The sequence below is a fragment of the Chlorocebus sabaeus genome, chromosome 2 (assembly GCF_047675955.1).
Source record: "Chlorocebus sabaeus isolate Y175 chromosome 2, mChlSab1.0.hap1, whole genome shotgun sequence".
NCBI classification, from domain to species: domain Eukaryota; kingdom Metazoa; phylum Chordata; class Mammalia; order Primates; family Cercopithecidae; genus Chlorocebus; species Chlorocebus sabaeus.
In genome coordinates, this window is record NC_132905.1 from 38,080,447 (window position 1) to 38,282,415 (window position 201,969).

General features: G+C 47.1%; 5 protein-coding genes across 12 annotated transcripts; 3 read left to right on the forward strand and 2 right to left on the reverse strand.

Moving 5' to 3' along the window:
- The first annotated feature begins 9,602 nt into the window (after positions 1 to 9,602).
- On the forward strand, positions 9,603 to 58,525 carry HCK (HCK proto-oncogene, Src family tyrosine kinase). The gene is made up of 13 exons (XM_008020387.3): positions 9,603 to 9,867; positions 29,269 to 29,389; positions 30,936 to 30,978; positions 31,334 to 31,433; positions 32,241 to 32,339; positions 36,949 to 37,052; positions 41,059 to 41,208; positions 41,560 to 41,712; positions 43,494 to 43,673; positions 45,434 to 45,510; positions 50,726 to 50,879; positions 55,684 to 55,815; positions 57,994 to 58,525. Exons 2-13 carry the CDS (start codon positions 29,270 to 29,272, stop codon positions 58,194 to 58,196), a joined length of 1,515 nt encoding a protein of 504 aa, XP_008018578.1. The 5' UTR covers positions 9,603 to 9,867; position 29,269; the 3' UTR covers positions 58,197 to 58,525.
- Positions 58,526 to 68,007: 9,482 nt separating this feature from the next.
- On the forward strand, positions 68,008 to 124,934 carry TM9SF4 (transmembrane 9 superfamily member 4). Of its 5 annotated transcripts, none has more exons than XM_008020402.3 (18): positions 68,008 to 68,167; positions 90,527 to 90,640; positions 93,594 to 93,693; positions 98,583 to 98,751; positions 98,852 to 98,981; positions 100,055 to 100,178; positions 102,492 to 102,610; positions 102,713 to 102,824; positions 104,185 to 104,255; positions 107,330 to 107,462; positions 108,306 to 108,387; positions 108,484 to 108,559; positions 112,577 to 112,660; positions 115,291 to 115,466; positions 115,941 to 116,004; positions 117,480 to 117,599; positions 119,047 to 119,136; positions 122,986 to 124,934. In XM_008020402.3, the coding sequence occupies exons 1-18, from the start codon at positions 68,153 to 68,155 to the stop codon at positions 123,133 to 123,135; spliced, it is 1,929 nt and encodes a 642-aa protein (XP_008018593.1). In that variant the 5' UTR covers positions 68,008 to 68,152; the 3' UTR covers positions 123,136 to 124,934. The 5 variants fall into 5 exon arrangements, with proteins under 5 accessions (XP_008018593.1, XP_037838826.1, XP_072863914.1 ...); XM_037982898.2 differs by having other exon boundaries at positions 68,125 to 68,451; XM_073007813.1 differs by having other exon boundaries at positions 68,138 to 68,167; positions 90,476 to 90,640.
- Positions 124,935 to 139,629: 14,695 nt separating this feature from the next.
- LOC103248163 (putative testis-specific Y-encoded-like protein 3) lies at positions 139,630 to 144,866 on the reverse strand. Its single transcript, XM_008020421.3, has one exon. It carries the CDS (start codon positions 143,393 to 143,395, stop codon positions 142,334 to 142,336), a length of 1,062 nt encoding a protein of 353 aa, XP_008018612.1. The 5' UTR covers positions 143,396 to 144,866; the 3' UTR covers positions 139,630 to 142,333.
- A 771-nt stretch (positions 144,867 to 145,637) lies between these two features.
- PLAGL2 (PLAG1 like zinc finger 2) lies at positions 145,638 to 160,462 on the reverse strand. Its single transcript, XM_008020433.3, has 3 exons — positions 160,339 to 160,462; positions 154,662 to 155,035; positions 145,638 to 150,716 (listed from the first exon to the last, which is right to left on the reverse strand). Exons 2-3 carry the CDS (start codon positions 154,919 to 154,921, stop codon positions 149,486 to 149,488), a joined length of 1,491 nt encoding a protein of 496 aa, XP_008018624.1. The 5' UTR covers positions 154,922 to 155,035; positions 160,339 to 160,462; the 3' UTR covers positions 145,638 to 149,485.
- A 100-nt stretch (positions 160,463 to 160,562) lies between these two features.
- POFUT1 (protein O-fucosyltransferase 1) lies at positions 160,563 to 191,955 on the forward strand. 4 transcript variants are annotated; one of them, XM_008020454.3, is made up of 8 exons: positions 160,563 to 160,763; positions 162,719 to 162,840; positions 168,260 to 168,442; positions 169,569 to 169,681; positions 182,172 to 182,364; positions 184,701 to 184,943; positions 186,308 to 186,390; positions 188,376 to 188,475. In XM_008020454.3, the coding sequence occupies exons 1-8, from the start codon at positions 160,640 to 160,642 to the stop codon at positions 188,377 to 188,379; spliced, it is 1,065 nt and encodes a 354-aa protein (XP_008018645.1). In that variant the 5' UTR covers positions 160,563 to 160,639; the 3' UTR covers positions 188,380 to 188,475. The 4 variants fall into 4 exon arrangements, with proteins under 4 accessions (XP_008018645.1, XP_008018638.1, XP_008018649.1 ...); XM_008020447.3 differs by lacking the exon at positions 186,308 to 186,390 and having other exon boundaries at positions 160,564 to 160,763; positions 182,172 to 182,265; positions 188,376 to 191,955; XM_008020442.3 differs by lacking the exon at positions 186,308 to 186,390 and having other exon boundaries at positions 160,565 to 160,763; positions 188,376 to 191,955.
- Positions 191,956 to 201,969: the final 10,014 nt, after the last annotated feature.

Sequence of the window (201,969 nt, forward strand, 5' to 3'; positions counted from 1 at the left end):
CATCCATGAAGTCTCTGATTGTATTTTCCATTGACTTTATTTTATTTTGAATAGCTAATATATTTAAGTAGTTCAACATTCAGGAGTACAAAAGATACAATGCAGTTCCCCTTCCTGGAAGAAACTGCTAGGACTGTTTGCTATGTGTGCCCTTCTTGACTTGGCCTAGCCATATGCTAGTGTGTTTGTTCTGTTATTCTGCACAAATAGTGAAATACAATAGAAGCTGTTGGATGCCTCAATTTTTCCCCATATTTACAGCTATATTTTTGCATTGTTCTGTATTAGTACATAAGGGGCTTCCTCCTTCTTTTGTAAAAAGCATTTTTATTGAATTATAAATTTACATACTATACAATTCACCTGTTTAAGTTTTATAATGCAATGGTTTTTAGTATATTCAAAGTGTACAACCATCACCACAATCAATTTTAGAACATTTTCATTACCTACCCACCAAAAACACCCTGTACTTCAGCCACTTCTTATTTCTCCTCAGCTTCCAGCCCAATGCAACCAATAATCTCCTTTTTCTTTTTCTTTTAAGTAGAGATGGGGGTCTCAGCATGATGCCCAGGCTGGTCTTGAACTCCTGGGCTCAACTGATCCTCCTACCTCAGCCTCCAGAGTGGCTGGGACTACAGGCATGTGCCACTGTGCCCAACCTCTTTTCTGTTTCTATAGATTAGCCTGTTCTTGACCTTTCATATAAATTGGATTTTATAATATGTAGTATTTTGTGGTCAGCTGCTTTCATTTAGCATAACGTTTTCAAGGTCCATCCATATCATAGCCTGTATCAGTACTTCATACCTCTTTATTGCCAAATAATATTTCATTGTATGGATATGCCACCTTTATCCATTGAGGGACATCAAAGTTGTTTCCACTTTTTGGCTGTTACGAATAATGCTGGTATGAAGATTTTATGTGCAGAACTTTGTGTAGAAATATGTTTTCAAATTTCTTGGGGATATACCTGGGCATGGGATTGCTGGGTCATAGGGTAATTCTATGTTTAACTTTTTGAGGAACTGCCAGACTGTTTCCCAAAGCAGCTGCTCCTTTTACATTTCCACCATCATTGTATGAGGTGGAATCTCTCCATATGCTCTCCATATTCTCACCAACAGTTGTTATTATCTGTCTTTTTAAATTATAGCAATTCTAATGGATGTGAATTGGAATCTCATTATGGGGTTGATTTGCATTTCTCTAATAACTAATGATATGAAGCACCTTTCCATGTGCTTATTGGCCATTTGTATAGCCTCTTCGGAGAACTATCGATTCAGATCTCTTGCCCACTTTTAAATTGTGGAATTTTAAATTATTGAGCCATCCTATTTATATATTCAGGACCCCAGTCCCTTTTCAGATCTGTGATTTGCAAATATTTCATCCCATTCTGTGGGTTGTGTTTTCATTTTCATGATAGTATCACTTGCAGCACAAGTTTTTAATTTTGAAAAAGTGCAATTTATCTATTTTTTCCTTTTGTCACTTGTATCCCATCTAAGAAGAATTTGCCTAGCCCAAGGTCATGAAAATTTCCTTCTTTGTTTTCTTCTAAGAGTTTTACAGCCTGGGAAACATGGCAAAACTCCTTCTCTACCAAAAATACAAAAAAATTAGCCGGTGTGGTGGTGTGTGCCTGTGATCCCAACTGCTCAGGAGGCTGAGGTGGGAGGATCGCTTGAGCCTGGGAGATGGAGGTTGTAGTGGCCAAGATCGCACCACTGCACTCCAACCTGGGTGACAAAGTGAAACCCCATCTCAAAAAAAAAAAAAAAAAAAAAGAGCTTTATAGTTTTAGTTCATACACTTAGATCTACGATCCACTTTGGGATCCAACTTCATTCTTTTGCATGTGAATATTGAGTTGTTCTAGCACCATTTGTTGAAAATACTATTTTTTTCCCACTATTGAATTGTTTTGGCATTCTTGTTGAAAATCAATTGGTCATAAATGTGAGGGTACATTTCTCAACTCTCAATGCTGTCCCCTTGACCTATGTTTCTATTCTTACACCAATACCACATTGTCTTGATTACTGTAGCTTTGTAGTAAGTTTTGGAAATCAGGAAGTGTTAGTTCTGCAACTTTGTTGTTCTTTTCAAGATTATTTTGGCTGTTCTAGGTCCCTTGCATTTCCATATGAATTTTAGGACCAACTTGTTTATTCCTGCCAAAAAAAAAAAAAAAGAAAAAGGCAACTGGGGTTTTGATACGGATTGTATTGATCAATATGGGGAGTACTATCATCAACACTATTAAGTTTTCCAATCCATGAACATGAGATGTCTCTCCCAACCCACGGGATGATTTTATTTAGGTCTTAAGTTTCTTTCAAGGATGTTTTCTTGCTTTCAGAGTATATTGTTAAACTTTTTAAAAATTTATTCCTAAGTATTTTATTCCTCTAGTGATTTTATAAATAAAATTGTTTTCTTAATTTCATGTTCAGACTGTTTATTACTAGTGTATAGAGATACATTTTTTTTTTTTTTTTAAATACGGAGTTTCACTCTTATGGCCCAGGCTGGAGTGCAGTGGCGCAATCTCAGCTCACTGCAACCTCCACCTCCCAGGTTCAAGCAATTCTCCTGCCTCAGTCTGCTGAGTAGCTGGGATTACAGGCGCCCACCACCACACCTGGCTAATTTTTGTACTTTTAGTAGAGACAGGGTTTCACCACAGCGCCCAGCTACAATTGGTTTTTATATATCCTTATGATTTTTGACAACTGCTTAGTATTCAATTGTTTATTAAGATTTGTTTTCCCACACCCCAAATCATGGGCTTTTACGTTATTTTCTGTCTTTTCCTAGTAAAAGAAGTGCTGCAATGATTCTCCTGTACATACCACAAATTCTCTTGGGCATTCTGATGTTTTCTCTCTCTGAGCTCCTTTAGTCGTCAACTGCTACCACTCTGACCCAAGCTCCCATCATCTTGCCCTTGGATGATTCTCTCCCTACTCACTGGTTTCCCTCCTTTCCCTTGCCCCTCCAATTCATTCCCTACCCAGCAGCCAGACAGATCCTGTGAAAACATAAGCCAGTTTGGCTCACTCCTCTGTTTAAAACCCTCCAACAGGGCTGGGCATGGTGGTTCACACCTGTAATCCCAGCACTTTTGGGAGGCTGAGGCAGGCGGACCACCTGAGGTCAGCAGTTTGAGACCAGCCTGGCTAACATGGCAAAACCCCGTCTCTACTAAAAATACAAAAATTAGCCAGGCGTGGTGGCAGGCACCTGTAATCCCAGATACTTGGGAGGCTGAGGCAGGAGAATCGCTTGAACACAGGTGGCAGAGGTTACAGTGAGCCGAAGTCACGCCACTGTACTCCAGCCTGGGCGACAGAGTGAGAGTCCATCTCAAAACAAACAAACAAAACCCTCCAACAGCTCCCATCTTGCGTCAATTAAAATGTAATACTGATATCAAGATGTCTATGGCCTTCACAATATGACCCCACTCACTACCTCTCCAACACTGTCTCCATCACTCTTGTCTGCACCCTCTGTGTTCCAGCCACACTGGGCTCTTTGTATTCCCTAAACACACCATGTGCTGTTGCTTCTCAGGACCTTTGCTGTTACTGTTGCTTCTGCTTGGAACACAATTCCTCCAGATTATCACATGACTTATCTCTCCAATTTGAAAGGTCTTGCTCACATGCCACCTCCTCAGAGAAGCCTTCCCTGACCACCCTGTCTCAAGTCATACCGTCACTCCTCTCCATCCCACTACCTCTCCCTTTGCCCTCCCTAGTTTTCTTATAACCCATATCATTCCCAAACATGGGATGAGTTTTCAGTATCTGTTTATTATCCATCTTCCCCTCAAGAATGCAAATTCTAAGCATATAGGAAGGAATTAATTTTGTTTATTGCTGTATCCTCAGCATCAAACATAGCGCATGGCACATAGTAGGTGCTCCATAAATATTTGTTGAGTGAATGAATTATCATGCCACTCCCCTGTTTATAACCATCCAACAGCTTCCCATGGATGTTAGAATAAAACCTATGCTCCTCACAGAGGCCTACAAGGTCCTGAGTGGCCTGGCCAATTTCATGGACCTCACCTTGGGTCTCCCTCCTGTGCTAGACACAATGATGTTCTTCAGACACACAAAGCACCTAGTTTCCTTGAGGCCTTTGTGTATTGTATTAGTTATCAATATTGCATAAAAACTACCTCAAAGTTTAAAGGCTTGAAACAATAAGAATTTATTGGCAGGGCATGGTTGCTCATGCCTGTAATCCCAGCACTTTCTGAGGCTGAGGTGGGTGGATTACCTGAGGTCAGGAGTTCAAGACCAGCCTGGCCAACATGGTGAAACCCTGTCTCTACTAAAAATATAAAAACTAGCCAGCATGGTGTCAGGCGCCTGTAATCCCAGCTACTCAGGAGGCTGAGGCAGGATAATCACTTGAACCAGGGAGGTGGAGGTCGCAGTGAGCCGAGATTGTGCCACTGCACTCCAGCTCAGGCAACAGAATGAGACTCTGTCTCAAAAAAAAAAAAAAAAAAAAATGTTGCCCATTCAGGGGAACCTTCCCTACCTTCCCCTGTTAACCTCTCAAAGCCCCTGTATGGAGCCCCACCCCTTGATAGTGCTTGTTGCAATTCCAGCCTGCCTTTATTGGGGCAACCATTTGTCAAATGCCCTCCAGTAAGGGGAAAACGCAATGAGACCAGGGATTTTGGCTGCCTCATTCTCTGTTGTGTTTCTTCACACTCAAGACTCATCACGCAGTATGTGCCCATTATTATGTTTGTTGACCAAGTGAGAGAATCAGAGACATCAAATGGTTTGCTCAAGGCTACACGTCTAGAGATGGAAGGAGCACTAGAATCTAGGCCTTGTTACTCCTAATCTAGAATTGGCCCCCTGCCCCAGGACACAGTTGGTTCTCCAGACTTCAGTCACAGCAAAGTCCACCCTCATTTCAGAGTTCTTTTTATTCCATGTTCAAAAGGGTCCACTACCCACAGGGCAATATCTCCTTTTTAAAGTTATATGCTCCTTCTTTTATCTTTGGAACAAGGCAGAGTGAAACAAAAGCGATTTCCAAATTATACTTCAATCAGTGCCTGAGCAGCAGTTTGAAATCTTAATGATTAGGCTGTAGTAATGATATTGACTATCTATATATAGCATACCTAAGCACTTTACTTACATTTCATTCTCAAAATGACCCGCTGAGGTAAGTAATAGTATTATTCCGACTTGACAGCTGAGGAAACTGAGACTCAAAGAGGTGACAGTCAAGTCACCTCTTTGTACAACATTACCCAGTTGGTAACGGCAGTACCTGGTTTGAATTCTAGTCTGACTCCAACGATGGAACATTTAGTACTCTTTTTTTTTTTTTTTTGAGAAGTTTTGCTTTGTCACCCAGGCTGGAGTGCAGTAGTACGATCTCAGCTACCTGCAGCCTCTGTCTCACTGGTTCAAGCAATTCTCCCACCTCAGCCTCCCGAGTAACTCAGCCTCCCGAGTAGCTGGGATTACAGATGCCCGCTACCACACCTGGCTAATTTTTGTATTTTTAGTAAAGATGGGGTTTCACCATGTTGGCCAGGCTGGCTCAAACTCCTGACCTCAGATGATCTGCCCACCTCAGCCTCCCAAAATCCTGGGACTTCAGGTAAGTCACCGCACCTGGCCCTTAGCACCACTTTTGTGGTCAGCTATAGTCTCCATGACAATGAACCAATGAATAATTGAGTAGACAAAATGTTTGCCACCCCCAAAGACTTGTAAGGGGGTGTTTTAGAATACAATTTGTAATTGTATAAATGTTCTTTGATGCAAATATGGGTTAGATGGGAATTTTTTGAATTGAAAAGAATGACAATGCCAAATGTTGGCAAGGATGTGGAACAACTAGAAATCATAAATCACTGATGGGAATGCAACATGGCATAACCACTTCAAAAACCAATTTAGGCCAGGCATAATGGCTCACACCTGTAATCCCAGCACTTTGGGAGGCTGAGGCAGGCAGATGGCTTGAACCCAGGAGTTCAAGACCAGCCTGGGCAACCTGGTGAGACTGTATCTCTACAAAAAAAAAAAAAAAAAAAAAAAAAGAAAAAGAAAAAGCTGGGCATGGTGATATGGTGATGTTCCTGTAGTCCCAGCTACTCAGGAGGCTGAGGTGGGAGGATCCCTTGAACTCAGGAGACAGAGGTTAAAATGAGCCAAGATCATGCCATTGCACTCCAGCCTGGGTGACAGAGCAAGACCCTGTCTCAAAAAAAAAAGAAAAAGAAATTAGCAATGTATTGCAAGTTAGACATACACTTGCTATATGACCCAGCAATTCCAATCCTAAGTATTTACCCAAGAGAAATAAAAATATGCCTACACAAAAACTTGTACATGAATATTTATAGCAGCTTTGTTTATATAGCCCCAAACTGAAAATGACCCAAATGTCTCTCAACAAATAAATGGATAAACAAATAGTGTTACTTCTATACTATGGAATACTACTCGGCAGTAAAAATGAACAAACTACTGGAACATGCAACAGCATGGAAAAATCTCTGAGTACAAGAAGACAAACACATAAGAAACATACTGTATGACTATATTTATGAGAAATTCTAGAAAAGACAAAGCTAATGTCTAATGGCAAAAAGCCAATCAGTGGTTACCTAAGGCTACCTAAGTGTGGGAGGAGTTGACTGCAATAGGACATAAGGGAACTTTTTGGGGTGATAGAAATGTTCTATATCTTGATTGGGGTGGTGGTTATACAGGTATATATATTTGCTAAAACTCATCAAGCTGAATATTTATGATGGTAGATTTTATTCACGACAATAAAGTTGACAGAAGCTTTGGGAAAATGCACAAGGAATTCAATTGCAGCATTATCTTTAGGACAAAACATTTGGGAAACTGTCCATGAACAGGATCACGTGTAAGCTCTCTGGTTCTTTACTATCAGAATAGCAAACTTTTGGAAGGAAATGTAGCTGATGCTAGTGCGGACCCTCTACTGCCCCCTGGGCCTTTACTAAGAGCTGCACTTCTCTTCCTGGAGACCCTCTGGTGGCTGAAGCATGCATCAGGGAGGCCAAAATGCTGGAGGGTCAGTACCCCTGAAGTACCCTCATCCGGTGTCCAACAGGAGTTGGTGTGTAAGTGTCCCAGCTCCCTCATCTGACAGGTGGAGCAACTCTGAAATGGGTATATCTCCAGAGATCCCCTGCAGAATTGAATTCCAGTTGCCCATAATGGTAACTGGCTTCATGATACTCTTTTTAACTGGCTTCCCTCCCTTCCCTGTCTCATCCACCTACTCCCCTACTATTGTCTTCTGCATCTCTTAAATAAACTATTTTCACTTGGATCCATGTCCAGGGTCTGCTTCTGGGGAACTCAAATTAAGACCAATGGATAATACCAAGGGTTGGTAAAGATAAGGGGAAATGATGGGAGAAAGAGTGGGGCAGTGGTAATTCTGCAAACACCTGTCATTCTTGGCAAAGCAAGTCCTTACAAAATTCTAATGTAGGACGATAAGGGGACGTGTATGAGGATGTCCACTGTGGCACTATTTACAGTAGTGGGAAATTGTGTGCAATCTAGGTGTCCATGACTAGGAGAATGGATAAATAAAATGTGAAGGATGTAAACAGTGACTACACGTATGGCCACTACCTTTGGAAACATGACTGGATATTAACAACAGTGATGGGGTGGTGGGAGGGAATGTACAAAAATTGATGAGTAACATTAAACATACATTCAGAACATTATCTGTTTTTATAAAAAGCATATACGGGCTGGGTGCAATGGCTCACACTTGTAATCCCAGTACTTTGGGAGGCCAAGGCATGAGGTTCAGTTGAGTCCCAGAATTCAAGACTAGCCTGGGCAATATAGCAAGACCCCATCTCTATTTTTTTTTTTTAAAGTTATCTATGCCATACCACACTGAACGCATCTGATCCTGTCTGACCTTGGAAGCTAAGCAGGATCAAGCCTGGTTAGTACTTGGATGGGAGACCCCCTTAAAACAGCACTGTAGGCTAAAGAGAAGGAAAAAAGGCCCGTGCAGGCACATATACCAAAATCATAAGAGTAGGGTCATTGTCTTTCCCATTCATGGTTCTTCCCCCCCTTCCCCACCAGGGGACATTTTACAAATGTCTGGAGACATTTTGTTGTCACAACTGGGGAGGAGGACGCTATAGACAACTAGTGGGTAGAGCCCAGGAAACCTGTTAAACATCCTATCATTCACAGGACAGTCCCCCACAACAATTATGTGCCCCAAATGTCAATAGTGCCAAGTTAAGAACCCCTGCATCCCCCAGCCCCCAGGACAGCATTGCTGAATGAATTATGAATGAATGAATGAATGAATGAAGAAATGATGGTAGCCCCGATCAGCTGGTAGAACGGGAATAGAGAGACACAGTATGATTCTTGTACATTTTGGAGATTTTGGAGGTGTGTTACACAGAATTTAGGGTGATAGCCCCTGTCTTTTCAGGAGAGGGTGTGTTCTGCCCTTGCCTGGAGCTGGGCACAATCCCATCCACTTGGGACCTCAGTCACCCTCCAGCCTGACTCCTCACCTCTCCAGACCACTTCCCCCAGTTTGGGAGTCCTCTGAGCTGCCCGGAAGCCAGGGTGGTTCCTTCGGGCGGGGAACTTTGCATGGCCAGGGTAGTTCCTTTGGTTGGGGAACTTTGCATGGCCACGGTGGTTCCTTCGAGAGAGGAACTTTGCATGGCGTCTGAATGGAGCAGGCCTGCGGAAGGGAAACCGCTGACCACAGACGGGCCTGGAAGTCTCGGGCCGCGGCGCTGGGGGGGACGGGCCAGAAGGGAGGGATCAGAGTGGTGGGGGAAAGGGATCACGATGCTTCCGGGGTAGGGTAAGGCCTTTCCAGGGTGGGGTTGGAATCTTGAAGACTGTAGCAGGAATCCTTTGATAGGTGGGGTTAGGATCTCTGAAGGGCAGGGTTGGAGTCTTTGGACCGGCGGGATAGACTCCTGGGGATTAAAACTCTTAGGCGGCGGCAGGTTGGGATCGCGCAGGAGCAGGAGCGGTATTGGAACCCTGGGGTTAGTGTTCTAAATCTTTAAGGCAGAGTTAGAATCCACTGAAGTGAGAGTTCGGATCTTTCCATTGGGCAGATTAGAATCTTTGGGGGCAAGTTTAGTTTAAAAATCCTTTGGCGGGGCGGAGTTAGGATCTTGGGAGCATGGGAGCGGGTGCTGGAGTTCTTAGACGGCAGGGTTCGAATCCCCAGGGGTGGCATTTGGGATCCTTCGGAGACTGCGGTAGGACGCTGGGCGGTGGGATGGGGAGGTGTTAGGGAGAGTAGAGCGGAAGGAATGGGGGTTAGCATCCTTGGTGGACGCGTTAGAAGCCTCCGATGGATGGTGATAATTTTTTTTGTTTTTTCTCTTGGTGGCAGGTTTGGGATCCTGCTTGCAGGAGACGGAGGTTATGACCCTTGGGGAGCCGGTTAGGATCCTGGGGTGGCTTCTGAATCTTCGGGGCGGCGTTAGGACACTTGGGGCGGAGTTAGCATCGCTCAGGGCGCGGCTAAAGCGCCCAGATGGCCTGCGGGCACCACCGCGTCCCTGGTCCCAGTCCGGGAGCACGTCGGAGGCTTAGAGGCGAGTGGGAAGGGACCCAGACAGTGCAGGGCGAGACACGCCCGCGGCACCAAAGCCCCTCCGAGCGCCGCCCCCGCCTCTAGTTCTAGAAAGTCAGTTTCCCAGCACTGGCACCCCGGAACCTCGGGGGCTGCCGAGCTGGGGGGGCGCTCGAGCTGCGAGGATCCGGGCTGCCCGCGAGACCAGGAGCGGGCGCCCAGGTGAGTGCCGCGCACAGGGGACCGGGAATATCCGGCCCGCGAGGGGTCCCAGGCGGCGGAGGGAGTCTAGGGGAGTGGGGAGGGCTGGTTACGGGTGCTGCTGAGGGCAGCGAGGAGAGACGGGAACGTCAGGGGAGCCGCGGGTAGCCTGTGGGATGAGGGGTCCACAGCCAGGGGAGGGTGCCCAGGAGAGGGGCGGCACTGCTGCGGACTGCTGGATGCCAGGGGGAGGGGAGGGGAGGCCCGTGCAGTGACTCTATCCACCACCTCTCTGGGCTGTCCAGGTTCCCCTTCTGCGGCTGGGTTGGCGAGGGGGTGGGGGGGGGGATTTTTTTTTTTTTATTTAAAAAAAAAAAAAAAAAAAAAAAGAAGAAGGAAGGGATGGGGCTTCACAGAGCCTGGGAGGGGAAGGCCCTTACGGTTCCCGGTGGGGGCCGGGTCACGCCAGGTTGGCAGCCGGCTTGGGGAAGGGGGCAGCTGGGCGGAGGCCTGACGTGTGAGCCACACCCAGGCCGGCTGCAGCTGGTCGGCTCTCTGCCCCTCCTCCCACAGCAGGTCTAGGTCAAACCCCTAAACCTCCTGGCCCAAGACTGCTGCATGCCCTGACACTTTCCTCCTTGTTGGACGAATTCTCCCTCTCAGGATTCGTTCACTCATCTGTAAGCCAGAGCTATGAAATCTTTCTTGCAAGGATGCAGGAAATTGGAGTATGTGAGAGGTCGTGCCTGTGAGAGACAGTTAGGCTAGTGGGTAGGGGAGGGGGCTTCTAGAGGCAAACTGCCTGTTGGGCCTGGGGTAGAGGATTTGGCCTTTCTTTGCTTCTGTTTTCACAACTGTAGGATGGGGAGAGTAATAGTACCTCCTTCACAGGGTTGTTTAGAGGATTAATTGGGTACTGAAGGGGCCGGGTAGGGTGACTCACTCCTGTAATCTCAGCTTTTTGGGAGGCTGAGGCAGGTGGATCTCTTGAGGTCAAGAGTTTGAGACCAGCCTGGCTAACATAGTGAAACCTCGTCTCTACTAAAAGTACAAAACTTAGCCGGGCGTGGTGGCACATGCCTGTAATCCCAGCTACTCCGGAGGCTGAGGCACGAGAATCACTTGAACCTGGGAGGCGGAGGTTGCCATGAGCTGAGATCGCGCCACTGCACTCCAGCCTGGGTGACAGAGAAAGACTCTGTCTCAGAAAAAAGAAAGAGAGAGAGAGAGAGAGGGAGAGGGAGAGAGGGAGAGAAAAGAAAGAAAGAAAGGAAGAAAGAAAGAAAGAAAGAAAGAAAGAAAGAAAGAAAGAAAGAAAGAAAGAAAGAAAGAAAGAAAGAAAGAAAGAAAAGAAAGAAAGAAAGAAAGAAAAGGACAAGGTACTGAAGGAAAGCTCTGAGAGTACTGTCTGACAGTACACAGGTTTAATGTATCTTAACATTGCCCTAGCTAGACACATGGCCCTGCGTTCTCAGACTTCAGCCTACATCAGCATCACCTGGCTGCTTGTGAAAACACAGATTGCTGGGCCGAATCCTAGAGTTTCTGATTCAGTAGCTCTGTGCCCGACACTGAGAACTTCCATCCCTGGTGATGCTGCTGCTGCTGATCCGACGATGGCACTTTGAGAACCACTGGGGTAGCCTATGCCTGGCACAGAAAAAGGCCTCAATACATATCAGTTGCCTTATCCCATGGTTTTTTCTTCATGGTCCTTTTCTTTAAGAGGAGGGGGTGACAGGTTGAAATACAGAAAAGTGAAGAGAATAATATATTAAATATCCCAAGAATTCGCCATCCAGAATTAACAAATGGTAGCATTTTGTTGTGTTTGCTTCAGATTTTAAAAAATTAATTTACTTAAAGTAACAGAAAAATTTGAAGTCTCCCCACCTCGTGTCACTCTCAGTCCTGTTTCTATCCCTCCCCAGGGGCAACCGCTGTCGTGATTACAGTCCTTCCAGGCTGTACCTTTAAAAATGGATTGTGTATAAATGTATGCATGAACAGCACATATTATTGTTTTGTGTGCTTTAAAAATGCTATCTATGCGGTGGCTCATGCCTGTAATCTCAGCTACTCGGGAGGCTGAAGCAGGAGAATGGCTTGAACCCGGGGAAGCGGAGGTTGCAGTGAGCAGAGATCGCGCCATTGCACTCCAGCCTGGGCAGCAAATGCGAAACTCCATCTCAAAAAAAAAAAAGGCTATCTAACTGTGAGACTTTTCTGCAATTCTGAGAAAGGGGATAGCAGAGGAGCATATTTGCCCCCTCTTATCATTAAGTTGTCAAAATCTATCCAGGATGAGAAATAGAAAACAGAGGCCTCATTCATTCCTTCCAGCTGCTGCGCAGTATCCCAGCAGGTGACCACTCTACAGTATTTCCCATTCCCCTGTGGGTAAATACTCCAGTTGTTCCTAGGTGTACACTACAATGAACAATATTGCCAGGAGCATCCTGGATATGTAGCTTTCGGCCCATGTACAGGTGTTTCTTGAGGAAAACACCAAAAGGATGGATGGCTCCCCAGAGAGGGCACCTGTCACCCTCCCCTTTGTGCGACAGGAGTACTGAAGCCCGAAGGGTTACTCAGGGACTCTGGGGCAGAGAAGAGAAAAGAATATTGCTCTGCTGACCTCCCAGCTGTCCCTGGATCAATGGCCCTTCTTCCAGGCCTCATGTTCTCTGCTGTAAGGCGCTTCACTTGCCTTACTCACTGTGCCTGGCACTTAGTAAGTGTTCAAGAAAATGGAAGCATGAATCTTTTGAGGGAACAATAACAATATTTTCATATATCTTTATGTAGTCTTTTCTATGCACTTTTAAATTAACATAATTAGTATAGTGCTACACATAGATTATATTTATCTTATTTGCTTTGTATTACATTGTAGCATTTTCCAGGTCATTAAAATGTTCTTAAATTTTTAGTGGCTGCATAATATTCCACTGTTTGCCTGTATTAAAATTTGCTTAACGTTTCTAACAGAGCAATCTTTTTTTTTTTCTTTTTGAAACAGAGTCTCGCTCTGTTCCCCAGGCTGGAGTGCAGTGGCACGATCTTGGCTCACTACAAGCTCCACCTCCTGGGTTCACGCCATTCTCCTGCCTCAGCCTCCTGAGTAGCTGGGACTAAAGGCGTCCGCCACCGCGCCCGGCTAATTTTTTGTATTTTTAGTAGAGATGGGGTTTCACCATGGTAGCCAGGATAGTCTCGATCTCCTGACCTCATGATCCACCTGTCTCAGTCTCCCAAAGTGCTGGGATTACAGGTGTGAGCCACTAAGCCCGGCCAGCAATCTTTTATACAGCTCGAAATTTTTAGAAATATTTTAATTGAGGTGAAATTCACATGACTTTATAAAATTAACTATATGATTTTTAAGTGAACAATTCAGTGGCATTTGGTATATTCACAACATTGCACAAGCACCTCTCAGTAGCTCCTAAACATTTCCATCACCCCTGAAAAAGGAAACTTCGTACCCATTAAGCAATTACCCCCATTCCCCCATCCCCCTGGTGACCACCAATCTGCTTTTTATCTCTACGGATTAATTTATTCAGGACATTTAATATAAATCGAAGCATACTATGTGACTTTTTGTGCCCAGCTTCTTTCACTTAACATAATGTTTTCCAAGGTTCATCCACATCGTGGCAACTACTAGTACTTTATTCCTTTTGTGGCCAAATAATATTCCATTGTATGAATATTCCACAATTTATTTACCCATTTAACTGCAGATGGAAATTCGGGTTGTTTCCACATTTTGACTGTTGCGAATAACACTGCTATGAGCATGCATGTGCATGTGTGTATTTGTTTGAGCACCTGTTTTCAATTCCCTTGGGCATATACCTAGAAGTAGAGTTACTGGTTCATATAAAAGTTCTATCTTTAACTTTTTGAGGAACTGCTATGCTGTTTTCCACCATTTTACATCCCCACCAGTAACATACAAGGGTTTCAATTGGCTTCACATCCTTGCCAATGCCTACTATATTTATTATTATTATTATTATTATTATTATTACCATTCTAATGGGTACAGAAAGCATGAATCTTAAACTCATTCAAACCAGGCTGCCCTCTGGGGGTTCTTGCCCCTAGGAAGTAAGGAGAAAGTTGTCTACACTCTAAGGACTAGCCAGGGCTTAGACTTTAAACTCTCCTAGAAAGTAAATTCTACAAGAGCACAAACATGTTTGTCCTATAAACCACTGTATCTTCTAACGCCTAGCACCTGGCACATAGTAGGGCCTCAAAAAAACACTGAAGGGGCAAACGTAATGAATGTTGGACAACCTCCTCCCTGCCTTGCCTGAGATATTTCAGCTGCTCTCCTCCAACACCCCTCCACCCACAGTGATTATTTTTAATTAGTTGCTAACATTTAAATTCAGGAGAGCTCACATAATCTGGATTTCTGTCTCCTAAAAAATTAGAAGAGTTAGCAGCCCTGAGACTAGAACCCACAACTCCAGTTCTCCTCAGACAACCTCAGTGGAGCCGGGGACTGCCCTGGGCTGTCCAGCTTGCACGGCACTTGCCAGGCCCACTTACCTCATGCGCAGAACTCTCCAGGTCCCTACAGTCATTTGAGTTTTCAAACCCCACCCTTTGGGTCATGACAAGGCTTCCTTTTTTAAAGAAAAGGAACATGAAGGGCCGGGCGTGGTGGCTTACTTCTGTAATCCCAGCATTTTGGGAGGTTGAGGCAGGCAGATCATCTGACCTCAAGAGTTTGAGACCAGCCTGGGTAACATGGCGAAACCCTGTCTCTACAAAAAATACAAAAATTAGCTGGTTGTGGTGGCACATGACTGTAGTCCCAGCTACTCAGGAGGCTGAGGTGGGAGGATCACCTGAGCCCAGAAGTTGAAGGTTGCAGTGATCTAAGATTGCACCACTGCACTCCAGCCTGGGTGACAGAGCAAGACCCTGTTTCATAAAAAGAAAAGGAAAGGAGAGGAGAGGAGAGGGGAGGGGAGGGGAGGGGAGGGGAGGGGAGGGGAGGGGAGGAGAGGGGAGGGGAGGGGAGGAATGTGAAGCCTAGAGAGGGTAAATGACTTTCCCAAAGTCACATAGCAAGTTAGTGGCACAATCTCTCTCAGCCTCTGTCTGTCTTTCTTACATCTTTTTTTTTTTAAGTTTAGTTTTCTTTTTCTATACAAGTCATCAAGCAATCAGCTTCTGCCTTTCCAAATAAACCCTAACCACATATTGGTCCCCACCCCATTTCTCCAGTTTCCTCCCCCACAGGACTGGGAGTTTGAATGTGTTTTCAGAGGAGTGGGTAATGATGCAGAAGCAGCCTGTGCTTGAGTGTAAATGTGCCCTGGTCTTGGACCCTGGTTGTGGTCCCACATGCTGCATCCTCTGGATGGCACTGTGCTAGGACGTGCACTCCTGACTCTCCCCTTGGGTCACCTCCCTGAGTTCCAGTCATCACCCTGAAATCCTTTGGCCCAGGAGATATAAGTGCAGCCAAGAGAACAGGAGTCCCCGCCTCATCTCTACCAGAGAAATGAAGAACAGTCAATACAGCAGAGTAGACGATCCCGAGTCTGAGTGCCAGCTCTGCCAAAGACAGGTTGTGATGCACTGGGCAAATCTCTTCCCTTTCTGAGCCTCAGTTTCCACATCCAAAAAAAAAATGGAACTGAGGCCAGGCACGGTGTAATCCCAGGACGTTGGGAGGACGAGGCAGGTGGATCACCTGAGGTCAGGAGTTCGAGACCAGCCTGGCCAACATGGTGAAACCCCGTCTCTACTAAAAATGCAAAAATTAGCTGGGCATGGTGGTGAGTGCCTGTAATCTCAGCTACTCAGGAGGCTGAGGCAGGAGAATGGCATCAACCCAGGAGGCGGGGTTGCAGTGAGCCAAGATCATGCCATTGCACTCCAGCCTGGGCCAACAACAGCAAGACTCCGTCTCAAAAAAAAAAAGAGGAACTGAGAAGGATACTACTCATGATTCCTGCAGCATGATTCCTTTTATGTCAAAACACACAGACACACACACACACACACACACACACGCACTAGTCCATCATAGCATATATGTCTTAGTTTGAGTTTCTCCAAAAGCAGACCCTAGGCAAGGTTTCAAACGCAAATAGTTTGTTTGAGAGCTGATTCCACAGACCCTCCTAGGGGAGTAAGGAAGTGAGGCAGGGAACAGGAGGCAGTCAGTAAAGGTGTCTTCTCAGTCCAGTTACCACTGCAGGCACCTGGAGCTCACTCCCACTGAGGAGCTGTGGGAGCCAGGGTAGAACAGGCTCGAGAGGTGAGGGAACCGGGGTATTTGTCCACCCACTCCTGTCTTTAGTTGAAAACTACTCCTGGCAGTGTGATAATTCTCTAGCACTTTCGGCTTGCCAAGCTCACAGGCAGAGCAGGCACCCAGTAGCCACAGAGAAACCTCTGAAGGGGCCGGCAGCTGGAAGTCCAGCCAGAATGTGCGGAAATGGTAAAGGGCGGAGTGATAGAGGCAGGGCACTAACAGCCTCTGCTTCAACATACATGTTTGTAAATGCAGAGACAGAGGCCGAGGCCAAATGCTGGCAGAGGCTAGCTGGGTCGGTGAAGAGGTGGCCATGGAGGGCTTAGAGAATTAGTAATCCAAGAGTGTCCTAAATGTATCTGTAATGTTTTAATCTTCCTTCCCTTCTTGCTTTTTCCTTCCTTCCTTCCTTCCTTCCTTTCTTTCTTTTCTTTCTCCTTTCTTTCTTTTTCTTTCTCCTTTCTTTCTCTTTTTTTCTTTCCTTCTTTCTTTCTTCTCTTTCTTTCTTTACCTTCCTTCCTTCACCCTCCTCCTCCTTCTCCTCCTCCTCCTCTTCCTCCTCCTCCTTTTTCTTCTTCTTTCTCTCTTCTTTCCCTTCCTTCCTCCTCCTCCTCCTCCTTCTTTTCTTTGCTTCTATTTTCTTTCTTTCTTTCTCTTTCTTTCTTTCTTTCTTTCTTTCTTTCTTTCTTTCTTTCTTTTCTTCTCTCTCTCTTTCTTTTTCTTTTTGAGACAGGGTCTCACCCTGTCTCCCAGGCTGGAGTGCAGTGACGCTATCATGGCTCATGCAGACTCAACCTCCTGTGCTCAAGCGATCCTCCCACCTCAGCCTCCTGAGTAGCTGGGACCACAGGCACATGCCACCACACCCAGCTAATTAAAAAAAATCTTGTAGAGATGGGGTCTTGCCATGTTGCCCAGGCTGGTTTTAAATTCCTCGGCTCAAACGATCCTCCTGTCTTGACCTCTCAGAGTGCTGGTATTACAGATGTTAGCCACCATGCTTGGCCTGTAATGGTTTAATTTTTGTTTTTTTTTTTTTTTTGAGACGGAGTCTTGCACTGTCACCCAGACTGGAGTGCAGTGACACGATCTCCGCTCACTGCAAGCTCCGCCTCCTGGGTTCACGCCATTCTCCTGCCTCAGCCTCCTGTGTAGCTGGAACTACAGGCGCCCACTAACATGCCCGGCTAATTTTTTGTATTTTTAGTAGAGATGGAGTCTCACCGTGTTAGCCAGGATGGTCTCGATCTCCTGACCTCGTGATCCGCCCACCTCGGCCTCCCAAAGTGCTGGGATTACAGGCGTGAGCCCCTGCACCTGGCCAGTGGTTTAATTTTTAACAAGAAGGATGCACTAATGTTTTACTAGGTGGTAAAAGGTCCTTTTAAAAACAAAATACATACCCTTCAAAAATGACAGAAACTGAGACCTGGAGCTTTGTCAATTATTAAAAAAAAAAAAAAAGTAAAAGGGTCAGCACATGTGTTACTGTGGCTTTGAGGATTCCATTTGTGGAGGACAGGTTTGGGGGCAGCTGACCTCTCAGTACCACAGCAGGTTAAAGTGAAAAGTGGCCCTGGTTGTGAACTGGCCACTGTGTCCTGTCTGGAAGAGGAAACTTCCACTGAGTAGCAGCCAAGGAAAGATTGCTCTTCTCCCAGCAGAAGTGAGCAAACGTGCATCACCCTTCTCAGTTTAAACATATATTTATAGCTATTGGTTTTCTTTTTGTTTGTTTGTTTTTGTTTTGAGATAGGGTCTCACTCTGTTGCACAGTCTGGAGTGCAGTGGCACAATCTTGGCTCACTGCAACCTCTGCCTCTCGAGTTCAAGCAATTCTCCTGCCTCAGGTTCCCAAGTAGCTGGGATTACAGGTGCCCACTACCACACCCAGCTAATTTTTGTATTTTTGGTAGAGACAGGGTTTCACCATGTTGGCCAGCCGGTCTCGAACTCCTGACCTCAGGCGATCCACCCGCCTCAGTTTCCCAAAGTGCTGGGATTACAGGCATGAGCCATTGCACCTGGCCTATTTATAGCTATTGTTTAGACAGGAAATCTGGGGGCATCCAGCTGGCTAAAGGGGACTTCATTCAATAAGAATTTATTGAGCACATGCTGTGTTCCAGTTTTACATACTGGGGATATAGCAGTGAACCCCACAAAGTCCTTACTGTCATATCTCACATCCTAATGGTCAGATGGATAATAAACAAATCAACAGGTAATGCATTAGGTGTGTTAGTCCAGGTCTTTTTTTATTTTTTATTTTCTTTTTATTTTATTTATTTTTTTATACTTAACTTCAGCATACCCTGAGATGGTTCAAGTCCTTTGAGAAGCAGACTCCCATAGCATTAAATGTGCAAGACATTTATTGGAGGAAATGGCTATGAGAGAAAATGGGAAGAAACCAGGAGAAGACAGGAGAGCCATCAGATATTGAGGCACCTCTGGCCACGAATGAAAAAGAAAAGGAAGGAAAAAAGGAAGGAAGAAGAAAGGAATAAAAGGAGGACGTGTCTTGGACTGCTGTACCATTTTTTTTTCTGTTGTTGCTTTATTTTGTTTTTTTGAGACAGAGTCTCACTCTGTCGCCCAGGCTGGAGTGCACTGGCATGGTCTTGGCTCACTGCAACCTCCACCTCCCAAGTTCAAGCAATTCTCCTGCCTCAGCCTCCTGAGTAATTAGGATTACAGGCATGTACCACCATGCCTGGCTAATTTTTGTATTTTTAGTAAAGACGAGGTTTCACCATGTTGGCCAGGCTGGTCTTGAACTCCTGACCTTGTGATCCGCCCGCCTCAGCCTCCCAAAGTGCTGGGGTTACAGGCGTGAGCCACCGCGCCTGGCTGCCATGCCATTCTAAGGAAAGTTTGTCAAGGCTGTTAAGGAGCCTTTGGCCAAAGTCTCTTGACAGAGGTCCCCCAGACATGGGCAGGCTTCAGTCTCCCTGCCACACTCAGTCATTGGCTGGGAGCAGCCCATGACAGCAGTGATGGAGCCCATGAGAGCAGCTCTGAAGCACAGCAGCTGAGCCGCTGATCAATTTCTCCAATCGTACTCCTGCAGTTGGAGATCTGAGAGGTGCATCCTCATGACCACCACGTTTAAGAGGTGGTTAGGGGTATGAAGACTATAGCTGGGAACAGGCTAGACAGTGATGACACACACCACCATGCCCAGCTAAGTTTTGTATTTTCAGTAGAGTGGGGTTTCACCATGTTGGTCAGGCTGGTCTCCAACTCCCGACCTCAGGTGATCTGCCCGCCTCAGTCTCCCCAAGTGTTGGGATTACAGCTGTGAGCCACAGTGCCCAGGATGACTTACATTTTAAAAGGCTCACTTATTTGTAAGAGGCAGAATAAGGATTCAAACCCAGCTCCATCTGACTTCAAATCTCATGCTCTATTTTCAAACTGCCCTGCCTGCTGCCTACCTTGGAGATAAAATCATTCCAAGGAGGTTCACAGTTGCTCTGGAATTCTGAAATTGACCAAGGGATCCAAAAGTAACATTGAACATGCTATGAGTTTCATATGTGGTTGAACAAGTGGTTGAAACACATGCATCTCAGAGCCAACCCTACAGCTGAGCCAGGCAAATGACCAAAGGCCCTGAGTTCTCCTTCAGTATGTTGCTCTATCGCTTGCCATCATGTGAGCCAGGGCCCACACAGCTTCTTGGGGCTGTTACTCCACCTGTCCAATGAAAATGTTGATCTCCCAAGTTTCTTCCTGCTTGCAAAATCAAAGTTTTGAGCTCTGTGAGAAAGAAGCTGAGGCTCAGTAAAGGGAAGAGGTGAGAAGTCAGGAGTGACCCCTAACTGTTTATTAGGGACAATAGTCACTCAGGGATAAAGACAGTTCATTCAGAAGATAGTCAGGGAACCTGAGGAGAGGGAGCTGCTAGACTCTGCACCCCTAAGGCACTGCTCAGGAAGTTGACTCCTGTTGGGGAAATACTTTTTTCCCACCCCCATGGCTGAGCTGTTCTGAGAAGAGAAAGTTCCTGTAACTGAACAGCCTTAAGCCCTGGGCCCCCAGCGGTCTACCTTCTTGAGAGTTCTGTTTGGGTTCCTCATTCTCCCCTTCCCCTTCATCGCCCACAGCCTCTAGGGCTGACCTCAGTGGATGATGAGAGGCAAGAGAGCTGAGTGCCAGTTGGACCTGCCACTGACTAGCCGGTGGACCCACTCTCCCATGGGCTTCCATTTCCCTATCTGAAAAATAACTTCATAATTCTGCTCTGTTGACTTTAGCCAAGTATGATGAGGCCCAGAGAGAGTAGAACATAATACATCCATTCCGCAAATGTGTATGGAGGGCCTATTAGATACCAGGTGCTTCTTTTTTTGAGACAGTCTTGCTCTGTAGCCCAGGCTGAAGTGCAGTGGCATGACTACAGCTCATTGCAGCCTCAACCTCCCAGGCTCAAGTGATCCTCCCACCTCAGCCTCCCAAGTAGCTGGGACTACAGGCACATGCCGCCATGCCCAGCTAATTTTTTTTTTTTGGCAGAGACAGGGTCTCGCTATGTTGTCAGGACCAGCCTCGTGCTCCTGGGCTCAAAGCAATTCTCCCATCTCAGCTTCCCAAAGTGCTGGGATTACAGGCATGCGCGCCTGCACCCAGCCTCTATAACCAGACCCTTTTAAGGCATGGCTGCAGTGCCATCAGCTTAATGAGGTCCATATTCCTCCCATCCTCACCTACTCTAATAGGTTAGTACCATTTTACCTTCTCTTCTACCAAAACCTGGTATCAGGGAGGTCTTTGCCATCAGTCATTTACACTTAAGTGTGAATCACAATCCCTTATAAGAAATCCCTCTGCACTCTTTGGGCAAGACTCTTTGATGTTTAAGGGGGAATAAATCCAACTCAAAACTGGCTCAAGCAGAAGGAGGTTACTGGAACATCCCTGAGATATCAGCTTCAGGCAAGGCTTAATCCAAGGCTGGGAGCCTATATTTCTCTAATTCTTGACTTTGCCGTGCTGCTGCAGGCCTTTTTTTCCAGCTAGAAACCAAAGGCTGGCTCTTGTTGGCCAGAATTGAATCACATGCCCATCTCTGCTTCTTTCTTTCTTTCTTTCTTTCTTTCTTTCTTTCTTTCTTTCTTTCTTTCTTTCTTTCTTTCTTTCTTTCCTTCTTTTTTTTTTTTTTGAGATAGAGTCTCGCTCTGTCACCCAGGCTGGAGTGCGATGGCGCGATCTCGGCTCACTGAATCCTCCACCCCCCAGGTTCAAGCAATTCTCCTGTCTCAGCCTCCCAAGTAGCTGGGATTACAGGTGCCTGCCACCATGCCTGGCTAACTTTTTGTATTTTTAATAGAGATGTGGGTTTCACCATATTGACCAGGCTGGTCTTGAACTCCTGACCTCCGGTGACCCACCTGGCTCTGCCTCCCAAAATGCTGGGATTACAGGCAGGAGCCACTGCACCCAGACACCCATCTCTGCTTCTATTACTGCAACTCTCATTGGCTAGATTTGGTCACAGACCCACCTCTACAGCCAGGCGTTGGAGTCAACTCTATCCCAAGCCGTAAACTGAGACTAGGGGAGGAGTAATTCCCAAAGGAAAATTGGACAACTGTTGTTAGAAGAAGGGGGAATGGATTATATGCAGGAAAGAACTGCAGCTGCTTCTTTCAGAGAACTTCTCATCCAACATCTCATTTCATATTTGGAGAAACTGAGGCTCAGAGACAAGTTGAGACTTGCCTAGGGTCACACAATGAGCTTATGGCAGAGATGGGACCACAATCCAGGGCTTCACACCCCCAGCCCTTGCAGGCTTCTGCTTAAGCGTAGAAGCTCCCAGAAAACCATCTCCAGCCCACTGCATGCATGCTCAGACGGGCCCTGGCCTCTCCCCCTTGAGCTTGACTCTGAGAGCACAGGCCGAGTCTCTGAGGCCTCCACAGCCAGCATGGTGACCATGGGAAGCAGCCAGGTACAAGCAAGCTGACCTCTCTCATTTCCCTCAGCGGAGGCTGAGGTGATGAGGAGCATGTTTCAGGTCCCCAGGGTCAGCAGTGGCCTGAGGAAGTGTCTTTACCAGGGATCAGCAGTTCTGAGTGGGTGTGCAACGAGGCGGGCTACTTCTGCTCTCAGAGCCTGCTTTTGAAGCACATTAGATGAGAAATGCGTATGCGGAAGTTTTACACAGTCCTTCACATCCCTAGTCACATAGGACCTCAGGCCAAGCCCGAGAAGCAAGGCCTCCTATTTAGCAGGAAAGAAAAATAAGACTCAGAGAGGGCAAATGACTTGCTCAAGGTCACATCCCCAGTCAGTGGCAGAACTGCGATCCAAACTCAAGTATTCTGACTCCCAAGTTCAGCCTTCATTCTGCTACATTGGTGGATCTCAAATTTTAGTGTATATACTAATTTCCTGCAGAATTGTTAGAACTACAGATTCCAGGCCCTCACTCCCAGACACTGGTTCATTCAATCCAGAGTGTGACGCAAGAATATGCAAGAATCAGTGAAGACTTTTTGAGTTCAAATGGCAGAAACCCAACTCAAGTTGGCTTAAGCAAAACTGAGAATTTATTTGCCTGTGGACTGGAAAAATCCTGAGGTATATAGGCTTCAGGCACAGCTGGAGCCAGGTGCTCAATTTATCTTCAGGAATTACTTAATCTCCATACCTCAGCTCTGTTGTCCTCTCTGGTGGCTTCACTTTAAAGCAGCTTTTACCTTGATGATGTTGAGGTGGTTTCCAAGAACTCGAGGTTCCTACATCTCAACAATCCTTGTAGAAAGAGGGTGCTTTTTCCCTAATTTTTCCAGCAAAATCCCAGAGCAGACTGCCTCAGTGAGGAGGACATATATGCCTATAGCTGAACCAATATCTGTAGCCAGGGGGCCAGAGGATACGGGATTCTCTGATTGGCCAGGCCTGTGTCAAGTTGCCAATCCCTGAAGGCAAGGGTGGGATCCGCCCCACCAAACCTCATGCACTGAGTGGGAGAAGGCTGGTTCTCCAAAGGACAATCCAGGTACTGTTGTCTGAAGAGGGACAGATGCTGAGGAGGCAGGAGCAGAAGAGGTTCTCTAGGCTTCTCGGCTAGAATGTTCACATGAATCGCCTGGGAACCTTGTTAAAATCCACATTCTGATTTGGGAAGTGGGGCCTGAGATTCTGCATTTCTTACAGCTCCCCTATGAGGTTGAGGCTGCTGGTTCTCAGGCTAGCCACACTCTGAGCACCATATTACATTTCTAAACTCACTCAAGCCACTTTGTCACAGCGCACTCTGCAGAGAGGCCCTGGACTACATAAACCTCTTTCTTCCATCATTCTCTCCCCACCTTCACCCCATCGCCTGTTCCCAAACCCACCTGAATAATATCAGCGCCATCTGTTTGGGAACCACTCACCAACATACCATAAATTCTGCTGACAAATCACGGTTGAAGAAATTGTCCATGGTGCCCTCCAGTGACTTCTTTTTTTTTTTTTTTTTTTTTTGAGACAAGAGTCTTGCTCTGTTGTACAGGCTGGAGTGCAGTGGCACGATCTTGGCTCACTGCAAACTCTGCCTCCCAGGTTCAAGCGATTCTCCTGACTCAGCCTCCCAAGTAGCTGGGATTACAGGTGTGTGCCACCACACCTGGCTAATTTTTTACATTTTTGTGGAGTCAGGGTTTCACTATATTGGCCAGGCTTGTCTCAAACCCCTGACCTCAAGTGATCTGCCCCCATCGGCCTCCTAAAGTGCTGGGATTACAGGCATGAGCCACTGCACCCAGCCCCAGTGACCTTCTTATGAGGAGCCACAGAACAAATTATCTTGAATTTAGTACTCAAAAAATACTTGTTTCTGTCAACAGACAAATCGTTGTGCTTCCTGGGATCTTATGGTGATGTTGTACAAGTTTCCATTTTTATCTTGGCTACTAGGAAGCTCAGAGATAAATCTAGTATTCAATGGTATAGCAGTCCCATCCTGGGCTTCTAGTTCAATAATCTTTCCCTTCTATATGGTGTAGAGTAACCCTTTTTGAGACTTGCAGTGCTCTGTATATGGTTTAATATTACAAGCTCCCTCAAATCCTTTTTGGAAGTCAGTTCTTCTTTGGAATATTCTTGACTTTCCTCCAATCTTTATCTATTCAGATCCTCCCTGTTCTTCAAAACCCAACTCATTATCTTGCTGCTCAATTATTATTATAAACAGGTTGCTTTTTATACGAACTTACTAACATACACATAGGCACATACATTCATTTTACAAGTGTGGTTTGATGTTGTACATGTTTGCAGTTTGCGTTTTTCACCCAATAAGTATTTTAGCAATCTTTGCATGGCCCCTCCTATCTTTAGTACTCCCTAGTAGCTTCTTTGTCTTTCATTCTTAAAATTGTGGTAAAATACATATAACAAATTTTCTGTCCTGATCATTTGCAAATGTACACTTCAGTGGTATTCAGTCCATTCAGAATGTTGTGCAACCCTCACCATCATCCATCTCCATAACTCATTTCATCTGAAACGCTACACCCGTTGAACACTAACTCCTCATTCCCCCTTCCCCCAACCCTTGGCAACCACCATTCTACTTTCTGTATCTCCTAATAGCTTCTTAGTATGTGGCTTCGGAATGTAATTGTGTGTCCAGTCTCCCCTTCTCAACTCGGTCGTAGGAACTATGTCCTGATGCTTTTATTTTCTTTTTTTTGTTTTTTTGTTTTTGCCCTGTCGTATGGTGCTGACAGACACTTTTACTTCCTACTACATAAAGCATGGCACGCCAGGCATGCAGCCATTCACTCACTGTGCATGACACTCCTACTGTGTGCCAGGAGGCACTGGGCTAAGCACTGAGGAATGCAGGCGTGAGCACCAGCCTTTCCTGTACTACAGTGATGGGAGCGTTCTGTCTCTGCATGTTTGGATACGGTAGCTCTGAGCCACAGACGGCTGTTGAGCACAGATGGAGTCATAGCTGAGATGTGCTTTAAGAGTAAAATCCACACTGAGATGTGAAGGCTTAGTACAAAAAAAAGAATGTAAAGTATCTCATTAATAATTTTTTATTTATTATATGTTAATAATTTTGATATATTGGGTAAAATAAATACATCTTGAAATTAATTCACTTGTTTCTTTTTACTTATAAAAACCTGACTGTAAAAAAAAAATTTTTAAATGAAAAATAGGCCGGGCGCGGTGGCTCACGCCTGAAATCTCAGTACTTTGGGAGGCCGAAGCGGATGGATGACCTGAGGTCGGGAGTTCAAGACCAGCCTGACCAACATGGTGAAACCGTGTCTCTACTAAAAAATACAAAAATTAGCCAGGCGTAGTGGCACATGCCTGTAATCCCAGCTACTCAGGAGGCTGAGACAGGAGAATCACTTGAACCCGAGGCAGAGGTTGTGGTGAGTGGAGATCACACCACTGTACTCCAGCCTGGGTGACAAGAGCAAAACTCTGTCTCAAAAAAAAAATAAATAAATACAATTTAAAAAATAGAAACTAAAAATAAATTTAAAAGGGAAATAAAAATAAATGATTTTTTAAAAAGGAAAAAATAAAATAAAATAAAATTTTAATTTTTAAAAATCTGGCTGTAGAAAACTTCAACTTATATTTGTGGCTCACATGACATTTCTGGGCCTAGTGACCATGAACACGGACATTTCTGATGCCCTGTCCACACCAGGCAGTAGACATGGTTCTCTCATTTAGGGTGACAATCACATTTTACACAAATTTGACTCCTGCCAGTGTATCACTTTTAGAAAAATCACACTTTCAGCTGGTCATGGTGGCTCATATCCCAGCACTTTGGGAGGCCAAGGTAGCAGCATCACTTGAGGTCAGGAGTTCAAGACCAACCTGAGCAACATTGTGAGACCTGCCCCCTTCTCTGCCTCCTGTCTCTACAGAAAATACATTTTAAAAGATTGACCAGGCATTGTAGTTTGTAACTGTAGTCCCAGCTACTCAGGAGGCTGAGGTGGGAGGATCACTTGATCCTGGGAGGTCGAGGTTGCAGTAAGCACCACTGCACTCCACCCTGGGTGACAGAGCGAGACTGTCTCTGAGAAAACAAATCACACTTTATAGTGAGAAAATGGAACTCATGGGAATTCCCTATTTTAAAAAGAGTGAACTTCTCCAGTGTTGCGGTATCTAGGCTTGTGAGTCAGAGGAATTGCAAATTGTGCTTGCTTCATGCTCCGGGGCAGTGCCACGTCTGCCAGTAAACAGAAATGGTGGTGGTTAATGTTTCTGCAGCACTTACTACATGCTGGGCACTTTGACACTCATCAACTTGCTCAATGCTCACCACCACCCTGTGAGGTAGAACCCTCGCCACCCTTTCTCAGAGATGGCCTTGGATTGTGAATGAACACAGGTCTTCCAAGACCCCTCCCTCGGGACCCTGTGACCATCTTGAATATGTACATTGATCACGTAAGTGAAGCATAGGAGGTGCTCAACACGTGTGGATTGGGAATCGCAATGCTCGCAGCTGCAGATCGGTGGGTGCCCAGAGAGACAGAGTGAGCTATCCTACCTCACACAGTGCTGCTCTTCCCAGAAAATCTTTATGCTGACCAAAACATACGAAATGTGAGATCCTTTTATGTCATACACGCCACACAAGATGCATGTTTAATTTCCCAGAACTGTCATGGACATTTATTTCAAAGAGAGGTGCCGGTTTCAGTTTTAAATGCATGCAAGTACATTATAAATCTGTAATTAATTGTGATAATTTTTCTTTTCCTTTTTTTTTTTTTTTGAGACGGAGTCTCACTCTGTCGCCCAGGCTGGAGTGCAGTGGCCGGATCTCGGCTCACTGCAAGCTCCGCCTCCCGGGTTTACGCCATTCTCCTGCCTTAGCCTCCCAAGCAGCTGGGACTACAGGCGTCCGCCACCTCGCCCGGCTAGTTTTTTTGTACTTTTTAGTAGAGACGGGGTTTCACCGTGTTAGCCAGGATGGTCTCGATCTACTGACCTCGTGATCCGCCCTTCTTGGCCTCCCAAAGTGCTGGGATTACAGGCTTGAGCCACCGCGCCCGGCTGATAATTTTTCAAATTAATGATCCAGCACTCCAAGAGTCTGAATGTGTTCCTTACTTTATTTCCAAAAGACAAATGAAGCAAAACTGCTCAAGTCTTGAGGTGGCAAATCTTCCCCAGTTCCCACCAGAAGAGGCAAATCCTTGTAAATAAAAGGAATCTTTTTTCATTTTTGAAAGTAACTCGTCTAAGCCTAAGAATTTGGGCGTTGTTTTTTTTTTTTTTTCTTTCCTTAAACCACAACACATGTTTATTTTAACAAGATAAGTATAACTGAGTTCTAACTGCTTTAGAAGAAAATGGCAATTGTGCAGAGATGAGAAAAGCAAGCACTTCCTTATGTGGTTGTCACAGCCTGCCTTCTCAGCAAATGTGTGTGCACATTTTGAGAAAATAAATGAAACGTTTCTTCCACTTTTACAATTATGTTTTTACTCTACTCAGAGTAAATGTGTTTTGTTTAAGCATCCTTAAATTAATTGAATACAGCAGCAAAGTCTGCAAGCTCTACCTCCAATATGTTCCCCAAACCTGTCCAATGCTTAACTCCTCTCTGCCCTCACCCTGCCCTGGGCCACCATCATCTCATTCCTGAACATTTAGGCAGATTTCTCACAGAGTTCCCTGCCCTACTCCCTACTGTCCACACCTCACTCAGCCACTGGTGGGATTATTTAAAGTGCAAATTGAATTCCATCATTCTCCTGTCAGAAACTTTCCATCATCCTTAGAATAAAATCCAAAGTCCTCACTGGCCCTCCAGGGTGTGGTGGCCTCATCACAACCACCCTCTCCCATGCCCATGCGCTTCAGCCACACTCTCCTGCTTTCAGTGCCTCCAACTTCTCTCCAAGCACGTGCCAGCCTCAGGGCCTTTGCATTTGCTGTTCCCTCTGCTTGGAACACTTTTCCCTCAGAGTGTCCCCTGACTGGCTCCTTCGTGTCATTTAGACCGCAGGTTCTGTATCCCCTCCTCTGAGAGGTCTTCCCCAAATGCCAAATGCCCTGCCTAAAAGGGCCAGACTTGTTGTTTCCCGTAGCACCCTCTCTTATTGTCCTCACACTTTTCACTCACTCAATTTGTCCTGTTATTTGTCCTGTTGTTTATTTGTTGGCCTGTTTATTGTCTCTGTCTCCCATTCGGCTACAGTTGAATTCCTGAGGGCATGAATTTGCTTCCCTTTTTCACAGTTTAGAAAAGTGCCCAGTAAATGTTGGCTGTGTAAATGGATGAATGAATTACCAAATAACTCAGAGAGAGACAGACAGAAAGAGAGGAGGAAGAGGAAGAGGAAGAAGAAGAAGAAGGAGAAGAGAGAGAGGAGGAGGAGGGAGGAGGCGGGAAGGAGAGGAGGGGAAGGAGGAAGAAAGGAAGGAAGGAAGGAAGGGAGGGAGGGAGGGAAGGAGTTATAAGCCATTTACAAAATGATACCAGGAATGCAGGGCCTTGACAAGCTAGATTGTTTGAGCCATGTTATGTGACCTTATCTTGTTATTAATATAAAAATGGCAATTTATCATCAGATAACACTGTAGTTTTTCTGTAGTGTTTGCTCTGAGCCTGACACTGCACTGAGTGTTTCCCCACCATAGGTCTTATTATTGTCCCCATTTTGCCGATGAAGACCCGAGAGGTGGGTAGGGGGCAGGAAAGTGGTCAGTGAGGTGCTGGTGGGGTGGAGGGGCCAAGGATCAGCTGAGGCTTTCTGACCTGAGAGCCAGCAGTGCCCACCACCTGCTCTGCCCCCCAACAGCTCGACCTGTTACATTTCTGTTATCCTCATGCCATCCTCTGAATAAACACCCATCACGCTGGTCCTTGGTACCCATGACAATGACAGCTTGTCAGCCCTGGGCCAGTGCTATGTCACGTGGACATGGGGAAGCCCAGAGGTGGCAAGGATGGAGTGGGCTCTGTGTGGGGACGATGAGGGTGCATGGATCTGGAAGGGGAGTTACGACTGGGAAGACCAGTGGGAGCCAGTCTGGGGGCAGGAGACCTGGAACGCCAGCATCAGAAGACTTCCCCGCATGAGGCTCTTGGGAACCGGGGCTCACCTCCCTTCTGTCTGCTGCAGGATGGGGTGCATGAAGTCCAAGTTCCTCCAGGCCGGAGGCAATACATTCTCCAAAACTGAAACCAGCGCCAACCCACACTGCCCTGTGTACGTGCCGGATCCCACATCCACCATCAAGCCGGTGAGCAGGGAGGTCCCAGTTTCCCTGTGGGCTGCCGGATGCTGCCCCAACATTGCCCTAACAGCCTCCTGTCTTCCCAAGGCTGGGCAGGGTGAGCTTGGAGTGAAAGGGAGCTGACTGGCCACCAACAGTGACCCGACTCGACTCTCCGGGATGCAGTGCCAGCATGCATAGGGACAAGGAAGTCACCTCTCTTTTCCTGCAGCCCAGGTTTGACCCGTCAGCCTGGGCTCCACCAAACAGGTTGAGTGAGCATCTCAGGCCTTGGGCCTGGGCAGAAGCAAAAGCAGTGCTGAGAATAATGAGTGACCAGTCATGATAGCAGCTGAAGTGACCACGTAATGGTAGTATCAGCAGCACTGCAAAAATACAGTAACAATTGTCATAGTAATAGTACCAACCATAATTGCACGAGTATAAGACCAAGAGTAGCAGCGGGAACAACAGCAAGAGTTGTAAAAAGAGAAGCAGTCATGCTAGGAGAGGTATTTACCAACTTCTTTTATGTTTATGCAGAGCTGACTGTGAACCAAGCACCGTTCTAAGCCTTTACGGTTATTAGCACCCTAATCCTCACAATAATCCTACTGTGTGACACACAAATACATTCTTCTCAAAAATGAAACCACAGACCAGGCGCAGTGGCTCACACCTGTACTCCCAGCATTTTGGGAGGCTGAGGCGGGAGGACTGCTTGAGCTCAGGAGTTCGAGACTGCATGAGTTATGATCACACTACTGCACTCCAGCCTGTGCAATACAGGGAGACCCTGTCTCTTTAAAAAAAAAGAAGAAGAAGACGTTGCTTAGAACACCACAGTTTAGGTGTCATTTCCCCTTTGCATGGACACTTAGATTGTTTCACATACATAATGGAGCCTTTATTTATGGACTATAAATCATTGGTGGGCCTATGATTTCTTCAAATGTAGTCAGAAAACACTGATCCGGACCAACCCCCTCACTGTGTTTTGAGGGGAGGGGTCAAGCAGCATCCCCCAGTGTGTCCAAAATGGAAGGCCAAGGCCACAACTCAAGAAACCTGGATCTTGGCTGGGCACGGTGGCTCTCCCAGTACTTTGGGAGGCTGAGGCGGGCAGATCACCTGAGGTCAGGAGTTCGAGACCAGCCTGGCCAACATGGTGAAACCCCGTCTCTACTAAAAATACAAAAAATTAGCTGGGCATGGTGGCGTGCGCCTGTAATTCCCGCTACTCAGGAGGCTGAGGCAGGAGAATCACTTGAACCCAGGAGGTAGAGGTTTCAGTGAGCTGAGATCACTCCACTGCACTCCAGCCTGGGTGACAGAGTGAGACTCCATCTCAAACAACAACAAAAACAAAAAACAAAAAACCTGGATCATTTTGTTTGCTGGCTCTGCCTCTAATGTGCTGTGTGGTGCCAGGCATGTCCCCTGCCCTATGTGGGCCTCCTCCCATGACATACAGGGCTAGGGTAAGATGCTCTTGGGTATCCTCAACACAGACCTTCCGTGGGTCCCCACACATTGGTCAGATTCATACCCTTCTCCCATTTCTTCCCCACAGGGGCCTAATAGCAACAACAGGAACACACCAGGAATTGGGGAGGGTAAGTATCTCCGAGCAGATGCAGTGGAGTCACGTGTCCTGCAGAGGATTCCACTAGGCTCACTCAGCTTGAGGCAAAAATCCCAAACAGTCGAACCCCCATTGAGAATCCCCGAAATTTCCTCTGAAGTACTTTGCACAGGCTATTGTGTTTCTAGAACGCTGTTTAGTAACATGAACAAAACATATTTAGCTTTAAACTTGAGAATCACACCCAGCATGGTGAGATGCCTACTTATACTAGGAGCCATATATTGATGGGTGCGGAGCTGTGCCAGGTGCCAGGCGAGGGTCACCCAGGGCTGTGGATGCACTTAGACGAAACCTCACCCTCCGTGTGTCTCCCTTTCCAACAGGCTCTGAGGACATCATCGTGGTTGCCCTGTATGATTATGAGGCCATTCACCATGAAGACCTCAGCTTCCAGAAGGGGGACCAGATGGTCGTCCTAGAGGAGTGAGTCCCCATCCCACTCCCCCTAAGACAGACCTGCCTCCTCTACTCAACTATGTGCTCTTTTGTGCTTCCATAAAGAACCTGATAGATGGGCTATCTTATCCTGGGTACAAATGTCTAAAGAGAAGCTAATCACAACAGTGGAGGAAGGGTTTGCCCTCAACCTGGATGAAGGGGATTGTGCACTTACTAAGAGTGCACGTCCAGCCTGGGATGAACAGGTGAAGCTTTCTCAGGGAAGCCTTCCTAGGGCTCCTGTGATTAAGCCAACGGTTTTTACCTGTGGACCAGGCCCCATCAAGGTGACCTTACATTCGGAAATCCTTGGATCTCTGAGTTTTCCACCTCCGATCTCCTACAGCCTTCACCATCGTGGGTATAGTGTCCAGGATGTGCTGAATCCCGAGAATGGGAGAGGTCATGCCTGGTTGGACCCCCAAGCCCACTCTCCCCTATTATCAGCCCCAGCTGAACCATTCTGAGTCTCCATGGGCGCAGGACCTCGCCATGGGTATAGCTAATAAGACTAAAGTTACAAGTCCAGGGAAGAGGAGTGGAGCCAGAGACCCAGGGCTCTGGGCTGTGGACAGGGTGATTCCAGACCCTCTGATGCACAATAGGAACTGTCGTAAGGATCCCTACCCTAATCATGGGCACATGCTGGGGGGCTGACATAGTCACAGCCCTGTCCCTTACCCTACTGGCTTTCTGGAGGCAGGGGATTTTCTAGGTCAATGCTGGGGAGCTTGAGGAGACTGGAGAATGATCCTTCTGCCCCTAACACCTTTACTCCCTCCTGTCCCTCAGATCCGGGGAGTGGTGGAAGGCTCGATCCCTAGCCACCCGGAAGGAGGGCTACATCCCAAGCAATTATGTTGCCCGCGTTGACTCTCTGGAGACAGAGGAGTAAGTATCCTATTTCCTACCTTCCAGAAAGAGTCAAGCAAAGTCAGCCTTGTTTGCAACTCAGGACTTCTGCACACACTGTACCACTGCCTGGCACATACTCTTCCCAGGACTCTGGGTTTGACTGGCTCCTTCTCTTCCTTCAGGTTTCATCCTTCCAGTCAGGGAAGAGAGGCTAAAGTGGGTCCCCACTGTGACTCTGTCTTGTGGAAACCTGTGTTATTCCCTTCTCAACATGTTTTACTAGCAAAACGACCTTGTTTCTTTGGTTGGTTACACGTGCATTCTCTGCCTGCCCTGCAAGGAAGAGAGCTGGTGAGAGCGGGGACTTTGTCTGCTGCTGCATCCTCGGCACAGGCTGGCATGCAGTCAGTGCTCAATAAATATTGTTGAATGAAGCATATGGTCTTGCCAAGAAGGGTCTCTGGAGAGGTGAGACAGCTCACACCTGGCCAGTCATCCCTCATTTGTTGTTTTGTTTTGTTTTGAGACAGGGTCTCACTCTGTTGCCCAGGCTGGAATGCAGGAGCACCATCACAGCTCACGGCAACCTCAGCCTCCCCAGGCTCAGGTGATCCTCCCACCTCAGCCTCCCCAGTAGCTGGGACTACAAGTGTGCATCACCATGCCCAGCTAATTTTTTAGTCTCCCTATGTTGCCCAGGCTGGTCTCAAACTCCCTGGCTCAAGTGATCCTCTCGCCTCAGCCTCCCAAAGTGCTGGGATCATAGGCCTGAACCACTGCACCTGGACCATCCCTCATTTGATTCATTCAACAAACACATGCCCATGACTCTTCAAGCCCTGTGCCAGGCTAAGGGCTGTGGAAACAAATAAGATATCTCCCTACCCTCAAGGAGCTCCCCGTAACCCATCGTTCTTGGCTGTGGGTTCTTCTCATGTCTAGTTTGACTCTAAAAATATACTTCAATCATCCATCCATCCACCCATCCATCCATCCATTCATCCATCCATCCATCCATCATCCAACAGATACCTGTTGATTCCCTATTCCAGGGATACAAGATGACTCAGATGGGGCTCCCCGCTGGAGATGTTCTCTGTATGGTGGATGAGGTTGATGAGTAAAAAGATGACTACACTGAGGGGTGGCAGTACATCCCATTAAAAACCAGCCAATCAAAAGTTGACAAATGACAGTTCCCATTATTTTGTCTCTTCTGCCTCCTCTTTCTAGCTAGATGGTACTATGGGTTTGGGATGCTTGCTTGTTAAAAATGAAAACGTCTGGGCTTTTCCCACTCTAAAGCCACCCCCTTCTGGTTGGGCATGGTGGCTCACACCTGAAATCCCAGCACTTCGGGAGGCCAAGGCACACAGATCACCTGAGATCAGGAGTTTGAGACCAGCCTGACCAACATGGTGTAACCCCATCTCTACTAAAAATACAAAAAAAGTAGCTGGGTGTGGTGGTGCACACCTGTAGTCCCAGCTACTCAGGAGGCTGAGGCAGGAGAAGCACTTGAACCCGGGAGGCAGAGGTTGCAGTGAGCCGAAATATCACGCCACTGCACTCCAGCCTGGGGGACAAGAGCGATATTTTGTCAAAAGAAAAAAAAATAATAATAATGCCACCCCTTCTTAGTGATCATGGAACTGGGGGCTCTGAGCTGCTTCTCTCTCCTTCTTTCAGGCTTTGCCCTGAGTCATCCCATTCTGTTTCTCCACTCCAGGGTCTGAACACTTACAGAATGCCTGGGTCACCTCATGTGGTCCTTGCAGCAACCTTGGAGGAGGCATGGCTGGTATTATTTCTCAAAGGCAACATAATTGCTAAGTGGAAAATGCAGAGTGTAGACAACATGAATGGGGGGTTATCATTTGCAAACAAAGGCAAAATAACCTAGGTGGGGGGTTTTCAGACACGAGCAGCATCAGCATCGCCCGGATTGCTGGCTAACAAGTGCTTTCCGGGGTCCCACTGTCAGATTCCGAATGTGCATTTCTAACAGGTTCTTGGGTGAGGTAGCTGCTGCTGCTGCTGCTCCCGGGACCCAGCTTGGGAACCACTGATCTAAATACACATATCTGGCCAGGCGCAGAGGCTCACACCTGTAATCCCAGCACTTTGGGAGGCCGAGGCAGGCAGATCACTTGAGGTCAGGAGTTCGAGAAGAGCCTGGCCAACATGGTGAAACCCTGCCTCTGCTAAAAGTACAAAAATTAGCCAGGTGTGATGGCGGGTGCCTGTAATCCTAGCTACTCGGAGGCTGAGGCACGAGATTCGCTTGATCTGGGAGGCAGAGGTTGCAGTGAGCCAAGATCACGCCAAGGCACTCCAGCCTGGATGACACAGCGAGACTCTATCTCAAAAAATAATAATAAAAATTAAAAATGAATATGCATATCTGTCTTCAGGGCACTCAGGGGTCCTTGTGTCTGAATCAAGAAACTGCTAACAGAGGTTGCCTCTGGGGAGCACAACTGGGACCTTGGGAATCAGGGCGGGATGGAATCTTAGTTTCTCTCATTCCCCCTTGAAATAGGCAATACTTTCAAATGTTTCAAAATGCAAATGTGGGGAAGCATGCAGAAGAGAGAGTGAAAAGTCTTCTTCCCACCCTGTCCCCAACCCCTCCCCAGAAGCAACCAGTTTCTCGTGAGTCCTCCCAGATGCTTCTTCCTTATATAAGAACAGACATCTCTTCCCACTTGACTCACACAAGTGGTAGATACCACACACACTGTTCCATACCTCTCATTCAGACCTTCCGTGCAGCACCTCGTTCCTTTTTTTTTTAGAAGGAGTTTCACTGTGTCACCCAGGCTGGAGTGCAATGGTGCGATCTCGGCTCACTGCAACCTCCGTCTACCGGGTTCAAGTGATTCTCCTGCCTCAGCCTCCCAAGTAGCTGGGATTACAGGCATGCACCACCATGCCTGGCTAATTTTGTATTTTTAATAGAGACAGAGTTTCTCCATGTTGTTCAGGCTGGTCTCGAACTCCAGACCTCAGGGGACCCGCCTGCCTCGGCCTACCAAAGTGCTGGGATTATAGGCGTGAGTCACTGCTCCCGGACACCTCCTTCCTTTTTATACCACAGGGGGTCTGTCCCGTAGATGTCCTACCGTCCATTTAACCTCTGCCCCATACAGTGGTCTCTTCAGTTGTTTCCAGGCATGTACTGCAGCGAATCTCCTGGTGTATATGTCATTTCTCCCTTGTGCGAGATACATGAGATAACTTCCTAGGAGCAGCATTGTCAGGGAGACAGTTCTTACTTTTACATTGTTGAATATTTTACCATGGCACAAGTCACTTTATAACATGAAAGCAAAGAACGTAGATGGGCAACATAGCATGATGATTAAGATCTCGGGTTCTGGAGTTAGACTGCCTAGCTTCAAATCCTGCCTCTGCAACTTCCCAGCTGTGTGACTCTAGGCAAATTACTTGCCCTCTCTGTTCCTCAATTTCATCATCCATAAAATGGGGCCGGAAGCAGTGGCTCACACGTGTAATCCCATCACTTTGGGAGGCCAAGGTGGGTGGATCACCTGAGGTCAGGGGTTCGAGACCAGCCTGGCCAACATGGTGAAACCCCGTCTCTATTAAAATTACAAAAAGTAGCTGGGTGTAGTGGTGCATGCCTGTAATCCCAGCTACTTGGGAGGCTGAGGCAAAAGAATCGCTTGAACCCAAGAAGCAGAGGTTGCAGTGAGCCAAGATCATGCCACCGCACTCCAGCCTGGGTGACAGAGCAAGATTCGGTCTCAAAAAAAAAGGAATGATACAGGTGACAACTCCATAGAGCTGTTGGGTAGACAGCAAGATAGATGTTAACTTTCTCCCCAGTTGATAACAGAGGAACCAAAGGCCCAAAGAGGAAGGGAATTTGCTCAAAGTCAGACTGCAGGTTTGTGGCAGGGCCAAGGTGGGCTGAGGTCAGTCAGGTCTGCGGCTTTTTTCCAACTGCTCCTCACCCTAGTGAAGGTGAGAATGGATTCAGCTGCTGCTGCTTGAACTTTTCCACCCAAATATCTCCAATACTCAGGAAGAATGAAGAAAAGATCCCAGGATATGATCCTAAGTATAAAATTCTTTCCAATCTCACGTTGTAGCTTAGAAGTTCATGCCAACTTTACATTCAACTCTGTATATGCAGAGGAGCATTGCAAAGCTAACAAAACGCAGGCCCTTCACAGGTTTCCAAGGTCCCAAGAAGGATCTTGTATGCTTGTGAAATCTGCAAAAGTAAGACTTTGACCACAGTTGGTTAAGACTGCTGTCTGTTTCCACTCTGTCTTCCTGTCCCTCACAGCAAGTGGCACTGGAATGACCCGTCAGCTTTTTGCACTTGTAATGCTGTATTATTTTTCTTAAAGGAAGCTCCCCCGCTCCAAATTGCATAGGCTTCAGTGTCAGCACACAGAATTCACCTTGGTAAAATGTCTATTTGGATATCAAAAGAATGGCTTCTTTCCCCTCTCTCCCCAAAAAAATCCTTGAGTAAAACTGATGCTGCAGGAAGCCAGACCCTCTGTATCCTGACATCCCCCTGGGACTTGCATGGCCACAGGCACCCTGTGTAGGCAGGACAGGACTGCACGACCCCAGGTTCACATTTGTCCCCTCCCTTTTCCATCAGGTGGTTCTTCAAGGGCATCGGCCGGAAGGACGCAGAGCGCCAACTCCTGGCTCCCGGCAACATGCTGGGCTCCTTCATGATCCGGGATAGCGAGACCACTAAAGGTGACACCAGCCCACCCCACACTGTCCTCCCTGCAGAGGTGCCCCAGGTGGGACTGGCCACCACCCTTCCCTTGGAAAATGCCTTAGCAAAGGCTGAAAAACCCAACCAGGTGCTGTGGCTGCCAGGTTTCTCCTGCTCTTGACCACCCAAGCCAGGGAGGTTTGAGGATCTGTGCCTGGCTTGGCCCGTCTAATTCCCCACAGCTGCCAGTTTAGGTCAGTGGCACTAGTGCCATGTGGCTTAGGCCCTGAAAACAAAGAAACATCCAGCTGAAGCTTGATCTTCACTAACTTGGTTTTTCATTTGTTTTGGTTTTTGTTTTGTTTTGTTTTTTGAGACAGAGTCTCGCTCTGTTGCCAGGCCGGAGTGCAGTGACGCGATCTCGGCTCACTGCAACCTCCACCTCCCGAGTTTGAGCGATTCTCCTGCCTCAGCCTCCTAAGTAGCTGGGATTACAAGCACTTGCCACCACGCCCAGTTAATTTTTGTATTTTTAGTAGAGACAGGGTTTCCCCATGTTGGCCAGGATAGTCTCAATCTCCTGACCTTGTGATCCACCCCTCTCGCCCTCCCAAAGTGCTGGGATTACAGGTGTGAGCCACAGTGCCCAGCCTGTTTTGTTCTGTTTGAGACAGAGTCTCACTTAGTTGCCCAGGCTGGGATGCAGTGGCACAATCTCACCTCACTGCAACTTCTGCCTCCTGGGCTCAAATGATCTCCCATCTCAGTCTCCCGAGTAGCTGGGACTTCAGGTAGGTGCCACCATGCTGGCTAATCTTTTCTTTCTGTCTTTCTATCTGTCTGTCTGTCTTCCTTTTTAGTAGAGATGGGGTTTTGCCATGTTGCCTAGGCTGGTCTCGAACTTCTGGACTCAAGCAGTCTGCCTACCTCAGCCTTCCAAAGTGTCAGGATTACAAAGTATCAGGATTGTTTTTTGTTTTGTTTTTTTTTTTTAAATACCCATAAGAGACCAAGTAGGGGAGGCCAAGGCAGGAGGATTACTTAAGCCCAAAAGTTTGAGACCAGCCTGGGCAACATAATGAGACCCCATCTCTACGAAAAATTTGAAAAATTAGCCAAGCGTGGTGGCGCACATCTGTACTCCCCAGTACTTGCAAGGGTGAGGTCAGATGATCTCTCGAGTCCAGGAGTTCAAGGCTGCAGTGAGCCGTAATGGAGCCTCTGGACTCCAGCCTGGGCAACAGAGCAAGACCCCATCTCTAAAAAAATAAAATAAAATACCTATTACAATATATTTTATCCACAAGCCTCTTTCCTCCTTTCCTTCCTCTGTAAGGAAATGAGGTAGGATGAGGTCGCCAGAAGATAATCAAGCCAGACTTCTCTGGGACTCTGCTGAAAATGCTCCTTGGAAGCTTTTGGAAGTTTTAATATCAGGTGACCAGCTTCCTGGAATTTCTGTGCTGCAAGGGTGGATTCATGCTGGTTGGGTGCATGGATGGCAAGAACAGGCCTGGAAAACATCGCGTAGCTCAAACTGGCATCGATTGAGGCTCATTGCCTCAAAGGAATGAGCATCAGTAGGATTTTTGTGATTTCAGATTTCATGCGCTAAGTCCACCTTTACTATTTAGGTTCACAGCTGCTTGACTCAAATAAGCAAGTATATTGTATAAAATGTGACCTCAGGGTACCCTGAAGCAAACAGATTTGGGGACATTGATTAAAGGCATGTTCCTCGTGTGGCCTTCTACTTGACCCTCAGCTATCTGAACTGGCGACGCTTTCATGTGGCTAGGATAATGCTACTCACAGTCAGTGTGGCAGCTCAGTAAATGCTGGGGCTTTGCCTCCTTCCACCCAGCGAGCCCTGTTCAAGCTCCCAGGGGGTAAAAAAAAGGAGACAAAAAGACAAAGCTGTGCACAGCCCAGCGCTTCTCCTCTCTAGCTGTGCCCAGGACAGCTTTTGGCTTGGGCTGGTCCATTCTGCAGACAAGGGCAGAGAAATCAAAGAAACCATCACAGATCTGTGGGGCAGGAAAATGAGCCTGGTCCAGCTTTCACAGCCCTCTGAGATGGGGCATGGTGGGAAGTGTAGCCGATTTAATAACAGTTGCAGCATGAGGCCCCTGAATCCCACCCTGCTGCTTCTTAGATCCTGCCACGCCCCATCCAGCGGCAACCAAGCCAGTCTCACCCACAACTGGGACAGAGTGGCGAAGAGCAGCTCTGGAGCCAGCTGCCTGGATTTGAATCCCAGCTGTGCCACTTACTAGCTGTGTGACTGTGGGTGAGTTACTTCACCTCTCTGGGCTTCAGTTTCCTCATCTATAAATGAGGAGGATGATATTATAAAACCCCTACCCCAGGAAGTTATTCATTCATTAAATAAATAATATAATTTATATAGTTATAATTCATTATAATGAATATTATTCTTATTCATTCATTGTTCATTTACACAGAGTGCTTTGAACTTGCCTGGCATGTATGGTAAGCTATTATTCATTCAGCAGTATAAACTGGCCAGGTGAGGTGGCTCAAGCCTGTAATCCCAGCACTTTTGGAGGCTGTGGCAAGTGGATCACCTGAGCTCAGGAGCTGGCGACCAGCCTGGCCAACATGGCAAAACCCCATCTCTACTAAAAATACAAAAATTAGCTGGGCATGGTGGCACATGCTTGTAATCCCAGCTACTCAGGAGGCTGAGGTAGGAGAATCACTTGAACCTGGGAGGCAGAGGTTGCAGTGAGCCAAGATTGCACCACTGCACTCCAGCCCAGGTGACAGAGTGAGACTCCAACTCAAAAAAAAAAAAAAAAGTTTAAACTTCCCCAAATCCTATGACATTGTGCTATTATCATGGTAGAGAAAACTGAGACGTAAGGACTAATAACTTGCCCAAGGGCACTCAGCTGACAAATGGCAAAACAGTGGTCATGAGCTGAAAGACTTATGTGTTTCTGCTCTATGTGATAATATAGGGTGGTGCAAAAGTAATTTCAGTTTTTTCCACTACTTTTGATGGCAAAAACTGCAATTACTTTTGCACTAGCGTAATATGTATGTTAGGTTCCCATTGCTGCTGTAACAAATTAATACAAACTTACTGGCTTAAAACAACACCTGTCTATTCTCTAACAGTTCTGGGGATCAGTAGTCTGACCTCACTGGGCTCAAAATGTCAGCAGGGCTGGTTCCTTCTGGGGGCTTCAGGGGAGAACTCATTTTCTTGCCTTTTTTAGCTTCCAGAGACTACAGCATTCCTTGGCTCATGGCCCCTTCCTGACTTCTGTCCAAGCTCTTGTTTCCATCTTCACCTCTTCCACTTTGACCTCCTACCTCCCTCTAACAAGGACCCAAGTGATTACACTGGGGCTACCTGGATCATCTGGAATAATCCCTCCATCTCCAGATCCTTAACTTAATCACATATCTAAAGTCCCTTTTACCATGTAAGGTAACATATTCCCAGGTTCCAGGGTTTAGGGCATGAGCATCTTGAGGGATCATTATTGAGCCTACCACAGCATGTTCACATTTCAATAACTGAACTGGATTTCTGGATTTTTTTCCGGAAAAGTCGTAGCCTGAGTTCTTATGAAAAAGTAAAAAGTACAGTATGGTTTCTTGGCTTTTTGTAGGGTAGATGATAGAAAGATGGATCAATAGATCAGAAATAATGAAGATGATGATGATGATAGCCAACATTTGCAGAGTGTTCAGTTTCCAAGTAGTTTACAGGGGTTACTTCTTTTAGCCATCAGGCAATAGGATCAGGTAGGGAGGCATGAAAACTATTCTCATTTTACAGAGGAGGAAAATGAGGCATAGAGAGGTGACATAGTCACGTGGCCAAGGTCTCACGGGGGGGTGTGGTAGAGCCTGGATGAGAGCCCAGGATGCCTGACTCCCACAGCCCACTCAGACCCTTGTGCATTTCTGCCGAGGTGCCAGCGGTAGCCTTATGGGGTGTGAGAGTGCTATGCAAGGTGGCAGGCCTCCAAGATGCTATTCTGAGGGGTTTCCCTTTGGTCAATTCAGGAAGCTACTCTTTGTCCGTGCGAGACTACGACCCTCGGCAGGGAGATACTGTGAAACATTACAAAATCCGGACCCTGGACAACGGGGGCTTCTACATATCCCCCCGAAGCACCTTCAGCACCCTGCAGGAGCTGGTGGACCACTACAAGAGTGAGTCCCACCCCGGGGGCAGGGGGCGGCGGCATCCCCACCGCGATGGTCCTGGAGACTCCTAGTCATGGATGCACTGCAGCCCCTGAGACCTGCTGTGTTCTTCCTGGCCATCCCCAGACAGATGCTTTGGGTGCTTCTGAAGGTTTAGGACTGTTGAGCAGGAGGGTGGGGTGACCAGGATGTAGAGGTGGCACCCCGTCACACTCTGCTTGCTTGGGAATGTCTCTGATGGTGGCCACCAGGTGGAACACTGGTCCAGTGGACCAGGCAGGGCGGCCTCCGAGGAGCAACCTCTGGCTGGCTGGCTTGGTGCTTGTTGCTCTCAATTGACCAGGGACTCTGTTCCAGAGGGGAGTGATGGGCTCTGCCAGAAACTGTCGGTGCCCTGCATGTCTTCCAAGCCCCAGAAGCCTTGGGAGAAAGATGCCTGGGAGATCCCTCGGGAATCCCTCAAGCTGGAGAAGAAACTTGGAGCCGGGCAGTTTGGGGAAGTCTGGATGGGTAAGGACCCAGGGCCAGAGCCCACAGGGCCAGAGGGTGGAGGGAAGAGGGAGGTCACTTGCTTCTAGGAACACCTTATGGCAAAGTGGGAATGCTACCCAAGGCAGAAGGGGAGATTTAAATAATAGCCATAAAGAAGCAGTTCTCTGATAGCAAACCAAATTGTCTTGCTGTGCAAACACTGATTTGCCTTTGAGACCAGTCCTGTAGGGGTCAGACACTTCCTTCTGGGAAGCAGGTGTCACGGATGAGGAATCCCTCCCTCATACGGAGTGGGGACTGCCTAATAGTTTAGGAATGAGATAACCAAAGACCTTTTCAGATGATGAAAATTAAGAATGGGGAAATGCAGCTTGGAGATTTCCAGGCAACTGATGAACAGGTTATTCTGAGCACCTACTGTGTGCCCAGCACTGTTAGGGTCTTGTGGGAAAATCAGAAAAGCACATCTCACAACTGCTGATTTTCCCCAAGAACTTAAAAACAACATTGCCTGCTTTGCAGGGGTGTGGGGTAGATGCAGTGCCCAGCCCAGTGTGGGGACCCTGCTGTGTTAATACTCCACTATGTTCCAGATGGGAGCGAAGACAATTTACGGGGATGCAAACAACTCAGCCAGATAAAATAAGTTTAAAATCCATGTATTTTGACTATATTTATTGAGATTCTGCTGCATGCAAGGCCAGGCACGGTGGCTCACACCTGTAATCCCAGCACTTTGGGAGGCCGAGGTGAGTGGATCACTTGAGGTCAGCAGTTCGAGACAAACCTAGACAATATAGTGAAATCCCATCTCTACTAAAAATACAAAAATTAGCCAGGCGTGGTGATGGGAGCCTGTAATCCCAGCTACTCAGGAGGCTAAGGCAGGAGAATCGTTTGAACCCAGGAAGTAGAGGTTTCAGGGAACCAAGATCACATCACTGCACTCCAGCCTGGGACAGAGTGAGACTCTGTCTAAAAAATAATAATAAAATTAAAAAGAATTTGACAAAAAAGAAAATATGGAAAGGAAGGTAAGACAGATCTGAGTGGTGAGATTGGAAAGCCAAAAATATCATGTAAGGCCCTAGACTCCTACTACAGGAAGCCCACGGTTCTAGATTGGAGCTTCCTGGAAGCCAAGGCAAAATGGAAACCCAAGCAAGTATAAAACTGACAAGACCCACCAAATGAAGCAGGGTGGGGTGAGGTGAGGGAACAGCATGTGCCAAATCCCTGTGGTGGGAGGGGAGTTGGGTGCTTGAGGGACTGAGTGACCTGCAGGGTGACTGGCACGTAAAAGGGAAGGGGAGTTTAGTGGCTGATGAGGCTAGAGAGGAGGACGAGGCTGGGCCATGCAGGGCCTGGGGGTCATAGTAAGTCTAGCATTTATTTAAGAGCAATGTTAAGATTAAAGTGGGCAGTGTGTGTGTGTGTGTGTGTGTGTGTGTGTGTGTGTGACATAACCTGAGTGGTATTTTAAAGCTATTTTTAAATCCTTGCAACAGCACTTCAAAGGCAAGGCTTACCATTTCCACTTTACAGCTGAGGAAGCACATCTCACACCTGCTCAGAGAGGTTAAGCGACTTGCCCTAGTGTGCACAGCTGGGAAGTGGTGAACCCGCCTTTCAACCCTCATTTGTCTGAGGCCTAAGCCCATGACTTCGCTTCCCTCTCTGAGAGTTGAGATGAGCAGGAAAGGCTTTCTGGAGGAGGCAGGTCTGCAGCTGGGCCTTCTAGGGTGGTAAGGGAGACCAGTGGGCTCTGATCACCTTCCCTGCTCTCTATCCCCCTCCAGCCACCTACAACAAGCACACCAAGGTGGCAGTGAAGACAATGAAGCCAGGGAGCATGTCGGTGGAGGCCTTCCTGGCAGAGGCCAACCTGATGAAAACTCTACAGCATGACAAGCTAGTCAAACTTCATGCGGTGGTTACCAAGGAGCCCATCTACATCATCACGGAGTTCATGGCCAAAGGTGCTGCATGCTGGGGCTGGGAGTGCAGGCTGTGGCCTATACTGGTCAATTGCAGGCTCAAGGGTAGCTTGGACATGGTTCTTGCCCTTGAGATGGCCCCAATCTGGCCAGGAGCTCTTCCAACAAGCACTCATTGAGAATCTAACATGCAACAATTCAGCCCTTCTGGTCAGTGCGGTGAAATCATGTTAAGGGGTCACCAGGGAAGGGAGAAGGGGGGCTACCAGGAGAAGGGAATGGGGCCAGAATACTCCTGGGTGACGGGAGAAGGGGCTTATGGTTCACAGTGAGCCTTAGGGGCCAGGGTGTGGTGGGGGTGGTGGGGGTGCCACTCTCCGGCATCAGCCGCCTTCCCTGTACTTGCCAATGCCCTGGGAGAGGGAGCTGGCAAAGCAGCAGTTCTGCCCCTACCCCCACCCTGCCACAACTCAGGATTTCTCGGGGAATTTTTTTAGGCCACTGTTTCACAACCATTTTCAACCCCTGACATTTTTTGTTTGTTTGTTTTTTAGGGACAGAGTCTTACTCTGTTACTCAGGCTGGGGTGCAGTAGTGCAATCATAACTCCTGGGCCCAAGTGATCCTCCCACCCCAGCCCCCCAAGTGGCTGGGACTACAGGCCCATGCCACCACACTCAGCTAATTTTATTTATCTATTTACTTATTTATTTTTAGAGACAGGGTTGCCCTCTGCCTGCCCAGGCTGGAGTGCAGTGGCATGATCATAGTTCACAGTACCCTCAAACTCTGAGGCTCCAGGATCCTCCCGACTTAGTCTCCCCGGTAGCTAGGACTACAGGCATGCCCTACCACACCCAGCTCATCCCCCCAAAAAAAAATTTTTTTTTTTTTTGAGATGGAGTCTCACTCTGTTCCCCCAGGCTGGAGTGCAGTGGTGCGATCTCGGCTCAATGCAAGCTCCACCTCCCGGGTTCACACCATTATCCTGCCTCAGCCTCCAAGTAGCTGGGACTACAGGGGCCTGCCACCATGCTTGGCCAATTTTTTTGTATTTTTTGTAGAGACGGTGTTTCCCTGTGTTAGCCAGGATGGTCTCGATCTCCTGACCTCGTGATCCGCCTGCCTCAGCCTCCCACAGTGCTGGGATTACAGGCGTGAGCCACCATGTCCAGCTTCTAAAATTTTTTTCTAGAGACAGGGTCTCGCCATCTTGACCCAACTCGTCTCAAACTCCTGGGCTCAAGTGATCCTCCCAAAGCTCTGGGATTACAGGCATGAACCACTGAGCCTGGCCTAACATACATATTTGTAAATTTCTTCTAGAGATGGGGTCTTTCTATGTTGCCCAGGCTGGTCTCAAACTCTTGGCCTCAGGTGATCCTCTCGCCTCAGCCTCCTAAAGTGCTGGAATTACAGGTGTGAGCCTCATGCCTAGCCACTCTGCCCAGTTTTTGATAAACAGAATCATCTCACACAATCCCATTTAGGGCGATTTGAAACCTCAAGCCTTTTTCATTTTAACTGCAATTATGCCAGTCCTGTGAAGGCATGATCCCAGCCATCCAGGCTCAGGGGCTGTCTCAGTCACAGAATTCATCCAGCAATCAAAAAGTCACGTCACAAAAACTCAAATTCTCTTTCTCAAACACTAGGAATTGCAAACAAATATTTGTATTTAAATCTACTACTATGAAAAATCTTCACCACACACTAAAGTATTAGATTGGTGCAAAAGTAATTGTGGTTTTTGTCATTAAATAGTAAAAGTAGTAAATGTTCCTCCCTTCTCCCCCATATAGGAAGCCTGCTGGACTTTCTGAAAAGTGATGAGGGCAGCAAGCAGCCCTTGCCAAAACTCATTGATTTCTCAGCCCAGGTGAGAGCCTAACGAGGAAACGGGGAAGGAAAACAGGAATTCAGTTTTTTTATTTGCCAAATATTTACTGACCACATACTATGATGACAGCAGTAATAATAATGGGTAAAATGTATTGAGAGCTCAGTATAAAACTATGCTTTTTGCAGGTATTTTATTATACATGTATTCATTCATTTAATCATCCTATAACTTTTATAGGCTGGGATTTTTGTTATCCTTTTTGGTATAACAAACCACCCAAGTCCTAGTAGCTTGAAACAACAACAATTGTTATTTCTCATGATCCTGTGGGTTGCCTGGGGTTCAGCTGGGTGGTTCTTCCGCTTGTCGTGGTAAAGTGAGGTGCGGATGCATCCTGTTGGCACTTGCCCAGGCCAGAATGTCCAAGACATGGCTCAGCCTCCAGGGTGTCTCCACATGACACCCTGGAGCTTCTTCACGGCGCAGCCTGAGCTTCTTCACGGCGCAGCAGCTGGGTTCCAAAATGGAGCTGGACCAGGAGCCAAACCTTCATGAGCAGGCTCTCATTAAGCCTCTGCCTGCATCAGGCTTGCTAATGGTCCATTGGCCAAGTCACATAGCCATGCCCAGAATCAGTGTGGGAGGGGACTGACCAAGAACACAAATCCCAGGGACGCCCCCTCCACCAATATAACAGTCTGGCCACAGGTACGTAATTATCAACCCATTTTACAGAATAGGAAATAGAGGCATAGAGCAGAAGTAAAGTACAGATGCGGAAACTGAGCCCCAGTGTGGTCAAGTGGCTTGCATAAGTTACTGTGCTAATTATGGGGGATATAGCAGTGAACAAAATGAAAATGTTCCTGTCCTAATAGAGTTCACAGTCCAGAAGGGAAGATGGGTATTAAATAACCGAATTTCTTAGGGACCATGACCCAAGTGGTCCTGGCTGAGTCAAAACAGCACAGTAGCTAACAAAGTAAATGATGTTCGCAAATCGCAGAAACACTGCTGAACACCTCGTTTTCTTTCTCATGTTCCCCATGCCCCTTGCAGCTCCTCTCACCCCCAGCCTGAGCAGTTTTTTACTTCTGTCCTCTCTCATTCTCTCTCCGATGTATGGAAAAACAGAGTGTAAGGACTGGGTAGTATTAGAGTGCATAGCTAGAGCATTTAGCCTGGTCCAGGAGCAATCAGAGAATGCTTCCTGGAGGAAGTGGCCTCTAGGCTGAGCCTGAAGGAAGAGTAGAAGTTCAATAAATGAAGAGAAAAGGGAAGGGTCTTCTAGACAAAAGAAACAGCCTGTGCAAAAGTAGGTGAAGGAGCTCAGCCTACTCAGCAGGAGCCCAGAGGGTGGTTGGAGTTGAGTGAGACCCTGCCTGGGCCTCAGCTGGGCCTGCTGGAGATGCCAAGGGCAAGGCTCATTTGAGTATGCAAATTCCAGGGGCCCATAGGACACCACAAAGTGTAACAAAAGACCCTATTTTCAGAGCCCGGAATGCCAGAGGCATATGGAAATGTGTTTTCACTCCAATGGGCCAGGTCCTCTGGGAGACAATAGACTGGTTTGTTGCTAAATTGTCATCTTCGAACTAGCAGAAACCCTGCTGGGCAGCAGTTACGGACTGGGCAAGAGCCACTCTCCCCATTTCACAGAGGGGAAAACAAACCAAGGGAGGAAAAGAGGTTCTGGGCCTTCATCTGTCCAGAAGCAGAGGTAGATTTAGAGCCCAGGGACAGAAAGGAGCCCACCTGGGGCCTTGGTCTTCACCTCCAGACTCAGAGAGGCAGCTTGGAGCAGCAGGTGGAAATGAGAGAACTGGACCACGCATGTGGTGTTTTTGTGGTCACAGCTCTGTGGTCGAAATGTTATGCAGTAGCTGCATATATACAAACAGGTCAAAACAGAGCTGCTCTGACTGAAGCAGGGTGGGGGCTTATCTGTGGCCTTTCTTTTGTCTCCCCCACCCATACAACCTTGAGGCATCCATAGGATTCAGTTTGAAGAGCTCTGCAGGTCCTTCCAGCTCTGATGCTGTGACTCCCTTTGGAAGCAAAACCAAGTTCCAAGGCACCCTATTTGGGGGTCATGAAATCTCACCACTTTATCAACCTGCAGTGAGTGCTTACACCTGGGCCCAATAAACCTACTCGTTATTCATTCAGTCAGCAAATCCTTGAGCAGCAACACTATTAGCATCTGGGCTTAGGAGTCACATAGAGTTTTGTTTTGATCTCACCTCTGCCTGTGTAGCTTCAAGCAAGTTGCTTAACCTCTCTGAGTGCCACTTTCCCCCACTGGGAGCACTGGGAGCCACTCTTGAAATAAATACTTAACTATGTGCCAAACACTCTACTGAGCCTTTGACGTAGGCTTAGGGGATTCATCTTCACATGACCCCTTGGAACCAGGTGCTATTACAGAGAAGAAAAGTGAGGTACAGAGAGATGACACAACTTGCTAGACATCACAGAGCTGCAGCGCTCAAGCTGAGTTGGTCCAGCTCCAGAGCCATTAAGTGATTACCCTCTGCTGTCTCCTAAGTGGGGTGTCATCCCTGCCCCATTGAGCTCCTGTGAAAATCAGTAGCATATGGGCATCTGCCAGTGAGGATCAAACAGTGGTAACTACCGGCATTAGTTTAGTGCTTGCTCCAGAAGAAAAGCGAGGCAAAAAGGCAGGGCCGAGTAACAGATAAGTGTGGACCCCAAGCAGCGCTTTTGGAGCTCCATCCGTGGCTCCGCAACTTGCAAGCTGTGTAAGCTGGGGCCACTTACCTATTTCTCTGGGCTTCAGTTTTCTTGTCTGTGGAAATGGGGCTGATAGCAAAAGTGCCTCCTCCAAAGCATATGGTAAATGTCACGTAAGTGTTTAAGTATCATCTTATAAATAAGATATGATGCCTTCCATTAGCATAATAATTTTTGTTAACTGTTCATCTAAGAACCCATAAATTTCCCACACTCCGAGGGCCAAGATGTTGTCTCACTTCACCCTGGCAACCTCATCCCCATTTCATCCCCACATCTAACTATTTCAAACAAAATCAGAGTCTCTTCCAAGTTTTTACTGAAAAATCTGGGTCTCTGGGTCTCCCTTGGGCGTGACAGCTCAGGCCTGTAATCCCAGCACTTTGGGAAGCTGAAGCAGGAGGAGCCTTTGAGCCCAGCCTGGGCAACGTAGTGGGACCTTGTCTCTCTCTAAAAAAAAAAAAAGAAAAAAGAAAAAAAAGTTCTTTTTAAATTTAGTCTGGCATAGTGGCATGCACCTATAGTATCAGCTGCTTGGGAAGCTGAGGTGCGAAGACTGCTTGAGCCTAGGAGGCACAAGTTACAGTAAGCTGTGATCCCACCACTGTACTCCGTGACAGAGAAAGGCCCTGTCTCAAAAGAAATTAAAAAAAGAAGAAAGAAAAGAAAAAAGAAAAGCATGGGTCTCCATTCTAACTGCCTCGGGTGCCCCCTGCTGTCCACTCCTTGCAAGTGCGCCACCCACTTGCCTCAGACCTTGAGAAGCCCGCGGTGGTGCTTTGATTGTTCGGTCTGGTCAGACGCCCTGGCTTCCAGAATAATTTCATCAGACTGCACCCAGCTGCAGTCCGCCGGAGCACTGGAGTGCTGGGTTATTTAGAGGCAGCAGGAAGCACTGGATTGGGAGTCCTCAGACTGGTTTGAGTCTGACATTCAGAATTTTCCTGGTGGTGTGATCTGGAACAAGTGGTTCCGTGTCTGTAAAACAGAGATCATGGTCATTCCTGCCTCAAAGAGCTCATAGCCCAGTTTGCAAACCAAAAGTGCTGCTTTCTGGGCATCTGAGGTTTCATCTTCAACCTCTCTTTTCCAAACCCTTGTAAGTAAAAATGTCTGCAAGATATAATCCCTGTGTTTTCATCAGAGGCTTCTAGGGTCCCTGGCGTGAATAAGAATCCTCCCCGCAGTCTGTTATTCACTCAGCAGCCATGGTGATCTTTAAATGTACATCAGAACATGTCACGCTCCTGCTCGAAGGCCTCTAATATCTCCCCAGCACGCTCAGAATAAAACCCACCCTCCTCTCCTGGCCTACAAGGCAGTTCATGATTGGCGGCCTTCCTCTCCACTTCAACTCTCCACACTCTCTCTGTGGCATCTTCTGCTGCCACACTGGCCTCTGCTGTTCCATGAACACCCAAGCTCTTTCCTACCTCCACGCCTTTGCACCTGATGTTCTCTCTGCCTAGAATATTCTTATGTGACACACTTATTATTATCACCATTCAGATCTTTGCTAAAATCTCACCCCCTCAAAGCAGGTTTCCCTGAACGCCCAATCTGAAAAAGCTCTCTACAGGTCATATTTTGTTACTCTGTTTTATTTTTTTTTCGTTTTGAGACAGAGTCTCGCTCTGTCACCCAGGCTGGCGGACAGTGGCACGATCTCAGCTCACTGCAGTCTCTGCCTCCTGGGTCCAAGCCATTCTCGTGTCTCAGCCTCCTGAGCAGATGGGATTACAGGCGTGCACCACCACGCTTATCTTCTTTTTGTATTTTTAGTGGAGATGGGTTTTTGCCATGTTGTCCAGGCTGGTCTCGAACTCCTGGCCTCAAGTGATCCACCCACCTCGGCCTCCCAAAGTGCTGGGATTACAAGTGTAAGCCACCATGCCCAGCCTATTTTATCTTTTCTTTATGGTACTTACCACCTGTAGGGGCTTTGCCTAGCTCGTCACCTGTTCAAGCAACATGTCTGGCACCCACAAGACACTCAGTAGATTTCTTTTGAGTAAATAGGTGAATTTTCCTTACCCAGGCTGGGGCATGAGGAAGATAGGAGAGGTATAGCAGAATATGACATGAGCCTAGGTTGTCCCCAGAAAGAGAGTTGAAGGTGAAAGCTCTTCATAGTATCCTAGGGGGTGTGTGTGTGTGTGTGTGTGTGTGTGTGTGTGTGTGTATGTTCCTGGAAGAATAGGTCCCGGAGAAATAGTCCCATTGCTTTTTCCCTGAGAACATTTCAAAGTGCTCTCTGGAAGTCTTGGAACTCTTGAGAATCCCCCAGACTGGCCCAGGCCTTAGGGATCCCCCTAACCTGAATGGATTGATGGACGAATGCCACCCTGAGCCCTGGGGCCCTCCTGACAAAAAAGGGAGGGCTGGTGCAGACATTTCCCATTTTCTTCCACTTAAACACCTCTCTGCTGCTTTCTGGTGGGGCCATTCTTGGCGTAGGCCAGGTCTGAGGACAAAGGTGTCTCTGTTTGGGGTGCAGATTGCAGAAGGCATGGCCTTCATCGAGCAGAGGAACTACATCCACCGAGACCTCCGAGCCGCCAACATCTTGGTCTCTGCATCCTTGGTGTGTAAGATTGCTGACTTTGGCCTGGCCCGGATCATTGAGGACAATGAGTACACAGCTCGGGAAGGTAGGGAACGCTGCCAAGCAGCCCCACGTTGCCCATTTGGATGGTTGTGATTGTTGAGAGTTGATACCTGTGAGAGCGATTGGTAAAATGCAAGGGTCTGCCCTCGTATTAGCTGTGCATTCTTGAGCTTGGTGGATCTTTCTGGATAATGTCCTGAACTTCAGAGTCTCACCCAGAGATTTTGAGGAGATTTTAGATCACATTGAGAAGTACTGATAGATTTTAGAGGAAGTGGGCAAATATATGTTGAAATTAAGGGTAAGAGCAGCTTTGTGCATAACAGACAAAAATGGGAGGATATCCAGATGTCCATAGCAGGAGGATGGATGTATACACTGTGGTACATTCACAAAATACAATACCACGCAGTGATGAAAAAGCACAAACCGGCCAGGCTCAGTGGCTCACGCCTGTAATCCCAGCACTTTAGGAGGACTGCTTGAGCCCAGAAGCTCAAGACCAGCCTGGGCAACACAGGGAGACCTAGTCTCTACAGAAATTTTAAAATTAGCCAGGCATGGTGGCGCATGCCTGTAGTTGTGGCTACTCAGGAGGCTAGGGTGAGAGGATCACTTGAGTCTAGGAAGTCGAGGCTGCAGTAAGCCATGATCATGCCACTGCACCCAGCCTGGTGGACAGAGCAAGATCTTGTCAAATAAAAAAAAAAAGAGAGAGAGAGAGAAAGAAAAAAGCACAAGCCAATGCTAAATGCACCAAAATGGGTACCTCTCACAGGTATAATATCAAAACGAAAGAAATTAGACTAAAAAAAAAAAAAAAGAGTAGATGCCAATTGGTTCCATTTTTGTGAAATACAAAAAGAGACAAAACTCGTAAACGGACATTCATGGCAGCATTCTTCCTAATAGCCAAAAAACGGAAACAACGCTCTTTAATGTCCACCAATTTATGAACAGATAAAGAAAATGTGGTATATCCATACAATGGAATATTATTTGGCCATAAAATGGAATGAAGTACTATGCCAGGTTAGAACAAAGATGACCCTTAAAAACATTATGTTAAAGGAAAGTCAACATGAAGACCATATATTGTATAATTCCTCTTCTATGAAAAGTCCAGAACAGGCAATCTTTTTTTTTCCTTTTCTTTGAGATGGAGTCTTTCTCTGTTACCCAGGCTGGAGTGCAGTGGCTCAATCTTGGCTCACTGCAACCTCTGCCTACCAGGTTCAAGCGATTCTTGTGCCTCAGCCTCCTGAGTAGCTGGGATTACAGGCACGCACCACCATGCCCGGCTAATTTTTGTATTTTTAGTAGAGATGGGGTTTCACCATGTTGGCCAGGCTGAACTCAAACTCCTGACCTCTAGTGATCTGCCCGCCTCGGCCTCCCGAAGTGCTGGGATTACAGGCATGAGCTACCACGCCCAGCTCAGAACAGACAAATCTAAAGAGACAGAAAGTAGATTATTGGTGCCTACAGCTGGCAGTGGGGAGTTGGGAGAAATGAGGAGTGACTTCTGTGGGTTTTTTGCAAGGAAATGTGATGAAAATATTCTAAAATCCACAACTTTGTGAATATTCTGAAAGCCACAGAATTATACACTTTAAATGGGTGAAATGTATGGTCTGTGAATTCTATCTCCATAACGCTATTAAAGAAACAGGCAAAAAATTTTTGTAGCACTAGAGGTCAGAATTGCAGTCACCTTTATTTTCTGTTAGCTTAGTTTTTATTTATTTATTTATTTATTTATTTATTTATTTATTTATTTTGAGACGGAGTCTCACTCTGCTGCCCAGGCTGGAGTGCACTGGCGCGATCTCAGCTCACTGCAACCTACACCTCCTGGGTTTAAGCGATTGTCCTGCCTCAGCCTCCCAGCATCTGGGATAAGCATGCGCCATCATGCCTGGCTAGTTTTGTATTTTTAGTAGAGACAGGGTTTCACCGTGTTGGCCAGGCTGGTCTTGAACTGCTGACCTCAAGTGATTCACTCACCTGACCCTCCCGCAGTGCTAGGATTATGGACGTGAGCCACTGTGCCAGTCCTATTTATTTTTTAAAGAGACGGGTGCAGCCGGGCGCAGTGGCTCATGCCTGTAATCACAGCACTTTGGGAGGCCAAGGCAGGTGGATCACAAGGTCAGGAGTTTGAGAACAGCTGGCCAATATGGTGAAACCCTGTCTCTACTAAAAATACAAAAATTAGCCAGGCATGGTGGCGGGTGCCTGTAGCCTCAGCTATTCGGGAGGCTGAGCCAGGAGAATCGTTTGAACCCGGGAGGCGGAGGTTGCAGCAGTGAGCCAAGATTGTGCTATTGCACTCCAGCCTGGGTGACAGAGTGAGACTCCATCTCAAAAGGAAAAAGAAAAAAAAAAAAGACAAGTGCTTGCTCTGTTACCCAGGCTGTAGTGGAGGGCTGAGAGCATAGCTCACTGTAGCCTCCAATTCTTGGGCTCAAGCAATCCTCCAACCTCAGCCTCTCGAGTACCTGAAACTACAGATATGTGCTACCATGCCCAGCTAATTTTTTTTTTTTTTTTTTGTAGATAACAGTGTCTCACTGTGTTGCCCAGGCTGGTCTCAAACTCCTGGCCTTAAGTGATCCTCCTGCCTCAGGCTCTGAAGGTGCTAGGATTATAGGCATGAGCCACCATGCACAGCCTGCAGTCACCTTAAGTAAGGGAGTATTAACTGGAAGGAGGCAGAAAGGAGCCTTCTGAATTGCTGAAAATGTTCTACACCCCAACCTGATGGTGATTACAAGGGTATATACATATATAAAGCTGCAGCAAAATGGATATTAAAGATTTGTGCATATTATTTCATGTATGTTATAACACAATAAAAAAAAATTTTAGGCCGGGCACAGTGGCTCATGACTGTAATCCCGGCACTTTGGGAGGCCAAAATGGGCAGACTGCTTGAGCCCAGGAGTTCGAGACCAGCCTGGGCAATCTCTACAAAAAATTTAAAAATAAGTCAGGCGTGGTGGTGTGAGCCTGTGGTCCCAGCTACTCAGGAGGCTGAGGTGGGAGAATCGCTTGAGCCCAGGAGGTTGAGGCTGCAGTAAGCCAAGATCATGTCACTGCACTCCAGCCTGTGTAACAGAGCAAGACCTTGTCTCAAAAAAAATAAATAAACAGGGCCAGGCACGTTGCCTCATGACTGTAATTCCAGCATTTTGGAAGGCTGAGGCGGGTGGATCATGAGGTCAGGAGATCGAGACCATCCTGGCTAACACGGTGAAACCCCATCTCTACTAAAAACACAAAAAATTAGCCGGGCGTGGTGGCGGGCGCCTGTAGTCCCAGCTACTTGGGAGGCTGAGGCAGGAGAATGGTGTGAACCCGGGAGGCGAGCTTGCAGTGAGCCAAGATAGCACAACTGCACTCCAGCCTGGGTGACAGAGCGAGACTCCATCTCAAAAAATAAATAAATAAATAAGGGTAATGACTAAAGGAATAAAAGTAGAATGTATAATGTCTAAACCAGAAGAAGATAAGCAGGAAATCAAGAAAAGTCTCTAGCTCCAAAGGAGGAAGGGAGAAAACACATATACACACACATACTCTCTCTCACACACACACAAACACACACACAGAACATTTTCAAAACCTGACCGTGTACTCAGTCATAAAGCAGGTCTCAACAAACTCCAAAGAACAATATTCTATAGACCATGTTCACCAACCATGATATAATTAAGATAAACACTAAAAAAGGATAACTAGGCCCGGTGCGGTGGCTCACACCTGTAATCCCAGTGCTTTAGGAGGCCAAAGTGGGAGGACTGCTTGAGCCCAGGAGTTTTGAGACCAGGCTGGGTAACATAATAAGACACTGTCTCTACAAATTTTATTTTATTTTATTTCATTTTTGAGATGGAGTCTGACTCTATCATCCAGGCTGGAGTGCAGTGGTGCGATCTCAGCTCACTGCAACCTACGCCTCCTGGGTTCAAGCAATTCTCCTGCCTCAGCCTGTAGCTGGAACTACAGGCACCTGCCACAACACCCAGCTAATTTTGTATTTTTAGTAGAGATAGGGTTGGCCGGGCTGGTCTCGAATTCCTGACCTCAGGTGATCCTCTTCCTCAGCCTCTCAAAGTGCTGGGATTACAGGCATGAGCCACTGCACCTGGCCAAAAAAATTTTTAATTAGCTTGGCATAGTAGGGCACACCTGTGACCCCAGCTGCTCGAGAGGCTGAGGCAGGAGGATAGCTTGAGGTCAGGAGTTCAAGGCTTCAGTGAACTATGATTGTGCCACTGTGCTCCAGCCTGGGCAACAGAGTAAGACCCTGCTTCTAAAAGAAAAAAAAAAAAAATGAAGAGGCTAACTAAACCCATGTCAGACTAGGTGGGAGGAGGGGTGGGTAAAGGGGGAGACACACAGTGACTGGTGGAAACCTCATGGGCTGGGAGCCAGAATCCTCCCTTTTCCCATTGCCTGGGGTGAGAGGACTGAGACATTGGCTGCAACATGTACTCAAGGCCCTCTGAAGCCTCCTTCTGTCCCCAAAGAGCTGTGGCCTCTGGGATTCCACTCTTCGGAGTTGTAGTTAACTGGGGTATCAGCTGAATCAGCGAAGAGGCTTCTAGAGTGAACTTCCACGCCATACCCCAGGCCCCTCTGCCCACTCCTCCTTGTTTAGCCATCTGTCCTCAGGATGGATGTCCCTTGCTTCCACAGGGAGGCCACGTAACAGGAGAATTGCAGGTCTGCATGGGCAGATGTTGGCAACTGTTGCCCTTGCCTGTTCCCCTACCTTAGCAGAGTCCCAACCCTCATAGCTCCCCAACCTTCCCCTGACTCTGCTCTGTTCAACCCTGCAGGGGCCAAATTCCCCATCAAGTGGACAGCTCCTGAAGCCATCAACTTTGGCTCCTTCACCATCAAGTCAGACGTCTGGTCCTTTGGTATCCTGCTGATGGAGATCGTCACCTACGGCCGCATCCCTTACCCAGGTAGGGAAAGGACATCAGCTCGGGGCTGCTTCCAGGGCATCCTGGCAATGGGTTCATCTAGACAACATGTCCATTCAAACTGAGTTCTTGATCCTCACCCCCAACTTTCCCTCACCTTTCCCATCTTAGTTAAAGGCACCTCCATCCATCCAATGTCTTAAGCCTGAAATCTGGGGGCTTCCTTGGCCCGTCCTTCTCTCTCGCTCCTATGACTTTTTTTATTTTTTTTGAGACAGAGTCTCACTCTGTCACCAGGCTGGAGTGCAATGGCACAATCTTGGCTCACTGCAACCTCTGCCTCCCGGGTTCAAGTGATTCTCCTGCCTCAACCTCTTGAGTAACTGAGATTACAGGCGCCCGCCACCATGCCTGGCTAATTTTTGTATTTTTAGTAGAGATGGGGTTTTACCATGTTGACCAAGCTGGTCTCGAACTCCTGACCTTAGGTAACCCGCCTGCCTCGGCCTCCCAAAGTGCTGGGATTACAGACGTGAGCCACCGTGCCTGTCCGCACCCCTGTGACAACGGAGCAGTCACAAGATTTTGGCCACTCAACTCCAAAACATATCCCACATCTCACCACTTTGAACCCCACAGTCTCCACTGCATCCAGGCCAGTGTTGTCTCCCATGGATGGTGCAGCAGCCTCCTCATCAGTCTTACTGCTTTCTCCCTCCTCATCCTACAGCCTATTCTCCACTTACAGCCAGGATAATTCTAAACTGTGAATCAGATCTTGTCCTTTCTCCACCTGTCTTTTTTTTTTTTTTTTTTTTTTTTTTGACAAGGTGTCACTCTGTCACCGAGGCTGGAGTGCAGTGGTGCGATCATAGCTCACTGCAGCCTCGACTTCCTAGGCTCAAGTGATCCTCCCACTTCAGTCTCCCGAGTATCTGGGACCAGAGGCATGTGCCATCATGCTTGGCTATTTTTTACTTTTTTGTAGAGACTTGGTCTCACTACATTGCGCAGCCTGGTCTCTAATTTCCAGGCTCAAGCAATCCTCCAGCCTTGGCCTCCCAAAATGCTGACATTACAGACACACACTACCATGCCCAGCTAATGTTTTAAATTTTTTGAGACAAGGTGTTGCTATGTTGACAGGCTGGTGATTTCCATTTTTAAGCGATGTTTTGGTTCAGCGTGGAGAGTGAATGGGAGGGAAGGGGAACAGGGTGGCAGCCAGTGAGGAAGCCACAGCAGTGGCCCAGGCAGAGGTGATGATGGTCTGGACAGGGTGATGGCATTCGTGACTGGCATACGTTGATGAACTGGTGCTATGTTTCAAAAGAAGAGAAGATCTGACTTGCTGACTTAGGAGGTGAGAGAGAGAGAATCAGGGATGATTACCCTGGCTTTGCACCATAGGGTGGGTAATGGTCTAGGGACAGAAATTGGAGAGCTCTACTTTAGCTCTGTTAAGTTTGAGATGACTTAAGTATAGAGACATCCAAGTAAAGGAAGCACTTGAGTTCATGAGTTTGGAGTTTGAGACTAATAATATAAAATTGGGGATCACAGATGTTGAATGGCTATTCTTATGAATAACTAACAAAAACTTAAATTGAACAAGAAAATAGTCCCATCCATAGGTTGATATTGAATCTGACCACCTGACTGTTTTGTCTTGAGGGTGCACTAGTCAAAACCAGGCAACACACAGTAGAAGCTAAATCCATTAGGATGTGTTCCGCGGCAAGCGACAAAATAACAGACACAGAGTAACTGAAACAGAAGCAAGCTATTACTCCCCATCTGCCATGGGTGACTGGTTAGTTCAGCAGTTCAGCAGCTGTCAGGACTCTGGGTTCCTGTCTCTGTGATGGTCTTCTCCATGTTGTCAGATGGTTGTTGCAGCTCCAAGTATCATAAGTATCTCACAGTGTTCAAAGGAAGGGTGCATTCTCCAAAGACTCTCCTCTAAGTGGGAGGAAAACCTTTCCTGGCACTCTCCCAGCAGACCTCCCCATCAGCTCCCATTGGCCCAAACTGGGTCCCAGGCCCATGACCTAGCTGCAAGTGAAGCTGAGGGTGGAAGTCTCTGGCTTTCACAGTGGGAGGGGCTCAGCTTACAAGCAAGGTGGGGAGTGATGGCTGCTGGGGAGGCCACAGGGCCTGCCACCCCTGGGCTCTCATTTCCCAACCACTTCCTTTTTTAATTCCACGGCTCCTTTTCAGGGATGTCAAACCCCGAAGTGATCCGAGCTCTGGAGCGTGGATACCGGATGCCTCGCCCGGAGAACTGCCCAGAGGAGCTTTACAACATCATGATGCGCTGCTGGAAGAACCGTCCGGAGGAGCGGCCGACCTTCGAATACATCCAGAGTGTGCTGGATGACTTCTACACGGCCACAGAGAGCCAATACCAACAGCAGCCATGATGGGGAGGACCAGGGTAGGGCCAGGGGGTGCCCAGGTGGTGGCTGCAAGGTGGCTCCAGCACCATCCACTAGGGCCCACGCCCCCTCCCTACTCCCAGACACCCACCCTCGCTTCAGCCACGGTTTCCTCATCTATCCAGTGAGTGGGTTGGACTGGAAAATCTCTTTTTGACTCTCGCAATCCACAATCTGACATTCTCAGGAAGCCCCCAAGTTGATATTTCTATTTCCTGGAATGGTTGGATTTTAGTTACAGCTGTGATTTGGAAGAGAAACTTTCAAAATAGTGAAATGAATATTTAAATAAAAGATATAAATGCCAAAGTCTTTACCAAAAGGTTGGTTTTCTTGTCCTTCCAATTCCTGAGTATCTATTTGCCATCTTGCTGTATGACAAGTCAGAAAGTGTGAAGGACTCTCCTGGGGACCAGAAGTACAAAGACAAGTGGGGTTCAGACTGGGTGCAGTGGCTCCCACCTGTAATACCAGTGCTTTGGGAGACTGAGGGGTGGGGGATTTCTTGAGCCCAGGAGGTCGAGGCCGCAGTGAGCTATGATCATGCCACTGCACTCTAGCCTGAGCAACAGAGTGAGACCACGTTTCAAAAAAAAAAAAAAAGAAGAAGAAGAAGAAGAAGAAAGAAAGGAAAGAAAAGTGGGGTTCGATACTTGAGGTTTTCTAACTGTCCTAAAATAGTTGCTGGCTGTATTCGTTTCCTCTTGCTCCTGTAACAAATTACCACATATTTGGTGGCTTAAGGCAACACAACTGCATAATGTTACTGGGCCAGGCATAATGGCTCATGCCTGTAATCCCAGCATTTTGGGAGACTGAGGTGGGTGATCACTTGAGATCAGGAGTTCAAGACCAGCCTGCCAACATGCTGAAACCCTGTCTCTACTAAAAATACAAAAATTAGCCAGGCATGGTGGTGGGCACCTGCTACTGGGGAGGCTGAGGCAGGAGAATTGCTTGAACCCGGGATATGGATGTTGCAGTGAGCCGAGATTGTGCCACTGCACTCCAGCCTGGGCAAGAGATGGAGACCCTTTCTCAATAAATAAATAAGTACATACATACATACATACATGTATAACCTTACTGCTCCAGAAGAGTGAGACCCTGTCTCAATACATATATGCATGCATGCATGCATACATATATACATACACACATACATATATACATACATACATATATACCTACATACATATACATATATACATATATACATACATACACACATACATACACATGCATACATATATACATACATACACACATACATACATATATACATACATACACACATGCATATATACATACATACATACACACACACATACATATATACATACATACACACACATACATATATACATACATACATACATATATACATACATACATATATACATACATACACACACACACACATACACACAAGTATAACTTTACTGTTCCAGAAGTCAGAGGGACTGAAATGGGTTGCATTCATTTTAGAGGCTCTAGGGGAGAATTTGTTTCCATGCCTTTCCCAGTTTCTAGAGGCTGCTCCCATTCCTTCACTCATCAGCCCCTTTCGCTCATTACTCCTAACTTTGCTTTCATCATATCTCCTCTGACTCTGAGTCTTCTTCCCCTCTTTAATTTGTAAGAACTCCTTGGACCCACCTGGATAATTCAGAATAATCTTTTCATCTCAGGATTCCTAATCACCTTTGCAAAGTCCCTTTTGCCATGTGAGGTAACATTTTCATAGGCTCTGAGGGTTAGGGCATGAACATCTCTCGGCGGGGGGCACTGTCCTGCCTTCTCCACTGGTATCCAGATGCTGGATGGGTTTTGCCTCCAAGGAGCTGGGTCTTCCAGGATGACAGGAATGGTTTCTTATGATTTGGGACCCTGACTTTCCTGTTAGGCCACATTGCTACAAGAGCTGGCCAGTTTACAGCTCCCCAGGGCTGGGGGCTGCCTCCAGGGCTGGGAGCTGCCTGCAGACCTGACATTCCCCATGGTCAAGCAGCCATTATACTTGTTGAGGTGGTATTTGCCGTTGCAGGAATCCCGATCTGGAGATATGGCTGCTGAGAGTATCTAGTACCCTACAGAGGAAGCTCTCAGTGGAGAGGTGGGAGACCTGCGTAGGAAGCAGAGAAGACAAAGTGGTGGGGGCTTCCCGAATGTTGCCTCAGCTGAGAGTCCCTGGCAGCTAGTTATTATCACACAGAGAAAGACAGAAAGAGGTGGACAATGGGTGAAAAGGAAACACCACCTTTCCATATTATTGCATCCCCTGAAGGTTGTACATCACATCACCCCCTGGGTCCCAGAGAATCCTACACTAACTTGATTCTGTACCTCTGAGTATGGTGGGGTTCTGACCTTAGGAACTGACTATAAGAACAGTGGAAAATAAAGCTAGTAATGTTTCAACTTACCTAGTTGGTAATTTCTTTCTTGCTTTCTAGTTTGGGATGTGGCTTGGGTACAGGAAAGCAGAGTCCAGGGTCTTCTGATGGAAATTTGCCTTATGATTTGTAATAATAATCTGATGGGAGGAGTACACTTCCCTGTGCCACCAGTGTTGAACTTGAGCATGAGACTTGCTTTAGCCAATGGGATGTTAGCACATGTGATGCAAGCAGAGGCTTGAAACGTGCTTGTGGGGCTGGGCTTGCCTTCCAGTCTTTTGCCCTGAAAAGAACATGGTCCAAGGAAGATGAGTGACAGATGGAGCAGACCTAGACCAACCTGCAGGCCTGAGCCCAGCCTAGATCAACTGAACTCCATCTGACCTGCGGACATGTGAGAGAGAAATAGATGCTTACGATAATAAGCCTTTGTGTTCCGGGGTTGTTTTGTTACACAGAAGTATGACAGCCACAGCGACTGACGCACGATCTCAGGAGTTGAAGCCTATTGCTTATGGACAAGGTTAAGGGATCAATTTCTGCTTTCTGCTCTTTCAATTTATACTGCCCAAACCAACACTGATTTGTCCCTCTGGTCACCGAAAAGACAGGTAAAAACATGGGGATAGATACAACACCAAAAGCATGATCCACAAAAGAAGAAAAAAAAAGATAAATTGTACCTCTTTAAAATCAAAAACTCTGCTCTGCCCAAGACACTATTAAGAAAATAGAAACATGGCCGAGCCCGGTGGCTCACGCCTGTAATCCCAGAACTTTGGGAGGTCAAGGCAGGTGGATCACAGGAGGTCAGGAATTCAAGACCAGCCTGGCCAACATGGTAAAACCCTGTCTCAATTAAAAATACAAAAATTAGCCAAGCGTAGTGGCAGGTGCCTGTAATCCCAACTACTGGGGAGGCTGAGGCAGGAGAATCACTTGAACCCAGGAGGCGGAGGTTGCAGTGAGCACACCATTGCACTCCAGTCTGGGTGACAAGAGCAAACCTCTGTCTTAAAAAAAAGAAAAGACAAGAAAACCATGATCCCCAAGCTTGTAAAAAATATTTGCAAAAAATATCTCTGATGAAGGACTGGTATCCACAATATATAAACAACTCTTAAAACCCAACAATTGAAAAAAAGTATCTGCTAAAATAGCTAAGATTCAAAACACTGATGACACCAAATGCTGATGAGGATGTGGAGCAACAGGAATTCTCATTCATTGCTGGTGGGAATGCACAATGGTACAGCCACTTTGGAAGGTATTTGGTAGTTTATTACCAAACTAAGCATAACCTACCACACAATCCAGCAATTGTGCTCCCATATGAGTTGAAAACTTATATCTACACACACACACAAAAACGGCACATGGATATTTATAGCAGCTTTATTCATAAATCCCAAAACTTGGAAACAATCAAGATGTCCTCCAATAGGTGAATGGATAAACAAATTGTGGTATATTCATATAACGGGATATTATTCAGCACTAAGAAAAAAGAGCTGACCAGGTGCAGGTGCAGTAGCTCACACCTATAATCCCAGCACTTTGAGAGGCTAAGGTGGGAGGATTGTTTGAGCCCAGAAGTTTGAGACCAGCTTGGGCAACAAGTGGGACCCCTCCATATCTACAAAGAGTTAAAAATTTAGGTGGTTGTGGTGGCATGCAGCCGTCGTCCCAGCTACACAGGAGGCTGAGGAAGGAGGATCACCTGAGCCCAGCAGATTGAGGCTGCAGTGAGCCGTGACTGTGCCACTGCACTCCAGCCTCAGCAAGACAGCAGTACCCTGTCTCGATAAATAAATAAATAAATAAATAAACAAACAAACAAACAAACAAATAAATAATTTTGGCCGGGCATGGTGGTTCACGTCTGTAATCCCAACACTCTGGGAAGCCAAGGCAGGTGGATCACTTGAACCCAGGAGTTTGAGACCAGCCTTGGTAAGATGGTGAAACCCCGTATCTACAAAAAATACAAAAATTGGCCAGGCATGGTGGCGGGTGCCTGTAGTCCTAGCTACTCAGGAGGCTGAGGTAGGAGAACTACCCAGGAGGTCTAGGCTGCAGTGAGCTATGATTGTACCACTGCACTCCAGCCTGGGTGATAGAATGAGACCCTATCTCAAAATAAATAAATAGCCAGGCACAGTGGCTCACACTTATAATCCCAGCACTTTGGGAGGCTGAGATGGGTGGATCACTTGAGGCCAGGAATTTGATACCAGCCTGGCCATCATGGCAAAACCCTATCTCTACTAAAAATACAAAAAAATCAGCCAGACTTGGTGGCAAACACCTGTAGTCCCAGCTACTGGGGAGGCTGAGGCAAAAGAATCACTTGAACCTGGGAGGCAGAAGTTGCAGTGAGCCGAGATTACGCCACTGCACTCCAGCCTGGGTGACAGAGTGAAACTCTGTCTCAAAAAGAAAATTTAAAAATAAATAAATAGGCTGGGAGTGGTGGCTCACACCTGTAATCCCAGCACTTTGGGAGGCCGAGGCAGGTGGATCACTTGAGGTCAACAATTAGAGACTAGCCTGGCCAACATGGTGAAACTCTGTCTCTGCTAAAACACCAAAATTAGCCTGGCGCGGTGGCAGGTGCCTGTAACCCTAGCTACTCAGGAGACTGAGACAGGAGAATCACTTGAACCTGAGAAGTGGAGGTTGCAGTGAGCCGAGATCATGCCACAGCACTCCAGCCTGGGCAAGAAAGAGCAAAACAAACGAACAGAAGGAAGGAAGGAAGGAAGGAAGGAAGGAAGGAAGGAAGGAAGGAAGGAAGGAAGGAAGGAAGGAAGGAAGGAAGGAAGGAAGGAAGGAAGGGAAAGAAAGAAAGAAAGAAAGAAAGAAAGAAAGAAAGAAAGAAAGAAAGAAAGAAAGAAAGAAAGAAAGAAAGAAAGAGAAAGCAAGCAAGAGAGAAAAAAGGAAGGAAAGGAGGGAGGGAGGGAGGAAAGAGTGAGAGAGAGAGAGAGAGAGAAGGAAAAGAAATTTTTAAAAAAGTGCTATCCAGCCATGAAAAGACATTCAGGAAGCTTAAATATATATTGCTAAGAAAGAATCCAATCTGAAAAGATTTCATACTATATGATTCCAACTATATGACATTCTGGAAAAGCAAAACTATGGAGGCAGTAATAAAGTCAGTTGTTGCCAGGGGTCTGGCAGTGGGAGGGAGAGAGAGACGAATAGGTGGAACACAGGATTTTTAGGGCACAACCACCATATCAGCCTGGACAATCTTCCTCTAGACTCTCACCTCCAAGGGTGCAGCATGCACTGCCAGTGCCCCACTCGTATCTCTTAGAGTGGGGTGGACTTTTCAGGGGTCATTATCCCGCGTCACTGTTTCTGAGGACTTTTTCCCTAAAACTGCAAAAAGCTTCAGCTGCCAGTGTTCCCAGAAGGCTGAAAGTGCCAAGGAATTAACACCCTCTGGGAACAGTACTCAGCTAATGACTTCCAGGAGTTGGTGTATAAACAGCCTTGCTCCCTTGCCCTTTGGTGGGGTAACTCCAAGGTGTGTGGTTTGCATCATTTCCCAGAGCTGCTCCATAGGATTAAGCTTCAGTTGCCCACAATGGTAACTTGCTTGACAAATAGGCTTTCCCGGTATAGTACCAACATGAATGTGGGTTGATAGTTTTGGTTATATTCAGGAATAAGATGAAAGTGAAATAAAGAAGACATATATCAGAACTTGACTTAGTCAATGATATGAGCAAATTCTTTGCTGATCAGGGAAAGATTTTCAAATAAAGTCACATTTTTGTGCTAGTTACAAGGTAACAGCTATAGACACTGCCCACCATTAAATTTAATCTGCAATATTAACATTTTTTCTCCATCACTTTAAGTCTAGACCAGGGTTTGGCAAACTATGGCAAACTACGCTTTATTGGAACACAGTCATGTCTATTATTTATGTAACGTTTGTGGCTGCTTTTGTACTAAGATGGCAGAGTTGAGTAGTTGTAACACAACCGTATGATTGGCAAAGTCCAAAATATTTACTAATCTGACCCTTTACAGAAAAAAATGTTGCTAGCAAAACAAAAATTCAAGCCCTGATTGGTAGCACTTCTTGATTTTTGTGGTGTCAACATTCCCACCATGGTGAATTTCAAGCTACCAACTAGAGCTGCATGATGATTTTCATGGGCACTTTTGCCTTTGTGGAATATTTCCTCCATAACATATATATATAGATGTTACATATATATATAATATTATATATTTTTATATTTATAAATAGAAATTATAGTTATGTACTTATATTAAATATAGATAATAGTTTACAGCTGCAGTGTTTCCATATCTTGGCTGTTATGAATAATGCCGCAATAAATATGGGGGTGCAGACACTGATTTCATTTCCTTTTGGATATATACTCAGAAGTGGGATTGCTGCAACATATGGTAGTTCTATTGTTAATTTCAATTTTGATGAACATTCATACTGTTTTCCATAGTGACCATACCAATTTACACCCCTACCAACAGTGCACAAGAGTTCCCTTTTCTCCACATCCTTGCCAATACTTATTGTGTGTCATTTTGATAATAACAGTTCTAAGAGGTGTGAAATGACTGCTCATTGCGGTTTCAATTGACATTTCCCTGATGATTAAGGATGTTGAGCACCTTTCCATTTACCTGCTGGCCATTTGTCTGTCTCCTGAGAAATGTCTGCTTAGATCTCTTGCCCATTTTTAAACCAGGTTATTTGGGAGTTTTTGCTATTGAGTTGTTTAAGCTCCTTATATATTTTGGATATTAACCCCTTATCAGATCGTTTTTGATTGGTAAATATTTTCTTTAGCTCTGGCGGTCACCTTTTTACTCTGTTGTTTCTTTTGCTGTGCAGAGCTTTTAAGTTTGATGCAATCTCACCTGTCTATTTTTCCTTTTGTTTCCTGTGCTTTTAGTGACATATCCAAAAAATCATTGCCCAAGCCAATGTCAAGTTTCTCTATGTCTCCTTCTAGTAGCTTTACAGTTTCTGGCCCTATAAGTCTGTAATCCATTTTGAATTGATTTTTGTATATAGTATGAGATAAAGGTCCAATTTCATTCTTTTCCATATGGATATTCATTTTCAGGGATGATGAAAATGTTCTGGAGATGGAGGATGGTAATGACTGGCAACATTGTGAATGTAGTTGATGTCACTGAATTGTGCACTTAAAAATGATTAAAATAGTCAATATTTTGTTACGTATATTTTACAACAATGAAAAAAATGTAGGCCGGGTTCAGTGGCTCACACCTGTAATCCCAGCCCTCTGGGAGGCCAAGGCAGGCAGATCACTTGCGGTCAGGAGTTCTAGACCAACCCGGCCAACACAGCGAAACCCCATCTCTACTGAAAATACAAAAACTCAGCTGGGCTTGGTGGCATGCACCTGTAATCCCAGCTACTCAGGAGGCTGAAGCAAGATAATTGTTTGAATCCGGGAGTCAGAGGTTGCAGTGAGCCGAGATCACGCCACTGCACTCCAGCCTGGGCAACAGAGTGAGACTCCATCTCAAAAAAAATATTTTTTTGGAAAAAAAAAGAGAAACTTGCCCATGTTATGGAGCTAATGAGTGGTAGAGATGGACTCTGAACCCACGCAGTCTAGTTCTAGGATTCTGGCTTATGTCACCAAAAGAGATTGGGATGTGAAAGCCCTTTAGGGGAAAATACAAAGCATGAGAAGAAAAAAATGGAAATACTAAAAAATAATAAGCCATTTATGGAGCTTTGCTCCTTATCAGTTATCCTTCTTCAGGCAGCTAGAAATGGTGGGAAACACTCAGGATCGAAGCTCTAGAAAAACTGGTTCCAAGTTTGGAACATATGAGACCGCAGCAAATTCCTCCTAGTCTCTCAAGCTTCCTCCTCCTTGGGGTTAATAGCCAATCTTCCAATCTTTGGAATGGTTGTGCCAGTCACAAGAGTTAATGGGTGTGTGTTTCAAAGATCTATTCCTGAAATGATCTATAATAAACCACCCCACTCTAAAACAGCTGGGCTCAGCTGGGCAGTTCTTTTGGTCTACATGGGGTTCATGAGGTTATTCATGTAGCTGCATTCAGCTAGTAGCTCAGTGGAGGCTGGAATGTCCAAGATGACTTCAACTACTTATTACAGTGCTCAGCTGGAGTTTATGGGATGTCTTGAGGAGTTGGCTGGGCCTCCCTCTCTCCAGGTGCCTTTTCAGCAGAGTAGCTACACTTCTTTATAACTAAGAAGGTAGAATCAGGCGTTTTCAATCCTCTTAAGGCCTAGGCTCAGTACTGGCAGAATCACTTGTAGCACATCCTATTAGTCAAAGCAACCAACATGACCAGCCAGATTCAACATGATGTAAAACAGAGGCTATCTCTTGAGGAGGGAAACCGTATGCTCATCATGCAAGGATGGACAGAACCAGATGGCAGCTATCTGCAGAGAATCCACCACAGCAGTGCCCATAGGTGGGGATCAGAGTTCAACTGTCCCTTGCCCCTTAGAATTAGATAAAAAGAGTCTTATGAACTGTTTTAGCACAATGCCAAGTGCTGCAGCACACACCAAATGCTCAGCAAGTGCTGATGATTATTATTAACATTACTATTCTTTTAATAGCTTTTTAAAACAGTCTAAGATGGCACTGTATTCAGTTTAAAGTGATATCCATGGGCCAAATGAACTTTGAGTTCTTTCCTAACCTTAATACCATGATTCTTTGAGTCTTTTTTACAGATTTGGAAACTGAGTCTTAGGAAGATTGTTTGACTTATCTGGAGTTACATACTAAGCTGGTGCATGACGTCCACATTCAGAGATATCTCCCTCCACTGAATATGCTGGTTTTCACTCCTTCACTTAAAAAATACTGTATTGGGCACCTACCACAAGCCCAAAGGAGTATAATAAACATATACTGACAATTATTTACTGAATACATCCTATTTAATATTGTGTCACTGAATCCTCATCACAAGCCTATAATGAACCCCCTTCCCATTTTACAGATGGGAATAAGGCAGAGCAAGGTTAAAACAAAAAACAGGGTCTATCCTCATAGGGATTACAGTCTACTAAAGAGGATATAGGACAGTCAAACAAATAATTAAATATATAATTACAAATTGTTCTTGGAGTCGGACTGCCGTTGGAGCCCGAGTGCCTACCCTCTCCCTCAAATCAAGGTCTCAGGTAGCCCTGGCAATGGGTCTTCCTGCCAGTAGTAAAGATGGCGCTGAGAGCACGAGCGCATTTTCACACAACCCCATTACCCACAATGCAGCGGGGATAGGGGAGGCTCAGTTTCTGCCAGGAGCTAATATGGCTTCCATAGTTACACCGTTCTCTCTCTTCAACTAATCAGTGACCTTACTTTCCCAGACCAGACTGTGGAGCAGGAGCTAAGACTCCTTTTACCCTCTGCTGACCGCTACTACAGGAGCGGTTGAAGCTAGGCGACCACCTTGCGGAGTTAAACTCCGTAACCTGGGAGCACCACTTCCGCTGACGTCATTACGGCGACACGTGGATCCAAGATGGCGACGGCGATGGTGAGTGAAGGAGACTCCGGGAGCGGGAGCTGGAGCGGGGCCCTCCGGGGTATCCCAGGATCTTCCAGCACCCCATGCTTGACCCTGAGCCACCTCCGGGACCCCTGACTCAGGCCTGAGGGCTGCCTCTGACTGGGCTGGTCTGCCCCGAGATCCACCTCCCCGGCCCTGCCCCTGCACTCAGGCTTGTCAAGGCCTCAAGTTTTGGGGGAGGCGCCGTTTCGGAGAGAGACCTTGGCTGCTACCTTCGCCGGTTCCCATTCTACTTTTGGTCTCCGCCCACTGTGAGCCCCATTTTCCAGTTTTCACCTCCCAGTCCTGACCCCTCTGAAGACCCCCGCCCCCGTTATTCTCATCCTTGCTCCTCCCCGTCACGTCCAGACCCTGCTCTCCCCGCCTCCCCACCATCCTAACCAGTCCGCAGGTGTGACCTCCCCTCTGACCACCCTCCCAGCCCAAGCGCTGCCTCAGATCCTTTGCAGAGCCCTGTCCTCACTTACACTCATAGCTGTCCCCATCCCGCACTCCTCTTGACTGCCGCTACCCCAGAGCTTGCCCTCACTTACCCCACCCCCATCTTTCATCCCTAGACGCTTCCCTACGCCTCCTGTCTTCTCTCAGTCAACTCCCTGCCCCTCTTCTAGGTACCTTTTACCCTGTTGGTTCTCAAACTTTACTGTGCGAAAGAATCTCGAGGTGTGCAGGAGGAGGCGTGCTAAAAATGCAGTTTCCTGAGCAGCCCCACTCCCAAAGATTCTAATTCCATAGGGCCAGGTGATGCCCAGGAATCTGCCCTTTTATAAGCACTCCAGTGATTATGGTGGAGGTGGTCTGTGAACTACGTTTTGAAAAACACTAATAGCACCACCTCACTGCTGTCCTTCCCATTCCCCAACATGGCCACACAGCTCGTTAGGGATGAAGGCTCATTATAATGAAGCTGTATGTTGGGATGAAGTCTGTGTGGATGAGGGTGGAGGTAAAAGAGCCATGCTTGGAAGTTGGGTCAGAGCTTGCGGGCTCCTGATGCAGAACCCTGGAAGTAAATCTTTGAAGGACTGGCCCTTCTTCCAAAAGTTTAGTTCAAATTGTGATCGTCAAGAGACCAAAACTAAAATTGAAGTCACTTAGTTCAGAATGATTTACTGGATCTTCCTGCTTACTGCTTCGTCAGCAGATAATTTCATCCTGGGAGTGAATGACAAGGAAGGCTCAGAGAAAAGGAAATGACATTTGATTTTAGCAAAGGAAGATTCTGGCTTAAATAATTTGGTGTTGGTTTTCTCCAAACAGGGATATATTATTGACTGGTAGCAGTTTTCCCTCCTTCTCTTAGCTGACTGAGAACTTATCTTTTGTTTAATGAGGGATTCCTTATTTAGAACTTCAGAGGTCACGTAAAAAAGATTTCATGACCTTACCTGGTTTCTGTGGTTTCAGACTTCAGGCTGAACCACGAATGGAGCAAATCCTCAAAGTAGTATATGGAAACTTGTATATATATATATGTATGTATATATATTCTGGTGCACATTCAGAACAAAGATGGTGTGAGAACTTAACAGGAAATCACACCCTCTCTTGCTATAAGGAAAACATTGAATAAAGTGAATAAAGTGGTATTTACTTTATTACTGCACTGGGAAATCCCTGCCTTGGTCAGAGATTTTTAAGAGGTTATAAGTTAGCCATACATATATGTGGTACACATCTATTTAGTCAACCAATATTTGAGTACTGATTCTGTTCCATGAACTAGGGGTGTAGCTGTGAATTAGAGGGTCAAGGTCCCTACACTTGTGGAGCCTTTCTAGTTTGAGGAGACGGGCAGTGAACAAGTAAATACATGAACAAAATAATGTCACCAGTAAACACCGTGAGGACAGCAAAATGAAATGATAGTGATTGGGGTGACTAGATGACACAACTACTTTGGATTGAGTGGCCAGAAAGAAGTCTCAGAGGAGGTGACTTGAGTTGAAACATAATTAACAAGAAGGAACCAGCCATTCAAAGAATATTCCAAGCAAAGGAAATGGCAAGTGTAAGGGTCCGAGGTGGGAGGGAGCTTGGTGGTTTTGAGGAACACACAGAAGGCTGGAGGAGCCAAGCATGGTGAGGGTTGGGGTAGGAGAGAATGATACAAGATGAAACTGGAGGGAAGCAAGAGCAACTGTTTTGAGAAGCATGCCTGGAATTGGGATGGACTGCAGTCTACATTTTGTTGACGGTCGATTGCATTTTGAAATAGAGTGTTGTATTAGGCTGCTTCCCCTTCCCATCCCCTTGAGGACAGTACTTGAAGGGAGCCAGCTTGTTCTCAGTTGGCACAGAGGCTGTGGAAAGGAGTTTGGATTTTAGTCTAAACACAGTGGAAAGGACGGAGATTTTGCCCAGCACAGTGACTCAACCTGTAATCCCAGCATTCTGGGAGACCAAAACAGGGAGATCACTTGAGCTCAGGAGTTTGAGACCGGCTTGGACAACATGGCAAAACCCTATCTCTACAAAAAAAAAAAAAAAAATACAAAAGGAAAAAATTAGCTGGGCTTGGTGGTGTGCACCTGTAGTACTAGCTACTTCGGGGGCTGAGGTGGGAGGATCACTTGAACCTGGGAGGTCAGTACCAAGGATACAGTGAGCCCTGATCACAGCACTGCACTCCAGCTTTGGCAACAGAGCGAGACCCTGTCTTAAGAAATGACAACAGGCCGGGAGCAGTGGCTCACGCCTGTGATCTCAGCACTTTGGGAGGCTGAAGCAGGCGAATCACTTGAGGCCAGGAGTTCGACACCAGCCTGGCCGACGTGGTGAAACCCTGTCTACTAAAAATACAAAAATTAGCCGGGTGTGGTGGCACGCACCTGTAATCCCAGCTACTCGGGAGGCTGAGGCACGAGAATCGCTTGAACTCAGGAGGTGGAGGCTACAGTGAGCCAAGATCGTGTCACTGCACTCCAGCCTGGGCGACAAGAGTGAGACCCTGTCTCGCCAAAACAAAACAAAAAACACCACCAACAACAAAACCCTGAAAGTACGGTGATTTAGCATTTGTTGTGCCATCTGGGAGTATTGTACTGAAAACAGTAACTGATTTAAAGAAACTGAATATGTAATGTATGCAGTGACCCGCAGAGGCCAGTTTAAAGGGTGCATATGGAGAAACTTCATATCTGGTGCAATAGTGAAAAGGTGTGGAAGCAAATTTATTATGGGGGTATGTGAGTAAGGGGAAAAGTGGAGTCACAGGGTTGAGTTTGATCTGTGTCAGCACTTCATTACACGGAAGTCAGAATAGTCCCCACTCCCTCATACACACCCTCATTTCATAACCAGTGGTGGGGGTGAGGGCTGCGGTAGATCTACTTTGCAGTGTATGGGTCACTGAGGTGAGTCATACAGCCAAAGAGGAACTGAACTAGTGGATTCAGTGGCCGTGGGAACAGCCGGGTTTTTGGTTTGTCCTTTGTTTTGAAAGTTAGGGTTGTGGGTGCAAGTGCAGTGGCATGTGAGCCTTTCCATTTCTCTCCTTGGTGAATGGCTCTTCTTCCCCAAGCGTTGGGCTGCTGTCTTCCAGAACGATGTTAGTATAGAGGGTGTTTCCTGAACCTGCAGGGCAAGACTTCTCCCTCCATGAAAGATAGCTGGTATAAACTGAAGTTCTCTTTGATTTTCCTGTCTTCTTCCATCCTTAGATTTCGACTACTCTGTGAAGTTACAGGATACAGTGTTGATCTAGCTAGGTCTGAACTGAGAGGTGGGCTCATGTCTCACTCTTTATGGAAAACAGTTCTTGGGAATATTATTTCACTGAAACTTAGGAAATGTCCATTGAGTACATTTCTAGATGTCTCAGGAGTCTAGAAACTTCAGTTTGGATAATAAAACTCTGTACTTACATCATTGTTCTTACTGTTTTGGTTTTTATTATAATCTTTTTTATGGATATAATTCATATGCCATAAAATTCACCCCTTTAAAGTATATAATTTAGTGGGTTTTAGTGTTTTCATAGGTTGTGCATACACTAAATGTGATGGTTATCACCATTGTGTAATTCAGAACATTTCATCACCCCCAAAAGAGAGTCACTCCCTACTCTTCCCTCCCCACAGCCCTAGGCAACTACTAATTTACCTTCTGTCCCTATGGATTTGCCTATTATGGACATTTCATACAAAGATAATTATATAATATGTGATCTTTTGTGTCTGGCTTCTTAGCATAATGTTTTCAAAGTCTGTTCATGTTGTATCATGTATCAGTAGTGCCGCATCCCTTTTTATGGCTGAATCTTCCCTTGTATGGATGTACCACAGCTTGTTTATCATTCATCAGTTGATGGACATTGGGATTGTTTTCACTCTTTGGCTGTTAGGTATAATGCTGCTGTGAACACTCAGGTGTAAGTTCTTGTGTGAACATAACGTTCAGTTTCCTTGGGTGTATGGGGGTGTAATTGCTGCATCAGTTTGCACTGTTTTGCGGTTACTTGGGTTTGATCCAGTCCAGAAACAGAGGAATGGAATGAGTGACATCAAGATTCCTTTGTGCTAATGGTGCCAATGCCAGTAGTCCCTCCAGCCCCAGTCAAAGGCCCAGAAACTGGTTTTGTTTGTTTTTTATTATTATTTGAGACAGGATCTCACTCTGTCATCCAGGCTGGAGTGCAGTGGCACGATCATAGTTCACTGTAGTCTCCGCCTCCTGGGCTCAGGCGATCATCCTGCCTTAGCCTCCTGAGTAGCTGGGACTACAGGCACGCACCACATCCAGCTAATTTTTTAATTTTATTTTTCCTAGAGACGGGGTCTTGCTATGTTGCCCAGGCTAGCCTTGCACTCTCCTGGCCTCAAGCAGTCCTCCCGTCTTGACCTCCCAAAGTGCTGGGATTACAGGCGTGAGTCACTGTGCCAGGCTAAAGCTGTTTTTAATGGTGGAATGTGGTGCTAATCAGGTTGGATGATAGAGTCCTGGAACAGAAGGCCGGGAGCCTGAGCTGTGCCATCAGTCTTGTGTAAAGGAAGTGGCTGTCTCCTGTGGACCCCGTGTACAGGAGGACATGAGCTGACTGAAGAAGGAACACTGGAGCAGGAGCCAGCAGCCTGGGCTTGGTCCCAGCACTGCCATTGATGCATTGTGTGGCCTGGGGCAAATGACTTTGGCTTTGTTAGTCTGTTTTCCACATATGACATGTGTGGAATTAAGGTTTGGACTTGATGATTTCCAAATTCCAAGTTGAAAATTTTGTAGTTTGGAATACTTGCATTTAAGGTGAGTTTTGCTAATATGCTTATAAAATCAGACTTACCTTGTTTTTTCCATGGTGATGGTCCCTGTGATCTTTCCAAGCTGTTGTGTTGGTTGTGCTGTCTGTCTTATCACCCAGGTTTCCCCACCTGGCTCATGTTCTGCAGGAGCTACTGTGTCCTTGGAACCGAGGTGCTGACATCGGGCCTGGTTAAATGTGTTTCTCCGAGGGGTCCCTTTAAAGGAATGCCCTTAACCCCCCTCAGGAAGTACAGAGGAGGTTGGGATCACATTAAGTTGCCTCTTGGTTTCTGTTTTACAACTTGGACAAACGTCTCTCTTTGATCTTGGCATTAAAGAAGCAGGTCACAGAATGTTGGAGAAGGTTGAGTTTTGATCTCTGGGCACTGGCAAGAAGGTGGGAAGAACCCAGGATGAGGAGAGCCATCTGGCCACAGATGAATAATAGGAGCCATCTACCACCTCCAAGCCTGCTTTGATCCCTGAACCGTTTGCTGACACTAGAGTTTCCCAAATGGGGCATGGATGGGGACACCCAGGACTTCTCAGTTCCATCTCATTCCTTTTCATTACTTCCTTCTCTCCCTTCCTAACATGGTTTCTCACCTATGCCTGATGCATTAAACCGACAGACCTCCCAGGGTTTGAAATCCTGGTCTTATGCTTGGTCCGAGAATATGGGCCAGCCTCCCAGCTGTGACACTGTGATTACTTTTGTGACTTTGGACTGGTTGGTTATATGATTTTGAGAAAACTGTTTGCCCTTTTAAGCCTCAATTACCTTATATTAAAAATTTTTTATTGTGGTAATAACAAAATCTACCACTTTAAGCTTTTTTTATTTTTATTTATTTTTTTGAGACAGAGGCTCACTCTGTTGCCCAGGCTGGAGTGCAATGGTGCGATCTCAGCTCACTGCAACCTCTGTCTCCTGGGTTTGAGCAATTCTCTTGCCTCAGCCTCCCAAGTAGCTGGGATTACAGGCATGTGCCACCACGCCTGGCTAATTTTTGTATTTTTTGTAGAGAGAGGGTTTCACCATGTTGGCCAGGCTGGTCTCGAACTCCTGACCTTGGGTGATCCACCTGCCTCAGCCTTCCAAAGTGCTGGGATTACAGGCATGAGCCACCATGACTGGCCCACTTTAAGCGTTTTTAAGTGTGCAGTTCAGTGGCATTAAGTACATTCACACGTATACAGCTGTTAGCACCATCCGTCTCCAGAACTTTTTAATCTTCTCATTTTTGAAACAAGGATGATATTCTCAAGGGGTTGTTGTGATGATTAAATGAACTATGAGATGAAAGTGCTAGCGCAAAGAGGACGCTCTGTAATTTTACTCCAAGGTTTGAAGTCTTCCTGAGGTGAGCTATCTAAGCCTGCTGCTTGGGCTAGCTGAGAGTTCTTTTATAAATACCCAAGGTGGAGACAGGAGAGCAGTACATTTCTGCACTTTCTGGCTTCAAGGTTGAAGTCTGGTTGCCTGTTGCTTTGTGAGGGTGGTTGTTAGTTTCACCTGGACTTCCGCAGCCTGCTGTACATTTTTCCTACTCCCAAATTACAGCTTTGAGTCTTTCATGTGTCTCTGTTCAACAGCTACTCTCTTTCTGTGGGCTCTGAAATAAAGGCTACATTTTCAGTTTCCTGTGGCTGATTGGTTTTTTGTTTTTTGTTTGTTTTCTTGCTCTGTGAGTTCTTTAGTTCCCTAGGCCTGCTTAGTAAGTAGTCTCTAGCTGTCATTAGCCTTCATTCACATGTGGTTGGATTTTTGGTACGCTTTAACTGACTGGGTAATTGACTTCAGTTAACTGTTGGCAAACTGTGCCTTTTTCTTTTTTTCTCTCTTTTTCCTTTTTCTGCCTTTTTTTTTTTTTTTTTTTTTTTAATTGCTTAATCTGAGGGAGCAGTTACTGACATGGTCTCAAAATGGTGATTGTCGCCAGGCACAGTGGCTCACACCTGTAATCCCAGCACTTTGGGAAATGCCGAGGGCGGGGTGGGTCACTTGAGGTCAGGAGCTCAAGACCAGCCTGGCCAACATGGCGAAACCCCGTCTCTACAAAAATACAAAAAATTTGCTGGGTCTGGTGGCGGGCACCTGTCATCCCAGCTACTCAGGATGCTGAGGTAGGAGAATCACTTGAACCCAGGAGGTGGAAGTTGCAGTGAGCCAAGATCGTACCACTGCACTCCAGCCTGGGCAACAGAGTTAACTCTGTCTCAAAAAACAAAAAAAGTGACTGTCTTTTAGAAAGTAAAAGAATCTAGTCTATTTTTGAGGAAAATGCTGCTTTTGCGGTAGGAAAGGCGTGGAACAGGAACCAAAAAGGCTGTTCAGATTGACCAGATGTATTGCTGCTAGTTGATGCTATTTATGGGAAAGGAGACTGCAAGGCAGAGGGCTCCAGAAAAGGTTAACTTCTGGTTACAGAGAAATGCGAGTGAATGAAATAATTTTTAGTTCTCGGAAAAACTTCCGGTTTTCTTTGGAAAATGTTAGTTGTTCACACCTTTCAAAATGGGTGGGGTGAATTTGGAGTAGTTTGGGGTACTTTTGAGTCCTAGCAGCCCTTCATTAGACAGCTATTTGGGGGAGATATTTCTGAGTGCCCAACCCACCCCACCCCCAAGAATAAAACAGATGGGGAGGGAAAGACCTTGATTCTTGGTTCTCTTGAGCTTTATAACATTCTAGGTCACCTGTATCTTTGCCAGTGATGGCGTGTTAGATTACAGCACAAAAGGCTTCTAGATTGCCATCACCTTATTGCTTGATATGCTGCCTTTGCGGTCTCATGACTTGCAAACCAAGTAGCAAAAGCAAAATGACGTTGAATGGGCTGGTTCACATCTCTTAGGACTCCTCGCATGGCTCTGAACACGCAGAAGATGATTTACTAAATATTTAATTGACTTTTCAGACTGAACCTCACATGGGAGTTAATGAGGCAATCAATTAAAAATTAAGTCCGGGCGCCTTGGCTCAAGCCTGTAATCCCAGCACTTTGGGAGGCCAAGACCGGCGGATCACGAGGTCAGGAGATCGAGACCATCGTGGCTAACACGGTGAAACCCCGTCTCTACTAAAAAATACAAAAAACTAGCTCGGCGAGGTGGCAGGCACCTGTAGTCCCAGCTACTTGGGAGACTGAGGCAGGAGAATGGCGTAAACCCGGGAGGCAGAGCTTGCAGTGAGCTGAGATCTGGCCACTGCACTCCAGCCTGGGCGACAGAGTGACACTCCGTCTCAAAAAAAAAAAAAAAAAAATTAAAAGAAGATTTAAAGGAATTTCCTAAGAAGCAGGTACTTTGCTACTTCCTTGCAGAAAAGAACAGCAGACCAAACATCCTCTTATCAGGCTATCAGGAGTATAGAAGGTGATGAAGTCATTGAATCACAAAAAGTTGGAACAGTATCCAGGGGTTTTTACCAGAGACCCATGAACTTCTAGTCCTTGATTCTCTGTGTATTGGAATATTTTTTCTGAGAGCAGTATCTGTAGCTTTGGTAAGTTTCTCAGAGGGATTTGTGACACCCTCCCCAAGATTAAAAATTGCTAGTCTGTCTGCTTACCCACCAACCTGGTGCCAGAACCCCCTCTGCAGCCCACTTTCTGCACATCTGTGGAGCTCATCCAGGTATTTTCAGAGGCAACCCATTTCCTTCGCTTCTTAAAATATAAATGAATATTTGTCTTTATTTTTAATTTTTTAATTTTTTTAGAGACAGGGTCTCACCCTGTCACCCAAGTTGGAATGCAGTGGTGGAATCATAGCTCACTCTAACTGCAGCCGTCGGACTCCTGGGCTCAGGTAATCCTCCCACATAATTATAGACGTTAGCTACTATGCCCAGCCTAAACGTATTTATTTCATTTTATTTATTTATTTTTTTTGAGACAAGGTCACACTCTTGCTCAAGCTGGAAGGCAGTGGTATGATTTCTGCTCACTGCAACCTCCACCTCCCAGGCTCAAGTGATCTTCCCACCTCTGCCTCCGGAGTAGCTGTGACTACAGGCAAGCACCACCATTCCTCATTAATTTTTTGTATTCTTTGTAGAGACGAGGTTTTGCTCAGGCTGGTCTCAAACTCCTGGGCTGAAGCGATCCACCTGCCTCGGCCTCACAAAGTGCTGAGATTACAGTCGTGAGCTACTGTGCCCGTAAATGTATTTATTTTGAGTAAGAGTGATCCATGTACGTGGAAAAATGTATTAAAAAGGTATAAAAGTATCAAAACATTATGTTGTGTGCCTACCATAAATATACTCAATTTTTATTTGTCAATCTTTAAAAAGCTATAAAACAGAACAGGCGCAGTGGCTCACACCTGTAATCCCAGCACTTTGGGAGACTGTGTTGCTCATAAAGGAATACCTGAGGCTGAGTAATTTATAAAGAACAGAGGTTTATTTGGCCAGATGTGGTGGCTCATGCTTGTAATCGCAGCACTTTTGGAAGTTGAGGCAGGTGGATCGCTTGAGCCTAGGAGTTCAAGACCATCCTGGGCAAGATGGTGATACCCAGTCTCTATTAAAAATACAAAAATTAGGGCTGGGCGTGGTGGCTCATGCTTGTAATCCCAGCACTTTGGGAGGCTGAGGCAGGCAGAGTCTCGAGGGTGTGTGGTGGTACCTCCCTGTGATTTTGGTTTGCATTTCCCTATTGACAAATGATATTACATATCTTTTATGCTTATTAGTCATTCATATATCTTCTTTGGTGAATTTCTGTACAAATCTCTTGTCCATTTTTAAATTGGATTGTCATTTTCTTATTAAGTTTTAAGTCTTGTTTGTATATTCTGGATATAAGTTCCTTATCAGATACGTGATTTGCAGAGAATTTTCCTCTAGTCTCTGGCCCATCTTTTCATTTTCTTAGTGGTATCTTTGAAAGTGTAAAAGTTTTTACTTTTTTATGAAATTTAATTTAATTTTTTTTAATGGATTCTGGTTTTGGTGTTGTATCTAAGACATCTTTGCCTAACCCAAGATCACAATGATTTCTTATTTTTCCATCTAGAGGTTTTTTAGTTTTAGCTTTTCTGTTTAGTTCTGTGATCCATTTTAATTTAATTTTTGTGTGTATGTTCTAAGGTTCCATGTGCATATGGCTCTGGCTACCCAGTGGTCCAAGCACTATGTTTTGAAAAGACTTATTGTTTCTCTATTGAATTTGCCTTGTCAGCTTTGTTGAAAATCAATTTACTATAAATGTAAAGATTTATTTCTAGACTTTTATGTTCCACTGATCTTTATGCATATTCTTGCCACACTGTCTTGATATTGTAGCTTTATAATATGTTTAGAAATTATGTAGTATAAGTCCTCCAATTATGTTTTTAAAGTTGTTTTACATGTTCTGGATCCTTTGTATTTCCATATAAATGTTAGAATCAGCTTGTCAGTTTCTACAGAAAAACCTGCTGGAATTTTGATAAGGATTGCAGTGAATCTGTAGATAAATTTGGGGAGAACTGACACGCTGACAATATTGAGTCTTCTAGTCCGTGAACATGGAATATCTCCCCAATTATCTTCGTTCATTTCTCAGCAATTTCAGAATTTTCAATATACAAGTCCTTTTAAAAATATATATTCCTAAATATTTTATTCTTTTTATACTAAGTGGAGCTTTTTTTTTTTTTGTAGTCTGATCTTGCTCAACTTGTTTATTAGTTCTAGTAGTTGTTTTGTGTATTCCTTAGGATTTTCTAGATACACAATCATGTGATCCGTAACTAAAAGCACTTTTTGCTTATTTCTTTTAATTTTTTCCCGTATGTTTCTTCAGGGATGCCCTTAATTATTAATGTATTTGCTTTAGTGCAGTGGCTTATAGTATAGTGTTGAATGGAAATGACAAGAGTCAGCCTCCTTGCCTTGTTCCTGATCTTAGGGGAAATAATTCAGTTTTTCACTACTGGCTGTGGATTTTTCATAGCTACCCTTTATCTGATTGAAGAAGTTCCCTTCTAGTCCTAATTTGTTAAGAGTTTTAATGATGAATATGTTGGATTTTGTCAACGGCTTTTTCTGCATCCATTATGATGATCATATGGTTTTTGTCCTTTATTCTGTTTATCTGGTGTATTATATTAATTGATTTTCAAATATTAAGCCAACATAGGATAAACACCATTTGGTCGTGATGTGTTAACGTAGATTCAATTTTCTAATGTTTTGTTAAGAATTTTTTCAGGCCCGGTGCAGCGGCTCACACCTGTAATCCCAGCACTTTGGGAGGCCAAGGTGGGTGGATCACGAGGTCAGGAGATCAAAACCATCCTGGCTAACACGGTGAAACCCCGTCTCTACTAAAAATACAAAAAAAATTAGCCGGGCGTGGTGGCAGGCGCCTGTAGTCCGAACTACTCGGGAGGCTGAGGCAGGAGAATGGCGTGAACCCGGGAGGCGGAGCTTGCCGTGAGCCGAGATTGTGCCACTGCACTCCAGCCTGGGTGACAGAGACTCTGTCTCAAAAAAAAAAAAAAAAAAAAGGCCAGGCGCAGTGGCTCACGCCTGTAATCCCAGAACTTTGGGAGGCCGAGACGGGCGGATCACGAGGTCAGCAGATCGAGACCATCCTGGCTAACATGAGGAAACCCCGTCTCTACTAAAAAATACAAAAAACTAGCCGGGCTAGGTGGTGGGCGCCTGTAGTCTCAGCTACTAGGGAGGCTGAGGCAGGAGAATGGCGTAAACCCGGGAGGCGGAGCTTGCAGTGAGCTGAGATCCGGCCACTGCACTCCAGCCTGGGCGACAGAGCGACACGCCGTCTCAAAAAAAAAAAAAAGAAAAAGAATTTTTTCATCTGTTCATCATCATCATGAACACACAGGATAGTTGTCTGTAGTTTCCTTTTCCTTTTCTTGTGATGTCTTCGCCTGGCTTTGGTACATGGTTTTTTAAAAATTTATTTAGACAAGTGAAAAAAGGCTATACATAAACTACAGAAACCTGCTGTGCCTCTTTTTTTTTTCCTGCATAATAGCTTATGTTGGCAGTCCTTCAGTAACAGTTCTACCTTCTATTTAAGTATGTATCGCTAAATTACCCTCCCTAAAGACTGTACCAGTTTACCTACATCTAGGCTAATCATAACTTTTTAAAGCTTTATAACTCTGTTAAGCAAAAAAATGAGATGTCATTATTTTGACCTACAGCTTTTGAATTATGAATGATGCTGAGCATCTTTTTGTGTTTGGCCATTTGAGCTTTTTTTTTAACTGCCCATTCATATTTCTTTTGGATTATTTGTCCTTTATTGGTTTCTGAGTGTCCTTGTATATTGAAGAAAGCAATTCTTGGTCAAGTATGTTAAATGTTTTTACCTAAACTGTCTTTTTCTTTCTCTTTGGTGTATTTTTTTCATTTTCTTCCTTTATGCATTTATGTATCCTGTTTCTTTATACCTTCTGGATTTTGCTTTATTCTTTGGAAACTTTCCACAAAGATTATTTAAAAGCTTATCCATATTTTCTTCTAGTACTTCTATTTAATTATACTTGTAAGTCTTTATGTTCTTTCCACCAGTATCAAACACTTTGGATAGCTCTTTAGCTCACACATTCTCTCATATATACAATTTTTTTTTTTTTTTTTTTTTTTTTTTTGAGACAGAGTCTGGCTCTGTCGCCCAGGCTGGAGTGCAGTGGCCGGATCTCAGCTCACTGCAAGCTCCGCCTCCCGGGTTTATGCCATTCTTCTGCCTCAGCCTCCCAAGTAGCTGGGACTACAGGCGCCCGCCACCTCGCCCGGCTAGTTTTTTTGTATTTTTTAGTAGAGACGGGGTTTCACCGTGTTAGCCAGGATGGTCTCGATCTCCTGACCTCGTGATCCGCCCGTCTCGGCCTCCCAAAGTGCTGGGATTACAGGCTTGAGCCACCGAGCCCGGCCAATTTTTTTTTTTTTTAAAGAGATAGGGTTCCCTCTGTCATCTACGCTAGAGTGCAGTGACACCATCATAGCTCACTGCATCCTCAAACTCCTGAACTCAAGCGATCCTCCTGCCTCAGCCTCCCAAGTAGCTAGGTCTGCAAGCCCACTTCACCATACCCAACTAATTTTTAAATAATTTTGTAGAGACAGGGTCTCACTACTTTGTCCAGGCTGTTCTCAAACTCCCGTCTGTCCTCAAGTGATTCTCCTGTCAAATCAGGGATTGCTGGTGTGAGCCACCATGACTGGCCTGGGTAGCTCTACATTTTAATGTTTAGTAAAACTAGTCTGCCTTTTCGAAAAAACTATTCCTCTTTTCAAAATCACTCCAAAGTAAAGGACAAATACCAAATTTATTGCAATGGTTTGTTAAAAGAAAGGCACTGAATTGGGGGAGAGACAAGGGAGACAAACAATCAGAGGAAAAGAATTGGAGAGGGATGATCAAAGGAGAAGAATAAGCAGTTCATCTGTGGCAATACAGTTCTTCTTGAACACCTCTAATCGTGACCTCAAACTGTCCCTAAGCATGGCTCCCAGCCTGATGACAGACCTGTGTTCACTTGGCTGTGCTAGTTTGGGGGGAGCTGGAGTTATGTCACTTTGCAGATAACTTGCTGTGTGACCATGGGTGTGTTACTTTCCCTCTCTGACCTCCTGGATTATATGACCTCTGAAGTTTTTTTTAAAAACTCTTTTTTTTTTTTTTTTTGAGATGAAGTCTCACTCCGTTGCCCAGACTGGAGTGCAGTGGCACGATCTCAGCTCACTGCAACCTCCACCTCCCAGGTTCAAGCAATTCTCCTGCCTCAGCCTCCCAAGTAGTTAGGATTACAGGCGTGTGCCACCATGCCTGGCTAATTTTTATATATTTAGTAGAGACGGGATTTCACCATCTTGGTCAGGCTGATCTCAAACTCCTGACCTCAGGTGATCCACCCTCCTTGGCCTCTCAAAGTGCTGGGATTACAGGTGTGAGCCACAACACCCAGCCCTAAAAACTGTCTTTTTAACCCCATCAAACCCAACTTGGAATGGAACTTTGCCTTGTTTTGTTTTACTTTTAGGTTACTTTGGTTGATACAGTGTCGAATATTCTCAAGGGAATTGTTAACTTCTTGCGCTTCAAGGGAGGTCGTGAGACCTCTGATTCACCCTGTTCATCAGGGCAGAGACCTCCTCTGCCACCTCCTCCCATGGTCACTCAGCTCACGGTGACGGTTACATAGCTCTCCTGTTAGAAGAGCCCTTAGAGTGGGCCCGCTGCGTATCCCTTGCAGTGTCCTCCTCGGTTCTGCTTTCTTGTACAACCCAAAACAAGGCCACCCTGCCTTATGAAGCACCTACTATGTGCCAAGTGCTCTATGAACTTTATTTAATCTTTACCACCATCACCCTACCATGACGTTAGTAGTATTTTTCTCGTTTACAGATAAGAACCCAAGACTCAAAAGAGTGATAAAAATTTACCCAAAGTCACATAGCTAGAAAGTGGTAGGTTTGGGATTTGAATTCATGTCTGTATGGTCCTCAAAGCCTGTGCTCTTTCCAGTACACCAGTGGTTTTCAAAGTGTGATTTCAAGAGCAGCAGCATCTTCTGGGAACTTGCTAGAAGTGCACATTCTCAGGCCCTGCCCCAGTCCCAGGTGTTTTAGTAAGCCCTGCTGGTAATTTCCATACATGCCCGTTTTACCACTGCATGCCATGTCATTCCACTTCTGTACCTGGCTGCTGCTTCTCTTCACATTTGACCAATAATTTATAAGTGATTTCTCTTTTTTCTTTTCTTTTCCTTTTTTTTTTTTTTTTTTTTGAGACACAGTCTTGCTCTGTCACCCAGGCTGGAGTGCAGGGGTGTGATCATGGCTCACTGACTCAGGTGATCCTTTCCACCTCAGCCTCCCCGGTAGCTGGCGCTACAGGCACATGCCACCACGTCCAGCTAACTTTTTGTATTTTGCGTAGAGATGGGGTTTCGGCATGTTGCCAAAGCTGGTCTCAAACTCCTGGGCTCAAGCAATCCACCCACCTCTGCCTCCCAGAGTGCTGGGATTATAGGCATGAGCCACCGCACTGCGCTAGATTATTTCATTTATCCTTATTAAATGTCAAATCCAGGACTGGATATTACTACGTCTCCAGAGCAGAAATGTGTTGCACACAGCCCCCCTTTCACACACACACACACACACACACACACACACTAGCTGGAGTAACCTTTAAAACTGCAGATATGATTTATTCCTTTTCTGCTTAAAATTCCTGAGTCTTCTCACTGCGCTGAGAACAAAGCCCAACACTTGCTGCTCATAGGATAGTCCGTGAACCGAAAGCGTTGTCATCACCTAGTAGCTTGTGAGAAATGCAGAGTCTCAGGCCCTACCCAGCCCTTCTGAATCAGAATCTGCATTTTAACAAGGTCACAAAGTTATTTAAATGCACGTTAAACTTTAAGAAGCACCAGCCTATACATTACCTGCCAGAAAGTCAGAGTTGCCGCCAGGCCCTTGCGTCTGTGTTGTGCTCTTTCTGGAACCCTTCTCTCTTTCCTCTCCCTTCAGGTTTCAGGGTAGACTTGAGTTCTTAGGTTTGCACTCCTTCCCTGCCCCAAGTCTGGGTATATTGCTGCTCCCATGTATTCCCAACATATTGCTCTTAGCCTCTTAACCTACTGAGAGCATCTGGGACCTAGTGTTGTGATTGGCTGATGGCTCGTCTGTGTCCCCTGACCTGCCTGAAAGCTCCTTGTGGGCATGTATGCTGTGAGGCTGGCACAGTGCCTAACACACAGTAGGTACTCAATAAGTAGTTAAACTAATTTCTTTTTTCTCATTTTTTTTAAGACAAAGTCTCGCTCTTGTCCCCCAGGCTAGAGTGTAATGGTGCGATCTCGGCTCACTGCAACCTCCGCCTCCCGGGTTCAAGCGATTCTCCTGCCTCAGCCTCCTGAGTGGCTGGAATTACAGGCACCTGCTACCACACTCAGCTAATGTTTGTGTTTTTAGTAGAGACGAGGTTTCACCATGTTAGCCAGGCTGGTCTCGAACTCCTGACCTCAGGTGATCTGTCTGCCTTGGCCTCCCAAAGTGCTTGGATTGTAAGCGTAAGCCACCACACCTAGCCTGTGAACTAATTTCTGTAGTGGTTTGAACATGGGCTTTGGGCTCAACCAGACTAAATCCTGTTTAATCCTAATACTGTTCAATTCTAATCCTGAGAGCCCGTCTGACTCTCAGTTTTCTCATCTGTGAAATGGGAACAAGAGTCCCCACCTCATAGGATTGTTTTCATTGAATTATTCCATGGAAAGAACCTAGAACTGTGCTTAGCAGATAATTAGCATCCAATAAATGTTAGCTGCCGTTGTTATGAACATCATCTTCCAGTCTCCTCATTTGTAATGCAATTCACCTGCCTGAAAAGAGCATCCTTGTTCTTCCACATTCTGGCTGGGTGACCTTGGGCAAGTTACTTAACCTCTGGGTCTCTGGGTCTCAGATTAACACTGTCTGCAAAATGGTGACCAAAATCTCCAGGTACCTGTAGTTGTGAGGATACCACAAATCAATGTTTGTCAGTGCCTAGCAGGGCGCAGGGATTTGGTAAGCGGTAAGTGGAAAGAAGGAACCAGGTCTACCACCGTGCCTTATACTTAGAAGGTGCTCAGTGACTCTGCCTTCTGGTTGTTTTTTGGTGTTGTTTTCCTGTTAGGGCATTCTTGCTGTGTCTTTTTGTTTTTGTTTTTTATGTGTGTACTTGCTCCATTGGTTTGAGACTGGAACAAAAGTGTATTAAAGTCTTTCAGGATTTGCTTTTCATTGCTCTGCAACCTGAACTTCTCAGAGAGCCCTTGAGTTCCCTAGGGTGGTGTCACTCAACTAAATCTGGAGGATTCTGTTTCAAAAGAAGGTAGAACTGCAGTAACTCCTTAGACTTAATTGGCTTGATAACCAGAGGAGATTGTGATCCCCTGCACTGGTTTCAAATCACATATCAGATGAGACAAAAAGGTCTGGTGTCCAGCTTCTTAGGAGGAGACATTCAGAGCACAGGTTATTGATGAGCAAGAAATAATGATAATCATACTTACATATAAGGGTTGTGGCTTACTGGTTATTAAATGTTTTCAAATCCATGTTCTTTTTTGAGCTCCACTTCTACCACATGAATCCATCCTAGTAAATGAGGACACAGCCCAGCAAAGTTGAAGTTGATTGCCCAGTGCTGCACAACTGAGGGGAGGGTATAACTCCCTGGCCTTATTTTGAGACCCCAGGCTCAGTGCTTTCCCTAGCAAGTGACAGCCATCGCAGTATTGGTTATCAAGATGCAGTTTTAAATCTAGTCAAAGAGAAATACAGACCACTACATCCCTTCTGAGAGGTTTATATCATCTGGGATAGACCCTTCTACCTAAGCAGTGGTTTTTGACCCTGACTGCACTTTAGGCTTACCTAGAACAGTGCTGCTTAAACTTTAACTCAGGGAACTTGCTGAAATGCAGGTTCTGATTCACTAGTTCTAGGGTAGGGCCCGAGATTCTGCATTTCTTTTCTCTTTTAAGGCCCGAGATTCTGCATTTCTTTTCTCTTTTAAAATAAAATTTAGGGCATACCAAGTGCATGCAGCTTTGTTACATGGGTAGATTGGGTAGTGGGGAAGTCTGGGCTTTTAGTGTAACCATCCCCTGAATAATATACATTGTATCCAGCAAGTAATTTCTCATCCCTCACCACCTCTACCCTTCAGAGCCTCCAGTGTCTATTATTCCACACTGTATGTCCCTGTGTACACATTATTTAGCTCCCACTTGCAAGCAAGGACATGCAGTATTTGACATTGTTTCTGAGTTGTTTCACATAAGATAATGGTCTCCAGTTTCATCCATGTTGCTGCAAAAGACATGATTTTATTCTTTTTTATGACTGAAGAGTATTCCATTGTGTGTGTGTGTGTGTGTCTGTGTGTGTGTGTACACATTTATACAGTGTCCCAAGTCCTAGATCTCCCTGAAGGCTTAGAAAGAAAAGGTGGGAGGTGCTGCTGGAGAGACACTGGGGCTGGTGGGTGGATGTTCCTCTGTGCCAAGCTAGGATTACTCTCACCTCAGTGTTCAGAACAGTGATGTTTTCTTTTGCCTCATTTATTATTTTAGTGGCATAAATACTATATAATCCTCTAAGAAAATTAGAAAATATAGATGCACAAAAAAGGAAAAAAGGTCATCACTAAGACATTTTGCCTCCTAAATATTTTTCCAAAGATAACTTAAAAAAAAGGAATCCTGCCACACAATGTTCTAGCTCCTGCTTTTACTATGTAAATCTAAAGCTTGAACATTCCTACTCAAGAAATGTATCGGCCAGGTGCAGTGACTCACACTTATGTCTCAGCACTGTGGGAGGCTGAGGCGGGAGAATTGCTTGAGCCCAGAAGTTTGAGACCAGCCTGGGTAATATAGGGAGGTGCCGTATTTACAAAAAATAAAAAAAATTGCAGAGCATGGTGTCACGTGCCTGTGGTCCCAGCTACTTGGGAAGTTGAGGTGGAAGGAACACTTGAGCCCAAGAGGTCAAGGCTGCAATGAACCGTGATTGCACCACTGCACTCCACCCCGGACAACAGAGTGAGACCCTGTCTCAAAAAAAGAAAAAAGAAACATGTTATCTTTCAATGACTATTTAAATGGACATATAATAATTTAACCCATTCCACTAACATTTGACATTTTACTACTGTAAGTAGTGAATTTTTTTTTTTTTTTTTTTTTGAGATGGAGTCTCCCTTTGTCACCCAGGATGGAGTACAGCTCCCTGCAACTTCCGCCTCCCCAGTTCAAGCAATTCTCCTGCCTCAGCCTCCCAAGTAGCTGGGATTACAGGCATGTGCCACCACACCTGGCTAATTTTTATTCTTTTAGTGGAGATGGGGTTTCACCATGTAGTCCAGGCTGGTCTTGAACTCCTGACCTCAGGTGATTTGCCCCCCACTTGGCCTCCCAAAGTGCTAGGATTACGGGCATGAGCTACCGCGCCCGGCCAGTAGTGAACTATTTTAAATAATGCTGTTGGCAAACACCCTTTCATGTATACATTTTGGCATACCTGACATATTTTTCTTAATATACCTAGAAGCAAAATTACAGAGTCAAAGACAATGTACTTTTGGGGGACTTTTGGATACAGAGTGCCAGATAAACCCGCAGTAGTGTTCCAGTTTATAATCCCTATAGCCATGTGAAAATACCAAGACGGTGACATTTTAATATCTAAAATAGACAGTGTCATCGGATACAGCCATTAGTTCTAAGTTGAACTTCTGAATTGCTTTTGGTTGCCAACTTAAGTATTATATTCAAAGATTCTAGCATATTACGAAAATATCCTTTGCTGTTTTTCATCTCTTGATCCTTCTAAGATACATTGATGTGTGGTTTGTTGATAGTATCTTTGTGTGAGGATTGGTTTTTAAAAATTCAAGGTTGAGTTTTGTTTTGTTTTGTTTTTTAACAACTTTTGGGTGGCTGTTTTTGCCAGCAATACAGGATTTGCCTTCTTTATATTTTGGTTAACTGGAATTCAGGAACAGAGGGGAATTAGAGGAAAAAAGAGGGCAGGGTTTATTTCTCTCACATGACGCACTTGCATTCTAACCAATGACATACGAGGGTTGGCAAAAGGTTCCAATGAAGAAGGGCCAGAATCTTCAGATGCCTAGTCAGGTGAAGGAGGTCCCCTGACGCAGAGGAAATCAGATGCTGTACCCAGCCTGCAGTTGGTAGACTTTCCATCACTACTCAGACAGCAAGAAGAAAAATCGATTTGTTTTTGTATTCAAGCCAGCCCATACTATGAAACCCTCCCCTTTGTACCAGCATGGAATGTTTCTAGAGAGATTTTCAAGGAACTGGTGATAGCAGTTGTCCATGGGGACCTGAAGTGGGAGGAAGATTTATTTTTCATGGCATACCCAATTGTGCTGTTTGGATTATTTACTGCAATTTGCTATTTCAAAAAATGTTCATGCTAGTTGCTTTTAAAAAGCCTTACTCGCTTATGGTTATGCAAGATGTTAGCATTAGGGGAAACTGGGTGAAGAATGGATGGGAACCCTCTGTAGTCTCTCTGTAACTGTTCTGCAAATCTAAATTTACTTAAAAGTAAAAAGTTCTTTTTTTAAAAAAAAAAAGACAGAGGGAAAAAATACTGTCTTCCTATCCTTCCTATCCAAATTGCCCCGTGAGGCAATTTATCTACTAGTCTTGTCATTTCTTTTAAAGATTTTCCTGCTCTCCTAATTCATCTGGCCTCCTGATTGCCAAATGCAGTACACCTGTCTTAGCCATGGCACTGTGTTTATGGGGGGGGGGTCAGGCTTTTCTAATGAACATCAGCTGGCAGATACTTGTAAACATTCACAACAAATCGGAGGAAAAACTCCATGAAGATATTGCTTAAAAGACTTTGACCAAGCTATATGTCTGCAAAAAGTGTACTGAATTCCGAACCTGTTACAAATTCAGAAGCCTGTACAGGTCATTCTGCATTTTTGGCGAGCCCCCTCACTCAGTGATCCTGATTTCCTATAAAACTGAGTTTCACTGAGAGTCATCTGAGTGTGTGTGTGTGTGTGTGTTGGTTAGTTGGTTGCTTGGTTAGTTGGACGGGGTGTAACTTGATGGATGGGAGGGCTGTGGAGACAGGTGATCAGGAGACTGTGGCCAATGTCCAGGTGGGAGAAAATAAGCATCTGAAATGCAACAGCAGTGAAAGGTTAGGGAGAGCAGTCAGATACAGAAACTGACTTGAGTTGGTGATTTAGGCGTGTGGAAGACAAAAGTTCATTGTTCAGACTGTGCAGAAGGAAGAGAATCCGGCAGCTCTTCTAGTTCCTTGCAGGGGTGAAGCGCTATTATTAAGGGAAAGAGAGGCAATGGGCCTTTCTTGCCTTTGATTCCCAGGTGCCTATGCTGCATGCAGATGTTTCCTGAGTCCCCATGCTGTGCCAGGCACTGTTCATGGTGCTGCTCCCACAGAGATCACATTCAAGGGTAGAGGGACATGCAGTACCCAAATAAACACATACATATAGTACATGTCAATTAGATAAGTCCATGAGGAGAAATAGATAAGGGACTAGAGAAATGGGTAATGGGAGCCCTGAGGTTGTTTTTTAGATAGAATGGTCAGTGTAGGCTTCTCTGAGGAAGTGATATTTGAGAGACCTGAATGAAATAAGAAGGAGATGTGCCATTGGGCGTGGTAGCTCATACTTGTAATCCCAGCACTTTGGGAGGCCGAGGTGGGCAGATCACCTGAGGTCAGGAGTTGAAGACCAGCCTGGGCAATGTGGTGAAACACCGTCTCATCTAAAAATAGAAAAATTAGCGTGGTGTGGTCGTGGGCACCCGTAGTCCCAGCTACTCGGTAGGCTGAGGCAGGAGAATCACTTGAACCTGGGAGGCAGAGGTTGTAGTAACCTGAGATCGTGCCATTGCACTCCAACCTGGGTAACGAGCGAAACTCCATCTCAAAAAAAAGAAAAGAGATGTGCCATGCAGGTGCCTGTGGGGAGGGCATTCCAGCAGAAGGCACAGTAAAGACGAAGGCCCTGAGGGGTGCAGAAGGGTTTGTTTTCAGGACAACAAGGGGGCCTGTGTGGCTGAGCTGAGCGAGGAGAGTGGGAGGTGACGGAGGCCAGCATGGTTTTGGAGAAACTTGTAGGAACATCTCTTGGTAACACAGGAGCTTTTGATGGTGTGAACCAGTTGCTATACAGAGAAATGGAATTAATTAAATGTCCTGGAGCTTTATTCCCTGCTAGCTATCCTGGGAGTTACACACTATAAATGGTTAAAAGAACATTGATCCAGAAGCGGGGAGACATGGCTTCTGTGTGACAGCCTTCCCTTTTGCCCAGGTGTTAATTACTTTGTGGCTTACTCCTGAAAGTGCAGAATTGTTGTCTTGTGGCACTCTTGGGGGCATTTGGGAGACAATGTTTACGAGGTCTTCAGGCTTCATGGGTCAGAGGGTGGTGACACTGGGTCAATTAAAGCAACATTAAGGTGGTATGACTTGATCTTCCTCAGAGGATCTTCTTCACTTCTCCCCAATCCAACCCTGGCCTCTCTTCTGAGCAGGATTGGTTGCCATGGTCTTTACTGCTTTTCTCCCTGATGTGTGAAACAAGCGCCTTCTATGTGCCTGGGGTCGCGCCAATCAACTTCCACCAGAACGATCCTGTAGAAATCAAGGTAAGTGTGTTCCTGGATTTTTGGAGCCTCTGTGCTAGGCAGCGTGGCTGGAGCACCATGGTGAGCTGCTCGTGTCCATCCTGTGGTTGCAGAGGAGAAGGAATAGTGCCAGTTACCCTGGAACTCTGCCTCTCCCTCTCCCTGTGCCTCTGGTTCTTGGTCCCCTCTCCATTTCCGGTTCTTTCTGTGTCTCTGTCCCTGTGTATGCTTTTGTATATGTGCATCTTGGTCTCTTTCTCACTCTCACTTTTGCTCTCAAGTATTCTGTCTCTGTCGTGTATGTGTCCATCTGTTTTTGTGCCTTTGTCTTGCTCCACCTGCCTCTTTAGCATCTCTGCCTCCCTTTCGCACCTGTTCCATCTTCTTCTCTGTTACCAGCTTTGTCTGCATAACTCCTAGTGTCTGCTCATATTGTTCATATATTGTGAGCATCTCTTTTCCTTGGCAGTTAGACTGGTAACTTGTAGGAACAGTCATTAAAATAACTTTTATTTACATGCCAGGCATATGCATGGCTTAGCTCAGGATGTCCCCCGAGGGGCTAATTCTATATGTTACACAGATTTCCTATTCATTTTACAGATGGGGAAACTGAGGCCTGGGAAGGAAAATTAACATGTTCAAGGTCACTTAGTGAGGAAGATATAGGGTTAGTTCAAACCCCATCTCTATTTAGAGGAGATGTGGTCTTTCTTTGTTGCCTAGGCTGGAGTGCAGTGGCATGAGCATAGCTCACTGCAACCTTGACCTCCCAGGCTAAAGCAATCCTTCTGCCTCAGCCTCCCAAATAGCTGGGACTGCAGGTGTGCACCACCATGCCTGGCTAATTTTTTTTTTTTTCTTTTAAGTAGAGATGAGGTGTCACTATGTTGCACAGGCTGGTCTTGAACTCCTGGACTCAAACAGTTCTCATGTTTCAGCCTCCCAAAGTGCTGGGATTATCAGGCATGAGCCACCACACCCAGCCCAAGACCCCATCTCTTAACTACTGCAGCACCTTCTTCCCACTACCTCTGTCAAAAGCTCCCTCCAGAGCAGAGCAGTGGCCTGGAGATACCAGGGCTGTTCTGGCTTCCAGTCCCATATAGCTGAGTATGTGAGGGTGGACGCCTTGGGTGGAAAGAGAGGGAGTGGGAGGCAACATAAAGGTGGGACACATCTCTCTGTTACGTGCATTGTTTTCTCATTGTCCTGGGTGAGAATGCTAAGAAACACAAAATTGTTAAAACAGACTTTTTGGCCATTTTTCCTCAAGCAATTCATGGAATGTTTAATAGAGGTCCTTAATCCCTTCAGTTTCACATCCAGAAAGCTCTGGAACTCAGTTTTTCCAAGCACATTCGAGGCAAGAACTGACCAGAACTGAACATGAAGCTATTTATTGACTTTTTTAAATCCCACTTAATATGAATATTTTTGCATTTATCTGCACAAATAGTTATTGAATATGAGGTACTGTCCAGACTCAGCTTGGCTATGGTTTGTATACCACATTGCCTTCTAAAATCTGGAAATTTTCTTTTTTTGAGATGGAGTCTTGCTCTGTCGCGCAGGCTGGAGTGCAGTGGCATGATGTCGTCTCACTGCAACCTCTGCCTCCTGGGTTCAAGCAATTATCCTGCCTTAGCCTACTGAGTAGCTGGGAATGTAGGTGTGTACCACCACGCCCAACTGATTTTTGCGTTTTTAGTAGAGATGGGGTTTCACCATGTTGGCCAGGCTGGTCTCAAACTCCTGACCTCAGGTGATCTGCCCGCCTCACCCTCCCAAAATGCTGGGATTACAGGGAATCCGGAAAATTTCTAATCCCAAAAAAGATTTGAAAAAAGATTGTAGACCTGTATTCCAAAAATCTTTTTATACTTTCAGGTGGTGTATGAGGAATGGTCAGTACTTCCTAAATAGTAAAGGTAGCTTCACTCACGTTTGGATTAAAATTTTATTTTTTGTAACATTTCGATGGGTTCTGTTTTGTCTGTGGTTTCCAGAGCTATATTCTGTGTGCTTGTAGCATTTCCTAAACATTCTCCTTCATTGTCTTAAACTTTATTTTTTTATGGCTTTACCATATTTAATTGAAAGAATATATCATGGTTTATTGATCAATTTCCCATTGCAGGGGCTTTGAGTTGAAGTTGTTTTTCATTTTTCCTCTCTTCTCTCATTCAGCACTTTGTCCCTACTTTGTACCTACTTTGTACCTAGCTCTAAAGCTAGTGAGTGAGTACCTACTTTGTACCTAGCTCTAAAGCACTGGAGTTACAGAGGTGGCCAAGGCACACATGGTCCTTGTCCTTATAGAGCTTAAATCTTAAGTGCTAATGGGAGAAACTGATTTTCAAAAAAACAGGGAAACTAATTAACATTTTATCAGACATGCTGTAAAGTAAACAGTTGAAGACTGACAGTCCAGTGGATATTGGGGAGTTCCTTTAGATACCCTGGTGAAGGAAGGCCTCACAGGCAAGGGGAGAGCTGAGACCTGAGTATGAGGAGAAGCCAGGCGAGCACACAGTAGGTCAGAAAGGAGCAGTGGGTCAAAGCCTGAGGCAGGAGAGAGCTTGACTGACTCGAGGAGCTGAAGGAAGAAGATCACTGTGGTTATGAATAAGGAGTGAACTTCGTTGCTCCTAAAATGCTTTTTTTCCTTATTTGGAGTTATTTCCTTAGGAAAGATGCCCAAAAGTGAAATTACTGTGTCAAGGGATAGTAGCATGTTCAAGAATCTCACAATGTATTGAATTTGATTGTGATTTTCAACTAAATCTGTAATGTAGTCTAAATTGAATGAAATGTGAAATAATTCAGAATTGTGGGCAGTACATTATATAGTATACTGCTGTCATTTCTGCTAATTCATTTGCCTATTAGATAATATTACCAAGTGTACTAAAGATGTGTGGGTACCAGGAAGGATTATTGGTCATCTTGGTTTCTGCTGGATTCCCATCAGGCTGTGAAGCTTACCAGCTCTCGAACTCAGCTACCTTATGAATACTATTCACTGCCCTTCTGCCAGCCCAGCAAGATAACCTACAAGGCAGAGAATCTGGGTAAGTTCTTCTCCCACGCTGCTGTCAACTTGTCCCCAGGGGGAACCCAGCATGATTTTTATAATGATAACAACAGTTAACTTTGCTATATTCTAGACACTGGTCTATATTGTTTACATACCTGTTAGCTTATTTAAACCTCGTAACAGTCCCAGGGAGACAGTTGCTGTGTTTATTCCCATTTTGCAGGTTAAGTGACTTGTCTTTGTTTATACTGTGGACAAAGGCATCCTCTGTTTTCTTCACAAAACAGCCAAAGTGATCTTTGTTTTGGATCCACAGTCAGTCTTCAGACTTGGAGCATTTGGCTTCTACTTACGCCTCCTCTTCTTGATTTCTAGATATCTCCTCTCTGGTGGCTTCATCACCTCCTCTGCTTTAAATGGAAAGGGAGAGTGAGTGCCTCTGCCCTGAATGCAAGCAGAGATGCCACCACAGTTGTTGCTGAACTCTGCAACACTCATGTCAAATAATGTGAGGCACCCAGTGCAGTGTCTGACACAAATATTCCATAACTAGTAGCCATTTTATTCTCATTTAAATAATTCTCCATTTGGCAGGATTTCAGGTGTAGAGGCATCTATTCATGACACAGTTATTAGTGCTTCCTCTATGACTGTGTTAGGTCCTAGAGATAAAAGCATGGAAAGATGCTCTCCCTGACCTCAAGGAACTTGAGACTTTCTTTTCTTACACCTTAGGAAGGAGAAAGGAGAGAACTGGTTCTTGAGCAGGCCCCTGAAAGGGCTGCCTTCTCCATCAGGGCTACCCATGGCTCAGATATTTCTGGAACCCCTAGCTGACAAATTTATCTACTGCCAGGTATTGGGGTTCCTGGACCAGTTGGAGGCAGGCCTTGGAGGCAGTATAACCAAAATTGGGTAGCACCATCACCCCTAATACCAGCTGTGCCGAAGTCTTGCCTTGTAGCATTGAACAGAGATTGGCCTCAGAGCCTGGGCTGGCCTCCACCGACTGCAGTGGTGCAGCTCGTGGCCCTCTTTTCCTCTCCACGCCATGCCATCCTCCAGCCACCTTACCTCTCCCCGGGAAGCCTGACCCACTTGGTGCTCCAGGGTCCTGATGTCAGGCCCCTCACAACTGTACCTCCCTTCTCCTGGGAGCTGCTGTGGACCCTTTGGCAGCCCAAGGCTCTATAGTTATGCACTCTTAGTGTGATCCTGGGTGACTTTAACTTCTCTCAACCTCTGCCAAATCTTCCTAAAGCTGGAGAAAGTTCCTGCTTCATAGAAATGGAGATTTCTGTATACAAGTGTTATCCTGCCATATTGTATCTCATTCTGTCTTTGTAGTGCCTGCCTTCATGGCCTAAGGGCTCTTTGACTGGAGGGATTGTGTCTCACGTTCCCCTCTCTTCTCAGCTTCTAGCCCAGTGCCTGACACATAGTAGGCATTTGATAAGTGTTAGTGTCTTACCTGAGTGGAGCAAGACCATCCTTAATTGCATGACCATTGGATTGTAAGCCATTTACGTCATCATCCTCATCGTCATCATTAGTACCGAGAGGGCTCATCTTATGAGCTAGGCACTGTTGTAAGCATTCCTGTGCCTTAACTTATTCAATTCTCACAACAACTCTAACTTGTTAATTCTCACAATAAGGGGTAGATTCTCTTACTCTCTCCTTATTATAAATAAGGGAAGTGAGGCACAAGGAGGTAAAGTCACTCACCTAGTAAGTGACAGAACTCCAGGAACTCTGGCTCCAGAATCCATGCCCATAAGTACCACACTGTACAGTAGCTTCTGTGATTCTCATAGTAACTCTGTAAGCTTAGTATTTCATAGTAGAGGGAACAGCGTCCCCAAGGATTTGAAAGACTTATTCAGGGTCACGTGGCCAATAGGTGGAGAAATTGAGATTTTTTAAACTCAGGTTTTTTTTATCCTAAAGCCAGAGTTATTTCTGTTGTCCCAGGCTGCCTTCTCCAGAAAGGCCCATAGGGCTGTCTGAGGGCTGTGCTAATGGTGTCACATTGATGGAGATCCTTGGCAGGTGTTCTGGATAGAACCTCGGACTCTGGGAGGCTCCACATTCATGACTTACTGCTCATTGTTAAAAGGAGTACTTCCGTGTATAAAATGAGCCATTTCCCTCATGCCTATAATCCCAGCATTTTGGGAGGCCAAAGCAGGCGGATCACCTGAGGTCAAGAGTTCAAGACCAGCCTGGCCAACATACTAAAATACGAAATTGAAAAAAATTCATAAATCTCTACTGAAAATACAAAAATTAGCTGGGCATGGTGGTGCACGCCTGTAATCCCAGCTACTTGGGAGGCTAAGGCAGGAGAATCGCTTGAACCCAGGAGGCAGAGGTTGCAGTGAGCCGAGATCACGCCATTACACTCCAGCCTGAGCAACAGAGCAAGACTCTGTCTCAAAAACAAAACAAAAAAAGAAATAGAAATGAGCTATTTCCTGACCATTAGGTCCCCTTTCTTGGTTTAAACTTAATTTTTAAATGCCAAGAAGCTATTCCACCGTGCTTGGTCTGCCGTCCTGTTCCTTTCTGTAGCTCTTTCTCTCCTCAAGCAAGATCCTCGTTGACAGGAGATAAAATGGGCAGTAGGAAATGTTATAGAGGAAAGAGGCCAGGGGTTTAACATTACCACCACCACCTTGTATCACCACAAGCAGGTCTCTGATCCTCAGCTTGTTGTCTTTAAAATGCCATTTCAGCAGTGAACTCTGCGTATGTCTTACTGTGTCCTCGCTCTTCACTGGCCAGTCCATCCCTGGGTTTTGCAGGCTCACCTGCATTGCCAGCCTTCCAAAACAGGGTGGAGAGGTGAGGCCTTCATCCAGGCCCTTCCTCACCCTCTCCCTCTCCTGTGTGCCTCCTTTGCACAGCAAAGTGCTGGCCCCTACAGCAGTGTTGCTCACGGCCCTGCCATTTACCATCTGTGGGCCAATAACCCCCAACTTCCATCTGTGCCCTGACCTCTCCTCTGTGCCTCAGATCTTGATATCTAAGTGCCCACTTGATATATCCAAACTGAAAATGCCTTCAATGTAAATTTGCTGTTCTTCCTGTTTTCCCACCTAGAACCTGGTTGTAGAAACCTCTGAGTCTTCCTAATATGCACCACCCCTCACTCATGCCTTGTTTACAGTCAGCAATGCTTCCCCTGGATTTCACCTCCTCAGAGCTCCTGTGTACTCTTCTCCACCCTCACCAGCACCTGTTCCAGCCACCAGCGTCGCTCATGCATGACTGACTGCCATCACTGCTGCCACCCCCCCCCCACCCCACCACTCACTGCCAGTTCCTTGCATCCTCTGTTTTCTTCACAAAACAGCCAGAGTGATCTTTCTGGAACCAGACTCAGATAACATCTTTCTCTACCCGTTAGAAACCTTCATTGGATTTTGTTGCTTTCTAGGTCAAACTGGTCAAGATCAAACTGTGTGTGTCCCACAGGCCCCTGTGGTCTAGCACTGGCCCATCTCTGCAGCTCATCTGAGCTTTCTGCACTGTAGCCACACAGGCCTCTCAGGTTCAATGCCTCTCCCCGCCCCAAAGGGGCCTTTGCACATGCTGTGCTGTCTGGAATATTCTTCCCCCATTTCTTTGCCTAGTTAACTTCTCTCTTCCTTTCAAGTACCACTTCCTCAGGGAAGCTGTCCTAGACCCACTCCCTTGTGTCTACAGCAAGTTATATATTCTCATTTTGCTGATTATTCAGCAAAGTCTATCTTCCTGCTAGGCCATGCACTCTACGAGTACGTCTATTCAACTTTGTATCTTTAGGGCCTGGCAGGTAGCCAGTACCCAGTACATGTTCATGGATGAATGAATGACTAGATGACTAGAGAGAGTGCCCTATTGAGCAGATCCACCCTGGAGGAAAAGTGCGAGACCAAGTGCATATGGAGGTGTTAGTCTTCATCTTGTCCATCAATTGTTGAACAGCTCAGAATGAAAGCACCATGGGGTTTGCTTGATAGTCCCTAACTGCTCAGTGCCTGTTAGGGTGACATCTGGCAGCAGGTTACTCTGAGGCAAAAGGCACACAAGGGGTGCCACTTCATTGTGTCAAAAGATGTTTTGGCTAAAAATCTCAGGTGCTGGGTTTCACCCCACTCCCTTCCCTGCTGGAACCAGGAACTGAAGACACAGAGATAAATAGGAAACAGTCTAACAGTAATGAGCTCATAGTTAGGGGAGTCAGAAACACGACTGTATTAGCACATTGTGCAAAGTAGATCCTTAACATAGGAATGAGTGCTGATGATAAAATAGTGTTTGGTGCCTGCCTACTCTGTGCCTGCTACTTTATTGGATTGACTTCCTTTATTTCTCACTGTAACCCTGTGAGGTGGGTACTGTTATTATCCCATTTTACGGATGAGGACATTGAGGCTCAGTGAGGTGGAATGACTTACCAAGACTGCTAAGGCAGGCAGCCAGGACTCAGAGCCGTCTCTCCACTGCATAATGCCGCCCTCACACAGAGGGCAGTCAGGGGAAGGAGTGATGGGCTTGTCCTGAGGGGTTAGGAGGGGCTTCCCAGAGAGAGTGAAATGAAAACTGGGCTTCCTGGGGAGGCCAGGAACATGAGGCAGGGAACAGCACTCCCGGAGAAGGAAACGACTGAGGCCCAGAGGCATAGAAGGATGTGGTGCTAGATGAGTGCTAAGGGGTCTGGTAGCACTAGAGCCCAAAGGAGGAGGGTGGCAGGTGGGGGTTAGCTGGGCCAGTTGGGTGTGAACTGATGGGGAAGGGCATTGGCTGCCAGGCTGAGGCACTGCTGAAGTCCTTGGAAGCCCATTTTTGCCCTACAGTCCTGTGTCTCTGTGACTCTGCTGACCTCAGCAACCTCAGGGCTGAAGCTCTGAGCTCGATCTGTCTCTCTTACGGCAGGAGAGGTGCTGAGAGGGGACCGGATTGTCAACACCCCTTTCCAGGTTCTCATGAACAGTGAGAAGAAGTGTGAAGTTCTGTGCAGCCAGTCCAACAAGCCAGTGACCCTGACAGTGGAACAGAGCCGACTTGTGGCCGAGCGGATCACAGAAGACTACTACGTCCACCTGTAAGTCGCCCTCTACTCCCTGCTGCCTCAGGCTCACACAGGGGAGGGCACCGACGGGAGAGGCGGTTGAGAGGGACTGAGCGGGGCCTTCGCTTTCCAGCATTGCTGACAACCTGCCTGTGGCCACCCGGCTGGAGCTGTACTCCAACAGAGACAGCGATGACAAGAAGAAGGAAAAAGATGTGCAGTTTGAACACGGCTACCGGCTCGGCTTCACAGATGTCAACAAGGTAGAGTGTCTTTGGCATGCTCACAGGGCCAGGAGCCACACCTCACGAGTCCTGGGCCACAGAAAAGGTGGGGCTTGGCCACAGCAAGTTTCTCCAGGTGCCCTGGGCGTGATGGTCTGTCAGAGGTCCGAGTGCTCCGGGCAAGGCCCTGGGAGGTGCTACAGGGAGGTGAAGGCACAGTTCTTAGGAAGTCAGGTTCCATTTTCCTAAGATTAAAACAACATCCAAAAAAACGTGGAACTTCATCAGTATGTAGGAGAGAGGGCTAAGTAGTGGTCAAGAGCGTGCAGGCTCCCTGGGTTTGAATCCTGCCTCTCCCACTTACTAGTTGTCTGAGTGACCCTGAGCCTGTGTTTCCTTAGCTGTAAAATACATGCAGCAGCAGTGGCGGGGTAAATTAGCACATCCGTGTGAGCACTTCCCAGCACAGCCCTGGAGACTCAGCTAATAATGTGATGGTTATAGCCCTGATTCTCTTATCTTTCTTTCTAAACTGAAAGATATTAGTTAGGGAATAAATGACAAAAACATTTCTTTTGAGGGGCAGCACCTGTCACCAAAGGGCATCTGTCCTAACTGGGAAGAGAACCGACAGTGGGAGGCTCTAGGTCTCAAGTCCCAGCTGCCTTTCACTGGCTGTTAATGGCAGGGGAGGTCAGAGGGAGCTCCTTTTACACTCAGGTTGTCACAGAGCAGGTGGGCCATGAGAAGATGGTCGGCTTTTGCTGTGTGGAGTTGGGAGTGACATTCTAGTTGGAGTGAATGCAGGGTAGGGACTGGTTCATGAGACAGTGGGCGCAGGGGAGGCTGGGTGAACTCATGTGACTTAGATGATTACACTCAGTTCTGTCAGGGTCAGAGGATAGAAGGCCTTGAATATCAGGCTGAGAGAATTGGGCTTTTGTCTGATAAGCCCCAGGGAGCCCTTGAAGAGCTTCTCAGTAGGGGATGATGAGAATAGTGTTTTAGGAAGGTTGGTACAACCAGGCATGCTGGGCGAGGCGAGGACCCTAATACCTGGAGAGTATCCCTAAGTGATATTCTGTTGTGCTCTCTCTCTTGCTGCATTTCAGATCTACCTGCACAACCACCTCTCATTCATCCTTTACTACCACCGGGAGGACATGGAAGAGGACCAGGAGCACACGTACCGTGTCGTCCGCTTCGAGGTGATTCCCCAGAGCATCAGGCTGGAGGGTGAGTGGGGAGGTGTGGCCGGAGGGGCAGGGCTGGATGGGCCTGGGCTTCTCCACCCAGGGTCTTCGCACTCTTCTCCCTCCTGAGCTGGCCGATGGGCTCGGGTGAGGCATGTGGGCCCAGCCAAGGTAGGATCACGGTATTCTCATTAGAGAAGGTGGGTGGGGGGGCAGCTGACAGCGGCAGTGTCACAGGTTGGACACCTTACTAGTTTACCCCTTCCCAGCAATCCCAGGAGGTACGTGGTGATTACAGTTGAGGAACTAGAGGCTCAAAAGGGGCTGCTGACTTGGCCAAGACCAAACACCAAGTTGGGGCTTTGTTGGGCCTCTTCACAAGAACCAGCCAGCTCACCATGGGTTGAGAACAAGGGGCCAGGGTACCGATAAAGCCCATAGGCAGCAGGTTTCTTCGTTCCTCTCCCTCTGTGTGAGTGATTGGCATACACTAAAATCTGCCCAGGGTCAACAGGTGTGTGGGAGTTTCAGAGCCCAGCACAGTCCTGATGGGCCTCATAGGAGTCGGTCCGGCTTCGCCTCACCTCTTGGCCCTTGATCACCACAGTGTGCTTTTCAATTAAGCAGCATGCCCAGCCTTTTGACATCGTTGGTGGTATTTGGACTTTTTTTTTTTTTTTTTTTCCCACTGTGGAACTTAGTGTTCAAACAAAATTAGACCCAGAAGTCCCAAACATAGATCCTGCCCTTCAAGAGCTCCATAGCGCATCTACTGCTGGGAGCTTCCTGAGTGCAGTTCTACGTTTGTGTACGTGATGGTTTTCAGGCCACCTGCTGCCCCACTGGGTCTTCGAGCTTAGAGTCTCCCTGTCTCCTTTTCTTTTCTTTTTTTTTCTTTTTTTTTTTTTTTGAGACAGAGTCTCGCTCAGTCGCCCAGGCTGGAGTGCAGTGGCGTGATCTCGGCTCACTGCAAGCTCCACCTCCTGGGTTCATGCCATTCTCCTGCCTTAGCCTTCCAAGTAGCTGGGACTACAGGCGCCTGCCGCCACGCCTGGCTAATTTTTTGCATTTTTAGTGGAGACGGGGTTTCACCGTGTTAACTGGGATGGTCTCGATCTCCTGACTTCGTGATCCACCCGCCTCGGCCTCCCAAAGTGCTGGGATTATAGGCGTGAGCCACCGTGCCCGGCCCTGTCTCCTTTTCTCACCATTTTATCTTTTTCATTTTTTCCCCAAGACGGAGTCTTGCTCTGTCACCCAGACTGGAGTGCAGTGGCGCGATCTCGGCTCACTGCAACCTCTGCCTCCAGGGTTCAAGCGATTCTCCTGCCTCAACCTCCCCAGTAGCTAGGATTACAGGCGCCCACCACCGCACCTGGCTGATTTTTGTATTTTTAGTAGAGACAGGGTTTCACCATGTTGACCAGGCTGGTCTCAAACTCCTGACCTCATGATGCGCCCGCCTCAGCCTCCCAAAGTGCTTGGATTACAGGCGTGAGGCACCACGCCCGGCTCACCATTTTATCTTAAGCACCCAGCACAGAACCTGGCCCATAGTTGGTGCTTATTATATGTTGTTGGTTGAATGAGTAGATGCATAACAGGATGAACAGATGAGCAAATGAATGGAGAAAACATCTGAATGATTTATTACGAAAATGCCAGAACTTTAGAAATAGACTGAATAAATGAGTAAGCATGATGGAATGGATCAAGGTTTTATGTTGAATGGGACTGGCTGGATGGTGGGTGAATGTTTGAATTGAGTGAAGGAACACTGACTCAGGGAGGAACTCCAACTCAGGCCCCTCCCTTCCCCCATGCACAGGCCTCTCTGCAGCCCCTAAGTACCTTTGGAAAGTCAGGGCTCTGGGGAATAATTTTCAAAAACCATTGTTGGCCAGGCACAGTGGCTCACACTTGTGATCCCAGTGCTTTGGGAGGCCAAGACAGAAGGATTGCATCAGGCCAGGAGTTCAAGACCAGCCTGGGAAACATAACAGGACCCTGTCCCTACAAAAAATTTCTAAAAATTAGCCCGGTGTGGTGACACCCGCCTGTAGTCCCAGCTACTCCGGAGGCTGAAGCAGAAGGATCCCTTGAGCCTGGGAGATTGAGGCTGCAGTGAACTATGATTGTACCATTGCCTGCATGACAGAGCAAGACTCTGTCTCTAAAAAAATAAGGTTTAAAAATAAAAAATAAAACCCGTTGTTGCCCATCGTGCTCCCAATCTCCAGTCAGACCCTAGGGGCTGGGTCCCCGCAACAGACAGCCTTGAGGGCAGCCCCTGGAATAGCCCCTGGGCAGTGGCACTGGCCACCACAGGAACAGACTGAGTCTCTGTCTCTCTCAGACCTCAAAGCAGATGAGAAGAGTTCGTGCACTCTGCCCGAGGGTACCAACTCCTCGCCCCAAGAAATTGACCCCACCAAGGAGAATCAGCTGTACTTCACCTACTCTGTCCACTGGGAGGTGAGAAGGGGCTGGAGCTCATGGGCAGGGGAGGAGGGCTCTGGTCTGTGTCAGGTTCTCCAGCGGGAGGCCTGACTCTAAGTGCTTCCTCCCACCTGCCAGGAAAGTGACATCAAATGGGCCTCTCGCTGGGACACTTACCTAACCATGAGTGACGTCCAGATCCACTGGTTTTCTATCATTAACTCTGTTGTTGTTGTCTTCTTCCTGTCAGGTGAGAGATCTATGGGTTGAAGGAAAGGGGATGGGAGTTGGGGTTGAGGGACTGAGACATCACATCATGTATGGGGGACTTCCAGGGTGTTCTCAGGGCCAGGTGTAGGTCAAAAACAGACATCAGGGCTCTGCTAAGCATCAGGTGTACATAGGTGAACAAGACTCATCTCTAGAGAGCTCTGGAACTCTGGAGAGGTCATTCATGGAGGACAGACGCACCTGAGCCTGCACACATTCTTGATTCATTCAACAAGATGTTGTTGTTGCTCATTCTGTGCCAGGCACTTTGCCAGATGCTAGGAATATGGTGTGAACAAGCCCAACCCAGGCTCTGCTCTCACAGAGCCTATATATTCTAGTGGTGGGAGAGAAACAAAAAAGCAAATAAGTAGTGGAGTTCCAAATAGTGATACATTCTGTGAAGCAGATCAGCAGGGTGGCCAAATACACAATAGCTGAGGAAAGTGTGAAGGCTCTTTGGGGAAGACCTTTCTTTACGAGAAGGAGCCACCATCCAGAGACCTGGGAAAAGTCTGTTCCAGTGAGGATCATGGTCCTGCAATGAGGTAAGCTTGGCAAGAAACCAGGTGGTGAGAGGGTGGTAGACAGGAGTAGAATGACGCTGATGGTTTCACTATCATATGAGAAGCACAGATAATGTTAAGTACTGTTTATTAAACATTTACCATAGGGCCAGCTGCTGAACTAAGCACTTTCCAAACATTTCAATCCCTGAAGCCCTGTGAACTAAGCCCGAAAATGTTAAGTGAACTCAAGGGCATATGGCCCATGCTCTTAACACTACAGTGCTGCCTAGAGAGGGAAACAGGAAAGTACAAATGGGGCCAGGAGTAGCTCTGTACTGTTCAGGGTGCTGGGAGGTGAAGATGCCCAGGGTGAGCCGTGAAGCATGAGTAGAAGTCAGGGCAGGGCAGGGCATTCTGGGCAAAAAGGATAGCTTGAAGAAAGGCATGCCAGTGAGGACACAGTGAGGCCAGGAGCCATAACTGAAGCAGCAGATAGCCAGAGGTGGAGCCACAGGCGGCCCTTCAACACATGAGCTGAGAAGTCGGTAGGACCAAGCCATGGAACAGCTGGGATGCTCCTCTCCCCAGGATACCCCTACCCATCCCAGCAGCCCTTTCATCCCCACCTCCACGCTCTGTGATCTCCTCCCCTGGTAGCTGGAGTGGAGCTCCCCCAAGAAGAGGCCTTGAGGTGACTGCATAGCCAGTTCATAATGGAGCAAGCCGTGCGTGCCAGCTGTTGCACAGTAAAACATCATGTCCAGGAGGGCAGGGAGCATAGGCTTGCTGGCAGCGCCAACTTCTTCTCATCCTCAACCCCATCTGTTTCAGGTATCCTGAGCATGATTATCATTCGGACCCTCCGGAAGGACATTGCCAACTACAACAAGGAGGATGACATTGTACGAGGTCTTGGCTGGGGAGGGATGAAGTTGGACGGGGAGGGGAGGAGGACCGTGTGTGTGCCTGTGTGTGTGTGTGTGTGTGTGTGTGTGTGTGTGTGTGTGTGTGTATTATCATTCACAGAAACCTCAACATACTAAAACAGTTTAGTATACTTTTTTTTTTGAGACGGAGTCTCTGTCACCAGGCTGGAGAGCAGTGGCGTGATCTCGGCTCATTGCAGTCTCTACCTCCTGGATTCAAGTGATTCCCCCACCTCAACCTCCCGAATAGCTGAGACTACAGGCGTGCACCACCACGCCCTGCTATTTTTTTGTATTTTTTAGTAAAGACGGGGTTTTGTCCTGTTGACCAGGATGGTCTCAGTCTCCTGACCTCATGATCCACCTGCCTCAGCCTCCCAAAGTACTGGGATTACAGGCGTGAGCCACCGTGCCTGGCCTAGTATACTTTTTTTTTTTTTTTTTTGAGACGGAGTCTCGCTCTGTTGCCCAGGCTGGAGTGCAGTGGCCGGATCTTGGCTCACTGCAAGCTCTGCCTCCCGGGTTTACGCCGTTCTCCTGCCTCAGCCTCCCGAGTAACTGGGACTACAGGTGCCCGCCACCTTGCCTGGCTAGTTTTTTTGTATTTTTTTAGTAGAGACGGGGTTTCACCGTGTTAGCCAGGATGGTCTCAATCTCCTGACCTCGTGATCCACCCGTCTCGGCCTCTCAAAGTGCTGGGACTACAGGCTTGAGCCACCGCGCCCAGCCTCCTAGTATACTTTTAATACTAAAAAAGTAAGGAAAAAAGTTGTATTCACCCAAAGTGATAGGGACAGCCTAATTTTAAAGGATAAAAACAGTGGAAGAAATCACAAAGAATAGTTGATTCATTTGACATTGAAAATTGTGAAACTATTCTGCATGCCAAATACATAAACAAAACAGAAGGCCACAGTGGCAAAACAGTATCTGCAACAAACTTGAAAAAAGTGGCACAGTTTAAAGAATTCATATAAAATCTCTTTGTTTCAAAAAAACTAGGTCAAGGCCGGGATGGTGGCTCACACCTGTAATCCCAGCACTTTGGGAGGCCAAGGCAGGTGGATCACCTGAGGTCAGGAGTTCAAGACCAGCCTGGCCAACATGGGAAAACCTCATCTCTAATAAAAATACAAAAATTAGCTGGGTGTAGTGGCATGCACCTGCAATCCCAGCTACTCAGGAGGCAGAGGCAGGAGAATCACTTGAACCCGGGAGGCGGAGGTTGCAGTGAGCCAAGAACATGCCACTGCACTCCAGCCTGGGCAACAAAGTAAGACTCTGTCTACAAAACAAAACTAGGTCGGGGACAGTAGATAACTTGAGGTTAGGAGTTCAAGACCAGCCTGACCAACATGGTGAAAACTCGTCTCTACTAAAATACAAAAATTAGCTGAGCATGGTGGTGGGCACCTGTACTTCAAGCTACTCAGGATACCGAGGCCAGAGATCGCTTGAACCTGGGAGTTGGTGGTTGCAGTGAGCCGAGACCACACCACTGTACTACAGCCTGGGCAACAGAGCAAGACTCTGTCTCATAAATAAATAAAACCAAAAAATCTAAAATTTCGAATGTAATGATGAACAGGAAATTTACAGGCAAGACACTACAATATGCCCAGTAAGCAAGAGAAAACTGTTTTTACCTCAGGAATAACCCCACAAAATGCAGATTCAGGCCGGGCGCGGTGGCTCAAGCCTGTAATCCCAGCACTTTGGGAGGCCGAGACGGGCGGATCACGAGGTCAGGAGATCGAGACCATCCTGGCTAACACGGCGAAACCCCGTCTCTACTAAAAAAAAAAAATACAAAAAACTAGCCGGGCGAGGTGGCGGGCGCCTGTAGTCCCAGCTACTCGGGAGGCTGAGGCAGGAGAAAGGCGTAAATCCAGGAGGCGGAGCTTGCAGTGAGCTGAGATCCGGCCACTGCACTCCAGCCCGGGCGACAGAGCCAGACTCCGTCTCAAAAAAAAAAAAAAAAAAATGCAGATTCAAACAATCTTGAGAAGACCGTTTTGGACCATCATATTAGCACAACATTTTTTTTCTTTTTTTAACAGTACTAATTATTGGCAAGGTTAACGTGAGCCAAGCACCTTTCCATACCACCCATGGAAGTGTAAGTTGGTAGCTTTCTGAAAAGTGATTGGCAGTGGATATCAAGAACTATAAAACAGGCTGAGCATAGTGGCTCATGCCTGTAATCCCAGCACTTTGGGAGGCCAAGGCAGGAGGATCACTTGAGCCCAGGAGTTCAAGACCAGCCAGGGCAGCATAGGGAGACCGCGCCTCAACAAAAACAAAAAAGAACGAAAACAGGCAACTTGCTTTGCACGGCAATTCTTCTATAATTTTTCTAAGGCAAGATTCAAAACACCAAGACTTGGTGTAGAAATATTACAGCTTTGAAATACAATGTCAGAGAGCTTTTATTGACCTAAGGAAATGTTCACACATACCAACTGAAAATAAAGTTCATAGTGTGATCCCAATGTTATTGTTTAAAACATACATATACACATTATATATAAAAGATTAAGGGAATTATATCAAAACAGTGTTATTAAGTGAGAGTATCAGTCATTTTATTTTTTTATCTTTCTGTTTAAATTTTTCTATAATAAGTGTGTTAGTTTTTGTTCATTTGAATTTCATGCTACATACCAAATTATTTTTACTTTTTTTATTACACAAGTAAGAATACGTATTTATTTTATAATCAGAAAAAATAAATAAATTGATTCCAAATCTCACCACTCAAGAACTATTACAGTTAACATTTTAGTGAATTGAGGTATTTACATTATTTTCCCACAAATGAGGTTTGTGGAATTTAAAGAGATTTTCCTTTTACGCAGCTCCAGGCATCAGGTTTGTGGCCTCCTTTTCTTGTGACAGTTTGAGATAAGCACTTTCTCCTATCACTTACACTCGTGTGTCAGAGCAGCACTGGTTGACACCTGAGGGTGTCAGCTGTCACCTTGGGGGTGGTCCCTGCAGGAGCTGCCTCCATCCTCAACAACCAGCCTCACTCTAGCTCTTCTCTGCAGGAAGACACCATGGAGGAGTCTGGGTGGAAGCTGGTACACGGCGATGTCTTCAGGCCCCCCCAGTACCCCATGATCCTCAGCTCCCTGCTGGGCTCAGGCATTCAGCTCTTCTGTATGATCCTCATTGTCATCTGTGAGTGTGCCCAGCGGGGCCCGACATGGGGCATGGCTCCCTCTTCCAGGTGCCTCAAGGAGAGAAGGGTGGGCTTCCCTCCCTGCAGAAAGGGAACCAAGCTCCTGGCGCCAAGTGGGCATATCAGTATCTCTGGGCCAGACGAGCCGTCTATCTCAGCAGCAGCCCCAGCCCCAGCCCAGGATTGGTGATTCACCTCATAGCCATTTACAGAGCCCACCATGTCCCCTCCGTCAATGAGGCCACACATCACTGCTATGAGCTTGGCCTCCTTTTGTAGTCAGAGGCTGTGACCTGCCCAAAGTCAGTACCAGGATTAGGATTGAAATCAAGTATTTTTTTTTATTTAACAAAAACCCCACTAATATATAGTAAATGTCTAGATTTACATCTCAGTCTCATGCCTCCAAGCTTTGTGACCTCAGACAGGCCACTTGACCTCTATGAGCCTCAGTTTCCTTACCTGAGAAATGGGGAAAGTAATCACCCTGCAGAGTTGGTAAGGTGGGTTCAGAGACCTGGCATTTGTGGTGCCCTCAGCCCAGCACCTGACTAACTGCAAGTGCTCTGTGGACTGGAAGCTGCAGTTGAGATTTGGCCAGTCAAGGCCCAGCAGCTGCTGCACCCCTCTGAACTCCAGCTAAGACCCAGTCTTCCCCTGTAGAGGGCTGGGGACTATGCTGTTGAGAAGACAAGGAAGGGGGAGCCTCATCTGCCCAGACTCCTCCTGTCAGCCTGTCCAAGATGGGGCTGGGGCTGGGGCTGGGGCTGGGGGCCTGGTGATCAGCCTCCCTGCCTTTCTCTGCCCTTCTTCCCTCCCTCCCTCCCTCCCTCCCTCCACAGTTGTGGCCATGCTTGGGATGCTGTCACCCTCCAGCCGGGGAGCTCTCATGACCACAGCCTGCTTCCTCTTCATGTTCATGGGGTAGGTGTGTCTGAGCGGGTGCCCGGGGGCGGCACAGGCCTCTTCCACGCCAGCTAATGGGTCCCCTTGGTGTGGATCCCTGCCATTTTTCCACAGGGTGTTTGGCGGATTTTCTGCTGGCCGTCTGTACCGCACTCTAAAAGGCCATCGGTGGAAGAAAGGAGCCTTCTGTGTGAGTATCCTAAACCTTCTCTGATGTTTAGTGGGAAGCTGAGAAGCTTCTTCCTGGGCTCCTCAGGAGGAGGTAGGCAGGCCCTGGTGGGGATTTTGGGCCAGAAGCTGAGCAGCAGCAAGACGGAGGAGGAGGAGCACAGGTCCAGGGGAGGAATCCCAGGCTGTTACCCACACGCTCACAGCAGAACCTTCTAGGGCCTCCGCTGCCCCATCTGTAAAATGAGGGATTTGAACTTAGGTCATTTTTAGCCAACATTGTCTGATGGCTCAAGCAAGAGAAGAAATAGGGGATTCAGAATAACAAGATTTAGAATAGGAGGGCAGCTGAGAGAACACCCTGAATAAAGAGGGAATTGCCTGCCTAAGCCCGAAGAGGCCAGACCTGAGTTCCTGTCAGCCTGTTTTTCCAGACTAGTGTCTGCATTTCTCTTTGGTGAGAGCTCCTGCCCTTCTCTGGCCTCCTGGAGGTAAGGCAAGTTCTTGGCAGCAGAAAAGACCATAGAAACCAGAGGGGGTCTGGAGATTGACCTCACCTCCTAGGGAGCCCCAAACCCCTTCTCCCAGAGCGAGTAAGTCCCTTAGAGGACTAGGCAGACTCTTGGGTGCCCACTCTCAGAGAAGTCTCTGGGCCCGGGATTCTGAAACCATTCTCACCGCTGTCAAAAGGTCAAGGAGAGCTCTGGCTGCCACATCTCTGGCACAAAGTAAGCCTCAGTAAAGAAAAGTTAGGACCGTGACTATTTTGGAAGGATCAAAGAAAGCTTCCTGAATTGTTTTTTGGTGTGTGTGTGTGTTTGTTTGTTTGTTTTTAAGAGTTTCGCTCTTACTGCTCAGGCTGGAGTGCAATGGTGCAATCTCAGCTCACTGCAACCTCCACCTCCCGGGTTCAAGTTATTCTCCTGCCTCAGCCTCCCGAGTAGCTGGGATTACAGGCATGCACCACTATGCCCGGCTAATTTTGTATTTTTCGTAGAGACGGGGTTTCTCCATGTTGGTCAGGCTGGTTGCGAATTCCCAACCTTAGGTGATCCGCCCACCTCGGCCTCCCAAAGTGCTGGGATTACAGGCGTGAACCACCGTGCCCAGCCAATGTCCTGAATTCTTGATGATTTGAGCATTTTTCTCTGGCTACCATATGCCAAGAGCCAGGGATCTAGAGAGGAGTAAAACCCACCACTGCCTCCTGGCAAGGTTCTTCCTTGACGAGGTCACCAGATACCCTCCAGGATTTCGCTCAGTGGATCCCACACCAAACCCAGTCTTTTTCCCCCAAACCACCCCTTGCATCTAGTGAGCCCATCATTCATCCAGGCCCCCCAAGCCAGAAACCTGGAGTGGCCTGTCCTCCTTCTCCCACGTGCCTCATTCCTTCTCAGACATCAAGTGCTAAGGGTCTTCCTACCAAATGTTCTGTGAATGTTCCATGAATTCCACGCCCCCGCCCCCATCTCTGCATCTTTAAGGATTCAGACATCTTTGCCTCTCACTTGGCTCTCACGGTCTCCCTGCAAGATTCTGAGCCTTACCTGGTGCCTCTCCACAGGGGGTCATCTCCAACAGCCCGCAGCAGTGTGGGTGTATTCTCCTATGGCCTAGTCTGTGCCATCCCCTCTGCCTGGGCCACACCACCCTTATTTCTCACCTGGCTGGTGTCACCTCATCCTTTAAGTCTTAGCTCCTGCATCAGTACTCTAGAGGCTGTTGCCTTCCCCACCTCCTACAGCCCTCATGAGACCTAAGTAGCACTTGGCAGAGCTAAGTAGGGGCAGGTGTGTCGTTCTCTACATAGGGATCTGCCTTTCTCCCTGGAGCATTTTTTCCTACCTAGCATGGTGACCAGTCAGTAAATTTCAGCCAGGAAGGCAGATGAGGAATTCTGTGCTACACAACAGAATCATGCAGGAACACACAGGAAAGGAGGAGGTGACCTTTGAGCCGGGCCTTGGAGAGGAGGATTTCAGATGAAGGGATGCAGCCAGCAGTGGGACCTAAGGTTCTAGAATGGCCTAGATCCCAGTCTGGCTCTGTTCTTTCATTGGTTGGTAACTTTCAACAGCCCTCTGAGCTTCAGTTTCCCCATCTCTCCAATGAAGATCGCTAGGGTTAACTGCACATAAGGACCTTGGTACAGCGTTAGCCCTCAGGAAATGGATCCTCTGAGGTGTTGATGACCTATGCAGAAAGGCCCAGAGACAGGAATGTGCAGGAACAGTGACCAGTTGTTGGGTGCAGGGCTGTGAGCCAAAGATGAAACTGGCAATGGAGGTTGAGCGTCAGGTTCCAGAGGGCCTTCATCATTGTGGTTAGTGACCCACCTGGAAGCTCAGGATGCCACAGCAGTCCCTGGCCTGGTGATCAGTGTGGCAAGAAGGTTCATGCCAGTTGTAGTGGCTTGCGCCTGTAATCCCCGTCCCTTGGGAGGCCAAGACAGGAAGATCACTTGAGCCCAGGAGTTTGAGATCAGCCTGGGCAACACAGTGAGACCCTGTCCCTACAAAAATAAATTACTTGGATGTGGTGGCATGTGCCTGTAGTCCTAGCTAATCAGGCAGGTGAGGTGGGAGGATTACTTGAGCCCAGGTGTTTGAGGCTGCAGTGAGCTGATTACACCACTGCACTCCAGCCTGAGTGACACAGTGAGACCCTGTCTCTGAAGAAAATAGAAGCAAAAGGCTCAACTTTAACTCTGGGCATTGACTAGACTAGAATCCCTGTGCCTAGACCCCACCCAAGAGATTCTGACTGGCTAGAATACACTGCAGTAAGTCAGGAGCATGGGCTCTGGGTTCAGACTGCCTGGGTTTATACAACTCTGCTGCACCTTCAGGAGACTGGGTGACGTGGAGGTGGGGGGAGTCTTTAACATTGCCAGGCCTCAGTGTCCTCATTAAAAGGAATAATGGTAGACTTTCCTTCCAGACTTGCAGTGAGGATTAGGTGAGACAAGGTACATAGGAACCCAGCATCTGCCACCCCTAAGACTCAGCACTTCACCATCCTTCTAGGCGGTTTGGGTTGGGGCCCAGACATATGTGGTTTGTTAAAGTTGGTTTTTGGGGTTTTTTTGTGTGTGTGAGACAGAGTCTCGCTCTATTACCCAGGCTGGAGTGCAGTGGCGTGACTCGGCTCACTGCAACCTCTGCCTCCCGGGCTCAAGCGATCCGTCTGTTTCAGCCTCTCAAGTAGCTGGGACCACAGGTGCGTACTACCACGCCTGGCTACTTTTTTGTAAAGACAGGGTTTCACCATGTTGCCCAGGCTGGTCTCAAACACCTGAGCTCAAGCGATTCTGGAAGTAATTTTTTTTTCCCAAAAACAAAAAAAGATTTACATATATATATATATATAGTGTAGTTAACATGTTGTTTCTTTTTTTCTTTTTTTGAGATGGAGTCTCGCTCTATCGCCCAGGCTGGAGTGCAGTGGTGCGATCTCTCCTCACTGCAACCTTTGCCTCCTGGGTTCAAGCAATTCTCTAGCCTCAACCTCCTGAGTAGCTGAGACTACAGGCGTGTGCCACCATACCCAGCTAATTTTTGTATTTTTAGTAGAGTTGGAGTTTTGCCATGTTGGCCAGGCTGGTCTCAAACTCCTGACCTCAGGTGATCCATCCACCTCGGCCTCCCAAAGTGTGGGACTGCAGGCTTGAGCCACCGCACCCAGCCAGAGTAGTTACCTTGTTCTCAGTGATGAGAGTACATCAGAGAACAAGGTAGATACACTCCTCCCAAGGAGCTCACAGTCTTTTGGGGATAGGTGGATATTGATCAGGTAGCCAAAATTTGTAATTACAAACTGGGATGAGAGCAAGAAGGGGCAGTTTTAGGGACCTGAGAGGGCATAGGACAGAGCCCTGCTCAGTCTGAGGGTCAGGGAATACTTTCTGGAAGGAATGATGCTTGAGCTGAGTCTGAAAGACAAGGAGGGCTTAAGAGCTTCTGGTCTGGGGGCCCTACTGGGACAGGTTGGGGAGCTCCCTGGATGCTGCTCCTCAGCCTGGCCCCTCTTGCTTCAGACGGCAACTCTGTACCCTGGTGTGGTTTTTGGCATCTGCTTCGTGTTGAATTGCTTCATTTGGGGAAAGCACTCATCAGGAGCGGTAAGTGTCTCCCCTACCCTCCCAGCCCCTCCCCAGCAAGCGAGGACCAGCTGCACTCAGCCCCACTCCCAAAAGCCACTTCCTGCCATTCCCTTCCCTTTTCTGAGTCCCCAAAGTTATGTTCCCAGCCATGAGGGCAGAGGGCCATCTGGGGTTTCCCCAGCCCTGCCCTTGGTGTGCCATGCCCTGGCCCTGGCCTTCCTGTGAGATCTTTCAGACAACTGGCCCAAGCCCACTTCTCTAAAGGGAGGTTTCCACAGTCCAGGGGCCAACTGGGAAATTTCCCTTTGTCTTAACCAAGAGTGGGCTTCCCAGTGTGAGTTTATTAGGTCAGTATCCCAAAGCAAGCCTGTCCTCCTCAGTGTCCCTGCCCCTCAGCACCAGCCCCTGCAAGTGGAGAGGAGAGGAAAGGAAGGATCAGGTTGTATTACCCTTAGAATTGGGATCCTGCCAACCCTAGCCCAGTGTGTTACTAGCAGCTGTCCAAGACTTACTGAGTAGGATTTTGAACTCAGTTGTGGGGAGGGGGGATGGGGTCTTGGTCAATTAGCAGGACTGCAGTTGAGATGGGGCAGGCATTTTGCTATCCTAGCCTTAGCAGGTAGAGCCGCCTGCCCTCCACCTGGGGGTGGCGGTAAAGGTCCTCGCATGAGGCTTCACGTGCAGGCACTCGGAGGAGGGGTTTCTTTCCCAGCAATTAGGAAGCCACCCTCAAGACACAGTCATGCCCTTCCTCTCACTTCCCCTTTTTTATACCTGCGTTCCTTCTCCCTTTGAGCATTTTCCTCCCAGTTACCAACTGCTCATTATAAACATTCATTGTAGAAATTTTGGAACGTACAGAGAAGTTATAGAAGAAATTTAAAATAACCCCAAATCTACTCACCAGAGATAAATACAGTGTAGGTCTTTAATATATGTTCTTTCTGTCTTTTTTCCTTTTTATAGATATACTTACAAAAGAATTCTGTAATTTAAAATTTATAAAATAACAGCAAACATTTATATGGTTCTTGCTTTGTAGTAATATTGTTCTAAACACTTTATATATTTATTTCTTTTTATGTGATTCTTGTAAAAACTTAAGTATAGAGAAGAGGATAAAGAAGAAAATGAAAAATCAATTCTAATCCCCCATATCCCATTTAAGAAAGTATTGTTAGCTCTTTGGTATAGGCCTTTCCAGGCACAAGTATAAATAAATAGAATTATCCCTTGGTATCCATAGGGGAGTGGTTCCAGGACCCCTGAAGATGCCAGAATTCAAGGATGCTCGAGTCCCATATATAAAATGGCATAGTATTTACCTACACACATCCTGTATATTCTAACTCTTCTCTAGATTACTTAAAATACCTAATACAATGTAAATGCTATATAAATAGTTGTTATACTGTATTGTTTTTTAATTTGTATATTGTTGTTTTTGTTTGTTTGTTTTGTGACAGAGTCTCACTCTGTTGCTCAGGCTGGAGTGCAGTGGTGTGATCTCAGCTCACTGCAGCCTCTGCCTCCCGGGCTCAAGCGGTCCTTCCACCTCAGCCCCACTGAGTAGCTGGGACTACAGGTGCCACCACCACACTGAGCTATTTAAAAAAAAAAAAAAAATCGTAGAGATGCATTCTCACTGTGTTGCCTAGGCTGGTCTCAAACTCCTGGGCTCAAGTGATCTGCCCACCTAGGCCTCCCAAAGTGCTAGGATTACAGGCATGAGCCACTGCACCCAGCTTATTTTACTGTTTTTTGTTTTTGGGGTTTTTTTCTGGACATTTTCTTTTTTTTTTTTTTTTTGAGACGAAGTCTCACTCTCTCACTCTGTCACCCAGGCTGGAGTGCAGTGGTGAGGTCTCAGCTCACTGCAACCTCCACCTCCTGGGTTCAGGCGATTCTCCTGCTCCAGCCTCCCAAGTAACTGGGATTACAGGTGCTCCCCACAGTGCCTGGCAATTGTTTTTTTTTTTGTAATTTTAGTAGAGACTTGGTTTTACCATGTTGGCCAGGCTGGTCTTGAACTCCTGACCTCAAGTGATCTGCCCGCCTTAGCCTCCCAAACTGCTGGGATTACAGGCATGAGCCACCATGCCCGGCCTTCCTGAACATTTTCTGTTTGCAGTTAAATCCACAGATGCAGAACCTGTGGATACAGAGGACCGACTATGTTGTGTTTTTATTAAAATGGAATCCTTCTATACACATAGTTTTATATCTTCCTCTTTACACTTAATAGTATATCATGGAGTTTTATTCTGACAAGATTGGGAGCACTTTGTACAATTTTGTTTTTTCCCTTTTTTTCTTCACATAATGTGCCACATGTAATCTCTTCATTTTGACCTCTTCATCTCCTCTTCACGTTCTCAGTCCCTTCCTTCCTGTTCCTCCCCTCCTTCCTCCCTGGATGGCGAGCTCCTCTGGGATGCTGAGGTGCCTTCTTCACTGGGAGTCCAGATCAGGGCTGGGGCCAGCCCCAAGAGATGTTGGCCAGGAGCCCTGTGATGGGGGCAGGGAGTGTGCTTCTGCTGCCCAAGTCGCCTCTCCTTCCATGGAGCCCAGAAGGTCCCCTCCCCCTTGCGCAGCCCCCATCCCGGGCATCAGGGCTTCGTGGGGGCCTCATGGCGTCATGTCCACAGGTGCCCTTTCCCACCATGGTAGCTCTGCTGTGCATGTGGTTCGGGATCTCCCTGCCCCTCGTCTACTTGGGCTACTACTTCGGCTTCCGAAAGCAGCCATATGACAACCCTGTGCGCACCAACCAGATTCCCCGGCAGATCCCCGAGCAGCGGTGGTACATGAACCGGTTTGTGGGGTGAGTCCTCCAGCAGAGGGAAGAGCAGGGGGGCATGGAAGAGGGTAGCCACCCCCCACCAGAAGGGTGCAGCAACCAGAGTTCCTGCTGCTTCAGCCGGCTCTAATAGAGTTTATAAAAGCTTAGCTTCACTCTAAGATCAAGGTGACCAGGTTGTAGGCAGACTTGGTGTCGTCCTAGGAACCAGGACAAGGACGAGGAAGGATGGAAGGGTATGGTGAGACAGGTTAAGACCATCACTTGGACCTCGGGCAAGTCACTCCACCTTTCTTCACCCCAGTTTCCCATCTATAAAATGAGAATAATGCCCACCCTGCCTACCTCTCAAGAGATTATAATAGTACAGAAATATGCCAGAAGAATTAGCACCACCACACTTGTGTAGGCGATCTCACGTCATGCCAGCTTGGGAGGGAGCTTGGGGCTTCCTGATGGCCTGGTCTCTAACAGTGTTAACCTCTTGTTCTGCGGCAGCATCCTCATGGCTGGAATCTTGCCCTTTGGCGCTATGTTCATCGAGCTCTTCTTCATCTTCAGTGTGAGTACTGGGGCCTCCCCAACCCCTCCACCACTGCTAGCCAGGTCTCTCTCACTCCACCTGGGTACTCTGCTGCCTGCTGCCTGAGAAATTTCACATGGGCCACTTCACCTCTCGGAGCCCCATTCTTCACCCTGAAATTGGATAACAGCCTTCGCTGTCAGGGCAGCGTTGAAAGTTAAATGAGGCTGGGCACAGTGGCTCACGCCTATAATTTCAGCACTTTGGAAGGCCAAGGCAGGTGGATCACAAGGTCAGGAGTTCGAGACCAGCCTGTCCAAGATGGTGAAACCCGGTCTCTACCAAAACATACAAAAATTAGCCGGGCGTGGTGGCACGTGCCTGTAGTCCCAGCTACTCGGGAGGCTGAGGCAGGAGAATCGCTTGAACCCGGGAGGCGGAGGTTGCAGTGAGCCAAGATCACACCACTGCACTCCAGCCTGGGCGACAGAGTGAGACTCCGTCTAAAAAAAAAAATGTTAAATGAGACATGCGGTGTGTGTGGGGGGTGCCTGGTGTGTGGAAAGTAGGGCTTGGTAAATAGAAGCTGCCTCAGTAGTACTTTAGTCGTTCACCACCATGACCGATAGCATCATTGCACCTGCTTTCGTTTCTGGGTCCTTGCACGTCTTTACCTCTCTGTGTTACTCATAGTTCCTAGGAGGGTGGACAGAAGGATTCCTGCTTGTCAGGGTCATTGTGAAGTTGGAATAAGTCATTGTAAAAGTGCTTGACTTCAGGAAATGCTGTTGTAGTGGTGATGATGACTCCTCCCAAAGAGTGCCAAGGTGAAAGTTGGTAGGAAGGCCTTTCAGAGCCATGTAAGTGTGGCTGACCCAGCTCGGGGCCCAGCCCAGATGGTACCTTGTACCAAGTCAGTACCGGACATGTATCTGCTATTCCAGAGTAGTGGCCCAGCCCCTCCCTGCTGAGACTACCTCACCCACACAGGTTTGCCTGGGAGAAGGGTCAGAGGAGGTGTTGGCTGCCCGTGGTGCCAAAGCCCATGCGTGCTCCCCAGGGAGGCCCCCTCTGTTTCATCTGTGGGGCTCTGGGCCAGTCACCAGCTTCTCTGATCCTTGACTTTCTTAGCTCTACCAGGCCAAGCTTTCATAGACACACATGTAGTAACTGCATATGAGGCATGTTGCACAAGGCCTAGCGCTTGGTAAGCTGCTCGAGTGGTGGTGGCTGCTCTGTAATTTTGCTTTGGATAGGAATCATTATTTTCTACAACTTGCTGAGTTCACGCTGGAGTCCACCCAGAGCAGGGTCAGTCAAGCCCCGGCCCCTCCCTAAGGACAGCGTGGCTCACCCCCTGCTCTGGGGAGGAGGGGCCAGAGCCACATGCCAGGCCCACAGGCCCTCATAGTGTCAGGATGATGTGTCCACTCCTGCCCTTGTGACAGGTTGGTGTGCCAGGGGAAGGGGTGCAGGGTAGGCAAGCCAACTGAAGCCCCACTGTGTGTCCGCAGGCTATCTGGGAGAATCAGTTCTATTACCTCTTTGGCTTCCTGTTCCTTGTTTTCATCATCCTGGTGGTATCCTGTTCACAAATCAGCATCGTCATGGTGTACTTCCAGCTGTGTGCAGAGGTGAGGAGAGCAGGGCCAGGAGGCGGGGGAGGGAGAACTGGATCCAGCATTGAACGGGTTGGTGAGGCTCTGTGGAGAGGCTGGGTCTGAGCTCTTCATGTGGCCCTTGCTTCTGGTTCTGAGCTCTACGTTACTGTGCCTCTCCCAGCCTCCATGTATTTAACTGTACCCTGGGGCTAATGAGATACCTTCCAGCTTAGTTGTGTGGGGTACTCACCACAGCTAGATGAAAGGACAGTAGATTTGCCAGTGCCAGGTCCACTCCAGTAGTAGTTTCTCCAACAGGCTGATGCACACTGGGTGGCCTGTCCTCCCTCTGGGGACTAGCCATTGGCAGAGTGGGTGAAGCCAGGGTTTGGGATGAACAGTCTGGGCTGGGACCCTGTCTCCTCCATGAGTAGCTCTGGGTCTTGGGCAGGTTGCTTAACTTTGTGCCATCCATTCCTCCTCCATATGATGGGGTGAGTGAGAGGACCTAACTTGGAGGCTGCTCTCAGGATTAAGTGAGTGGATTCATCTATAGCACTTAAAATGGTGCTGGCCAGCCAGATGCTGTAGCTCACGCCGGTAATCCCAGCACTTTGAGAGGCCGAGGTGGGTGGATCACAAGGTCAGAAGATCGAGACCATCCTGGCTAACGCGGTGAAACCCCATCTCTACTAAAAATACAAAAAATTATCTGGGTGTGGTGGCATGTGCCTGTAGTCCCAGCTACTTGGGAGGCTGAGGCAGGAGAATCGCCTGAACCCAGGAGATGGAGGTTGCAGTGAGCCAAGACCGCACGACTGCACTCCGTCCTGGGCAACAGAGTGAGACTCCGTCTTAAAAAAAAAAAAAAAAAAAATTTGGGCCTGCCACGTGCTAAGCGTTTGCTGGAGAAATGTTAATTACTTTTTTGTTGATTTTTTTTTTTTTTTTTTTTTTTTTTGAGACGGAGTCTTGCTCTGTATCCCGGGCTGGACTGCAGTGGCTGGATCTCAGCTCACTGCAAGCTCTGCCTCCCGGGTTTACGCCATTCTCCCGCCTCAGCCTCCGGAGTAGCTGGGACTACAGGCGCCCGCCACCTCGCCCGGCTAGTTTTTTGTATTTTTAGTAGAGACGGGGTTTCACCGTGTTAGCCAGGATGGTCTCGATCTCCTGACCTCGTGATCCACCCGTCTCGGCCTCCCAAAGTGCTGGGATTACAGGCTTGAGCCACCGCGCCCGGCCTGATTTTTTTTTTTAATGAGTATAAACAGTAAAGTTCACCCTTCTTTGTCCACAATTCTATGGTTTTTAGAAATGCATACAGTTGTGGAACCACCATCACAGTCAAACTGTGAAATATTTCCATCACCCTATATGTTACTGCTCTTACCAGAGTCTTCAGCCCCTCAAGCAACTGTGAAATTGGTAGGAAGGGGTTCTGCCCCAGGACAACACTGACCTTCCTCTGTTTCCTCCTCAGGATTACCGCTGGTGGTGGAGAAATTTCCTAGTCTCCGGGGGCTCTGCATTCTACGTCCTGGTTTATGCCATCTTTTATTTCGTTAACAAGGTACTGCCCTCCTTGAGGAGGTCCTCTTAGTCCTCGTAGGGTAGGAAGGTCAGGAGGAGGATTCTGGGAGAAAAACCCAAGTGCCTGAATCTTCCTTTTCCATCCAGAATGGGGAGGACCAAAGCCACCTAGAACTGTTCCTGCTCTAGAAGATGGATCTTAGTAGGAAAGAAAGAATCTGTATTCTGTATGTTTGGGAGACAAAGGCCATCAGGATACGTGACAATGTGAATAATACTTGTGAAACTTACGAAGTATAGCCATGGCCAAAGCAGGACTTGAAAGCAGTATGTCACCTGCAGGGGTCTTCACAGGAAATAAGAGGGACTAATAACACTTTGGGAGAAAGGAAAATATGAGAGTAACATGAAAGAAGAAAAGTAGAAAGGAGTTAATAAAGATAAAAGCACAAAATGCTAAAATAGTCTAAATAGTAGAACCCAAATTTAGGGCTGCAGGCGTCCTGTCTCTGCAGGTGTCCTCTTCTTCACACAAGTACTGTTCAATCCTGCAGAGTAAGGAGAGGATGGGAAAGTTTTTCGCAGGCATCTTGGAGCTCTCCTTGCTCTGTGACCCAACAGAGGTAATGTGTGGCCCAATAATAAGAGGGAGCCAGGCTTACCTGACTAGGGCAACTCACAGAGCCCATTGTCCCCAGAGAGAGGCATGGGCAAGAATACAGATGTCCCCACGACATTTTTACTAGATTCATACATGATACACAAACCAGATGAGCCATTGAGAGGAATTTGGAGCAGCCCTCTTGGGCCCCTCACCTCCAGAACTAACACTCAAGACTTACTCTCACCTGCTGTACTTTGGGTCTCCAGAGCCCGGAAGCAAGCAGTCCTCTGCGGCAGCCAGGCGTATTTGCAAAACAGAATTGTAGTCAGTTGATCGAAGCTGGGAATGCCATTTCCCAAAAACAATCAAGTTGGAAAAGACTAGAAGGATCATTTAGTGTGGTGCTGCACCCCTGCCTCCAGTCTGGTGACTGTGCCCTTCTTCTCTAACAGTCTCAACAGATGATTCGCCGGCTTAGGGGTCAGCAAACTGCAGCCCCCATGTTTCTGTAAATTTTTATTGGAACACAGCCATGGTCATTCATTAACATACTGTCCATGGCTGCTTTCATACTACAGTGGCAGAGTTGAGTAGTTGCGACAGGGACCATATGGCCTGCAGAAACTAAAATACTCACAATCTGGCCCTTTAAGTAAAAGATTGCAGACCCCTGCTCGCCTACATCCAGCAACAGAGAAGACACTTCCATTCTTTCTGGACAGCTCCTATCATTATCAAGGTCTTGATTCACACTGCAGTCTCCCTTGCTGTGACTTCCATCTTTAGACCTTAGTCTTAATTCTGGGATCATCTAGAACAAATCTAATCTCCCTCTTCTATAGCCCATATTAATCAGAACTCTCATAAGTGGCAAGTGACTAAAACTATTCAAAGTAGCTTAAGCAAAAAGAATGTATTTGCTGATACAACTGGAAAGACTAAGAAATTGGAGTTCTAGCCTCAACCATACTTAGATCCAGGGTCTCAAAAATATCAGGGCTCAATCCCAGCACTTTGGGAGGTCGAGGCAGGTGGATCACGAGGTCAGGAGATCGAGACCATCCTGGCCAACATGGTGAAACTCCGTCTCTACTGAAATACAAAAAATTAGCCAGGTGTGGTGGTTCATGCCTGTAGTCCCAGCTACTCAGGAGGCTGAGGCAGGGGAATCGCTTGACCCCTGGAGGCGAAGGTTGTAGAGTCGAGATCGTGCCACTGCACTCTAGCCTGGATGACAGAGCAAGACTCCATCTCAAAATAAAATAAAATAAAATAGAAATAAAAATACGCACACATACATACCAGGGCTCTGTGCCCACACCTTAGCCCTGTGTATCTTTTTTTGACCTCAGTCTACAGGCAAGATCTTTTCACAAAGTAGAAAGATGGCCAGTGGCAGCCCTAGAGTCTACTCTTTCCAGCTTTGCAGCCCTAGAGCTAAAAGACTATCTTTCCTCTACCATCATACGTCAGCCAGTGAATACCCTCACTGCTCTGCTCGGGTGACATGCCCAGTGCTCACTGTTTTCCAGGTCCAATAGCATAACACATTCAGGCAGACTGGCTTAGGTCTTGTGCTAGGATTTTTTTTTTTGAGATGGAGACTCGCTGTGTTGCCAAGGCTAGAGTGCAGTGGTGCGATCTTGGCTCACTGCAGCCTCCGCCTCCCAAGTTCAAGCAATTCGCCTGCCTCAGCCTCCTGAGTAGCTGGGGTTACAGGTGCACACCACCACACCTGGCTAATTTTGTATTTTTAGCAGAGACAGGGTTTCTCTATGTTGGCAAGGCTGGTCTCAAACTCTTGACCTCATGTGATCCGTCTGCCTCAGCCTCCCAAAATGCTGGGATTACAGGCATGAGCCACCGCAGCTGGCTTATTTTGTGCTAGGATTGATGGCCCCAATGGGACCAGGTATTTTGAGTGTGTTCCTCAAAACATCTGGAAGATGGAAGACAAGGAACATGGTTAGACAAAAACTAGAGATCACATCACAGCCTCTTGTTCTTCCTCCCTTTTGCTCCAGTCTTCTTGCTCTACTCAAAACATCTCTTCCTCCAGCCCCGGTGCCTTATGTATAAAATGAGGAACTTTCCATCTCTGCCTCTTTGCCTTATCCCTTACCTCCTTTTACCACTGTTCTGCTCCTTGTCCCTCCCCCACTCCTCTCCCCACCTCCAGCCACAAGAATGCATATAAGAAGAGATGGAGGCTGGGTGTGCGTGGTTCACACCTATAATCCCAGCGCTTTCAGAGGCCAAGGTGGAAGGATTACTTAAGGCCAAGTGTCTGAGACCAGCCTGGGCAATAGAGCAAGACATTATCTCTAGAAAAAATAAAAATTAGCTGGGTGTGGTGGCACACACCTATAGTCTGAGCTACTTGGGAGGCTGATACACGAGGATCCCTTGAGCCCAGGAGGGTGAGGCTGTAGTGAGCTGTGATCATGCCACTGTACTCTAGTCTGGGTAACAGAGGGAGATCCTGTCCCTTTAAAGCAAAGGGGTAGAGGGAGAGTTGCAGGGCTGAGCCTGAAAACATGACCTTCACCCCATAGGCTTAGGAGAGGGCTTCAAATGGTGACCTATATTGTTTTCTTTGTTTCTTTACTGTTTTCTTCTGGGCTGCTGGCATTCCGTGACCATGTGTCTGCCTGTGAGTCCTGGGACAGGCCCTACTCAGGCCCTGGGCATATCTTGATACCAAGGTTCCACATTAGTTCCATTTGTAAATAACACAACACAGATCCCCAGCATCTCCGCCCAGCCTCTAAACTCTATCCCAGTTAAAAAGGAGTCCAAAATGCTCCAAGATCAAAATCTCTGTGAGATGCTAACAGAAGTGACAAGCATTCTGGGGAAGAGAGGAATGAATGAAGGCTGAGGCGGGCTGATGGGGGTCCTGGTCACCCATCAGCTGGGCATCCTGGACACCCCTCCCTTCCACTGCCCCACCCACTCTGACTGCTGCTCCAGCCATCCAGGAGTGTTGCCATACTGATCCAGGGACTGGGGGGGACCAGGAAGGGCACAGCTATGGCCATTCCTCCTGTGGCATTCTGACCCTGGCCCCTGAGGCTGTGTGCATTAGGGCAATACACAGGCCTGGTCCAGATGAAGCAGAGCTGTGCCCAGGAGCCCTGCCTGCCCCTTGCCACCCACTGGAGCACACCCCTTCCCCTGGCCAGGCCTCAGTTTCCCCATGATATCAGTGAGGGTGGGGCCCCAGTTTGCCATGCAGCCTGGCACTAAGCATGCACCCTGTCTTCTTTCTGCTCGCGGCCGCAGCTAGACATCGTGGAGTTCATCCCCTCTCTCCTCTACTTTGGCTACACGGCCCTCATGGTCTTGTCCTTCTGGCTGCTCACGGGCACCATCGGCTTCTATGCAGCCTACATGTTTGTTCGCAAGATCTATGCTGCCGTGAAGATAGACTGATTGGAGTGGACCACAGCCAGGCCCGCTCCATCCTCGGACAGGAAGCCACCCTGCGTGGGGGACTGCAGGCACGCAAAATAAAATAACTCCTGCTCGTTTGGAATGTAACTCCTGGCACAGTGTTCCTGGATCCTGGGGCTGCATAGGGGGCGGGAGGGACTGTAGATAATCTTGCATTTTTCTTCATCTTATTCCAGTTCTGTGGAGGATGAGTTTTTTGTGGGTTGCTGTTTCTTCAGTGCTAAGAAAGTTCCCTCCAACAGGAACTCTCTGACCTGTTTATTCAGGTGTATTTCTGGTTTGGATTTTTTTTTCTTCTTTGTTTTAACAAATGGATCCAGGATGGATAAATCCACCGAGATAAGGGTTTTGGTCACTGTCTCCACCTCAGTTCCTCAGGGCTGTTGGCCACCCTGCGACTAACTGGAAGAGGACATGCCAGAGCCTCAGTGAGGTTCCGAGCCTCCCCCTGCCCATCCTCACCACGGAGGCCACGACAAAGCACAGCTCCAGCCTGGACAGCACCCTCAGTGCCAGCCAACCTCTGCCAGACCTCTCTTTCCCTCTTCTCCCCAGCCTCCTCCAGGGCTGCCCAAGGCAGGGTTTCCAGCCAGGCCTCGGGGTCATCTTTTCACCAGGAGCAAACCCAAGTCTTAGTTGCTACAAGAAAATCCCCTGGAAGTACTGGGGGCCAGGTTCCCCAGACAGCAGGAATCACCCCTATTCAGAGCAGCCGGAGTTTGCTGGACCAACAAGGAGGAAGAGAAGAGACTTGCAGTGAACTGTTTTTGTGCCAAGAAACCCTGGACCTGGGGCCAAGTATTTCCCAAGCCAAGCATCCACTTGTCTGTGTCTGGGAAGGGATGGCCAAGGCCGCTAGGGTCCTTACCCCTCAGGATCGCTCCCCGGCCCTCTCCCCAGGAGGTACCACTCTCCAAGGTGTGCTGGCAGTGGGCCAACTTCAGGCAGGACAGGGAGGCCCAGAGATCACAGATCCCCTCTTGTAAGCGGCCGGGCATTCTCTCCCTGCCCTCTCTGGCCTCCGGGGTCATACTCACTTCTTTAGCCAGCCCTATCCCCTCCACCCGACACCTGAGTTCTTGCCTCCTCCTTTTGGGGACACCCAAAACACTGCTTGTGAGAAGGAAGATGGAAGGTAAGTTCTGTCATTCTTTCCCCAATCCCCAGGAATGGACAAGAAGCCAACTTAGAAAGAAGGGGCTCACGTGGATGGCCTGGCTCCTCCATAGACCCCTGTTCTTAACCTCTGCCCACCTGTGCATGTCATCACAAACATTTGCTCTTAAGTTACAAGAGACCAAATCCACCCAGGGATTAGGGTTCAAGTAGCAGCTGCTAACCCTTGCAGCAGCCCTTGTGGGGCTCCCAACACAAGACAAAGCTCAGGATGCTGGTGATGCTAGGAAGACGCCCTCCCTCACTGCCCCACATTCTCCCGGTGGCCCTACCAGCTTCACCCATCAAACCAGTGAAGTTCTCAATCTTGCCTCACAGTGACTGCAGCACCAGGCGGCATCCACCAAGCATCAGGTTGGAGAAAAGGGAACCCAAGCAGTAGAGAGCGATATTGGAGTCTTTTGTTCATTCAAATCTTGGATTTTTTTTTCTTTTTCCCTAAGAGATTCTCTTTTTAGGGGGAATGGGAAATGGACACCTCATAAAGGGTTCAAAGATCATCAATTTTTCTGACTTTTTAAATCATCATCATTATTATTTTTAATTAAATGCCTGTATGCCTTTTTTTGGTCCAATTGTAAATAAATATGCCATTGTCCTACTGTTTGGTCTTGAGTCTCATGCAGGGGTTGGAGGTCTGAGGTGAGACACCTTCCCCGAGTGGGTTTAGTTGCATAGTTTCCCCCGAAGCTCATTCTCATGTCAGACTCCTCCAGGGCTCAAGCCGCTGCTGTTCCCTGCCTGGTACAAGTCCATTGCCTAGCCCTTCCATACTAAATTGCAGTCATTTGCTCTTCTGATCCCACAAGCGGGAAATGGCAATCAAGTGTGTTTTGGTAGCAGTGAGATCTGGTTTTGGATTCCCAGCTTCAGTGTTTTACTGTCAGCCTATCTCACTCTACAAAACCCAGTTCTTCAATTGCAAGCAATAGAAATGTCGGTCAAACTGGTTTTAGTCCAAAAATGAATTGATTGGTTCTTAAGTCGTCAAGAATTTTGTTTATTTTGCTTCAGGTCTGACTGGATCCAGGGGCTCAAAGGGTAGCCTTAGGGCTCTTTCGCCTTTTCCATTGTGCTCCTCTCCGGCCTCCCTCTGTCCTGTTATCCACAGTCTTCCTCCTGATGGGTGAGGCAGGGAGGGCAGGATGTCAATCACTCCAGGCTTACATGATCCACTTGGGTATGCCAGGGGGTTGGAGTAGGGGAATATGTCCCTCCCCACTTCAGTTTATTCAATATAGAGAAGTTTCAGGAAACATTTCTGATTGGCCCAGCTTGGATTATTATTTGCATGTCTTGCACCAATCACTATATCCAGGGCGATGGAGTATGATCTGGGGCCACTTTTCCTGACGGTGTTGGATATAGCGAATTTCAGCCCCACCAGGATTACTTGGAATGGTTGATGAGGAAAGAACCATTTCCCATGGTAAGGGATGTGAAGCACACCAAAACAGTGGCCTGTTACCTCCCACCCTATCTAACCCTAAGCCTCAGTTCCTCATCTGCAATGGGAAAGGTGCTTGTTACTATTTATGGAGTACTTCCTGTGTTCTGATGTTCCAAACACTTTCCATGAGTTAGCCCATTTAATCTTGGATATGTTACAAGATAACCTGCCTCTGAGGCAGGTTCTGTTATTAGCCCCGTTTTACAGAGGTGGTCGCAGAGGCACCCATGATGGATGGAGTAGCGTTCACCTGGGACAGCCAGACTTCTGAATCTGTCCTTCCAACCTCTCTACTATAGCCGCCTTTTGAAAGGGCTGTGCGTGTGTGTAAAATTGTAATTGATGTAAAATGAACTGCACAGCTTGATAAGTTTTCATACATACACCCATGAAATTATCACCACAATCTCGATAGTGATCATACTCAGGTTTCCTCATGCCCTTTTGTATAATCCTGCCCTCTAGCCTCTCACCATCATGCTTGTCCCCTCTAAACCTCATGTCGAAATTTCATCCCCAGTGTTGGAGGTGGAGCCTAATGGGAAGTGTTTGGGTCATGGGAGCAGATTCCTCATGAATAGATTAGTGCATTGGGGGAGGTGGGAGCAGAGGAGGTGAGTGTGTTCTCTCTTAGCTCCTAAGAAAGCTGGTTGTTAAAAAGAGCCTGGCACCTCCCTGCAACCCCTACTTCTCCTCTCCCCTTGTTATCTCTGCACATGCCAGCCAGCTCTCCACCTTCCACCATGAGCAGAAGGAACTCACCAGAAGCAAATGCCCAATCTTGAACTTTCCAGCCATCAGAATCATGAGCCAGACTGGGCACAGTGGCTCATGTCTGTAAGCCCAACACTCTGGGAGGCTGAAACAGGAGGATCACTTGAGGCCAGGAGAAGTTCAGCCTGGGCCACAAAGCAAGACCTCATCTCTAAAAACAAATTTTAAAACATTTTTTAAAACTCATGAGCTGGCCGGGCGTGGTGGCTCATGCCTGTAATCCCAGCACTTTGGGAGGCTGAGGCGGGCAGATTACCTGAAGTCAGGAGTTAGAGACCAGCCTGGCCAACATGGTAAAAACCTGTCTCTACTAAAAATACAAAAATTAGCCGGGCATCGTGGCACACGCATGTAATCCTAGCTACTTGGGAGGCTGAACCCAGGAGACGGAGGTTCCAGTGAGCCAAGATTGTGCCACTGCACTCCAGCCTAGCCTACAGAGCAAGACTCGGTCTCAAAAACAAAAACAAAAACAAAAAAAACTCATGAGCCAAGTAAACCTTTTTTTTCTTTATAAATTACCCAGCCTCAGGTATTCCTTTATAGCAACACAAAACAGACTAAGACACCATCGCCAATAAGCCGCTGATCTTTCTGTCACTATGGATTAATTTGCATCTCCCTTATATAAGGAGAATCATACACGATATATTACGCTATATATGTGTCTATATATGTGTGTATATATATTTTATACGTTATATATATTTATTACGTATATATTTTATTTATATATATGTGTGTGTATACATATATTTTTTGAGACAGAGTCCCACTCTGTTGCCCACGCTGGAATACAGTGGCGCAATCTCAGCTCACTGCAAGCTCCGCCCTCCGGGTTCATGCCATTCTCCTACCTCAGCCTCCCAAGTAGCTGGGACTACAGGCACCCGCCACCATGCCTGGCTAATTTTTGTATTTTTAGTACAGACAGGGTTTCACCATGTTGGCCAGGCTGGTCTCAAACTCCCGACCTCAGGTGATCTGCCCACCTCGGCCTCCTAAAGTGCTGAGATTACAGGCGTGAGCCACCATGTTCAGCCTGTCTGACTTTTTCATTCAGCATACTTAGTGATTCATCCATGTTCTTATGTGTGACTATAGTCCATTTCTTTTTTATTCCATTGTACGGAATTTGTTTATCCACTCATCTGTTGATGGACATTTGGGTTGTTTCAATTTGGGCTATTACAAATAAAGTTGCTATGAGCAAGTGAAGCAGTCAATAGCTGTATCATATGGTAGGTGTATGGTTTTGGACTTATTTTTTTACTTTTAAAATGGTTTTATGTGCAAATAATGAACAGATGTTACACCCATAAATTCTACTCTCCAAAAACAATTAGGAGCTTCTTTCTTAAAAGAAAACCACATAATAAATTTTTAAAGGCACTGGGATTCCTCTGCTTGTAGATCATTGCTAGGCTAGAAAAATAAAGTTTGTTCTACCAGGAATCACAAGTTAGAACTGAGTATTCTCCAAAGTGGAAATCCTAGAGTGTAATGTCATTCCAGGCAAAGATTATTCAGTTCTCATCCCCAACATCCACAACTCCCTATCAGAAGGGTTAAACTAGGTTAAAACAGTCCGGCATGGTTAGGTGTCATCAAACAATGCCATTATGCTCTCCTAAGATGCAAATAAATCAAAATAGGAAGTACTTAAAATAATACTTGATGCTGTCATACAAATTGTTAGTTCCTTGCTGTATCTCCCCTTCTATAACATTAATAAAGGGAATATCTTACTTCAAAGAATATTTTATTTTTTACATCGCTAGCCGTGAATTTTCGCCATTAGTTTTTACACAAATGCTGCCTAATGCCATTAGCCAAACGGCATAACCATTTTACGTCCACCATTCACTTCTATAGTTATAAGTAGAATTTTCATGATTTACATATGTACATCTATCCGTGAGGATTTAACACTGAGATACAATCTGACATCTGTAATATCTGATGTTTTAAAGTAGATAGCAATGTAGGAAAGATATATTTTAATCACTTTTCATTTAAGCAACCTTATGTTAAAAAAAAAAAAAAAAAAAGTTTAGTAGTTCCAAGTCTCCAAAAGACATTTTCAAATGTATGTAAAGAAATGGTTACAGATTTGTAAGAAGCATCTTCCATGTCCACATCCTGTTGTAACCTCTGTACCATTTTCTCTTCCAACTCCTTCCCTTTGCCTGCAAGAGGGGCTCGGATAAGATGGATGTTTTGCTTGACTCCTTTGATATCCTGAACTTCCGTAGCTCTTTATTTTTCTTCAGTCTGTTCATTATAAATTTAGCTTGGCGTTTCTGTTTGATCTCTTCAACTGTCTTCATTGCATCAATAGTTTTATTCCATAGCTCTCGCCGGTATTTGATAAGTTCATGTCTACGTTTTTCCAATTTAAATGAATTAAAATCTGAACACCTTGCAATCGTTGCAGACAGACATCATGCCGTGGCCAGGGTAGATGGGCCCCGAACCGAAATAACACTTCTCCATATGCATGTTGAACCCGCGTGGGTCCCCACCGACCAAATGCTAGGCTTCAGAGGAAGTCAGGTGTATGTTTAACCTAAACTGCCATGCTCTTTTCTAAGGTGGGTGTATCGTTTTACTATCAGCAGTATACAAGAGTTCCAGTTCCTTTATATCCTAATAACGCTTGGTATGGTTAATATTTTTAATTTTAGCCATTCTTGCAGGTATATAACATCTCATGATTTAATTTTTATTTCCCTAATGACATGTTTTTTTTGTTTTTGTTTTTGTTTTTGTTTTTTTTTTTTTTTTTTTTGAGACGGAGTCTGGCTCTGTTGCCCAGGCTGGAGTGCAGTGGCCGGATCTCAGCTCACTGCAAGCCCCGCCTCCCGGGTTCACGCCATTCTCCTGCCTCAGCCTCCCAAGTAGCTGGGAGTACAGGCGCCCGCCACCTCGCCCGGCTAATTTTTTTTGTATTTTAATAGAGACGGGGTTTCACCGTGTTAGCCAGGATGGTCTCGATCTCCTGACCTCGTGATCCGCCCGTCTCGGCCTCCCAAAGTGCTGGGATTACAGGCTTGAGCCACCGCGCCCGGCCGTCCCTAATGACATGTTGCACATCTTTTCATGTGCTTATTTGTTATTGTTGGTGACAAATGTATCTTCTTTGGTGAAGTAGATATTCAAATTTTTGTTCATTTATATTAGGTTTGGGGTTATTGTCAAGTTTTGAGAGTTATTTATGTATTCTGCAGACAAGACTTTTATCGGATAAATGCTTTGCAAAGATTTTTCTCTTAGTCTGTGTATGGCTTGCGTTTTCATTGAAATCTGTGTCTTTTGAAGAGCACAGGTTTTTTATTTTGATGAAGTCCAAATTGTAAACAATTCAATTAAACAGTTTAAGTAAATAATTTAATTTGTTCTTTTTGAATTTTTGGTTTGTTTGATTTTTGAAACAGGGGTTTCACTATGTTGCCCAGGCTGGTGGTCTCAAACTCCTGGGCTCAAGCGATCCTCTGGCCTCAGCCTCCTGGGTAGCTGGGATTACAGACACATGTCACCATTCCCAGCTCCTTTTATGGATTTTGCTTTTTGGTGTTAGACATCTTTGCTTAACTCAAGGTCACAGTGAATTTCTCCTGGGTTTTCTTTTTTTCTTTTTTGTTGTGGAAGAGTCTTGCTCTGTCGCACAGGCTGCAGCGCAGTGGCATGATCATAGCTCACTGCAGTTATGATCAAGGATCAAGTGATCCTCCCACCTCAGCCTCCTAAATACCTGGAACCACAGGCATGCACCACCATGCCTGGCAAATTTTTTTTTTTTCTTTTTTTGTAGAGACAGTGTCTCACCTTGTTGCCCAGGCTGATCTCAAATCCCTGGACTCAAGCAATCCTTTTGCCTCAGCCTCCCAAGTAGCTGGGATTACAGGCTCGAGCCAAACTGCACCTGGCTTGAATGTCTCTATTTATTTATTTATTTGAGACGGAGTCTCGCTCTGTCGCCCAGTCTGGAGTGCAGTGGCGCGATCTCAGCTCACTGCAAGCTCCGCCTCCCAGGTTCACGCCATTCTCCTGCCTCAGACTCCCAAGTAGCTGGGATTACAGGCGCCTGCCACCACGCCTGGCTAATTTTTTGTATTTTCGGTAGAGAATTTTCCCAGCACTTTGGGAGGCCGAGGCAGGCAGATCAACTGAGGTCAGGAGTTCGAGACCAGCCTGGCAAACATGGTGAAACCCCATCTTGATCCTTGATCACTTGATCACTTGATCCTTGATCATAACTGCAGTGAGCTATGATCATGCCACTGCGCTGCAGCCTGGGCAACAGAGCAAGACTCCTCCACAACAAAAAAGAAAAAAAGAAAATCTAGGAGAAATTCACTGTGACCTTGAGTTAAACAAAGATGTCTAACACCAAAAAGCAAACTCCATAAAAGGAGCTGGGCATGGTGACATGTGTCTGTAAAAATACAAAAATTAGCTGGGTGTTATGGCATGTGCCTGTAATCCCAGCTTCTCCGGAGGCTGAGGTAGGAGAATCACTTGAACCCCTGGGAGGTGGAGGTTGCAAGTGAGCCGAGATCACACCACTGCACTCCAGCCTGGGCAACAGAGCAAGACTCTGTCTAAAAAAAAAAAAAGGAAACTGTATACTCATTACACATTAACTCTCCATTCTCCCCTCCCCCAACCCCTGGTAACCACCATTCTACTTTTTGTCTCTGAATGTGACTACCGTAGGTGCCTCACATAAGTGGAATCATACAATATTTGCCCTTTTTGCCTGCCTTATTTTACTTAACATAACGTCTTCCAGGTTGATCCATGTTGTAGCATGTGTCACAATCTCACTCCAGCCAGGCACAGCGGCTCACACCTGTAACCCCAGCATTTTGGGAGGCCAAGGCGACTGGATCACCTGAGGTCAGGAGTTCGAGACCAGCCTGGCCAACATGGCGGAGACCACCCGGTCTCAACCAAAAATACAAAAATTAGCCAGGCATGGTAGCATGCACCTGTAATCCCAGCTACTCGGGAGGCTGAGGCACAAGAATCACTTGAACCCGGGAGGCAGAGGTTTCAGTGAGCCGAGATCAAGCCACTGCACTCCACTCCAGCCTGGCCAGTAGAGGACAGAGCGAGACTCCGTCTCAATAAAAAACAACAACAACAACAAAAAACCTCATTCGTTTTATAAGGTTAAATGATCTTCTGTCATATTTTGTTTATTCATTCATCAATGGACATTCGGGTTGCCTTCACCTTTTTGCTATTGTGAATAATGCTGCATTGGTATACAAATATCTATTTCAGTCCCTGATTTCAGTTCTTTTGGGTATATACCCAGGTGTAGAATTGTTGAATCATATGGTGATTCTTTAATTTTTTGGGGAACTGCCATATTGTTTTCCACAGTGGCTATGCCATTTTACACTTCCATCAGCAATGCATAAAGGCTCCAATTTCTCCATAGCCTTGCCAATACTTATTTTCTGGTTTTTGTTTTGTTTTTTTGGGTTTTTTTATAATACCTATCCTAGTGTAGATGAAGTGGTATCTCACTGTGATTTTGATTTGCATTTATCTACTTATTAGTGATGTTGAGCATCTTTTCGTTTGCTTATTATTTGTATATATTTGAATAAATGTCTAATCAAGTTCTTTGCCCATTCTTTTAATCGAGTTGCTTTCTTGTTGTGCTATAGAAGCTATTTGTATACTGTGTATATTAAACCCATTATCAGGTATCTGATTTGCAAATATTTTCTCCCATTCTGTGGGTTGCCTTTTTACTCTCTTGATAGTGTCCTGTTATGAACAAAAGTTTAGTTAATGTATTTAGAGACAGGGTCTTGCTGTGTTGTCCAGAATGGAGTACAGTGGCCGTTCACAGATACAGTGATTGCACTCTGCAGCCTCAAACTTCTGAGCTCAAGTGAACCTCCCACTTCAGCCTCCCAAGTAGCTGCAACTGTAGACATGGACCACCAAGCCTAGCCAAAAGTTTAATTTTGATGAATTCCAATTTATCTATTTTTTCTTTTGTTGCCTGTGCTGTTGGTGTCATATCCAAAAGATCATCACCAAATCAACTGTTAATGAAACTTTTCTCCTATGTCGTCTTCTAAGAATATTACAGTTTTAGCTCTTAAATTTAGGTCTTTGATCCATTTTGAGTTCATGTTTGTATATGGTATATGGTCCAAATTCATTCTTTTGCATGTGGATATTCATTCTCCCAACACCATTTGTTAAAAAGACTATCCTTTTTCCATTGAATGGTTTTGGCACTCCTGTCAAAAATCTTTTGACCATATATATGAGGGTCTATTTAATTTGTTGAACATATGGAATAAAATTAGGGTAACTTGCACTTACCTGCCCATTTTAACATCGGTTTCAGTTGTGGGTTATGCTTGCTTATTTCCCTCATTATGGATTGCATTACCTTCTACTTTGTAGGACTGATAATCTTTGATCAGGTGCCAGACATTGTGAGTTTCACCTTGTTGGGTGCTGGATGTATTTGCAATCTGTAAATCCTCTTGGGCTCTCTTCTGGGACACTTGAGTTACTTGGAAATGGTTTAATCCTTTTGGGTCTTGCTCACACAAGAATTTTTTAGGCAAATCCAACCAGTGCTCATTGTAAAGCTAATTATTTGCAATTAGTGAGGCAAGGCCTCCCTGAGTCCTCTCAACACCCCATGACAATCGGCATGGCTGGTGGGAACAGACAGTCCCCACCCAGTGAGCAGCGGGCACTGTTCCCTAAATCCTTCCTGATGGGCCTTTCCTTGGCCTTGCGTCCTTCACACACTTGTGCTCATCAGTATCCTGCGGGGTTTCAGGGGTGCCTCCACAGCTCTCCAGGGGTTTCTCTCTAGGCAGCTGTCTCCTCTCTGGCACTCTGTGCTACACACTAATGTCCTACACACTTTGGTTACCTTGCCCTGACATTTAGTGCTGTCTCCTCAACTCATGGTGTTCCCTGGCTCCAATTTAATTCCCCATCCCTGTGTTGCAGCCTGAAAACTCTCTCTCAAGGCTGGGGGCAATCACAGGGCAATCACACACCTTTGTTTCCCATCTGTCTGGAATCTCTGTCCTTTATCATTCAACGCCCAGAGCCTTGAAAACCACTATTTCATGTATTTTGTCTAGTTTTACTTTGGTTTCAGGTGGGCAGATGTATCTGATCCCTGTTACTCCACCTTGCCTAGAAATAGAAGTCTCTGCACTGCCTTTTTTTTTTTTTTTTTTTTTTGTTTTTGACACAGAGTTTCACTCTTGTTGCCCAGGCTGGAGTGCAGTGTGGCATCATCTCAGCTCACTGCAACCTCCACCTCCTGGGTTCAAGCGATTCTCCTGCCTCAGCCTCATGAGTAGCTGGGATTACAGGCACCTGCCACCATGCCCAGCTAATTTTTTTTCGATTTTTAGTAGAGACAGGGTTTCACCAAGTTGGCCAGGCTGGTCTCAAACTCCTGACTTCAGGTGATCCTCCCACTTTGGCCTCCTAAAGTGCTGGGATTACAGGCGTGAGCCACTGCGCCTGGTCTGCACCACCTTTTTTACCTGTAAGATCACAGGGCCTCTGTGAACAACTGTATGAGGGATTTTTTGTTTTGTTTTGTTTTGAGACAGGGTCTTGCTCTGTTGCCCAGGTCAGAGTGCAGTGGCACAATCTCAGCTCACTCCAACCTCCATCTCCTAGGTTCAAGTGATCTTCCCACCTCAGCCTCCGAGTAGCTGGGACTACAGGTTACCACGACCACACTCAGCTGAATTTTTTTTTTTTTTTGAGACGGAGTCTTGCTCTGTCGCCCAGGCTGGAGTGCAGTGGCGCCATCTCAGCTCACTGCAAGTTCCGCCTCCCGGGTTCACACCATTCTTCTGCCTCAGCCTCCTGAGTAGCTGGGACTACAGGCGCCTGCCACCACGCCCGGCTTTTTTTTTTTTTTGATTTTCAGTAGAGACGGGATTTCACCGTGTTAGCCAGATGGTCTCGATCTCCTGACCTCATGATCCACCTACCTCGGCCTCCCAAAGTGCTGGGATTACAGGCGTGAGCCACCACACCCGGCCACACTCAGCTAATTTTTATGTTTTTTGTAGAGACAGGGTTTCACAATGTTGCCCAGGCTGGTCTCGAACTCCTAGACTCAAGCGATCTGCCCGCCTTGGCCTCCCAAAATGCTGGGATTACAGGTGTGAGCCACCACACCCAGTCAAGTTCTCTGAAGTGAAAGAGACACTCACACAATAGGTGCTCAATCCCTCCTCACTCACCAAAGGAGAGTCTAAAGGGCCTTCCTCCTAGGAATCTTAGTTTGGCAGTGACTTGGCTCAACTTAAGGAACTTTCTAGGTCCAGAACCCTTGCAGTTGGACCTGTGCTAGCCTAGAAGTCGGCACCCTCTAACCCTGAGGGCCATCATGGGGTGAAAGTGCCAGCTGTGGGGTCTCACAGAAAAGCCAAAGTGTGACTGTGAGCACCTACAGACAGTGGTCTTAGCTTGCCTCTAGGCACTGGACATTAGGAGCAGACATCCATTCCCCATCAATGCTTGGTCTACCACTACCCTGCTCCCCGTTGCCAATAACTAATTCAAGACTGGACATGTGACCCAGTTCTAGTCAGTAAGGTATAGGACCAGGAAAATCTACAGTGGCTTCTTGGAAAGGCTTCCTCCATCATAACAGGAGTCACGGTAAGACACAGTCGCCCTTCTCTGGAGTTGCCATACTCCAGTGTGGACACTTGGGGCTGCTGCCACCATCTTGGCACCAACCTGAGGATGGAACTAACAAGAAGGATGGCAGATCAGAAAAGGCCCAAACCTGGACGCATCACTGAGCTGATGGATCAAATAGCCCCAATGTCTCGCTCCCCTCTGAATATTCATATAAGGAAAAAAGACTTAATTAGCGGTTCAGTTAGATGCCACCAAAAGCATTGTCACTGAGCTGGCCACCTGGAGGGCTAGAGGTGCATGTGGAGGAGAGCACCTTAAAGATACTCTTACCTCCTGCTAAGGAGTTCTGACTTTCTCCTTTGGATGAGAAAAGGGCTGATAGCTGTGAAAAGACATGCCCAAGGCCATGCAGGGGGAAGTGGCAAGAGCAGCCCCGCACAGGCCAATCAGCCTTCCAGCGGGTGCCTGGTGCACTACAGCCCTGTGCCCCAAGATCCTGAGTCAGCTTTGATGGTGGGGCCTGTGGGTGGAGGCCTCAAAGTTCACCGACTCCAGTCAACGTTTAGTTCTGCTGGGCAAAAGCAAGCAAGCACCGGGGACTTCCTTGAATTTTTGTGCTGAAATGGTATCCTTGGAGGAAAATATCAAAGTCCCCCAAGCTGTAATCAAGGCAGTTGCAGATTACAAGTAATTGCCATAGTTTCGGGACAGATTTTTCTCGATTGAAAAGAGCCTGTCCAAAGTTCCTTCCCAGCCAACAGAACAGGGCAGGCACCTGAGACAGAGGGGAGCAGAATCCTGGAATCCAAGGCTTGTGTTCACTCTCCATGCCAGAGCAGGAAGCCCCCTCTGTACCCTGGCCTCATTCCTCCATGTTTGGAGCATGTGGAGGCCACATGGCCATCTCTCTGTAGTAGGGGTCAGGAATGGGCCCTGGGACATTTATTGCCTCAATTCTGAGACTGCCTGGAAAAGGGCGGTACTGCCTTGAGCAGTAGAGAGTTCCTATCCCTAGAGATACAAGCCCTGGAAGGGCCTTCAGCAGGCATCTGATGCCTTCATAGGTGCTGTCGCCTCACCCACCAGGAAAACCCTCCTGAACCTCAACGATGTGATGCATGCATTCATTCATTTCACAAAGAACTTCCTGTGCCAGGTACTGTTCTAGGTACAGGGGATTTAGCAGTGAATAAAACAAAGTCCTACTGGGTGAGGTGGCTCACACCTATAATCCCAGCACTTTGGGAGGCCGAGATGGGCAGATTACCCGAGGTCAGGAGTTCGAGACCAGCCTGGCCAACATGGGGAAACCCCATCTCTACCAAAAATACAAAAATTACCACGTATGGTGGTGCATGTCTGTAATCCCAGCTACACAAGAGGCCAAGGCACGAGAATCGCTTGAACCCAGGAGGAGGGGTTGCAGTGAGCTGAGATTACGCCACTGCACTCCAACCTGGGCGACAGATCCAGACTCTATCTCAAAAAAAAAAAAAAAATCCCGAAAAGTGTAGAGAAAAAAGCAGATAAATAAAATGAATATATAATATATCAGGTGGTTGTTAAGTGCTACAACAGAAAGGGGACAGAGAGTGACAGGGTGAGTTTTAGAAAGGGTGGTCAGGGAAGGCTTCCCTTGAAGAGGCGTAACTAATGTTTGAACTGATAAACCTTAATGAAGGCAGGAGCCGGCCATGCAAACACCTGGAGAAGCAACGTCTAGGCAGAGGGAAGGGGAAGCAAGGTCTTCAGCCAGGTTTGAAGACTAGCAAGAGGCTGGTGTAGACCGGGCATGGTGGCTCACGCCTGAAATCCTAGCACTTTGGGAGGCCAAGGTGGGCAGATCACCTGAGCCCAGGAGTTCAAGACCAACCTGGGCAACATGGTGAAACTCCATCTCTACAAAAAACACAAAAATTAGCTGGGCATGGTGGCACACACCTGTAGTTCCAGCTACTCAGGAGGCTGAGGTGGGAGGATCACCTGAGCTGTGGGAGGTTGAGGCTGCAGTGAGCCTTGATCGTGCCACTGTACTCCAGCTTGGGCAACAGAGTAAGACTGTCTCAAAAAAAAGAAAAAGAGGATGCTGGAGCTGGAAAGTGGTCTGGAGGTGGAGAAGCATAGAAGATGAAGTTGGATTGGTGACTGGAGGTGAGATCAGGAGGGTCTTGCAGGCCAGCCAGGGCATGTTGGCTTTTCCTCTGTATATTGTAGCCATTGGGTTTGGAGCAGAAGGGCATGGTCTGACTCAGGCTTAGAGAGCCACACTCTGCCTGCTGCACCCACATAGAGCCCTGGTGCATGGTAGGTGCTTAAGAAACATTGGTGATTATTATCAGTGTTCTTCAGCTGCACCATTGGATCCTGGAGCTCACTGAGGGCAGGGGCCAGAATGGTCATCTCATGCCTATTATAGTTGGTGCTAAGATAGTTGGTCCTAAGACTGTAGTGGGCTGGGGCAATCATGGAGGACTTCCTAGAAGAGCTTTGGCCTAAATGGACAGATAAGGTTCAAACTGAAGATACTAGGGGTCTATAACTGCAGACACTCCTCCAGACATGCCCTGTGAGATCACTCCACCTCTGAACCACGCCTGATACCCCTCCCCACTATCCACAGGATAATACCTTGGCTTGGCATTCAAGAGTTCCTGTTTCAGAAAGTGGCCTCTTCAGGTATTGCTCTTGAAAACAATAATAAAAGATAAATAAAAGAAAAAAAAGTGGCCTCAATCTACCCATCAGCTTTGCCTCTCCCAAGCAGCCAAACCCACAGCACATGCTCTACATTAACCACGCCGCACATTTGCCCATCCAGTGCCTTCGCTCACATTGTTCGCTCTGCCAGGAATTCCCTTCTCTGGCTCCACTTTCTAAACTACTGCCTATTCCTCAACACCTAGCTCATGACCCAACTTCAGAGAAGTCCCCACCCTCTGATCCCACATCGTCACATACCTGGTGAACTATAAGCCACGTTGGATGCAGTTGGGTTTTGTCTCCTTGGATGACCATTGGGTACCAGTTACACCTCTTGCCCTGGTGTAATTATTAGTCGTGACCCTTTCACTCCCAGATATGTTCCAGCTGGATGGCAAATTAAACAGTCACCCTTCACCACCCACACCTTTCTCCACCCAACTGAAATCCTTTGGGTAGGAACCATGCCTTTGTCAGAGCCCGGCACAGTATTCTGAACGCTGGAATAAAGTCAGTCACTCATACCAGTGATCTTTGAGACACTGGACACTAAACTATGGGGAAGCAAAGCAGCAGAAACATGTGTGCTTGTTCTCCTGCCACATGTGAAAGGAAGTGGAAGAAGGTAAGAAAAGATCATTTCAGAGAGGCCGGGTGCGGTGGCTCACACCTATAATACCAGCACTTTGGGAGGCCGAGGCGGGTGGACCACTTGAGGTCAGGAGTTTGAGACCAGCCTGGCCAACGTGGTGAAACCCTGTTTCTACTAAAAATACAAAAATTAGCCAGATGTGGTGGCGGGCGCCTGTAGTCCCAGCTACTAGGGAGGCTAAGGCAGGAGAATCGCTTGAACCCAGGAGGCGGAGGCTGCAGTGAGCCAAGAGAGCACCACTGCACTCCAGCCTGGGGGACAGAATGAGACCCTGTCTCAAAAAAGAAAAAAAAAATCATTTCAGAGAGTTACAAGTGACATGGAAAAAGTCATGAAGGGAGTGGTAGAGGCTTATTTTGGACAGGCTGGGCAGGGAAGGCCTCTGAAGTGGTGTTTGAGGTCTGAATGAATTGGGGAAGCCATGAGATAAGAATATCTGCAGGAGGAAAATCCTAGCTAGGGGAGAGAAAAAAGCAAGTGCTAAAATCCTGAGGCTGGAACATGCTTAGTGTGTTTAAAGAACAGCAGAGAGGCCAGTGTGGGGGGAGCAGAGAGAGCAAAGTGGAGGTGGATGAGAGATGCTGCGAGGGATCAGCAAATGCAGGGCTTTGTTGCCTGCAATAAGGAATATATATATATATATATATATATATATATATATATATATATATTTTTTTTTTTTTTTTTTTTTTTTGAGATGGAGTCTCACTCTTTCACTCAGGCTGGAGCACAATGGCAAATGGTGTGGTCTCAGCTTACTGCAACCTCTGCCTTCCGGGTTCAAGCTATTCTCCTGCCTCAGCCTCCTGAGTAGCTGGGATTACAGGCACCTGCCACCATACCATACCCAGCAAATCTTTCTATTTTTAGTACGGACAGGGTTTCATTATGTTGGCCAGGCTGGTCTCGAACTCGTGACCTCATGATCCACCCGCCTCAGCCTCCCAAAGTGCTTGGATTACAGGCATGAGCCACCGCGCCCGGACTATAGATACATATTTTTAACCAGTGTAGGGTTTTGGATGGGGAAGTAACATGATCTAAGTTATTTTTCTGCCAGACAGGCAATTTTTTATTTTTTATCATGCGTATAGAAAACAAAAGTGTCACAGATCCCCTTGTGACTGGACAAAGCCACCTCAGGAATATTTCTCTGCTTAAAAGAAGCGTTGTCAGTTACAGTGATGTCAATTACAACCTGGCACAAAATCATCAAGACCATCAGGGTCACAGAATTCTTTCTGGAGGTTATCCTTATAGAACATGGTCACAGCTTCCAGTCTGAAGTCCAACAAAACCAGAACTCTGCTTCTAAGTACAAGGTTATGGTAAAGGCCCCAACAACCTGACAACAATTGTGAATAGTCACATAAGTTCCCAAGTGGCATAAAAAATGTACACTGACAATCTTGCAAAAGTTCTCAACTAAAAGCAACAAGCAGGTCTTTACAGCATAATGCCCCAATGGGCTGAAACACAGGAGGGGATGCATAGGGTCTTACTTAAAAGCAGCAGAAGAAAAGCTTACAACATTAACTTTCTACACACACAAGGTCAGACCAAGAGAGAAAAGCTTTCAAGTTGCAGTGTTCTGTTATTCTTCTAGTTTACAAAACGTATTGGTGAATCAAAAATGTTAGCAAGGGCTGGGCACGGTGGCTCACACTTGTAATCCCAGCACTTTGAGAGGCCAAGGTGGGAGGATCCCTTGAGCCCAGGAGTTAAGACCATCCTGGGTAACAAAGCAAGACCCCTGTCTCTACAAAATTTTTTTTTAAAAAAGCTGGGCATGGTGGCATACACCCGTAGTCCCAGCTACTTGGGAGGCTGAGATGGGAGAATTACTTGAGCCCAGGAGTTCGAGGCTATGATTGCATCACTGCACTCCAGCCTGGGCAACAGAGTGAGACCCTGTCTTGAAGAAAAAAAAAATCGGACAGGCACAGTGGTTCACACCTGTAATTTTAGCACTTTGGGAGGCAAAGGTGGACAGATCGCTTGAGCTCAGAAGTTCAAGACCAGCCTGGGCAACATAGTGAGACCCTGTCTCTATTTATTAACCAAAATCAAGGGCTCTCCTCCTTCCACCATCTCTCAGTCATCCTGCCTTTTCAACTGGCTCTGGCTCCTTTTGTACTTCCCTGCCAAAAGCACCCTCCACATTATTTTGTGATAAGGCCTCCCCAGGTCCTAGGGAACAGAAGATAAGGCCTTCCATGGGAAGGGGCCTGGGTATGGTCACCACCACCCCTTCCCCTAAAATGAAATGGAGACAGACAGCTCTGCAAGCAGGGGGAAGGGGGTTGGGCAGCTTAGCTCTTGTACCTAGAGGGGTTTGGACTTGGTGGAAGGGTAAGAAAGAGTTGGGGTTAGTCTAAAAGAACACAGCATAAAATGGAATATTAACTATCCCTGCCCTGGAGACTTCCTGGTCTCTCTGTTCAGCAGCCTTGGGCTGTCCCCTTTGGAAGATTCTAGGCCTTGCTAAAGAGGGTAAGGTATCGGGGAAGAGAGAATGCTGGCGGTCTACAGGGCAAACCCTCCCTCTCTGGAGACGAAGAGAGGCAAACTCAACACGAAAGTCTTTCTTGTTGAGTTTAAGAAAAAATCTTTTTATTCAGTTGTTATTTTTTGTTTCTAAGCCATCATTTAAAGAAAAAAATGGTGTGAGATCTGGGTATGGATAGACAGGCCCCAGGACCAGGAAGACCCCCCTCCCCAGCATCTACAGCCTGGCAGCCTAACAGGTAGAGGCAGGGGGGCTGGCAGAGCACCTGGATTCTGTGGGGTCCAGTAACGTGGGCTCAGGAGGCGATCCTGTCCTTGCCCCTGCCTCACTCACATGCCCAGATAGGCCAGTTTGGCAGAGTTCCTGGGGATTAGGGGCTCTCCTGTGCATTGGCAGGTGGCCCACCTGGGTCCACAAGCAGCTATGGAGGTTCCTGTAGACCTGGGAGCGAGCAACAGGGCTGATGGTTGCCTGGGCAAAACTCTTGGGAAAGGAGATGGCCAGGCATTGCTGGGGCATGGCACAGACCCTCACAAGCTAGTAGCAGGCTGTGATCTCAGACCACCGTGGGGCAGGAGGAGCAGTATGATCACAAAGAATGTGCTGTCCACTGCTTCATGCCCTTGACGTCACCCATGCCCAGCAGACAGCTGTGTGCTCATCCTGCCAGATACCCAAGAGTCCACTTGGTGGTAGCCTGTGCTCTTGAGGCCATGGAATGTCCAAGTCTGGGTGGTACCCAGCACCAAATGAACCCACTTCATCTTGGGTAATGAGACTCAGCTTGCCACAGCCCGGATGTAGAGCTACTGTGAGCACGACCAGCATGCATGCGAAGGCCAGCAGGCTGGAGTCTTGAAGCACAGGCCTCAAAGAGGCACTGTCCTTCAAGTAGTGACTTGTGGGTGCCCTCGTCAAAACTGGCTGGGATGGCCATGGTCACAGGTCCACACCATAAAGATTATGGCAGTGCACATCCACAACACTGGGTGCTTAGTGTAGATGTAGCGGCATGTGACAGCCACGTGATGTTACACAGAACAGCATGAGGCCATATGGAAACAGTAGAGACTGGCCACGAGGGCCACAATCTGAGAGCTGAGTCCACCGAACACGCAGAGCTGGAGTGCACAGAACACACAGCAGACAGCAGAGCGCCCACCACGGGCCTGAGCCCGGATCCACCACACACAGGAGGCATGAGGGAGCCTTACGTAGGCCCCACATCCCAAGGCAACACTTAGCCAGACTGGAACCCGTAGGGCCTAGAAGGGGCCTCTGTGGGCCACCTTGCAAGGCCTCCCCTGGCTCTGCAGGGCCTATCCCCCAGCAGGTAGTACTGCAGGGGGTTGGGCCACAGGTCATCTTTAATAATCTGGGCAACCCTGTCGGCCTCTGGGAGGCTGTGCTGTGAAAACCAGCTGAAGAAGCTTCGGACAGTGTCCCGGTTCCTGTGTACGAGGGCCGGGGGTTCCTGGCCCCGGTGCCATCGGATGCGAGTCGCAACAGACACCACTCGGCCTGAGGCTCTGCATTCATACTCCTTCATTATCACCTTGTTCTGGAAGTAGGGGTTGCTCCAAAAGCGGAACTTGAATTTGCAACCTGTCCTGGAGTGCCTGAGCTCTCTCACCTCCAAATTCATCAGGTAGCAGAGCATGTCTTCATCCCGAAGGCTGATCATGGCTGACAGCTGTGGGTGGTTCAGGAAGGCGGTGACCCAGAAGCCCGGAATATTCTGGATGATGAAGCTCCTACGGGCAAGGTGCAACCTGTGCATCCGCCGAAATCGGCGCTCTAGCCGGAGGTAAGCCCTGTCGGCCTGGGCGCTCATGGCCTCCAGTGGGTCCACAATTAGGGCACCAAGGTTCAGGAGCCCCGGGCCCTCCTGGGCCTCCGCTCCCACCTCCTGCTTCTCCTCCCCCACCAGCTTCTCCCCCACCTGCTGCTTCTCCACCTCCTCCGCTGGCTCCTCCTGGAAGATGGCGCCCTCCTCCATGGTCGCGTCCTCGGCCTTCTCGCCGGCTCCCGCCCAAGCCCCTAGCCTCTCTGAACCACGGGTTTCTGGGGCTTCGTCCCGGACCCGGCCGTTTTCCAGGCTCGGAGTAGTCGCCGCGGAGGCAGCTTCCCCGCGCCCGAGGCAAAGGAGGGCGGTCCTGGGGCCCGCTGCGGGGTGGAGGGACCTGCGCCCCCCAGCTTCTCGGGCCCGGGCCGCGGGGGCCGTGTGCGCGTCCCCCTCTCGGGCAGGGCCGGGCGGCGGGCGCGCCGCGGCTTCCGGAGTCCCCGCCCTCTCGTCCGCCATCGCCTGCGGGAGCCTCTGACCTGGAGGGGCTCAGGGCGCGCGGGCGACTGCGGGCTAGGCGAGAGGTGCGGCAGGTAGCGGGAGGACGGCGGGCGGAAGGCTCCGCCCCACGCGCCCCCCTCTCGAATGTGATTCGCCGGGGTCCCCCGCAGCCGGGGCGAGCGGCCTGGAGGCCCGGAGGAGGGGTACGGGACTGCCCGATGGGGACGCGACCGCGGGCGCCAGACGGAACTGGCCCCAGATTCGTTGGCGCTGGCGGTGGAGGTGGGGAGAAGTGTGTACCAAGCAAGGGTCAGCTCGGAGCAAACATCAGGGGATAGGCCCAGTCCCTGGCCCTGGACAATTAAAACTTTCCCATCACAGCCACCACGCCAGGCGATTGCTCAATGTTCCCCATCTGCGGTGGGAAGGCAGGAGTCGCCCGGCTTCCACACTCTAGTGGCGCTTTTGGGCAGTTGTAGGACACTCAGCTTTGCACTGGATGAATTAACTCAGGCACATGCAGAGGGCTTAAGAGGTATCCCCTGCAAAGACTGACCAAACTTAAACTGGGAGCGGCAGATAATCTTCTCACACACAAAGGTGGTCAACGCATTCATGCAGGGAAAGCATGAATGCAGGGAAAGCAGGTGCTTGAAATATTCATGTGGAGAAAATAAGCAAGGTCAGAGTGGAAGAATCTGGGGTGAGAGAGGGTCTTAAATGCTACAAACCAGGGAGCGAGTGGGCATCTGCCTGGTTTCTCCATCTGCCTGGCACCTGCCTCCTGGGCTGGCTGGCAGAAGCCTGGTGGACCTTGCTTCACCTTGTCCTAGGCCCAAAGACTACCCTTCCAAAGGTGGACTCTAGCCTGAAGTGCAGGGACTGAACCTGGTAGGCTAAGGGCTGGATTGGCCAGCCCTCGCAGTCCTTGATCCTGCAAATCTGTGTTCCTCTGGTCTCAGTTCCCAAACTGTGACCTGTGGAGGTCAGTACCTCTAATCCCCCCACCTCTGCCTGGAAGTCTTTGCCACCTCTTCCAGAAAGCTTTCAGTCTTTTCCTGACCAATGGATACAACAGTTCCCTCATCTGAGCCCTCAGACCTTACTGTGGTATACACTCCCTAGGGAGCAAGGTAGATTTCCTTAGGGTCCTAGCTAGGGATTTAACTTATTGGGGTGGACAGTGAACACGCGTCAAGTGGAAGGCCAACGATGAAGGGTCAGCCCACTTCCTTTGTACACAAAACACCTGCACTTGTTAATGGCCCCACAGGCTCTTGGGCTGGACTCCAAGTGACTTGCACTGCTTGGCCATGGACACTGGCTCCACACCACAGAAAAGCCAGTTCAGTCTGAGCCCCTGATGGGAGGATCTCAGCACAAGGGTTGGTGCCCAAGATGGTGGTAACGACCTTCATTAGAGACCACCAAGCTCAGGTGAAGCCATGTAAGCTTCTCAGCAGTCTGCCTGAACCTGGTGGTTGGACACAAGTGTAGGTAAGGTCAGGTCCTAGCTGTCACCAGCTGTGCACCTTGGGCAGTGACTAGGGTGAACATTTGTCCTTTCTTGGTCAAGCAGCATCAATTCCTCATCCTAAGAGTGCCCCAAATTTCCTTTGAGAAACCACTCCTCCTGTCTCAGCCTTGTTGTCAGGGGCATATGGTAACTGGTTTGGGGATGGCACAGAATCCCATCAAGGCCAATGAAACAGGATGCTTACTGGGGCTTCTGTGGCAAGTCCTCTCCTGAAAGCCCAGAAAGGGCTGCTTCCTTCTGGTCGGCAATGTGTGAGAATGGCAGGTCTGGAATCCAGGCCGCATTCTGCTCACTCCCACACAAAGGGGAAATCTACTTTGTAGGGCCTGTGGATGCAGTCACAACTGCACAAGACAGAGCAGAGAGAAATAGGAATGCTGAGGCCAACCATGTTGAAGCCACAAGATCAAGCCTAACCTAAAGACTGCTCTACGTCTGGCATTTTCCAGTTACATGCAATTTCACTGTTTAAAGCCAGTTTGATTTTGGCTGACCCTTGCATCCAAGATGATTGATAGAATTATGCCACTCACCTCAAAGACACGCAAATAAGATATTTAACTTAAAAGTACAAAGCTTGTAGGTGCTGATGGGAGGGGTTTTACTGTCTGCCTACACTCACCATCATCTTGGATGCTAAAGATGTCTGGAGACTCCAATTCTTCCCAATTCCAGGCTGTCTCCAACCCTTTCCCAATCAGACAGGTTCACAACTCCCAAACACATCATTCAGAAGTTTTTAATAAACAACTTCATTATAAAAACCTTTTTTTGAAAATGTAATTCTGTAAAACATTGAAAAATCTACTTTAACAAAGATATGCCCTGTGCATTTTCTAATGGCACTTATACTTTACAATTAAAAACCTTGTTTTATATAAAGCCAAAAATACTCCGAGAGGTTATTCACTGTGTTTACAAAGTGCTAGAAGATTTCTGTCTTGTATTTTTCTCTTTAAATAATCTGGAGTTACAAAGCCTTGACCGCTGGTAGGGAGGGAGAAGCATGAGAAGTGGTGTCTCAGGAGTTCTAGTGCCAAATATGCAGAGGTGGAGAGGTGCACGTGGGAAGCATGAGCTGAGGAAGTCAGCCGGCACACAAAGAAGTCGGACTGGAATGTTTCCAAGCCCTCCAGGGAGGCACAAGACTATCATGGTGAATGAGCGCCCTTCCCTCACCACAGGCCCTACTCTCCAGAGGCGAAGGCCACGGCCAGTTCCTTCCACAGCAGGTTCAGAGCTCCAGGAGAGGCCAGGGTGGGGTCCCAGAGGAATCTGGACTTTTCTGGCCAACACCCGCCTAAGGCAAAGTTTCTTGTTACATAAATATCCTTGTTAAAAAGTAAAATATTGATCCTGTACAATATAACCTGTTAAAAAATCGTGCTTACAAACAGCTCCTAGATAAGAGGGGAGGTGGAAAGAGGATGGAGAAAACAGCTACCAAAAAGGCAGGGGGGAATTTAAAGGACTACTAGGGAAAGCTTTAGGGCAGTGGGAGAATTCCAACTTAGGACAATATCTACGAGCAAAAAAGTAATCACACCTGCTTCCCGGATTTCAATTAAGAAAATGCCATTTGTAAAAGGTTGGGGAGGGGGGCAACCTCATTGGTGCTCCTTTCTCTGCCTCCCACCTCAAGATGATGCAGAGATCCTTTGAGCTGACACCTGGGCATGTCATCCCCTTACCCCCAGGGCTGCACTCAGCCCTGACCAGCTACTGTGTAGGGTGGGAGGGAGACAGCTCATTGCTGACAGAGGCTGGAGGTGGCAGGGAAAGGGGACATCACCCCATTTTTTCCTGGTCCCTCATTGGTCTTTGCCATATGCCATGGCTCGTGTCCTGGGCAGATGTCCCTCAGGTTCTCATGGCCTCAGTAAGCATTGAACAACCAGGCCACTAAGGCTTCCCCCCCCCCCCCCCCCCCCCAGATTTTAGGAAGGGAGGTTTAAGAAATGACTGGCTAGCTATGGTCCAAAAAAAAAAGGTGAAGGCAGATATCATTCCCCTGTACCAGCAAAGTTCACAGTGATAGGAAAATTCCTTGTGGGTGCTGAGGACACTAAGGGAGGAGGAAAGGAAAGACAGGATAGATGGGAGGACACGGGATTGGGGAAGGCAAGGAGAAAAGACAGGAGGTGGGGGCAAGGCCCCAGTTACAAGGGTTTAAACAGTTGCTTTGCCAGTCCTATGACTTTCCCAGCATCACTTACGGGGAGAAAGAATTCAAGGGAGGGACAGGAAAGGGCAGGCAGAGAGGAAAGGACTCCTCTAACAGCCCAGGACTTTGTATTCTGCAGCCAGAGGCTCAGTGGCCTCTGTAAACTGAGGGTGTAGGGAAGGTGGCAGTTAAGGTGAGAAGGGTTGCTGGGTCTAGTAATGAAAACCAGATACAACAAGGAGGATGGCAACAGCGAGTCCCAACTGGATTCTCACATACTATCGCCTATAATACAAGTCCCAATAACATGCACAGCATGCAGGAGGTGGCTGCGTACCAAGGTAGACGCTTTTTAAAATAAACCTTAATTAGTCTCTGGGACTCACTGAAACTAATTTTTAGAAGCAAATCATCTAGTCTGATTCTAACCTTGCCAGACATTTTAATATCTGGTTTTGTTTTTTAAAAGGTATCCCAAGCTACCCTGCCTAAATCGAAACACACTTATTCCAAATTGCTTCCAATCAAGGGCTAGGGAGCTAAATTTTAAGGCTTTTACCTCAAACAAGGAGTACTGGCTTGGGCTGAAGCAGAAGCCTGAGTCCTGCACCTGCTCAGTTCCTGATGACAAACCAAGTGAAGTTGGGTGAGGGAGAACTGGTAGGAGGCTGAGGCAGTTCCTTGGTAGTTTGTCCTGAAACCCTAGTGGAGAAGTCAGCAGGAGACACCTACTGAGAGAAGTGCCCAGAAACTGCTGACTGCATCTGTTAAGACTTAACAGTAAAGAGGTAGAAGTGTGTTTCTGAATCAGAGTGGAGGCGTCTCAAGGGTCCCACAATGGAGGTCCCTGAGCTGCCTCCCTTCCATGAGTGGGAAGAGTGAAGCCCATGAAGAACTGAGATGAAGCAAGGATGGGGTTCCTGGGCTCTGGGCAAGGGCTGTACTCTCTGCGGTAGGGAGCCCCACAAGTCAGAAGAGAAGAACTGATCATTTGTTGCAAGAAACCTTGCTGGATACTGGGGGAAAACTGGAGGCGGGGGCGGGGGCACAAGGAAGTAGAAGTGATTTGACGGAGAGCAGAGAAGCCTATGCACAGTGGCCGAGTCCACTGTAAAGTGGAAGAGACAGAAGGGACATTGCGGATAAGGAAAATTTTGGTTTGGGACACAACAATGTACCCATAGATTAGGACTTAGCTATCTGCCCATTCCTTTCTGCAAACTCTTCTTCCAACAATTCCACAACTTCCTGGAAAAGGGACAGGTGGGAGGAAGACAAATGAAGGGCTCAGACCTCCTCCTTCGCTATCCACACCAACCCAGACTCTGCTTCCAAGACTAGTAACAACAGCTCATGATGTTCAAGGTGGGGACTAAGGGATGGGGAGGTGACGGATATGGGCATGCCTTTCATTTCTTCCCCTCCCCAGTTCAAGAGAAGGATGAGGGGGTCATAATGTACTTGGAGAAAAACAGAATTGCAGACCTGTGAGAAAACTGCTCCAATCTTCTTGCCTGTCTTCTGTGGACACTGCCGAGGCAGGCAGGAACAGATGCAGTCATGGAAGATGGCAGAGACTGGAGCAGTCCAAACTCAGTTTATTTCCCCACAGGGGAAAAATGTGACCTCAAGTGAAGAGAAGTCAGCAAGACCCGACTCCGCCTTGTAAACAGGACTCCAGTTAACACCAGGTACCAAATGGTTCAGGCTGGTGCCAACTGGAACGGACTGATGGGAATGGATTCACGGTGTGTAAACAGTGTTCACTGCAATCATTCTAAGGCTAACAGCTTGGCAAGGGAGGTGAAATGGTGTGTCTGAGGCGACTGTGTAAACGGTACCGTTGCTGGACAACACTGACTGAAAATGGAGGTGCTGGTACAGGATGCATGGGTGGGTGGGAAATAAAGGCCTTCTCTCCTGCCCATTGGTTGGAAGCAGGCTATGGAGCCAAGTGACCTTCTACAGCAGGGCCTGACCAACTGACTGCTGTGGGATCTGCAGGTTGGGACCAGAAGGCGGGCTTCTTGGGCAATTTCTCTTGAGGTCATCCAAGGTGAAACCCTCTGTGTCTCCAAGAGGCCTCCCCATTCTCCAAAGAGGAGGAGGTTCTGGCGCTTTGGAGAGGAAGAGGGCTAAGTGTGGCTCCCGATTCAGGTCAAAAAAATAAAAGTAAAAAATACCTGAAGTCCTATGGTATGAGATCTTTTCACAGGGTTGGGGCTCAAGGCTCCTTCTGGAATTGATCCTGGAGCCTGAACCCCCAAACCAAGTGCTCCATACAGACACTGGAATTTTTTTTGAACCCAGCTCTGAAAGCTCAGCTGCCTTCATGGGGGACATGGATGGGGTGGGTACTAAGGCTCCCTAACAGAGCCAAAAACTGAGCTGAGGGCCTCTGTGGGGGCTACTGGAATGCTTGGTGGAAACGAGGCAGAGTGGTGCTACTCAGGCCAGACGTGAAGACAGGAGGCAAGGAGTGCAGAGGCCCAAAGTTCAGTGGTCCCCCAGCTCCTGGGGAATCTTGAGGCTGAGCTTGCAAAGTGGTGAGCAGGGGCTGTGCCTCGGCCTGGGAGTAGCCCATGACCAGGCCTCCTGTGGCCCCAGGTGGGTTACACGGGGGCAGGTTGAGTGGAAGAAAGCCCAGTAGGTGGGAGAAGTCCACATTAGCAGCGCAGAGGGCCTCAGAGAGGTTGGCAGGGCTCTTGGCAAGCAGTGCTTCATCTAGGAGGGCCGCAGCTGCCGCCGGCTGAGGTGAGGCGGGCTGGGGTTCAGCGGATGAGAGAGACAGGCTTCCAGGAAGCTCCGCCAGAAAACTATCCACCTCCACTTTGGGCAATTTGTCGGGCAAGTATGAGGTAGATCCAAGCTGGTATTTTGGAGGGAGCTGAGCTGGGGAAGAGATAGGTGAGGATTCCAGAGGGTAGCTCATACCCATGGGCAGTGTGTTGTGCACCAAGGAGTGTGGCATGCCCGTGCTGGGCATGGTAGGGATGTGGGCACCATACATGCCCATGGGCAACATGCCAGGGAAGGCCTTGGTCCCCATTACGTCCCGAGAGGCCATGCACAGCACAGGGCTCAGCTCTTCCTTCACACTGACTGTGGAGCTGCAGCTGAGTAGGCCTAACATGTCCACGGGCTCTGTCTTGATCTTGAGCAGCTCCTGCGAGTGGCTCTTCTTGACATGACGCGTCAGGTGGTCCTTACGGCCAAACCGCTGGGCACAGTACTGGCACAGGAAGTCCTTACGGCCTGTGTGCACCACAAGGTGCCGCCGTACATCCTTACGAGTATAGAACCGCCGGTCACAGTGGTCACAGGGGTGCTTCTTCTCCTTGGCACCGCCTGCTACCCGGCGTGAGTGGGCCTTCAGGTGCTCTAGCAGGGCCTGGGTACTCTCAAAGGTCTGCAGGCACACCTTGCAGCTGAGGTCACCGCTGCTGGCAGCATGCATGGCCAGGTGGCGCCGGTAGCCCAGCTTCGTATTGTAATTCTTACCGCACTCAGAGCAGTGGAGGGCCTCTTTGTTAGGGTCATGGGTCTGCAGATGGTTCCGCAGATGGTCCTTGCGGTGAAACATCTTATCACAGTACATACACTGGTGGGGTTTCTGGGCTGAGTGGGTGGCCATGTGCCTGGGGGTAGAGACAGGGGAGAGGGGAGAAAGCAGAAAAAGGGGAGATCACAAGGGATGACTGGACAACCAAGGTGTCCATTAACAGGAAACTAGATACAAAAACTATGGTAAAGGCTTGCAATGCAATACCAAACCAATTATATTCTACAGATATCCTTGCTTATCTGCAAAATAATGTGTACCGATGTTCTTTGCAGCATTCCTTGTAGTAGCAAAAAAAAAATCATAAACAATCTGATCATCCAATCTATCAATAGGGAACTGGTTACATAAATTATGATAAGTCCATAAAATGACTAACTTTTCAAAAATGAGGCTTTATGTGTACTTACAGGGAACATGCTCCTAAGAGACAGGAAATAGAAAAAAAGCAAGGAGGCAGAATAGTGGATACAGAATAGGACTCTATGTGAAAAGGGGAAAAATATATGTACGTTTGCTTGTACATGCCTAAAATATTTCTGGAAGGATATACAAGAAACTGATACCAGTGGCTGCCTATGCAAAAAAGAACCGAACAGCTTATGGATGGGTGTCATGGAGAATTTTCATCATATAAGTTTTGATACCTTTTGAATTTTGAATTACGTGGATGTATTTCGTTTTTCAAACATTACATTTAAATAATTTTAAATGATACAATAAAGAGAAAATGAAATATATCTAAACTTCCAGTCTGGGCACAGTGGTGCACGCCTGTAATCACAGCACTATGGGAGGGCGAGGCAGGAGGATCGTTTGAGCCCAGGAGTTCGAGACCAGCCTGAACCATAGCAAGACCTTGTCTCTACAAAATCTTAAACATTAGATGGGCATGGCAGCACGCACCTGTAGTCCTAGCTACTCAAGAGGCTAAGGCAGGATTACCTGAGCCCAGGAATTCGAAGTTGCAGTGAGCTATGATCGCACCACTGCACTCCATCTTGGGTGACAGAGTGAGACTTCGTCTCTAAATAAATAAATTAACTTCCTTATCTAGAACAAATTTCCAAGATATGTAGGGCTAAGTCAAAAAAGGAAGTTCAATACAGTGCATGTAATACAATCTTTTTTGAAAATAAAAAAGAAAGGGAATATACATGTTTGAATGTCTTAGGAAAGATACACAAAAACCAACGCACCAGCTGCCTTTGGGGAGAGGAACAGGGACTTCAAGTGTGAGGACCATTCACTCTTCATGGCATGCCAGTTAGTACCACTTGAAGTGCTTGTCATGTAAACCAGTAACACTTCAAGAAATGTTTTAATGGTATGGCACTTCAGTGTCCCTTGGTTTACCTGATCCTATACGGTTGAAAAGTGGCTCAGAATCCAGGAACTGCAATTCACAGCTCCAGAGCATATTCAGAATCAACTCAGCACCCACTGTTTGCCAGGCTCTGCGTAAGTTGTGTCATTAACCTTGATCTCCAGACAAGGAAAGGAGTCTAAAAAATAAGGCGGCCCCCTCACCCGCCAGTTGGTAAGTAGCAGAGGCTGGATTTAAACAGGCCTTCGGAAGACCTGTGTTCAGTCAGGTATGCAACAGTTGTCTCTCTCGTACAGCACTCTGTGATCCTTTCCACCTGGAGGGTATCAAACACACCCACTGCCCACATCCCACATGTGCATGCTCAAGAATGCTCATGCCTGTGTGGGTTACTGTCAACCTCCTGTGATGGAACTGACATGGTAATGTAGAGAGGGAGGTGCTTAGTGATCCACTGTTCATTTCCCTCATTTTGCAGGTGAGGAAACTGAGGCCCAAGGAGGTTTAGTAACTCACCTAAGATCACGTAGTAAATTATACATGATGAGTCAGGGCTCCTGCCTCCTGACCCAGGACCTTTCCTGCAGCCGCCCACTGGTAACCAGACCATCATTAAGAAAGTCTAAGGCGGCTGGGTGCAGTGGCTCATGCCAATAATCTCAATACTTTGGGAGTCTAAGGTGGGGGGACTGCTTGAGGCCAGGAGTTTGAGACCACTCTATGCAACACAGGGAAGAGACTCTGTCTCTAGAAAATGTACAAAAATTAGCGGGTGTGGTGGTGGTACATGCCTGTGGTCCTAGCTACTCAGGAGGCTGAGGCAGGAGGATCACTTGAGCCCAGGAGTTTGAGGCTGCAGTTAGTTATGATCACGCCACTACACTCCAGCTTGGGCAAAAGTGAGACCCTGTCTCAACACAAAACAAAAAAAAAAAAAAAAAAGAAAGCCTAAGAATATGGCCTTGACTGGAGTTCCCTTAAGATATAGGAGCACACAGAGAATCTAAGCACTCCTGAGGACCACAGAACAACTGTCAAGAGGGCAATCCTGGCTACCACACTACCCTGTTGCCTATTTTAGTCCCTTCCTATTTTCCAGATGAGGAACTGAGGCTTTGTGGTCATCTTGTTCATGTATTTACTTGTTTACTGTCTGTACCCACTATTAAGACCATAAACCCAAGGAGGGCCAGCACCCCCATCTGACTGGCTCACTCCTCTACCGCTTGCACCAAGCACTGTGCCTGGTACAGAGCAAGAGCTCAATAACGTTGGGTAGATGAATGGATGGTTGGATGACTGTGCATCAGGCCAATCTACCTCATTTCTAAAGGGCAAGTTCAAGGTTCCTCTAACGTGAAAAGGATAAAATCAAAATTGCCCTTTTTTTTTTTTGAGACAGTCTCGCTCTGTCACCCAGGCTGGAGTACAGTGGCACAATCTCAGTTCACTGCAACCTCCTTCTCCTGGGTTCAAGTGATTCTCCTGCCACAGCCTCCCAAGTAGCTGGGACTACAGGCATGCACCATCACACCCAGCTAATTTTTAAAAATTTTTAGTAGAGATGGGGTTTTGCCATGTTGGCCAGGCTTGCCTCAAACTCCTGGCCTCAAGTGATCCGCCCACCTCAGCCTCCCAAAGTGCTGGGATTACAAGTGCAAGCCACCATGCAAGGCCCAAAATTGCTTTTGACTATGCCTGCCTGTCTTCACCAAAGCAACCAAAGCTGCTCTTCTCTATCTGCCTTATGTCAGGACTTTTACATTTAATTTCCCTTTAAGTAGGGGTTCTTGGGCTTACAAGTTTCAGAAAAGCAGCTGCCCCAGTGGGCAACAGGGACACAGACATAGTTAAATAAGTAAGTAGCAGGCTGATTCAGTAGAAGAGGCACTGCAGGACCTCTGAAGCTGTGTGACCTTGGGTAAGTTACATCCCTACTCTGAGCCTCTACTTTAAAATTTACAGAATGGGCCAAAAGGTCTACTTCTCCTTCTAAAGTTCGAATACTGATTCCTGATTCCTAACTTCTAGCTAAAATTCTGACCATCACCTGCAAAGGTGAGGAAAGCAATATTTTTTAAAAATGTTCAGGGCTAAGTACGGTGGCTCATGCCTGTAATCTCACAGCTTTGGGAAGCCAAGGCAGGAAGATCACTTGAGCCCAGGAGTTTGAGACCAGCCTGTGCAACACAGTCAGACCCCCATCTCTACAAAAAATTAAAAACATAATCAAGTGCAGTGGTTCAAGCCTGTAATCCTAGTTACCTGGGAGAATGAGGTGAGAGGATCACTTGAGCCCAGGAATTGGAGGCTGTAGTGAGCTGACTGCACCACAGTACTCTAGCCTGGATGACAGAGCAAGATTCCCATCTCTTTTAAAAAAAAAAAGTTCAAGGCTGCCTGACATTGGCACCCAGATCGTTACTAAGAAGGTGTAAGAAGGCCAGGTGCAGTGGCTCACGCCGGTAATCCCAATAGTTTGGGAGGCAACCCATCAGATTCTAGTGTCTGAATCAAGCAATCTGAATCAATTTTTAGAGAGTGACTTCAACTGTTTGGCATTCAGGGTATACTTGTAGGACAAATTAACCTCCACTCTTCTGCCACAGATTAAAAACCCACTCTAGGCAGAGTCTCTCTGCTTTTTCCCTCTGGGAACCACAGGGCAAGAAGAGATATGAGAGTGTCACCTACCTATACAGCTTGTATTTGGAAGCAAAAGCCTTGCCACAGTGCAGCTGAGGGCAGCTATATGGTCTCTGTTCTGGTTGCGGAAGGGTGTGAGGCCTCAGCTTTTCCCCATTTGAGAAAGGTGTCCCCGAAATTTCACATTGGCACTTCACTTGACTCTCCGCCTCCCGGCCCCGAGGCCTGGGAACTAGTTTCCAGCCCACTTCCTCCTCCTGCTTTGCATCTTGAATCCAGGGGGGGACGCTGGTGAAAAATGTGGTCATGGCAAGGCTAATGGCAAAGGGCCATGTTATTGAGAAAGCCTCTCCATCCGCTCCACACAGGCTCTCAGCTCTGTCACAGCCTCCAACGCAGCTTTCAGAAAACAATCTCTTCACCTGAAACATCAGAACACCTGGTGTTAGGGAGCCCAATATCATGAGAACATGGGCTCTGGAGGCAGACAGATCCTGTTCCAATCCCAGCCCTTCCACTTAGAAGCTGTGCGACTTTCAGCCAATTACTTACTTCCCTGAGTTGTTTCCTCATTTATAAAATGGGCATAATAATCTCTTAAATTGTAAAAATGTTTTGAGGATTACATGAGATCATGAATATAAAGCATTCAGCAGAAGGCTGGGCATCCATTAAGTCCTTAGTGGTAGCTACTATTACTAGTACCATTTAGGCTAATAAGAAACAAGATAAACTGAAGAACCAAAAGCCCCAAAACTTCAAACTTTTTCTTCTGGACCTTACTTTTAAATCCTTTCCACTGAACCTAGAGATAGCAGTTCCTCCTTCTCATTACTCTGGCACCTCCTCATCCACTACTTTCCACAATTCTCCTCCTCATGGAGGTGCGAAGGAGCAATAAAATGCCCAAAAGGCAAGAGAGGAGGAAGGGGAAGTCTCTACTAAGGAAATTTACATCCTGGATTGTCAGCCCTGGTACCAGATGTGTTTCTTAGCAGTGCATCAACATCAGGAGGGTCTGTCTGGGAAGGCAACAGCAGATTCCTAGCATTTTCCCTAAACCAGGACTGGTCCCATCCTGACCACCACCACTTCTTTGGGTCTCTGTCTCAGGGCCCAGACCATCCCTCTTTAGCAAAGCCTGTCCAACACCCCTAGGTGCTGAGGGGCCCCTCCTACAGGCCCTCAGAGTACATATGCACATCTCCATTAGAAGAAGGTAGTAAGCTCGCATTGGAATTTACTCCTCTCCACCAGCCTGATTATTTGAGGGCTTGCATCATCTCTCTTTCATCTCTATATACCTAATATCTAAAAAAGGAACCTCAACTTTATTTCAGATAGGTTAACTAGTCACTGAATGCAGGCTGATTCTCAGGGACCAACCTATGCCCAAGTAGTTCTGGTTTAAACTGGGTTCGCAGCCATTCCCAAGTGGGGAGCCAAAATCTTAAAGTCTGATTCTTTCTCTTGTTGAATAGAGGGGGAGATGTGCAAGGATGACACAACTCCTTTCCGGATACCAATCCAGAGGAAAAGGATGGGAGTTACCACATTGACTCTCAAAAGGGCACGAGACCCACATTCATACTCTCGAGCTTACCACAGATTACCAACCACAATGCAACCTGCTACAACAGGGGGATTCCCTTTGAAGAGATCGTGCCAAAATTTGATCATGAGGCTTTTCCATGTGAAGAGAGAAAAAGGGGTGTCTGGGGATTATCCACGAGAATCTGGGGAGGGCTCCAACTGCACAAACTAGCTGTGGGCCACAGAATGCTTGCTCAGCTCATTAGCACCTGCTGCTTACAGTGATCATTCATCCAACAGACTGGCCGTGAACAAGATGATGGGATCAGCGGGTTCATGCCCCAGAGAGCTTTGCTCATCATTAACATGAGCTACGTCCTGTTCAGGAACCATTCCTCTTGTGGAAGAAACACTGCGATATAATATGATAAACATGAGTGTAGATTTGTCTAGAAAGATCTGCACTAAGATGGCTGCATTTTGCATGAATCACATGCTGAGGAGGGGTAGGTAGCACTAAAAACCAGTCCCACTTCAGCCTTCGAGTCATTATGGCATATGTGCCTGCTTCACTATAAACCTCAAAGGCCTGTGACGTCTGGCTTTCATTGTTTAAGTCCCCTCCTCCTTTGCAAGGGTGGAATTACCTGTAATACCAGCGATTACTATGCACCTTGGAATTGAGCAGACAGTGTGCTCGAGTGTGCATGTTTAGATTGGAGGGAATTACCCCTACCTTCAAAGTCAAATTCTACTCCCCCTTCATTTTGAAATCATGCACCTCAGCCTCTAGAAAGTTGGGAATGGCAGCCAGAAGGAAACAAGTCACATCAGTTTGGCTGATGTGAGAGAGGAGCCTAGCCCTGGAAACTCCACACAAACTCAGAAAGAGAACATTACGTCCCCACCTCCCACACGTCCACCTCATCTGTTCTGAACAAGCACAAACAAGACACAATAGTTTAGTAGGCTGCTACCGAAAGAGTGAGTAATGGGCTTCTAGGAAAGAGGCTGGTGGTGGCTAAGGAGCTTGTACTGATAGAACCAAAGGAGGAAAGCAGCAGCCATGCGCTCACCGTGATCTGCTTTTAATGGAGCTATGTCTTCACAAAGAGCCAACACCCTGATCCTACTCTCCTACACTTTTCAAAAGGCACAGGAAGTCCCTACCTACAGTCACCAGCAGCCTCTTGGATAACCAAAGCTGCTAGTGTTACCTATGAACCCTTTTGGGGATCTAGTCTGTCTCTCTCTCTGCCCTTTGTCTGCAAACTCCTCTGATCCAGAAAGATTCCTGGGTTTGTCTCACATAATCAGAAGGTCTGTTCCTTCAGACTTGTCCTTCCTCAGCAAAACTGTGAAAGAATTCTACTTCTCTTTCAAAGCTGCTCTTCTGGTCTCACATTTTAATCTTAACGACTATAGACTACAGAGAAGCTGACAGAACCTGTTTCCATAAAACAAACACAATCCTTCCCAGTTACTGGCATAACTCAGTATATTTGCAGCCTAAGATTCTTTCTAGTGCCTGATCTGAAAGGGGAAAGAACCTTGGACTTGCTATCAGAAGAGCTGCCACTTACTAACCGGGAAACCACAGGCAGTTTACTTTATTTCTCTGAACCTCAGTTTCCTCAATTTCTAAAATAGGGATTTATTTTCCTTACCTGTAAGATTCGTATAGAGGATTAAGTGAAATAATACTCTTGAAACTGGCTGATACAAAATGTGTGCTGAATACACGCAGTGCCTTCTCTGAGGTCTCAGCTGTGTCTGCCTCTTTTTCCGCATGAGGCCTGAGTAGTACTTCTTTTTTTCCTCTTTAATGTTACTTCTCAGGCCTCAGAGTGAGTTTCCTTCCTTTCCCAACCTCTCCCCCAGAATGCAGTCTTCCCCTTTTCCCTCACAACTAACCCTCGGCACATCCCCTTTAAAGAGCCCTTTACTTTACCTCCCTCTAAGCACCATCTCCTGGGCCAGAGTTCTCTCTTGAGCAGACAGCCACTTTCCTATACCCTCTTCTATTATTAGGGCTCCATATCCCAAACAGGAATGCTTGCTAAAAACTCTGTATGGTCCTCTTTGGAAGCTGAAACTGAGACATATTTCTCTCCAGTCTGTCCATCCGCTGTTATGTGCCATGATGCCTGCTGCCCTCTGATGAAACTATAGTTTTTATGGTGTTACATCATTTCTATAGAAACTGCGTTCTTTCTCCATTATTAGCCTGTTTCCTCATCTGTAAAGCTAAAAATACTTACCTCACAGGCTTGCTGTAAGGATTATTTTAGTGAGGTATGCAAAGGGCTCAGCACAGGGCTTGGCCTGCTAGAAGTACCCAACAAAAGAGAGCTATTATCTTTGTCTTTGTATTGAGTTGCGTGTTTCCACCTTCTGCTACCACACTCAAATTCTCCTAACTCCCCCCTAAAAAACTGTTAAGAGATAACATCCCTGCACAAGGAAAGGGTTAATCTTTGAGTGTTCTTAACTAAAGAGACCCACAGAGGATTAACAGCTCCACTTCAGTGACTACCCTAAAATAGCTTTTATCCTCCTGCCCAAGAGTTACTTGGGGATCTGAAGAACTCAATTCAACACCTGCCGGAGGAAATAGACCCGGAACGTTCCTTGGGGTAGAATCTTCCCTAAAGCAGAACCTAAAATAGCAACTGGGAAATTATAAATAGACTTAGAGGAAAGAAAAAAAAAACAGATCCTGATCTCGGAACCAGAAACAAATCCTAAAGACACACTGGCTGGCTGGAAAACAGTGAGAAGAGGGGAAATGGGAATGCTGTCGCCCCCTTCCCCCCGCCCACTCCAGAGTGGTGGGAGAATTAAATTACAGGGAGGCTGGAGAGTCTCAATGACTTGCATCATTCCAAGAAACATCAAACAGGATTAACAGGGGTTGGATTTACTCTCAGGCTGCTAATTCTTCTGTCAGTGTAGATGGGCCCTCTTTAGAGTCCCTTTGATTCACTATTTCCTCAGATTCCTGCTGCCTCCCACTGGGGAGGCCTGGGGAGGCCTTGAACAAATGGCTGCAACTCATCACAACCTCATTTTCATGGGGAGAAAACCTGATTCGACACCCCCGCCCCGAATCTGGTGGCCTCACTTTAGGAGAGAAGGGTTAGAAACCCAAGGCCAGACTCACAGTCCCATGGCTGACAGGTGGAAAAACACACAAGCCAGGAGACAGGCTATGCTTGCAGGTGAAAGCACCGATTCCCCCACACAGCTGTCCCCATATTCTCCTCCTAATAGGGCCCTTTCTCCCCACCAAGGTGGGCCACAGCCTGGTCCCAGGCCAGCTTTTAGACCACCCCACTGTGGTGTGGGAAAGGTTCAATTTCCCCGAGCCTGGGAGAGATGGGAGTAGATGAGGGCTGGAGAAGCAAGGGAAATTCAGGGAGAAGTCTGGAGGGAGTCTCCGGGATAGGAAGGAAGAGCGAGGATGGGAAGGAATCGTGAGCAAGTTTCCTGGGTCTCTAAGGGATCCCCACAAGAATGAGATGGGGGATTCTAAGGGTTGGAGGGCTGGGGGGTTGGGGATAGTCAGAAGTGAATCCTCCGAATTTCAAGAGGGTCTCAAAATGGGTAACAGGATGGAAGATGTCGAAAACTTGGGAGTATGGCCACTGAGGAGGGAACTACAGGTGGGGCTTATCCGACTTCTCCAGACCCAGATATTTGAGGGAAGCCTCAAAGGGGGTTACATAAGTCTGAAAAATGAAACAGGGTACAGAGCGGGCTATCTGGAGCAGCAAAGGGGGTTATGTGGGTCTGGGTAGGCGTGTCGGAGGGAAGGAGCAGGTGCACCTTATCTGCGTCCCTCAGACCCGGGTCCCTGGTCAGCAGCGCGTTATCTGGGTCTCCAGGGAGCCTGGGGGTCGGGAGTGGGGGTCCCTCAGGACTGCGTCTCCAAGTCTCGGAAAGGAGGGGACCAGTGGCTTCCTCGGGTCCCCCAGACACAGGTATGGGGTCCAGGGAGAGTTTTCGTCACCCCAGGGCCTATCTGAGGCCGGGTTGGCGCAGACCGGGCCCGGGATCGGGGGTGTGGGCGACCGCCCTGAGGGGCCCGAGATGAGGGGCGCCGCCGCTCCGGGTACAGGGCGCGCGGACCCAGCGAGACGGCCTCCCGCCCCGCTCCCCGCCGTCCCCTGGGGCCCTCGCCGGCACTCACCGCGCTCGGGGCCCCGCGCTGCGGGCCGGGCCGCGCTCGGGCTCCGCCAGGCCCGCTCAGGCCCCGGTAGTGGCGGCGGTCGGGCCATTGTGCGGTGCATTGTGGGAGCCGCGCGAGCGGGCGCTCGGGTCGTGGAGGGGGCGGTGCCGCGGGATCTCTATGGTCCCGCCCGCCCGCGGGCTAGAGCGTCCGGGGCGGCGCGCGGGCGGCGCGCAGGGACTGCCGGGAGCGGGGCGGGCGCTTGCGTCCCTCCTTCTCTCCCCGACTGTTCGCCGCGGCTGTCTCGGGTTCCCGGGCCGACATGGGCGCCGCCGCGTGGGCACCGCCGCTGCGCGTGCCTTTCCTGCTGCTGCTTCTGCCGCTCCCGGGGATGCCCGCGGGCTCCTGGGACCCGGCCGGTTACCTGCTCTACTGCCCCTGCATGGGTAAGGCCTCCCGAGCCCTCTGCTCAAATGGAGAGACCGAGGCCGGGAGAGGAGAAGCAACTCCTCTGATGCGCCCAGAGACACCTTCACAGGTCCAGGAGAGAACCTCAGAGCGGGACAGGGCATGCTCTTCTCCTCTCTGCCCTAGTTGCAAGGGCACAGGGGGGCCAACGTGTCCAACCTTCCATTTGACAGATGAGAAAACTGAGGCTGGGAGAGGTTATGTGACTTGCTAGAGGTCTAAGCTAGCCCAGGGTCCAGTAAATGGAGTTACTGGGGCAGGACTTGATGTCACTGACCCACGCTGGCTCCTGGTGATTTTTCATTCATTCAGCAAATATTTATGGGGCACCTATTCAGTGCCAGGCCCTGTTCTCCGTGCTGGGAATACCGCAGTGAATAAGATAAACTCTGCGTCCTTGTAGAGCCTTCATTTTAGTTGAGGAAGACAACCAATAGAGAATAAGTAGGCCAGGCGCGGTGGCTCACTTCTGTAATCCCAGTACTTTGAGAGACCGAGGCAGGATCACTTGAAGCCAGGAGCTCGAGATCAGCCTAGGCAACATAGTGAAAATCCAGTCTCAAAAAAAGAGCGTGGTATCATGTGCTTGTAGTCCCAGCTACTTGGGAAGCTGAGGTGGGAGGATCTCTTGAACTGAGGAATTCGAGGCTGCAGTGAGCTCTGATCTTGCCACTACACTGCCAGCGTGGGTGACAGAGTGAGACCTTGTCTCGAAACAAGCAAACAAACCCAGTAAGGGATAAACATAAAACAATAAGTACATAGTTTCATAGAGGATGATGAATACTAAGGGGAAATAGAGTAGGGTAGGGAGAATCTAAAGGCCATGCCAGGTGCACAGTTGAAATGGGTGTGGTGGATCAGAATTGTGGAAGTGGATGATCTTAAAGCCCCCAGTGGCTTCCAGACTCCTGACCATGGCTTTCAGGGCCCTGCATGAGGTAGCCTCCAATGGCCATCTCCGCAACTCCCTTCTCTGCTGATCCTTCAGCTGCAGCCACACTTATCTCCTTTGTGTTCCTCACACATGCTCAGGTCTTCCAGTCTGCACTGCTGCAGGTGGCAGTCCCTATGCCTCGAACCCTCTCCTCCATTTCTGCCTGACCACTGTTTCCCATCCTTTAGATCTCAACCTAAATGTCACCAGAAAGGATTTCACCGACCTCTACCCAAGTAGTCTCATTACCCTATCACCAAACTTTTTCCATCTCTTTCTGGCAATTATCAACATTTTTCATGTATTTATTTATACGTTTAGTGTCTCCCCAGTGAACTTGGGGGCAGAGGCCTTGTCTTTCTTGTTCATTCCTGTATCCTAGCACCTAGCACAGAGTCTGGCACATTGTGGCCTCTCAGTCATATTTGTGAAATGAACGAACAGATGGCACGCTGGGATTAACAAAAGGAATTACACAGGGTCCTTGCTTCTGAGGCATTCACAGGCTGAGGAATCAGCCAGTACAAAGGTCAGGAAGTGAAAAAAGATATTTGAGGAAAATTGAAGAACTGAAGTAACTCAGAGCCAAAGTGGGAGGTAAAGGAGGAGAGTGAGTATGGCAGGGGATTGGTGAAAGGAGCCCAGTGAATGAGGCATTCGAGTTGCCCTTCCATGTGCAGGTGAATGGAGATAAAGGTAGAAGGGCTCTTCTGGCTGAGGGACAGCAAGATCAGAGGCATTGGGTGGGGATGGGAATTGTAGAGCATGTTGGGGAAACAGCAAGAAGCCTGGAGTGGCAGAAGCAGTTGTTGCAGGACCTGAAGAGCCTTGGATATCAGACCCAAGAGTCCAGACTTGTTCTTATGCTGCCAGGTCCCCTAGTTCTCCTTGGTATCCCTGACTTTCTACCCCTGGCTCCACAACCTTTCTGAGCCCTGCATGCTCTATGCCCTCCATGCCCCAGGCCTCACCTCACCCACAATGTACCATTTCCAGGGCGCTTTGGGAACCAGGCCGATCACTTCTTGGGCTCTCTGGCATTTGCAAAGCTGCTAAACCGCACCTTGGCTGTCCCTCCTTGGATTGAGTACCAGCATCACAAGCCTCCCTTCACCAACGTGAGTACTTCCCCCTGACCTTGACCCTTCTCCGCCCTTCTTCAGTCTTGCTTACTTACACTTAACCCTCAAGTCCTCTGGGCTTTACCTCCCACTCCTCTGAGATTGCCCTACCTCCAGCCAGAACTGTCTTCACTGCAATAACAATGCCTAACGTTTATCCAGCACCTGTTGTGTGTGGCTGCATGAGAATTAGCTCATTTCACCCTCATCACTTGCCTGTGAGGAAACCGGGGTTTACAGAGGTTAGGTAACTTGCCCAAGATCACACAGCCTGTGAGTAGGAGAGCTGGAATTCAAAGCCTTCTTGTCTGACTCCAGAGCCTGTGACTTGAACCTAAAGCCTCCCTTTCCTTCCCTGATTGGTCCTACCCTCTGTACATTCCATTGCCCAAGGGTAGTAGATGCTCTTATCAATTTTAAAGGAGACATGCAGGCACAGGTTATTTAGTAACATGTCCAAGGCCACAACCCAGGCAGTCTGGCTTCAGTGCTGCCTCTCACCGCATCAAGGGGCTCCCTCGTCATGCAATGCTCACCAGCCCCAAGTTCCTTGCTTATTCTTTGTGTCTTCCAGTGACCCTGTGTCTTTGTTCATATTGTATCTCCCGGAGCCTGACAGTAGGAACTTAATTAATATTTGATGAATTGACTTAATAATTTTTCAGTAGACATCAAAAATAATACTTAGTGTGAACAAAACACTTAATTTCATTCTTACAACTTTTTCTCTGCATAGATTTTACTTTTTCCTTTGCATGCCAGTATTTACAGAGGTTGTGAAATGGAGTCTTTTTTTTGGGGGGGGATGGAGTGTTGCTCTCGTTGCCCAGCATGGGGTGCAGTGGCGCGATCTCGGCTCACTGCAGCCTCCACCTCCCGGGTTCAAGCAATTCTCCAGCCTCAGCCTCCTGAGTAGCTGGGATTACAGGCATGTGCCACAGTGCCCGGCTAATTTTGTATTTTTTGTAGAGACAGGGTTTCACTGTGTTGGTCAGGCTGGTCTCAAACTCCTGACCTCAGGTATTCCGCCCGCTTCGGCTTCCCAAAGTACTGGGATTACAGGCGTGAGCCATCGCACCTAGCCTTTATGGAGGTTTTGAACAGCAGTCAAAAGCCTGAGTACCTGAGATCGTAGTCTGACTTGGGTTCTTACTAGTTACATGGCCTGGACAGGGTACTTTACCTCTTTGTGCCTCAGTTTCCTCATTTTAAAAATAAGCTGGTAATGATTCTTGTTACCGTCTTTTGGTAAGGACTGAATGAGTCAGCGACAGTAACACGCCTTCAGTGTTGTCATATGCCACCTCCCTCTTAGAAGCAACTGAGCTCATCAACGTAGAGATCCTAGAGTCCTTAGTTAATAGAAACCATTGATGTTCTGATAGTTTCACACTCACTTTTTTTATTTTATTTTTTAGATGGAGTCTCGCTCTGTTGCCAGGCTGGAGTGCAGTGGCGCGATCTCAGCTCACTTCAACCTCCGCCTACCGGGTTCAAGCGATTCTCCTGCCTCAGCCTCCTGAGTAGCTGGGACTACAGGTGCACCACCACGCCCAGCTAATTTTTGTATTTTTAATAGAGACAGAGTTTCACCATGTTGGCCAGGATGGTCTCAATCTCTTGACCTCATGATCTGCCTGCCTTGGCCTCCCAAAGTGCTGGGATTATAGGCGTGAGCCACTGCGCCTGGCCTCGTACTATTAGAATGTAGACATTGCCCATCCATCTCCCTCTGGCTTGCTTGCCTCTGTCTCTTTGCCTTCTCAGCCAGTTGTCTTTCTGAATCCCCACTTCCTTGCTTTCTGTGGCTTACTTACCTGCCTCAACAAGGCTCTTCTTTGCCACTGTTAGCATTCTCACTGAGGTCACCAGTGACCTCCAAATTGGCAGGGGTTATTTTCCAGTCTTTCTCTCACCTGACCTCCCAGTGGCACCTGACCCTGTGAGCCTCTCCTTCCTGAACTTCCCTGTTCCAAGACACCACCTGTCCCTGCTACAATCTAACCTCTCAGCATTTTCCTCTTTACACTGTATCAGGGGCTCCTTTTTCTCCACCCACTGTTTAGATGTTAGTGTTTCTCCTCTTTCTGTTTGCTTATCAGCTATGTGACCTCAGATGTTATCAAGATTCTGTATGCTTGGGTTTCTTCATAAGTAAACTGGAGATGGTTATATTCCTGCCTCTTAGGATTAAATGTGCAAATCTATGTAAAGTGATGAGTGCAGTACCTGGCACTGTGTCAGCATACAGTAAATATTAGTTGCTATTATTACCATTACTTGCTTTGCTATAAATGTCTGTTGACTCCTGTGGCTTTTACTCTTCTCCATGTGCCTCCCAACTTTATCTCTGGCCCAGACTCAGAATCCCCCGCTGATTACAGGCCTGTGTTTCTTTTTTCTTTTTATGTTTTTTGAGACAAGGTCTCACTGTTGCCCAGGCTGAAGTGCAGTGGCATGATCATCGCTCACTGCAGCCTCCTTCTCCTCAAGCAATCCTCCCACCTCAGCCTCCAAGTAGCTGGGATTACAGGCACCCACCACCACACCCGACTAATTCTTTGATTTTTAGTAGGGACAAGGTCTCGCTATGTTTCCCAGGCTAGTCTCAAACTCCTGAGTCTAAGCAGTCCTCCTGCCTCAGCCTTCCAAAGTGCTAGGATTACAGATGTGAGCCACCACACCCTGCAGAAATTTTTTTGGTTTTGTTTGTTTGTTTTTCATTTTTGATAAAGAGTCTCGCTCTGTCACCCAGGCTGAAGTGCAGTGGCACAATCTTGGCTCATCCGCCTCCCGGGTTCAAGTGATTTTCGTGCCTCCACTCCTGAGTAGCTGGGACTACAGGCATGCACCACTACACCCGGCTAACTTTTTATATTTTTAGTAAAGACGACGTTTCACCATGTTGGCCAGGCTGGTCTCGAACTCCTGGCCTCAAGTAGTCTACCTGCCTTGGCCTTGCAAAGTGCTGGGATTACAGGAGTAAGCTACCACACCTGGCCAGAATTTTTTTTTTCTTTCTTCAAGATGGAGTTTTGCTCTTGTCACCCAAGCTGGAGTGCAGTAGCATGATCTTGGCTCACCGCAACCTCCACCTCCCGGATTCAACTGATTCTCCTGCCTCAGATCTCCCGAGTAGCTGGCATTACAGGCACCCACCACCACGCCTAGCTAATTTTTGTATTTTTAGTAGAGATGGGGTTTCACCATGTTGTCCAGGCTGGTCTCCATCTCCTGACCTCAGGTGATCCATCCGCCTCAGCCTCCCAAAGTACTGGGATTATAGGTGTGAGTGACTGCACCCAGCCAGAAATGTTCTAAAATCTAGAAAAATATGCCGAGTGCAGTGGGAGGCAGGCGAATCACTTGAGGTCAGAAGTTCAAGACCAGCCTGTCCAACATGGTGAAACCCTGTCTCTGCTAAAAATACAAAAGTTAGCTAGGTGTCATGGCACCCGCCTGTAATCTCAGCTACTCAGGAGGATGAGGCAGAAGAATTGCTTTAACCCCAGAGGCGAAGTTTGCAGTGAGCCAAGATGGCGCCATTACACTCCAACCTGGGAGACAGAGCAAGACTCCATCTCAAAAAAAAAAAAAAAAAATGTAGAAAAATATAAAGATGAGGCCGGGAGCAGTGGCTCACGCCTGTAATCCCAGCAGTTTGGGAGGCCGAGGCGGACAGATCACGAGGTCAGGAGTTTGAGACTAGCCTGGCCAACATGGTGAAACCCCATCTCTACTATAGATACAAAAAATTAGCCGGGCGTGGTGGTGTGCGCCTGTAATCCCAACTATTCCGGAGGCTGAGGCAGGAGAATCGCTTGAACCTGGGAGGCAGAGGTTGCAGTGAGCCAAGATCACGCCATTGCACTCCAGCCTGGGTGATGGGTGAGACTCCATCTCAATAAAAAAAAAAAAAAAGAAAAGTACATAGATGAATACAACCACCAACCATGTACCCACCATTGGAAGTGATAATTGTTAACACTTTCTCATCTTTGTTTCATCCTCTCTTTTTGTTAATAAAAGAAATAAAGCGTTACAGATAAAGTTGGTAAACAATGAAGTCTCTTTTTGACTCTTGGGGCTAGTCCTGTTCCCTTAACAACTGTTGTGGATATAGTATATTTGGTGTGACTCCTTTGATGTTCCGTCCTATACTTTCAATGTGGCACTGAGCATCCTGGTACCGATCTCCAGGTCCAAAGTGCAAGAACTTCTGTACTTCTCTAGAGCAGATAGCTAGAAGAGGAAAGTATATTAAAAAAACAAAAAAAATTTTTTTTTGAGACGGAGTCTTACTCTGTGGCCCAGGCTAGAGTACAGTGGCACAGTCACACATCACTGAAGCCTCAACCTCTTAGATGCAAGAAATCCTTCCATCTCAGCCCCCCTAGTAGCTGGGACTACAGGTGTGCACCACCACGCCCAGCCAATTTTTAAATTTTTTGTAGAGTCAGGGTCTCACTATGTTGTCTAGGCTCGTCTTGAACTCCTGACCTCAAGTGATCCTTCTGCTTCGGCCTCCCAGAGTGCTGAGATTACAGACATGAGCTACCACACCTGGCCAAAAGGAGCATTTTAAATTCTATTAGATACTCATTGATTGGATCCCAAAGTGGTTGCCCCAAAATGTAGACTTCTGCTACCAGCCGTGTACAAGAGTGCCCATTTCCCCACAAGTTAGGCTTTTCAGTTTTTGCTAGTCTCATGAGTGAGAAGTAATTGATGCCTTGTTATAATTGTAATTTGCTTTTTCCTAATTACTAGTAAGGTTAGACATCTTCTGAGTATGTTGGCTATTTGGGTTTCCTTTGCTGTGAGTTGTTTACCCCTAACCTTTGCCTGTATTTTTCTCTTGGCATCATTTGTCTTTTTTTGTTATAGATTAGCAGGTGTTTTTTAACACAGGGATGTTACTGTTTGTTCTTTAGTTTGCAGACTCTCCCCCTAACCTGTCTCTATCCTAACTTTGGCGTCTTTTGATGAAAACTTTTCATTGTCATGTAGTCTGAACTGTCTTGATCTTAGAGTGTTTTTGTTTTTTTGAGACGGAGTCTTGCTCTGTCATCCAGGCTAGAGTGCAGTGGCATGATCTTGGCTCACTGCAAGCAACCTCTACCGCCCAGGTTCAAGTGGTTCTCCTGCCTCAGCCTCCCGAGTAGCTGGGACTACAGGTGCTCACTACCATGCCCAGCTAATTTTATTGTATTTTTAGTAGAGACAGGATTTCGCGGTGTTGGCCAGGCTGGTCTTGAACTCCTGACCTCAAGTGATCTGCCCGCCTTGTCCTCCTAAAGTGCTGGGTTTACAGGTGTGAGCCGCTGCGCCTGGCCTGGAGTGTATTGTTTTAATAAATGTCTAAAGTAGCCTCTAGGGCACTGAGGTGGGACCTCTGCTCCTCCTTTTCTTGCAGCTCCATGTGTCCTACCAGAAGTACTTCAAGCTGGAGCCCCTCCAGGCTTACCATCGGGTCATCAGCTTGGAGGATTTCATGGAGAAGCTGGCACCCACCCACTGGCCCCCTGAGAAGCGGGTGGCATACTGCTTTGAGGTGGCAGCCCAGCGAAGCCCAGATAAGAAGACGTGCCCCATGAAGGTGGGTCCTGTGGGTTCGGGGTCCCTTTCTTCCTGTTCCATGTCCTCTAGGCCCCCAAGACTATGTCATGGCAAAATGCAGGGAAAGGACTTAGAGTAGAAAAACGGAGATTTAAGTGCTGTTTCTGGCATTTGTTAGTGGAGCAGCATCACCTCGGGCAGAAGACTTTGCTTCTCTGAGCCTTCATTTCTACCTACAAAATAGAGATGCCAGTCCCTGCTCTGTCTCACTCATAAAGTGTCTTGAGGGCCAGGTGAAAGAGTGCTTATAAACTGCAAAGTGTCACATCAGTACTAATAACTAATATTCACGTAGCACTTACTATATATGTCAGATACCATGCTAAGAGCTTTACGTGTATCAACTCATTTAATACACTGTTCCATGAGGAGAATACTTATAATATCCCCACTTCATAGAGAGGACACTGAGGACAGCACAGAGAGGGTCAGTATCTTACTCAGGATCACACAGCAAACAAGTGGTAGAGCTGGGATTCAGCCTTAGGTAATTTGGCACCATTGTCTACCCACTTAACTTGAATACTTTCCTGCATCTCAGCAGGCAAATGAGAGGCTGTCGTATCTTATTAGAAGAAATTTGTGCATTTCTGGCACTTTGGAAATAAGGCAACCCCCAAATATGTCTTTCGGTGTATGTTCTAAAGTCTTAGGAAAGTGGTTGGAAGAACCATGAAATTTGAGAAAGGAGACCTAGCTCACAGCCCCAGTAGTACCCTTACTTGCTTGTAACCTTGGGTAAGTGTCTGACCCTCAGTGGGCCTTGGTTTCCATCTTGCAAATGAAGGCATTGGATTAGCCAACCTTGAATGTCTCTTGAAGCTCTAGTCCTTGGTTCAGGTCTGCTTCTCCCCAGACCGTCATCAGTGCTGGGTCAGCAGGGTGTGACATGTGAACAGGAAAGACTTTCCTGCTGGAAACCAGAATTAAAGCCGAGGCATCTCCTCAGTCCCTGGCCCAGGAATTACAGAGTGACATTCCTCTAGGCCATCCTGTGAGAGTGTTTTGGCCTGAGTCAAATCACCCAGGTTTCCCCACCTACTGGCCCCATCCCCAGATGGCTTTCCATCCCCCTCAGTAAGCTTTCCACCACTCTCTTTCTGCAGGAAGGAAACCCCTTTGGCCCATTCTGGGATCAGTTTCATGTGAGTTTCAACAAGTCTGAGCTTTTTACAGGCATTTCCTTCAGTGCTTCCTACAGAGAACAATGGAGCCAGAGGTACTTGGAGGGGGTAGTGTTGCTGGGTTTAGGGGAGGGGCATGGAGCTCGTGGGTATTCAGCACCTTCTAGCACTCTCCCGGTCTTCCCCACCCTGATGTATGAGACCAAAGGTGCCGGTGCTCTGTCTGTTGAACTTGGAATCCTGTATGATCTGTTCCCATCTCCACGCCTGACACGGTGGAACGTTGACCTGCCATGAGGTTGAGAAAGAGTTTATCAGTTGATAAGGGATGTCATAAAAAGAACATTCTGCAGTCACATGAGTCTCAATTTCCTCCTCTAGGCGTGAGAATCACTCCTGTGTTACCTTACTCTTCACAAGGTGAAATTGGGAGCAGCTTCTAGAGAACATCTTCAGGTGCAGACCGAGAAATGATGTCATCTTGATAATTACTGGATGTGTTTATTAATTGCACTCCATTAGCCCCTGTTTAAAAAAAAATAGGTTAGCAGGGCATGGGCACAGGCTGTGAAACATTTATAGGGCGTCTGTCATGACTGAGACATAATACTCAGAGGCCAGTAGTGATGTGTGAAAATGAGGATGACCGGCCCTGGTTTTCTAGGAGCTATGGTTTCACAATGACAATAATCAGCATAGTGTACTTGTCCTTAATGCTATAGCATGGCAGGAAAGATCGTGGGCTTAGAAGGCAGATATTGGTTAGGAGGTGCAAGGAACATACTAATTCATATGTGGTCAAAGCACTTGGCATTTAATAGGCCAAAGGTAAACAGATATAGAGAAATGAGTCTCACGCCTGTAATCCCAGCACTTTGGGAGGCCAAGGTGGGTGGATCACTTGAGTCTAAGAGATCAAGGCTGCAGTGAGCCATGATGGTACCCCTGCACTCCAGCCCAGGTGACAGAGCAAGGCCCCGTCTCAACAAAACAAAATAAGCACAGGCCGAGGAGTGAGATAGTCCTGAGCCCTGAGCCAGCGCTGATGGTATCTGCTTCATAGTGCATGAAGTGTATATTCCGCACTAAGCAGCCAGCCAGAATGTTATTGCTCACGTGCTTTATTTTATTTAAGCCTTTGAGATAGTTCATGAAGTAGGTATTGTTATCAATTTCCATTTTATAGGCGAGGAAACTGAGCCCAGTGAAGTTAAATAACTTCCCAAGGTCATTGAGCTGTTGAGTGGACAGCTCGGGTCTGTTTGTAAATCTTTATTTTATTTTATTTTTATTTTTATGTATGTATGTATGTATGTATGTATGTATTTATTGAGACAGAGTCTCGCTCTGTCGCCCGGGCTTGAGTGCAGTGGCGCGATCTGGGCTCACTGTAACCTCCGCCTCCCGGGTTCATGCCATTCTCCTGCCTCAGCCTCCCAAGTAGCTGGGACTACAGGCGCCCACCACCACACCTGGCTAATTTTTTTGTATTTTTAGTAGAAACGGGGTTTTGCCATGTTAGCCAGGATGATCTCAATCTCCTGACCTCGTGATCCGCCCGCCTCAGCCTCCCAGAGTGCTAGGATTACGGGCGTGAGCCACCACACCCGGCCTGTAAATCTTTAATAAATAACAACAGCTAAGATTCATTTAGCGCCTTCTATGTGCCAGACACTGTTCTAAGTCTTCACAGGTATTGACTCACTTACTCTTTCCCTGAGTCTGTGGGTTGTTACTGTCATCTATGCTTTACACTTAGAGAAATTGAAGCAGAAAGGAGTAAGGTCCCTTGCCCAAGGTCATGAAGCTTGAAGTTGCAGAGCTTGGTTTTGAACCCAGGAAGTCTGAATCCAAAGCACCAGTTATTTTATATATTTATATTTGAAACAGGGTCTTGCTTGTCTCCCAGGCTGGAGTACAGTAGTATGATCATAGCTCACCGTAACCTCAAATCCCTAGGTTCAAGCAATCCTCCCCACTCAGCCCCCCAAGTAACTGGGACTGCAGGCATGTGCCACCACGCCTGACTAATATTTTGTTTTGTTTTGTAGAGATAGGATCTTGCTATGTTGCCCAGGCTGGTCTTAAACTCCTGGCCTCAAGTGATCCTCCCACCTCAGCCTCCCAAAGTGCTGGGATTACAAGCATGAGCTGCTGCGCCCAGTCCCAAAGCACCTGTTCTTAATCACCATGGATTAAATAGCTGTGCCTTTAACAGCTGCCAGTTCCTTTCTGGGACTTGCCTTTGCACCTAGTTCATGCGCTACTGAGGATCCTCAGTCATGGCAGATTTAAATCTTCTTCATTGTTGATCCCAGATAACACACTCCCATTCGTCTGCCTGCATGGTTCTCCCCCATTCACCTCCGAATGAACTGGAGCTGTTGCCAGAGGCAGACCTGCCCTCAAAAGATGGAGATTTGCCCATGTTGACAATATGGCAGGGGGAAAAAAGTGCCACCAACTCTAAAAGCAGCTCCAAAAGCAAATTCCAAAAAGCCAGAAAAAGCACACAATCCTAGTAGGAAGAGAAAGGACAATGGTGCATGGGGAGTGTTGTTGAAACACTTGTTTATTGCCCCATAGCTTTGTTTTAGTTCATTGAGTTGTAAGAATTACATGAGGGTTTGAGGAAGTTTGTGCCTTACAGCCAAGTTTTTGGGAAAGGAAAATTAGTAGGGAACGTGAGGTCTCTGGAGAGAGTTTAACGGAGTTGACAGTCTCTGGACAACTGCCTGCCTGCCTTCAACATGTACTTAAGGAGCACTTCCTGAGCATCAAGGGCTGGTTTGGATGCTGGGGATACAGGCCAGAATAAGGCAGATAAGGTCCCTGCCCCGATGGAACTCACAGTCTAACAGGGGAAATAGTGAATAAACTTTTACATAGGATAGTTCCAGAGTGACATGGTGCTTAGAAGGATGTTAAACAGGTGGTATGTGATTGGCAGGGCTAAGACCAGAAGGATGAGATGGAGCCAGTTATGTCAGAGTTAGAGGGAAAGTAGTTCACAGCAGGAAGTCAGGAGCAAAGACCCTGAGGCAGGAATAAACTTGGTATGGTGAGGGGGCAGAAAGAAGGCAATGTGGTATGCAGTGAGTGAGAGAATGGTAGGATGTTGCTGTCATCTGTTGCTGCATAATAAATCACTATAAAACTTAGTAGCATAACAGTAGTTATTATTTCTCATGGGACTGTGGGTTAACTGGGCTTAGCTGGGCAATTCTTTTGGGTTTTCTTTTTTCCATTTTCTTTATGGAATCCCTGCTGTACAAAGTTTAAATTCAGGTTAAACATCTATTTCTTGGAATGAATAACCTTTATTCTGAGGCAATGAGTACCCTCAGATATGGTGGGAGATTTCTTTCTTTTTTTCTTTTTCTTTTTTTTTCTTCGAGACAGGGTCTAACTCTGTTACCCAGGTTGGATTGTAGTGGCTCCATCACAGCTCACTGCAGCTTTGACCTCCCAGGCCCAAGAGCTTCTCCCACCTCAACTCCCCAAGTAGCTGGGACCACAGACACACACCCCCATACCCATCTAATTTTGTTTATTTTTTGTATAGACAGGGTTTTGTCCTCTTGCCCAGGCTGGTCTTAAACTCCTGGCTTAAAGTGATCCTCCTGCCTTGACCTCCCAAAGTGCTGGATCACAGATGTGAGCCACTATGCCTGGCCTAGAGGTTTCTTTTTTAATGAAGAAGAAAAATTTAAATGTAATTCATTACTTCTCCAAAAAAAAGTGTATACTTGTGTCCCCTACACATTTATATGTATGTATATTATATATACACATACATATCTACGCATATTAGCTTAAAATGAAATCAGTGTGTGTGTGTATATATATGTATAAATATATATATAATCAAATAATAATTAACTTTTTCATTTTGGTTGGGCTCAGTGGCTCATGCCTGTAATCCCAACATTTTTGGAGGCCAAGGCAGGAGAATCGCTTGAGGCTAGCCTGGTCAATATAGCAAGACCTTGTCCCTGCAAAAGAAAAAAAATTTGCCAGGCATGGTGGCATGCACCTGTAGTCCCAGCTACTGAGGATGCTGAGGCAAGAGGATTGCTTGAGCCCAGGAGTTCAAGGCTGCATTGAGCCATGATTGTGCCACTGCATTCCAGCCTAGTTGACAGAGTGAGACCCTATCTTAGAAAAGAAACACCCCGGCCAGGCGCGGTGACTCATACCTGTAATCCCGGCACTTTGGGAGGCCGAGGTGGGCGGATCACGAGATCAGGAGTTCGAGACCAACCTGACCAACATGGTGAAACCCCATTTCTAAGTTAGCTGTGGATGGTGGCTCATACCTGTAATCCCAGCTACTCAGGAGGCTGAGGCAGGAGAATTGCTTGAACCTGGGAGGCGGAGGTTGCAGTGAGCCGAGATCACACCACTGCAGTCCAGCCTGGACAACAGAGCGAGACTCCATCTGAAAGAAAAAAAAAAAAGACACCCCTCCTTAATTAAAAAACTTGTCCTTTTGAGATGTAATTTGTATCAATATTTACCAGTTTGGTAAATATTGCTGGCAGGATCGATTCTAAACATTTAAAAACACAAGATTTCAAAAATTGTTACTGGTGTGTATATATGTATACTAGTGGAACTTTTTTTAACCATTTTTAAGTGTACACTTCAGTAACATTAAGTACATTCACATGTGCAAACATTATAACTATCCATCTCTAGAATTTTTTCATCTTCCCAAACAGATACTCTACCCATTAAACCATAACTCCCATTTCCATGTCCCCGCAGCCCCTGGTAAATGCTTTTCTACTTTCTGTCTTTGAATTTCTCTAGGTATCTCATAGGTACTTAGGTGTCTTATAGAAGTGGAATCATACAATATGTATCTTTTTGTGTCTGACTTATTTCATGTGGCAAGGTTCATCAGTGTTGTAGCCTGTATCAAAATTTTAGTCCTTTTAAGACTGACTAATAGTCCATTGTATGTATATACCACATTTGTGTATCTCTTCACCTATTGATGGACACTTGAGTTAGCTGGGCAGTTCTTGCTTGTGGTCTTATGTGGCTGCAGTCAGCTGTCAGCTAGGGCTCAAGTTATCCTTCTTTTTTGGCAGAGATGGGGATCATGGTCTGTTGCCCAGGTTGTTCTTGATCTCTTGGCCTCAAGTAATTATCCTGCCTTGGCCTCCCAAAGTGCTGGGATTACTTCATGAGCCACCATGCCCATCCAGGGCTCAAGTTATCTAAAGGCTTGACCAAGGCTGGGCACAATGACTTACACCTGTAATCCCAGCACTTTGGGAGACTGAGGCAGGTAGATCACTTGATCCCAGGAGTTCAAGACCAGCCTGGCCAACATGCCAAAACCCAGTCTCTACTAAAAATATAAAAAATTAGCTGGGCATGGTGGCACACACCTGTAACCCCAGCTACTCAGGAGGCTGAGGCATGAGAATCGCTTGAACCTTGGAGGTTGAGGTTGCAGTGAGCCGAGATTGTGCCACTGCATCCCAGCCTGGGCAGCAGAGCAAAACTCTCTCAAAAAAAAAAAAAAAGGCTTGACTGAGCTACATGTTCAGGAAGTCCCCCTCATGTCTGGTGGGTGATGCTGCTGTCATTTGGGAGCCAAGCTGGGGCCACCAACAAGCATGTATACACATGACCTCTCCATATGGCTTGGGCTTCTTACAGCATGGCACCTGTGTTCTGAGAGGGGACATCCAGGGAGTGAGTGTCCCAAGAGACAGAAAATAGAAACTGCAGGCTCCCTAACAACTGAATCTGGAAACCGGCACAGTGTCACTTGTGTTGGGTGCTATTGGGAGGAGGCAGAGCCCACCTAATGGGAAGGGGTTCAAAGACTTGATGACCACTTTTAATCTGCCACACAGGAAAGGAGATCAGAAGGTGGGCGGGGGTCAAAACACTCAGGTTTGTAGGCCCTGTGAGGCAATCTGCTAAGAAGCCTGTGAATGATTAGTAGGGATGAATTTGAATGTCTATGAACATTTAACATTAAACATTTCTTAAGATACAGGATACTTCCTTGCTATGCAAATTTGTCCTTGGAGAGGAGAGAAGAATGGAATCAAAGAGTGAAGCTCTTCCCAGGCTTACTGGGCGATTAGGCAGCTGCTCCCCTTCTCTGACCTCGATGTCCCATCTATAAAATGAAGGGGATGGGCAAGATGAGTGGTTTTGAAGCTATCTTCAGAGTTTTCAAGAAGTGCTTGTCAGGCATGATGGCTCACACCTGTAATCTTAAGGGATTACAGGGAGGCCCAGGCAGGTGACCCCTTGAGCCCAGGAGTTCAAGACAGCCTGGGCTCCATAGTGTCATCAAGAATCCAGCTGGGCACAGTGGCTCACACCTGTAATCGCAGCACTTAGGGAGGCAGAGGCAGGCAGATCACTTGAGGTCAGGAGTTCAAAACTAGCCTGGCCAACATGGTGAAACCCCGTCTCTACCAAAAATACCAAAAAAAAAAATTAGCCGGGCGTGGTGGCACACGCCTGTAATCCCAGCTACTCAGGAAGCCAAGGTAGGAGAATCACTTAAACTTGGGAGGCGGAGGTTGCAGTGAGCTGAGTTCATGTCACTGCACTCTAGCTTGGGCGACAGAGTGAGACTTTACCTCAAAAAAAAAAAAAAAAAAAAAAAAATCAGGCTTCCATCTCTTTGTTCAGCCATCCAGTATTAGCTTTTGTGTCACCTCATGGGCCAAGATGGCAGATGAAGCTCCAGCCATCACATCCCAACTGGAGGGACAAAAGTTGCAAAAGGGCATATCCTCCCTTTTTAAGAAGCTTTCCCAGAAGTTCATTATAACCCTTCTGCTTACATCTCATTGGCTAGTATTAGGGCACATGGGCCACACCTAGCTGCAAGAAGTACTTAGAAATGTCCGTCTTTCTTTCCCCCCTCGCCCCCCGGGGTGTGTTTGGCTGATAAGAAGTGTCTTTATTTTAGGCTGCCATGTATGCAGCTGAAAACTGAGTTCTCGGGAAAGAGGATAAGAGGTATTCTTTACCACATGCTTTCTGAGGATCCTTCCAGCTCTGATGGTTCTGAGCCTGTGAATAGCCTGGCACAGCTCTAATTCAGCTGACACACTGCACAGTGACTGTCGGAAGGCAATGGACCGTCATGCCAAACCATTCTCATGTATAATGGTCCAGGTATTTGAGCGCATGGCTTGTCATTCTCCGAGGCTGCTGCTGCCTCCTTGTGGGAACCAGAATGAGACTGGAAGAGTGAGAGGGAGCCAGCCATGCAGAGACCTGGAGGGAAAGACAGTCCTTCATGGCAGGGACATCCAGAACAAGGCCCTGCCTTGTTCATGTCCCTGGGTCTTCTGCACTCAATATGGGGTTCATCCACTCGTGGTCCCACAAATAGACACTGGATGCATAAATAGATGCTGTATACAGAGAAGTCCCAGTTTGTTGGAGAATCTCAGCAGCACAGGCATGGTGGTGAAGAACCCCAGAGGTTCACTGGGCCCAGCAGCAGGAAAGCCAGCCCACTTCAACTGGATAGCAGTAGGCAAAGAACCTGACCACGAGTGAGCAGTCACCGGGCAGGTAGAGCTGGTCAAGATTTTTTTCCCAGCCAAGATCCCTGTTCCCCTGGCTTTCTTTCCAGACAGCGCTGTCCTACCGCAGCAAGAGTGAATGAGCAGTTCAGCCTTAGCCTCTCGCTGCTTGTTGGGTCTGAGCTGATGTTGTCCCACTGGGACAGCTCTTTGCTGGTCCAGATCCAGGTAGAGGGGACACACATTCCAAGTCTGGAATTCACCAAAGGTCGACTGCAGGTGCTTTCCAAGAGGTCGGAAGGTGGCCGGGGGCGCACATCCTGATTTTATCCCAATGTTCCAGCCCCTCTGGGAGATCTACTCTGGTTTTCCTTTGAAAATCCTTTGAGGTAGCATCTGAAAGATTAGCTGAAGACCTGGCCCTTAGTAGGTACTCAGGTAATATGAGTTCCTTCCTTTTCTAACCCCTGACAGCCTGATCTGGTCTTTCTGGTGAGGTCCCCAAATCTTTCTCATTTATTCTAAAAAATGTATCATGCCTACCATGGGATAAGGCCTGTGCTGGGGCTGGGAATCAGAAGATTAAGCCACAGACTCAGCTCATTGTCAGGGGTGGAGGAGATGGGAGTCGAGGGGTAGTAGTTAAGAATGTAGGATCTGGAGCACACTGCCCGGATTTAAATCCTGGCTCCACCAGTTCCTGGCTGTGCAACCTTGGGCATGTTACATAACCTCTCTACCTCAGTTTCCTTATCTGTAAAATGAGAATGACAGTATACTTCCCTCCCAGAGCTCTTGTGAAAATCAAATGACTTAATATACATAAGCAATCGGAGCATTGCCTGTCACATAATGAGGCCCAATAAACAATTCACAGTTATGTATATAAACAAAACTGGAGTCTAGGCCGGGCGCGGTGGCTCACGCCTGTAATCCCAGCACCTTTGGAGGCTGAGGCGGGTGGATCATCTGAGATCAGGAGTTCGAGACCAGCCCGGGCAACATGGTGAAAACTCATCTCTACTAAAAATACAAAAATTAGCCGGGCATGGTGACACGTGCCTGTAATCCCAGCTACTCAGGAGGCTGAGGTAAGAGAATCACTTCAACCAGGGAGGCAGAGGTTGCAGTGAGCCGAGATCACACCACTGCACTCCATCCTGGGAGACAGAGCGAGACTCCATCTCAAAAGAAAAGAAAAGAAAACTGGAGTCTAGCAAGACAAGTGCCACACAGCTGGACCATCAAGGAATACTTTCTTGTCACTGGTCCAAAGCCTGTGTAAGTGACACAGGCCTTGGATAGTGTATGTGGGAGCAATGGCAAACAGGCTGCTCAGGTCCCCAGCCTCACCAGCTGACAGTTCCATGGGTAGGGAAGATGGCTGCAGGGCATATCATTGTGCAGAAGGCAGCAAGAGAAGTGGGACAGGAGACCCTCCCTAAGGAGGTGAGGCTTGGGAGTTCCGACTGACCTTGGAGGTGTGGAAGGTGTTTGCTGAGCAAGCGGTCTGTGTTGGGTGTGGAGAATGAGTGGCATGTCTGTCAGAGCACTGTTGTGTGAAGGAAAGATTGGAACGACCTCACTGTCCAGCAAGAGGAAAATAGGTAGGTAAATTGCAGTTTATTTGTACAAAATGGAAAGCTTTTAGAGAAGCCAATACAACCACATGATCCACATGATCAACATGGCCAAGTCTCTGAAACATAAAGTTGAATTTTTAAAAAGTTTATTAGATTTGTATGTAACCTTTAACTAGGTTATATGCAATGTGATGATGATGATGATGAGAGCTAGCATTCTCTGAGAGCTTTCTGTGTGCCAAGGTACTGTTCTAAATGCTTTGCTTTGATTAATACGTTAATCCTCTCAATAGCCCTATAAATGAATATATTAATTAGCTCGACTGTACTAATCATTTAACTACATACATGTATATCAAAATATCATATTGTATATCTTAAATATATACAACTTTTTCATTTTGTGTTTATTATTATTTTTTTGAGACACAGTCTCGCTCTGTCACCCAGGCTGGAGTGCAGTGGCGCGATCTCGGCTCACTGCAAGCTCCGCCTCCTGGGTTCGCTATTCTCCTGCCTCAGCCTCCCAAGTAGCTGGGATTACAGGCACCTACTACCACGCCTGGCTAATTTTTTGTATTTTTAGTAGAGGTGGGGTTTCACTGTGTTAGCCAGGATGATCTCGATCTCCCAGCCTCATGATCGGCCCATCTTGGCCTCCCAAAGTGCTGGGATCACAGGCATGAGCCACCGTGCCTAGCCAACTTTTTTTTATTTTTTTGAGACAAGGTCTCACCCTGTCACCCTGGCTAGAGTTCAGTGGCACAATCATGGCTCACTGCAGCCTCAACCTTCCAGGCTCAAGCTATTTTCCCACTTAGTCTCCTAGGTAGCTGAGACCACGGGCACACACCACAACACTCGGCTAATTTTTTGATTTTTTTGGATAGATGGGATGTTGCCATGTTGCCCAGGCTGGTCTTGAACTCCTGGGCTCAAGTGATCTGCCCACCTCAGCCTCCCAGAGTGCTGGGATTACAGGAGTGGCCACTACACCCAACCACAATTAAAAAAAAAAAAAAAAACAGCTTTATGATGTGGGAACTGTTATCTGTTATCTCTATTATATGGATGAGGAACTAAGGCACAGAGTGGTGAAGTCACCTGCTCAAGTTAGCTAGTGGCATAGTCAACGTTGGAACAAAGCATTCTGGCTTAATCTACATTCTTCATCATTTCAGTCCATAGAAAGCACTCAGAAGAACCCTCCCCTCCTTTTTGATGCCTATAGTAACAGTGTAATCATACATTAAAACACATTACCCTCTGGGAAGGATGATGGCAGGATGAGCTTGTATTTAGGTGTGTGTATGTTTTGTTTTGTTTTGTTTTGTTTTTTTAAGCCTGAAACAAAGCAAAGTTAGTATCTGCTGATTTGGGTCATGGGTATATACATTATTAAATTATTTTCTGTATTTGCCTGAATGGTTTGAAATATTTCATAATTCTTATTTGAAATTTTCATTAAGGTCATTGTACATTTACATACAGTTGTAAGAAATAAGACAGCAACCTCCCATGTAGCCTTTACCCAATTTCCCCCAATGGTAACATTTTGCAAAACTATAGTACAGTATCACAACCAGGATATTGACATTGATACAATTCACCCATCTTACTCAGTTTTCTTCTACTTACTTCTGAGTGTGTGAGCACATGCCTCTGTGTGTGTGTGTGTGTGTGTGTGTGTATGTGTATGTATTTAGTTCTGTGCAATTTTATTGTGTGTGGGTTTATGTATCCACGACCATAGTTAAGACACTGAACGGTTCCATTATCACAAAGATCCTTGTGTTGCCAGTTTATAACCACACCCACCTCCCTAAACATATACACCCCATTCCTAACCTCTGCCAACCAGTAATCTCTTCTCCATTTCTGTTCTCTTCTCCATGTCATCATTTTAAAATGTTTATATAAATGGAACCATGCAATACATAACCTTTGAGATTGCCTACCCTCCCTGACCCAAGGATAATTCCCTTGACATCATCCAGATTGTTGCCTGTGTTGATAGTGTGTTCCTTATTTTGGTGGGGTTCATATTCCATGATACAGGTGTACTGCGGTGTGTTTAGCCATTTACTTGTTCAGTGACATCTGGGTTGTTTCCAGTTGGGGACTATTTTGTGAATAAAGCTGCAAGGGACATTGGTATATAGGCTTTTGTGAATGTAAGTTTTCATTTTTCTTGGATAAATGCCTAAGAGTACAATTGCTGGGTCATGAGGTAACTGCATACCTAACTGCCAAACTGTTTTCCAGAATGGCTGTTCCCATTTCATACTTTTAAGGAAAGGATTTTGGCTGGCAGAAGGCACTTCCCCACTCCAGCTGGAGAGAAGTATACAGAGATCTAGAACTTGAAAGTGCATTGTGAACATGGAACAGCAAGGTGTTTCATGTTGCTGAGACGTAGTCTGGGTTTAGCTGAAGAGGGAACACAGGTTTGCTCCTCATTTGTTCAGTCAAGAAATACTGACCAGGTGCGGTGGCCCACACCTGTAATCCCAACACTGGGAGGCCTAAGTAGGCAGATCACTTGAATCCAGGAGTTCGAGACCAACCTGGGCAACATTGTGAAACCCCATCTCTACAAAAAAATATAAAAAATTAGCTGGGCCTGGTGGCACGTACCTGTAGTCCCAGCTACTCAGGAGGCTGAGGTGGGAGGGTCTTTTCTGGAGCCTGTAGTGGAGGTTGCAGTGAGCCACTACACTCCAGCGTGGGTGACAGCAAGACCCTGTCTCAAAAAAGAAAAATAGAAGAAAAATATTTACCGAGCTCTTGGGTATGCCAGACACTATTCTGCGCACACTGTAACCACTGCCTTCCCACAGCAGAAACATGTGAAATAATTAGGAGGTGTACTGTGTATGAAGGAGGAAGCAGGGGCTTGGGAGGGTGTGATAGGGGCACCTGCAGACCTCTGCTCCCTCCCATAGCGCAGGGACCATGCCTGTCTTGTTTTCCCCCAGGCCCGAATACATAGTAGGCAATCAATAAATGTTTTTTAAATGTTGAATGAACGATTCCAATCCAGTGTACATAGTCCCTGTGAGTGTGACCTGGCCGTTGCTTCTGTAAGCAGCTGCGTGTCCCAGTCCCGCCGTGTAGGTAAAAGGGCAAAGGCTTGGTCCAGACACCCCACCCTGGAGTGAATTACCGCACCACAGATTGGAAGCCAGCGTGACATATAAAAGGTTGGAATGCTCTACTGTAAAGTTTTAATTGTTAAACAAGCAAAGAGGGTTGTAAATTCCCTGCGGCGGGACAGTATTGCATACTGTGCCTGTTGCCGCCGCCACCAAGGTTCCTTATCAGCCCGTTGGTATTTCACAACCTCTCGTGCTTCTTGCGTGTTACAGGGGCCCCTCCGCAGGGTCTCTGGGGCATGGTGCAACACCATCCGTTTTTCCGTGGGGGTGGCAGCCAGGCTCTCTGTGCGTCCTCTGACTTCCCTCATTCCATCTCCTGTCTAGATTTTCTCCAAAGGAACATCCGGTGCTTGCCCTGCCGGGAGCCCCGGCCCAGTTCCCTGTCCTGGAGGAACACAGACCACTGCAGAAGTACATGGTATGGTCAGACGAAATGGTGAGGACGGGAGAAGCCCAGATTCACGCCCACCTTGTCCGGCCCTATGTGGGCATTCATCTACGTATTGGCTCTGACTGGGTAACTTCCCCCTTCCTCTCTCACTAGCTAACTTGGATGTGTCCCTGAGCAGGGCCAGGGCGCCAGCCTGTAGGGATTGGCCCCGTGTCCCAGCCAGAGCAGAGAACTCTTGCTTGGCCTGGTTCGTGGGATTGTGTCCCATCATCCCACTGCAGTACACATCAAAATGTAACTCCGGAGTGCCTGCCGGCCAGCTCTCACTGTAGCAGCTGCTGTTTTATCCTCATTTTACAGATAGGTAAACTGAGAAATCACGCCAGACCCCAGGTCAGGCAGCAAGCCATAAAGAGGCCACAGTCCAGGAGTCCCCTGTCCTAGCTCAGTGTCTGGCTAGTAGACTCCGTATTGAAAAACAAACTATGGAGATGAGGCGTGGCTCCCAAGAAATGAAGATGTCATCCTTCCAGAATTTGGAGGCTGTTTAAATGTGCAGAATCCTCGTATTCCAATGAGGTTTTCACCTCTGTGTGAAAATAACAGAATCAGTGTAGACTGTTGCCTTAATTGACTTAAGAAGATACGTAGATATGTTAGAAATGCCCATTGCAGAAAACTTGAAAAATACTAAAATTAAAATTAACTCATAGCCGATTGATGAGGTAATCTTACATTTACCTACTAAACTCTCCCCTTTCCCCCCACCCCCACAAAGAAAGGGAGCCAGACCCAGGATATTTTATGAGTGGCTCCAACCAAACATTCAAGGAATAGTAATTCCCATCTATACTTTCCTACAACATCAAGAGATATAAGATGCTATTTTTTATAAAGCTAGCATAACACTAATACCAAACTCAGATAAGGTCAGCTCAGAAAATTATAGCCTATTCTCGCTTATGAACACAAATGCATAGATCCTAAGTGAAATATTAACAGATCAAACCCAATAACATATTAGCACACAACACAAACATGTAAAATCTATCACAAGAATGTAATGAAATTTACTATATTAACACCCAAAGAAGAAAAATCATATGATCATCTCAATAGAGGCCAAGAAAGCATTTGATAAAAGTCACCACCTGTTCATGATAAAAACTCATAACCAACCAGAAATAGAATGGACCCACCTTACCTTGATAAAGGCTATCTCTCGAAACCACAGCAGATGGCATACCTCCTGGGGAGCTGTTGGAAGTGTTCCCACTGTAGTTGGGAATCAGATAAGGCTGCCTGTTAGCACTGCTACTGTTCAGAATTCAGTGAATGTCCCAGATAATGCAGTAAGACCAAGCAAAGTAATTTTTGTTTCAAAAAGCCAATATCCCACCACCCAGAAATAACCACTGTTAACTCTTGGTGCATTTTCCTCCCTCAGTGCTTTTTTTGAGACAGGGTCTCCAGACTCCATCACCGAGGCTGGAGTGCAGTGGCAAAATCACAGTTCACTGCAGCTTCCACCTTCTGGGCTCAGCTGGTCCTCCCACCTCAGCCTCCTGGGTAGCTAGGACCTCAGGCACACGTCACCACACCTGGCTAATTTTTGTATTTTTTGTAGAGATGGGGTTTTGCCATGTTGCCCAGGCTGGTCTCCAACTCCTGAGCTCAAGCCATCAGCCTAGCTCTAGGCCTCCCAAGATGCTGGGATTATAGGTGTGAGGCACTGCGCCTGGTCCTCAATGTTTTCTTTAAAAATGTAGTTAGGGGCTGGGCACAGTGGCTCACGCCTGTAATCCCAGCACTTTGGGAGGCCGAGGTGGGTGGATCACAAGGTCAGGAGATAGAGACCATCCTGGCTAACACGGTGAAACCCTGTCTCTACTAGAAATACAAAAAAATTAGCCAGGCGTGGTGGCAGGCGCCTGTAGTCCCAGCTACTTGGGAGGCTGAAGCAGGAGAATGTCATGAACCCAGGAGGCAGAGCTTGCAGTGAGCCGAGGTCACGCCACTGCACTCCAGCCTGGGTGGCAGAGCGAGACTCTGTCTCAAAAAAAAAAAAAAAAAAAAAGCGTAGTTAGGCCAGGCACAGCTGCTCATGCCTGTAATCTCAGCACTTTGGTAGGCCAAGGCGGGTGGGTTACCTGAGGTCAGGAGTTCAAGACCATCCTGGCCAACATGGCAAAACTTCATCTCTACTAAAAATACAAAAATTAGCCGGGCATGGTGGCAGGTGCCTATAGTTCCAGCTACTCGGGAGGCTGAGGCAGGAGAATTGCTTGAACCCGAGAGGCGGAGGCTGCAGTGAGCAGAGATCACGCCACTGCACTCCAGCCTGGACGACAGAGTGAGACTCCATCTCAAAAAAAAGTAATTAGGGTCTTCCTGTATAGCCTGTCTTTTTCCACTTACCAGGGCAGTTGTCAGTATTTAACCCTGTTCCCTGCCCCCCGTAGAAAAATGCCTGTGCTATGCTGAAGGACGGGACTGCAGGCTCGCACTTCATGGCCTCTCCGCAGTGTGTGGGCTACAGCCGCAGCACAGCGGCCCCCCTCACGATGACTATGTGCCTGCCTGACCTGAAGGAGATCCAGAGGGCTGTGAAGCTCTGGGTGAAGTCACTGGATGCCCAGTCGGTCTATGTTGCTACTGATTCCGAGAGTTATGTGCCTGAGCTCCAACAGTTCTTCAAAGGGAAGGTATGTGCGGGCCAGGTGGAAGTGCAGCAGGAAGGGAATGAAAGGAGGAGTCAGGGTGGTCCCACTGCCCACTGCATGCTTCATGGGCTCCCCTACAAGCCTTTTGCCTGGATCTACCATTCCTCTCCAGTTCCTACCTTCCTTCAAACCCCAGCTCAGAGGCCTCCTCCACAATCTTTCCAGGTTTTCATCCGCTCCTGGAGCTCACGTGTCCCCGCTGGAACCTTCTCAGCCCTGTATCATTTCTTCTCTTGGGCACTTTCTGGACTGTATGAGACTGGTTTCTGGACTGTATGAGACTGGTGTCAAACCATGTCTTATTTCCTCCCAGGAGCTATGGGCTCCTTGAAGGCAGGATCCAAGGCTGACTTACTGTTACATTCGTTGGTGTCTAGCCTGGTGCTTCAACCTCTTTGGGACTGAAACCCTGCTTTACTATCACCAGTGTCTAGGACAGTGCCTGACACTTAGTAGGCAGTCAGTGTGTTGAATGAGGATGTAGAGAATGGGCTCTGGGGAGAGATCCAGTATAGTGGAGGAGTTAATAGAGACTCTGGAGTCAGAGAACTTGAATTTACCCACTGTGCAGCCTTGAAAAAGTTATTTGACCTCTCTGTGCTTCTGTTTCCTCATCTATAAAATGGGATTGAACAATACCTATCTCACAGGGCAGTTGTGAAGGTCAGATGTAGAGAAATTGAAACAGTTCCTGCTACAGAGTAAGTGCTCAATAAAGTTAACTATCATCAATAGTAGAAATTAGTGGCTGATGAAGGAAGGAAAGGATCTTTGTGCTTATAAACCCTTGAAGAAGCCATGAATAGTGAGTATTCAGTACATGAGTAAATACTAGAATGTTATTGGTCAGTGCTTACTGTATCAGTGAAGAGTAATACTCAAGTAATGAGTGAGTATGTATTGATAAAATGACTGAATTAGTATTAAGCATTCCATAGGACTTTGTAGGATGAGTGAAAACCGTAAATGCTGTGCAGGCCTTAAGAGGCAGACACTGGATGCCATTGGCTTTATATCAAGGGCCTCCCCTTCTCTCTCACCCCAGATACACAGGAAGCTCCAGTGCAGAGAGGAAGTGCTAAGTCAGCACATTCTAATCTCCTCCCCACCCACTGAACAGAAAATCAGAGCTGGGGCTGGGCACAGTGGCTCGTGCCTGTAATCCCAGGCCAAGGCAGGAGAATTGCTTGAGGCTAGGAGTTCGAGACTAGCCCGGCCTAACATAACAAGACCCCATCTCTATTAAATAAATAAATAAATAAATAAATACAGAAGAAAGATACAATTAAGAGAAAATCAGAGCTGAGAGACCTCAGGGGTCGTCTAACCCAAATCCTCTTTTATAGCTGAGGAAACCAACGTCCCAAGAAAGGATAGAGTTTACCCAAGCAGTCCCAGAGCTAATTATAATGGGCATGACACAGAGTGGGTAAGTTTCAGAATGTGAGTGGAATTGTTTGGGGGATTTTGGCCATGATTAAACTGGTATTATTTCTTTGCTACAAGCCAGATAGCAGGATGATGATTCTTGTTACATCAGAAATCTCTGTGGAACAGCAAAGCACTTTTAGCCCCAACTCTGCCCACATTCCCCTCACCTACCCACAACCCCCAACTACCTCTGTACTAAGCTGAAGCATTTGGAGAGTCCCAGGGAGTTTTTTTGTGAGTTTTTGGAGTCTGTATCTGTTGCACCTTGAATCTCTTGCCATTTTCTATTTCCTGTCCCTGTGCCAGTCTTCTCGTCCCTCCCCACCCCTCAACTCCCTTCTCCATGGGTTCAGAGGCCACCCTTATCCTGAACTAAGCCTTGCTTCTCCATTAAGCTGGTCCAGTGCTGAGTAGGGGTACCAATAAATAAAATGTGGTCCCGCCCTCCAGGGCTCACATTCTAGACCCAGGAAAAGAGACTGTAGGGAGCTAATAACGTGTGTCACAAGGTAGGTTCAGGAGCTTGCTAGAGAGATGGGCAGGTCCATTCATTCACCTGTCCACTCACCAGATTTTTCCTGGGGCAGGCTCTTTGCTGCACCTGGCCAGCAGTGGAGAGCAAACCGACACAGCTCTAGCCCCAGTCAGAGGCAGGAGATGATGCTAATCAGAGAATCACTAAGGAGTGAAAACTATAAGCAGAGATGTGTGCTCCAAAGTAGAGCAGCAGGGTTCTGCAAGAGTGAAGAGCAGAGGACTCTGGCCTAGGCTGGAGGGCCAGGGAGCGCTTCCCCAAGGAGGCACCACTGAAGCCAAGATGCGAAGGAGAGCTAGGAGCTAACCAGGTAAAGGGAGGTGCACCCTGAACGGCACAACATGCGCAAAGGTCCTGAGGAGGGCAGGAGCCTGGGTAGGGGCTGGAGCTCAAGGAATGATGGGGGTGGGATAAGAAGAGGCCCAACGAGGGCCTTGTAGGCCACGTTCACAATATGTCACCCATATCTGAAGGGCAGTAGGGCATCATTAAAGGGTGTTACACTTGGAGGGTGGGAAGGACAGGTGCAAGGTTATCTCAAAAAGTTTCTTCTGGCTGCTCTGTGGTGAGCAGACCAGGAGAGGCAGTGAGGGGACCAGGAAGAGGCTGTTGCAGTCCATCAGGCTAGAGATTGTGATGATCGGGCCCAAGGAGTGGCGGTCCCTCAAGAGAAGGGTTCACCTTTGGGGAATATCTCGGGGGTAGATTGGACAGACCTTGGGCTTGGATTTGGGGTAGATGGGAGACAGAGGCATCCAGCTCAGAACTGGAAGGTGTGGGACTCTCTGTTCCCCTATGGTTTGGTGGGGAAGACCATCAGGCCAGGGCTTTAGGAAAAACAGAACTTGAGCTTAGCCTTAAGAGTCTCGTCAGGCCAGGCACAGTGGCTCATGCCTATAATCCCAGCTATTTGGGAGGCTGAGGCAGGAGGGTCACTTGAATCTTGGAGTTCAATACCATTCTGAGCAACATAGCAAGACCCCCCCCTCTTAAAAAATTGTTTTAAATTAACCACATCCGTGGTAGTACACACCTGTAGTCCCAGCTACTTGGGAGGCTGAGGTGGGAGGTTGCTTGAGCCTGGGAGGTTAAGACCTGCCTGGGCAGTATAGCAAAAACCTATCTTAAAAAATAAATAAAATAAAAAAAGTCTGGTCGGTATTTTAATGGGTGAAGAAACAGCATTCCAGGCAGAGGGAACAGCACAAGTGAAGGCATGAAGGCGTGAATGGTCTGTTTGGAGCTGAGGCTCCTGGAGTGGGGAAGGGTGGGGTGGGCCTAAGCAACAGCTGGGCAATGCTTCCCTCAGACACTGAACCACATCTTCCTCCTCTCTGCCCCTCCTTTTGTGTCTGTAACTGCAGCCCAGGGAAGAAGGTTGGGGGTGTGGATGGCAGGCCTTGGCCTGCAGCCACCCCAGCTTATATGCTCTGCCCTTCCTCCTGCAGGTGAAGGTGGTGAGCCTGAAGCCTGAGGTGGCCCAGGTGGACCTGTACATCCTCGGCCAAGCCGACCACTTTATTGGCAACTGTGTCTCCTCCTTCACTGCCTTTGTGAAGCGGGAGCGGGACCTCCAGGGGAGGCCGTCTTCTTTCTTCGGCCTGGACAGGCCCCCTCAGCTGCGGGACGAGTTCTGATTCTGGCCTGAGCACCAGGCCCTCTGATCCTGGAGGGACCAGAATCTGAGCTGTTCCTTCCAGCCAGGCCTGGCAGCCAGAGGTGCTCCGGGATTGCAAACTCCTCTTCTTACCTGGCAAAGATGGAGAAGAGTGCCAGGGACCTCTGGAGGAGGGAGACGTTCCATATCCCAGGGCATAGGACTTCCAAGTTCCTAGGAGCAGGAGCATCTCCCATTGCACGTACTTCCTGCTCTTTTGGGAATTTCTCACACTGGCAAAGCAGTCCAGCCTCCATTTTTCGGTCCATTCTGCTCTGAGCAGCCTGGGATGCTGAACTCTTCAGAGAGATTTTTTTATAGAGAGATTTCTATAATTTTGATACAAGGTCATGACTACCCTAGAACTCTCTGTAGTTTTTGAAAATCAGTGAATTCTATTAACGTAGGTACCTAAAGTGACCTTAACTGAATGTGGATGAGGCTGGGGCTGGTGTGAGTCTTTTGGCAGCTTTTCAAGGTGTCCCCCCCAGTGTGGCCTTCAAGAGCCATCCCTACTGCCTGGCCAGAGCCATTGTTGTCCCCCACTTCCTAGGCCATTTCTGGAGCTTGGGGGATGAACACTGTCCTGTGTTGTAAACACTGTGCAAATGGAAGTTACCGGTCGTAGTGCTGTGCAGCGCTCTGTGGGCGACCAAGTGCCACTCACATAGCATGTTCCTGGCAAGGAGCACATACCATCAAATCAGACTATCATGGTATTGTTCTCACAATCTTTTGGTGATTGGGGGCCACTGCAAACCTGGCACCATCAATTCTCTTCTGATCTCTTGCCCCAGTGGGGCCTGGTTGGTAGAATGTTGGCATTAGGTTGATATCCAAAGCCTGTTCTCCCAGCCTCCTCCTGCAGCTGGAGCCTTCAGGCCATATTCTCACAAGGGAACATTTGCCAAGGTTCTGACCACATAGAAGATGCCCAGCGCCCAGAAGCCATCGGAATTATCAGTGGAGAAGCACCTTTTGACCCTTCCGTTCCGATGTAATCTCTGCCAACACCATGAGGCTTAAGGTGCTCTAAGTCATGAGTGTTTTGGTCTCTCAGATGCTGCAGTTTTAATAATCCATGACTCCTGAGAGCCCATGGTTTTTTGACCTTGTGGTTCTAAAATTCCCTGTCTGACCCCTGTAGATCTTTTCCCCACCATGTCACCTCCATTGGCTTTTGATCCTGGAAAGGTGGCAGAGCCTCCACTGAGCCAGGCCAAGAGCTCCTTGCTGGGCCTTCTCCCTTGATTACCTGTGGGAGGAAACATTTTTTTGTCAGGGGCAGCCTGGGTCAGAGCTCAGAGGTCACAGGGTATCAAAGATCTCAAACACCAAAGTCAGCATTTGCTGCATAGAGCTGCCACCCAACTCTAAGCAGGAAAAACTACAGAAAGGGCCTTGCTATTTTTCCCTTTTGGGAAAACAACGAAGTATTTTAAGTCCTGGGTGGACTGAGAGATGGTTTGCCTGTCCAGACTTGCTCTCAAGCCTCATCCAGAGAAAAAGCTGCAGATGAGGGAGACTGTACACTCTCTGCCACCACTAGGTTGTAAGCCCGTGGCTGGCTGGCTGGCTGATTTCATTTTGGAATTCATTTGCCATCCACAGCCTTACACTAGGCAAACACTTTAGAGTCTGGGACTCCGGTGGGGCCATCCGATGTTTCTTTCCCCCAAGACAGGGCCTTGGTCTGTCTCCCAGGCTGGAGTGCAGTGGCGTGATCATGGCTCACTACAGCCTTGACCTCCCAGGCTCAGGCGATCCTCCCGCCTCAGCCTCTCTGGTAGCTGAGACTGCACACCTGGCTCCAAATCACCTTGATTCACATCAGCAGTAATAATCACTTGTGTTCTGAAAGAAAGAGCACTAGAAGTTCTAGCAAAATTCAGTTGTGTTCTGTGAGCTAGCACTTTTTCCTCTGACCCAATTTTCTTACCTATAAAATGTTCAAAGGCCCAGATCAACTAAAGCATGTATATAAGAGCACGTTGTAAACTTGAAAGAGACAAAGGCACAAATGTGGCTGTTGATTAATTTGACTGCCTCTCATTGCTTGTCACCTCTATGCCAGGCACTGTGCTTGCTTAGTGCTTTACGGGCATTCTCTTATTTATTCCCCAGCCCTGGGAAATAGGAGCTGTCATTATCCTTCTCTTTCTGCACAAGGAAAAATTAATGCCCTGAGAATTCTCATAATTTTCCCAAGGCTGCCCAGCTTGTGGTGTTAAGCTAGAATTTGACCTCCCAGAGCCAGTTCCATTAGCCGCCATGCTCTGCTTCCTCTAATTCACAGAATGCACTTTTCCACACTGTGTGCCATGGAGGCCGCCTATGGAAAAATGATCAGCCACCTTACCTTCTGTTGGGTACCTGCTGTGAGTCTGCCTATGCCAAAAGGATTAAGGAGGGGAGGTTACCCAAGAAACAAAGCCCACATGTAGCGTACAGCCCCCGTTGGATAGTTACTCAGTACAACAGTCATTCAGCAGGTGTTTGTTGATCACCTACTATGTGTCAGGCTCTATGCTAGGTACTGGGAATGCAGGAGAGAAGCATAAAGTCTTTGTTCTCAAGGAAGTTGCATTCTAGAAAGTAGCAGATGTAATAAATGTACTGTGGGAGGTGTTGATAAGTGCTATAAATAAATATAAAGAGTTTGGGAGCAAAAAGTGGGAGTGGATCTATTTTAGATAAGGAGCCCAGGTAAGACCTCTCTGAAGAACTGCCATGAAGGAGGGAGGGAGCACATTCCCGGCAGAGAAAACAGCACATGCAAAGGCCCTGAGACTGGAGTGTGTGCCTGAAGAGCAGCGAGGAGGCCAGCATGGCTGGAGAGGCAGGCTTAGGCAGGGAACCGAGCAGCAGATCAGAGCAGGCGAGCTGACATTCTGCAGCCTGGACAGCCATGGCAGGCAGCTTTTAGTTGGAGAGATACGGGAAGCCTCCTAGGATTCTAAGCAGAAGAGGGGCATGAGCTGATTCACATTCTGAAGGACCTCTCTAGCTGACCAGTGCCGAGGAGGTTGGAGAGAGAAAAGGTGAAAGAGAGACCAGTGCAGGGCTGTTACAGTGTTGCAGGTGAGAGACTGGGGTGCTGGGCACCCCTAGACTAGGACTCCAGTGCCCTCCTCTCCTAAGAGACAAAGGCCATTGCATTGAAGGAAGTGGGAAATGATTAGATTCTGAACATATATAATTGTTTTTCAGTCTTTTTCAAAGATACAAATATTTACATAGTTTTGATTATGCAATATATACAAATTAATGTCCTTTTGTTTTACTTAATAGTGTATCATGTTTTCCCTGTTGGTATGTAGCCTGGATAAATGCTCTTGATTATATAAAAATCTACCAAGGAGTGTTCCATAGTTTATTGTTTTCCTATTATGAGAATTTAGGCCAAGTACGGTGGCTCATGCCTATAATCCCAGCACTTTGGGAGCCCGAGATGGACAGATCACTTGAGGTCAGGAGTTCAAGACCAGCCTGGCCAACATAGTGAACTATCTCTACTAAAAATACAAATAATAATAATAATAGTAGCCAGGTGTGGTGGCACATGCCTGTATTCCCAGCTACTTGGGAGGCTGAGGCAGGAGAATGGCTTGAACCTGGGAAGTGGAGGTTGCAGTGAGCCAAGATGGTGCCACTGCACTCCAGCCTGGGCGACAGAGCGAGACTCCATCCCAAAAAAAACAAAGGAGACTTAATGTGTCCCTAGTTTTTCACTATTGTTATTTGAAAAAATATTTTTATTTGTAAGAGTTTTTCTTTATTTAAAATGTTCATTAGTAAAGTTGTTGGACAGAAAGCAAAAAAAAAAAAAAAAAAAAAAAAAGTTGACTAAGATAAATTCCCAGAAGTGAATTTGTTGGATCAAACACCTAAAACATTTTGTTATGGAAGAATTCAAATATAAATTAAAAATTGTGAGTAATAAAATGAACTCACAGTTTCAACAATGACCCACATTTTACCAGTCTAGTTTAATTTACTCTCCTACACCCAAGTCTGTTTGCTAGAGTCTTAAGGAAACCCTAAACGTGTTTTGAAAGAAGAGCCAGTAGGATTTGCTGACATGCTGAATGTGGACTAGTAGGGAAAGAGGAGTCCAGGGTGCTCCAAGATTGAGGGCCCAGGCACCAGGGAGTTGTCCCTGACTTGCAGAACGACCTTGAAGCAAATCCCTTCACCTCCGCATTCCTCACCTCAGCATTACAGGTGCTGATGGTCTAGGCAGTGCTTCTCAAAGGGTGGACTTCAGAGGTTCCTTCCAGGGCTGGTTGATAAGGTAGATTCCCAGAAGCCACCCTGAACCTGAGAATCAGAATGTCTTGGGGGTAGTGCCCAGGAATCTGGCTTTTCACAAGCACCTGCAAGGGATTTGGATGCCCAGTGGCCCAAGACCTGAAATTGTGGTCGTCAGACCAGCAGCATCAGCATCGCCTGTGGGAACTTGTTAGAAATGCAGAATCTCAGGCCGCCGCCCAGAACCACTGAGTCAGGATCTCTGGGGACGCAGCCCAGGAAGCTCTTAAGCTCTCCTGGGGCTAAAACTTGAGCAACACTGATCTGAAGGAAGTAGGGTTCTCACTGTGTGGTCAGCCAGCCAATGGTAATGGAAGACCTCTGCAGCCCCTCCCTGGTGAGCCTCACGGGTTCCACCAGGTGTGGTCAACAAGGTGGCTTTGGGAACTGCCTGCTGCCCAGTTTGTATTGACCTCCATCTCCTACTGTATATTGGTAGGGGCTTTACAACCAGATGATCAAATCTCTCTCATTGTTTTAGGGTCAGACCAAATTTATATATAAGAAAAGGAAGGGAAGCCTGGGCGCAGTGGCTCACTCCTGTCATCCCAGCATTTTGGGAGGCTGAGGCAGGCCAATCGCTTGAGCCCAGGAGTTCGAAACCAGCCTCAGTAACATAGGGAAACCCTGTCTTTACAAAAAATACAAAAATTAGCCAGGCATGTGGTGTGCACCTGTAGTCCCAGCTACTCAGGAGGCTGAGGTGGGAGAACCACTTGAGCCCAGGAGGAGGTCGAGGCAAAGTGAGCCATGATGGCACCACTGCATGCCAGCCTGGACATTGGAGTGGGACCCTGTCTCAGAGAGAGAAAAAAAAGGAAATTCAGTTTTTCAAAATTAAGGGAATTCCATTTTTCAAAATCTGTATCTGATTGGATGGAGAAATGGAGACGCTGGTGTTCAATGGAACCAAAGCTGGAAACACTGTCCTGAAACAACATAGATCTCCACAAATCTGGAAGGGAGGGGAGAGAGAAGAAAAAAAGAAGAAAGAGGAGAAAGGACAGAGGGAGGAAGAAAGAGTTGAGTTCTCATTTCCATTTTCTGTTCAAAGAAGCTCAGCAAATAATCTATTAATAGTAACAACAACAACAATAATAAGCTTTCACTGGCCTGAAAATAAAGATCCTTCCTGTCCTCAGTTCTCCTTCTGTCCTTAGTGGAGTTGACAGAAGAAAACCCATAGCCTGGAGGCAAATCCTCCACTGTGGATTCTGTTGTCAAAATGAATTCACATTCTTGCTTGAAACCTGGTTTATTTCAGGGTTGAGACCTTTCCCTTGAAATAACATTATTTAAGAGCAAGGAGGTTTGGTTTGTTTTTACATCTAATCCTTTATTGATCATCAGCCCAGGATGCCAAGCATAACCAGGTAAACCCTTCTCTGAAAAATCCACCTTTCTAAAAAAATTGGCAACACATTGATCCATTTGACATTCATCTCCTCCAGTGTGGGAGATGTCTTCCCCTCTCTGACACTGCACAAGCTGGTTTGGGGGGTCCTGGGCAGGCACTGGCAGAAGGCAAAAATTAACTTTTCAGTTTTTCTCAATCCTGCTAACAATGCCCAAAGAGAAAGTCTCAGTTCAGTGCTGTCGTGTCATTAACTCCTCTCTACTGCTTGCTAATAATCTGTCCTTGTAACAGAGTAGACCTCAGAGTTGGACAATCTTAGTTTGCTGGAATTTAGTAACACTATTACTAAGTAAATTATTTATTTATTTATTTATTATTTATTTATTGAGACAGGGTCTCACTCTGTTGCCCAGGATGGAGTACAGTGGCTCGATCTTGGCTCACTGCAGCCTCAACCTCCCAGGCTCAAGACATTCTTTCACCTCAGCCTCCTAAGCAGCTGGGATCACAGGCATGCGCCACCACACCAGCTAATTTTTGTATTTTTAGTAGAGCTGGGGTTTTGCCGTGTTGCCCAGGCTGGTCTCGAACTCCTGGCCTCAAGGGATCCTCCTGCCTCAGCCTCCCAAAGTGTTGGGATTACAGTGAGCCCCTGCACCCAGCCATTTTATTCATTTTTTGATCTTTCGTACTTGTGTATTTCTGTTTAAAAATGTGATTTAAAGTTTCCTTTTAAGAAACTTAGGTTACAAAAAGTGAGTTGGTTCAGAGAAAAAGTATTAAGTAAATGGTGTGGCTTGAATTATGATGATAAAGTTTGGGAGATCCTTACTCAGCCAACCCCTGAAGATAGCTCAAAACAATATCCAAGGCTTTTGTGAGAGAAACTCTCCTCACTCTTCACACCTCCACACTATTGTCTAAGCTTTCCCTCTGCTTAAAACATATCGTAAATGTTTCAAGATTCTATGAAATTCTTTTCTGAGCTCCCGTAGAACCTTGAAATTGTAATAAGTAACATGGGCTGGGTGCAGTGGTCCACGCCTGTAATCCCAGCAGTTTGGGAGGCTGAGGCAGATGGATCGCTTGAGTCCATGATTTCGAGACCACCCTGAGCAACAAAGTGAGATCCCCCTCAACTCTACCAAAAGTCAAAAGATTAGCCAGGCATGGCGGCAAGTACCTATGATTCTAGCTACTCAGGAGGCAGAGGTGGGAGGATCACTTGAGCCCAAGAGGTTGCAGTGAGTCATGTTTGTGCCACTGTACTCCAGCCTGGGACAGAGGAAGACCCTGTCTCAAATAATAAGTAACATGTATTAAATGATTAACATGTATCATTTACCATGTGCTACAGTGTTCTAAGCACTTTACATTAATTAACTCACCTCATTAGAGAATAGCCCTAAGAGGTTGCTTTTCTTATTATCTTCATGTTACAGATAAGAGCACTGAGAACCAGTGAGGTTGAAGCACCCAGCTCGAGGTTGTAGAGCCTGTGAGTGGGAGAGCTGGGACTTGGGCCCTGGAAGCATGGCACACGAGTCAGTGCCCCAAAGCCACGCATTGTGCTGCCTCTCATGTAATGTCACCCATCAGACCAAATTATTTGCCAACTTGTTTCGCCAGCTGGACCAGAAGTGTCCCGCAGGAATAGGGACCATGCCGGACGCATTTCCCAACATCAGCACCTAGCCCAGTGCTTGGTTTATAAAAGTGTCCTTTATGGCCGGGCGTGGTGGCTCATGCCTGTAATCCCAGCACTTTGGGAGGCCAAGCTGGGCAGATCACCTGAGATCAGGAGTTCAAGACCAGACTGACCAACATGGTGAAACCCCATCTCTACTAAAAATACAAAAATTAGCTGGGTGTGGTGGTGGGCATCTGTAATCCCAGCTACTCAGGAGGCTGAGGCAGGAGAATCACTTGATCAACCAGGAGGCGGAGGTTGCAGTGAGCTGAGATTGTGCCACTGCCCTCCAGCCTGGGTGACAGAGTGACTCCATCTCAAAAAAAAAAAAAAAAAAAAAAAAAAAAAAGGCGTCCTTTATACATGGGTTGAATGGGCCAGGTGCAGTGGCTCACACCTGTAATCCCAGCACTTTGGGTGGTCGAGGCAGGCGGATCACCTGAGGTCAAGAAATCAAGAACAGCCTGAGCAATGTGGCAAAATTCCATCAATACAAAATAAAAATAAAAAATTTAGCCAGGTGTGGTTCTGTGTGCCTGTGGTCCCAGCTACTTAGGAGGCTGAGGTGGGAGGATCACTTGAGCCCAGGAGGCAGATGCTGTAATGAATTGTGATGGTGCTACTGCACTCCAGCCTGGGCAACAGAGCAAGACTACATAAAAAAAAAAAAAATATATATATATATATATATATGTGCACGCGCACACACACACATATATATATAAATAATATTGCCACAGTACCTGATGCATAGTCGATGGTTGATAATAAAAATGTGTTATTATTTAGCGAAATTGCATAACCTTTCTGAAATTCAGATTCTTCAGCTAGGAACCAGCAGTTGGCATGAAGCTGTCAGAGAGAGTCCAAAGTTCATGAAAATGCTTTGCCAGTCTTAGGAGGGCCTCAAATGTGAAGGATTAAGCATTACTGGGGCTCTGGCAACCCTGCTAGGCATTGCCTGCTGTAAGTTTCCTTTACATCTCCCTCTGGCTTTTAAATGTTGTGTTTGCTCACAGTGAGACCATCTTCTCCCAGCTGTTGCCAGTAAGCAAACAGGAACTCTGAGCACTTTGCCTGCTGGGGAGATGAGCTGGCAGGAGAAACCCCCTCCCACCTCCAAGGGATTAGTCTTCTGAGGAGTAGGGCTTGGAGGGAGTTAAGGACCAAGGCCAACGATGTAGGGACAGAGGATGGGAAGAGGCAGAGAACTGTTTCTTTGCAACAGGCCCTGGCCTTCTGTAAACTCTTGCCTCCTCTGCAACTGTAAAATGAGGGCTTTGGAACTGGGTCACCCTTTGGAAAGGGCATTAGGTTTGTAGTGTAAGGGTGTGGGTGCAAGGCCTAGCTTTAAAATTAATCCAGTGTGTAATTATGAGACTCAGTGTTCTAAATCTGTAAAACGAGAATACAAATTAAGACATTGAACCATTATGAATTAAGTCTTCCTCCCATGGTACTGGCATTCTAGTGGGGAAGAAACAGATAAGAAATAAATAACGAAAAATTAGCTGGAGCCAGGCGCAGTGGCTCATGCTCATAATCCCAGCACTTTGGGAGACCAATGTGGAAGGATGATTTGAGCCTAAGAGTTGAGACCAGCCTGGCAATGTGACAAAACCAGTGTCTCTACCAAAAGAAAAAAAAAAAGAACAAATGAAAATTAGCCAGGCATAATGGCACGTGCCTGTAGTCCTGTAAAACCAAAGGTGAGGCCAAGTGCAGTGAATCATGCCTGTAATCCCAGCACGTTAGGAGGCTGAGGTGAGAGGATCACTTGAGCCCAGGAGGTGGAGGTTGTAGTAAGCCATGATAGCACCATTGTACTCCAGCCTGGGCGACAGAGCAAGACCCTGTCTCAAAAAACAAAACAAAACAAAAACCCACACTCTCATCATCCAATAATTAACGAATTTTGTTTTGGTTTTTTGTTTTGTTTTTTAAGACAGTCTCACTCCATCACCCAGGCTGGAGTGCAGTGGCACGATCTCAGTTCACTGCAACCTCCACCTCTCAGGTTCAAGTGATTCTCATGCCTCAGCCTCCCAAGTAGCTGGAATTACAGTCATGTGCCACCACGCCTGGCTAATTTTTATATTTTTAATAGAGATGGGTTTTACCATGTTGGCCAGGCTGGTCTCCAACTCCTGGCCTCAGGTGATCTGCCTGCCTTGGGCTCCCAAAGTGCAGGGATTACAGGCATGAGCCATTGTGCCCAGCCCAATTAACCACTTTTATTTTTTAAACAATTAGCTGGGGCCGGGCACGGTGGCTCATGCCTGTAATCCCAGCGCTTTGGGAGGCCAAGGCCGGTGGATCACTTGAGGTCAGGAGCTTGAGACCAGCCTGGCCAACGTGGTGAAACCTCATCTCTACTAAAACTACAAAAATTAGCTGGGTGTGATGGTGTGTGCCTGTAATCCCAGCTGCTCGCGAGGCTGAGGCAGGAGAATCGCCTGAATCTGGGAGGTAGAGGTTGCAGTGAGCTGAGATCGTGCCACCACACTCCAGCCTAGGCAACAGAGCAAGACTCCATTGCAAAATAAGTAAATAAATAAAAAAATTAGCCGGGCACAGTGACTCATGCCTATAATCTCAGCACTTTGGGAGGCTGAGGCTGGCAGATCACAAGGTCAAGGGATCGAGACCATCCTGGCCAATATGGTGAAACCCCGTCTCTACAAAAATACAAAAAAGTTAGCTGGGTGTGGTGGCGTGCGCCTGTACTCCCAGCTACTCGGGAGGCTAAGGCAGGAGCATTGCTTAAACCCGGGAGGTGGAGGTTGCAGTGAGCCAAGACTGCGCCACCGCACTCCAGCCTGGCAACAGAGCGAGACTCTGTCCAAAAAAAAAAAATTAGCCGGGCATAGTGGTGTACACCTGTGGTCCCAGGTACATGGAAGGCTGAGCTGGGACGATTGCTTGAGCCTAGGAGGTGAAGGCTGCAGTGAGCCATGATTGCACCACTGCATTCCAGCCTGGTGACAGAGTGAGACCACATCTCAAAAAAAAAAAAAAAAAGAAAGAAAAATTAATGTATGAGGCGGTAACGAAGACTATGAATGAGAATGAAGAATGAAATAGAGTAAAGAGAAAGAGAGTAACTGGAATGGTCAGGGGAGGCCTCTGTGTCCAGGTCACATTTGAGCAGAGGCCTGAAGGAGGTGAGTGAGTGAGCCATGTGGGTATCTGGGGAAGACCATTTCAGGTAGAAGGAACAGCAAGTGCAGAAGTCCTGAAAGGCAGATGGTTTTGGCGTCAGGGAGGTGGACAGGAGGTGAGATATGACAGTGAGAGAGGCCAGATCATAGTGGACCTCACTATGGTTTTTCATGGGTTCTGCTTTGTTTGTTTGTTTTTGAGATTTTTATTTATTTACTTATTTTGCGATAGAATTGTGCTCTGTTACCTAGGCTGGAGTGTGATGGCACGATCTCAGCTCACTGCAACGTCCACCTCCCAGATTCAGGCGATTCTCCTGAATCTTCCACTCTGTCATCAAGGCTGGATTGTAGAGGTACAATCATGGCTCACTGTAGCCTCAACCTCCAAGACTCACATGATCCTCCCACCTTAGTCTCCCAAGTAGCTGGGACTACAGGCATGCACCACCATGCCTAGCTAATTTTTAAATTTTTGTAGAGATGAGGTCTTACTATGTTGCCCAGGCTGGTCTTAAACTTATGAGTTCAAGTGATCCTCCTGCCTCAGCCTCTCAAAATGCTGGAATTATAAGCGTGACTCACTATACCCAGCCTCGGCTTTGGTTTTTGTTTGTTTGTTTGTTTGTTTTTTGGGATGGAGTTTCACTTTTGTTGCCTAGGCTGGAGTGCAATGGTGCGATCTTGGTTCACCGCAATCTCCACCTCCTGGGTTCAAGCAATTTTCCTGCCTCAGACTCCTGAGTAGCTGGGATTACAGACATGCGCCACCACACCTGGCTAATTTTGTATTTTTAGTAGAGACGGGGTTTCACCATGTTGGTCAGCCTGGCCTCGAACTTCCGACCTCAGGTGATCCACCTGCCTCAGCCTCCCAAAGTGCTGGGATGACAGGCGTGAGCCATCGCCTTTGGTTTTATGTGAGTGACCTGAGAAACCATTGGAAGGTTTTGAACAGAGAGGAGTGACACATCTGACTTAGGTTTTATATTAGTTATCCATTGCTGTATAACAACCCCCAAATGTAGTGTCTTAAAACAAAAATCATTTATTATCTTTCAGGTTCTGTGGGTCAGAAATTTGGAAGTAGCTTGGCTGAGCAGTTCTGGCTCAGGATCTCTCATGAGATTGTAGTCAAATATTGGCCAGGGCTACAGTCATCTGAAGGCTTGACTGTGTCTAGAGGCTTCGTTTCCAAGGTGCCTCACTCCCAGGACTGGCAAGTTGGGGCTGACCATTGGCAGGAGGCCTCAGTTCCTCTCCATGGGGTTGCTGGAAGGTCCTTGCAACATTGCAGCTATCTACCCCTAGAGAGTGATTCAAGACACCAAGACAGAAGCTGCAATGTCTTTTTTTTTTGAGACAGTCTCACTGTGTCACCCAGGCTGGAATGCAGTGGCATGATCACAGTTCACTGCAGCCTTGACCTCCTGGGCTCAAGCAGTCCTCCTACCTCAGCCTCCAGAGTAGCTGGGACTACAGGCATGTACCACGGTGCCTGGCTTTTTTTTTTTTTTTTTTTTTTTTTTTTCAGACAGTGTCTTGCTCTATTGTTAGGCTGGAGTACAGTGGCACGATCTCGGCTCACCGCAACCTCTGCCTCCCAGGTTGAAGTGATTCTCTTGCCTCAGCCTCCCAAGTAGCTGGGACTACAGGCACATGCCACCATGCCCAGGTAATTTTTTGTATTTTCAGTAGAGACAGGGTTTCACCATATTGGCCAGGATGGTCTTGATCTCTTGACCTTGTGATCCGCCCTCCTTGGCCTCCCAAAGTGCTGAGATTACAGGTGTGAGCCACCACACCTGGCGCTGGCTAATTAAAAAAAGGAAAAAAGTTTGGGTAGAAGCTGGGTACAGTGGCTTACACTTGTAATCCTAGCACTTTGGGAGGCCAAGGTGGGCGGATTACCTGGGGTCGGGAGTTCAAGACTGTCCTGGCTAACATGGTGAAACCCTGTTTCTACTAAAAACACAAAAAATTAGCCGGGTGTGGTGGCAAAAGCACCCGTAATCCCAGCTACTCTGGAGGCTGAGGTAGGAGAATCACTTGAACCTGGGAGGCAGAGGCTGTGGTGAGCCGAGATCAGATCACTGCACTCCAGCCTGGGCGACAGAGACTTTGTCTCAAAAAAAAGAAAAAAAAACCATTTTTTGGTAGAGATAGGATCTCACTATGTGGTCTAGACTAGTATCAAACTCCTGGTCTCAAATTATACTCCAGTCTCAGCCTCCCAACTGGGATTATAGGCATGAGCCACCATGCCTTGCCATTTTTCTTGGCCACAAGAAAAATGGCACAAGCCTGTGTGCAGGCTAGCCCTATTCAATATGAGAAGGGCGTAAGTACAAGGAGGAGGTGAGATCATTGTGGACCATCTTAGAGGCAGGCTACCGAAAGTTTTTTATTTCTTTCTTTTAATTAAAATAGAATAAAATTTACCCTTTTCTTTCTTTTTTGACGTAAAGATGTATAGGTCTATGAATGTTAACATATGAGTATATTTGCGTAACCACTACCACAAACAGGATATAGAAGAGTTCCATCACCCCTCAAAAAACCCTTGTGTTCCCCTTTGTAGTGACACACTCCTCCCACCTTAACCTGTGGTAACTGCAGATACTTTGCATGATAGCTTTGTCCTTTTTTTTTTTTTTCCTTTTTGAGACGGAGTTTCGCTTTTGTTGCCCAGGCTGGAATGCAGTGGTGTGGTTTCAGTTCACTACTGCAACTTCTGCCTCCTGGGTTTAAGCGATTCTCCTGCCTCCGCCTCCCAAGTAGCTGGGGTTACAGGCACCTGCCACCACACCCGGCTAATTTTGTATTTTTAGTAGAGATGGGGTTTCTCCATATTGGTCAGGCTGGT

What these genes read in the sequence shown, in the direction of transcription:
- HCK (XM_008020387.3), top strand. Translation starts at nt 29,270, where the DNA reads ATGGGGTGCATGAAGTCCAAGTTCCTCCAGGCCGGAGGCAATACATTC. An exon ending in CACACCAGGAATTGGGGAGG is followed by an intron (nt 30,979 to 31,333) that starts GTAAGTATCTCC and finishes CCTTTCCAACAG; the next exon opens with GCTCTGAGGACATCATCGTG. An exon ending in GTTTGGGGAAGTCTGGATGG is followed by an intron (nt 41,713 to 43,493) that starts GTAAGGACCCAG and finishes ATCCCCCTCCAG; the next exon opens with CCACCTACAACAAGCACACC.
- PLAGL2 (XM_008020433.3), bottom strand. Translation starts at nt 154,921, where the DNA reads ATGACCACATTTTTCACCAGCGTCCCCCCCTGGATTCAAGATGCAAAG. An exon ending in TCCAAATACAAGCTGTATAG is followed by an intron (nt 150,717 to 154,661) that starts GTAGGTGACACT and finishes CTCTACCCCCAG; the next exon opens with GCACATGGCCACCCACTCAG.
- POFUT1 (XM_008020442.3), top strand. Translation starts at nt 160,640, where the DNA reads ATGGGCGCCGCCGCGTGGGCACCGCCGCTGCGCGTGCCTTTCCTGCTG. An exon ending in AGAAGACGTGCCCCATGAAG is followed by an intron (nt 168,443 to 169,568) that starts GTGGGTCCTGTG and finishes CTCTTTCTGCAG; the next exon opens with GAAGGAAACCCCTTTGGCCC. An exon ending in AGAGAACAATGGAGCCAGAG is followed by an intron (nt 169,682 to 182,171) that starts GTACTTGGAGGG and finishes TCTCCTGTCTAG; the next exon opens with ATTTTCTCCAAAGGAACATC.
- TM9SF4 (XM_073007813.1), top strand. An exon ending in CTACAAGGCAGAGAATCTGG is followed by an intron (nt 93,694 to 98,582) that starts GTAAGTTCTTCT and finishes CTCTTACGGCAG; the next exon opens with GAGAGGTGCTGAGAGGGGAC. An exon ending in CCAGAGCATCAGGCTGGAGG is followed by an intron (nt 100,179 to 102,491) that starts GTGAGTGGGGAG and finishes TGTCTCTCTCAG; the next exon opens with ACCTCAAAGCAGATGAGAAG.
- LOC103248163 (XM_008020421.3), bottom strand. Translation starts at nt 143,395, where the DNA reads ATGGCGGACGAGAGGGCGGGGACTCCGGAAGCCGCGGCGCGCCCGCCG.